This window comes from Apus apus, chromosome 4, assembly GCF_020740795.1.
Source record: "Apus apus isolate bApuApu2 chromosome 4, bApuApu2.pri.cur, whole genome shotgun sequence".
Classification (NCBI taxonomy): domain Eukaryota; kingdom Metazoa; phylum Chordata; class Aves; order Apodiformes; family Apodidae; genus Apus; species Apus apus.
The window spans coordinates 96,972,020-97,247,452 of NC_067285.1; the positions used below are offsets into that span (position 1 = coordinate 96,972,020).

Below are 275,433 nucleotides of genomic sequence, written 5' to 3' on the forward strand. Positions count from 1 at the left end.
CTACATCACCTCAACTTGCTGGGCAAAACATGATGCATTAAATTCCTGTTCTGAAGCTGGTATAGATGCCATCAAAACATTACTGTGAACATTAAAAAAACCCAACATTAAGTACTTCACTTTAAAAATATCACCTTCTCAGAGCCTTTCCTTGAATTTAAATCACATGTGTAATACTGCATATTAAACTTCCAACATAAACTTCCAAGATGTGCACATTTTACTGCTTAAGCCTAGTAAAATATTTTGTTTGCCATGTTCTTTCACCTTGTCTTTTACTGATTCCTTTCTTTCTTATTTGTTGCACTTACTGTTCTCCATTTAATCCTTACCTGCTTAGATACTCATCTGACCTAGTTTTATGATTTGGATTAAAGTAAATCCTATAACGTAAGTATTCTTGCTTTTCTCTATTCTGCCCTGTCATCTGTGTTTTTTCTGGGATTTTGGTTACTGGGGCTGGATTAGGTTAAGGAAACTTCTGTGTCTCTGAGACTTACCCCCTAAGTGAGTGGGATCATGCTGTAAGCAGCTTTGTTCTCCAAGTTCTTGGGTACCCATTATCTCATTGCTTCAAAAGCAGATTTAATTCTTCAACCTCTGAAGATAACTTTGTCTTCAATTATTCAGCCAGAAACTCCCACTGAGGTGAGTGGGGAAAGACAGGGAAAAGATCCCTGTATATTTTAAATCTGAAATTCCTGTTCGGCCGATAGTTTTTTGCTTTGTTGTATTAACTCACTCTGGGTAAATACACACTTAGGATGAGAAAGAAGCAGTCTCTTAACATTTTTGGGTTAAAAAGCCAGAAGAGCTTTGTGCTAGAGCTGTAAATCCTTCTGCCGGTTTAGCAAGACTGGCAACGTGTAAGAACATTAATAAATGAAAGCAAACATGAACATCAAGGAAGATAATCGATTATTCCTTCTCTTTTCCACTCTGTGCTGATTTATCCAAATTAGAGCTGAAGGAAATCAACAGAGTTGTTCTAATGTCCCAGCCCTAGAAAAAGTGTTGGATTGTAAGGTGCCTCAGTTCAGCCTTTTATCTGTGCTTTTCTTTGTTTAGGAAGCTCACAGCTTGTATTTGCTTAACAGGTGATAATGAAGTACTATGTATGATGCTGACTGCTCAGTTCACGGCTGATTTCGTGCCCTGTCTTGACCCAAGACTTGCTCACTGATCCATACATTCCTATGCAGGAATGCATCCAGATTTCGTCTCTCATTTTCACACTTGCATAGTTTTTCCTTTTGGATGATAATGGTTGTTATAATTGCTGTGTGACATACAGTCTGAGAGGTCTCTCCCAATGTGCAAGTTCATACACATCGCATTTTCAGGTATGGATTTCTATTCCTGCTATGCAAGGGCATAGTAGTGGGGTTTAACTATTGTTACTACAGGATTTAAACAAAACCTTGTAGAAGTAAATAGGAAGTATTAATTTAAAAGAAGTCTAAACCCACAACTTTATGGAAACAGCGAGCTGCAGCTATAGGAATCTCTGCCCAAAGAACTGCAGCTGAAGATATTATTTTCACATCTCCCATTAGTAATAAAAAATATTGGAAAATGAGAACAGTAACAAAATTCATCTCTATAAGCAAATGAAACAACAAAACCAGGGACTATTTACATGTAGCTGGTAGACCCAACGGCAGCTGAAACAAGTAATAGCTAAAAGGAAAGAGATGCTCAATAAAATCCTGTTGGAATGTAGAGCCGTAATCAAATAAATTACCTATGGTTCCTTAAAGTCTACCACTTTCAGAGGAAGACATTTGCAGATTTTCTGCACCTAGGATTACCTTAAAAAAGACCCAACAACACCTTGCTCCTTAATCTATTTCTTCTCTAGTGGAAATTATATGTTGCTAAATGTAAAAATTTGATATCTGCCTGGGTCGTTAACAGGATAGATGGATACTTCAGGTATGCATCACTGTTAGTGTTCAAAAAATGATCACGAGATTTCCAGATTTGGTGCCTCTTTTTGTAGCCTTGGAAACAGGAAAATCTCAGCTTCTACTACAATATTCAACATATTTCAGCAGTTCTAGAGGTAATCCTGGAAAGCAATGATATAAAGGTAGTTTAAAAATCTGTGATTCAGAAACTATAGAAAAAAAGTATTCATTCTTTTTTAATTCCTCCCTCAAGAGTTTCAAAAGTTGTATTTAGTAATCATAGAATCATAGATTGTCTTGGGTTGGAAGGGAATTCTAAAGTTCATCTAGTCCAACCCCCCTAAAATAAGGAGGGATGTCTCACACTAGAACAGATTGCTCAGAGCCCCATCAAGCCTGATCTTACATGTCTCCAGGGATGGGGTCTCCACCACCTCTCTAGGCAACCCATTCCAGTGATCCACCATCCTCATATTAAAGAACTTTTTCATAATGTCCAACCTAAATCTACCCTTCTCTAGCTTGAAACCATCACCCCTTGTCCTGTCGTTACATGCCCTTGTGAACACATTTTCCCCACTTTTTTTATAGGCCCCTTTCAGGGATTGGAAGGTTGCTATAAGGTCCTTCCGGAGTCTTCTCTTCTTCAGGCTGAACAACACAACTCCCTCAGCCTGTCTTAGTAAGAGAGGTGCTCCAGCCCTCTGATCATTTCCATTGCCCTCCTCTGGACATGCTCCAACAGGTCTATGTCCTTCTTGTGTTGGGGGCTCCAAGAGCTGGACACAGTACTCCAGGTGAGGTCTCACCAGGACAGAGTAGAGGGGCAGAATCACCTCTCTTGATCTGTATCCTTCCTGTGAATTCAATCATTACTTGTTGCTTTTTCAATTCAGAATTCAATACCTGTTTAATTACTGTGTATTTTTGACAGACAAGGAGACATTTGCACTATAAGATGTGGGGTTGTGGATGTGTGAATTCTCCTAAAGCTAGTGGAGGTTGTGTGTTTCCAATACGTTGTGCTGAAAATGTGTCCCCAGATGTTCTTTGTGTACATGTCTGTTCCAAGTGGACTCCCCAGAATTGCATGGTGCATGCTGGCCTGAATGGTGATCCCCCCTGAACACTGCACCACAGTAGCTTTGTGTTGTTGTGGTACTGGCTACTCCCCTTGCTGTCCAGAAACTGCTCCACTGCTGTGCTGGTGCTTTTACTTGCCTGTCTCCTGGTGTGTGTGAGTGGAGTATATAGACAGATACACTGTCACAGTTAATGCAGTTCTACCAAAGTGTGCCATTGTAATACAGGACAGGTGGCAGGTACAAAAACCTATGAATGCAATATTTCTTCTCTGTGCATGTCCACATGCAGAAAAAGAGGGAGACTGGGCAGTAGCTTTCCCTCAGACAAACCCACAAAGATAAAACCCCCCTTCTTTCTATTAAGGATTTATTTTTTAATATTTTTTTTAAGTTAATACCTGCAGTTAAAACCAGCTCTAGGGTAAACAGTACAAATGGACAGCATGGTTGTCTTTGAAGAACAAATGCACAACTGCCATTCCAGACGTCCATCCTTTTTAAAAATGGAACCCTAAAGCCTAATTGTTGTGTGACTGTAAACAAATCACAGTGGGACAGATTCAGCCTGCTCTCTGGGTGGCCATGCTGGGGAGTTATCACTTGGGTGTGAGGACAGCTAGGCAGGCAAGTCCATCTTTTATCACAAGGTGAGGGTACATTGCTGCTTGTGTATCAGAGTCCCAAGGGCTTCCACTCTTTATAGAACTAATAAAGGACTGCTATATCAGCCTTACTGCTTGCATGGTTAATATTTATATATATATATATATATATATATATATATATATATATATATATATATATATATATTTGATGCTTTGAATTAAAATTAAACCCATGAATAATGTACAAATGGTACTTTAAAATAGCTGCATGTCCTAGCCTGAATCTGTATTGTCCTGCTGTCTAAGGCTACCAAGATTATTTTATTATTAAAATAAATTCATGCAGAGGACACCAGGAAATCTTAGCTTTGTGGTTAAAGAAGAAATATTTTCTTTGGGAAAGCCTGGTTTCCCTCACAGATGACTTGAATTTCCATTGTTTTCAAGTCACAGTTTTCCCACCTGAATGCTTCCTATTTTAAAAAGAACTTTACTTGAATGAATATGCATGCTAGCCCCAATATTACTGTAATAAGCTTTCTTTTTTTTTTAAGATATTTTCACTTATGTTTAAATAAATTTGTTGATACATAAACAGTTTTATTGATACCTGGTGCTAGAAGAGTCCCCAACCTTAAATGCATGTCTAAACATTCATAAAATTTTTGCTTAAGCAAATATTTTTTTCACCGTCAGGCAACACTTAATCTAACCAACATTTACTCAGATCAATATATTTTAATTGAAACTAATGGCAGATAGCTTAAACCAACAGATTTTTCACTGAACTAAGTACATTAAATCAATAAATTGCTAAAAATTGCTATATCTTGTATAAAAGGTATTTTTATTCTTAGCTAAATTCATTTTTTTGAAACATATGCATATTAATGGTAATCAAAATACTGATATTTAGACACTGCTGATGGCATCAGTACATTTAGAAGACTCTAGGAAAATGTAGACAAAGAAGCCGTATAACACAAAGAAGTAACTTGGTGGAAGCAAAGAAAGAGAGGTGTGGGTTGATTCCTTCTTTCTGCTATGAACTATTCATCTGACCTTGTGTAAAGTACTTTGAGGACTAATTTAGGCCTGGGCTCCTCCCAGCTGACATCACAAGAAGGTAAGTGAGGCACTTCTGCTCAGTCATGTTCTCTGTGCAATCACCTTCTGGAGGTGACTGTACAGAATTCTGGGAGCTTACAGCCTGCATGGCTATTTCAACGAGGTGCCTTGAGTTTGATGAAACATGTCATTAGTGGCTGTTATTGCAAAGTTTATGAATATAAGAGAGAATTAAGGAGCTCGATATCCATGGAATTCAGCACACCTTTCATCTATCCATAGATCAGGTTCTTGTATACAGAGTAAGGACAACAGCACTTCTCCAAAGCTTGTCTTCTTTGGCTGTAAGATTCTGGACTGGGGACTGTCTCTGACTATCTACTGAGACAACACATCACAACAAGACCTCTGTTACAGCTATTATAATGGCAAGCTGATTGTCAATATAGAATTGGAATAATTGGTGGCTTAAATGAGAAACTGATGGCATTTACCCATCTGGTACTTCCATATTTTCAGCAGGGCATACACAAGAACTGAGACACCACTATGCGTAGCAGCTGCAGCACAAAAACAACTGGATGGGGTGCAGGCTGGCACATGGTCATTTGTTTTGGCATTAAGTTACAATTACAGCATAATTAACTTACTAATTGCATGCCCAAGTTTAGCTGATGAATTTGTATGTGTAATTGGCTTATTGAAATGTACCATATTTGCAACGCTTGCCTCTGTTTCCGTGTGACAGAGACATTTTCTTTTTTCACATCCCTTGTGATGATTGCCCATGTAGAAATGTGAAAGATGACCATAACAGATACAAGCAAGTATGTCAGACCATTGCAAAAATAGCAGCCAAACTGTAACCATCAGCCCTGCATCCAGATCTAAGGGAGTTCCTGGCCTTGGATGCAGCTCTGATGGCTTCAGTTATATCTGTGCAGTACCAAGGTCCACTCTTGCTTACAGAATCGCCTTCTGGGATGCATATTATCATGTATCACCTCTTGGAAATGGCTTTTTAAAAAACAGCCTCCATCTTTTGCAGAGGCATTTTCCAGTTGCAGTTGAAGGAACTGCAACTGCCCCAATAACTTTGCAAAACTGTTCCCTGATCTTTTTCACCTGAAGGGATTGAGCAGCAGCCACTGAACCAATATAATTTCTTAAGCAGCAGCAATGTCTTTCTTACAATCTACAGAGAAAATGCTTTTTTTCTTTTCTTCCACTTAGTTTCCCAGTATTCAGCTGAGAAACTTGAGCTAAATACTAAGGGAAAGATCTGTTCTTTAAGAAGAGTCTCAAATGATGCTTTAAACAATATGAAGCTTTGTTTTTGTTTGAGAAACCTTCTTAGGAAAAAGAAAAAAGTTCTTTCAAGTTCTGAAGTGTTTGCCAGGACTTTCTGCCCCATGAGAAGGTAAGGTGGCAGCCACATGACATATGGACAGGATTTTATGAATCCTGCCAGTGATTAGAGAGTCTGTCTCACTTTCAGAGAGATGACACTGTATTTATAAGATGGTCTGTACCGAGGGAGAATCAAACTGAAATATTCAGCCTCTACATTCTGTAATGGTTTGCTTTAATTAAAATCAGACATATACCTAAGCAGAACTCAAGATTGGAACATACTCTTTTCAAACTTTAGGGTGATTTTATTTTTTTTTTAAATTACAATTACTTATTTATTTTGTCTAGTTTCCTTTAAAAATAAAAAATTGATTGGACTAAAGCTGGGAGTTGACAACTGAGGAGCTATAGACTCAAAGTTCCTTGAAAACTAAGTAGATGGACCATAGTATTTCATCTTCTGTGTATCTCTTTCTCATGATTTATGATTCCCAGAGACCAAGATCTGAAAATTCAAGCCAAAATGCTGAAATGAAGAGCAGAGGAAGTAAACAACATTGACATTTCAGAGCAAAACCCTTTCAAGCTCAGTTATCCCTTTTGTTAGGGAAGCTACTGATGTAAGGGAATCTTTTGGAATGGAGAACAAACAAAAATATACCCTTTTGGTGAAGCATAAAGCTAATCAATTTTTTGAGAAATACATTTGGTATCTCAGCTTTGTTCTTGGCTCAGCAGAGATCTGGAAGGTTATTAACTGGAGAAAGAGAAGAAAAAAATCCAAAAAAGGGCACTCCAAAACCAACCAAATCTCAAACCAAACCAACCTTTACCAGATTTTGTGGGATACCACACTAGGAGATTTTCATCTGAATGTGACTGGCTCTTTCTCTGCCTCTGTGACCAGCAGTGTTTCAAATATGAGAAAACACATCTTCTCATTCAAATATTGTGAAATAGATAGAAGTATCTGAACCAGGAAGAAGGGCAATCTTTTGCCATCTAGCCTTTTCTGTTCCACTGTTTAGACTTCTGCACACTTTGGAGTCCTCATTATTTAGCCAGACTTTAGACCATATATTTTAAATAAGTAGCAATATCCATTTAACAAATAGGTTCCTTCACATCTTAACAGTGAAGTTCTATTACCTATTTAACAAGTAAGTTTATTGAGTTGTTGCACACAGCACAATCCCCTTGTATGTTCAATTAATTCCTCACAATGGACTCAGACTTGCTACCCTTCAAAAACTTGCATAGAGATTTAGAAAAGGTAGTATATTTAGCAGGTAGATGAAAGGGAAGGAGAGATAACTAGTCTCTTTCTCTTTGCAAAATGCTCATTATACTGGACAATTGCGTTTCAGCATATAAGATGCACTGTCAGTCTGAACAGATATTGGTATCTCACTTGTGCACATACATTTTGCTGTTGTGCCAGCTGCAGTAGTTAATTACAGCAGTATTGTGGATATTTGTAAAAAAACCTTGAGATATAAAATACAACTTCAGAGTTTCTTAATTTTTGCTAATAGATTAGGAGTGCTCTGGTTGGTCTGATTTTTGTAATTCTGATTTATGGTATGTTTTATTTTTAAGGCAGCCTGTAAGATACAAACCCACAACCCTGCATATAACACATTCTGTCTTGTTGGTTGGTCCTAAACAAGGGTTGAAAAGAGAAAAGTCTTACTAGCACAGAGTGTCAGCACTTTTTAATTACTCCGCTTTGTGGTAGAAGGTGGGGAGGTGAGATGACCTACAGGAGGAAGTCAGCACTTTTTGAGTGAGTACCAGCATATTTTTACATTTGCTTCCTTCAGCCTTCTATTCTATTCAAGTGGATCAAGTTCCCTTTCTTTGGGTCTTTAGCTTCGTCCATTAGTACATCCCCAAAGAGTATTTTGTCAAACAAAGCAAAACACTTTGAAGACGATTTTAAGTTCTTTTGAGAGTTGTAGCCAACTCTTTGTTTATGTAGAGTGATTATTTACTGAGTTAGCACTCCCAAAAGGCAAATCTGGGTAGATAACAGAAAAATGCTTCAGATAATTGCTTCTTAGTTTGATCTCCTGGTATTTTTGTGGTATTTTATGCTGTCTTAATGGCATCACCTGAGATTCTTTGGGCACAAAAATGTTTTAAACTGTGGTCCATAATAAATTGTAAGGGAGTGATTTTCAGATTCCCATAGTAAGAAGTTCTGTTGAAAATGTTCTCATGTCCATGTTGTTGCTCTTGACAAGGTAATAAAAATGGCTGTACAAATCTCAGAGTGGTAAAAAAGACTGAGGAAAGAGATCATGATTGTGGTAAGCCTAAATCCTGCAATGAACAAGCATTTCCATTTAATCTGAATTAAAAAAAAATAAAAGGTTGTTTGCTGTGTAATGCTTAGAAATATTTTCTTAGTTTATATTCTTAGAAGTTTGCTAAGAATCACTTCTCTGCTTAAATATCATTACATGTAAGAAGCCTGAGAAAAACTCTTGGTTGATCTATTTTGGTGACTCTGTTTGAAGGATAACTTTTAAAAGATATTTCTTGGTAAAGCTCTTCTTTTTTTTTTTCCTTTTTTTTTGTCTTGGATTTTTAAGATGTTGATGAGGATAAAAACAGATTGAAAAGCTCAAATGCCATTAAAAACTAGCTCACTTTCAGTATGAAAAGATAAATATTAACCAAGAGAATGTCAACTACCACAACTTCTGCAATAAAAAACATGTATAATTTTTATGTGTTCATGATAATACTGTCAGCACTTGAAAGAGTCGAAAAGTTGCAGGATATTTTGAGGTCTGATACTTAAGCAAGGTTAACTGCTCTTCTGAGATGTAGTTAATAAGAACAGTGCTGGGATAGCACATTAGTCTGTTTAGACATCAAACTGATGCTAGCAATGATTTTTCATTACTCCACGCTCTACATGCCTCTTTTGGAACCAATGCTGACCACACAGATTGGTATAATTTAGAAGCTGAGCTCTATTTCCATTTGATATTTCCCCTGCTTTTTCAGTGGTAATATTGACATACAATAGACTGAGATAATAATACAAAACCTATATTCCTCTCAAAAAGATCTTTTGCTGTCTACATCCATTGTACTGCTTGGGAGCTAGTTAATTATTAAAACAATATCTAAAAATAATCAAGTTCCAGAAAAACTGGCAGGCCAAATTCTGCTCTCATTCATCCCCAGGCAGCACCACAGTGTATTGTAGTGTATTGGAGTGGATTACAGAAAACAGTGTCAAATTATTACTTTTCAATAGTGGATAATTCTTGTGTGGGTTGTAGGAAATAGTCGGACTGCTTTACACATAGCCATTACAGTCCTTACCCTCTCTTTGTCTTGTCCTTTAGCTGCCAGCTTCAAGCACGGTATTTGCTATAGGAAGATGTAGGTATCCTTGCAAGATCTCTTTCATCTCTCATTGCAGATAGGATCTGGCAAAGAAGGAGTACCACATTATTTTAACACAAAGACAACTGTCACATTATTTCCCCAGTGGCCAATCACCCTGCAGGGGACAACTTCATCTATATTGTACCTGCTTAACATACTTCATTAACTCTGTCAATTATCAGCCACCTCAGCACCTTTTCTGTTGGCATTACACAATTTATTCTTTCCATGTCCCAAACAGTACCATCTTAAGAGCCCCGTTCATAATGCAAGCAAGGAGATATTAATCTTAAAAATGTATATTAGGAACAATTAAAATAGATTTTCAATATGGTTTATGGCTTGTTTTTTAGTGGTGTTCAGCACCTACTACTATAGTTCAATGTAGAATATATGGGAGAGTTCCCTCTAAAAAGCAGGCATATGTCTATTAGAGGTGACTATATTTTCCTTTGACAGAGACTTTCTAGAGAAATTCCCACTGTCAAGTACACCAGCTAACTTTTCTAGTTTAACGTACAATATTAAGCTCAACTTTAAAGCCAAATAAGTACTTACCTGTAGTCACTTCATGGAAGCTTGCTAGGCTGGGAGTTAAGGAGCATATTTACCCTACACTGCGTCTGCAGGCAATGGAGAAAGACCTGCTCTTCCAAGGGGAAAGTCAACTTGCCTGTGCCAAACCTATGTCCACTGACTGTGTGAGACTGCTCCTCACCACAGAGCCTAAATTAAGTGTCTTTTCATTAAATGCAGCACTTGGAACATCGTTGTGAGAAGCAGGACTTTGGGTTTTATGAAGAGAAAGTAAGAGAGTGGGTATGAAGTGGCTGCAATGGCCAGCAGAGACAAGGGGCTGGGTGAGAAGCAGAAATTTGGGAGGTGGATTAAGGTAACAGTAAGGTTGGGTCTTTAAAAGCCAAGGGGACTGTGGAGTCCTGGGGCAGCAAAGGTGTGAGGAGACTTCAGAGAAAGGAGGTGTTAAAGTAGGAAGAGCATTGTTTGAGCTAGCACTTGTCAGTGTATGTAATTCTCTTCTTGACTACTAAGTTCTGCTTATGATAATTTGCTTCAGTGACTAAGCCCAGATCACAGGAGAAAAGGATCTGGGGGAGCAATGATGGGTACAAGGGCCACCACTCATGACTGCACACAGCTCCTCCTGATTACATGGAGTTTTCCCAGTCGTTTTTCTAAAGGAGCAAGGAACATCTGATGTCCCTGCCCCACTCTAATTTAGTTGAAAGGCAAATCCTTCAAAAAAAAGGAGGCATGGTTTGAGGTTCCCCATTGCAGTGGTGGAGTCTGTAATGAAGTTGCAGGATTCTGCAGGCTTCAGCTTTCCAATTTAGTTTTTCTTCCAACTGAATACTTCACTGTTTCTCCTTTTCTCTTCATGAGTGTTTCTTTTTTTTCTACCTGAATCAGTATGTTTCCACTGACTGTAGCCACTGCGTGCTTCTGCAGGAGTTGGTCAGGGCAGTCTCTCTGATCAGCTGGAGTGCAAATGACATTACCTGTAATTTCTTCCCATGTTATGGTATTGTAAAATATGAGAATTCAGTGTATCAATTAGCTTTAAAATACTGTAATTGCATATTAAGAAACAGAAGATACCTACTGCCATATGCTACATTTGTACCTTTACTATCCTTCAAGACACCCCTGGGGGCATTACAGCACTCCCAAGTAATGTTGGAATGTGAGTATCGCCTAAATACAGGAGGAAGAGGGGTCTCAGTAGTGAGGATCATGTCTGCAATAAACTAACACTTTTGGAACACATTCTTACTTAATACTGCTGCCTGGGCTAGGTTTCCTTTTACTATTAGTAGGACAATCATTTAAAGTGAACTCTCTAATTGCAGAAAAGAAAAGCTTGTTATTCTCTGATGTGCCCATAATTTGAATTGTTGAATTAATCCAGAGGGGGGTAAAGGGAGCTGCAATATACTGAATTACTTCCGCTTCTATAGAAGCTGTTTGTTCATAGCCAGGTGTAGTAAATACTTTTTTTTTTTGCCCCCCCTGCCCTTAAATATAAATGAACACTGTGCAAACACCGTTTGACTCCTTTTTCATCTGTCAGCACATTCTTTACATCTGTGCATGAATGTGATTTTCACAAACTCAGAATGTTACTGCAAAAATTATCAGTCCTCAAAATGTGCTCTCTGCAGCTGCCATTGGAATACAACTTTAATGCATTAAAGTGAGAACAAGCGACCTTAAGCAAGAAAAAAAAAGGGCTTTTCATTTCTACAGAAGGTTAGCCAGGGTTTCCTTCAGTATTACACATTTGCATGGGGAAAGTATTTTGTGTTTAGTATAGTATTGTCTTCTGACATATAGTTGGCCTTGATAATGTTTCTCATTATATTTACTTAAAATATTAACCACTGATGAAAAGACATGGTCTGAGGGAGAAAGATATAGGATGTGGCATCAGGGTTTTTAAAAGATTACCTTTTGAGAATGGAACAATAGCTGTGCATTTGTGTGTCTGTAGGAAAAAAAATACAGTAATTTTTTCATGTTTATAGGGATGACCTTTTATGTTGTAGTACAACGCTTTGAAGCACAGTAATTTTTAATTGCTTTATATGCCTATTGAGACCATTCTGCATGTCCCTTTGCTATATACAGCACCAAGTCACGTATGTTTGGTCAATGAATCTTTTGGTGCCTTGATACTTATGTTAAAGTCTGAGCAGGAATTGTGGAAACATTGTGTTCTAGGTTTTGCTGGTGGTGGTTTTTTTTGTTGTTTGGAGTTTTTTTACTATCACTCTAGCTTTATACCTAATGAGGTGACAAAAAGAATTAAAAATGACAGATTGTTTTGGCTGCCATGGGGCTGTCTGAGCTCTATCTCCCTATAATACAGCTCAATAAACTCAGCTCGTGGAAAGCCCCTGCATGTGACTCATTGCCGCAGCGAGGGTCCTGCCAGAGGTTTAGAGGAGAGCGGGTGGTAGGAGAGAGGGTTGTGCTGTGTGCCAGCACGCCTCCAGGGATGCTCAGGGCTGCCTGGCCACACAGCACTGCTCCCCAAAACATCTCAGTCCAAACACCTTGTAAAGTGATAGCTTCTAGCCCAAAACACTGGGTTGGGGAAGTGTGGCTGCACCTTCTGCAGGCAGCCCCTCTGTGCCCGGGGGCGGTGGAGATGTGGTGGTGTAAAATAGCCATCATGGGGATTCAAGGTAGCCCCCGTGTCTGCAGTCATAAACATCTTATAATTCACGTGCCTGCCGTTTTGCTGCTGCGTGCCTGGTGGAACAATAAAATGTATCACAAGAGATTCCTCAGGACAGAATGGTTAAGTACAGGTGTTAGACTGATAGCCGGGTATAATTAAGAAAAAAGATCTGTCATTTCGCAGACAGTGCAGAATAAATTCCACATATCCGTGTGTAATCTTTCAAAGTGTCTTTATCTCCCAAGCCAGCGTGGGTGACCACAGAATACCCTGAACCCAATTATGTACTTTCTGATTATCGTATTTTTATTTCTAAGACACGGGGCTAATAAGAAAGATCAAAAAATGTTTGAACCAGAGTAATTTCAAATGTCAAGAACTAGTTATTCTTACAAGAAGCTCCCAGGTCTTGACAATGTAAGCGGTTCTCTGTTTGGTTTGATTCCTCTTGGGGAGTGGAAACAAGGGAGTTGGGGGTTTAAAGTGACCATAGTGTGGAATCAACACATGCTTTTAAGACCTGCATTTGACACGGGCTTTGAGGTGGTTTGCCTCTTCTCCTTTTTTTGATAAGTTCAGGAACATGGGGGGTTTTGGTATCTTGGGTTATTTTCCCTCCTTTTTGTTTTTATCCTTTTTAAAATTTATTTTTATTTTTATTTTCCAACCATCTGGGAGTTTCTGTTCAGTTCCTTGGATCATAACAATGTGGGTACCTGTTTTTATTCTCTACACGAATGGATGTTTAGAAAAAAATTGAAGTTCCTCACAAAAATGTTCTGCATGTATAATTTCCTACAGGGGAGGAAACAGCTTGAGCCTGAAGGTCTCTAATTTTTGACTACAAGGCATAAAGGTTGCTGTTGTGGTCTGCTTTCTTGAGATACTGAGCAGCTATAAATAAAAGATGTTGGGTGGGCCATACACGCTTATGGTCTTTTCAGACAGAGAGGTGGCTCAAATCTCCGTTCTCCAACTGATTCACTATGGGAGGAACCAGAAAAGTGCTCTACACTCTCAACCAAGGGTTAAATACTGCCTGTGTCAACAAGAGGAAGCACCTAATTAAAAGTAAAAACTCTGTAATGAGAAAGGTAGCCTTGCTCCCATTATGACCTGGATGTAAAAGAGAAAGTGAGAATAATTTCATTTGGAACTTATCCCTAGGCTGGCAATGGCACTTGCTAGTTATATGGGTCTTGAACAAACTCACTGATTCTGAAAAGTAAAGATGAAGATGGAAAAATACTGCAAATGATCATGCAAAGTAAAATTCTGAGGGTAGCTTCAAGAGAACAAAACAGTACTGTTTTCACTGAGATCAATCATGTTAGTTTTCTGTATTTTTTTTTTCTTAAGTCCTAATTGTCAGTGTCAAGCAGGAATCACAGATTAGAGACCATTAAGCTATTTTTAAGTTTAGCTTATTGAAACCTGTTCTTTTCAATGAAGCTGCTCAGAAAAAACTTAGCTTTTAGATTCTCCAGTATATTGTTCATAGGATCCTGAAAAGAAAGGAGCAGATGCAGATAATTCCTTCTGGGACCAAGGTCATTGCAAGGAATTCAGAAACTCACATGCATACATTAAATTAGTCAAGCATTTGAAGGTGGGGTGGAGGGGATCTGCTTCTTGATTATGCAAAAATTTGCTGCTCAGGTTTTTTTCCCAAAACTCTTTGGATTTCTCATGTGAGAGGATGACAGGCTAAAGAGTCCTTCTGCTCTAACGTAATGGGGATGGTCTTAGGGAATTACATCTGATACATCATAGAATATTTGTTAGTAAATTCAATAGAAATATAGCCTAATAAAAGTTTACTAAAATAATGAATTTCTATACTAAGGGTTGCTTTTAAAACAAGGTGCTTTGTGAAACTATCAGTCAACTATGCCAAGCATCCTGTAGGTTGTGATAACATCAAGTCTTCTAAGACCCTGGGCGCCTACAGACACACTGATGTGGATTCTGACCCATCTGGGCAATCTACCAGCGGGAGACTGGAGACAGGACCAGGACAGAGACAGGACAAAGACGACAAAGGACTAGAATCAACAAAGAACCCCACAGGAGACCCTCGAGCACGCATAATTAAAGATAGCCAATTCCAGGAAATAAAATTACTATGTAGAAGAATTCTGGGAACTCATTGACATGGAACTGAATATGCATGTTTTTGGTGTATATTAGTAGGGGTGTTTCACTGACTCGTTGGAGCACTCATGGTGGATAATTCCCCAGTGCTTCCCAGCGCTGCAATAAAGAATGCCTGCTCAATAACAGCTTGTTTGTTGTTATTGGGTCTTGATCTCGGAATCCTTACCCAGCCGCACCTAGCCTCCCACTGCGGTGAGGAGTGTTAGAAAGCAAGGGGGTTTGGAAGCTCCGAATTTTTTTGTTTCACATCCCTGGGTATTTAGATCAAAGTTTCATCAGGAACAGCAAATGCTGCATCACGGTGAGGAGAGATTCTGGACCATGCCTTCTGGCAAGGTAGCATTCCAGGTAAAATTTTTCACGACAGCTGACCATGGTCTGTCTGTCAGGCAGTTTGTGTGGGAGGGGAAGCAGAAGGATCAGAAAAAGAGGGACATATTATTTGAAGGTTATTTATTTTAATCTCAATGTAACCTACTGTAGGTTTAATAAGAAGGGCCTGGGAAAGAAGAGATTTTAGAAACGGTGAAAAGAAAGACAGGTAGAGAGAAGAATGTGCTAAGAAACATTGGGGAAGAGCAGGAAATAAGAGAATGGAACTAGGCCTGATCCAAAATAGAAAGCAAGCATAGCAAACTGTGAAGTGGTACAAAATAGGATACAAAAAGGACAGATAGAAAAAAATCTGAATTACTAGAAATGTTATATACTTCTCTGCACACACGTGTGTGTATATGTTTAATCTGTTCACATCTATAACTTGCCCACATGTATCTCAAAAATGCAAACATACACTTTTAAGAAGCTACAGTAAACTAAATGCTAACCTTCATTCATGCTTGTGCTCAAAGAGAAGTCTCTTTTAGCAGTTATGATGGACAAATAGAAGTTGGTCTGTAGAGTGAAGCAGTCAGTATTAAATACCCATTCACTGCATTATATGGATTTCAGGCAGTTCTGCTCAGGAAAAGTTGGTAGACCAGCCCTGTGGGCTGAATAGCCATTCCCAGCTGGAGTGCTTGGTGTGTGCTTACAGGGTGTATTTCCCTCTTTACCTTGTTATGAAGCAAGCTGGCTTTAGAGATCCAGGGCTGTTGAATGTTGTAAAGCAGTAAGGCATAGTAAGTGGGAATGACAGAAAGACTCAAATGCTAACACAGATTTCTGCAAGAAGTTAAATAACATTCTGTAGCCTTTCCCTGGTACAACTTGTACAGCATTCAGTAAACCCCAAATCCTACATTTTTGTACAAAGCTATTTTATGTCACATCTTGAAACTTACTCAAGATCTACATTATGCTTGTATAGCAAACTAAGACTCAAAAAGGTTTGTGCATTATTTATGAGATAGTGGAAGTGCTCTAGAATCAGCTTTCATCTAAATAAAGGTGATGATGTTTATCTGTACCCTTTGTATTCAGAGTTGTCTTAAGAGCACAGTGCTTCCTGTTGGTATGTATGTTATTGATTTGCTGACTAATCTCTTTATCTGATCAGTATTGATTGTAACTCTCAGTCTATAACCTTTAGACAGTGATATTGTGGTTAAATAAAACACAGATGCGAAATAATTAACAAGTTCCTGTACTGGCATATCCTTTCCAGCAAATAGTTTAAGAAAGTCTTATGTTTGACAACTAGAAGCAGTATTTTAGAGAAAAGTGTAAATAGAATATGAATATACAATTTTTAGTTCCTTAATATAAATTACCCGTGAAGAAATAGTAAGTTACCTTGGGGAAATCAACAGCTTCTTCAATTGGATTGCTTCTGTCACTGCATGGACACAGTCTTGTTTGATGTCCTCCAACCATTTGTCTTGTATGGAGTCTTTTATCTAAATCCAAAGCAATGCAGTCATCACTGCTACAATTCAATAATGGCTCCACAGGAGCTGTCGTCCACAGTTTGCTATTCATCTAGTAAAGCCTTTGAGTTTTCGAAGTATCCACTAAAAGTTCCTATTTCAATGCTGTGGATAGATCACTTAAGGTTCTTTTGTATTTTCAAAACAGGTCTAAATTGAGGATGAGCAGTTATTGAAATGCTCAGCTTTTTGTACCTAGGTGCTAAAGCAGATGGTGGAAATGTCAAAAGGTAATTAGACAATCAGACCCACCCTCCAGATGAAAATATGGGATTTTGTGGGCTTGAATGACAATTTGACTCAATACTGGCATTGCCTATGGGGACTGAGCCTCTTGAAACAAAGGGAAAAAAGGCAAAAAGATGGGGAAAAATTGGAATCAGCCACTAGCAGCCCCAGGAAGTGAAAAATTATTATCTGAAACAACATGAAGTATAAGGCACAGAGAGAACTTATATCATTTCTACTCAAGTATAAGATGCCCTTTATTCCATTTGATATAGACTTTGAAAGCAGGGGTCATTTTGCACTTGAAGGTTAGTGGTAATCCTGAAGGAACTTACATTTATTGTGAGTCAAGAGCCTGTTTAACAAGCTGCTGACATTGGTGGGAGCTTTGGGGAGTTAGTTTGGGGCTTGTTTTTTCCAGATGCCATCTTTCCTGGCCCAGTCTGAACACATATTTTATCTTTTAGCTGTTTGTTTATTTGTTTGTTTTGCTTAAAAGCAGAAGTGTAGTGATCTTTGGGCACTAATTGGGAAAGGTCAGTATAGAACAAGAGATGAAGTGTATTCTTTGAAAGTGAGAATTCTCTTCCTGCAGAAGGAAGAAGAATTATTACCTGAGCTCAGCTTTGGCCAGGATGATAAATTTATGTATAGCCTTTTCTTATGAGAAGTATCACAGTTTGCTTAGTTTACTCTACACAGGTTGGAGTTTTACCTGAAGAAAACATACTCTGTGGGGATACTTCACATTGAGAGTATTGAGGGAAGAAAGTTCCCTCTGTCAGAACCAATGCCACTTCCATCAACATCAAGTCAATTTTTATAGAAAAGCAAAGAAAAATATTTCACTTTAAAAAATTTCTTAAATCTAACTGTATGAATTCTGAGATTGCTTCAGATTCTGAGCTCTTTGGCACAACTACTGTATGTCCCTTCCCCTGTTGCCCTTCTGGAGACAAGTAACGCAAATAATTTACTGCTCAGTTTATCAGAGTATGTCCTAGTATTAAGTGGTCTATATGAGCCTGGGAGCACAGTTGTACAGAATAGGTTGCCTTGTCCCTACCCTCTTGTACAGAAGAGGTGCAGATGGATGACTTGAAGGCAGTGTCCTGAGCTACTGACCAGTTCTGCCCTTGACAGTCCTCATGTTATCACAGAAACTTGCATGCTGGTGCTAGTGTCCTGTGTTGATCTGCAGAGGCCTGAGGAGGCTGGGTAGATGCAGTGCAGAGTGGGGACGATTTCTTAATGGAAATACAGCCCTGCTATGTATTTTGCTGTCTCCCTTCCCTGAGCTAAATTGTACCAATTTCCCTGCCCAGATCTCATTGCAGTGGCAGAGCTATGACTCACCTGGTGGTTTCTGAGACAGCTAGGCATTCCCCTCTAAATCTCTTCATCCCCTTCAGCCTATTTTTAAATGCTTGGTCTCTGTTCTTAAGTGCTGGTATTGAACAAAATGTAAATATAGTGCAACCTCCGGTTTTAACCTTGGCCTTGATCCTCCTCTTATTCTAGTTAAATGTAATAAAAAAGAGAGGTAACACAAAGATGTATATTCTCTTTTTAAAAATTTGTTTATAATTCCTTAGAATACATGAGTCAGCTAGGCATTTAAAAGTAAAATATAGATATAAAATTATTCAGATGGGGTGATATAATATAGAATTTAAATTGAGCATATTTTAGCAGCACTGGGAAACCTTACCCCAGAGCTAATAATGTAAAAGATCTATCTCACCAACAACTTGGAACTTGCAACAGAGTTTTATCCACAAAGGAGAGTTCTCTGGCCTACTTTATTAAATACCTTAGAGGACTTTGCCTGTAAGATTACATTTGAACAATGCAATTTATTACAATCTCTGTTCTTATTTTTCTGCTGAAATTTTAGCCATTTTCTATGAAAAAAGAAAGTATACACAAATTGAACAGGCTAAATAAACATAATTCTACAAATGTTTCCTCAAAGAGTTATATAGGGAAAACATCCTATAGATTATTTTTTACCATTGCATGTAGACTCGTATGGATGTGTCTGCCTCTTTTGCTATGGTGTATCAGGCAAGTTGTGTTCCTGTTTAAGAGTATTTTTTCAAATATGAAGCAGAGCTGGGAATAAAACTGGAAAAGTATCCATTAAAGACAGTCACAAGAAATAAAAAAGAAGCAAATTGAAACGCTGTTGTCATTTCTTAGAAATAGTTTCAATTTTGTTTAACAGATCCTAATATACTGAGTGCAATTACAAATAATTGCAAAAGGATACAAAGGTTGAAGCTACATCATCTTATAATTAACTTGGGATGGATATGCGTATTTTGGTGACTGTTATTTAGAGATAGTTTACATTAACATATTGTTGGAGGTGTCAGTATTTAAATGTATTCACCGAATAGGATTTTATGTGAAGGAAAAGTAACAGAACTCAATACACTTATGTTAATTAATTGGCATATCTGAAGTTTCTGCTTGGATTCAGTTATATATTCCAGCATTTACCTTGGAGTTTTTATATAATTCTGTTTGATCTGAGAATTCAAGTTATTTCCATTTAGTGGGAGATGTTAGAAATTCAACAATAACAAATACCATTTTTAAATTAGGCCATTTATGTAAGTAGTAGGGTGCAGAGCTGGCAAGTAACTCTAGGCAGCTGTTTTTGCAAAGGAGTGTAAAGAATATGACAAAAGCCCTTTATTTCTTGACACTTACCCTTCTGGTGCCCCCTACCCACCAAGTTCAAGAAAAGCAAATTGACACGTGGAAAATGTAGAAGCCTAATCCTGCAGAAAGGAAGGAGGAAATTCAAACCACTTATTAAAGCAATGCCAAAATCCAGATGCAGACAACTAAACTGCCACAATAAAAATATTTAATTAACTTGTAACTCATTCCCTGTATATGGAGAGGTGCTAATGCAATAAAGGACTCTACCATGAAAAAGAAATGAAAAAGATGAAATTTCCATGAGCCTATTGTCACAGGCAATCCAATTTAGTAGGAGAGAGGAAGGCATTGGATCTGACGTTAATAACAGTCATCTGCCAGTAGGTGATGGGAAAAAATCCAAAGCAAAACAAAATGCCTAGGAACTCAAGACATTAAGAGACTATTGAAGATAAGAGTGTGTGTTTGTGTGCATGTGTGCAGCCAGGTGGTTCACAGAGATGGGATTAATGATGGAGTGGGAAGACACACACTCAGGAAGTGAGCATAGCTTAGAACCCCACATAAATGGCTGTCCCTAGGACAGCTTGGAAAGAACTTGGAAAGAATTAAAAAATGCTGGAATTTCTTGTGTGTATGAAGTAGTAAACATAATTTTTAAGAATACAAGATTACAAAACCAGATAGACAAATATAATCAAGTGAGAAACTACAGGGGAGGCAGAAAGTTAAATACAAAACACAAGGTCTTTTTACTTTGGTTGGGAAACTCTTCCTAGTCTGGCCAGTGCTAGGCAGATAAAAAGAAAGGTCAACAGGTACAGACTGGGGTAGACACAGGTGTTTTAGAGGGTTTTAATGAAAACCTCGAGGAGAGCTGTTGATGTGATCCCTCCCATAACCAAGGGCTGTTGGAATGTGCCTGCAGGAGGATCCTGCCCGCCAGGGTGGAAGGGACTGCCAAGGCAGTGGCATGGGCAGCTGCCTCAGCTGAGGGAAGACGAAACTGCAGTCTAGGGGTTTTGGAAGGAAAAAATGTGAATTTTCTGAGAGGTAACTCAGCATATTTCACAAGCATAACATCAAACATAGCAAAGGTATTTATAAAATAAAAAAAAAATTTGGACACCTAACATTACTTTTTTTTCCCCCACACAGTTTTACAGAGGAAAAGCTTCAGCATTATTGGAACACTTAAGAGTTTCAATGTATTTTACTCAAGAATATGGTTACAAATATTTTATAAATTATGTGGTTTACATTTTTACCTTACTGAGAATGTAGTTTTAGCACAGGGGAAATGACAAAGATTTAAAGCAGTATCTATAAAAAACAAAAGCAAACCAGCAACAAAACCACACAAAATCAATGTACATGCAGTCATAACTATTTTGTAACTATGTTTTACTCTGTTTTTCTCTTCTCTCTGTATTTTTAGTGTCACATTGTTCAAACCAGGAACATCCTTGCCTCCTTCAGAAATGAACCTCAGGTTTCATATTCTCATAGGTTCCAAAGCTAGAATGTGCTTTTTTGTTTTGACACTCCCTCTGTGCACAGGGACCTATAGAAATAACCAGGACTCCTGAAATCAACAGCACCATCAGGCCATTTGGTCACTCTCTTCTCTGTATCTTTCTCTGTATCACCGGCAGTGCAACAAAACTGCCCCTCTTGGTCTCAGTGCCATATGAAAAAGGTCAGATACACTTAATATTTTGGGTCTTGTAGGAGGAGAGGTACACCTAGCACGAATATCTCTTAACTGGGCTGCAAGCTAAAAGCAGTCCCTTTGCAAAGTGTATTTCTCAGCTACAGTGTTTTTGCTGTCTGACTTCTTCCTGGACCATTTTTTCCTTGCAACTTAGAGCTACCTGCATGAAGGGTCTTTCTGGAAAGCAGGTTGCTTTCTGAAGCTACACAGAAGCCAATAAAAATATTCACAAAGTATTCATTAATTGTGTTGTTTGGATGTGCAGTACTCATCTCGTTGTCTGACACTGGCCGGTGTCAGAGGATGGAAAGCAGACATGAAATAAAGACAGTTTGACTGGGATAGTTAATCTCCTAATGTTACATCTCAAAATACTAAGATGGTAAGACCTGGTAGTGCAAAAATGCCTCCTTTGTGAAACCGCACTCTATTCATAAAAATTAGGCTGAATCTAGAGGTTCTGCAATGCACAATGCTGCTGAGTCAGAAAAGCCCCAAGAGTTACTGTTTTTCTGATGAATGCCATAGAGGCATGATTTCAGATAGCTTTCTTATGCCCTAAAACACCCATGACATCACTGGTGATGCTGGTGGTTTTCCCTTGCCTTTGTGCAAGGCTTCCATTGCATATACAGCTTCACACATGCAGGCTGCTGCTATGGCTTTACCATTGCATACAATACACACACATAGTTCTTCTCAGCCCCAGTTGTAATATTTACACAACAGATTGGATTAGAACATTTACAGAGAGCTTTTTATTAATAATTCTTCAGATAATTTTTGTGGAAAAACTTGTATGCGGATTAGCTGGATAATAGCCTTCAGTTCAGTATTTTTGGGTGAGGTTATTTGAAGACTGAAAAGCTGGGGCAGAGTTCACATACCTATATAGATATCTACAAGGTGGAACATTCCTTCTGTTCTTTGAAGTGCCAAGGCAGAAGCCAGGTCCAGGGTGGGAGCTGTGTAACTGTGCTAGCACAGTGCTGAGCTTGAGACAAAAGCTTCTACGTACTAAGGATGTTGTACGTAATGAATACAGACCTTCTTCTTCTGGATTTAAGACAGAACTTTTTAAATAATACAAGCCAAAGTAGTAAGCAAAAATGATAGACCTGCCCTTCAGTTGTGTTGACAATTTTATACATGACTGAACCTGGAGTGCTTCATGCAGTTCCTTCTATTTCTTGTCAGTGTTGTTTCTTCCCTTGTAAAGGTCTGCTACTAGTCTCAGGTCTCACATTTAACTTTTTGTAATTATAATTAGAATGTAAGATCCTCATCTTCCTATGTGTTCATGGAGGCAGGAGGCAGCAAACTCCTACAAAAGGATAATTATGCTTTTAAGGAAATGGATAAAGGAAAAAAAACCTACTCCCAGGACAAAACCTTGTGCAGTCTTGAGTAAATTATAATTTGGGAGATAATATCAGGGGAAAAAATGTCAGATTTTAACAAGACTGGTGAAGCACAAACAGTTTAATCCAGCAAGGCTACATTTTTTTTTTTTGTGTGTGTGTTTGTTTGTTTTGTTTTGTTTTTTTAAATAATTCTGTGTTTGAGACAAGGGTCCTGATTTGTTGCCAGAGTGGAATTCACCTCCGGGCAGAGAGTCCTGGCCAAAGGCTCTATAAATCCCTTCTTTCAGAAGCTTATGCAAGATCCAAGCAGCATCCAGCCTTTATGTTTTCCTTTTGCACATCTCTGTGAGAAAATGGAGGTTTGCAATTGACTTCAGTGGCAGTGGAGTAGTGACATTTTTAGAACTTTCCCCACCCTGTCTTGCAAACTTGTCTCTGTAAAATGCAGCAACTAGTTCGAGTCTCTTCCTTTTTCTGTCCTCATACAGACTGTGCAGGGAGACCATGCTGAGAATCATGATTCCAGCATATTGAAAATTAAAAATTACTTCAAGTGCTTTCTGCGAATTTATTTTAGTTATCAGGCAGCTTTAGGTTATTTGATCAACTACACCTGAATCTTACCTTGATGTGAAAATGTGAACAAATATTTTTGTCAACAGAGAAGAATGCCTCCAGTAACAAAAGGCATGTTTGATACATGCTTCTGACTCTTTTCATCTATGCTCCAATTTTTTGTGTCAGATCCACACAGCCAGAAGATCTGGATATCCTTTCTTCAGATTTTCAGCTAGCTGCAGTACGTAAAATAATGCTATGCCAAGATTATCTGTACTGAAGATATAGGATGATGAAAGCTGGTTCTGTAAAAAGATTTCTTAGGAAATGGCATTCTGCAAACTTTAACAGAGCTCCAAAAGAGCCTGTGTCAAACACAGTGTGCTGAGATTTTGTGTTCCCCCCTCCCATAATGTGGCTAGTATTTACTGCCTGAGTGTCAATTTTAGTTTCTTTTCCTCCTTTTCATCAGCTGAATGTCAAGATGATGTCTATATTTCATGAACATAAAACAAATAGGGAAAGTTTCTCTGAGGATACCTTTCTGCTTTTTAATAAATTATTTCTTTTGCCTGAAGAGAATTAGAAGCTGGCTTTTGACCTCCATTAATTTTTTTAATTTAATAGTTCTCTGCATGCACTAATAAATATTATTAACTATACTTTGTACTGCAGCATTTCCATTTCCTCTTCCTTCAATGTTTTCTCCTTTGCTGCAGCAGGTGCCCAGTTAAGAGCCAATTAGGAAAAGCAGAGGGAATAAGTAGAGGAAATTTGGCCTATATCCCATCTCTTCCCCAAATACAAAGACAGGGAGTCTTACCATATCTCCATCTACCAGGTTGCTTTATAATGGACTGCTTCTCAAAGCACAGCTATAATTATAACAAAGGGTTATTTGATAGCTTTCTGAAGGCACCACTTAAAATCCTGTAAGTTAATCACTATCAGAAGCATTTTCTGACTGTGGTACCCTGGGTAGCTATTGCATGTACAGATTTTCATCAAGCCTGTGCCCACTTCATTCATCTTGATTTCTGCCGGGCTCCTTCTACAGCCAGGTAAATCCCCTCTAGAGGAGCGTCCTCCAGATCCTGCCTTTGACATCACAGCTCTTTAAGCAGATCGAGTGTACCCCAATAATGAGTCTTTCAGCTCCAAAGGAGGAAAAGTTTACAGCATATCCTGAAGTCAAGCTGTAGTTGCAAACATGAATGGCAGCACGAGCCATCAGACTTCTCATGGGCTTAGTAAACCATGCAGTGTGTGCAAGTCCAGTAACTGTCCGTTCTAAGGCAAATAATTATTTGTTTGTTAGAGACAGGAAAAAAGTGGCACCTAGCCGGTAATACGAAAAAGCGAGCCACTTCCCAGTCCTCAGGCGAAGCATTTATCATGCAGGAACAATTGGCCCCTCTAGTGGAACCACCTGTGTACTGCAAGTTTGCGCTTATGGTTACTAACAATTAGCAATGCAAATCGAGCCACAGGTTTTTTCGGAAGCCCCATGACGCGCTTGCAGTGTCTCTGTATGAAGCGATCTTTTCTGAAATGTCCTATTGTAAATCTTCAAAATGAATTCTCCTTTTTCAGTGATGTCCAGAGAAGATAAAAGTGGGAAAAAATGTCAGCCCTCCTACTTACAACTTCCTTTGTGCTTCTGAAGGCACAGTGTCTATTTTGCAACTGTCTCCTTTCAACGCATGTTCTTTTCTCTAGAGGCTGTATGAATATCGTACAATGCTGAGTACAGCTACTGGCACTTCACAAAGAACCCGGAACAATAAGTATAAAGGATATGCCCTAAGCATGTAAAAAGACTAATATGTCTTCTGGTATCATTTACATCAATGATTTTCATCTTTTTTTCTGCACACAGATCCCTAAATATTTTCAGCTGGAGGTTGTTGTATGACAAGTTTCAACCCTTTGGCAACAAGTCTGCCTTTTTTAGTCAGCTTTGCTGAGCCCTTTTAAAGCAAACTGGGGACTGAAAATACCTTACTTACATTTTACCATATAGTTGTTTTTTGATCCAGGGAGTTAATGACTGGGAAATAATATAGAAGTATTTAATGTAATTTAACAATAATAAAAGATAATTTTGCATGGAACTTTTTACAAAGGTTATTGCCTGAAACAATGGGATCAGAGTACTTTTCCATAGAAGAAATGGAAAAATATAGAAATATATAGAATAAAGTCAGGAAGTGCAAATCATGTGCAGTATGCACACACACCCTTGCCTATTTTCAAAAAAGCTATTTCACTCAGTTCCTTCCTGGAACTCCTCCTTTGTTTATCTGTCACCACTGCCTTTGCCCACATCCTTCAGCTCTTGAACTACTGCCTCATGCTTTTCATTCTGTCTTCTTGCAACATCTTCACTGGCATTTGGTAAAGCTAGAGACTCTAACAGTACTAGCAAAAAAGGTAAAAGTTAAAAAAAAAAAAAGGAGAGAATGTTTCTCTCCAAAATGCAAAACCTTTTTTTAACTGATCAGTAAATAGTCCATAGGTTTCCAGGGCAGTTTCTTTGGCTGGCTGAAGAGCACCTATCTACGAGGCATTCTATTGGTGTTCCTTTAGACTGCAACATTTTTTTAAAGAATATGAGATATGTCAAAAAAGGGCAGTGAATCTACTCTTTAAGACAAAGCTTAGGTGTAACAAATTATTCCATAAAAGCTGGTACTAAAGACAGCTTAGTGCTCCAGAAAACACAAAATTAAGGCAGTCAATGCTCATTAAAGTGGCTGTCTCAGTCTTGTAACATGCAGTCTGTGGACGAAATTTGTGTTTCCCTTGACTGCACTCAGAGCAGGACATAGTGAAGCTGGAGGCATCAGAGGCCCACAGAATTCTTAGCTTTTATAGAATTCTATAAACATATCAATGAATTCATTATTTTTCCCCAAATGCCTACAATCCTATTAAGATGCAAGCTATGGGAGCACCTCTTCAGGAGCAACAGTACACATCATAGCTGGGTCTATACCCTGGAGCCTTCTCAAGGGGGAAAAGCTGGAAAAAGAGAAAGCAACCTCCAAAAAAGCAACCTGACCTTTCCCTTCCTTTTTCCCTTCCTTTTCCCCTTCCTTTCCCCCTTCCTTTCCCCCTTCCCTTCCCTTCCCTTCCCTTCTCTTCCCTTCCCTTCCCTTTTCCCTCATTAAATCATAAACCTTAGGACTGCAGTTATTCCCATACAGCTTTTGTTCCTACAGTCACATGTGCCAAAATAGAGCATTAATACTCACATAAGATTTTAGTGCAGGGTGACTTCCCAGTACAGGTGCAGGACTCTGATAGGGAACCCTTTAAATGAAGATCTCTAAGTCTGGGGGAAATCATATTATTTAGAAGAAAAATAGCAATAAATAGAAAAAGGAAGGGTTTGAAATACAGTTGTCTGATACTGGCCACATGGTGGATTCCAGCCAGATGATTCATTGTCTCCATTTTTGCTTCTGTAATTCCCACAACTGCATCAAATATCTGAACACCACTGCATTCTGGGTTTATACACATAAAAAGGATTGCGTCTCTAAGGAATCCTTTTTGTTTCAAGAAATCACACTAAAGCTTAATATTAGTACTTATTGAAACACTCTTGAGTCCAGTCAAATCACAGAGTTTAAGAATTGAATGTCTTATCTGTAAGAGATAGCTCTGAACTGTAACGTCTGTACATATATTCTACCAGTGTTGAGAAAAGATCTGACATCAGTCCAAGATCAAATTAGAGATAACATCAAATCTGTGTTAGGAAATGAAAGAAATACAAATCTTTGAAGGGCAGGTGTAAATTGGATAAGCCAAATTCCTGTAAGACTAAGAGAATGTAGAAGTACTCAAAGGCAAGAGCCAAAATTTAGGGTTCTGTATATGAGAAAAGCATTATATATATCATAACCACACGTGAGGCAATATTAGGCAGAAAGCTTTGACTTCAGTGTGCAGTCAAAGAGTTGATATATTTAAAAAAAAAAAGGCAAGAAGAAATTCAAGCATAACAGTAAATCAGACTTACAATAGCAGGGATATAGAAATTATAGATAGGGCAAGGTACTGTTGTAAATCATGTATGTGAAAATGAAACTAGGAAATCCATCTGTTGTGGACGAATCAAAGCTGATGTTTGACATCACATGTAGCTGTAAATTTTAGGCATATGTGTCTACAATAGTGTTGCTTTTGTGTTCAAGAGGAGAAAATTCATCTATAAATTGGAATAGGAAGCTAGAGAAACCAGTAAGATAGAAGCCTGAAACTCAGAATAAAAATAAATCAATTTTGTTAGCCTCTAACAGATTGAAATCCTGGCAGGATAGAAGAAATGCAAGGGCCCTGCTGTGAGACTGAGGCAGGCTCCATAGATATCTGATGAAGGTAAATGGTAGTATTCTAATGAACCATTTGTGCCTGAAGGACTAATGTTGGAAAAGTTAAAGATGTTTATTATGTTTAGCAGAACTCTGCAAGGCCTGAAAGGAGTCTGCTGGCACAAAAAGAGGAATTCAGCATCTTTATTCCATTTGTGTAGTCAGAAATCCATAATTGAAACTACAACAAATTACATCCCTGAAAAAGGCTTCATGAGCTTGTTTCACCACTGGACGGAAGGATCAGTGGTACCTGTCTGTTGTTTTGGGCAGATGTTAGTCTGATCTGTTGATGAGAACTTAAAGTACTGGCAACTCTAACACCCCGATTTTGTGAAACTTGGTTTCAAAATAAGTTTCAAATTTACCCAGAACAATTTATTTATTTAAACCATTTGTTTTAGAAAAAAAATAATTTACAAACCTTCTAGTCTAGTCTAGTTTATTCTGTTCTGGATTCTAAAGAGATCATCAGTATGCAGGAAGTCCTTCTCCACTTGGTGTCATATAAATGTATTAATAATTCCTCTAGACTCCTAGTCACTTGTGATAGAAATATTGACTGGTACTGAACTGAAGGCAAATTCTTGAGGAAATATAACAGAAATATGTCAATTAAGTTATTGAAATTTCATAAAAATATTAATGTTATCTAGATTCTGCAAATACCTTTATCACTGGAAATAACTAGAAAAGCCACCTAACAAAACTGAAAAACTGTTAAATCTACTGTCTTCTTGGCATCTCTGATAAGGAGCTCTTTTATTATGCTCAATGGGAGACTATTTCTTTTCCTGGTTTAAACTGAATATTCAGGTCCTTAAATAATTTGATCTTCTTACACCTCTTGTCCTTACTAAGCATCTTTGTCATATCAGTTTATTTCCCCTTTCTTCTAACTTATGACCCTAGACTTGTGCTGTACTTTTATACTTATGCTCACTTTCTAACCTAAATTCTCTTTATGTAGACTAGGTTTGAAATCTCATGTTCAAATTTATATTCCAGTCAAATTGGTGTCTTAGTGTGCTTGCTAGCTTTCCTCTGTGTTTTTTTCTGTAATATATTGCCTGAAGCATCATAGGACACCTTGTCCTGTCTTTTTTTGAAATCTATGTGTTTTAATTTTGCTATTCCACTCTGAGTATTTTGAACTCTACTATTCCATGATAATAATAATCTCTTGATTCTGTTGATTAGAGGCATTTTCAGAAAGCTCATCCATCCCATTATTTTCTCATTTTTCTATGTAAAAAATTATTTCACCAATGAATTAATGGACTTGCTGGACAGCTTGTTTTCTGACCTACTACTGTTGCAACACATACTTAGGTAGTTAAATCACCTACACCTTGCATGTTATAATATAATGAAACAAAACTCTTCTGTCTACAGGCCTGTATGAGAAGCAGAAATCCCTGTGCCTTGGAACAGTCATTCAAAAAGAAAATAAAGGAAAATTATTTCTGATTTATGCTAGCTGAAAAAATTAGGTGTTTGCCCTTTACAAGAAATACAGCCTAATAATAGCTATGTCCAACTTGGCTTGAATGTCTTAATTTTGTAACACTGCTTTAAAAATGATCATTGTATCTTCTGTATTCTTGGAGAGTGATTAAGCTTGCAAGCAAAAGGAGCCTAAATTCTAACAACGTTTGCCATTTATTAAAAGCCAAGGATATTACTGAAATCCTGACATTTGTGATTCTTCAGTCCTTAAATTGCTAAAAATCACTCTAATAAGATTCATGACTTACACCAGTGTTATAATTATTGGTGCTAATTTTCCCCAGACCTGCTATTGACAAAGTATATGGATCAAATTAACCTCTGCGATCAGTTAAATTCTCTCACTCTGCTTCTCTAAAGATGGATGTGAACCACTGTGTAATGTAACTCATAAAAGGGCACTCGTTGAAGGTAGAACTTACAATTTAGGCACTGGATGACAGTTTCAGACTTGGAAAAATTGGAGTATATCTGTGGATTCTGTTTAACTTTTTAAAATGACAGTAATTGAGGATCATAATTGTAGTACCGAGTATACAGAGAAAAATAGAAGCATATGCGCACAGAAAGAGAACAGTTGTTATGGAAGGCTTAGATCTGCTAAAGCAGTTGCCTTGCACAAAAGTTAACAGCTAGAGCTAGTAAGGCATTTTACAGCCTTTTCCTCTTTCACTTAGTCCTGTCTAGAGATGGGGAGAAGATACTAACTGATGTCATGTCTCAGTGGAAAGAAAATAAGGCGGAATAGATCGCAGAAAGCGAATACACAGGGTATCCATGGAATCACAGAATCACAGAATGGTTAAGGTTGGAAGGGACCTTAAAGATCATCAGGTTCCAGCCCCCCTGCTATGAGCAGGGACACCTGACACTAGATCAGGCTGCACAAAGTCTCATCCAACCTGGCCTTGAACACCTCCAGGGAGGGGGCATCAACAACCTCCCTAGGCAACCTATTCCAGTGCCTTACTACTCTCAGGGAGAAAAAATTATTCCTTACGTCTAACCTAAATCTCCACTCTTTCAGACTAAAACCATTACCCCAAGTCCTAACTCTGCCCTCTCTGGTGAAAAGCACCTCCCTAGCTTTCCTGTAGGCCCCTTTCAAGTACTGGAAGGCCGCTATAAGGTCTCCCTGGAGCCTCCTCTTCTCTAGGCTGAACAGCCTCAACACCCTCAGGCTGCATAGCAGAGATGTTCCAGCCCTTTGATCATCTTTGTGGCCTATATCCACAGGTCTATATCTTCCCTGTACTGAGTGTTCCAAAGCTGTATGCAGTACTCCAGGTACTGTCTCACAAGAGCAGAGTAGAGGGGGAAGAAAGGCTAATATCTATGCAGATAAAAATTATGGATTTTTGCAAAGGAGAAAAAAAAAAGAAAAAGAAAAAGAAAAAACAAGGTTACCAATGCATTTCCTCATAATAAAACATTTGTTTTAATCCTACACACTTCTCTTAAGTAACACAATCACCCTGAAGAATTGCCTGTATAAAGACACTTAAAATTTATAGTTTAATCTTTTCCTAGTCACATAAATGTTTTGGTGATACATTCACTAGTATCAGAATGTATAACACTCATTCAATACTTTTGTTGACTTGATTAACCCATTATACTCTGTTGAGTTATTTCACAATAATTTTTCCCTCAGAGGTTCTGCTCTAGCAATAGTAACAAGTTTACAAAGTTTGACTTCTCTAGATGAAATTATGTGGCAGATTCTTTAGTTAGATTTCCCCAGGACAATTCATATTCTAAATTAATCAAGAAATACTTAAGGCCCCCTCAACAAACCAACACAGAACAATCATTGTGCACAACCTCTTTTGCATAGGTAGCAGCAACAAACTAGTTATCTGTAACTTCAATAAGTGTTTTGCTGCAACTCTGCTTCAATCTACCTTTAAACAGTTAATGCAAGAATATCTACATTTGCTTTTGGCTACAGTATGGGAAATGGAATAAACAAACCTGCTTTTAGCAGATTTTTTGCCACAAGGTTCTTAAGCCAGCATTGGCTATTTTGTAAGTTCAAGCAGCTTGTGAACTGTGGCAGAAAATTCCCTTCAAAAGCATTTTTCTAACTCCAATCCAATTGTTTAATGCCCAAAGCAGCTCTAATCAACTTCCTTTTTTACCCCATTTTTCATTCCTGAAGTCCAAAAAAGATGAGAACAACAATAGAAAGAATTCATTATATACATATTAGTGTTCTGAAGTCAGGAAACAGGATTAATCATACCCAAAATACCTAGAAGAAAGTGTGTTTATAATCCCTGTACATTCTCATTAGCCACTTGAAACCAGTTTGTGGAAATCTCTAATTGGGGAAGAAATTCTATACAAAATCTTTGCCCCAGAATTGACTGAATCAGGGCTCTAAGGGGAAAACAACATGATTAGCTTTGGCAGTTAAGCTCAGCTGAAAGTCTGAATAAGAACACAGATTCCCTTAAAGAATACTGCTGGTTTTGGCCTAACTCAGAGCATGCCTCTAAGTGTGGTATACATGTCCTTACTAAAACTGGTGAATTTTTTGTAGTGTAACTTTGAGTCCAAGGGAAAAATCTCAGAGGTTATTTTTTGCCTTTTTATTCCTATGAAGGTTACAGTAATCACAGTCATCTATAAAAAAAAACATCTCATGTTAGCATAGACCGCACATGAGGTAGACTTCAGCAAGATCTACATTCTTATTTTTTTGCTGACTTTAATTTTAAGAAGGAATGTTTCCCTACATTTTTCCCCTTTGATGTGGTAGTCCTTCATGTTGCTGCTCCTGAAGCAATCTCTTCATCTGACTAGGCTTTAACTAGGGAATTTAAGAAGAGAAGACTGCACCAAATGTACTTAGCTACCATCCATCTGGAGCTGTATCTCCATTCTCCAACATCTCTCTTACAAGTTCTGTACCTTTTATGCCCAGCTCAATAAACCTGGGATGGTTGCTGAATATTGTTGAGTACTTTGTATGTGACAGTTGCATCAGCCCAACAGAAAATGGAGAAGCTGCTCTAAGTATCTAAATGGCACCAACCTAAATCTGGGGACTGCATCACCATTATCCTCATCCTGCTTTTCTGTTCCATTTCCACAGTGGAAATAAAACTCATGAGAAGCTGTGGAGGAAGGACTGGAGAGATCCAGGATGGTGAAGGACAAAGCTGGAGGATTCTACCACAAGACAGCAGCAAAAATGTTTCAAACACATTAATAACGATCAAGTAAGACATTTTTAAAGAATCCTGCTGGAATGAGAAAGTTGTGTAGAAAGGGTGGAGTCAGATTAAGGACAAAAATTAAAAACATGTAATCTCTGAATATAGTGTAGGAAAACCAAACTTGGGCACAGGCAGAATTTGGAAAGTCTGTGAGTAAAACAGATGTCCGAAAAAAAAAAAAAAGTAAAAAAAAAAAAAAAAAAAGTAAAAAAAAAAGAAAAAAAGTGAAAGACACATTAAAAGAACAGAGAATATTTCCATTAGCCCTCTTATGATGTGTAAATGTGAATTACTATACTTTTTGGCCAGGCATATGTATGCAAATGTATGTAAATTTTATGCAGATTGTATCTGCAGCTTTTTTGATGCCCAGTGTAGTCAGGTCTATAATATAGTTATCCAGAAGGAATCAGTGAATTCTTGCTGGCAAGGCAGAAGCATTTGGGTATGGATGGAGATCAAGTATTTTTTCTTCCAGTTGTTCTTTAATGAGTGAAGCAGAGTGAGTAATTCTCTGAATTAGGCCATGTGCTAACTGAAAGTCATCTATAAAGAGGATCATAGGAGTCATGTATCTATGCATTGAAATGCAGGGATATATGCCTTCTGCTGGAAATTTCAAACTATGAGACAGTTGTTTTAAATCACCCTTCAATTTTTGTGAATCAGTTAAGGAATCACCAGGGATCTACTTTGGGGAAAATCCACCCAGAGTGAAATACCTACAGTTTGTAAAAGTTAGCTAAGAGATATTTTATATTCTTTTAAAATATTTTTTATGAGCAGATAGTACATGCAGAACAATGTACGACACTATTCTGTACTCTACGCTGGATAGTACTGGGGACAGGGAATCCTAAACTAAAAATTTCTATTGAAATACTATAACCTGAGGCTTCACATTGACTCTGTTTTTTTGACAATCCTGAAAAGACAACTGAATGTCAGCATCTGTCCTTCATCAGACAAAGGGACTCAAAGACAGGAGAGGGAAGAAGATACCAGGGACTGCCCTTTGGTGGAACATCACCAAGCATTTTTTTCGTAGTTGCTCAAATGAATGAGCTGTAATTAACTATTCACATCCTTTTTATGCTTGCTTTCCACAAATAATCCAGCACATCAGTTTATTGGCAGGAATGATCAATGCAGCAAGGAATTTGCATTTGTAAGTATTATTATTTTTACTAGCAGGCAGAGTCTGACAGATATCCTCAACCAATTAGAAAAAAACCATGTGACTGACACATCCAATCAAAGGAGACCCTTTATAATTTCTAATATCAGATACTTTGATTAAACTGCCTTCCAATAACCTGCATATGAAAAATATTTATAGAAATTATTCAACAAAAATATTCAAATAATTACATGTAAAAGTGACCAAAAGAAAACAAAGTAAAAAAAGCTCCTCATCACAAATGAACTATCTTTCATCCAGCTCTGTTACTGATAGATGACTTTCTCCAGTATTTCAGCAATATAATCAAGTTTTTTAGAAACCTGAACTGCCCAGCAAATGGGTGACTCAAGGTAATTCTATTACTGTATTTCATCACTACATCCAGAAAGTAAAATGTAACCAACAGTAATGTTCAGCCCTGATGGCATCAGGGAAGTCTTAGTTAAGCTGTAACATGCTATTTCACCTTGGCTGAATCCTCATCAACTTATCTTTATCCAACAGGTTCACCACCAACTGACAGAAGAAGTTAAGATGCTGGACTGAGAAGCAGTGGCTCCACATGTGAAACAAGCTTTGCATTGCTGAATGTATGGGAACAGAATGTGTCTGATTTCCTTTTCTACTTACAGAGTAATGTCTCAGAGAGCCGGAAATGCAGTGCCCCATTTTGCGGTGGCCATTTTCCTAGCTACCATTTGCACATTCCAGAGTTTCTTTTTGGAGATGCAGTGTATCCCAGGAGCAGCTCCCTATGCTACTGCCATTTCAGGCTCTGCTGAACACCACACATGAAGGAAGTTTCAGCTAAATTCTGTGAGCACTGGGTTGTTTTTTTTTCAGACATTTAGTTCAGCCCTTATTATTATCAAGTCTGTAGTCCTCTCAGGCAGTTTGGTCACATCTACCTTCTCTTTATTATGGAAAAGCAGTATTCTCCCAATCGTTAAGGTTGCAACCAGCTTTTAAAGTCCTATTTTTGCCCTTCTTTAACCTTGGCTTGGAAATTGGTCTGCCCTAAAAATTTCCATACTTTGAAGGAAAAGAAGGATAATTAATTTTCTTCAAACAGTGTATAATCAAACTATTTTTGATTTAGAGGTCATTTAAAAATTACCCTGATAAGAAATTTACTTTTATAATGTTTTGCTACATCTAACTCAAAAGCTGCTTATTATAACCTCTCCAAACTTCCTATACTTAGATCCATTTGATGACTATTTAATATCTTATCTACAAAAAGGAAAAAATAAACCCAGAAATATCCAACTTTGAAACAGTATTAACTTTTTTTGGGGGTGAATTGTCTTTGGCCATATTCTTGTCCCTTTATTTTAGTAGATTCCCTTTTTTTTTTTTTTAATTGTTGGATTCAGTCAAAACTTAAAGTGGTGGTTCACAGTTCATTCTGCAAAAACAAGTATGGTTCTCAAGAAGAAATAGTCAGTGATGTATTTCCAGCACACATGCAAAAAAAACCAAACCCAAAACCAAAATTCATTTTTTGATATTTATTTTACAAATGAGAATCAGACAGATCCTGTAAAAACCCAATCAGAATTTTATTTATTATATGTGTCTACTGATTAGTAGATAAGCAGAAGTCAGTAATGTGCTTCTGAAGACAATCCTTTCGTTCCCATTCCTGTACCCTAGATGTGTCCCAGTCAGCATGAGAACCCTAACTGGAGCTAGTCCTAAGGAAAGACCCCTGACAAAGATGTGTGAATGATGGATGCTCAGTGCCTGCCACTTATAGGTCTTCTCCAATTGCAGCACTCTACTTGTTCCCCTTGAATAGGAACAGCAGGAAGAACTCCATGTGAACATTATGAAGGAAAGTATTTTATTACCCAAAAGGTGAGAGCAGCTGCCACAAGAGCAGTAACACATGCAGAAGAAAGGGATCATAGGAAAGCTGCTCATAGCGAGCACAAGGCAGGAGTTAGAAAAAGCAGATGCTAAATGATGCTAAAAAGCATGTAAGAAGAATTTCTGACTGATAGAGTTGAGAAGGAATGATTTAACTATATCAGAAACAAATGAAATCCTACAAATGGCATAGATCCAGGCCTTGACCAGGATTGTAAAATTTTCAATTGCTAAACAGAAAAAACAGAAGTATTCATTGTTAGCATGATGTATTCATCTCTTACAGTGATTAATTAAATACTTTCTATGCTATTAGTAACTGGGGAGGATGTGAAACAAAAAGCATTAAGCATTTTAGAATCTACTAGACTCGATTACTTACACCCAGTAGTATTGGAGAATTGGCTTAGGAGTTCTCTGAATATTAATGTTGATTTTGAACAAATGTAGATTTGTGGGAGGAAAAGTTCCAGAGGACTTTTGAAGTGTTTCTGTTTAAAAAGAGTGAAATGAGATGCTATGAGGAGCTAGGGGTTACTTTGTCCAATATCAGCTTCTCTTAAACCCATGGTAGGGCTTTTATGGGACACAATCTGTAAAAAAAAATGAAGATTTTAGCATAAATAATGCCAGTTAATACGGTTTTATGGAAAACAGGCCTTATCAAGAAAATTTGTTATCATTTTTTTCGTAAGATCATCTAAGTCTGGGTGATAGAGATTAAAGTCTGACATAATATACTTAGATTTATGTGATGAATTATACCACTTTTACATTACACTACAATTTCAAAAAAATAACACCATACAGACTCAGTACAGAGCAGTGTAAAAAACTAGTGAAATACTGTAAAAATATATAATTAATAAAGCACAATTAGGAATTGCAAATGGGGCTCAATATACAGAGAAAACATAAGGAAATGTAGGAATCAAGTTAAATCAGTTTTATTTTCCACACCACTTAGGATGATTCAGAAGGAGGTGCTCAGAGCAACCTAAGTGTAGGGAATTAAGATAGTCTGTGACACAGTATCACTCCCTAACTCAGTTTGGCTGAAATTAGAGCTGTTTCTGTCAGTTGTTACCCCTGAAATTTCTGGGTACCCCTATGCCTGTTTAGCAGTCTTTTTGTGAATCCTCTTCAGTTCTTGGCCCCAGTGATTCCCTCAGTTACAGAATCTAACTACAAATTATATGAAGAAGTATTTATTTTTCCATTTTAGTCTTTCTAATTGTGTTGCCTCTCTGTTTCTTTGTCCAGGTGTGTGTGTCTTATAAGACATACCTTCTCTTTAGCTCTCATTACAGTTGGTAAATTTGACATCTCATTCTTCATGGTCAACAGCCCCAGTGTCTTAGATCTTTCTTCATAAGAGAAGTTTTTAATGCTCTTGATCATTCCCTGTCCTTCACTGAACCCTCTTTTAATCAGCATTATTGTTTATAAGATAGAGCCACTAGAACTGCACACAGTATTTCAGATCAGGCTATATAGCACTGGCAGTTTAATCCTTTCTCTATTAGTTCCCATTCTTTATGCATCTTAATATGTTTGCTTATCTGGTACAGCTGCACATTAAGCAGAAGCCTTTACTGAAGTAATTTACAAGGATAACTAGGTCCCTTTCTAAAGTTGGTACGGTAATTTAGAGCTCTGTGAGGTGTTGAGTAATTCATATTTTTTCCACCTGGTGTACCTTACTATACTTTTGTTCGTAATTCATTTGTCAGAGTGAGTAGGTCACACAGTTCTGTTTGTTTCAGAAGTTGCACACAATCATCTCTGAACTTAGGCTGAACTCTTTTTTTATCCCTTGAAAATTTTGCTGCCTCACAGCAATTCCCATTTCCTAGATGATTAATAAATAAGTAGAAGAGCAGGAACCTTGGGGCCCACCGCTGTTATCCTTTGACATGATGAAATTGACCATTTAATCCTGCCCTTCACCTCCTTTCCCTTCACCACTTCTTGATCCATCACTACTTAGCTTCCTTCATAGCTTCTTGCAAAGAATTTTGTCAGTGGCCCAGAGAGGTTAGAATAAATTACGCCAGCTGCTCTTCTTTATTAACATATTCAAGGAGTTCTAGGAGATTAACACAACAATATTTCCCTCTGCAGGAACAGTGCTGATTGGCCCATATTTGGCCATGATCTCCCAAGTGTTTTGATACTTTGTTTTAAATTATCATTTCAACTAATTTATTATGTTCACCCATAAGACTTCCTGGCCTGGTATTCCCTCAAACACCCAGAACCTCTTAAATAGATAGGTATTTAAAGACACACATATTTAAAGACAATTCCCATATTCATTCTAGTGCTCTTCTGCATATTTATCAGTTACTTGCAGCTAGCACTGTATCTTTAAAGGTGAAATTTCCAGGTGATGGTTTGGTGATGAAAATAAAACTGATGAGGTGAGATGCAAGCACCTAAGAATTTTGGGTAGATGAAAAGAGTGAAAGCAGCCCGTAATACTAAGTGCTATTGCTACTAAATGCATCATTCCTTATTCATCCTGTTACTGTGAATGCTTTAGTAAGTGGGTCCAGACTTCAGGGAGAACAATGAGACTGAGACAGAGACTGAGACATCAGATGAGGTTCAGAAAAAAACCCTCCATGATCTGAAATACAAACTACTTAACAGGGCATTAGGGAAGACTGGTCCATTTTCTGTATTCAGATGAACAGGTGGCTTAGTTGTGTTCCAAAAATATTCCAAAAGACAAGAACTTTGAGATGTGTTTGATCTTTGGAAACTGAGCAGAAAAATATCATGCAAAGAGGTACTGATTGCAAATGGCAGCAAAAAGTATTCAAAGTAGAGTTACTGCATGATTTTTTAAGCACAAGGCTTAGTGGCTTGTGGAATAATTTCCCAATTGGTGGAATTTCATTCACTAGAAGTCTTAAAGCCAGGAATAAACTTCTTGGTAAAAGGCAGGTTGAAAATGAAGTAACAGGTTCCACACAGTAGTTACCAAGCAAAATTGTTTACATGTAAATCTATTTATTATTTCAAATAAATATTATTTACTACCAATTGTATCCAGCATACAGCTGATCAGTTCTGTCAGTGGTCTAAGTTGTCACTGGCTTGCTTTTTCTAAGCAAATCATTTTGATTCCTTCATATAGCTCAACAAATCTCCTAATTGCACTCAGGAAAGCCAGCATAGCTATCTCCACTTTTAGATGGAAATGTAATATTCTGAATAAACTTAAGCAATGCCTTCCTTATTCCCAGTTTTTCATGAGGTGTGGCTTAATGTGATAGTTCCCATCCCCTTCCTAGCATGGTAAGAATATGTGATTAAGTCAAGTGGGAAATTCTGACTATAGCCTGAAAGGGCATTGAAGAGTAGAGAGCTGTTTTTTTAAGGTGCCTAGGAACAATGTAGCCTGTATTTGAACTTGGTTTGCCAGATAGTTAAAGAGATGAACTATACTGGGAAATTATATTCCTGTCTGGAAGCTTGACTCGATCTATGTAAAAGCACCAGGAGCTGGAGAAAGTCCCTGCATATGTAGGTGGGAATAGGAGATACTTGAATGCTGAGGGGAGATAGTGGGATGAAATGCTCTGCTGTGAGGTTGTAGTCCTCACCAAACCTAATCAGGGAGGATGCTTTGGATGTGGCTGTTTTTCTGCTGACATTTTTTATTTTACTTGTCCTGTATATCTCCCCATTCCATATCCTCATCTCCTCTGAAGGAGGAATATGTTACAGTGAGGAGGTAAGACCTGCTGAGTCCAGCACAGGATGTCCCACCCCTGATATATCACTTCACGATCAAGGTGTGCCTCCCCAGTCAGGAATACCTGCATTAGATACTCATCGTGATCGCCAAAGACCTTCAGGTTCACTCAGCAGGGAATACACAGTGCACTCTCCACACCTCCAGATATTTTGAGGATCTAAGCCTTGAGAACTTTCCAAAAATTGCTATAGAAGTTTGTTGAAATGTGAAAAGTGGGTCCTGGTTTCTGAGGCAGCATTTGGGAAGGTGTCAGGTAGCCACAAGAGCTGCATAGGTATCAGCAAAGACCAGGGTGGTGAATTCTGAAAAACTGCTAACCTTAAAAAGAAACTTGTCTCAACTCATCCCCAGCTTCTCATTACCACAAATAATTTAATACAGAATTTTACTGGCATGAAAAAGAGAAATTGTGAATTTTTACCCTCACTGTTGTACTGAAGAACAGAAACACAGCATATGATTAAGGTACCAGTGATGCAAGACTACCTGGGTAACTGACACAAACTGTTAACCTGAGAGGTAGAGATTAATAAGCATTCTCAGTTTATAAATGGATTTTGGTTTTAGATTTCCTGAGTAAAATCTGAATTATTTATCCAGATCTCAGCTGTGTGATACAAAATAATCTCCAGTACTAATTATGACTAATTTTATTCTTTCTTTGCAGCAGCCATTTGTTTCTAAAACCACAAGGAAAAGAAAAATCAGTTTCAATAAATAATGATATCCTCAGGCCAGCCCACTTACACTTGGTTTTTCACTTATGCATGTACATTTTCGGGCACTTTTTATTGATTTAAGATATTCTTAAAAATACAGATTTGTTATCTTCCCTCCTGCCTGTAGCTGGGTAAAATGCTCCAACACTTTATGACCATAATTCAAACACATGTTTCAATAATACATATTCTTAGAGTGACTAACTGGTGAAGTAAAACTAGACTGGAAGTTCTTTTTCCCCTCCACTGCCTTTTCAAGTCAGGAGCTGCAATGGTAGCTTGGGACACACTGGACAAGTGCTTAACTCCATCATGGACTCCCTGTTTCAGCTGAAGAAAAAACTGTTTTTTGAGAATATTTCTTTCAGAGAATGAACTTAAAGCCTTTCTTGATGTGGGACTAAGCATCATAAGTGGATGGTCCAACATTATCTTCTTCATAGTATGTCAATCTGGGACAATGGTGGGCAGTACTCTAATGCTAACCTGTTTTCTTCATCCTGGTCTGTCTCCCCTCCAGATAGAATAAGAGGAAAAGAAGGACAAAGAGTAAGCCCATTGCAAGCAATTCTGCCTCAGAGAAATGGAAGTGAGAGTGTTATTTTTATTCTTTTATGTGAGTACAGTGTGCTCAGATGAAGTTTTGGCTGAGGACTCAAGTTCTAGCTAGCTTTAGGATTGTGAAGCATTGTGTGAAACAGGAGGACTCTGATCTAGAGCTTTGACCCAGTATTTCCAGTGAAATAGAGTATAAGCATGAAACCAATTTTCAGCTAGCTAGTGACTTTAGTTCATATTTTGAAGACTGAGAGTAGGTTAACTTGTCTGTTGCTTCAGACAAGTTAGACCAATATCCTTATGTGGATTTAGGTGTCCACTAAGAATGATAGAAATTAAGTGTCTTAATACCCACAGTGCACCTGCACTCTCAAATAGCTTGGTTTTCCACTTGATTCCCAGGTCCTGGTCCACTGATCATCAACACAGCATGTGTGTGTTATTTTGCCCTTGGCTTACTCCTTGGGACTAATTCAATTTGCTCTCTCCAAGATCTAATTTGGGTGAAATGTGGGGGAGCATTCCACAAGTGGCAGTTCACTGCAGTGTAGACAAGACTACGACTTTTGGTTCATCTTTTTTAATAAAATCCTTTGAATGTATATGTGTAAATGATCCAAGGCAATATATCTAAGACAATCCTAAGTTTATATTTCATGCCTGAGAACAGAGCCCTTGGGAGCACACCAAAAACAACACTCTAGTGAGCTGTGACAGTTCTCAGGTTTACGTGTAACACACACACACACAAAAGATGTATGCATTAGGGCCATCACGTGGAACTAAAGGATGTTTATGCTTTGGCTAGGGGCATTGGCTAGCCAGTGTAGCTTTACCCAATCTGTTCTAGAGGGAGCTAAACCTGAGGAATGTGAAATGTACAATCGGTGTGCCAACTTAGCCTATGGCCAGGGCAACACTGGCCACAACAGATGACTTCAGCGGAGTAGGCGGTCTTTGAGAAAGTCCAGCTTTGCCTCAGGTATTTGTCTTTTAAATGGGATCATGACACTTTCCAAACTCACAGGAATGTGGGAATTGAAACACTGTAATGCACCACATGGAAACAAGTTAGTCCATCGGACAAAGGTGGAGAGAAAGATAAAAGATCTGTCCCCTTAGGGATGACCACCCCCAATTTACTCCCTGCACTTTTGGAGCCCAGCTGTATTGTTATAATGCAGAACGCCCTTGGGTCAGGTTCTGCCTTTCCCAGCGTAGGTGACATTTGCATTGGCACAGATGCTCCTGGAGTCCTGCCACAGCCTCAAAGTCACTTCGCAGCACCTATTTTTCCCCAAGGCCATGACTGCCTGGAGGGAACCCCGCTCAGTTAGGGACCAGATGTGGCAGCAAGGCGGGAGGGTGCCATGGGACAGCAGCAGCAGCAGCAGCAGCAGCAGCAGCAGCAGCAGCAGCAGCAATGTCCTGAGCCTTGTGAGTTGTGACTGCCAGGGTAGGGATGGAGCAAGAGCCAAAGGGAGCCAAGCAGGGGTGTCAGAAGGTTCCTGCAAACACAAGTGGTAAGGGAAGTCACTCCTCCCAGTAAAAATGCTGGCTGCCTAAATCACAGCTCATGGAGTAAAGGGTGCTGTTATAGATGAGTTGCCCAGTGGAAACTAAATTAAACTACTCTGGACATCTTAGTTTTCATTTCCTAGAAAAACTGATTTAAACCCCCTTATCCTACCTATCTGTCCACCTATCATAGGTAATTCCAGGTGCCTATCACTGTTACTACCAGTCTTGTATTGCAGATCTCTGTATATCAACTAATCTCACATGATATTATCAAAGGGTACATCTAAACCAGATCCTAGGAGCAGAAAAACCCTCTTTTGGCTCTGCAATTACCTCTGATTTTAGCCAGAGTAAAATTACAGGGGGGAGTTGAATTTTAATGCTCTTGAAATTCTGGCATAAAGGTCTAATTATGATGGTTTTGTTTGGAATGTATTTCATAACAGGTTATACAAATGAATTCCTAAACAGAGGATTCTGGAGAGGAGCAGACAATGGTAGTTTTAGTTCTCTAAATGCATGATTAGTATTTTACTGTTGTCTCATTGGACACTTTTTGAATACATGTAACACTATTTTCGAGTATATTCCCACAATCAACAAGAAAAATCCAATTCATAAGGGATATACAAACCAAAGCTTATTCTGATCAAAATTCAGTAATTTAATTTTTTTTTTTTTACTGAGAATCACTATTAGGTGTTTTGTTATCTGCTACTTAATGTTAAAGCCAGCTGAATACACACTTCAGTGATGAAGTACAGCACTTTATCTTCTTGTGTTTTTCCTTAAATATTTACATTTAGGTTGTACTTTTTTAATATGAGAAATCTTACAGAAACCTAGAATTTCATAAATTGCAAGAAAAATAAGAGGTAAAGGTTATGTGCCATAGACAACACAGAAGGGAGGAAGAAAAAGGGAAGACGGGCTTATGAAACAAAATTAGGAAGCAAAGGGCACAGTGATAAAAGGGCACAGATATGGCAAAGGGAAAGTTCAAAGAAAAATAAAAAATGCAAATATTTTAGTGCTGTGACACTGCAATGCTTCTATCTGTTTTCTATTCTTAGAAAAAGAAAACCATGAGAGAGCGACAGAGAAAATAAACAAGCTTATATTTCCTTTAATTCGGTCTTTAAAGAGAATGAAATCTCAAACATTGGCCCACTGTAGCCAGCTTCCTGGCATTGCAAAACCATGTTCATGATGCGAGAATGTTGTGACTCAACCAAGTTTTATCCTACAGATTCCACCTACCTGGGATGAGACCCAGGCAAAGGTCTGCAATATGTTGGCTCACTTTTTGGCTCTAAGAAACAGAGAAAATTGAAATACAGCTTCTCTGAGTAAATGTTTTCATTCCACATCATCCTCTGCAAAAGTGTATTTTACATGACATTGGAAAATCTGCCAGCATCTCACTTGCCTTCCAGTTCTTTCTGGAGCCTTCTATGAAGTGCAGCAGTAGAGGCCCTAAAGATCAGTTTGGGTTTTGCTTGCACCAAAGAGCTGATCTCTTTGAAACTGCAACAGTGGCAACAAAACAGTTTAAAAATAAATGGCTCAGGCTTTAGTCGGCCGCTTACTAAAAAAAACTAACCAAGGCATTTAAAACGTCATCTCCTGTTATCACATGTCTACAAGAGAACACAGGCCCCATAACAGAGACAGCAGCCAGGGCTGAATGAGTGATTCTTATGTCCTTCAGTGCAAACACAACCAACTTGGTCTGAATGTCCTTTTTTTTAGCAAAGTGCATCAGTAATACGCACAAACACCCTTCCTTTAGGTGTGTAATGAGTGTGGTGGACTTCCTGCCGGAGAACCAAGAGCAGGCAGCTGAGTGAAGAGGGCACAAAAGAAAGCAGCTAGAGCTGCCTTGGCTTGTTCCACCGTGGTCACCTGCTGCTCTCATAGCGTCTTCTTACCTTCAGGTTGAAGTACTACAGGACCTTTCCAGAATTACCTGGCAACACAACTAGGGGTGTTGTTAATTGTTTTAGTAGACTCTGGTACCCAATTCTACATCTTTAGCCTCAGCCTCCAGAACTGGATAGTTGTTGCCGTCCAGTTCCAGCTATGCCCGTACAACCAATTCCCTTCTCCATTTTATCCACTGCTGCTCACTACCGACCTTCTCTTAGAGATTATTCCTCCTCCTCCCTCTCCCACAAGTCGCCATGGTGTCTCTTCACTCTGTTGCTCATATAATCATTCCCTAACATGTTTCTGTGAAGATGAGCCAGGCTGGCTCACACTATTTAAATCACTGAGCTCACTTATCTGACTGGCTGTAACTGAAATGGGTTAGGGAGAATGCCATAAGCAGTGGATCCAAGGGGAATATTTTCTGGCAGAAGACTTATGGTGGACAAGCTGGGATCATTAAAAGCCTTCCCCTGTGCCTCTGCCTGCACCTTTCAGAGACACCATCAGGCGCAGACTGAAGAGCTTGAAACCTGGTAAAATCTGAAGAATGGGCTGTTCTGCATTCCCTGTACCTGGATTTACTGAGGTTGAGGTAATTAACCCTGCTGATGGACAGGCTGCTCCAAAGAGCACTTAGACTCCTATAAGTGACCTGGAACACTACATGGAGTTGAGCTATTGTACAGTAATTTGAAGGCTAGAGTACAGGAAGAATGTATGCATTTTTTAAAATGTTAATTTTTGTTGGACAGCAAAAGACCTTTTGAGAGCTGCTGCACTCGATTATTAGGAACTCAGATTTTTTTATTTGTTTAAAAGACTAAAGTGTTTCTGGGTAGGAGAAGGAACTAAAGAAGCCCCAAGGTATAGTTGTCCCCCTTCTTTCCCCCTCTAATTCTGAATCAGCAAACTGATTATCATATATTCACTTTTCCTAAAGGCAGAGAGCAAGATGCAGCACTGGAAGTGAAAAATAGCACTAGAGCCTAAGGTAAGCCCCAGAAGCTCCAGAAGCTCTGACTGTCCATGGTGCTGTATATCTTGAGGAGGAGAATGCACACAGGTCAGAACTGGCAGATTGAAGTATGAGTATGTATTTACTGGAGCCTGCCCAACCTAAAACATAAATTAGCATCAAAATACCTCAGCTGGATATTCCATCCTACCCATGCACATGATTACCATTAATTTGGCCCCTATCTAGAGCATTTCAGTGCATTAGAATGTAATAATTTAGTCTTGAAATATGGCTATACATCAGAGGGATACTCTCCCAGTTTTCATGGTAGATATGTAGGCTTATATAGAAGACATGTAGCTACACAATCATGATACCCTAAATTCTATCCCAGCCCCTTACGAATTCACACCTGCCATCCAGGGGAATAATTGCAAAAGGTAGCCTGAAGAGTTTCTGACTTCATAAATTTAGCAGCCTATATTCCAATTCATTGATGCATGGTCTTAGTTTGACCATGATCTCCCACCAAAACAGAAAGAGCATTTGAAAATTGCTGGGTCATTATTAAGCATCAAAATGGAACTGCTCAAAAGAGACAAAGTACATCAAAAGTACCTTCTACCTCCATAGAAGCCTTTTTTCAGCATGGTTTACAATCTCTTTGCTAGTCATCTGCCAACAGCGTTAGGATAATTTAAGATGAATGCTCTTTTTTTAAAAAATTCCATAAACTCAACCAATTTTTTTAGCAATATTTTTAGGACAAAGCCTTTCCATTAGTTGGAATCTAGCTATTCCATATGATGTTCATTCATGTCATTTGTGTAGGCAATAAAGTCCAGCAACCAGATTACTATTTTGCTTTTGCAAATATCTGATTATTTTTCCTTCAGCTAGGGGAAGACAATGAAATATGGCTGGCATTGGTTTGGCTTCTCTTTAAGCAAGGAAGTTCTCTTTTCATGAATCAAAGGGATTCCCCTATGGACTTGAAAAGAGGAGATTTAAGCCAACAGTGTTGCCCCTGCTAGTCAAGGATCAAAAAACCTACATGGTGAAGCTCCTTCAGACATTAACATAGAAACACACTTTAATTAAAAGAAATAAGATGGAGATACACTACAAAGAGAAGAAAAAGAAGCAATCATAGTAATGAAGCCTACTTGAGACATAATCTCAAATAGCACTGTAAGACGCGTAATACCATTTGAGAGTTATTGCAAGCCATTTCCCAGTATTCTGGAATGAGGGATATAATACAAAATCATAGTTGTAAAAAGCATTAACTTGTGAACCCACATATATTCTTCTGACATTTGTTTTATAACGGCAGGGTATAAACTAGGAATGTTTGTTATTATCCTTTTGGAATCTGTAAATTTTTTTGCACATGGTTTGAAAGGTAGTAGACACAGACAGTATGATGAAATAGTTGCTAGATCAGTTTGGAGACTATATACAAGCAGGTTATGAATCCTACACATGCCCTTGATGAACCATCATTCAGTCCCACCCAAGGGGGATACTCGTACAAATTCTAACTGCTCACCAGTATCGATAAGCATCAAACTACTGCTCTATGTGGTTCACCGTTGTAAAAAGCCTTAGTCTTTTTCCTTTTTTTGTTCCCCCCTCTTAATTATAACAAATACACTGGAGTACCTCAGGTGAAAATATTTAGGATAACAACATGTGGACCAGTTTGGTTTTACAAGTTCCCTTTGGCTCTGCAAGTTTCCTCCAGAACTGATGTGTGGCTGTCAAGGTTGGAGTACCACAACAGACAACTTTGTAATGATCTGAGGCACATTGCCAAATAGTTCCTTTTTTGATTTCCATCCAACACAAAAAAATAGCATTACATTTACCAACTCTTGTATCATGCTGCTGACTTACCTGGAGGGTGATTAATTGGGCCCCTGGGGTCCATGTAATGTTCCATTCTGGACAAAAAGAGCTTTTAAAAATCTATCTAAGAACTGTAATTATGAGAGAGGACAGAGACCCATAACTGTAAATGGGTTCTCTGTATTTCTTTTTTAAGTACCTGCCAACAACTGAAAGATGGAAAGCTGAAGAGCATTTTGTACCAGCAAGCAGAATGCAGCAAGTTTTCAGGATAAATTCTATCTGCTGTGAACAGTTTTGTCTAGTAAGAACCAATGAATCTATTAATCTGTTCTGTAAGACAATGGATAGCAATGATCTGTCAGGTTTATGAGATACATCAACGTCCTTCCCTGTCTTTCTTTAGAAGGCCTAGATGCGGTCTGCAGGCTCTGTGTGATGCAGTAGCACCATCAGCAGTTGTTGCTGCTGTTACAGTCCTTTCCCTGGGTTTCCAACACTATTCTTCCACTAATACCCCATTGCATGGGGTTAAAGTTTTTGCAGGCAGATCTTTTTCTCTCAGTGAGTGATTTTGAATGTGTATTATTTTTTAAGTTATGGTTGAAGTAAAATCAAAAAAGGCATTCTGAATTTGAATTTATATAGTTATAAAAAGTGAACAATACAGAGATATTTGTATTCCTAGCTTTAAAGGGAAAAGCATATAAAACAAAAGACAACAGTGGCAGAGCTATTGATAGCTTGACACTGATACATTCCTTGTGTTGCATTTATATTGATTTAAAGAATGAGAAAAGTGAGGTATAAATTTATGGGGGCATTGTGGATCAAATTTTGCATTAATTTATTAAACAAAATTTATAGAGTACTAAACCATTGACCCTGTCATTTGGTTTTACAGATTTATGGCTGAATCCCAAGACTGCTGAAGTCAATAAGAGTCTTTACAACAGTAGTTTTCAAAACCGAATACCAGCAACAGTGGTATTACAGCAGTGCAAAGCTAAGAAGAAAGCAAATCTATTCCCAGTCCTCAGGAAAAAAAAAATTAAAATATGCATTTAGAGACTTAAAATATATGTAGCTCTATGTTCCAGACTCCACTTTGGTTCTAACATAAAGGGTTCAAAAAGCAGAAAATGGAGGCAGGGTTAAAAGACGATAGCAGGAGTAATAAAGAAACTGGCTAGCTGCTCATGAGATTTAACGTGGGAAAAATGAAAACTAATATTCCTCAGGAAAAAATGATCCACAGCTCAAATATTTAACTAGAAGGGAAAACTTGGAAGGTTTTAGGGTTGAAAAAGTCTGAGCAGTTACAGGAACCAAAGGAGCTCATCTTAAACAGCAAGTTCTCTCACTTTAACTAAAACATGTATAAAGATATATATTTAAAGTTGTACAATTTTCTTTGAGTGCTCCCACAAAAGTACTATATAATGGTATAGATATTCCACACGGTAGTGGAGTTAAGCAACCTCTATCTAAAGTACATCTATACTTATATCTTCACATTAAGTTTCCCACTATATTAAAATAACAAGATCATAATCTAAATTGTAGAAATATAACTTTCAAGTATAGACTTGATCTGTAAATGCAAGCCTACAGGATATATCAGTGAAAAGGCAAATAAAGCTGCAGTCTTTGTAGGTTGGATTCTGATATATTAGCACTGAGATATGATATTTTTTTTGTAATACTGTATTATAGAAATGACTGGCAGTTCGGAGATAAGTAGCTAGATACCAGTAACATGGTTGGGCTGAGCTGTGAAGAAAGAACTAAATAGGTATGGTAACAGTATTTTACACTCCAGCTCATGTGTTTTGCAAGTTGGTCCGTGGTGTGTTTGGAAGAGGTAAGCTGAATGGAAACTGAAACAAGGAAATTTCTTCTTTCTGCCATTTCTGTAGGAAGAATGTAAAAATACATGCAGTACTACAACCACTAAATTCACTAAGTCTCTTTTGCATACTCAGATACAGCAGTAAAATGTAGAGAAGAGGTGTTGACATTCTGCCAATATTTGAAGAACACTGGTAGAAGAAAAATGTGGAAGATTTATTTTAAACAGTGAACTCTATTATAGTTATAATTGTTCACAGGATAATTCAGGCAAATGTTTCATCTCAGTATCAGGCAATATTACTGATGTGAGCCTCTATAAGAAATGTTAAAAAGACCCATCATTTCCCTTTAAAACTAAGTGTAAACTGGAACTTGGATGCAATTGTTTTATAAGGTGAGGAAAACATGACAAGCCCTATTTACATAGAATCATAGAATCATAAGATGCCCCACAAGGTACCTTGTGCCCTTGTGGCCAAGAAGGCCAATGGCATCCTGGGGTGCATTAAAAGGGTTTGGTTAGTAGGTTAAGAGAGGTTCTCCCCCCCCTCTATTCTGCCTTGGTGAGGCCACATCTGGAATATTGTGTCCAGCTCGGGGCCCCTCAGTTCAAGAAGGACAGGGAACTGCTTGAAAGAGTCCAGCGCAGAGCCACAAAGATGATCAAGGGAGTGGAACATCTCCCTTATGAGGGAAGGCTGAGGGAGCTGGGTCTTTTTAGCTTGGAGAAGAGGAGATTGAGGGGTGATCTCACCAATGTTTAAAAATATGTTAAGGGTGAGTGTCTGGAGGATGGACCCAGGCTTTTTTTCAGTGATGTCCAGTGATAGGACAAGGGTAATAGGTGCAAACTGGAACACAGGAGGTCCCAGGTAAATCTGAGAAAAAACTTCTTTACTGTGAGAGTGACAGAGCACTGGAACAGGCTGCCCAGAGAGGCTGTGGAGTCTCCTTCACTGGAGACATTCAAAACCTGTCTGGACACGTTCCTGTGTGATGTGCTCTGGGTGACCCTGCTCTGGCAGCGGGATTGGACTAGATAATCTTTTGAGGTCCCTTCCAACCCCTAAGATTCTGTGATTCTGTGATTCTGTGGTTCTGTGACTTTTGCTCCTATGGCCTGCGACCCAACAGCAGAGGTGAAGAAACTGCTGAGGACCTCTTTCAGTGAAGAGTCTAGAAATGCTGAGTAACTGAGGTTTCCTATCCTCATGCCAGATTTATTGGATCTATCCTGAGAAAGGGGCTTAAAAAATGGCAATGGACAATAGGTATAGGAAGGAAATTTTATATTTGTTCAGTGCAAGTATTTGCCTGTACAGAGATACCAAGTTATGTCAAGTCAATGCATACATTTACAGGAATTCTGGGTCTTCTGAGGGACTGAAGTAAGGTCTCAAGTAATTTTGGTAGTAGGAGTCTAGTGTGGAGGCTGCTAAATCCCACAGTGCTTCATTGCAGCTGTCTGTAGACTCTGCAGAGAGTTAGGGTAACAAGGCTCGACAGAGATCAGATAGGTGTTGAAATATAATATGAGTTCAGGCCAAAGTGTATCTTTTGCTCTGGAGTGGCATCCTTCACTCTCCTTATATTTCTTCTTGTGATTCTTCATTGCATCTTTGCTTAAATTAAATGTGTAACCAAAATAATAACTTTTTGTCCTGTTGACCTCTGGCAATGACTGTGTTTGTACAGCACTCAGGATAATAAGAGCTCACCTGATCGGGTCCCAAGGGATTTAACTTCATATGAGTAATTATTGGTACCATTAGGATAAATGATCTTTCAGGCATCTGAGAAAATTATTTATAGAGAAAGAAAAAAAAAAAGAAAGAAAAATAGAAAATAAGTACTATAATCATAAACTCATTTGACAAGGGTTTGTAAGAGACAGGAAATTAAAATGGCATCGAGGGTGGGGAAAATAATGAGAAAACAAAGGCTAAAATAGAAAAAACACTTTCAAAGAGGGAGAAGTACAAAAGGAGTAGGAATATGCTTTTAAAATTTAGTGGTCACAGAAGAAGGAACACCACAATGTGTCACATTAATAAGCATTGTAAGTAGGGATGCTGATTAACTCAGGAATGACTTATTATAATATAAATGACAGGACATAATGGAACTCAAGTAACAAGGTATGCAATGTGTACTAAAGAAAGTAAAATGAAATCTGAATTCCTGTGGGACAAGTAAACCTTTAGAAAATTTTGTAACAGGTTTGTTAAAAACTGGGTTTGGAAGTGTGTTTCTTAGATGGGACAAGGAAATGGAACCAAGATAGTTGGTGTGCTGGGACTGAGCCAAGAAAAAAGTACAAAAAATAAGCTGTTAAACCAAAATGAAACAGTAACATGGAAGTATGTATATGTTAACTGAAGGCAAAGAGAAAACTCCCATTTCTTCTGCACGTGGCTGTTTCCCACAACACCATGCCTTAGTCAAATGGCAGTGCTCAGCTAATAATTGAGCCCCTGTAATTCTAAATCACAGCAGCAGGATTTTAAAGGACTCACATTCTTAAGGTTGAGAAAATGCCTGCAGCTTTCTATCACTGACCAAAAAAAAAAAAAAAAGGTAATTTTATGCAAATGTACAGAACTACATATAATTTGATAGATGTTTAAAAAAGGGTTACCGCAAACATGCTATGGCATTAGGAAATTCTTTGTATGCCAAAATAATCATGACCACAAAATATACCCTAGTAAGAAATGGCTGCATCTGTTAAGGAAATAAAAGGAAGTTTGTGTTAGTATGGGTACACATCAGTCTGTTTCTGTAAAATTACTGGATTTCTGTTAAACTACAAAATAACCGGAAGTTTTGCATTCTTTAACATTTTAATTTCTGCATATATAAAATGACAGGGTTACAACTACAGTGATAACTTCAGAAAAGATACTAAGAAGGCTCACCAAACCCAGTGCATTTGCATACTTACTGCAAAACAAGTCAGGGCAGAAGAATATATACTGCATTACAAGATATGCTATGGCTCGTGAAATGAACACAAATTAAGAGGGACAGGAAGAAGAAAATGATGAAATGGTGGAACTGAGAAGATGTGTTCAGACAGAAGAGTGACTGCAAACGAAGCTGCAAGCCCAGGGCTCAGCAGTGTGAAATGAATGTGTAGGTTATATTATTTTGTTGGCAGGACCCTGAAAACTAAGAACAGACATTCTGAATCTGGCATATTCAAGACTTTAGGTATTATAAAAACTGAATGTCTTTGAGTTGGACTATAAAGAAATGCATAGAAGGCAATAAAGAAGAAAATATGCCATAAATATCAGCTAGAAAGATTAATAACATAATGGAACCAATGACAAAGTAATTTTATGCTAGATATCATAGTATTATTATTTTATTTAGCCTTATGCTTTTGGACTATGTATGCCAGGTATTTAAAATGCTTGTTTTACATGCTACATTATGTGAGCAGATTACAGAATGCTGGGATAGGCATTTGTGACACCTGGCTCACCTTTTTTAGTCAGTGAAAATTAGAAGACATTTGTAATGATTCAATTTTTAGCAAAATGAGAGTCCCTGTTAGAACACTCTGATTAATTTTTGAGACCACTAAATGCTGCTATGGCTAGTCTGACAGTCAAGTGAAATTTTTGAGAGCAAGCACAGAATTTATACAGTTAATGTAAGCCACTGTGAGTATGGTACTAAAACATTATATCAAGAAGGTGATCAGTTTTTTATATTATTGAAGAGTGTTACCTCTGCAGCAGGAGCTGGCCCAGTTAAGAAGTAATTCTTTTAAGAAGTATGATTAGGACAAAAGTGCAAAAAAATTAAGACTAATGGAGATAATTCAGAAATCAAAGACAGAGCATGTCAGACGGGAGATTGCAGCTCAAAAGAGAGAACATGAAAATCCTGAGCTATGACTAATGGGGGCAAACATAAATGCAGTAAAAATACATTTAAAACCAATTTGTGAAAGTAGTCAGTACTTGGCAATTCAGAGAAGTCTTTCAGCTGACAATAGAGTCCTCCAGAAAGCGTGTAAGAAGTTCATTCAGTGCCAAGGGTGTTGAGGGTAAAAACGACAGAAAAATCTAAAATTCAAGATAGCAAGAGTAGGATTAAAGAGATTAATGTGAGGGAAATTGTACAAGCTAGATGAAAAATTATAGAAAAAAATATCCAAAGTCAAAAGAATTTTAAAATGTTGCACACTGCAAGTGCTGAAAAGTTGTAGGCATATAGTTCACACTTGAGGAAAACAGAATTAGTATAAAAAATACTCAGCAAAGTATTAATGTGTTATGCTTGGGGGAAGAATTAATTTTTAAAACTCATTGCAATTCTCAAAGGATTTCAATTGTCATCATAAGAAATGTGTGTGGTCTAAAAGAAAGGAAAAAAATACAATGTCTTTTTTTCTGTTAGTGTCCTGTGGCAGGAGAAACTACTGATTTGTCTATATAGCTGATGTCTGCTCTGTGATACTGGAAATTGGAAGCTGAATGCTAAAAGGTTAATGCAGGATTAATAAAGGTGAGTTGACACACAGATCACTCATTAATATTATCTCAGAGTGGAATTATCCTATAGCTGGTACTCAATCGTTCATATATCCTATAGACAAAGTGGGACATTACACTAACTAAATATTCTTCTGCTTAAATAAGGAAAGAGAATTTTAAAAGTTTAATTAATTAGAAACAGTATTTGCCTGAGAAGCAGAAGTACCTTTCACAGTGAATTTAAAGATAAGTCAGGATGCAGACTGAAAGCTAAGAGTAAAATTTGAAGTGGTTTTCCAAGGACTCAGATAACAAACTTCAATTAATATTAACAAGACCTGTGTTGTTAAACCAAAATGCAGGTTTAAGAGGTGAATTTTAAATCCTGACACAGCCTTCTGCAATTGGAAAAACTAGGAGTGTAAAGAATAAGCAGTTTAAGTGAGTACCTAAGGTGTTAAGTTTGGAGGGAATGAGCTCTCATGAGTGTCCAGGTATCATTTTTTTAGGGTCATAGACAACTGAGAAATTTCACCACCCACCCTACCCCACACAGACTCTGGGCAAATTACCTTTTACTAAACTTAGAACATGTCCAAAAAATATTTTCCAAAGATAGTATATAATTGTTGGACAAGTACCTAACCCCTCTCCATGCCCCCCAGGACAACACTATGGAGAAGCCACATCCTTGCAGCTGAACTGATGTCCTCACTAAAACCAACTTGTCATTTTCTATTTGTTTGAATACTACGTTTAAGTAGTTCGTAATACCTGAAGAGACAAGGTTTATCATCCCTATCACCATCTTTCTTCACTCACTTATGCCTTTCTCTTTTGCCCCAGAGATTTCCACTCTCAGAAGTCCCTCATTTCTCTCTTCTGTACATACAACATTATTTCTTTCCCCAGATATATCTCTACCTAGTTGTGTCCCCTCTGGGGGACACTCCTGTTCAAATATCCTTGCTTGGTTCTAGAAATGCATCATCAACTCTAGCTTCACTGTATTATAATCCTGTCCTGTTCACTATTTCCTGGCTCTCATTTTAATCATTCTGATGCCCCTGTATGCCATGTATCCTAGTGTCCTGTGAAATTGCCTCTCATTTCTTCCTCCACCCTCCCTCCCCACCACTATCCATCTACTTCCATAGCCTTGTCTTCCAGGACTCTGAAAGTCTTCCTCCCTCCTCTTTGGGACGTCTCCTCTTTCTGCTTTCTGGTTCCACTGTTCCTCCCTCAATGGGACTTTCCACCTATAACCTCTTTCTCAGAGTTGTCCTCCACATTAGGTCTGCCTCATCCTGATGACTTCTGGCTGGATGTATCAGCCACCCCCTCTGCTTGCTTCAGTTCTCACTGCTAGAAGGTGATTTGTCTATGCAGTTTGTTGCTGCCTCATATTCACTGGGATTCCCAGGAGCTGTGTTGTATCATGGAGAACCAGGAGCTCTTTCTGTGTGCCAGCATCTTTCTGCTCTAAGTTCTGCATATCTTTGATTACAAGAAGGTGGGTTTTTTTTGTTGTTTTTTTTTTTTTTCCTAGTTTGAAGTAACACAGACCAAAATACCTGTTTCTGGTCTGCACAGTTTTAAAAGTCACTCCAAATAATTAATTAATCAGTCAAATTAAAAGGTTGATTTATTGTAGTAACTTCACTATAATGTAGAAGTTTTTCTTGAGAGGCAGTTCACTGACCACAACCACAATGGGAGACTTCCATCCCTCTTTTGTTTCTAAGGCTTGAAAAACATCTTGAGTGCCATAAAGAAATTAAATATATAGACAATTAATGATGATGTTGAATGGAATTATTAATGATACTGTTACAGTAATAATTTCTGTCCATGTCTCTTCCCAACAGGACTACTTAAGAAACTACACTTACATGTTTCCTCTCAAAACATTTCAGTGGGTTGACTCTTTTAGTAAGTTGCTTGGTTTCACCAGCTGACTGATGGCATTCTTGTGGCAGACACTTGACACTTGCCAGACATATTTCTGTCTTCTGTTCTGCACAGGTTTGCAAATGTCAGCATTTGTTATGAATTCATTTTATTGAGTGAATTGTTCATACCTTTGTTCTACTTCTCCTGTAGTTTTCTCCAGTCATATTTTTCATTCTGCTTAATGTGACACTACAGAAGATTTTGCCTGTCATTGAAATACATGTAATATCGCAGCAGCCACTGCAGCCAGGCTTTCACCTTGTTCTGAGTTTTCTTCTGGTTCCTTCCTTCACTGAATATTTGGGGAATTTTACTGGAAACCTTATAATAGCTAGTTCTCAACATTTCCTTGGTGACTCAGTCTTTGACTGCTGCTTTCCCAATCTTTAACTAGAAGATAAAATGTCTAGTTTTGAGCATATAATTTCTTTGTCAATGTCAATCTTTTCTTGAAGTGATGGTCCATTTAACATCTCTAAAAAGTACTCTGGTCATCAATGCCTTGACTTTTTTTCTGTTTTAAAAACTTCAAATGTTAGTGCTTTAAAAAGTGCATGACAAGATAAGTGCTCCAAGTTGGAATTAATATTTCTTGTTTCCATATTCAAAATTTAAAGAGAAATTGCAGTATTATTTTTATTTGCAGCCTCCCAGTACCGGCTTGCGACATCCATGCTCTGAAGTTACAAGTGCATTTTCACTTTTAACACACAAATCCTCCAAAAGTTGTTAAACAATTTGTGAAAGATGTATGCTGTCCACAAGAAGTGGTGAAGTTTTATTTCTCTAAGAATGAGAGTCCTACTCCCAACTCTGTCACACTTGTGGAAGTTCTGGCAGGTCATTTTGTGCTTCTCAGTTAATCCTGAGGAAAGATCAACGGGTATTCATCTCCTCAGTCAATAATAAGGACAAATCAGTTTCCTAAGCAAAGTTTAAGAGCAGCTATAGCAAACCTCTAGAATGAGTTACTTGTACCAGATAATGATAATCACTGAAATTTACAGTGTCAGATATACAGACATGTATGTATAAATGTGATACAGATCATGGTGCCTGTCTTTATGGCATTAAAATTGGACTGCAGTATGAGAAAATTAACTTTGCTTGCCTGTGTGCACAGAGAGGACAATTTTTCAGTGTCGTCAGCACTACCAGTATGAAACTTATTATGGGTAATAACATTACCGTAAAATAGATGCTTAAAAATAAAGATGATGTAATATTTGTATATACTATAGAGTAAAACATGCTTTAAATGAAATAAACTAATTTTATTGATGGTGTCAAAGAAATGGATCTTTTTTTGGATGAAAAATCTGAATAGAGCCCAGGCAATGGTCAGTAGTGTATCCTGAAATTCAATGTCATGCAAAATTCTGTGCTACTTTTTTTAGGAATTTGAATGTACCAGCTGCATCCCTTGACATAGTATATGCATAAATCATAACCATTAAGCATTATAAAATGTAGCTAAGTTGATGTAAACCAGGGACTGTGTTTTTAAGTAACACTATCCAGTCTCTTTCTCTCCTGTGTGTGTCTACAAAGGACCAGTCTTGACTTAGAATCACAGAAACACAGAATCACAGAATTGCTAGAGTTGGAAGGGACCTCTAGAGATCATCTAGTTCAACTCTCCCACTGAAGTAGGATAACCTAGAGCACTTTACACAGGACTGTATCCAGATGGGTTTTGAATATCTCCAGAAATGGAGACTCCACAACCTCCCTGGGCAGCCTTTTCCAGTGCTCTGTCACACTCACTGTAAAGAAGTTTTCCTCAAATTTAAATGGAACTTCCTATGTTCCCAACTTGTACCCGCTGCCCCTCATTCTGACACTGGGAACTACTGAGAAGAGCCTGTCTCCATCTTCCTTGCACTCACCCTTTAGATACTTATATACATTGATAAGGTTTCCCCTCAGCCTTCTCATCTCCAGACTAAAGAGTCCCAGCTCTTTCAGCCTTTCCTCATAAGAGAGATGCTCCAATCCCCCAATCATCTTCGTCACCCTCATCTGGACTCTCTCCAGTAGCTCCCTGTCTCTCTTGAACTCGGGAGCTCAGAACTGGACGAATATTTTTCTGTTTCTAGAATTGATCCTTGATATTACTTAAACTTACTTTTGTATTTACCAAATATGAGCAACCTGGTAAGCATGGTCTGAAGGACAATAAGCCATCTTAGCACAGATACAATTGGCTGACCTAAAGTAATTGGAAGGTAAAGGCTCCTGACCCTTGAATAACGCTAGTTCAGGTTAGACTGGACTTTCAGCAGAATGTGTAAGAGCTGGTCTATACTAATTTCTTTACCTATACAATGACAATATACTCTGTTGCTCACGTACGAGGTTGAAATGCAATTTGATGTTTACTGGAGACAAAATCTCTGTTAAAAGAAAAATCCTCTTAGGTACACAGGTTGTACAAACATAAACCCCAGACGTCTCACTCGTATAGTACAATTAAAGCACATCAATTAAAGGACATTTGTCTTTACAAAAATAATATCTACTGTGTTCTACTAGAAAAATGAATGTCAGATAACAATTTAAAAGCAATAAACAATAAACTTAAATTATAGTAAAAGTCAATTAGTATGCCAATTAGTCTATATTGCAAGCAACTTAACATGAAAAATCTTATTCACTGTCATACCAGGTGTCACAGAATGAACTCTGTCATTCAGGATTCACTAATAATTATAAAGGAGAGTTTGACAGATTATGATGTAACTCCATAAAGCAGTAATACAAAATAGCTGCTCACCAAATGGTAAAAGCTTTTATACTTCAGCAGCTTTTAAAAGGATACACATGGTAATAGAAACTCACTTTGCAAAAAGACAAATAAATCTGGAGATTCATATGCTTTGTGTCAGTTTAATGTAGTTCCTAAACAAAATTTTTACTGAAAATGTTCTCAGTATGAAAAGATAATAATGCAGAGAAAAAGCATTCATTAGGTACTACAAACAAAAACCAAGGCTTCACTTTATTTTTCTGGAAAAAACACAAAAAAATTAATCTATTTATAGCCAGACGTCGATATCCATGAACACAAAAGGTACTGTAAAGACAAAGACTACATTATACGAATATCACAAGCACGAGGAGGCCACAGGATTCCATTCCTAACAGAAGATAATCAGCTTTCTTTTCTGAATTTGACTTAAAACCACAAATATCTTACTTATAAAAGAGCTGGACATGCAGAAGTTCAGCCTAGATGTTTGTTTCCATTTGTTTCTTTCAGTCCTTAGCAGTGATTTTGCAAGGCTTGCGCATAGGTAAATGGAAATCTACTGCTTATTTTAAGCTGAATTCTTAATTTGGCTTTTGAACTGTAAAAGGAATAAGCAAATTTTGTGTAAGGCTCATGGAATCATCTAATTGTTTATCTCCATGTAATGGTACCACAGATTTTTATTACCTACAAATTACTTTAGCTTAAATTAGTAGGAACTGTTATAGTCTCCAAAAAAACAGTTTTTTCCAAACAAGCCTTGAGATGCCCACTGCTGGCTGAAAAGATTAGGAGTGTGCTACACTTCTGTCTCTGGAGATTTATTTTACTCTAAGAAAACATCACATCTGACTCTTGCAAACAAACTGTTAGTCTAGCTTCCTTGAGTCGATGTTTCTTCCTACTCTGAGATTTGGCACATGAATCCCTTCATGAATTTATACCCTATTTCTGTAGTCATATTAATGATTTAAAAAATTTATTTTATTTGTAATAAAGAGATCTTTGCTTTTCATCATGGAATCTGTAGGGGAAAATACAAATACAGTAGGGAAAAGAAAGCAGAAAGATTATGATAAACAAAACTAAGGACTATTATCTGTGATAAAGAATTCTAGCCAACTAAAGAATGCCAGGAAAAAGCCATGAGTTCTAGTGAATGTCCAGCCTTGGAAGAATTATTGATGTCTGATACATCCTTTCTCTCTCTATTTAAATTGCTTTCCTGGAAATAATTACCGCCTGATTCTATAATACATTCATGACCACAGATTATTTTGAGGATGCAGCAAACATGTAAGTTTTTAATGCTTTATTTGAACTACAGGAGTCTTTGAACCACATTTATGAGAACTGGCTTTCAAAACATGTGAAATGGTTGAGAGACCTCAAGTACAACCCGTGTTCCAAGGATTTGCTCCTGTCACAAACCCAATGACTGAGAGTGAGCAGAAAGCCAGTGCGGTGGTTGGTCATGCCATCTTGTGGGTTTAAGCTAGACAAACAAATACTCATATAAGCTAATGGCCCACTGTGTTTCTGTTGTGCTTAAGCATGTGGGGGGAAAAACCCACACTTCTCACAGTTATTTCAGTGGATTTCGTGTTTTTGACTGTAAAGAAGGCATCATTAAGAAGTGAATGCTTGTTGCAATTTTTCCCTTCCAAAGTGAGTGTTAGAGAAGAGTGGAGCTAAAGAAAACCCCAAACAAACCCCATGTGAGTGCAAAATGAGTTGCCACATGAGATCATGGTAGTAGGGAAGCCCTCGGCTTTCTTTGCATTCAGCACCTGCTTGCTGCTAGCTCAGGAGTGTTTTTTCAGACATGTCAATATAAACTTGACTTTGCCCTCAAGTTAATCTGATTGAAGTGTTTAGGAACATCTCAAGGACTGCCTCATAGTCACTCTATACAAGGACTCAGGGAAGAATCTGGAAATTATACCTTCAAGAAAAGTTGCCTCAGGATGACAATACTGATTTTGAGAGTCAAGTATTAACATACTGGTTCTGTAGGTGCAACTATAGTAATAGTTTGAGGTGAAGTAGATATTTCCAGCCCTGCATTAGAAATTTCTCTGATAAGGAATGTGTTACTACATTGTCAGTGTTTAGTTGCATGAAGATAATATTTGCTGCCAAACATCGTTGAATTATTTTCCTGGAGCACATTTTGCAATGCATTTCTAATGCATTCACTTATTTAGTTCTCTATTTGATGAAAGCATAAATTAAGATAAAGTGCATAAAGGTTACTGATGCTTTCTGATAATAAACTAAAACTGTTGATTAAGCAGATGATGAGTTTAAGTCAACATCCTTTGTATTAAAATGCTTGATGTGGATTTATGGACTAACCTCACAGAAGTTTCATAAGTATAAAAGGAATGTTAAATAATGATAAAGAATATTTTACTTTAGCATAATTTAATATCTACAGCTTTAATACAAAAAGTCATTTAAGTAAGAAAAGACATAATTAAGTCCTATCAATATACTGAACTGTTTGTTTTTCAGATTAAAACATCAAAAGTATTCTTGTTCTTTCATCTTGATTAGGCAATATATCGGTTTTGGATTACCATTGATATTTAACAAATGCTATCTGCTTGAATGAATGAATATATGTATATATATATATATTCTTTCTTTCTTTAAGAGCAATCAGAGAACTAAATTTTGCTGTATCCATGGCACTTGCAGGTACAGCCTTAACAATATCTGTACTATTTATAAATTCTCTTTTTATCTCCGTCTTGTGACATAAAATGGGAGAATTTTAAAAAATTAATATAAACTTCTTTTGGTGGTTCCTACCTTCCTTCATCAATATTTTTTCTACCATTTTTTTCCCAGGTTGCTCTTTAGGTCAGATGAGTCTATATTGCTTACCTAAAGAAATTATCTTTGGGCCAGTTTTGGAAGTATTTATGTGATTTTCCTGGGATTCTTTCAAGCGAACCCTCTTCATTTTGGATCATCTCCATTCCAGAGCAGAGAATATTTATGGACAGCTGTGGGTCCAGTCTTTCATTGTGTGCCTTTTCTGATGACAAAGCCTGAAGAGTCCTTGCTAGATCACTTTTGATGAGGTCTGACACAAAATCCCCACCCATGTTCTAACTCAGATTGAATTCAGGTGCTTACATGGCACCATGTGGATGGAAAAGCATTGGCTCTCACCACAGAGCCTTTTCAGGATGGGCTTATCCAATATTTCTCCACAAAGCAGGATCCCTGCCAGTCCAGGATCCTTGTAATTTTAGATTCTTTCTGAGTAGTACATTCAATTTAACATTGTCTAAAGGGTACTGTCAAGTTATATATTTAATTCAACTTCAAATTAGCAAACATCAACGATGAATATTCGTCCTTTTCTTTCCATGTACCTTGCTCCTCATACTTTGTATTCAGCCCTTAGTGTAGGTAGATTAGCTCGTTGCAGCCAAGAGAAAGAGAAAAGGAAAAATAAATTATTTTAGCGTATCCAACAACCATTCAATATTCTCAACAGTCCCCAAAATGACATTAAAAAGAATAGTATGCTTTCCATCATAACAAATTTAGTTATTCAGTATTGTTTGGAATGCAAATATTATAGAATTATTTTACTATTAAACTGAAAAGCTTGCAACTGACAGCAGTTATTTTTTTTTGAGTTATTGTGTTAAGATCCTGTAAATCTACTCATAATGCTGAATAAGAGGGATCCAAGGAGTAAAAATCAGTGAGGAGCTTTATAGAACACAGCAAATAAAATACAATAGTAACCTTGCACTTCAGGTACAGCATGAGTATAATCTGCACATCAGACAAGATGGGCAAGATCTACATGGACCACGAGAAATTAATCAAAATCTACTGCAAAGCTTGGCATGAAATCTGGAAAAGCTTTGAGAACTCAATAAATGAAGCCTTATTCCCAACAGGAGTAAATCCACCAGATAAAGTCATTGCAGCTACTTCGATTTACATCAGTTGAAGATCTGCCCCCATGTTTGTAAAATTAAGGGACTATTCTATATTGCTTTCATTTTTCTGTGGGTAAGCTGGAAAGGTAATTAGTACACAGCTGCATCCCCAAATGTGTTGTCTAATAGAACTGGGTTTTCCCTTGCAGCAATGTGTAAAAACATACAGGGAGAAGCTAAGAGCCAGAGGGCTTGATTCTCAGACATTGTAATCATGTACACCAAGGCCAAATAAATATAAACTACTACTTTCCCACACATTTTTGAGACAATCAATCCAGAAAATGAAAATGAAAGCAAACATGGAATGTGGGAGAAGAAAGACCTAATTCTCATTTATTCAAGAACAGTTATTTTTTAAAATGTTTAGCTAACACAATGAATAAGACTGTTTACTTGATAAAATAGAAAAGGGAAGGATTCAGAGAAGAAAATATTACAAATACTACCCTAAACAAATGAACAGATTTCAGGGACAGAAAAAAATCATACACTTGCTAAATAACACTGAAGGTTTTTGTGTTTGCTTTAGTTTAGTTCATATGGTTCATTTTCCTGTATTTTATTTTAGTTTTTCCGATGCGTTGAAATGCATTGCAACAAGGAATTAATAAAAGAAGACTATTTAATATGAAAAAAGAGAAAAACCTTGTTGACTCCAACCTACTTGAGAGATGAGCGATTCGTATCAAAGCAGGAAACTGTAAGTTCTTATCTCATAATTAAAGTGCTTGAGTAGGAAACACCAGAAGAACAGTATAGATACAGTAGTATAGATACAGTATACATGGCTATTCACTGTATACATCAGTAAGGGAAGTAACGCCACACATTGATTCTACTTTTGACTCACTGACCAGCTGGATTGGGTATGTTTACCGTGATGAAAATCAAGACTTTTGAAATGAAAACTGTGGAACATAGACTGATGTCTTCTTAGTGAAAGTGATAGTATGTAGAACCAGTGTTCTACCTTAGGGATTTTCAAGGAGTCTAAGGGAATTAAGGTTTCCAGCTCCTGTTGAATTTTATTAGGATTTAGGAGTCTAATTCCCTCATGCTTCTTTGACAATCTCAGACTACATATTTACCTCCTCTCTGAATCTTAGACCCTTTCTGCATTATTTACAATGTTCAGAGATACCATTGCTCTCTGGAGCATACTGCGATTATGTAGTATGTTCTCAACCATTTTATCTGTTTGTGCCCAGAATACTTAGCTAAAATTTGAAGGGTTATGAACTGTTTGTAGAAGAATATGAAACTGGATTGAAGAATCAGAACTTTTAAAAAATTTATCCTGTTGTATACAAATAATGTACATTCCCTCTGATTTCCCTGAAGACAGCAAGAATGAAGGAAAGCGAGTTTCTTCCTCAGAATTCTCCCGATTACTTTCCTGCAGGACCCTGTCAGAAGGCTCACCTCAAGCTTCATGGCTCCTAATGCTCCTATCTCTACGGCTTTCATCTGACATCTACAGCTGCAGCCAGGTGCTGCCACTCATTGCCTACAAAATGCAAAATAAAACTCTGCCTTTTTGTGTGTTTATCTAGTCCACTGAAAATTTCTTCTGTCCTCATTGCTCAGCTTCTGGTTTTGCAGACCATAGATTGAGATTGCCTGGTTGTGTTGTTTGTTGGATGGACTGTGACTGAAACTGAAGTGTACAAGACACTACTAATTCAATAAACAGCTAACATAATTCATGAAAGAGTCAGTTCTCAGCTTCCTTTATTGACTTCTCAAAGCATTTTCAGATTTTAGGCCAAGATTTGCAGTACATTTTGATAATTTCTCATGGTCCATGTAGATCTTGCTCATCTTATCTGATGTACAGAAAGGGTTGTCAGGCACTGGAACAGACTGCCCTAGGAAAGTGGTTGAGTCATCACCCCTGGAGGTATTTAAAAGACGTGTAGATGTGGCACTTAGGGACATGGTTTAGTGGTGGACTTGGTAATACTAGGTTAATGGTTGAACTTGATGATCTGAAAGTTCTATTTCAACCAAAATGATTACACGATGCTGTGGCTGTTGACATCACCCCCAGAAATTATCTAAACTCCTTGATCTCAATTTATAAGCAAATAAGCACAACAGTCTATTGGCATTTAAAATTCTGCATCATAGCACATCTCTGCCTGTTAGGATTGCATATTAGTTATCAAGAGATATGAGAATAACTACAAAATGCAAAGTTGAGTTAAATCAGCTTTTTAGAATATCCCATTAAACCCCCACATAATCCTTTGCTTTCTTTTCCTTGTAATAATCCCTTTTACTATATGGCACAGAATTGATATCAACAGCTGGTATCTAGAACCTTATTAAGTTTCTATCCTGTTAATTCCCTTTGGATTGAGGTCAGCTTTTATATGGCACTGTCTTGCTCCATGGAACAGCTGGGAACTGATATCAAACGATTCAACTTGTTGTCATTTTTCTGGTAAAGACCTGGAGTTCTGGTCATTTTACAAGAAAAATCCACATTTGTTTCAATAGGTCCTAGATGAAATCTGATTGGAATCTCTTTCCTTAAAGAGACATCATACACTTAGCTAACTGTTACAGTTCACAAAAATTTAATGTTGCGTGTTTTGTATCTGATACACTAGAGGCAACTTTTCAAGTTCCTGCAGCTGTGCAGCCTAAATCTTGGCACAATCTACTAATATATCTTAGACAGAAATATGACCCTATAAAAGTAGAGTATTATGAGCACTAAAGCTCTGCTATGTCTCAGTCAAAATATCAGGGTTTTTTACTGTAGTATTCTACTCAGTACTCATGGAAGAGAGTGTGATTAAAGAACCACTCTCTTGGTGTGCCAATTCAATAATTATTGTGTTTGTTTCTTTTAATATATACACAAAGTCTCATTCCACATAAAACATGATATTATGAAGCTAAGATAATAGTAGAGTGAGACATCTTTTACAATTGTAGTAACAAACTGGGTGTTTTTTCATTGCTTATGAATATCAACACTGTATTCGGAGACTTATTTCAACTTTCTAGAAATGTATTTCTTCTACAGTAAAAGATGAAAAAAAATCTCGTGTTGACTAAGGTAGAGCAGGAAAAAGGGAAGGCAAGTGTGGCTTTTAATTACTTTTATGCATGGAGACCTCAAGGCACAGGAGAAACCAAAATCTCTTCCATAACTTTTGAAGACAAAGTAGCCCTTCTAAATTGCTTTATCACTTCCTGGGCTCCCTACAGAGCAACCAAAGTAATTGCTCAGACTCTTCCCCTCTCTCATCTTTAACTTTTTTTTTTTTTTTTTTTCATCCACAGTACTTACCTGCTTCCTGTGCTGGGGCTTCCTAGTACCTAAACACAACAGCTTGTTCAGGGCCCACAACGAGGTTTCTCCCCTCAGTCAGTGGGACAGTTCTCCCTCTGTATCACACACACAGTGTGCAGGCATCTCAGCAGAGAAATGCTTTTACCTCAGTCCTGCCTTGGGCTAAGTAACAGCCATGGAAGCATTATGAAACAACGCACTATAGTAGCAATGAACACTGGTGTCAAAAGGACTTTAAATGGCAAGTGACTTAAATGTTTATGTTTAATTTAATTTTTAAAGGCTATTTTAAAAGAATAAAAAACCAGAATGTTTTATGAGAATAAATTCTTTGTGTGATGCTACTTCACAAACAGGCGAATTTTAAATCCAATGTTATAAGTATTTTCTTGGTTTCTTACTGACAGTTTTTTGACTAAAATGATTGATCACAATGCATAAGAAAAAGTGTCCCATAATTTCTGTGCACTGAAGTTCTGATCCAGGAAGCCTAACAGAGTCTAAATGGATGGTCCCTCCAGCTGCTTACCTATTCTTCCTTCTTTCTCAGTGTGTACTTTATGAGGCTGGGAGATCCCTGCAAGGATCTGACTCTTCTGGGGTCTTTTATTAATTGATGTTCTTGGTAAAGACTCTTCTGTTCCAGATGTTCATTAAGTCTAATGCACTCTAGGAGTAACTTGTTACAATTAAACCATACCAATCAGTACACACATCAGTTACTTGGTATGGGTGCCTCACACTAAGTATCAAAAAAGCAAAGGAAGTTTTTAGTGAATTGTTTTTTGTTTTTTGGTAGTTGTTATTGTTCTTTTTTTTTTTCTTTTTTTTTTCTGTAAATCATGTAAGGTTTCAGAAGAAAAGTGTAAAAAGTTTTTATAATATGTGTATTTATCATGTATACTGCATTCTCTTTCATTACTAATCTTCTTTTATTAAGAAAGCAATTGACTGTGTCTGCCAAGACTATTTGCATTGATTTACAACTAATAATGAAATACAAATAGCAGCAGTTTCTGAGTTAATTGCACCTTTGGCCCCATTTTTGACTGCAGTAAGGGTTTTCCAATCAGTCTTAGACACCTGGCCATCAACCTTCTGGGACCACACCAGAGACATCTCTAGTCTCCTCTCTGCAGACTAGTGACAAAAATTGCTAAGTACTTGTGGTCTTTCTAGTCAGTTTGACAACTCAGCAAGTCTCGTGTCAGGTAAGCACCAACACTCTTTCTACCTGAAAATGACAGCAAAAAATAATGATCTCTGAAACAGCCAGATTTAGAACAGAAACCTTACAGAGAAAACAGATGCTAAGAGAATAAACTCATCTTAACATGTTCTCTTTGTTTGGGAGCTGACAAAAAAAAGAAAGTCCTTAAAAGGATTTTATGTGTCTGATGGTCTTCTGACACTTTTCAGAAGTGCACGGCAGAGAGAGTCAGCTCTTGACAGAAAAACCTTTTTTAGAACCACAGAGAATCACATTCCCCTTGGGATTCAAAGCCTGATTCTCTTTCCTGAACAAAAACACTAGAATTGGTGTTGAGAGAGAAATATTTTCCTCATTTCCTTTCCACATTCTAACAAATCATTAAGATTAAAAAAAAGAGAGGGAAAAAAATGAAAGAAATAGATCTACAGGTTGTATGTTCTTTCTCTTTTGTATTCACCAGTTCAGTAAATTTTTGTTGTTTTTTCTTTGTTTCTGTTCCACTGAAGTGGCAAAATTGTTACTGAGAAGTCATTAGAAATCCTTAGTCCCTCCATTCCTTCATCCCCAATGGATACCATACAATACAATGCAATGCTGTTTAAGGTCATTGCAGTTGTACCCATTTAGTATATATCCAACAGATCCACTAATAGAAGGAAAAATTTGTGTCTACCACAACTAGGAAAATCAAGAATGTCTGTCTCTGCCTCTCTGAGGAGACTGCTTGCATTCAAGAAGAGAGGTTTTGCTACTTACCATGCAGATATCATAAAAAGACACAATTATGTCTGTGAATCCTAAGCAAGAAGAAAAATAAGGTAAGATATGCGGATAGTAGCACAGCTCAAGCCTCTTCAGTTCTGGTATCTTTCCTGCCTCTTTTCTGCTTTTCTTTTGCATTTCCCACTTGGAGGCTGCAGGAGGCAATATCTTGGTGAAGCTCTGACAGTAATACTCCCCTCTTGACATGATATCTGCAATGGATGTCTGTCCTGTATGACTGCTTAGAAAAGGTATAGCTGAAAACACTTCAGCATATGAATACAAAGGATATTCTTGGAGGACTAGAGAAGCTGCATGAGCTCAGTATGAAAGAGGTTTCACACTTGCAGTATTTGGAGTGCTGGAGGTTATAATAGAGATGGACATTAGTTAATAACCCTTCTGGGAACTATGACACCTTTCATCTCCCAAGATAGGAAGCAAACAATCAATTGTTTTGCTTGAAAGGTTTTGCTTTGTGTCAAAAAAGTGCTAAGATTCATGTAAATTTGGAAGAGAGGCTGTCAATGATGCCTGGACTTAGGTTACGGTGTGTGGAAATTACAGTCGGGGTGGTAATAGCAAGGAGTCTGACAAAGCTTCTGGTTTCTTGTAGCTTCCACGTATTCATTGCAGAACTCTGATGAGTTTTTGACTGCCAGATTAGGTAGCATCTAGCTGAAAAACTGGTTACTTTTGCTAGGTTTATCACTAGCCATTTGATTTAAAAATAGTTAAAAGCAGTCAGCAACTGACATCAGCTTATGGTCACCATTCTTTGTTTTTAAAGTCTTTCATGAAAGCACAGTGGCAGACAAGGCCTATTTCAGCCTGTTATCAATGTTTTACATTTGTGATATCACAATTAAATCTTAACCTTGTAGAAGACTTATTAAACATGAGTAATATTCTTATGCAATCCTTTTCATAATTCTCTTTTCCTGCCCATCCAGTTGATAAGACCATTAGGGTCATTCCTACACACATTGACAGTTCAGTGATGTATTAAGAAAATTTCTTACACCCACATTTTTCATTTTCAGCTTTCTAAAAATTAAACTGAGAATAAGGCTAGAAAGCGCTGCAATTTCATTACATATAAAAACGCTAAAATAAGATTGCTTGATGGTATTGAATTTTTTATTGTTAGATAATAAGTAATTTGAAGAATTTGACAGTGAATGGAGAAGAAAATTCCAGATGGACTTTCCAGCTGAGGATAGGAACATTTTGTGTTCCAATAGCTCTTAGAAAGACCTTGAGATTTCAAAGACACAATCTATTTCAACATATCTTGTAGTACTGACAGATAGAAGGGAAGAGATGGACGACCATTGCACCATGACTGACAGATTTTTCCTTTAGAAGTACGACTTCCTTCCAGTATCCTTCCCACCTCTGGCTGAAGTGCACTGGATGTGCAGTGAGCATGCAAATCCCAAAACCCATTCCAATACTTCACTGTCACATGTAAGGGAAAGAAGTGGTGACATTGTGCTGATTCAAAAGATGTGGCATGAGAGGTAAATATAGAAGTGGACTGACAAATAAGTGCAAAAGGCATAACTGCAGGCTCTATTCTCTCTGTTCTCTTTGATTCTCTTTGAGATTTTAGTATTAGAGTGGCATGCAGCAAGCTCCCAAATTGCTCTAAATTAAGCTATTCCTAGAACAAAATTTGTGACATTTCTTCTATCTTTTGTTTACATACAAGCCTAAGGATGGAGAATCTCTCTTCTGATAATTGATTCAAGGATTGATTAAGCGTTTAAGGGAACACTAGAGAGAATTTCAGAAATAGATTGAGGGCAGGATGGTCTCCTGTCTCAAATGAATACGGTCATCACTGACTTACAGAAACAGGTTGTCTTTTATGTTTAATCTTTCCTTATGCTTACTCCCTGAACTATTCAGTGGAGTGACTTGAAGATTCACAGGAAGTGCCAGTCTTGACAGTAGCCTGAAGATTGTTGCTTTCTCCTAGGAAATTTTAGGAATTGTCTCAAAACTCCTCCAGCTGAGCAGGATGTGAAATGCTAGACTAAGCAAAACTAAGGATGCCACACATAAGAATTTTACTGATCTATACTACATCTAGAAGGGGGTAGACCAGCAATATCCAAAGTAATCTTTGACTATTTCCATAAATAAATAGGATTAGATTTGTACACACGGAATCCTTCACAGAGGAGCAACAGTAGAAAATAACTGATTTAGGGTGATTTCTCTTTACACTTTTTATCAGGGCTTGGTGCTGGAGTACAGCTAGGATACATGCACAACCAAACAGGCTGTCAAAACTTCAAAAACCAGGATATAAATGTAAGCAGACAAGAAACTCCACAGCCAGTGAAGGTCCTAAGACTGGAACTGGTTGAAGGATGCCTTTTTTTATTAGTGGGGAATGACTTTGGCTGAATAATCTGGCTTAGTTTTCAGCGAGTTTTTAAAAGAAATTAAGAGACTGATTTATTTAGATCTCAGAACTGCTGTTCAGTGCAATTAAATATGCTTAGTAATCAGTTGGTGTATGTGATTGCATCTTGCCCTCAGTTATGTGACAACAACTTCCCCTTTAATTAAATGGAGTTGCACCTGCGTAGGTAATGATACAATTTGGCCTATAGTATATAATAAATTCTCAGTATCTTTGCCAAAAAATCATTCAATTGCATAATTTACTGAATGTTAAATAATTATTAGGAACATATTTACTGAAATTCAGTTGTTCAACATCTATCTTCATGCAAATTATTGTTACACTTCGATAAATATTCATAGTAATCAGTGTGTATTCAATTAACATACAATAACTTTCTCATTAAGTCTGAGTTAAATCCTTTTAAGGGGGGAGCATTTAATTTAAAATGTAACTGGAAATCTCTCTTTGGAAGATTACATAATTAATTTTATTTTTGTTTCCTGACCAAAAAAAGGGCAGTTGATGGCTGAGAGGGATTGTCTATTCATAAAATATGATCCTGTGCTTTGATAAAAATCCAGTCAAAGCATTTGAACACAAAACAAGAAAGAACTAACAAATGTGTTATTTAATTTGCCTGCAATTTAAATTATTTCAAAATAATTCATTTGGAAGTCAGAAAAGCTTTGAAATTGAATGACAGAACAGTGTAATTCACAGTGTGAAATAAAGCTAAAAATATCATATTACATCAAATAGCAAATCAGACTGAAGATAAAAATTGGTGGCATCTTTACGAAACATGGAATTCAGTCATCACTTTTAATTCATTTTTCACCTTGGTTTCTTTTCAATGCTTTGTTTGACTGGATCTATTAGTAAAATGGGTTACTTTCTTTAGGTTTATGTACAAAGTAGACCTTCAGTGTTGTAAAATTGTTTAGCTTTCACATTTAAAAAAAATAATGTAGAACTCCAACTTTCCGTTTTCCTTATTGTTATTTTGTTTTAGGCAAAATTCTGTAAATGCTGTTATGGAGTAAACATAAGGTTTCAGTATACATATGAAAGACACTAATTTTCATTTATACCAGTAATTTGAGATGTTCCAAACATTTTTTTTTCCTCAAAAAAATCAATGAATATTAAAAAAAAATCAAATTCCGCATTCAGACAAAATAAAAACAATTTCAAATGTCTTCCAAAATGTCAAAGATGAAGGTGCCCTGAAATAATCTGTTGGATCACACCTGGAACATCTGAGTTTCAGGTAATTCTGCAGTCCTCCTGATCTGGAGGAGAAAATGTAATTTGTCCCAATCCCAGTGTTGTACACTCAAAACTAGAGATAGTCCTGCCTTTACAAAGTAAACTCAATCACTCATATCAAGCAGATCAGGCATCAGAAGAACATCTGCCAATATCAGAAGAAATACTAACTTCATGGTTAAGGTACTTTTCTGGATATAGTAATACAGAGATTCCAATCCATCCTGCAATTAATACAAATGAAGAGTTAATTATATCTCAACTAAATAATGGCCTATTCTAGGACACATTAACTCACACCAGAAACTGCGTTTGAGGAAACCTTTCCCTTCAATGAAACCAACACATCAATGCAAAATTTGCATTTTTGCTGAAATAGACTTTTCTGACACAAAATACGAATCAGATGATTCGCAAAAATGTGTAAAAGCACCTTTTAAAATTACTTCTGCTTTTTGTACTTTCTCCTCCTTGGGACATTGTGACTGTGTGAGTTGGAGCAGTTGGAGAGGTCTATCTAGGGAAGGCAGGTCCACTGGGAGGAGCTGAAGCTCTATGGGTAAGGATCTTGCTCCTGGGACCATTTCTGTGTTTTGCAATGATGTAGGTTTTGCACTGGTGGGAAGGACTTTGCTTGCCTCCCTCAGCCTGGGTTCCTCAGCCACTTCCTCCTTGCTCTCTCACAACACAAAACTGAATGTAAATTTTTTTGTGTGCAGAAGAGGAGGAAGCCTTGCCAGTCTTCTACTCCAAATAATTTATGGCCTGCAGCTAAGAAGTTCTCCTCTGAGAAGAGCTGAATTTGAAATCCATCATGTAGCATGGGCTTTCAAATTTCCTTGCTAACTGCTGAAATCAATCCACATACAGGAGTCAGCACCAAGACCTTCCTCAATGAAACAAAAAAAGGATAGTGACTCCAGGTAAACTTGAACACTCTTGGAAGAAAGATTAGTCTTTTAAATTACATCAACTGAGAATTAGGGGCACAATCCAGTTGTGCAAACATAGACATACAGTGACATTTAAGATGTCTGGAAAGGTACAGGTCTTTCATGAAAGAGGAGTCATATCCACCAGGTCCATGAAGGTATCGCAGGTAACCCAGGATGTGTCAAACGGTACTAGACACCTCTGTTCAGGCAGTTGAATCACTTTCAAACACTATATGCATGGAATACATAGTCTAAGAATAAACAGCTGTTCTGCATTATATTTGTCTATAGAGGAATTGTGACAGATCTTACTTCAGATGAACGTATGTTCTGTAAGGTACAAGAACTTTGAAGAACCCTGGTGAAGGGGAAAGGGAGAGAAAGAAAAAGTATTTTTCCCTTTCCTGCTACAAGAAAGCAAAACTTGCCCAGCCTTGGCACTGGTGAAACCTATCTCACTACAAGCACTAAACAGAATATTTTTTTCCAGGTCACATCCTACTTCCAAGCAGATTAAGTTTTCCATGTATATAAGTCTTCTGCTCCATATAGACAATAATTTAAGTACTACATTCCAATACATAAACTTTATCTAGGGCTCTTGCTTGGCTTTTTATTTTTTTTTAACTGCCCACTACTCTTTCTTTCAAAGACAAAATCTTTGGGGACTTAGCTTTCAAACATGCTTTGTTTAATTTCAGTCTTCAGCTTACCTATATTCCACAACTATATGGGATCCCTCATTATTTAATGAGGGATTTAAATTGTCAATAAGAACTCATGCATGTGAGGCCATAGGCTTATTTATACTAAAAGAAGGCTTCTCAAGGCATTTAAAATTTCTGCATTAAGAGTTTTTGTGCCTCTCATCTGAGCAGTGTAACATGTTGCCTCTTGCATTTAGGTTTGGCAAAACAGAGTTGTGTTCAAGCAGTTACTTTCAGTTCTTCTGATTTTATTTTCTGTATTACTGTTTCATTCCTATAGCGTGAGTCTTTCACTAATTTTGAAGTATAAACGAACAATCTCAGGTGAATAGGACAAGGCATTTAAAGTGCAGCTCACTACATTATTTATAATAAATTTATCTTCTAGACATCATCCCATGGATTATCTCCCATGGAGAAAATAGGCTGTGTCATTTACACTATATTTTACAGATGAGATACATAAAGAAAACTCAATAAGGACACAAAATAATACTAATTTAAATAATATAACATATGTAAAAGGAATGTTAAGAATACCTGTGATACTCATAAAATGAACTTCATAACCCACTGTGGACTCTCCTGTTTTGTTTTACTTTCCCTTCTTTTCTTTTAGAAACTGTTGATGGTTTTCTTCTCTATATTCACTATACTTTTGTGGGGGAGTTTGTGTATATATGTAAAAGTAGACACATTTGTATGTGTGTTTCTACCTTTATGTATGAAAATAGCAAACACATGCTACCACTTCTTTCACCTTCTTGAATCAGTGTGTTATCGCTTCACCAGACTAACAAATTAAAAACAATTTCCAATTTCTTTCACAAATACCTAGTGGCTAAACATTATTAATGCATTTGTCAGGCTGGCGTAAATTCAAAGAATGTTCAGTTAGGGAAGAAGAATATAAAGCATCGATTGTTTACTATCAGTTTTTGTAATCTATATTTTCCTCATGGAGGTGAAAGTTTATCTCATTGAATAACAGCAGTTATAATTTCACCACAACTATTCATCAAAACAGATATTTTGGAGCTGCAAATCACCATTTTCTGAGGCTACAAAATAAGCAAGCTCTTGGCCTTTCCTTTAATACCCTACTTTAAAAAAAAATAGCTGCCAGCAAGTTATAGGTTTATCTCATATATGTGAGAGTACTGTAATAAATCACTTCTGTTTGCAGCAATCATAGATTATGAGGCTTTTATAATCATGAAATAAGTCCAATAGTCCACTGCTGTTCTCAGAAGATTGAAAATCACTGTGCATTATTCTCTTTGTGTGGATGTATGAGTCTCTTGTTTCTCAGGGCTAGTGCTACATTTAACCATGCTGCTGGTATGTACTTTGTGTCCCAGAAATGTTTCCTACAAGTTGGGAAACATTAGGGTGTTTTGTCAATTTCTGACATCCTTTCCTATGAAATAATGAAGTGCACTTCTGATGCTTAAACTCCCTAAAATAATTATTTTTGTTCTCCTTTCTTTTTCCCCAGGTACAAGATAATCTTCTACAAGACAGTGTTTTAAAATGCTTTGACACTGCAAGAGGTACATGAAAGCCATTGGAACGAAGTCTATGATGCAGGTTTATCTTAATTCTCTCTTGAAACAATTATGGCGATTAGGTACACTGATACTTTTGTATGCTTAGAACCGCATTATTTGTAGAGCAATGATTAGAAGGAAATTCTTATTGGAAATAGATTTACAACTCTGGTTTTGGTGACATTCTTAGCAAAATATTCGTGCTATAAGCAAGATAATGATGATAGATATGAAGGTCAGTGTAATTACTCTCTATATTTGGATTAGTATTATCCTGGGTGCTACACCCAAACCATCTACAAGCATCAGCCTATTGCTGTCCTTCCTTAGGAACGGACTTTTAACTTTTACTTTATGAACTTTAGTGCTTGTGCGGAAACAAGAAATTACAAAACAAAGTTTTGTCGCATTTTCTTCCTAAATCCAAAAAGGTGCAGTATAAACAAACACAGGGAAAAGTAGAGGGAAATTGTCTTTAAAGCTAGAAATATGCAAACTCAAAAGTGTAGATTGCAAAAGTATGTTTTATCAAAGAGAGAGCTGGATGGCAGAAACCATTTAGCATTCAAAACAGAGCTGCTCTGTCATGTTCTTATTTACATTTCCGATACTCCTGAAATTAATAGATAGCTACTTCCTTTAATCTTTTCATATCACCCACAAACTGCTTGTATATGTTCTATCATAATAATTTTGATAGGAATTGAATTCTATTCTAGTGGCATTCAGTTTCTAATTTTCAGGTCCAAGTTACTCGATGATAGATGTGGTTGAGGGTGATATAAGTACCTTAAGTAAACAGTGCTTCAGAACTATACATATATCTTGGCTGGACTAAATCAACAGAGGTAGTAGTGTGCTGATTCAAAAGCACGCATAAATAAAAATATTTCAGTGCCAAACTAATGTGATCCTCTGAGCTGCAAGTTAAATTTAACGTGATAACAAAAGATAGGGTCAGTAAAGTAAGCCTTACTTCTTTAGATTCTTTTTTTTAATGTTATTAAGTATCTCTACACAGTAAACTAAGTGATCCCATCCCCTGCAGATCTCCTTCTGAATTATTTGTCTTTGAAACTATTCATTTTTTTTCCTCCAGCTGTGTTGCAATGTTCAGCTGAGGCTATAAATAAACAGCACTTTCAAATGTCATTGGCTAACATCATCCTATGCATTGATCATGGAATAATGCTTCCGAGTTTCTACTGAATTGTGAACTGGATGTTCCCAGACTAAAATGTGTGTAGCTTGTGGTAATTTGGTATGAACATTCTTGAGTCTATCAAGTTTTACAGCTTCTGCATCATCAGTCAAAAATTTAAATCTTCTGCCATTTTCATACAGCAAAGTCATGATAAAATGATTCTTAAGCTACAAAGTGAAGGAAAAAAATACTCTTATTCTCACTGATGACAGCTTGTCGCTCTCTATTTTTCATCCAAACAAGCAGAACACTGTAAATCCTGTCCAGAAGACACAGACTGGAAGAATTAATCAAAGGTTTGTTTGTGAGCTGTTTGGAGCAGATTAAATGTTGTGTTGACAACACAGTTTACAAATTATCTATCAACGTCATCAAAACCATGGCACCTGATCCTGATGTCAAGGAGAGCAGATCTGAGACTCAACCAAAGAGCTAAGCCAATGTGATAACTTCCTAATCAGTGTCTCTGAGTATATTCCTTGAAATCTAGTACTTGCACTCCGATCTGTGCACTATCACCCAAATATTTCACGATGGCTGAGGAGTACTCACTGTGGAACTCCTGAGCATGAGTGTTCAGATGGATCAGTTCAGTCAATGGGACAGTTTCTCAGCATCGAGAGAAAGGCACATGCCCTGAAACCCTCCCACGCCCTTTTGTATAGTAGTTAGTGTTAGTGAATAGTTTTTATAGACAGACTTTTTATTACAGCATTCAGGTTCCAGTTTTTGCAAGCACTTTTCATGGACATAAAAAAACCCAAAACCAAAAACCCCAAACAGAATAAAAACACAAAACAAACAACCAACAACAAAACCACCCAACCCCCCCGCAAAACCAAAACAAAACAGTGAAAAAACGAACAGTTTCAGAAATCTGAGCCAGCACTATGCCCTTGCAGCAAAGATGGCCAGTAGCCTCCTGGGCTGAATTAGGCAGTGTGTTGCCAGGCGTTAGGGAGATGATCCTACTGCTCTGCTCATCATTGGTGAGCCGCATCTGGAAGGCTGAGTCCACTTCTAAGATCCCCACTACAACAAAGACAGGGGCTTACTGGAGCTAACTTGCAAAGAGGAACAGAGATGACTAAGGGACTGGAGCATCTGACATATAGGGAGAGGCTGCAAGAGCTGGAGTGACTCAGCCTTAAGAGGAGATGGTTCAGGGGAATTTGGTCAATATTTATAAATACCTGACTTGGGTCAAGTATAGAAGGCACAGACTGGTTCTTAGTTGAGTGATGTGAAGGGTTAAGGGGAAATGGGCACAAACTAAAATACAGGAAATCCTAATTAAACGTACACCTTTCTTTTTTTACTCTGGTCGTAGTCAGACACTGAAACAGGTTGCCCAGACTCTTAATTGTTGGAGACATTTAAACTCAATTTCCTTCATATGAAGTGAAACTATAGGTTTTCAAAAGTTTTAAACACACATTCATCTTATCATCTTTACTTAGTGTGTATGTATACATATACACATATGTTTACATAGAAATCTTTAAGATACCTATACATTTTGAGGGAGATGGAATCCTTTTTCTGGCAATATAAGGCTTATACCTAGGATTTTACTCCAGCAGATAATCATAGAATGGTTTCAGCTGGAAGGAGCCTTGAAGATCACCTAGTTCCAACCCCCCTGCACGGGCAGGGACACCTCCCAATAGATCAGGTTGCTCCAAGCCCCATCCAACCTGGTCTTGAACATTTCCACAACTTCCGTGGGCAACCTGTTCAAGTGTCTCACCACTCTCACAATCAAGAATTTCTTCCTAATGTCTAACCTAAATCTCCCCTCTTCCAGTTTTAATCCATTATCCCTTGTCTTCTCTTGGAAAAATTCCCTCCCCAGCTTTCCTGTAGGCCCCTTCAGGTACTGGAAGGCTGCCATGAGGTCTCTCTGACAGACTTTTTAGCAGGCCCTGTCGTGATTGAAAAAGAAGGGGTAATGGTTTTGAACTAAGAGAGGGTAGATTCAGACTAGATATAAGAAAGAAATGTTTTACAGTGAGGGTGGTGAGAGAGCTGGTAGATGCCCCACCCCAATCAAGGTTAGATTGTACAGGGCTCGGATCAACCTGATCTAGTTGAAGGTGTCCCTGATCACTGAAGGGAGGTTGGACAAGATGATCTTCAAAGGTCTCTTCCAACCCAAACTTTTATTCCATGACTCTATGGTTCTATGACTTGTAGGGATACTTTTGAGTAACCCTAACAGCTACAAAAGGCTTTATAGCATGTTTCCTGGAACCCCATTTTCCATTTCTATTTTGTCCAGAATCACATTTTAAATTACTGGACCTGAGAATCTACATGTTCTTTTACTTCAACATCTGGTCAGAAACTGGTAATTCAATGTCTGATAGTTTCTCATAATATTTTTTTCTGATACTGTTATTCTTATTGTGATTAAAAGAGTAATTTATAAATACTTTTAAACAGTTAAAGTAGCAGGACTTTAAATAAAAGACTAGGGTGACTGGAATGCAGTAGTAACATGAGCCTATGATAATTTGAAGAGTAGGATACATCCATGCAAGTCCGTAGAAGAACTGTGCACTAACCTGTCTCAGGTGGAATTTCATCTTACAGGCACTGTGGACATTTTATGGAGAGGTATGGGCACAGGAGCAGAGTCAGCATTAAGAGCCAGCATTAGTGTCAAAACATTTATGTTAGTGCCTGGGTTTATCAAAATCATCACATTTCTAAAACTCCCTTAAAGATGATGGACTTTATTCTCATCATCTGAGAGTCTGGTTGACAGTAAGTATTGAGTGTTTATTAAAGGGTGAGAAAAAAAGGAAAAGATGCCATGAAGATGATTGGTTTTCTTCATCTTCTACACCTTCCTGTACAAACAATGTGAGACATTAAAAATATTAGCAGCACTCTGCACATTGATTCGTTCAAGAAGTGCTGTATTTCTCATTGTTTGAATCAATTCATTTGCAGGAGACATGGTATTTCTCATTGTTTAAAGCAATTCATTTGCATGTTGAATACTCCCGTGCTACAAGATGCTTAAATTGTGAAAAATAAGCCCTTTCTTCATGTTACTGACAATGTACTGCAAGCAACAGCATACAAAATGAGCCATGATGGAAATTATTTCATTAGGTTATTAGATTCTTAGAGATAAATATTAAAAACTGACAGTACTCCATGTAACAATAGGAGATTTACTTTAAAACAGCTAGTTTAAAAATGGAATGTTGTCGTCCTTATCATTTAGTACCAGATGAGAGTAATAAGAAAAGTATGTCCTCTATCCAACAGCTGGGAACCCCAGCTTCGCAGATAAGAGGTTGTGTTAGTTCTGACAAAACCTAAAATGTCCTGAAAAAATTTTCTAGGAATAATGGGTTCTGTATAGAAATGCAAAGGACAATTTAACAGATTTGTACAGCCATTAATCTTATGTTTTAAGCTCTTCTTGGAAAACTTGAACTTAATTCTGTCTTGCAGTAACTTAGGCTTTCTTTAAGATTTCTGAATAGAATCATAGAATCCTAGAAACATAGAATCCTAGAATCATTAGGGTGGGAAGATTATTGAGTCCAACTGTAATCCAACTATCACAAGCACTCCACTGTATTCTGAAGTGCCACATCTGAACACTTCTTGAACACCTCCAGGGATGGTGACTCCACCATCTCCCTGGTCAGCCCATTCCAATGCCTCAACACTCTTTCTGTAAAGAAATTTTTCCTAATATCCAACCTGAACCCCCCCTGGTACAACTTAAACCCATTTTCTCTTGTCCTATTGCTAGTTACTTGGGAGAAGAGACCAACATCGGCCTCTCCACAACCGCCTTTCAGGCAGTTGTAGAGAGCAGTAAGATCTCCCGTGAGCCTTCTCTTCTTTAGACTAAACAACCCCAGTTCCCTCAGCCTCTCCTCATACGATGTTCCCTCTGAACCCCTCACCAGCCTCATTGCTCTTCTCAGGACATGCTCCAGGACGTCAATCATATATAGATACTATTTATCATTATGAAAAAAATAAATTCAGTGACCAAAACTCCTAAAAAAAAATAGTTTAAACTGAAGTTTTCAGAGTAGCATATTGGCATTCTAGGATGTGAAACTGAACGTGTAAAACTTAAATGCAAACCTTTTCAATAGGAGTGAGTGGAAAAGGGCAACTAGTGTGTGTTTTAAGCTCTTTTGCAGCTTAGTTTTGGAAGAGATACAACATACTCATCCTTAAGCGTATTTTGTAAAGTTTGGGAGAGTAATTCCTAGGCACTGCAACCTAAAGTCCTTGAAAATGTAACTACCTAAATTGTGAATGAATATGTCCTCAGCTGCCTCCATGACTTTCCTTTCCTGGCTGAGGGACCCTGAACAACGTCATAAAACATCTTAGCCCTCAGGCCACCTTGGTCCAACTTCAGAAGTGTGTTTCACCTCTCAGAAGTTTGTGAAGAGACACTAGATTATAGCTTGGAAACAATAAACCTTGGTAAGTTAAGGTACTAAATACTCCACAAATTCTTTCTGAAATTAATCTGATAAGGCCCAAGAATATGTCATTCTACTTACAAATATTTTCTTAATCCTCCTCAGTAATATTTTGGGCAATTGTTAGTATAAAACCAAATGCAGATAAATGCAGCTAATTCCTAGAGATGTTTGCTGAAAGGTGTCTATGATGAATCTATTAAACATCAGTTGCTCTGCACACCACTGACTACAAGGTATCCCTTAATTATTTGCAGTGCAGCATTGGAGCAGCACTTTGTGATCAATGGTCAGTTTGTATTCACCTTTTTTTTTTTTCCCCCCCCAAATATTAACCTGAAAATCTGGACTAGCTCCCACTTGAAGTCTTGTAGTAATTGAAATTTGCCAGGGGAAAAAAAAAACAACAAAAAAAAACACGCTATGTGAAAGGGCAAGGAACTTTCCCAAAGTAATATTTATAATCTTATTTTATGCCTAAAAAAAAAAAGAAGAAGTTAAAATAAGACTGTGGTCTGCTCCTGTCCGCAGTGGGATGTGAGGATTGCTTGGTGCATCTATGAGTAAGGAGAGGATGATGTGCACCAAAAAGCAGGAAACTGAAAATTGTATCAGGAAAATAAAGCATTCTCACCCACACAATTCCCCATTATAGGGATCTGTAAAGAAGGGTTAGTATGTCACTTGGCATTTTGGAACAAAATGAGGCTTAGAGAAAAGCAGTTAGAGCAAGCCCTGAATTATGATTGCAGCTGGAAATAAAACCAAAAGTTTTTCTATTACAGTATAAATCAGTAAGCTTCTAGAATTCATGTGTTAATAGATGGATGCTGTGAATATGTTGTAAAACACAAAACTAAAGGTTAAGTATCTTTAGGTAGCTAAGAAACTTGTGAATTGCCTACAGTTTTACAAATCTTTACATGACTGCTTATTAAAGTTACCACAAAACCTCTATATTGAGAAAAGTGTTACTCGGGTTGCAAAGCCCAGTAGCTGTAGAAGACAGCAGTAACTCACATTTATATGTCTTAGCATTTTTATTATAAAATATTTTTGCTAAGAAAAATAAGCTTTCCTAAGAAAGCTATCACCTGTGTCGTTTGTAGCAAATATTCGAAATACAGTCATAAAAAACTTCTTGAGCTATGGAATTGTCTTTTCTTTGTCTCTTAAAATTCCATTAATGTTTAGCTGAAGTATCAAGTTCAATTTTTTTCATAACTTGTTTTTTAAGGGAAAATTTAGCATCTTGCACAAGTGCTATTTGGCAGTGAACATTTTAAAGGTTTAGATCCAGACTGTTGCTAACACAACAGTAGGTAAAATAGCAGGTATGGTAAAAAACAAATATGTTTTTTTGTTTTCTCTTTCTGATCACTCAATTTATCTGTCATCATTGTGCTAGAAGTCACTTTCCATAGGGAGCTGATTGACTTAATACCAATGTACTAGCTCCCATGCTATGAATCTGTATTGCAATGGTCAAGGAGCATTAACATTAAGGGAAAACACTGTAATTTTACCTAATGAGAATTAAACACAATCTTTTACCAGTTAAACGAAAAACTTACGTCGAAAGACTGTTATTTGTTTGTAGACATCCAGCCTTAGAAGTTAGGATTGCCAAATTTGTAGTTACCAAGTGTCCTTGATGCAGGCCTATGATATGCAAAACTATGTGCAAAGAGCCGCCTCTTTCAGCCCTGTGAAGGCACAGAATTGGAGCAGAATTTAGACTGTATGGATGATTACATGTCTGGCATTGTCTGCCTGCTTCATTTTGCACCACATACAACTTCTTTTTAAATATAGGCTTTTTGTAGTAATTCTAATAATGAGAATTAGGTAGTTGCATTTTTATGCATTTATCAAATATTTGCAGATATTTGTCATCTGCCTTGCATTTCATAGTGCAGTGATGAATTGTAGAGAATCACTGAATTATAAAATATTTCTTATTTCTGTTCCCTGCTTCCCCAGCCTTCTTAATCTAGAAAAAAAAAAAAACAACAACAAACAAATCCTGCAGAGATGGCTCCTTATTCCTGGGATGTGCATCAAAAGTGCTCCACTCAGGAAAAAAGGTCCTTCCATGAAGAGCAGCTTGCAGGATAGATGCTTTTGATTGTGCATTTTACAGGGAGGATATTTTCTCCATAGAACTTTGATAACAGCCTGGCACACTTCAAACTCTATGCCAATATAAATGAGGAAAATAAATCAAAGGCATTTTGGGAAACTAAACTCTTTGAGTATAAATTTTGCCTTTGGTTATTATAAATGCATGAAACTAAAATGGATGTCAGAAGAAATGTGGTGTGAATATCCACAGGATGTATTCAGCTTTTAAATTATTAATTGCACACAGCAATTAGTTAAGCAACAAATGTTTTTTAACCACTACTAAGAGTGTAAAATAACCTTTAATATACTCTAAGTAAACACAGAATGACCAGTGTGGTATATACATCTTTTGAGTATATTCTCTGGAAATACCTACAGAGTACATTACAACTCATTAATGAGGAGCAAGTGCTTTGTACACTAAGGAGTTTGTTCAGTCTATGTGTAAAGTATATTAACATAAATTGGAACTATGCAAATATAGTGAGAGGAAAATAAAGACTATTTATTAATTATTTCAAAACTCAGATGAGATTCTCTCTTTTTTAACAATATCAGTAATGCTTTTTCCCTTCTGCCACTAAACCTATGGTGCTTCATGTACAGGAGCTACAAAAGAAAAAAAAATTCTGGTCTTCACATCAGGATACGCACTATCCATTTGGAGACAGGTATTTGTGCTCGCTGGAACATATTTGACATTCTTCAGAATAAAGTTGTGTTAGTGTGCTGTGTATAGTGTATTAAAACCAAAGCTACATCAGCTGAAGAGTCGCTTGCTTGTGGTTCTCTAGTGGCCCAAAAGAGAGTAGCAGCTGAAAGATGCGGGTAAGATGATCTACCTGTCCCAAGTGCTTCACCTGACTAGCTCACACTACTGCAGGGATCTCTGTCCTCCACAAAGGCCAAAGCAGTCAGCTATCCAGGGAATTTCGACTTCAGAAGCTGAGCTTCTCTTCATCGTTTTTACAGCATCAGTCAAGTGAGTTTGTTTGAGATTAAATCACCTTTTCTAATAAAAAGTTGATTTACTCAAGCTATTAGCAAGGAGCAGTCTGTAAGGTACACTTTGTAGCAAAGTGGAGCAAATCACCTACAGTGTCTGAGTGTGCTAGTTGGCCGGTTTTTTGGTCATTGGGGAGGGGCCCCCAGGGTGGCTCAGGTAGGAAGCTGGAAAGCTCCATCAGCTCCAAAACTAGCTAGCCAAGAAGCCATTAGAGAGTCAACGGATGTGCCTCTTCAATTAACATATGAAAGAACTGATAAAAGAGCTGAGCAGAGAGCAAGAAGAGCTGTGCTGGAGAGGTGAATGCAGTGCCTGAGTGAAGATCCTGAGGTTGGTGAGGAAGAAGGGGGAAGGAGGTGCCTGAGCCCCTGCAGCCTATGGGGAGATGTCAGGCTGTCCTTCTGTACCCCTTGGAGGAACATGGCAGAACATCCCCTGAACGTGCCAAGAAGGGTTAATGTGGACTTGCAGCCCTTGGGTTTGGATCATGCAACCATGGAGGACTCCATGCCAGAGACGGTGACTGTTCCTGAACCAGCCTGTGGGTCTGTGGGAAGCCCATACTGGAGCAGCTTGCTCCTGAGGGACCATACCTTGTGGGAAGGACTAATGTGTGAGAGGTTCGTGAAGGACCGTCTCCCATAGGAGGCACCCCATGAAGAAGCAGGGGAGAACTGTAAGGAAACCTTTTCTTTGAGGAGGAAGAAGCAGCAGGGACCACCAAACTGTGAAGTGACTCTAAAAACCATCTCCTGTCCCCCTGTGCCACTGGGGGGAAGGAGGGAAAGAAATTGGGAACAAAGTAATTTGGGCCCTGGAAGAAGGGAGGGGTGGGGGTAAAGTATTTAAACACTTCTCCGTGTTTTGACTGTTCTGTGTGCATTTGATTATTGATAAATTATTATTTTTTCTCCAGTTGAGTCTGTTTTGCCCATGACCTTAATCAGAGTGAAACCTGCCTTGTCCTTTGTTTCTACCCTTCTAGTTGGCTTTTGTCCTTCCCATCCCATGGTGTGTGGGGGAAAGGGGTGAGTATGAGGCCATGTGGCTGGTTCTGTTGTCAGGTTAGGCCCAAACCACAATACTGAGAAAAATATTATTTCCTAATTATTTTTAACAGAAGAGAAGAATGTGTGGGGGTGGTAAGAGAGGCTGTCATGCAAAGGAATCCAATCCAAATTCAGTGCATAATTTAGAATTGTATTAATATTTCCTCTAGCTGTCTTCTTTGACATCTTGATATCTTTGGCAGAGGACACAGGAGTCATAACTGTGCCAACACAAATCAGATTTCCTGTTTAGTTATCTAAAGCACTAGCAAGTAGAGTACTAAAAGGGCCCATTTTCTATTCTTTCAGTCCTGGCTTTTTCTATCCTTGTTTGCTTTTCCTGTTTCTTCATTTACTGGTTAAAGTCTCAGCTCTGTGTAGTTATAAACACACATATATATTACTATCAGTCCACAGCACCTCCCTCTTCCTTTTTAAAGCATAAAGGTACACACAACCAAAACTGGGATCCCTTTATTCAATGAAAGGAAGGCAAAAGTAAATCAGCCAGTAGCACAAGAATAGAGCCTTTCACTCTATTCTTCTCATTCTTGGATTTGGAATAAAGTTACAGACTAATTTTATTTATTCTGTTGTTCAAATTGAGGCTGAGTGAGTGTGCAAGCACTCACAACTCATACATGCCAGAGTAATTTTCTCTACAGGCTGTGCTTTCCTACTAAGAGACAGAGTAGGTGCTGTTTCTGCTGCATTTGTTCAATTAATTAAAGCTGTGTTTTCTCTGGGTGATATTCGAAGAACTATTTTCTGCAGACAGTTTGTAAATCACAAACCTATAACCCATAGCATTCAAATCTCCTACTTAAAAAGGCTCGGATCTCTCATGTTTTCCTGTAAAAATGGTTTAACAAGCACCTCAGTTTTCAGTTATTGAACTGTTAAAACTCCATTTTGTTCTTCCATGTGTTGTGTTATCTCAGGTCCTTAAACAAGATGCTGCTATTTCCAACCATATGGTATGGTTTTGCTTAGGAAAGGTCAATAATTCTGAGCTATTCAATGGTTTTACTGACTACGTAGGAGATCTTATTGATTTTACCTTGGGATAATATTTATATTTTTTGCTTTGTGTCTATTTATTCACTGTATTACAGATGCTTTAAAGCCAATTATGAGAGTTAATACCAAAAAGGTGAGCAATCTCATTGCTTACATTCTGTGGATAGGTTTTCTTTCACTTTTACAAATAATGATTTATGCAAAGTCAACAGGACAGCGATTGCTTCCATTGTGGAGTTTATTATCTCGAAGATGAGCAGACAAGTCGTTAAGCTCTCATAGAAGGATTAGCATACAGACAGATCACTGCATTGTGATTTTCTGGTTACATGGTTCAATACAATGATGGTTTAAGGAAGTAAAAGCCAATTTTAGCGCTATCATTATAGAACACTGTCATCAACAGCCAGTTATAAATACTATCTCCAGTAAGAGTTACTTCTCCATAAAGGTGTCTTTCCATCATGTATCAACGGGATCAGTAATACAAGAAAATTATTTGTGAAGAATGGTTTTAGGATTTATCTTTCGTATTACCTATAAACATTTTTTCAATTATATCTCTTAATCTTAAAGTCCTGTAGTGAAGCAAACTTTCTCTTGATGATTCTTTTCATGCCTGCATACATTTTCATTTAACAGACAAATTTTCAAAAATAACCAGCCTAATTAATCTCTGCTTAGTACGAATACCTAGCACTGAAGATGCCCTTTCTGGCCTGTTATGCTAAATATTATTTGTATCCATTGCAAAATAGAAAAATAATGTTAGCATTTTCCTACTTTATAATGAGACTAAAAAGGAGAAAAGAAAACTTCTTTGACTAGATTTTAAGCCTGACTTGGTTTAGAAGCATTCAAAACACTGCTGTGTTCTGCAAGGCACTCAGGGTAGGGAGCTTATTTGATCACAGGCAATCAGAAAAATCTCTGTTACTCAGGAAGGATCATGTTTTTTGCCCAGTGAGGAAGATTTCACTAACTCCAGCACTATCCACCACACTCTGGTAGCCAGGACATACCTGAGGCATCCCAAATTGGGACCTGGTATGGTAAAGAGTACGTGGCCTGGAATTGCAGACCTTTGCAAGGAGGGAGACTTGAGTATCACCATTCTTGAGTACATCATATATACTGGACCATCAAGTTTTAAAAATTGTAACTGTTCCCAAGAAAATGAGTCATACATTGCCTTTTGTTGTAGTCCATATCAAAAAAGATCCATGTTTCTGTTATAGGCCACATAGCTCATGTGATGTGTAAGATAACACCTTATGGACCAACACCACATGGTACTTTGCTGACTTCAAAAAATGGGACTTGTATTGATCAAAGAGAAGGGGTAAAATAAATAGAGTGCACTTATCCCTGAAGCCTAGGGGTAAAGTAGGAAAGCATAATTAAAGCCTTCCATTCAAAAAGCTGAACTCTAGAAGTACCACACAGGTTTCTGAAAAATAGTTAAGGTGGCAGAGTTTCACCTGAGACTTTTGTGAAATGTGACAGAATATAATGAAATAAGATCTGTGATTTCAAGTCAGAAAAACAAGACCAGGATGTGAAAACAGGCATGTTCTTTGTGGTGAAGAGATCACCTTCCCTGCAGATGCAAGCACTAACTGCTCAGAGAGGGGTAATGTTCTGTGAGAAAAGCCAAATCCTGCAAGACAGCAGAGAAGCACTTAGAAAAGATCCTTGGACAGGATGAGGAAAAGATTATGCATTTCATACAATTCAAGAGAGTTTTTCTCTTGAAAAAATGTAAACCAGTTAATTTTTCTTCAGCGGCTGAAGGAAAGTTTTGGTGGAATACATGCACAGGAGCTTCTGAAGGTATAACCAGACAGAATGTATCAGCCAGAAGGACTGAGAAAATCAAGCTACTATGGAGTAGTTGTGGACAGAAACTGGCAATAAACTAAAGGTGCATGTCTTTGGAAAGCAGTATATTACTTTTTTACCCTCAATGGAAAGATTTTGATGAGCCATGGGGTTGTGTCTAGTTTCCATTCCCCATTATTCCTAAAAGACCAAATGATCCTCTTCATGCATCACTTTTTCAGGTTTGTTGTTAGGCCAGGCAAGGTTGTATTTGTTGTTTTAACATAAATAGTTGTAAAGCTTTTCAAGGAGCAAAGCTATAGCAATGTCAGCCAAAACTCTGGAGATGACTGTATAAAACTCTGAGAATCTCTTGTTCCTACTGAACATCCTAGCTTGAAAATGAGTTCAACATATTTAAGTGTGCATATTGCCAATGATCAAGACCGTTTCTTTGCCTTTATCTTGACCCGATCATACAGGTTATTGTTTTTTTAGAGGAATGGCACAAGGAAGACTAGTTATGTATATTTAAGGAAATGTTTTATGGAGCACTTTTTCTGTTTTATTCTGGGTTCCTATTCCATAGCTTGTGATGTACCTTGTCTTCAGGTCTTAATTCAGTCATAATATATCATGCCCTATAATAAACATAGCTAAAATTGCTCTAAGTCAGTAGAGGTAGAGAAATCAAAGTTCATTCAAATCTATCTTCCCCCACTGACTACAGAAATATCCTTCAACACATAATTTAGGTGCTACAGTTGAGTACTGAGATAAAAGAATTCGAGTCCATGTGTTCTAGAAGTGCTCAAAGAAGTTAGACATGCTGCTGTTTTGTGAAAGGAGTCTTTGATGAGATGTTTTTGGCTCATGATAGAGTTATTGACTTCCAGAAGAGTGTGCCACAGCTAATTTAGTCAGCAGGAAGTGATTTATCACTAGCCAGTTCATCAGTATCCGGTGGCCTAGAATTTGGAATCCTAATTAAATACTAAAAATTAACAGAGAAAAGCTGTATTTAATAAAATTTCCCTTTGCAGTAGGCCAAGATGCATGAAATAATAGATTCTAAGCACAGGAGGGCCTTTTATGAGAATCTAGTCTGACTTTGGAGGTAGCATAAGCTAAAGAGCAACAAAATGTTTGCATTTAGCCAGCAATTGTTGTGACTACAGGAGTTCTTTCAAAAAGATATTCTATACTGATTGAAGTACTTATAGAATGGAAAATGTATTACATCTTTTAGTATGTTTTTGCAGTAGTTACTTATTCTCATTGCTAAGAAAGAGTGCCAGACTTACTTTTGTCAAAATTCAGCTTCTAACCAGTAGACTCTTTTATGACTTCATCTGCTAGATTAAAATTCTGTCTGCTATCAAACAGGTCTGCCTCATGTAGGTACTTGATTAAGTCACCTCTTAAACAATCAAAGAGATTAGTTTTAAACAACCAGTTTGAAGTCAATGAGTAATAAACTGAAAGTTTTATGAAATTTTTTTCTCTGGATAGTGTCATGTTGTTTCGAACTAGAAAAGTTACACATGTCATCAAATACAGCTGTACATTTACTGTCAACTTTAATTCTAAAGTGGCCTGAACTTTGTTGCAATTTTTTCTATTATTATTTTTTAAAGTATCCAAAATATTATACAGTGAAGAATAAGCAGTTAGTGTCTCAAATTCATTTTTCTACATTAATTTAAAACACATACTTTTTGTATTTTCAATGAAGTGATGCTCATATGAGTCAGAATGTTAAAACCATATTATTACAAAGAATAAATTGTTTAAGCATGTAGGCTGTATTGAATCTTAGTAGTGTTCAGCATTGTGTTTACCATGAAGAGATACTGATTTTAAAAGTGGGTTTTATTATGGTGTTGGAAACACTTGGAAGACTTGAGAAAAGGTTATTTTTGTACAAGCTTGATTGTCAATGGAAATCTCTCTAATATGCACTAAAAATTAACAAAAGGTTATTTAAGACTCAGTTCTTCTGGGCTCTTAAGATATACTGATCTTGGTAAGTGTTCATTGCTAAATATTCTGCAGCAGTGCTTACAGTGTATAATGAATAACATTCAGTAGTGATAGCACAGCATCATCCTTTTTCCTTCAGTGCAAGTTTTTCTCAATTCATTCATCATTTCTTGCAGCTTTTTACAGCTACTCCATAAAATCAGCCACACTCTATATTCAACAAAATGTTATCAAAAATAGAAATGTCTTGAATGTTAACTTTGTTTAGTAAGTATCACAAGTCTATGAATATAGAGTACATGAGTTTATCATATAGAGTATAGAAATACCCAAAAGAGACCGAGATCTGTCAAGTCAAATGGAAAACCAAAATATCTGTCCCCAAGCTAGGACACTCTTTCAGCAATATACATTCTTGTTTGGGTTTTCCACTTCTGGCATTTCAGTAGCCCATGCTCCCTAATGTTAATCCTGTAGTTTATGGGAGGTACCAGACTTTTAATACAGTTACTTCACACAAGTTCTGAAGTTTGTTTTCCAGCAATATTATTAGCTTGTTTCATTTTTCGATTATAGACATCTTGTCTGTCTTGATACTGTCTAAATTTAAACCAACCAGGAGACTAATAGAATTATGGATTGTGTCCCTTAGATATTGATATTGGCTAAGGGCTTTTAGACCTTTCTCAAAATAAGGGGAATTTTAAGGTAAATGAGGTAAATTTGCAGTCTTAGCCACAGATGATAAATACAATAAAAATAGCAGAAAAAGAAAAATTCTCATTGAAACATAAAGCAGTAGTGCTGGCAAAAAATAAGCAATATTTAATTAGTTCTACTCTTGAAGAGTAGAATTAAGATAAAGTAAAAGCATCTAACTGCTTAAAGACTAAAACCATAAAAATCAAAGTGAATATAGTTTGTCTTGGAGCTGTAGAGCAGCCCAGTAGTCACTGAAAAAGGTCATTAATTTTCATGCAATTAAGTATAATTAATAAGACACCCCAGGAGTGTGTGTTCCTGAGAGATAATGTCAGCCCTTGGGTGTGACCTACCATGTGATGTTATCTCAGCATGGCTCAAATTCCATATTCCTCCTGAGCTAATAGAATTAAGATTTCCTTCTAAAGACTACTTTGTAACTTTGCTTATTGACTTTTATCTCTGTGGTCTGCAACATTAGTAACACAATCAGTACGAATATGAAAAGAACACACATAACAACTACTCACAAACTAAATCCACAGCAGAGGGAGAAGACAGAGCAGTCAAACCATGATTAGTGTGTCATGCTCTAGTAGTGCCTCAAAGAAACTTCTGGAAAAACAACAACAACAAACAAACAAAAAAGAGACTTAGGTAGTTGGCAAAACTATGTGATACAGTTAGTTGTGGTAACTATATCACAGTTACTCCAAGACTGGAGCAAGTGTCACCTGAAATCATTGCTGTCTTGACTAGACAGGAGTCCCCTTAACACAATGCACAATGCAAATCATCACTGAGAACTCGCAGCTTACAGACAACATGCTGCTGAGGGTGCCCTTGAGAGCCCTCTGCAGTGAAGGATCATTTATGTTCTACCTTACAGATGCAAAGAAAATACAGAACTGGCTGGAGATTGGGAGGCATGACCTGACTGCTGGTTTGAGTACTAAGAAAAGGGTGGAGTAAAGGGGAAAATGATGCTAGGAACTGCTAAGGTGATGAGGGTCCTCTAGGTATCTGGGTGTATTGGATGCAGGGATGTGGAAGGAGACAAGGTATCATGGCTGACAAGTTGGAAAACACTGTTTGTCTCTCTGGAGCAACAAACATGATCAAGAAACCATAAGGTTGGTTATTCAATAAGTTCAGTAACATTTATAGTTGACTGAATCTGAGATCTCACTAAACAGAAGGAATAAAGGTTGGACCTCAGACCCAACATTATGGAGCATGTTGAAGAGTTGTGCTATGTGGTCTTGAAGCTGTGAAACAATGTTATGTGGACCATCCCCTTAGCAGTCAAGCATTTGGTGATGGAGGAATGATGTCACAGTGAAAATGCTTTAAAATTACAAAAATGTTTATCTTCCCCAACAGTAATAAAACCAGCTCAAACCAACCTAAACTTAATGGCAACTTGCTTTCTCTAAATACACATTGCAAATTTTTTCATTGTTTAGAATGTAAAAGAATATTCTCTTCCTATAGACTGAAATTCAGAAAGAGTTCAGATTCCAGCTTTATGTCTCAAGCATCTGTAGTACTTGTGAATCTTGTTCACTGTGATATATTTGATTGTAATGACATTCTCCTTCAGAGTTTGTATGGTTATGTTTCATGTTCTCATCATTAACATATCTCTGCCTCATTATGTATGGCCGATCCAAAGGATTTCCTCTCTGCTTGTGAAACACTCCATTCCAGCAGACTACAAAATAAACCTTTTCTGAAGGATTTTGAACAGTTTTGAACAAGTTACATAATCAGCTGGGAAGCAGTTAATAGAATCATAGAATCATAGAATGCTAGGTTGAAGGGGTCAAGGATCTGGTCTTTGAGGTCATGTTAACACTGGAGAGTGTAATTTTGTTTATTATGGTGGTAGTGATATGAATGTGCTTACAGCCTTAGGCATGGTAATGTCTTACTACTGTAAATTTAATAAGTAAAATCATTGTTTCTGGTTTAAAAATTCAAAATTCATAACTGTATCAAGGGATTTAGATCACCTTTTAAAGAATAGAATCCCTGTTTTCCTGTTCTTGTAAAGAAACCATTGGAAAGAATCAAATCTCCTATATCTATAGATAACTAATCTGAAGATATTTTTTGGTAAGAAATGAGGTGACCAGATGTCCTAGTTTTTCTCGCAGAGATGCAGTGTCCCTATTTTCTTTCTTTTTATATGGGACATTTTAGTCCAGATTTCAAATCCCTATCAAACATCACAGAAATGTCAACTCAATCAAAGTATCCTTCAAAACTCTGCAAGAAAAGTTGTTTTCCTAGAAAAGGCAGGTTTGGGTTTCCAAATATGTTGAGATAAAAACAACAACTCAAAAAAAGAAAGGAAGGCTTAAAAAAGCAAATTAAATTAGATCTCTGCTACAACCTCCACTGCATACATCCGCTCAGGTGGTCTGCCAAGAGTATTTTAACATAATAGTCATTCATCTGTAGACCCGTAACTGAAATATGCAATTACATAATGCTTCTAATGACTCTGTTTGTTGCTTATTTAATGCATGAAGCTTGCTGTAGTGAAAAGAAGGCGTTCCTTATTAACAACTGGTGTTGAACATGGAGAAAACTGTTCCATAGCTGCTTTAAAATTCCAGATAAACAAAGGTGAGGAAGATTTCTGACAGTACTGAAATGGAATGGTGGATCATATTAAGAGGATCAAGAGAAAGGACCAAACAGTCCAGGTCTTGTTTGCATATCTCATATTTGAAAATTATGCCTTTCCATTAAAAGTTAGGCTTGGAGTTAAACAAATGCTGTTTCTTTTGTCATGATAAAGCAACTGCAGCTGACATGCTTACAAAAAAACCCCCCAACAAACCACAACGAAAAACCACAAGAAACCAAAACAGCTGTTTGGGAGCCAGTAGATTTCTAACAAACTTTTACTGCATAGGCCACTTTCCAATTCACCTGCTCATGATATTTCATACAATCACAGAAAGTTTGGGGTTGTAAGTAATCCTCAAAGATCATCTACTTCCACCCTCCCTGCATGGGCAGGGACACCTTCCACTGGACCAGTTTGTCCAATCTGGCCTTGAACAGTTCCAGGGAGGGGGCAGTCCCATGACTGCTCTGGGCAACTTGCTCCAGTGTCTCACTACCCTCACAGAAAATAATTTATTCCTAATATCTAATCTTAATCTATCCACTTCTGTCTTAAAACTGTTTCCTCTCATCAGATTGCTACATGACCTTATAAAAAGTCCGTCTCCAGTTTTCTTGAATTTTTGTGTTTCAGCCCTTAACCTCAGATCACAGTGTGTGCACAGCTCAAGTTACCCTTCTAGCAGCCGAATCTGAACGCCCTATTTCAATTATTAACACAGTTTTAGGAATTTTATGGCCTTCTTTTGATTTTTCTAAAATTAAATAAGATTTGAATGTAGAGCCATCAATCTGACACCAACATTTTTATTCTGTTATAGGAAGCCTTTTTTGCTGAGTCAAAGGGTCAAAGCAAAATTCAGTATCTGATTTGTTTGCTTGCTTGTCTCTTCAACACAGTTAATTCATCTCCTATAAAACAAAACTACTGTTTCATGAAGTAATATGCTGATAAAATAAAGATCTTTGAGAGGTGAGACTAATCTGTATGTTATATTTGAGAGATAAATGCTCAAAGAGGATTAAAACACAAAGCTGTCTGCCTCAATCTTGACTGTCCACCAGCTGTCAGGGATGAAGAGGACCAATTTCCACCACTGAAGAGGTGGTGGCACCTCGCATCCTCCCCCCACTTCTCAGATGATCAGGCATGTTCTTATGGCTGAACAGCTACATAATGCTCTGTGACTGGGTGACTGAGGAACAAGTTTAAAATTTGCCCTTTTGGTTTTAAGTAACCTGCCATTGCTTCCCCTCAGGGACTTGTATACTAATGAGAGGCACTTAGTTCATTCCCGTGGAGGTTTGTATATTCCAAAGCAAAAGCTGGTACATGCCTTTTTCTGTCAGGGGGGTTGTTTTTTAAGGTTTTCAGAATAGCTGAGCCCAAGAAGTACATTGTTTCTTGAAACCAAAAGATGTTTCATAAAGTAATACTTTTGACTCTCTCATACCAAGTAACACACTAGAGTGACTCCTTTTGCACAAATGAGTTAATCTAAACTTTCTCCAGGACCAAGCACCCATTTGTGCCTACCCTTAAAATACTAAACAGACCTCTTCTTTAAGTTATTTCTAGGACGGCCCCATATTTTCTGGAAGAAAAGAATGCCAGGTTCTTGTTCTACCTCCTGAAAACTAATCAAAGTCCTTTCTCAGTGAGCACAGCCCCTGGCACTCACAATATGCTTCCACAGTTGGGCAATAGGCAAGATGAAACCACTGGTGAGCAAACTTTGGCTGTCTCAGGATTTACCTGTCCTTCTCCATCTGTCTCTGCTCACTAGCTGTGCTTGAGACCCTCAGGCAGGGACAGAAGTATTTGATGTACATGAAGTATCTCTTCAGTGTGATCAGTGCAAGTAATTATGATGGGGTTCTCTAGGAGACAGAGAAGGAAGAAAGATGCACTATTCAACTATTCCCCATCAAGGTCCCCATGCATGTGAAGAACAGAAATTCCTCTTGGATCCAGGAGAAGGAAAAGGTAGGAAGTCCATAACCTGGATCCTTCCTTGGCTCCCACAAAAATCTGTCAGGAGCCAAAGGGGTCTGACAGCTATCACTTCCTTTTTCAGGGGCCTGTCAAGCTCTGCAGAACTGTGTTTCACAGTCTTTGGCACAGACAGACCAACAATCCATGAATGGTATTAGTTCATGTTGCATCATTTCACACAACATAAACCTCACTCTCCTTTACCTCCCTTCTATTGCTTCTTTCTCCCAGTTTATTCTCACTCTAACTGGCTGAAATAATGCTCAAGTGTCTGCTGCTTTAAAATTTCTGGGTTTTTTTCCCCCTCTAACTTCTTCAGCTCATGTTATTTTTTTTCCTTTGCTGCCTTTCTGGGAAGCACGGAACTTGCATCCAAGAAGCATTATCTCTCTCTTCTGTGTCTCATAAAACATTTTGTAGGTTTTTTTTTTTTTTTTTCCAAAGTGTTATACAAAATGGAATTGTATTGTTATGCCTGAGACATTCTCATACAGAAAGAATCACAAATCACATTTAATCATATTTAATGAAAGATTGCCATCAGGTGTCTAAATGTCTCACTTGCCTGTTTAGTTGAATTATGGCAAACAATGGTACCCAGAAACTTAATGTATGTAATAATTCAACATTTTTTTATTCTGTGGACCTGCTTTGTGCCAGCTCTATTGAACTAATTTACAATAATGGGACTGAAAACACCCTAATTCAAATACAAAATAGAAAGAAATATTTCTTTATTTTTCTTATTTCAGAATGATTGTTTCATTTAGAAATATTAATAAGCTGATAACTCTGTCTCTTCATTATAATGTAATGCTCAGTTGCATGGGGAGCTATTCTTTATTCAGAGGGCTACACTCTAGTGTACCATGAGGAGAGGAGATGTATTAGCTTGTATTCAGAGTTTACTTTAAAAAATGAAACTGCAGGGTAATAGAATTGCATCTTTTATACTAGTGCTGCTACTGAAAACAGAAAGAGAAGTTTTAAATGGGAAATTCTAAGCAGTATCTGCTAGAAAAGCCACATCTACATTTGCCCATGCGGCTATCTGCCTGGCCATACAGATGGGTTGTATCAGTTAAGCAGTTCCTAATACCATTGATTCAAAACAGAAGGGCCATTAGAAATTGTCCTTGTCTGTGCAGTTATACGGCTGCTGTCACCTGTTTCTGAGGCTCCAAATATTTTTTGTTTTAAAGCAAGAAACAGTTTTCAGTAGGGTAGCATGTATGCTGAATAAAAGCAGAGATAAAAAGATAAAAGAGATGAACCAAAAAAAGATCAATCACAAGATTACTGGAGTTAAGCCCGTCCACAAATTATGTTTTCAGAGTATAGGGAAGGTCTGCTCTCAGGAATGCTGTATCCGGGGCTCTACACAGCAGAGTCAGAGATACACAGATATTGCAGAGGTGTAAAGCAGAAATAGTAGCTGCATATGAGAAGCAGCCGTTCACTGCTCTTCCAGAGGTAATTAGCTCTTCTCTTCAAATGAGCTAATTAGCTGGAGCACAGCCCTTCACTGACACAACCATAGCAGTCCTGGAGCTGACTCAATAGTTAGCTTGATATCCTCTTCATTCACTAATATGGATACTCACACAGCACTGAAGAAAAGTGTTTTAGGTACTAGCTTCTGCACTAATTAGTATCTGAACATTTTATAAAATGTGAAACAATTTCAAGAGGAAAAAAATCAGTGTCCCAAAGCTTACTGGTTAGAGCACTCATGTAGAAAGAGGAAGAAAAACAGCTAGAATTCTTGTTTTCAGAAACAGATATAGGTAACACACCTTGCTAATTCTAAGTCCTTGTTTTTCACAGTTATCAAGAACACTTTCAAAAGGTATCTTTTAGAGAACCTAAAATAAAGAAAGTGGTGGAGGTTTTTTTTTGTTCTTTAAAATTCTTGGTTCTTCCACTAAACCAAAATTCAATTACCAGCAGAGCCCTAATAGCAAATACAGATTATTGACTGCACTTGAGGCCAACCGCAATGAACTACTGCCTGAGGGTTAAAGCCGTTCCTAGGATTAGGTAATATTGCCTGAAGCCAATTGAAAGGAGCGCTTTAATACCTTTGGGCAATAGTTTATTGCAATATACCTCAGACCCAGTCAGTGATTAATTAACCTTTTAGAATCTTCTGGGTTAATGGAAAGTTTGTGCTGGAAAACTCCATGGACTGAAACATGAACTGAGATCATCAGCAACAGTAGCAGAATAGACATGATCTGGGTAGACAGACCATTGTTTTCAATGGTTGTTAAGCTGTTGCTTCAGCCTGAGAGCAGTACTATGCCCTGTTTGTAGTGAAATGTGCTTATATGAAGTTATCTGAACTACTAAGAAAGATTTAACTTATATAAAATAACCACTGTTTATCTTACAACTGACAATTATCTAAAACTAACTCAGCTCAAATTCTACATGTTTTCAATCAACATGTAGATATCAACTACATGTTGTTCAATCAACATGGTTATAAAAGGGTTGGGAAACTGCCACATAAGAGATATGTAGGGCGACAACAAGGAGCCCAAATCCACATGATGAAATTATGACCCATATTTCTACTCACCTAAAACCTTGTGAATATTTGGATGAGGATGTCACCTCTGTCTAAGATAAAGACATTTGTGAGTTGTATTTGATTAATTGGATATCTGGCTTTGTCTGCGTAAATAACATTTTGGGGTAAGACCAAACTCCAAGAATGTATTGTGAAAGTAATTGCAGTACTTAATAGAAGCATCTTTAAAAGCTTATCAGCTCAACAAGTGTTATGAATGAGTAAAATACCACAATCCTACCAGATACCTATTGCCTGTCAGTGCTTATTGAAGATTTCAGGATCTCTCAGTTCTGAAACTGCTACAAGTTAAGAGACTGTATTAAATGCAGGTCACTTCCAAATCCCTAAAGCCAGCACTGCAGCAAGACATTTAAATGATGACACAATGAGTTACAGTCTGCCAGCTTGGCACAGATTTGAAGTGGCTGCAGCTGAGGTGTGCTTTAAAAATAGGAATTTTAAAAATTGGATTAAAACTCAATTAAAATCCCATTAGAAACATAACTGTAGTGATACAAATAATAAAACAATATCTCTTACAATAAACTATAGAACTGAGGAAGCTTACATAATTAATACTAACTACTGAACATATAGACCTATCCCTTTCAACCATGTACAACCTATGTGTCAAAAGAATGCCTTTGAAAAGCAGAGTGCAACTTCAATAAGAGGTCAGCATGTATGACACAGGATTCAGAGTGTGTTCCTGGAGATAGTTTTGATTTCCCTCCCCAGCCAAAGCTCAGATCTTACATTGCTTTTGGAGATGAAATGCCAGCAAATCTAGATTGTAAAACAGTGAGACATGCAACATGACAATGGAAGTCAATTCAATACAGTGGCTAGTGGCCATCCATCTCATTTTTGATTCCTGAATGATAAAATAATACGCCAGTTTTCTGCTAGTGTAAAGCCAGTGCATGTCTTAAGCAATGAAATTGTGTCCCTTTATGTTGAGAATGAATGTGTTTTAATTGTTTTTTTGATGGTAAATTAAAGGTGTAGATAAAAAATTGCCAACATCACATATGTCAAATAGCAAGATTAAATTTTTAGTTTATTTTGTCATTAATTCCAGTTGTCCTGAGCTGTCAGCATTGTTTGGCCACTTCTAGTAAAGCCACCCCCATAGTTTCAAGTGCTAGCACTCAGTTCTTACACAGCATGCTCTAGGCAAGGCAGGGTTATTATCTGTTTATTCTTATGCTTTCTGCTGGGTTTTGTCCTATGGAAAGTAAATCAATGACCTAACCATTTTCCAAAGAGGTAAAATGAGACAGAAACCTTTTAAAACAACTTTTCAGATTTATAGTAAACTTAGCTTTTCAGTTTCCTTCTCACTGTTCTTGATTTATACAGCACTTTTAAAACAATATTACATTAGTAAAAGCTGCCAGTCACAATAAATTATCAAGTCTTCTTCTGTATTATTTTGCAATGATGCTTTAAATACATATTACTGTAAAGATTAAGCGTATAATTTAATTGTCCTTGTATCAGATGAAAAAAACATGATTCCCTACAGCAGCCTATTGACTTCTTCAACCTTGCCTTTTGAAACCTTACTGAATGCAGAAGCTGATACTGCAGGTTTTATATTTATAATGATTAATTAATTCTGCACTAAGCAATGTTCCTGACTGCAAGAACAAAATCCACTTTAGAAAACATAAATGACAGCTTGCCTAAAATAATTAACACCAGTGCTGATAGAATTGGGATGTTCTCCCTCAGCTTTACGCCAGCGTATTTGAGAAAATTTAATTACAAATATTTCTGAGTAGCAGAAGAATTGCATTAAAGGAGCACTTGATGTGGCAGGATTTAAAACTCATATAAAGAATGTTACAGAAATATAATGTGGATGGGATAAACCTTGGTTAAAAATGAAGATATAATTAACGCACAGTTAACATACAAGAGTATTTCCATTTTTTTGAGGAAAGCAGATCATGTTAAAAGTAACCTGCATGAAAGTATCATCTCATTCCTCTCCCAGTCAAAAAGCCAGGTAGAGTTTGGCTATGCAGCACAGCAACCCTGAATCCTTTCACTTCTGTGCAGAACTAGTCCAATAACGTCTGTCCTGGTAGCAGGAAGGTCTCTCCACTGTGCAAAGTGCAGGTGTTTTGTAGCCTGGAAATGACTGTCCATTCTCCCCAGCTGCAGCTGGAACTCTCTGCTTGCTGTTCATTATGGATGGAATTTGGCCCTTAGCATGCTGTGTAATGTAAACCTGCATGTTAGTTTACACAAGGGCTTGAAACAGGACAACTTTTCCCTGGGAGGGGACAGTGGGTATTTTCTGTGGGCAAGATGGCTTTATCTGTCAATTCTTGCATTATGTAACTGCTTACAGAATTTATTAACTTCAAATGGAAAGCTTAGGTGACTGGTTTCTGTGACATAAACAAATGTGGCAGGTGCACATAAAATTCTGCTGAATTTTCCTTTGAATTGCCAGGAAGATTACACAAAATTGTGGTAACAATGCAGACTGTCAGACAGAGAAAACAACATAGATTTATTGTCACACTGTCTCTCAAGAAGTAAAGACTTCTGTTAATAAAATATAATAGCAACATCATGGCTTTCTCCCTGTTAATCCCCATCACCCTGCAACCTCCTTATTTTACACATGTACAGATTAAAAATCTGAGTATTTGCAATGAAATTCCTGTGGGTCCACCTTTATCCTTCTGTGCAAATCCATATATATTTCAACAGGACTGGCATACACTTCCACACCAGCTGCAACAGATACTAGTTTTTCCTGGGGGTGGGTTTCAGGAACTTCACTATCATTTGGATGTGCAAGTTTACAAAAATGTAACTACTTACAGCACTTTTTCTTAGCTGTTTATTTTTTGAAGGACCTGAGCACTGAGTAAGTCAGGTACTGTAGTGTGTCTTTCCCATCACTGTCAGATTTTCAGCATAAATGTCATCCTTTCTTCTTTTATCGGCTGGGGCTATCACAGTGTCAACATTATTAAGGGCCTGATTCTGGAAGGAAGAAAGTCAATAAAGATAAAATGAAGAGCCATCTGGCCGATTTTCCCACATGTTCCATCTCCTGTGGTGGCTTATAGGCATATGTTTTGCCTACACACAGCCTTTTTTAAAGGTGCAGTTTTGCATCGCCTGTAAACCTGTCCCTCTCACTCGTGAGTGGAAAAAGGGGAGAACCAGAAGGCTTGATTTACTGAAACAAATTGAGGTAGATGTAAATTATCTTCCTAAGGCAGTACATTTTCTGCACCCTAGGTAGGATTCCTCCTAATAAGTAGCAGGGATTGGAAAGGGCATGAGAAAACAATCTGTAACCTCTCCTTAGGTATTCCTGCTTAATAGCAATTATTACTTAATAACGCGTAGCATTTATATTTCCTTGTAAATGTTAAAAGTGCTGTAAAAGCATTAACTGGTTAATTCTAAGGACACCCTTGAGAGGTGGGCATATGAGTATTATCTTCATTCCATACTTCTTTCCATAATAAGGGAGCAATTAAAATGAAATTGATCAGCTAACTTTATAGAGACCCTAATTCCTACAAATAGGAAATAATAGGTCTAAATGAGTATACTTCTGAGTGTTTAAGAGTAGTATTCATCAGCTGGATTACAGCTGATTTTTCAATGTAATTAACTTTGTATCAAAAAACCAACTTTATTGGTTCACTTCTAGTGTATTAAGCACAATAGGAGGGATGCCCCATTTTCTCTGGCAATAATCAGGTTCTCTCCAGCCTTGTAATTGATTTAAGCAGGAACCATATTATTGCCTAGTAAAACAGAGCATCCCTCCCATTATCCCTTAAGTAGCAGTCAGTCTGGGAAGAAAACAGTTACAAAGATATATGAAGTATGAAGTTAAGGCAGATGCCAACTAAATAGATTTCTGAGTAAGCTAGAAAGAAAGAATCGGGTAGTTTCAAGAATCAATAAAGGTACTATTTCAGATAACCATTGAGCAACTCATCAACTAATCTTTCATTATTATTGTTCATATCCTGAGTGGCCCAATACTATTACACACTGCACAGACACGTGGCAAGCCCGAGGCCTCACAATCTAATTTGTCAGCTTTCATTTATTTCTGACATTTCGTTTTTTCTGTCCTCCCTCGTGTAGCATTCCAGTTCCCTGTATTTTGATGTGTCCACATGATTACACCAGTTCACACCACTGACAGAGGGTGAGAGGACTGACTGAGTCCAGTGCACCCGGTGTTTCAGAGGGTTGGGCACAGAGTTCTTAGGCAGAACCAGCTCGGTCAAGCATCATTTACACTTATTTGTTTTTTTTTGTTCAAATGTTAAGTACAAGGTGATGTTGAAAAAAATACTATGGTTCTGTTGGGAAATAAATATAAGGAAAGAAGTACTTTTCTCCCAGGTGAAGGGATCTCTGAAGGAAGCTAGCTAATGGAGTCTAGACACAGCAAGAAGAATAAGGGAAATATGTCTCTCCTGGTAGACAAGCAGGAATATGTCTGAAATGGAGTCTGAAATAACTGGATCCACAGGAGTGAGTGACTCCTGCAAGGACTGCCAGGACTGCTGCGGGCTAGCACGGGCACCGGAATAGTAGGATTCTGAGAAGTACCATTTTGGCCACAAAGTAAGGATGTCTGTTTATGTTATTTTATTAGCTTTGAATAAGAGGATCAGAGAAGAGACAGGTGATCTGACAAAGTAGTTTTGAGAGGAATCGTACAAGTGGTCAGCAAAGAAATCCATGCTGAATAATCTGGGCCTTGAATTTGACACATCTTCACACAATGGAAGTCATAAACTATTTGGTTTATGTGGCAAAGTTTTGGTAGTAGAAATTCCAGGTTTCTGGAGAAAGTGGAGGCTCAGGTCTTCACTGGTGAACACCACTCTATGCAATATGGTTACAAGATGCCATGTCACAGTTGAGGTAGTTCTGGCCCCATGAGTTCTTCTCTCACACTGTGCTCTAGTGAGAAATAGAGCACATGAGCCCACCCAAGCCTTTAGCCAACTCACATGACTCTGAAGGTGACCAGAGGGCATCCCTCTGAGACCACTCACTACTTGCGTGATGGCTTCTCCCCTGACTGGGTCCACTGGATAGGAGACAGGGAAAGTAACCTCATAACACCAGCCAGCTGTGAAATCGTCATTCTCCTTCAGATTCCTTGTGTGAAGACAGGCAAATCAGGATAAGCCATCTGCAGTGTCTGTTGTCCCATTTGACTGTGTATTGGAAAAGCAGGGGAAAGGCTCACATGGCAGGCACTGCTCTTGGCTGGGAAGCACCAGCTTCCCTTTCCAAGCTGTGGGCTGTGAATATCTCGGTCCTAATGTGGATACAGCAGGAGGCTCATAGGGCCAAACCCATGGCTCACACCCAGCCACAAGCAAGGTCTAGACAAACTTAACTGCAACTTCTAGTGGGGAGGAGGCAGAAAACTACTCCCTTTTGTGTAGATTTGGCAATGTTGCAGTTATACTTTCTCTGATCTGTCCCTGAATGGCTTTTATGCCTTTCTTTCCCCTCAGAATCCCCTCATTGAAAGAAAAAAAATACCATCTGTTCATTCTCAAAACAGTGTTAAAAGCCATTATGGGTGGTAACTAGATGTTAAGGATGCCAGGGAAGTAATTTTATTTTGTCAGGTTTTAAATAAGAATATGACATGTAAAAGGGAAAGAAGGGAGGTTTCCTGTTATTTTCTTGCAAATAGATGTATTGCACTTGACCTGTGTAGTTGCCATCAGTTTTTGGCAGTGTTGCACATTTAGGAGGACATCTGAAGTATTTACAGACTTCCCTTTCACTTCTTCCAAGCCATCATTTTAGTAGCAAATAATCAAAGGGAGGAGATATAAGACAATTGAGTAACAGCTCAGTTCAACACTGATCTACAGTTTGCTTAATTCACTCACATCCAACTACCTTAATTTGCTTAAATCCATCCCTGTTGTTGGCTTTTCTCTTTTCAGACATGGTGTGATGGCTGTATTCATGCAGGCTTCCCATTTCCATCATTAACACATGCAAGCAAGAGTATCAGGTTCATTCCATTTGTCAAAAAGCTCTATTTAAGGTAATTTAGCCCTGGAAGTTCAGATCAAACAGATGCAGATAGCAGGAGGATTGCAAGCCTCAAGCCAAAAGACTATTCTTGAAAGAACAGAAGACATTATTAGGGTTACTACAGCTAAAATTTCCTTATTCCTTGACATTATTAAGCGTAACAAATGTGGCCTAGAAGGTTCATTGAATAGGGGGGAACATCAAGAACAATATCTTAGTCTTGCACTACAATTTATGAATAAAAAATGATACTTTTTTTGATTTTTTTTACCTTCCACCTTCTCTGTAAAATAGACTAATTTCTTTCACATTTCATTTCAGAAGAAGAAACCCTTTCTTTCCTTAGTCTGAGATACCTCTTAAAACCTTTATTATTATTCTAAATGACACTCTCATGCTAGTTTTAAGTAACTGTCTTAACTGATTGTACCAAATACTTTCACAGATTCTGCTCTTGGAAGATTTGGAGTCGTGGTGTTACTCCTAAGAAAGATGGCTGTAAATAAAAATAAAACAAATATTAAAAAAACTCAATGTTTTATTTTTATTCTTAAAAAGTGCATTTACTACATTTCTTTCTTCAGTTCTGCATTACCTATATTTTTCCAAATGACTGAACAATGTTAACTGAAGGATGGAGACATTCTTGTTCACATTTACCAGTGAACAGATACTTGGTTAACAGCATGAAAGTCAAACCCCTTTCTCCAGACCTCGTGATTCTCCTGGTCTGGTCTGTGAAGTGCCAAGCTGTGTATGAATTGCTACGAGGAACATATGAACTGTGCTGTTCCTTCATTTTGTCTGTACAAAAGATTCAGCCAAGAAATCAGACCAGAAATGCAGACAATATCAGTGAGACAGCTGCTTCCCAAAAGACGAATAGTTTTCTCAGACAAGGAGATTCAGGTAGGCATTGAGTTAAATGTAATTATCTGCATCTCCCAAAGCTTTTTGGTGTACAAAACCAGAAAGCTTTTCTGTACTTTGTTTCCCATATTACTTTCTGGATCCCACTTTAATTTTCAATATCTAAATTATTTAGGAATTCTTTCTTTAGTATTCAAAAGTGAAAACTGCTTCTCAACATGCTTAAAATTTACTATAACATCATTTAAAAAACATGAATGAATAATTTCAAGTATACAGATGCTCTTTTTTGTCTGAAGACCTGAGGATGACAGATCAGATAAGAACATCTACTGAAAACCACAGATGGATTGATTGTGGTTTCTTTTTTTTCCTGCCACACCTTGGATTTTCTTCTGGAAGGAAGTAATCTGGATTTTTTTAATTATTAAGGTGTATTTTTCAGCTTCAGTGCATATCAAGAAGGTTACTACTTTGTCACTAAATCACAATAAATCAAAACACCTTTTCCCCACATAGTTAATCTTTGCTATTTTCAGTCGTGACTTCATCAATTACTGTCCTCCTACCCAGGAAGGGAGAAATCAACCAGTTTTATAAATTAACTGATTGGACTAATAACTGAAAGTGGTGGACTATGAGGGTCTGTCCTGAAAGCAAAGGAAGAATCTTGGAAAGTAAATTGAGCAGTTGAGCCTACTGCAAGTAAAAAACTAATATAAAAAGTTATGAGTTGGAAGAAAAGAGACAGAGACTTATTGGGTGCAAAGCGATATGAAGTCACAGGCTTCTGACCAAGAAAAGTGCTTGTGGTTTCTCTCCATTCTACTCTTGGAAAACAGATAGGTTGTGCATGTTTTGAAGGTGAGTGGGGCTAAATAAACCAGATTATGCTAAGAATATATTTGAGTTTTAGCACCAAATTCTTCATGCAGCAAAAATAAACCAGAAAACCACAAATTCAAGAGACTCTGGAAATAGGCAGAAGAGAGCAAAATATTAGTAACGTTATTTTCATTGTAACCTATAAACTCTCTGCCATCTTTTCACTGGTGTAGCAAGGACCTAGCAAGCCTCTGAGTCCATTTTACTTAAAGCCTCCATAGAGACATAGAATAGTAAAAGCAAATGGAATACAGAATAATATTCAGTAAAGGGAGACTGCTGTTTGTTTGTCATTGGGACATAATTATCTTAATACAAAAGCCTGAAGTTTTGCAAGAGTTGAGAGAAAATGTAGATTTTTATCAGAGGATACCTCTGAGTCTCAGATTTAATGGTGGTTAAATGCAGAGGAGCTCATTAATCTGTCTGTGTCTGGAGCATTTTACACAGATAACATGCAAATCAATGCCTGCAAGGTAGTTAGCATTGTGCTTATGTAAGCAGCACTGTACAGGCACAAAATCTACTGTTCTTAGATGCACGTTTGAACTAATATTTATTAAATTTTGTTCAATAGTTTCAGTAGGTGGTCTGAAACTGTTAGCCTTTTTCTGAAAGAGGTGAGTGAATTGAAATTATAAAAAGATTTTTTTTTCCTCTGCAAATTCCTCAGTCTGAGTGGAGTTTAAATTCTGAAAAATATGTTTGCCAAAAATAAATACTGCACTTTTCCTCTCTTTCTCTGTGGCTACTGGAAACCCATGTGCAGGGCACAAACTCATTGTCACCCTTACAGTGATTAAATGTTTTCTAGCCTTCCAGTTTACAAGGCAGAAAACCATCAGTGCATTTTTCAGGCCATTAATAAATGCTGTACATCTTTAATTAGCAATGTATATGAGCATTGAGGCTAATACAGACATAAATAAAAGCTATGAATGCTGTTATACACTCAGTATAAAGAATAGCATAGATGCAAAGATTAATAAACATAGGAAATAAAAGTTTCTGTGGTGCGCCACAGATACACTAAGAACAGTTGGTCTTTCTCTGAGGCATTAAGCTCAAAGTACTACAAACACGTCAAAAATCGAAAGATTTTATAAAGAACTAAATAATGTTCAGTGACAGAAATAGCTCTCTTCATTCTTGGTTAAGCAGAAGAGAGGTACTGAAAGGATTGTAGAGGGTCTTATTCACAGAGAACCACAAAAAAACTGATGGAGGGAGGTAATCTTTCTCATCTCAGAGGAAATACTATAGTTGTTACATAACACTTGCTGCAATTTATCTATATGCAACACTCTATAATATCTTTCAGCTTAATTTAACATCTTAGGAATCCATTATACCTTTTGGGGAAGTGACTCAGTTTGGAGATTCCTAGTGGGTGTAAATGAAGGCAGTAGCTTTCATTTCGGAACAGCCTCCACGCAGAAAATTTTGAATGTTGTGATGCAGTTGTGAGGCTTTTACAAGTCTATGACAGCAGAAGTTGTATAAATCTCCAATATAATTCTGATTTTAAAAATATAATTAAAGGGTTGAATTTCTTATTTGGGAAGGAAGGACTATTTTCTCTCTTTTTACTGGAAGCTGTTTACGTGGTTCCTATCACCACAGGGAGCCCACTTTGCACCTCAGATGGGGTTCAATCCCATCATTTTTAAGTCAGTGGTGCAGGCTGCTCTGATTGTATTGGATCAGGGTGAGGAAGCAGCTCCTGAGAGACTGAGAAAACAAAGTTTTCCTGCTACAAACCGAATTGGGCTCTTCTGTGTTAGGGCCCTTGGCAAATCTCTGAACACAACCATGTGAGTTCATCTTGCATGTGTCTTCCATCGCTTCCACTTTTCAATCCCAAAGAAATTATTTTACAGCATGATGTGCTGCTTTGGCTTGCTTATCAAACTCCTTAGTTCAGCTGAAACAAAAGTCCAGCTGTTCATACCTTTCTCTAAGAAACTTTTGAGATTAACTTTGTTATGCCTACTCTTAGCTCAAAACTTGATGTCCCTGAAAGTTTAAATAAAACCCATTCATCAGGTATGAGAACAGTGACGGTGAAAATAACATATTTATTGTGCTATAGGCAGACTTTTGAACACCTTTGCCATATATACTTCAAAATGAAGGATATGTGACATTTAAAATGTGAGCTTTCCCAGCAGACTAACCTCACTGAGTAACAGATCTAGACTAAATGTGCTATTATTATTATTAAGACAAATAATCAGAATGATTATGAGATGGAGAGTTAGTTTGAATATGTGGAGGGTGAATTTTTTGTCAAGGTATTTAGAGAAAGAGGTAGGTACATAAGGGGGTAATGCAAATGCTTTAATTGCATAGTATGCAGTGTTTTGCCTAAGGTTTAGCCCCACAGTTGGATATCAGACTGGTAAAATTAAAATACAGAAACCAGATACTACTATAGCTTGTGAGAAAGAATTCCCTAACTAAAGGAGCACAAACATTCAGGAAGCAATTTTAAGAACCAAAGCTATCAGTCATAAACAGGCAGGAAAACTATGGCACTTCTTTGGTAATAATAAAAGCACTTACCTCTGTTTCAACTACATGGACTTATTTTTGCTCTGGACCCATGCATACTTTACAGGAGAAGATAAATTCACATGTAATGTATCACTGGTTTTCAATTTCATTGTGATGAACCCACGGGGTGGATTACATAGTCCATCCTGTGTTTTACAGAAGAGCTAAATTACACTGTGCCCTCTATGTGGTCCATGGGATATTGATTGGATGCTTCAGAGTTCAAAGAAGAAAAGAGAAAATGTTCTGAGTTTCCTCATCTACATATTTTCTTTAACCTCCCCTTTCTGGGGCAATAATTAGTTTGCAGAAGTCAACAAGACATTGTCCTGGTTTGAGCCAGGATAAAGCCAGTTTTCCTTTTTACTGATTTTTTTTCCTTCAGTAAGCTTTCTTTTAACATTTATTTTTCTCACTTGAAATACTACACTTGCATTTTGTAAGTTATTTCCATCTGGGAGTGTATTCTTCACATAGAAACATACAAAAAAGTCTTTAGGAACTCTTTTGTTAGCTTGAATGGCAGACATCATCTTAGTGCCTGTTTGCTCGAAACTTGTACACAAACAGTTATGTAAAAAGGGGATGAACACAGAGGCACCTCAGTATTACAGGGCAAAGTGGAGTGAGAAATACTTAATGCCATTCTAGAGATTCACTGGCAAAAAGCTGGAAATGAAAATTATTACAATGAGTATAAAATTATTATAAAACTGTCACATTTATAATATTTCATATCACTTCTGACCATAAGCTCCACAGCTATAAAAGCAGTATCTTTTAATCTTCAATGTGCACAGGTGATGGTTTGTATTCTTCAGAATGCACTCTTAAACCTCTTCAAGGTCAAAACCTTCCTTCTTGCTGATCATCATTTTATGATTTCTGTTTCACTGACATAATATCTCTATTATTCTTGAGAATCACTATACTGCTGTGTAGGCCATGCTGGCATACGATTACATCAACTTTCCCTAAAGGTTCAGGTGCTGTTTGCTGATGTCTGTTTCTCCTTTACTAATCCTTAAAGGTCAGATATATTCTAAACTAATGTATGTACTTCATATTTGAAAAAGGTAGTAATACTACTAAGTTACTCCTTTTTTTTTCTTTTTCTGTTTTTCTTTTTTTTTTTCTCTCTCTTTTTTTTTTTTTTTTGTCCTCCAGGCAGCTGGGGACAGGAATATCACACATATGGTAAACAGAAGAAACATCTTACGAAGTTGTGTATCTGATGATATAGTGTAATGAAAATGAGAAACAAATGATTGATTGCCAATCACAGCCATACCTAGGTGCCTTGAGAACCCCAGCCTGTGTGTGGTTTGTGCTGAATTTAAACGATTGCTAGCTATATAGCAGAGAGTAATAGACTGTACTCCCAAACCATTAATTTATACTCAGACTCAAAAACTCAAAGAAGAATCTTCTTCATGGATCACTGCCCTTGTTAACAAGTATCAAATAGGATAAAATGTATATTACAGCACTGTCCACTAGCTCTGCTATAGTTAAATCTTTCAGTGTTTCTATTATTATAATGCTGCTTTCTAAGGTAATGATAGCACCCACTAGTTAAAAAAAAACAACACCCTTACATAAATTGAAATTTTGCCTTTTTAGCATATGTGCTCTTCATAACATTTTCTGGACAGTGTATATGCTAGAAACATTAAAGAATCAAATTTCCAGCAAGCTAAAGCAATTCCAAACTTCCCTAATTTTATGACCTCTCATGCAGAGTTCTTCTTGAATACATACAAACACAAGAGGCCCATTGTGAATAAATTATTGCAAATATGTTTCAGTTCATTAAATTAATCCATAGTACCATGCAGAACTTAAAAAGTGCAACCTACCATACACAGTAACATAAATATATTAACACTGTTAAATATACAGTTAAGGACTATCTTCAAAACCAATCTGAACATAGGTCTATATTTCATTCACATAACTATGAGTCAGAGAAGGAGCAGTCCTTTTGAAATTAATGAAAAATATGTAAAAAAGAAACTAAATGTATTTTTTAGAAAAAAATGACCTTAACTTTCATTTAGACAGCAGCTAGTTTTAACAAAATTCACAGTTCAAACAAGCTTGCCAATATTGATATCTTATTCAAATAAGTCATAGAATATACAATGGTTAGAGTTGGAAGAGACATTAAAGATCATCAAGTTCCAACCACTGTGCATAGGCAGGGACACCTCCCACTAGATTTGGCTTATCATTCCAGGTGAGGTCTCACCAGGGCAGAGTAGAGGGGCAGAATCACCTCTTTCGATCTGCTGGCCACACTTCTTTTAATGCAGCCCTGGATGGAGTTGGCCTTCTGGGCTGCAATTGCATATGGGTGACTCTTGTCCAGCTTTTCGTCCGTTAGCACCCCCAGGTCTTTTTCCACAGGGCTCAAGTGTGTCTTCCTCCAGCCTGTATTCATGTATCAGGTTACCTTGGCCCAGGTGCAGGACCCTGAACTTGGCCTCATTGAACCTCAAGAAACCTGGGCCCACTTTGCCAGCTTGTCCAGGTCCTTCTGGATGGCATCCCGTCCCTCTGGCATATTGACTGCACCACCCAGCTTGGTGTCATCAGCAAACCTGCTGATGTTGCTCTCAATGCCACTGTCAATATTGTTAATGAAGATATTAAACAACACTGGTCCCAGTATGGTCCCCCTGAGGGACACCACTTGTCATCGTTTTCCATTTTATATCATTATTTAAAAAAGAAAATTAATATTTTTGATTACCAGGAATTTAAAAAGTGCAGTAAAACTTGGTTAGAAATTGGGAAGAGAGGATAATACATATTTTTGTAGCTTTTAGCAAATTGAATTAAAAAAACTTCCTTTCTTGGTAACAGAGTTATACACTTAATTCTCTGCCCATTCCACTAAAAAGTGAGTGCTCTGTAAAATACAATGTCAGTTTAAGTGCTACCTTCAGCAGACAGATCTTGTCCAAAAAGAAAAATAGGAACAGTTTGCAAGATGCAACATCAAGAAGAAAGCATAATGGGTCACACTGGATAGTATAATAAATCAATACTGAATTGGTATATACGGGTGGATAAAAAAAACCCTGACTTGCAAACTACTCTCTTCCTGACTATGACTATGACTTACCTTGACTATATCTTATAATTTCGTATATGTTTTCCTTTGAAATCTTCATGGTCAGGAGTGAATCACTAGTCCTCATCTATTAATCAATTCTAGAGATAAATCAACAAAATTAACGAGTAAGATTTTTTAAAACTCTGATCACATGTGTTCTCTTCATTTGCATTTTTGTCGTGTCAATTTGAAAGGGGCAGATTTTTACACAGAAATCGTGCCATTGATTACGCAAAGCTAAGTACCTTGTTTTTATGAAAATTCACCTCTCGCTTTCTGATTTGCAGTAATATTAACTAATCAGTTTTTGAATGTCCTTTGTGCTATATATTTTTATATGACGTTGTGCCCTTTAAAACCATTATTATTTATAGCACAAAAAGAGCAAGAATTCCTGACCCAGTACTACATCATTAGAGGAGCCTGAAAGAAGTTAGTCCATCCAAGTGCAGGATATTAACCTGGTTTGTTTATCTACAAAATGCATAATCAGCCCCTTCATACTTTTTTTGTGTTACTTGTAATTAATACTAATTAAGGCCGAGGGTCTCAAATATGAAATGGTTGAGAAAGTCTGCAGGGTTTGGTTTCCCATTTGTCAACTTTCCTTTGAAAACAGCAGGTCAAATTCTGATATCAGGAATGTTTAGCCACAAACTATCAGGCATATTATTTTGTATCTATGTAATTGCCGAAGACTCTTAACATCTTAATTAGTTAATTGTAATGCATTAGTGAATCAAAAGTATCCATCTGTTTATAAAATAATATTTATTCTGGGCATAACATTTACAAACCACAGTACTGGATACCATACCAGCAATTTATTTATGCAATCTTACTCTTTTTACAGCTAAAATATAACTTTGAAGGAGATTTGTAATATGTCATGCACAGTTGAAATTCTCACAGTTTTAATATCGTCAGGTGTGCTTGAGAGAGCAGCAAAGAGTAATACCCCTCTCTTCTCTATGTCAGTAATGTGAATCTGGCGCAGACCAATAGCAGCCAGAGATATGACCATGAGAAAGGCATTCAGTTCTCAGAAAAAATTCATAGGATCTCCAGTTGGAGAAGAATTTTGAGAACACCGCACATCTACCATTGCCTTAAAAATCATTTCCATGAACAGACTCAGAAGCCAAAAGAAGTACCAGGTGTGAAGGAATTTTACCATTGACTTGAATGGGAGCCGGATCATAGACTTTTCCAGGTGAATGCATAAGCAGTCTAGGAAGCTTACATTGCTGCTACTTATCTTTTCCATGGCCAATTCAATAGTCTTCTTTTCTCAGACCTGTCAATGTGGCAGCTTTCATGAGAACTAAATTAATCCTTTACATAGAAAACATGTTAAAAAAAAATGTAATGTCTTTTCTGATTTCAAGATACCGTTAAAAAAGACCTCTTTTCAATACAGAAAACAAATCTCTTGTATATTCATGTGGATTACAGAGTAGTTTTCATATGAAAATATTACATTTTTTTTATCAGAGCAAAGTAAAGATGATACAATATTCTTGTCTGAGATTAAAAAATATTTAAGCACGGAATATTGATAGCAACATACAATATAAAATAAAGGAGGATTGGATGATGTACTATGGGAGCTGATAAGAATTATATGACTTCTAGCAGAGAAGTAAAATGACATAAAAAGATAGAGACTGATGGCAATAGGGAATGCATCTATAAAGGGGATCACAGAGTAAATGGGGAGTTTGGAAAACAGCAGACAGGCATTTAAAGAATGACACTAATTGAATTATGCATTGTAGCCAGGTAGGGTAGACTGAGGTTTCTAGATGCTGAAGAAGAGCTGGGGCATCTTGACCTGCAGTAGTAGCCTTCATTGCACTAGTCTTTCCCTCAAAGCTCAAAATCTTCATAAAAACCATAAATGACAATTGGATCTTGGTGCAAGATGCCTGGTTTAGCCTGCACAGCACTCACAGAAAGCAGGAGGCTCTGCAAGAGGGGATGTCATTCAGGGAAGGGAGGCTACTGGAAGCCCCAAACAGGTGGTCAGTCAGAGAGCTGGTGTGTGAGTGACATACTTCCCTGCTGAGAAGCAGACTTAGCAGTATGTTTCTGCAGACCGTGAAGGAGGTGAAGGTGATGGGAACACCTAGCAGCACACCAAGCTGTGCAGAGTTCTGAAGTGGAAACTTTAGCCAGACCTTGAGACAACTACAAAAATACATCAAGACTAGGCTGGCACGAAATTAACCCACAGACCAAGGAGTGGACACCTTCCCCACAGAAGTTTCTTTACAAATAATTTATCATCTGGACTGCTAGTCAGGTACGACAAGGCTTTGTCTGAACTTGGACTCCAGACCCTGTCATGAGGTATATGATAAAGAGCAATGACAAAAATTATTTGTTAGAAGTGGTAAGGAACGACTCACAGCAGTAATCTTCAGTTGGAAAAATGCCCTTTTCACAGTGTCAGAAGTTTAAATGTGGAAATATTAATTTGTTCTTAAAACTCGTATGTTTTGATGCAACCCATGGGAGGCTGCAGTCAACTGGTGGAGTTGCACTGCAGAGAATGGTTTGGGGAGTAAGGGTGTGGACACATCTACTGAAAACATGGGTGACACAATGGAACTGAGAGGCTCATTTTTAAAATCCTAGCTCTGAGACCACATAGTCAGGAACATGCTTCAGTGACATTTGAAGTTAGCTTTGGTTCTTCATGCATCGGTGAACAGCAGTTCAGTCCAGGTTTTATAAGAAGGGGGTTCAGTGTGTTTTATTGCAGCTGCCTGGAATAGCAACCATTGTCTGAAAATAAAAGAAACACTACCCCACCCAAAACCCATACAAAAAATCCCACTATATGACAGACATTTTGGAGTGGAAGACCAAACCATGCTGGATCCACCAGAAAAACTGATTCCAGATGATTTTAGAAGTCACCTAAGGCATCTCAATTTGAAAGAACAGTAACATTTATAAAATTATCATTATTTGTAGACTTGAAATGTAAATGTTTTACTAGCTACTTTTCCTCCAAATAATCTTCCTTTTTTTAATATACTGCTTAATTGTTGTATATAGTATAAGAGATAATATAGAGTATATTTGTAATATATTATACATAATATATAAATTGTGTCGGTTACTGAGAATCTTGATTTTTAATATAAGCAGAATTTAGAACATTTATTTCAAAATATATTGGCTGTACTTTTTAAAACAAATTAGTGATATTTCAGGACAGGTTGGGAAGCTACCACCCTTCATAGGATTAATTTAACACCATTCATAAAATTAGTGACAGGGTAAAAAAAATGGAATTACAGGAGGAAATCTACCAATGAGAGCTTTAGCCTATTCAGAACAATACTAATATAAAAGACTGAACAAATCAGCTCTATAAATTACCCTCAATCTAGAGTACACGTACAAGGTCTCATGCATCAGCTAAACTTAAATGAGGTCCTTGTACAGACCCTGTGAAGAGGAGTGAATTTCATTCTCGACAGTTGAAAAACTACCTTTCATTCTGATTGCATCAGAAAATTAATTTTCTCCATGTTGCAAAAAAAACTAAAACTGATTCAGTCACCAACAAAAGATTTTAAACATGACAGTTTATGTTACATCCACAAATAATGTGTTTTCAGGCTAAGTAACGGACTTCTACTGTTTCCTTGGTAAAAAAAGGTTTTAAAAATGTTTGACACGTACAGTGTATCAACTGATTTAAGTGGGAGTTATGTAATGAAATAAGACCTTGAAAATAACATTGTTGAGGAGCATGAAGATGTACTAGTACAGTAGAAAACGAAGAAAAATGCCAGGAAAATTACTGAAACAAAAAAACCCAGAGCTTTAGTAAAAGGCTAAGGAACTGGAAAGGAGACTGAATAACTATGAAAAATGCAGAATATTTAGAGGGCTTTTGGGTAGGACCTGGAATAAAATGGCTCGTATAAAGCTATTTAGGCTACAGAAAAACTGCATCAGATTGAAAAAAACAAAAAGCAAAATAAAATTTAAAAAAATAAAAATAAAAATAAAATAATAAAATAAAACAAACAAAGAAGAAAGGCAATAGAGCATTGGGTTTGAATAATACTTTTACAGAGTATTGAGTACTATATCTTTAGCAAGCCTGTTTGTGATGGGGCTTGGAGTCCCAGTCCTGGATTTAAATAACTTCCTACAAAAGGCCTGTTTACTCCAGCCTCCTGAAGGAGGGTTGATTTTGCTCAACATGCATATCACATCCTCCTAATTATCCATGTCTTTGTATTAATGATGAAATAATACAATCTTCTATTTTCTCTAATTAAGTTTATTATGGAGACATTTTTATGTGCCTATTTTTGAAAAATGAAATTTCATTAAAAGTCAGTGTATCAGATCTTATTAATTCTATTACATTACAACATGAAACATTTCATCAGGAAAAAAAAAAAAAAAAGTCTGAATCAAAACCAATCCTAGACTTTGATAGTACAGATAAAAAAAATTCCAATGCATTCACTTTTCAATCTCATTTTAAACACTGCAAAACTTTCTTTATGTGAAGCTTTTAAATCAATAGAGAATGACTTAACACATTCTCCTAAAGAAACATATTTTGTCTACTTTGCTGGGGATTTTTTCCCCCTGAAAAACCTATGAAATGCCAATGCATCTCACTAAGCCATTTTTTCTTTTTCTTGTAATTAGGAAAAACTAGATAAATAAATTGATATCAATTACCTTTGGGAAAACGAGGTTGGACTAAAAGACCTTTTAATAATTGGAATGGCAGTGCACTTTGCATGCTGTCACTGCTCAGTGACAATTGCTACAAGACAATTGATACATGGTGACGTTTTCTTTGTCATTGCTGGACAGTAGGGACTTTAGTGCCAACGATTTTCTGCCATCATCTGAAAGTGATAGGGGCCAATGAATAGCTGTAACAAGATAAAGAATCCCTTGATATCCCATAGAGGAATTGCAGTGTTTTGCTGCTCTACTGGCATGTTCCACAGCTGTGACTCCAGGGCATACACAACTGAATGATTTTGCTGAGGTTTGGAGTCTTTTGTCTCATGTGAAAGTACTGCTCATCATTGCCCATGCAGTGCTTGCACTAAGGACAGGTCATGTGGGGTAGCAGGCAGAGGCAGAAATACTGGGCTGCTGCTGGGCACTGAGGGATTCTTTTTTCACTGATTTAGAAAAGAAAGTCATAACCCATTTGAACAGTTGTAGCAGAATATATAGACTGTGTCAAGGGACTGAAAATTTCACTTATAAAACACACAGTAGAATGATTTGTAGCACATACCTAATTGACTCAAATTGCTTATTTTGGTTTTCTGTAAACCACAAATTCATGTAATATAATTTCATCTGTTTTCTTTGTGCAGCAGTTTGTCATTCTAGAAGGAAGCACATTCCCTGAAATTATTTATATGAAAACTTTTTTTCAGCCTTATTTCTTGTGCTGGAGTGACTGCAATAAAGTTTTAAAGGTTTATGGAAAGTAAGGTACTGTTTCTTACAAAACTTCATCCTGCTTATATATTAACTTTGTCTTTTTAATCACTGTTGCTGTCTGCAGACCCCATTTATTCTCCCAGAGCAATCTAGCTTGCCCAAAATCCAGCATTAAACCTTCTCCGTTGTAGACAACTCTATGTGGTGGGCAGACAGATTTTCTAGCATTAACAGAAGTTTGTTCAGGAGTATCTCATCCACCATGCCTCCTGTATTTGATGTGGTAGATGAGGAGAGAGCAGTGGACCTTAGACACACACTTGTCTGATATTGCAAGTGCCTCCTAGACCCAAGTCTGTGGGGCCAGATGGGAGCCACTAAAGGGTACTGAGGGAGCTGGCAGAAGTGCTCTTCAAGCCACTTTCCATCCAGTCCTGGGTAACCAGGGAGGCCCCAGTTGACTGGAGGTTAGGAAAGGTAATGCCCATTTACAGTAAGGTACAAGAGCTAGAGATTAATTGCAGATAAGGCCAAGAGTGCCTGATTTTATTGCACAGTTATTTGATGCAGGTAAGGCATTCACAGGACATGTTTACAAACAGGACAGTAAGTGATGGGGAACATTGCAGGACATGACTAGCTTTGTGGCTGAAACAAGGGTAAGCAGACTGCCAGGCTGAAAAGGTCTAGAGCTATACCTGGCATTTGTCAGTGTGACTGGGATCAGGCCTGAAGGCCTACCCTTTCCCCAGGCTGACCTTTGAAAGAAATCAATCCTTTCTGGCACCTCCTCTCCCACCTTTCTGAAGTGCATAGCAATAAGGAAAAATATGGGCAGGAGACTAGCAGCATGCCAAAAAGAAATGCAAACCTGGCTGTTAGGTGGAAATTTTCAGCAGACTTGTACAAATAATGTTAAAAAGTAGCAATATGTAGGAGAAAGGAAACCCAACACAGACAACCATACAATTGTTCCTTTGCCTGCCAGGTCCAATGAGGATGCTGCATTGATGACAGAAGTCACACCCACCATACGGGCAAAAAAGCAGATATGTCGTGTACCCAGCCCTTCTTGTAAAAGATTCCTACAGGTATTTCTGTCTACTTGCTGTGAAAAGCTCAGTTCAGCAAATAATTCAACAAGTGAAAACAAGGAAATTTTATGTCCTAAACAAGACAGATCCAGGCTAGTAGACAGGGCAGAGTAGGAGAATAATTAAATCTATATGTACCTGAGTGCTGGTTCTTCTGATATTTCACTATTCATGTGTACACTATTTTCACAGCCAGCCTATAGGCTGTAAATGTTTGGTTTTGTGGATGCAACAACAAAATCCTTTAAGGCTGTTCTTTGCTTCTAAGCTCTTCTATATAGCTGATGCTGGTCAAGCAGTATCTCCACAAGGATGAAGAAATACAAGGGGACAGCCCAGCTAGATGCAATGTGCAGTAGGTGTGTGGTTACACAACCTTAACTAAAGGCACACTTAAAGACGACTGTCTGTCACTTTCCTGAAGTTAACCAGTTGGTTTGTCCAACAATGACACCACCTTCCCAGGTGCCACTGAGTAACAGGTTCAGTGCTTTGGGAGTGGAACTGGATAACAGTGAGAACAAAAATCCTTCTCTGACTTGGAGCAGTTCCCAAGGTCTAGTTGGACCACGCCACTGATCAAAACATCCACAGGAGAGAAAGAAAGATTGGTCCTTGTCAGAGGGGACTCGATTTTGAAGGGATTGAAAGGCCTAATATGTAGACCAGACCTGCCACATAAGGAAGTTTTCTGCCTCCCTGGGACCAGGGTCAAGGATGTACAAAAAAAACCTCCCTACCCTATTTCAACCCTCAGACTACTACCCTTTACTGATTTTTCAGGTAGGCAGTTATGAGATTGCTACAAGAAGTCCAAAGGGAATGAAAAGAGACTTCAGGGCCCTGGGACAGCTGGTTAGGGGGTCGGGAGCACAAGTAGTATTTGCCTGTATTCCACCTGTTGCAAGGATTGATGAGAGGATAAACAGGAGGAACCTAGAGATCAGTGCATGGCTACATGATGTCATGGGTAAGACTTTGGGTTCTGTGACCACAGGCTGCTTTACAAAACACCAGGGCTGCTGGAAAAAGATGGGGTACACCTATCCCAAAGGGGGATAGGCTGTCTCAGCAGAGATGAGGGTTGATAGGCTGGCAGCTGTGGAAACATCTGCAAACTATCTGGTAAGAATTAGGGCTTTCCCCTTCAAAAAGGTGGCAGGACCATTAACCCAGGTGAAGTGCATTTATACCAATGCATGCAGTATGGGGAACAAACATGATGAACTAAAGGTTTGTGTGTGGTCACAGGGCCATGATTGCATTGCAGTTACTCAGACATGATGGGTTATCTCAGATGATTGGAGTGCTGTCATGGATAGCTATGGACTGTTTAGGAAAGATAGGTTATCAAAGCTGGGTGATGGAGAGGGGTGTGCTGCTGGACCTGATATTAACAAAGAAGGTCTTGTTAGGGATGTGAAGGTTGTGGGCAACCTTGGCTGTAGCGACCACAAAATGGTGGAGTTTAATATTTTCTGTGAAAGTAGAGAAATTAGTAAGATTACAGCACTGGACTTCATGAATGCAAAGTTTAGCCACTTCAAAGATCTACTAAGTGAAATACCATGGGCCAGGGCCCTGGAAGATATGGAAGTCCATGAGAGCTGGACTTTTAAACACTACTTGCTCCATGCTCAAAACTGGTGCATCCCTGTGAGGAGAAATTAAGCAGAGGAGGTATGAGACCTGCATGGATAAGTGAGGGTCTTTTGGAAAAAAATAAATCCAAGAAGAAAATGTACAGAATGTGGAAAACAGGACTGGCCACTTGGGAAGAATAAAAGAAGGTAGTCAGGGATGCAACTAGGAAAGCTAAGGCCCACCTGGAGTTAAATCTGGTGAGGGGCATAAAGGACAGAAAGAAGGATTTATTCCAGTACAGCAATAAAAAAAGGAAGACTGGGGGAAATGTAGGCCTGCTGATGAATGAGGTGGGTACCCTAGTGGTGGAAGACACGGAGAAGGCGGAGTTATTGAATGCCTTCTTTGCTTCAGTCTTCACTGCAAAAGCCAACCCTCTTGAATCCTGAAGGTAAGAGATAAGGTCTGGAGCATGGAAGACTTTCCTTCAGTAGAGGAGGACCTGGTTAGTGGCCACTTAGCCAATCTTGACATCTATAAATCCATGGGCCCTTACAGTATGCATCCATGAGTTCTGAGAGTTCAGATGTTATTGCTAGGCCAGTCTTCATCATCTCTGAGAGGTCATGGAGAACAGGTGAGGTTCCTGAGGACTGGAGGAGGGCTAACATCACTCCAGTCTTCAAAAAGGGCAAAAAGGATGACCCAGGGACCTACAGGCAGTTAGTCTCACCTCTGTCCCAGGTAAGGTGTTGGAAAAAATAATTCTGGATGTCGTTACAAAACACGTGAAAGAAAAGAATGTAGTTGGAGAAGTCAACATGGATTCACCAAAGGGAAATCATGCTTGACCAATCTGATTGCATCTTACGATGTTGTAACTGTTTGGCTAAATGGGCGGAGAGAAGCAGATTTCATTTCCCTTGACTTCAGCAAGGCTTTTGATACTGTCTCCCATTACATTCTCGTTAGGAAACTGAGGGAGTGTGGGCCAGAGGAGTGGACAGTGAGGTGGATTGAGAGCTGGCTGTGTGACAGAACTCAGAGGGTTGTGATCAATGGAGGAGGGGTGCGTTGGAGGCCTGTAACCATCAGTGTCCATAGGGGTCAATACTCAATACTCTATAAATACGATATATGTATATATATACTCTATATATAAATACTCTCTATATAAATACTATATATATCAATACTATATATCAATACTCAGTCTGGTCTCATTCAACATATTCATCAGCAACCTGAATGAGGGCACAGAGTGTATCCTCAGCAAGTTTGATACTGATACCAAACTGGGAGGGGTGGCTGACACTCCAGAGGTCTGTGCGGCCATCCAGCATGACCTGGACAGGCTGGAGAGCTGGGCAGAGAAGAACCTAATGAGGTTCAACAAGGGCAAGTGTAGGGTCCTGCACTTGGGGAGGAGGAAGCCCATGCACCAATATAGGTTAGGGGTGGACCTGCTGGAAAGCAGTTCTGAGAAGGATCTGGAAGTCCTGGTAGATAGTAAATTATCCATTGGCCAAAAATGTGCCCTTGCTATCCAGAAGGCCAGTGGAATCTTGGGGTGCATAAGGGAGAATGTGGCTAGTAGGTCAAGAGAGGTCATTCTTCCCCTCTACTCTGCCTTGGTGAGGCCACATCTGGAATACTCCAGTTCTGGGCTCCCCAGTGCAAGAGAGACAGGGAACTATTGCAGAGAGTCCAATGGAGAACAATTAAGATGGTTGGGGGATTGGAGCACCTCTCTTATGAGGAAAAGCTGAGAAAGCTGTGACTCTTCACCCTGGAGAAGAGAAGGCTGAGGGGAGACCTTATTAATGCCTATAGGTATCTACAGAGTGGGTGCAAGGAGGATGGAGCCAGACTCTTTCCAGTAGTTCCCAGTGACAGGACAAGGGGCAGCGGGCACAAACTGGAACAAACGAAGTTCCATTTAAATATGAGGAAGAACTTTACAGTGAGGATGACAAAGCACTTGAACACAACTCCCAGGGAGGTTGTGGAGTCTCCTTCTCTGGAGATATTCAAGACCCAACTGAGTAATGTGCTCGTGGTGATCTTGCTTTAGCAGGGGAGTTGGACTAGATGATCTCTAAAGGTCCCTTCTAACTCTGACAATTCTGTGATTCTGTGATTTTTTTTTTCCAGAGTGCCCTGCAGAGAGCTATGAAACTGCTCTTAAAATATATCCTTGGGGTGGGCAAAGGCATTTCACTCACTGTACTCCTGAGAACCCAAGAGATATAGACTCCGTCAGCTCTGTCTTTTCTTCCAAGCTTTACCTTTTCGAAGGAAAATGAAGGCTGAGGCCTGTGCTGAATTCTGTATGCCCTAAAGACAAGGATCCAAGGACCTGTCTGACCCAGGACATAGAGGGTCTCCCACAGTAACAGGGCACCATGTAAGACAAGCTCCAAATCTCTGACTCTCTGGCTGAAGGTTATGCTACATCTTTTTGCTTTCTCTATTACTGCTTTCTTCTTAGTGTTTAAACAAAGAGTAAAGTCCAGAAAGACTCCCAAGGAAATTCAACAGCTTTAACACAGTGCCCCTGAGATAATCTGGAGTGTTCCATTATTTCAGTGGGACCATCGAAAATGATAGAGGACCTGTGGAAGGCTTGTGCCTTTCTAGAGTGACAGCTGGGGGCCTGGTGAGATACCCTATAACATCTGTATTCATACATATGAATTGCTTCCTCATCTACCCCTTTTAGTGGGAGGAATAGACTACAAACATGTGAAATAAAGTCTAGTTATGTTGCTTGATACATCACTATTCAGATTGTACAGATAATGGTATGATATATTACTCGTTTGGGTGTTCCAGTTCTTAGGAATTCCCACACAATTTGGTAAAAGACAGTTTAAGAATTCCAGTAGACCTGTTAATTTGGCCCCTAGGACTCCAGTTACAACGAGTGTATCTTGTATGACCTGAGTTCTATTTTATTTTTTTTACTAGAAAATAACACTATTAAAAAAGCTCTCAGTACTATTTCCAACAATAAAAACAGGATATAATGCCTGCTATCTTAAAGGCTGATAATGATAAAGAGATTACAAACTGTGGTTTCAATAGAGTTGTATCTGATTGTCTGCTTGAGAAGTGGCCTTTTTACACTATAGGGAAGCTAACCATTTCAGTTATTTCATAATATCAGTAATGAAAGAATTGCTCTTCCATTATAACCCCGTTTTATGTTTAAAGCACAAAGCAGAGTCTCTGTTTCATTATTGCTTAATTCCAGAACAAATGTTATCCTCTTCCTTTCAGAGAATTATAAACTGTGTCTTTATTTACTTGCATGGCACAATTTTCACACATTTGACAGACCATTGCTCATGTTCTTCACTGTCATGGTATTAGTGAAATGTAGCATAAGCTTTAAATTTGCAACTGCTGTCCAATCAATAAGAAGATCACACCATCCGAATAATGCTATGATATGTGACATTACCTATTAAACTGTTCTATTTCTTGTGACTTGTGAATACTGTCACACTGAAAATGAAAGCCATTTGTGCTGACAGATTTTTCCTCCATTCAACACTTTTAATGAATATATTTCAAAATGAGGTACCAGATTAAATAAATTTCATGTCATATCAAAACAGAGATATTAACATTATTTGTTGCAGCAAAGTTCCAAGTAAATTACACTGAACTTACATATGCAATGCATTTAGCAAGAATAGGTTTTTCAAACAGCATAAATATTGTTGGATGTCAACTTGCCACAGCAGTAATATGTAGACCTTATTCTCCATATTTTCATGACAAGAACAAAAGTGCACCTTAGCATAGTTATCTAATGCATCAAATTAGTGTCCAAATAAAAATTTACTGCTAACACAAAATGTTACTAAGGAAGCTCTCTAAATTTCAGTAAAAGATCTCTTTCATTGCCCAAACAAGGCTATTACAATGCATCTTGCTACAAAATCTTCTATATAGTTATTTTTCCTGGGGCTGTGGTATTTTAATTTGTGCACTGGATCTAACAGTGTTTTCCCCTCCATAACATATCCTTTCTAATAGAATCACACTGTTTCTGGAAGAAGGGCTCATGGATAGATTCTCACTGGACTTACCAGGTCTCTTCCTACATGGTGCAGAATACACATCCAGTGCAAGAGGAATTACTCGTGCAGAAAAAAACAGTACTGCCAGCCAGGTCCCACAGAGCATGACAATGTAGCAAACTTCTTGTGTGAAAAAGTTTAAAAATGGGTTCATATTTTGCTGAGTCTGATGTCTTGATGTGTGAAGGCTTTCAGTGTTTTCAGATAAGTGCAGCTTTGTCTTTCAATAAAGACAGGCCTAACAGGGTTAAATGAAATTTATTGACAATAAAGTAAAGATAGACATTAGGAAGGATTATAGGAGAATGCTTTATCAAAATTTATGTGAATGCAGAGTGTTTCAGTAACCTATTGTATTGTAAAAAATGAAATTGCAAGAAAGATGTCATTCTCAGAGCTGTGCTCTCACTATTTCTATAGTGCAAGCAAATCAATTCACATTCCATTAAAGTAATAAGAACTGTATATCATAAAAATACACTTACAAGAAAACTGGAAATATAATACAGAGTTCCCATCACAGACTCATTTATTTCTGGTGTAGTGGTAAAAAACATGTTTTCAGTTCTCTTTGACACTAGCTTTATATACAAAGGCATGTAAAACGTGCTGCATGAAAAGACCTGAGCCTGGATTCCTAGAATGAGCTCCTAGCTCCTAACTCTAATACTCAGCAGAGATCTTCCTCATATCTGACTCTCTATATGTACAGCAAAACTTGTGAGACTGTCATTCTTTAGAACAGCATTTTTTCAGTTGTCAAGGCAAAACATGGACGTAACAGCTTTTCAGCTGAGAAATGCCATGCTGTTCAAATACTGTTGTAGAAATAAACATCAGCAAAATTCTCCTGCAGGAAAGTTCTGACTTCTTTTTTGTTTGCAAAAGAAAAAAGAGTGCCCTTTCTCTCACCTTCCTTTCATAAGTCCGCAGAGGGTGAATGAGGTAAGCTTCCTCTCCTTTGGGCAGTTACCATTCTTTCTGAAGCTACATGAACTTATGTGGCCATATTGGGATTGCTGTACTTAGAAGAGCAGTCAACAAGGGTCACCTCTTATTTGCTAGCCAAAAAGAAGTAGATGTCTGCAAAAATTAAGGCTGCATATGTATCACATTTTCAGTGATCAGAAAGTGAATCACATCCTTCACTGCTCAACTATCTCTCCCTAACATAATAATGCTTTTAGAAAGCCCTTTAGAAAATACTCTTTAAGCCTAGCCTGAGGAAGTATTTTTATGTCCTTAATTTTAATGAAGAGAAAGCAGAGTAATGTTTACCATTATAACTAATGTCCTGTCTCTCATTTTGTCCACTTGTAAAACAATAAGTTGGTACTTAAGGATTAAGTAAAGGCCATAGAGAAATAGCTCTTTATTATGTGTAAGAAGGCAGAAATTTTCCCACTATACTAACAGATTAAGTAAGACACAGGTGTTAACTTACTCTCCTCACTGACACAATAAATTAGGAGATAATTTATCACACCCTTAAGAGACAATCTGAGAAAAAATATATAAAACTAAGAAACATGCGCATTTTGTAAAATCTTCAGGAGCCTGGTGTCTCCAACTCTATTTTAAGACTTCTAAGTAAAATGCACCAATTATCCAGCATTTGGAAATGTCCATTTGTAGAACTCCTCGACGTGAGATTGTTCTAAGCTGATTTATATGACAAGTTAAGAAAAAAACATTGTGTGTACACCTAGAGCAGTTTTACATGAAAGGAAAGCTTTTATATTTCTTCTTTTAAAGCCAAAAAACAATAAAAATAGGTTAAAGATGTCATAGTACTAAGTATTTTTTTAAAAATAGACTAATTCTTCAAGCAGACTTATTACCATAATCACTGAAAGTCACAGCCCTTTAAAGAAAAAAAAAAAAAGGCTACTTTTGCTTTTCATAGAGCAACAGTATGTATTTGCACCAGTCACACAATTCATTGTCTTATGACTTACTAAAAAAGCCATGTACAATAGTTTTGTTGAACCTCAAGATTTTTACTTAAATATTAAAAATGAAGTGCTGTTTTGATTCTCTCTCTTTTTAATGCTTTTCTCTGAGGTTTATTGTACTTCAGGTTCTGTATTAGAAGCCGTGAAGGGCAATTATATCCTAAAGTATGGTGATCACTGCTGAATATGATAATCCAGATGAAGTATATAACTAGTAATTAGGCACTATTAATTCTATTTAACTTGATTTATCATCTGTTTCTCCAGGAATAAAATACAGTGTTCTATTTGATGTGTGCTGCAGACAGGAATTCAACAACATTTTAGAAGAGATTTGTTTGGTAATTCTTTGTTGGTCACTACACTGCAGGTTTTTTTAAGGTGTTAACCGTGGATAAACCATTTGCCCACCTATACATACATACATATTAATAACTGAAACTTTTGACCTTGACAAACTGCGATCACTACTACTTGAGCTATCTTGAATCACTTCATTTGCGATATTCTCATTAGATAGTCAAATCAGCTCTAAAATATACCTTCTAATTGCCTCTAAAAAACCTCCTGGTCCTCTGATGAGTTGACACACTGTTTTGACACATGTAGCTGAAATTTTTAATATGAAACCTTTTCAGATGAAAACTCCTTTTCCAAAATTAAAATTTTCATGTTTTTATTTTTCACCCTAAAATGTGGTTCTTCTTGTTTGTTTGTTTGTTTGTTTCTAATGGTGAAAAGTATTAAATTTCATTTTTATTTATCTTATCTCATTTTAAAATTTAATTTTCAGTTTTCTTAATCTCCCTTTCTTTTGTGTCCATCATTTTTTACTATTATCTATTTAGAAGATGTAAGGCATTCAGAAGCAGGCAGCAGTTGTCTCACATGACAATTATTGTAGAAATGTAATATTATTATTACTTATAATCTCCAGAATTTTTTTCTGTAAGTGTATGAGGTGAAGAGTGAGACTGGTAAGGGAATGTGAATCAAATGGCAAGAGACAGGAGTATGTGAAAGTCAGGACAATGTTGTCAGTTAGTACTGTGGTTTTTGCTGCCAAGGTAATATCTATGTGCTTTGCTTCTGTAATGGTAGGAGCCAGGTCCTACCTGGCTATATATAAATATTTAAAAGGGACTTAGGTTGGAAATACCAGCCAGCCACTTTGGCACTTAGATGCTACCTAAGCTAGAGATATGAATTTCCTAAGCGCCACAATTTTTGATAGTTGTTCAAGTTTCTCATGCATAGACAGTTGTACTTTGTTGTGTATTCCAGTGTGCACTAGTTCTCTCTTGATACCTGCCCTATACTTTAAGGCCAAGGAGAATCTACAGTTAGACATTCTTCTAGCAAATTTATCTCAGAGTCTTAAAGCAGCAAAAGGACTGAGGTCAGAGAATCAAGTTCTGTTGCTTTTCAAAACAGAACCTGAAGTGCTATGCCTGCTATATGCAGTCTGAAGTTCACAGCCCTCCACCCATCATCATCTGGCTGAAAAATAATGGTGCTTGGGGAAAAAGTTTTCTTAGCCACTTTAGTTCCACAATCCTGTTCAACAAAATATGTCTCTGAGGTCTCAAGTGAGTGCTGGGGACAAGGCACTGAGCATGGAGCACCTGCTTAGACCTCTCCAGCTGCTGACAAAACAGATGTGGAACTACAGGCTCCACTCAACTTGTAATCTGGGCTGTAATCTGGTTCAGCAAAGCTGTTAAGCACGTTTCCCAGAGTCATTAATGAAGGAGATCTTCATCAAGTGCACACAGAAGTCTAACGTTGTAAGTTCACTGAGATTCTGCCCCATTAATCACAGAGGACTGAAGCCAGTGCTTTAGGGATACAGTAAAAAAATGATGCAGTTTGAAAAGGTACCTCTCTTCTTCCCAAATCCAGTCAGAACTCAGGAGCTACAGAACAAAACAAGGCTAAGTAGTCAGGTTTAGTGGATCATCTGTATTTTGTTGCAAAATGGCACAGCTTTGGTAAACTGGTTGGAAGGAAAAACTTTTGTCTTCTGTCGTCTCTCCTTAATGGTCTGGTTTTTAATACATATTCCTCTGAGATGGGTGATGTATTTAAATCCTTTCAAGCTGAGGAAGGACATGAATCTGGATTATCCACTTCCCAGATTACTGCTCTAACATGGGCCTATTAAATAAAGGAGAAATGCTGATACTGGTTGTTTTTTTAAAACAATGACTACAGATGTATTCTGGAAAGACTATCAGCCTGTGGCTACCTTGTTGGACACAAGCAGCTCTGCAAAGTCCTACACAGCACAGCTAACCTCAGGATCATTATTAGCTTGCTACAGGAAGATCTCTGCTGTTTGCTGGCTTTTCTGTGTCACATTCTGAGGTCTCTGCTATCTCAGGTAGGGCCTCGAACTGGGGGATGAAGGAGCACATGTCCTGTCTCAAAGCTAGCGAACAGTCCCAGCAAACAGCGCAATTTGTTGAATTGGGCTCTCCAGAGGAAAACTCATTACAGCTTTAGGTGACATTTCAGGTCTTGACACTTTAATCACAAATTGAAGATTAACTAATAATTTTAAAGTCAAACAAGTTCTAAAACTACTTTCTATAAACAGATGCACTATTAAAGCTCTTTTGTTTTTAGAGTGATTTTGGAGATGTGAATTTGTGTGATCAGTTAGTAGAGAGCATGAGAAATACTTGTTGCTCTATGCAAACATTTTTAATATTTATTAAAACAGAACAGAAATGAAACATACCCTCTTTAGTACTCAGATGACCTTCCAGATGTCCATGTACAGTATCTATGGATTTTTCAGTGTAATTAACAACTTCCATTTCAGTATTTAAGAGCTTCAACTTCTGTTTCTTTGACAGTCAAAAGCTAATCAATCTTGTTCTCAAATGCTAATACAGGCAATTAAAAAATAACATTAATTGAAATACTGCAGGGGCTGCTAGGGTTTGTTTTTTTTTTTAACCTCATGGCAACACTAATTTACAGTACTAATTAGTGAATTGCCCTTTGTATTATAAATCTTTAGAAGGGAAAACTGGCCTTTAAAGCCCAACAGAGAGATGCAGATGGTCACTGTACTTTCAGTAAGCTTTCATGCTACCTATCAGGATATTCACTTTGCCATGTAGACCAAACATGATGGATTATATTGTTTATAATGAAGAATATTAATTTTTGCAAACAAAAAAACATTGCCCATTTGTCCTGTTGTAAAACATGCAAATATCCTTTATAGGGTAGATGGTTTCCTGCCCAGTTGTCCTAATTAGAGGAAAAAAGTAACTGCCTCATATCAAACACAGAAACAAAAGGTGGACAATATGTTATAAAACCAAAAAGACAAAAATACAGAACATGTGTTTTTAAACAAGCACTGTTGATTTTTTTTTTCTGTGCAATTGAAAACAAAAAAAAGTGAAAATCAAATACCAACAGTGAAATTAAAATATATCAACTAATACTTAAATAAATATAACTATTTTCCTTAACCATTTTTCCACAGGATCTCATTTAATGTATTGATATGGTCATTTTTGCTCTCTAAACCAAGGCACTTACAGTAGTTTCTTTGCCAAAACATTACCAAAGCCTCAAGGTGACTTAGATTTTAGAGCAAGGTTGTGAGTCTGTAGTGATCTGAGTATAATCTACACAAACAAGAATCCTGACTCTCCTTTGGAATACATCTATAGTATCATTATAACATGTGAACATTGAAGTACACTGAACTCCCTGTGTAGTCGTGAAGGCTGATTTTTCATGCAGTATTATTGCTGTGGGCTTTTGAAAGCTAGTAAGAACTTGCTTTTTGGTGACAGGGGAGTGGAAGTCCATCACATTGCACTTTCCAGGGAAGTCAGCATCTATGCAAGCAGAATACCTGCTATTATAATATGTGTATATAGTGGACTATAACAATGGGAGGGTGAGAAAAGTTACTATTTAAAACAGTAAGATGAGACTTGAAGTGAAGGTAGATGACTATAGCCAATTGTCATAAGTGTAACACTATAATCAATCCCCAAGGATTTGTGTATGACATACTGGGTTTCTATTGAAGCTCCAACCTTCCAAAAATTCAGATACTCCTGTTACGATAGAAAACCGTGTCGGGTCTTAAATGCCACCAGAGTTAGTTGGTGTGATTTGCTTCCTGCCAATGATGTCATCCCTCACAAGAAGAAAACAGACATGATGTCACCATTTGATTCAGGTCCTACAACAATGCTCTTGATCCTCTGCCCCTCCCACCCAGGTAGGGAAGGAGAGAGAGAAAAAGAGAGAGACTTGGTTGGATTGAAAACCAAACTACACAGCTTTAATTAAACACTAATGATACAAGAAAGTATATACAATTATATACAAATATGTTCAGATATCTGCAAAAGCCTTTTGCCTCCCCCCACCCTCAGCAACTCCCACAGCATCTCCTGAGCTGCCAACAGTCCTGAAGAATTCCAGAGCTGCTGGAGAAAGCACAGAGTGACGAGGGTCAGAAGAGCTGGAGCCTAAGGGTCGACGGTGATGGATGGACGGAGTCCTCCCTGGACGTCAGCTGTGGATGGAAAAGAAGAGAAGAAGAAGAAGGAAGGAAGTAGTCTTCTGTGATCTCTGACCTTCCTCTAAGCTTACTTAGATATATGGAATGGAATATCTCTGGCCAATTTTGCTGTCTGTCTAACTCAGCCTCCTACGGGGGGGTCATAGATCTTCCCGTAGTGTCTGAGCTGGCAGAGTGAAGGTGCGACCTTGAAGACCCAGCAATTAGAAAAACATTCCAGTCTTATCATCCTTAGTTAGAACACACTGGTGCTAGTTAAAAGAAAGCTTACTGAAGGGGAAAAAAGAAATAATAATAAAAAAACAGTAGAAGGAAAATTGGCTTCATCCTGGCTTAAACCAGAACACATGGGGAGATATCTGTTCAACACACTTACGGCTCTGGATGCGAAACTACCAATAAGACAGACAGCTTTTGAAAAGTAATATAGGAGTAGATTTTTAGGCTTTTACTAGGATTTCACTGCTTAAGCAGTAGTAAAATAAGATTGTATAGACAGATAAGGTAACGATTGTATTGCCTTATACTGTTATCTTACACCCAACATAATAATAAATGTTGATTCAGGTAACCTTTATTTTGACTGTTTCTACCCTGCTCCTGAAGAAGAATATCTTAGGATACCTTCCTGCCTAGTTTTCTTCCAGATAAATCTGTTTGCAAATAACACAGTGAAAAACTGATGTTGGGTGCAAGTTTATGATCTGGTTCTTTGGCTGAAGCTGAAGCTGAGTGTGGTGGAGATTCTCTGAAGTGCAGGCCAATGGTGGTCCTAAGGGATCCATATAGCTGCACATTTGTGATACTGGGTATATACATATAAACAGAGATTGTGCTTTTAACACACAGTCTCCTGCATGCAGAGGCAATACCATTCCCAGCATGGGTTAGGTGTCCACTGTAGGTCTCCTAATGCTGAAATCACCAAGAGGATCAAACTTAAACAACAACATAAAACTAAACTGAAAAAGGTATAGTGTTGATTACATTCTTGGAAGGGATGTACCTTAAAAAGGGGTGTGGGCTGTGGCAAAGCAAAAAACAAAACAAAACAAAACAAACAAAAACCCACCACAACAACAACAACAACAAACCCAAGAGAAAAATGTAGGGCAAAAAGAGAATTTTACAATGAGATGAGGAAACCACAGTTTTGTAATGACTCTGGCACCACTATAAAGTAGTTGTTGCCATTGAACCTCAACATGTAGATGATAAAACCAACTCTGTATTAGCTGTATCAAAGGTCACAAAGAAAATAATATGACAGTGTCTAGCCAAATACTGAAATATTGTTGCAGCCCATAGCTCATTTGATTCATACATCCTATGAAACTGAACTGCAGAGAGGTGACATGTGCCAGCTACTGGAAAAGAAAGAGCAATTGTAAGATTAACCATCAGTGTACAATCTGAATGTAAAGCACTTATTTTTCGTCTAGCTCCTTTCCCATCTGTAAAATGTGGGATATTTAGAACTTTGAGTCTTAGAAAAGCACTTTACAGATGAAACATAAAACCAAAACATTAATATTTTTCATTTTTCTCTCCGTCCAAATGCCAAAAGGAAAAAAAACACCACAACTCTTGATTCAAGAAGAGCACCTCAGCAACGCTGGAACATGAAAGTACACGTGTCCTCTACAAGAAGGGAACAAAGCCAACAACCTTATTTTCTTATATATATTAAGTCTTCTGGTCTTTTGTGAACAGCTGCAGATCACAAGGATTCTGTATAAGGGCAAACAAACTTGGTTTTAATCTAATCATCAGAGCTATGTGTTTTCGTTTGGTTTTGGGTTTTTTTGTGTGTTTTGTTTGTTTGTTTTTCTAGGAAGTTACAGTCTTTTCACATTACTTTTTCTTATTGTTACAAAAAAGATTGAAATTTTTTTCTCTCCATTGTCAGAGGGCAGCATCTCTTAGCTAGTGCAATGAAGCTCTTACTGTAAGTGTGCACTAAACCAAGGGGTCACTAACAGAAAATTTGGATCTATGTTAATATTTTACAGAGTTTTTCTGAGTTTCTTCTGCCTGAAAACTTTTTCCCTTCTCCAGCTTAGATTGTGCCTTTCTAAATTGGGGTTAATACGGGCTGGCCCTAAGCCAGGTTGGTGATCCATTAAACTAAATGCTCTTGAGATACTTGTCTGAGAGAGATTTCCCTTGTTTCTCCCCTCCTCTTCAAAGACAGGGAGGAGCCAGGGCAGTGACTTGCTGCCAGTACTATGAGACCCTGCATCAGTACCACACTAGCATTCCAAAGAGATGGGGTATTTTTCCAGTTTTCTACTGCTCTTTGTCACATAATTTCTCTGGGAAAAAAGAAGCGTGTTATTATCAAAGATATCAGAGAGATGACACAAAACATACCAGAAGTCGAGCAACATCAAAAGAAATGTATGGAATTAAAATACAACACATAATTGCAAATGTGGAATGCATACCTGTTTAAGTTTTTACATTCAAGTTTTAAATGAGTCAGTGCCCCAAAGTGCAACACTTACTATTTATAACCCATCTTTTTGTGGCTGTAATCCAGAGGATTAGTCTTACCCTGCTGTTCATAAAGAATTCTTGGCAGTCAGGTTGGCAGACCTGAACATAACATTGTTTTACTCATGGAGGTTGTTTCACTCCCCTCTCTACTCTTAGACAAGCTCTGGTGTAGAGTAGGTCGGATGGCATTAAACTGGGTAGAGGATTAAAATTCTCTCCCTTTCCTTCACCTTTGTCTATTAAAACCAATGTATGCAACATCCTTTTACTTCTGTCCTGTAAGCTAATGAGCACAGGACAGTTTTTCCTCCTCATCCCAACTAGTTTTCCAAGGAAGGGTTGGTTTGGGAGCCTAATTTGTATAATGGTTTCGTGTTGTGAAATGCAAGTTGAGTAAAGCACATAATTTCAGATCTTTTAATTGATTGTTTTGCAACTTCCTCTCAACATGACAGTTTTTAGGGGATCCCCATCTGAGGTGCACTGTGTGTATATGAAAGACCAGGCTGCACACCAATTCCAAGTTACATCCTGCAGCACAACAAACAAGCAGCATGCATGGTTTACCCTCTGTACAACCTCAAACTATGAAACTCCTGTTTAAGTAATACACGTATGCTAGGCAGCAAATCAGTATAACCATTTTATTGCTAGACTTATTATTGCTTACATAAGTTTTGGTGCAGATTTTACATTACTAAGGCAGGGTTGGAAGAGCTTCCAGCAGCACTCCATATCTTTGTTTTTTTCATTAATATTGGAATGCATTGCATTCCCCCATATCATATGTCAGAGACTTTGCCATATCTGCACTGTTTGTTTACATAAATGAAGGTAAATATCAGACATGGCAAACAAAAACTATCAACAATTGCCTGAACAGCTGTTTGAATATAGTCTTGGAAAAAGTATCAAGAAAAAATGCATGAAATTTTACAATGCTCACATAACTTGAATAATCAAAACCGGGCAAAATTAAGTGAAGGCAAACTGGATTCCTTTGACTAGTTTAACAAAGATGATAAACCAGACCTGAGTGTCTCTTCCACATTCCTAGAAATATAATCATGCATGCAAGTAATAATGTGTATACATAACTTTTTAAGAAAATGTGACAGAGAAAACCAATGTCTCAAGAATAAAGGATGCTGTTACTGTAAGGCAAAGTGAGAAACAGAAAAAATGAGTCCTTAAAAACACCACTGAGTCCATGGCTGCTACAATTAGTGGATCCAGTAATGGAAATGTAGCTCTGCTTTTGTGATAGGAAAATACTGGTGGATAAAACCCATGAAAAGTCTGCTGTAATATGGGAATTGCTCAATGCTATGTTTGTGTTAGAAAACAAGCTGTTGAGGAAGCTACAGTACATGCCTGTCTGCATCCAATAGTCTAAATAGGGAAAGAAGTCCCATCATGTGACTTGTCTGTTTGATTTATGACATGCCTAAATCTTGAGGGAAAAAACTTTTGCGAATCAAACCTCTGTCCAAAACAGTGTTGCATGGAAAGATAATTGAGACTGACAGGGATGTCTGTTGGTCCAAGGAAGCTGGAACATGTGATAAACACTACTCTTCTTTCTACTGCTTTTCAATTAAAACTATTAAAAGGGTGGGACAAAAGCAAATCTAATTCTAAGATGAGACATGATAATAACATCCCCAATGAACTTTAGATACACTGCTACCTTGGTAATAGGATGGTCTCCAAATGCAGTGAATTTCACGCTGATACTTTGATTAGAAAAACACATTAGGAGCTCATTATTTCTAAGCCCTAAGCAGGATTTTATAACACTGCCAGTTAAATTGTGCACCAGCTCTTGTCTGTAAAGGCTAGTCAAGAATATTTTTTTTTTCTTTCTTCATGAAGAGGGTCACCATTACAAAATTCTCTAAGATGTTTTTGTTTCAGCTTCAAAGCCTGAATATTTCTTATTCTTGAAGAGGTACACAGTACATCACTGCAGAGAGGCTTTCCTTGCTTTTGTCATGCTTGACAAAATTTTGCATATTTTGGATATCTTTGTATACCGAGCACATCTAACCAAAACTGAAGAAAATATTTCACTACGGGATAGAGACTATCCTTATTTAACTGGCTGCTGTGATATCTGGATGCTATGATGACAGGCACTTTATAAATAGGACTGAATCTCCCTGCCTCTATCGCACCATTTATCACTGTACTTGCAAGATTTTCTAATTACTCTGCCAATGTAGGTGGTCGCAGTAGCTGAAGGAGTCACTTTAGGTATACTGCCAAGTATCTAATTTGTCTTGTCATCCTTCACTTTAAGTGCCTATTTCTTGTAGGGTCATTTCTCTCTGCTCATTCTTCCTTGATAGCTTGGTTACCTTTGACACCATAGGCCACTTACTGCTCCACAAGAAACTCCCACCCTTAGGTTTATGTGACACCAACTTATTGTTTCTTCATCTGCCTGACAGCAGTAGAGAGTTAGTGCTGATGGATCAATCCTCTGTTTCTCCCCCATTTCTGCTAGCACCTCTCAGGGCTCTGTCATCATTCCCTTTTCCCTTTTCCCAGTCACTGCCTGAGTGTCCTTGTCAACTGTCCTGGACCCACTTTTTTCCCAGTGTTAATACCTTTCAAATCTGCTCTCCTGCTTGTCCAGCCTTGCTTCTGTGGTGTCTTGTGCTGTATTCACTCCCCCTGGCTACCTTAAATGTTTCATGGCTAAAGGTATATGCTAAAGTCTTTTGAGACTAAATCTAAAAAATTAAGAAGAGTTCATTTGTACAGAATATAGTATATTTTTGAGCCATTATGTTCAAAACATTTGACACAATGAATATTTGTAACTCTATTAAAAATGTTGCGTTTATAACAGGGTGGTAAACTGTGTCTGTGCTAATATTTATCATATCTTCACGAATATGATATTTGTTTTTTCTATCGCTGTGTTGTACACTAATTTCTAATTCTTTTAATCTGGAACCTACAACCCTAGCAACCACTAACTTGGGAGTGGTTGCCTGAAGTTTCAGCAAAGCATGTATCTCTATCTAGTCCTTCAAAACTTCAGAGAATGTAGATGTGATTTTGAACCCTAATGTCAGATATTGTAGGCAAATATTCTCACAAGCCACATCAGACTGCTCTTCCAGTTGCTGTGAATGTAGATATAGAGAAACATTTTATTTTGCAAATGGCAACAGTTAAGGCGTAATATAGGCAGCGCAAATTTTTTAATCCTCTCTTACACAATTTTATAGCTGCATAGGAATCACAGAATCACAGAATCTTAGGGATTGGAAGGAACCTCAAAAGATCATCTAGTCCAACCCCCCTGCCAGACAGGGTCACCTAGAGTACATCACACAGGAATGTGTCCAGGTGGAGTTTGAATGTGTCCAGAGAAGAAGACTCCACAGCCTCTCTGGGCAGCCTGTTCCAGTGCTCTGTCTCTCTCACAGTAAAGAAGTTTTTTCTCACATTTACGTGGAACCTCCTATGTTCCAGTTTGCGCCCATTGCCCCTTGTCCTATCACTAGACATCACTGAAAAAAGCCTAGTTCTGTCCTGCTGACACTCGCCCCTAACATACTTTTAAACATTGGTGAGGTCGCCCCTCAGTCTCCTCTTCTCCAAGCTGAAGAGACCCAGCTCCCTCAGCCTTTCCTCATCAGGGAGATGTTCCACTCCCTTAATCACCTTTGTGGCTCTGTGCTGGACTCTTCAAGCAGTTCCCTGTCCTTCTTGAACTGAGGGGCCCAGAACTGGACACAATATTCCAAATGTGGCCTCACCAAGGCAGAAGAGAGGGCGAGGAGAACCTCCCTTGACCTACTAACCACACCCTTTCTAACACACCCCAGGATACCATTGACCTTCTTGGCTACAAGGGCACATTGCTGGCTCATGGTCATCCTCCTGTCCACCAGGACCCCCAGGTCCCTTTCTCCTACACTGCTCTCCAGCAGGTCAGCCCCCAACCTGTACTGGTACATGGGGTTGTTCTTCCCCAGATGCAAGACTCTACACTTGCCCTTGTTGAATTTCATCAAGTTTCTCCCTGTCCAACTCTCCAGCCTGTCTAGGTCTTGCTGAATGGCAGCACAGCCTTCTGGTGTGTCAGCCACTCCTCCCAGTTTAGTGTCATCAGCAAACTTGCTGAGGGCACACTCTGTTCCCTCATCCAAGTCATTGATGAAAATATTGAATAGTTCCAGTCCCAGTACCAATCCCTGAGGGACTCTACTAGTCACAGACCTCCAACTAGATTTTGTCCCATTGACCACAACTCTCTGACTTCTTCCTTTCAACCAGTTCATGATCCACCTCACTGCCTGATCATCAAGACCTCGGTTTATCTACAAGGATGGTGTGGGAGAGTGTCAAATGCTTTACTGAAATCAAGATAAACCACATCTACCACCCTACCATCATCTATCCACCTAGTTACTTCCTCATAGAAGGCTATAAGGTCGGTCAAACATGACTTCCCCTACGTGAAACCATGTTGACTGCTCTTCATGACCCCCTCATCCTTGATATGCCTAGAGATAGTGCCAAGAACAAGTTGTTCCATCACCTTTCCAGGGATGGAGGTGAGGCTGACCAGTCTATAGTTACCCGGGTCCTCCTTCTTGCCCTTCTTGTAGACTGGAGTGACATTTGCTATCCTCCAGTCCTCAGGCACCTCTCCTGTTGCCCATGACTTAGCAAAGATGGTGGAGATGATAACCTAGCAATGACTTCTGCCGGTTCCCTCAGCACCTGCAGGAGCATTCAATCTGGACCTATCAATTTATGGATGTCCAGATTGCTTAACTGATCCCTAACCCAATCCTCATCTACCAAAGCAAACTCCTCCTTTATCCTGACTTCTTCAGGGGCTTTAGGGCTCTGGGGTTCCTTGGGAGAGTCTGCAGCAGTAAAGACAGAGGCAAAGAAGGCTTTCAGTACCTCTGTCTTCTTTATTATCCTCTGTCACCAGGGCACCCACCTCATTCAGCAGTAGGCCTATATTGCCTCTAGTGTTAGTTCTATCTGCAATGTATTTGAAGAAGCCCTTTCTGCTGTCTTTGACCTCACTTGCAAGATTAAGTTCCAGTGAGGCCTTAGCTTTCCTAATTGCCTCCCTACATCCTCTGACAACAGTCCTATATTCCTCCCAAGTGGCCAGCCCCTCCTTCCATGATCCATAGATTGTCTTTTTCCACTTAAGTTTGCCCAGCAGTTCCTTGTTTAACCATGCTGATCTCCTGGCTCCCTTACCTGATTTCCTACCCACTGGGATGCTCTGATCCTGAGCTTGCAAGAAGTGGTCCTTGAATGTTGACCAATTATCTTGAGCCCCTTTACCATATAGTACCCTGTCCCATGGGACTTCTCTTAATAATTGCTTGAAGAGGTCAAAGTTGGCCCTGCAGAAGTCCAGGCTTCTGGTCCTGCTAGGTATTCTGTTCCTCCCGCACAGGATCCTGAACTCCACCATTTCATGATCACTGCAGCCAAGGCTGCCATTGACTGTCACCCCTTCAACCAGACCCTCTTTGTTGGTGAGCGCAAGATCCAGCAGTGCTCCTCTCCTAGTCGGTTTGTCCACCATTTGTATCAAGAAATTATAATCGATGCACTGGAGGAACCTTCTAGACTGTGAATGGCTGACTGTGTAGACCTTCCAGCAAATATCTGGGTAGTTAAAATTCCCCATGAGGACTAAGGCCTGTAGCTGTGAGGCTGCTTTCAGCTGCCTGTAGAAAGCCTCATCAACTCCCTCATCCTGATCAGGAGGTCTGTAATAGACCCCCACAACTGTATCACCCATGCCAGCCTGCCCCTTAATTCATACCCACAGACTTTCCACTTGCTCCTCATTTGCCCCTGCACAGAACTCAGTACATTCTAGTTGCTCTCTCACATAAAGAGCAACTCCACTGCCTTGCTTTGCTGACCTGTCTTTCCTAAAAAGGACATAGCCGTCCATGATCACATTCTAGTCATGTGAGCTGTCCCACCATGTCTCTGTAGTCTCCATCAGATCATAACCATTAGAGCACACACAGACCTCTAACTCCTGTTTATTCGCCATGCTGCATGCATTGGTGCACAGGCATTTCAGGGAATGAGCTGAGCATGCCAGTGGCACCCTTGGGAGGTGGGAGGTCTTCTGGTCTTCATTAATACTAGAACAATGCCCCACTAGTTCAAAGCCAGCTACAATCCCCTCCCACTTCAAATCTAGTTTAAAGCTCTGTGAATGAGCCCTGCTAACTCCTGCCCTAGGACCCTTTGTCCCCTGCGGGACAGGGTCTTCCCATCCAATGCCAGTAGGAACAGTTGATTAAATGACTCATATGACAGACAGCAAGGGCATCTAGGCATGTAACAGGAAGTTTTGTAATTGATGATGCTGAGTAAATGTTAGGTCATTTTAAGCACCTTGAGTCAGATTTGAATCACCATCTTAGTAATTTGCTCAAACACCAGCTGACCTGCATTGCAGGTAAGAAATACTGAAAGTCTACCGGTGACTGTTCAGACATTTTAAGCAGTGGTACTACTGAGTATTTTCCACTTTCCTCTGTTTTTCTTTTGTATTACAAGCTGCAGTGCAAAGTAAACACCAAAGAAGGGTAATGAGAAATAGTGAAAATTTCCTGAGAACAGCATTTTCAAAGCACTTTTGTGAAAGCGACAACTTTATAGCACCTAATGTCTGCAGGGCAAGCAGATTTGTAACTATCAAAGCAAACATTATCAATGAACCGCTTGCTGTATTAATAAGGGAAAGACTAGAAAGAAACTCTGGGCGTAACATAATAAACCTGTTTATTACAATTCTGCAGCTTTTATCTTCTGAGAGGCTGGAGCCTGGAAAGTGCTCCAGGTACGGCCACTGATGGCCCCAACCTTGAATATTGAGAAGAGATGAGTAGCAGCCCTTTTTCCAGGTACGGATAGAGACTGACCTCAAGCTCTGACTGTGCAGGAAGCTATAGTAGATCTTGAAAGTATGGGAAAAAAACTGCAAACAAACCCTTGAAATTTCTGCCAATGAGTGCCGTCATGCAAGGTTAGTTTATAGGAGAAAGGCTTGAACTGGGTCCCACTGTGTTTGCTGCTAATCTCTTCTTGTACTATTGGAATGGTGCTATTTGGAATATAGCTTCCTTAATAATACAGCTGGCAATATTGGATTATTTCACCCAATTTTGTGAGAACGAGAAATCCACAGACAGTGCCCCATACTTAAAATGACAAAGTCAAATCTTGCTTTTCATACTTGTTTTACAGAAGTCATTGCACGTCAACAATTGCACTTACCTCATTTTACAGTTACAATTACTAACTTGCAGGTGTCAAGGCACTTTTTTCCTGTTGGATGGTCATGAATGCTCTTGTTCATCATCAACCAGTCTCATTCTTTCTGAATAGAAGGAAGGCTTATACATTTGTACTATGCAATCAATACTTATTCAAAAAAAAAGAGTCCTCATGGACCACAAAGTGAAAACTATGAAATACACTTCTCGTAAAACTTCTTGAACTGGCATATTAGAGTATACAGAATCTGTCTCACTACTAAATACCATTCAGTCATGCAAATAAAATGTACAGGCAAATGATGTATGGGTTTAAATAGATGTTTAAGGAACAAGATAATAAAATGAATATTCATTTAATACCGTGTGTATTACTATGCCTCATACCTGGACAGAGTTATCAAATTTGACAGAAACACAAAGGGGGAAAAAGTGACCTGAACAATGGAATGAGATCAGACTGAGACTTAGTCTAACAGTACAAACTAAAAAAGCACAAGAGAAAACCAAAAAAAGGAAATAAAAATTCCAGCAATATAAATGGCAGTCTGGGTTGCTAACACACAAGCAAGACATAAAGGCAGCCATACAGCATCAGAATTGTCACACTTCGCAGAAGCCTAAGTATTTGAATTATGTTTCCCTGTAGGGGAATATGTAGAAAGAATCAGGAATTACTGTAAAAAATACCTAAAGAAGATTTCAAAATCTTTACATCCACTGAGATTTAAAAGATATCCATTCCCTTTTGTGAACGATCAAGGTACTTAGGACCTCCTACTAAACTGAGTGTACATTCCTGCATAATTGCATTTTGGTCACACTGAAGTTAATGGCAAATCTCCCACTGACTCTGGAACCCTGAATTTCACCTACAGTATGGCATGTGCAGACATCTTCAGACCACAATTCATGCCTAACAATACTACTCACAAAAATAATCAATACACACTCAGATAAATAAGAACATTTTGTCTCAGCTAATCTGATGCCATCCGAATAGAGATATCAAGGTCGCATTGGTGTAACAGGGCAGATTTAGCATGTTATGCTTACATACCTAACCCCTATTACACAAACCCCACTCTAATCAAATATGTCCAAACTGACATAAAGGCTGGGCTCCAGTTCTGATTTTCAGTTTCTGATTATGAAAGAAAAAACTTGCATTTGAGTTGGATTTTTCCCCATCATCTATCAAATGTATACTTTTTTTCCTCAAAACAAGGTGGAAGCAGGAAGAGAATGAGCAGGATTAACAGTTCAACAACATCCACTGGCTTCCCCAAACTAGATGCATGAAGACAAGGAAAAAAAAACACAACATTTTTGGTACAGAAACAGATTTGTGTTTAAAGCCTCTAAGGAATTATTAAAACCCTAATGAATGTTTTTAATTAACATTCACAGTGTCCTTTTAAGTGAAATCATTTAGGAGTTGCAGTGGAAACCTGTTAAACAAATTGCTAGTTGAGAAAAAAATCCAACCCTGCCTGTTAATAGCTCTTCTGTTCCAAATGGCTCCATGCAATACACTTGGCTTATCTGGGAACAAATAGGAGAAGATTAAACCAGTATTTAGGTATTTTTAAGGAGGAGATGTGTGCTAAATTTTCACCCAGATGGTGCATACTGGTGGCTACAGTGCAGATATGCCAAGCTACACTAGCAAATAGATGTTTCCATAAAATCTGGACTGGTAAAGAGAATATATACTTTAAATAGATAATTTTCTTTAATAGATCAATATTCTATTCTTTTACAGATTCAGGTACACTCATTGGTTTGGCTGGTAAAAAAATCAATACACAGACAGTGTCATTTTTGCAGCTGGGACCAGTGCAGACGAGCAGGATGCAGCAGCAGAGACTCTCCTTCAGCTCATCTCCAGCCAGTCCTCTGCTCCTCTAAAATCTCCCACAATTCTGCATATTTTATGGTACTAGCAAAGTGTTCCACGATGTGAACTGCTTCTCACCCCTGGAAAGAAAACAAGGTCACCTTTAGAGCAGGGCTGTGGTTATTCCTGCTAGGGGGGTAAAACAAGGGTTTGGTTTCACAGTCTGTCTTTTTTTTTTTTTTTTCCCTGAAATCTTTTGCATAACTGTAGCAATGATGCAGTATATTCATACTTCCAGCTACCTGTGACAAAGAGGGATGTCTTCCATGTTAGAACACAGTCTGTTTTTTTTTTTGCAGACAAAACTGATTCTGTTCTGCAGTATGTTTTGTGTGTAATTTATAAACATTGCTTATAAATTAATAAAACTAAGGTTCTGGAAAATCTTTTTGTTTAAATAAAGACATTTTTCATATCATATTAGTCTTCTCTATTACAACTTTCAAACAGGTGCACACGCTTTGCTTATTTAAAAGCAATAGATTAAGACTGAGAGAATTAAAATGGACTTTCCATGACTTAAACTGACTAAGGAAAGGATGTAGCAGAACACTGCCACCTCCAGTTACAGATCATGCACAGAATATACTGTCTGTATTATTCTATCACTTAGAGTAAATAAAAAACAGGCATAAACTCTGGCAACAGGCTCAGACTGATTGCCAGTGAAGAGGCACATTCACATTTGAGCCTGTGATCACAGCTGACTTTAAAAAAAAACAGTAACAGAAACGGATACCACGGAAACAATCATCACTCCCCACATGCTAGTAACAGCATGTTGCCATGTTAGAGAAATTCTTATGACTAGGGACTGCTCAATTAAGGACTCTAGTTCCTAACTTCAATATTTTACCCACTGAGCTTACGTTAGGAATACGGAAAGAGAATTTACCTTTCCATTTTCCATACACCCTTGCTGTTTGGTTGTCTAGGATGAACTACTTCTTGAATACTTATACAATTCTGGAGGATGGCCTATGACATGGCAAAATGCAGAGGGAGGGAGCATTCAGGCTGAATTTTTGGGGTCTGTGACGCACAGAATACTGCAAAGGCCTGTGCCAACCACACAAAATTCAACAAGGCCAGGTGCAAGATCCTGCACATGGGTTGGGGCAGTCAAAAGCACAGCTACAGGCTGAGTGGAGAATGGATTGAGAACAGCCCCGAGGAAAAGGACCTGGGGGTTTTGGTTGACGAGAAGCTCATCATGAGTTGGCAATGTGCACTTGCAGCCAAAAAGCCAACTGTATCCTGGGCTGAATTAAAAAAGGACTGGCCAGCAGGTCAAGCGAGGTGATTCTTCCCTTCTACTCTGCTCTTGTGAGACCCCACCTGGAGTAGTGTGTCCAGTTCTGGAGCCCCCAACACAAGCAGGACATGAAGCTGTTGGAAAACAGGAAAGCTGGAGAGGGACTTTTTACAAGGGCTTGTAGCAATAGGGCAGGGGCAACAGTTTTAAGATGAAGAAGGTAGATTTAGTTTGGATATTAGGAAGACATTCTCTTCTGTGAGGGTGGTGAGACACAGGTTGCCCAGAGAAACTGGATTCCTCCTACCTGGAAGTGTTCAAGGCCAGGTTGGACAGGGCTTGGAGCAACCTGCTCTAGTGGAAGGTGCCCCTAGTCATGGCAAGGGTGTTGGAAGTGGGTGTTCTTTAAGGTCTTGTCCAGCCCTAACTATTATATGATTTTATTATTTCTTTGGAGAGACAGTGAAAAATTGAATGAAGTGGAAAAAAAAGCACAAGCAATCAAGAGATGTAAAAAATGTGTTTTGAGTTAAGAAGAAGAGAAAAGATAAATCTGCATGGCCTGGCTAAGCAGGGCTGGAGGAGGGGAAACATGCTTGCTGACAGCTGTGTGAATAAACACAAAGAGAGAAATTATCTAGCGCAGGACTTGGAAACAGTAACAATAGTGGGAAGAAGAGAAGAAAGCATATTGGCATTAAATGACATATATTAGACAGGGCAATTGCTTTCCAAGTCTGAGTCTTACAATAATATTAACAGTCTACTTTTAAAACAATTTGTGGAATATAATTAAACATTTAAGAAATCTTTATCTTTAAAGAGAAAGCCATTACTGTTTCACACCTATATATGATTACATCACTTAAAAACCTATCACTGCCTGCATAAATGATAATGATCTTCAGAGAGGAGAGCAAGTGAGAACAACCAATGAGCATTAGAATGGAATGTGCTTCCCTGTTTTTCTGGAAATATATTGGGTGGTTTTCTCATTGAAAATAAGCATACTATAAATGCAATTAAAGTGTGAGAGGCTCAGAATTATTTCAGGTAGAAAAAAAACAATGCAAAAAGATTTGGGCGAAGTATGAACATTCAAATTAAAAATCTCACCAAAGTAGAAACTTGGCATTTCTTTACAAAATGAGGTATACATTTTGAAATTGTCTTGACTCAAAAAATAACAATAATTTAAAATAATCTATATATTAAAATAATATACTCTGGACCACTCAATGAATTTTTTGTTTTGATTTAGTTTAGATTCATCTTTTACGTCAATAAAATAATTGTTTAAACAGATCTAATCCCACAAAACGATGGCCTAATATTCCAAGAGTAAACCTTTGACCAGCTTGTTTTTCATGGTGTATGGACAGTCATTGTAGTCAGTAGTTTTAAATCTATAGAACTAAAACCTGAGAGATCATAAGACTGTCACAGGTTCTTAAATTTCACTACTTTCCATGGAATGTACCTGAAACTTGTTTTTGGCTAAGGCTTATCTTCCAAACTACACTCAGCATTGATGTGAAGGTAAGAGGTGCAGAATCCAGTCATTCTCATAATTTGTGCCAAAATTTAATTGCTTCCACTGTTAAAAAATGTCTGGTTTCTCATTTGAATTTGCCTGGCATCCAGCCATTGCGTCTTCTGCTTTTCTAGACCGAATTAAAGAGCTCTTTAGTACCTAGTATATTTTCCCCATGAAGGTACCTGTACACTGTAATAGAGACACTTCTCAATCTTCTTTTTTGATAAGCTAAGCATACTGAGCTCTTTTAGATTCCCACAGTAGGGCATTTTCTCCAGCCCTCAAGTAATTTTTGCACCTCCTTCCTGAACTCTCACCTATTGTTCACCATCCTTTTAAAAAGTGAACACTAGCACTGAAGAAATATTCCAGTAGCTGTCTCACCAGTTCCTATGCTCTTGGCTGTATTTATTCATCCGCTGAAGGAAGTCAGAGCTAGTCAGAAGGCACCATCTGGTGAGGAAGTCTGACTGGTAGGGGGCAGATTTAAATACTTAAAGAGTAGCAGAGGGGAGGGTGGAATGGGCAAAGGACATTTAAAGACTGACTTGCTAGACTATGATCACTTTTAGTTTCCCCAGGAGGTTAGTGAATTCTTCTCGCTTGGACTCCTATTGCCTGTGTTTAGAAAAGTGAATAGCAGCAGACTATAAAATATGGAAAATGAAAATTTCATTGGGATTACACATGGATGAGGAGAATCAACATCTGCCTGCTGGAAAACACAGGATTAATGGGGGTAAGACAAGCAGGGAATAAAAAAAAGAGGGAATACCATGACAGTCAAATAAGAACAGAGAAAATCCCCAATAGTCAAAAGAACACAAAAGAGAAGGGGATTTCATGACCCTAGTTGATGTCATATTCTATATTAAAAAAGCATTGAACTACTGAAGTCTCAGGATGCAGGTCCAGTTTTCAAGCCAATGCAGAGCCAACACCTGAGAGAGGAGACTGATGATTTTGCCCCACTTTGGCTCCTCAGATTGTATTTTGTAGTGAAAGATTCTTTTTAGAAGCTTATAAAGATGTTGAGTAAACGGCAGGGTGTCGAACCTGGGAGCTGTTTACTTATGCACCCAGCTGATCGTAACTGCTGGGGTAGCTCATGAGAAAGACTGCCAGACAAGCACAAAGCTGGTTGCTGAGATCAGAGGCGACAGTCTGAGCTGCAGATATAAAAGGCATGCAAGTCCAAGAGAGCTTTCGAATGACTGTTTCAGAAGCTGTGGAAGCCAAAAGCACTCTCTCCTCACTTCTGCAAGGACTAAAGCATTTATCTCTAGCTCTGCATTCAGTCATGCTTATTCATTCCTTTATGATCTTTAGATTGGATTTCTACAATGCACAGTGACTGAGGAATAGACTTGAAAAGTGCATGGCAGCTTCAGTTCTTACAGCAGGAGGCTACTTACTACTGTGAAGGTATGAGCCAGGCAGAAAATACACTGCATTTTCTTCTTTCCTTTACATGGGAATTAACACCTTGAACCCAATGCCAGCAAGTCCAATTCACTCCAGATTTTGTTTCCCATGCAAGATTATATAAAAAAGGCCTATATTCTGATGCTTCAAAGTTGTTTTTACTCTGTGTAAATGTGCCAGGGTGCACAATTTAAGAGTAGAACACAGAATCACTATACATATTAAGAATGTCTTTACTTTTAGGTCTTACTTTTCCTAAATAAAGTGGTGGCACCACTGGAGGGTTCCTCTTCTCACACAATAAGAAGAAAATATTTAACTGTTAATATTTAACTGTTACATTTTTGTAAGAAAATTAAATGTAAAAGCAAATTCTTTTAAAGCATTCATGAAAATGATAAAATGAATTCTCCTTTTGAGAAATTTGTGTTCTTACACTTAACCTCTTTCTGAGTGTAAATTGTTAGGGAAGTCTAGAAAACTTCATGAAGCTGGTCTTTTATTACCCTAGCATGAAGAAGTAAAAGACATGGATTTTTTTTCCAACTTATATATTATAAATCTTGTTGCATCCAGATAGATGCAACATTCTTGTAAATGTAAGGAATAATGACTTACACTTATTTTACTGTTTGATAGTTTGATTTTCATTTCCCAGAAATACCCACCTTTTTCCTGGGCCAATTATACCCCTGTATAATAGAATTATTAACTCCTCAAAAATCTTCTGTTCAAACATCAGACTTGCCTCACTAAGGATAAGCATCTTTAATATATTTGAAATAGTAACATTTTGTACTTAATTTCCCGCTACTACATGAGTTCAGTAGATGACTTTCCCATTAGTGTTTCTGATAGATGTATACTGTGCATTCATGTAGATCTTCATGTACTCTGATGTGAATGTTCATTCGATAATGTGTTCGTTAGCAGTGGAAATGTGACGCTGCACACACAGAATCAGAACAGAACAGAAAAATCCAGGTACTCTTCCTATTATTACTCCGTCTGTTTTGTGACCTTAGTTACGTTTCACTCAACTTGTGCAACCTCAGTTTCCCTAGTTTAAAACTGAGATTGAGATACTTCAGTTCCTGTGAAATGAAGCTAAGTATTTCTTTATACAAAAATGAGAGAACCTTTAGCAAAATTGATGCAATGCAAATAAACTAAACCAATGCTATGGTTGAGAATTTGAACAGAGAGCTATCAAAAAAATTGCAAAGGCAGACTCCCACAGCAATTATAAAGTAGGTCATATTAAATGTATGTGTTACTGCATTGAAGGAACATATACTTGCTCAGTAAAAATCTCAGTGGCTTTCAACACTCAGACATATGTGAGTTCTAATTCAGTGCGCTGCTCTAGCCTGAAAGCTGTATTTTAATTTAATAACACTTCATAACAGATAATGTATTGTTTGCCTTTTACCCAATCACTTCTGATACTCTGCTCTATTGATCAATATAGTTTCTTTTCTTTTATCTTGACATTGTAGCAGCATATACATAGAACTGCCATGACACTGCCTCATTTGGTATTGTAATATTTCCTGTACAGCTGCATTTACATCATTTTCAGCCCTTTAGAATGACAATAACTCCCATGAAATCAAATGACGAGCTATTATCACAGAAACATCATGAAAAATAACTAGTTTGAAAGCCAGATAACAATATATTAGCTACCCAAGCACTTCAGAACACGTTTTTTGGTTGTTTTTTTTTTTATATATTAGACCCTAACTAAGGCTCTCTTCTCATTCATTCTCCTATTTGTACTGCTGAAAATGTGTCTTAGAAAAGATCCATTCTTAAGTAACTGTCAGATGAACATAAGGACAATCATATCACAGGTCCAACTACTTAAAAGGTCATCAGCAAATATTTAGATAGAACAATGAGAAACAGAACATGAATACTTCCCATGAAAAATACTCAGGAATCATCATTTGGGAACATCTGGAGATAAAATTCTACCAGCCCTACCACATTTAACAGCTTTTCTCGTTAATTTTCCAATACCTTTTCAACAAATTTTCAAAATATTTTTGGTAATGAGCTCTGCCCTAGGAAGAAAAATGTTTCATGTTGTATATCAAAACACAAAAACTCATTTTGTGGAATAGAAATCTATGACTAAAAAGTGATATGTGCCTAAACAGAGATGTTTATTCTAGTAAACTGGACTTATATCTCATCTCCATGAAAGATCTCAACTCCAGGAAAGCCTACACAGAAAAACTAGCCAAAGTCTATTATATATTAACTTAGTTTCTGCTATGAGAAGTCCTATACATAATCCTAGGAAAGGCACTTAGAATGCACATAATGGGCCCGAGTTATTCAAAACTGAATTATCTTGAAAAAAGAGGAAATTTAAATGTAAAACTGTCTAAAAGACATAACATTAGCACATTATTTTTTTATTATGTACCTCTGTGGATTCCGTACATTTTCTCCTGAAAGGTAACTCTAAATTAAGCATGTGGCTTAGAACTGACATCAAATCCAATTATGTTATGTGCAATCCACATGTGATGAATTTAAACTCAAAATTTTCTTAGAAGTCCGTTTGCTCATATTAAAGGCCAAAATCCTTCCTTTTTATTGGTGAGGTTTTTTCCAGTGGAGTTGCCTTATCTTTTTTCTTGTACAATAATAAAGCAGAACAAAAAACCTACACTAGTGATTTCTCATGTGAGGATTATGTTTTATAGGTACAGAGCATTTCCTAGGGGAACTCTCTCATATGCAGGGGAGTGATTAGTTACCTCTAACTCGCTGGCCACACAGATATCATTTGGAGATTAGAGACTGGTTAAATGTTGAGATCCCCAATCTCTGCTTGCACAGCTGAGGCAAGCAGCAGCAAAGCTGAAGACTTCTGAATTTTGCTTGAATGATGCAGCAGTACTTTTATCTCAGCAAAGCAAATCCTCTGCCAATAACAAAAGTAACACCTCAAAGTGTGTTCTAGTAGGGACTTAATCATGAGCTATCCAGAAGCAGTATAACATCCACAGTCCCTAAATATGTAGTCTACCCTCTCTGAGGTAGCTAGTAGACACAAAGCCTCCGACACAGTATCTCTCCTCTACAGAGCAGGAAGCTATTCCTATGCTGCAGTCACCAATGCTTTTGAAAACTAGCAGTTCATGGGGGCTGGGGTCTAGTTACTTTTGAATCAAAGCACATCTCAGGTACTGCTTGAGGATGTGAAATAATGGTTACATCCACATTCCCTGCAACTTGAATAAACCGCAGCATCACTCAGTCTAGCTGCACTCTTTTTAACACTGCACACAAAACTCCCACGTCTTCTGCAGCTCTTTCCCCAGGGACCATTTGATTGGCTCATAGACATCTATTCGCTATTGCATAATCTTGCTTTTAGTTTGAACTTTTCAATCAAAATAAAGACACTGGCAACCAAGAAGTCTACTCTCACATCATTCTTTCAGAGAGATGATCCTCCTCTGGTGCTATACTGACTGGGCTCGTATTAGCCTGGTTCCAATAGAAATTTTCCCAACACGAACACACAACTGTTTTTTTATCTTCGCTGAAGATTACAGATTTGAAGTCAGATTGTAGAGCATTTTGCAGAAAGAAAATATTCCTTCACAATTTTGCATTTGAAAACTGCTGGTTAATATTTATAAAAAAAACCCAAACCTCACTTTTGTAGGTAAAACAGTCAGATTAAAGGATTAATGTGAAGAGAAAAAAGAGGTGTAAACTTTCAGTAACAGGAAAATACTGCTAAAAACTGGCCATCTCTGTTGTCTAGATGTGGTCTCAGCCATACTTCCTAAGAAATTATACATGACTCTTCTTGTCAAGATGTGAAATTACAAAACTGACATTTAATTGGTACTATAAGGAATCCTGTTTAGGTATTCTGGACCTTGAAAAGTTATATTAAAAATATGATATAGACATTGTTCTATGCTAGCTATATATTTATTATTTTAGAGGTTTCTGATTTGTTTGTTTGTTTATATTTTCTTTGGGTGGGGGTTGTTTGGGTTTTTTTAAGCTTTGAATCCTTTATAGTATTCACCACAAATTTAGCTTGATTTTAACTTTCCGCAGTGACTACTGCAAAGCTTCTCAAATTTTACACTATAATGCAGTCAATGTATTTATAGTTCTTGAAAATGTCACATGGCAATGTTATGCCAGGGACAGCACATCTCAGAGACTCCTTAAGATGTCTGCATTGTTGTATTCTATTTGTAGAGGCATTTTTGTCAGTGACAATGAAGAAACAGAGCTGCTGCTGCAGCTCTTTCAATAACATTCAGGCTTATAGTTGACCCAAGGGGCTCACATTATGACATCCATCTTTAATTTAACAATAAATCATATTTTCATGGACTACAGCATTGCATTATAACCTCACTGTTTTATGTGTATGGGAATGCAGCAAAAGCAGGCTAGTACGTATACACAACACAGGCTAAATGTTTAGTTCATGAGAGCAAGGTCAAAGTGTAGACTAATGACAATATATGAAAGGTTTTATAACAACTCTTAGAAGTCTGAGGGAAAAAAAGGACAAAAAAAAAAAGCTATCCAGAAGGGTCTGCTTTTAACTTAAGATGCATTTTTTAAAAATTCTCTTAACTGCACCACCTTGCTTACTGTCAGTTTTAGTTCTGCTCTGCACTTCCCATTGCAGTCAGCATTCCCTGTATCTCATTTTCTCTTCTGCTTCATTCAAGCATATTTAAGGAGAAAATTAACACCCTTTGAATCTTGAGCTTTACTCATCCCATTCTCCTTGCAATAATTTCTCCTATTTGCCCTGTATTTTTTACTGCCAACCTTCTAGCTGATTCCAGATGAAATGTTCATATGTTTTCTATTTACTCCAAAATGCAGCCCTGTTTGTTCACATTTATTTGTGTCCATCTCCCTCTTATTTGCCTCTGCCTGTTTCACAACATATTATCCTCAACTATTTCTGTTCCTACTAACTTCAACTCTCCAGTGCCTACTTCTTGCAGCCCTCTGCAACCTAAAACACAATTAATTCTTTGCTCCCCATCAGCATTATTAATAATCTTATACCATCCAGATTACAGAATAACTTCTTCTCTCTTCTCCATCATCTGCCTTTGGTGATATTTTACCCAGTGTTTGCACTGCTGTCTTCCATAGACTTTGTGAAACTCTATTACCTCTTTTAGAAGGTTCCACTTTTCAAAACTAAGTAGTTTCAATGACCTTTCATTGGCAGCCTTGATCACTGGTCTAGATATCATCCTTAACATATGTTACATAAAATTAAGGAATAACAACTGTAGCAAAAAGCATTTTGCTACTCCAATCCATGTTCCCTTTTTACCTCTCATCCAGCCTTCTCTTTGTCATCTCTTAATGCATTGTATCTAAATTAGATTTTCAGTTACTTGAGGTAAGAAAACATAGTTTTCATTTATCTGTAAAGCACCATGCATGCTTATGATTCTGTAGAAATGCTAAATATGTATATTCACATTTATTAAAGTATTGATTCTTTAATCTATTCACAAGGTGCAAAGGCAACATAGCAGCAGTTGTATCCATTTAAATACTGTTTTCCATCTCTAATGTCTATACCGTGACATATTTATCATAGCTGCATATTGTTTGCTCTCTATTTCCTAGTTCTTTCTTGTGTTGCTCTTTCTGGTCTTATTAACCAACACTGCCCAGAAATTTTAAGTCTCAGTTTTTTCTGACAGCATAAAAATATTTTTTTTCTAAAAAAAAAAGCATAGGAGAAACATGCAGTTGTTTTATTAGTCATCCATAATGTGCAATCACAGTCTTAGTGGGTGAAGGTTGCTGTGCCAACTCAAGACTGCACCTGCTCTCCAAAATCTTATAATTTAAATAGTCCTAATAACAATAAAAATTTCAGTAATTTTGGACATTCTTGCTACCTAGCTTGAGAGGCATTGAAGTATCTGATTTTCAGAGTACTAGAACATAGCACTTTCTAAAACGCAAAGTCCTGAAAAGGGAAGATACTTATTATTTTGAAAACTTTGGCTGACAAAATCAACATAATTAGTGCAAGCATGTGTTCTAAAAGCTAGGGTGGTTTTTAATGCAAAAGATAAAAATGAGGATACTATCAATCCAATTATAACATATTAAAATATTTCTTTTAACAAGTGCAATAACAGGCTGTAGTTATACTCTCCTCTGTAGTCAAACATTTATTTATTGATTAGACAAAAAGTAAGCAGGCATGCCCAAATCCCACAGCAAAATCCACACAGGCCCCTATCATGACCCAGAGCTCATTGCATAAGTGAGCCAGTACTAATAATTTCAAAAGTTATCAAAAGATAAGGAAATATTTTAGAGTAGACACTGTATGCAAAGCAATTAAACTGTTCTGCTTCACATAGCACTTAACAAATGGTTAAGCATTTAAGCATTGACTGAAGTCTTTTGCAGGACATCTGAGCTGAAAACTTGAAATATGTTGCTCATTCATGGGTCAGTAAGTAAGGAGTGGTCTTAATAAACTGTTTACTCAGAGTAAACTCAAGTTACATGACATTTCTTCATAAAGTGCCTTACAGGGGATGGATTTGATATTTATAGTATCTTTGCATACAGAGACCTGTTTCAACCAGTGTTTTATCAGTGTTGGATGAAACTGCCAGCAATGTGCACTTGCAGCCCAGAAAGCCAGCTGTATCCTGGGCTCTATCAAAAGAAGCATGGCCAGCAGGTCAAGTGACGTGATTCTCCCCCTTTACTGTGCACTCGTGACATCCCACCTCGAGTACTGTGTCCAGTTCTGGAGCCCCAGTCTAAGAAGTACATGGAGCTCTTTGAGTGAGTCCAGAGGAGGGCCACAAAGATGATCAGAGGGACAGGGCACTTCTCCTGTGAAGACAAGCTGCATGAGTTGGGGTTGCTCAGCCAGAAGAAGAGAAGGCTTATTATAGTGATCTTCCAGTATCTGAAGGGGGCCTACAAGAAAGCTGAGGAAGGACTTTTTACAAGGGCATGTAGCAAGAGGAGAAGGGATAATGGCCTAAAACTCGAAGAGGGGAGATTTAGACTAGACATTAGGAGGAAATTCTTTGCTGTGAGGGTGATAAGACACTGCCAAAAGTTGCTCAGGGAAGTTGTTGAAGCCCTGGAGGTATTCAAGGTCAGGTTGTACAGGGCTCTGATCAACCGGATCTAGTGGGAGGTGTCCCTATCAATGCAAGGAGATTGGATAGAGATGATCTCTAAGGTGTCTTCTAACCCTAACCATTCTATGATTCTGTGATTGAACATGTTTTTCACTGGTTTAAATGACAACAGTCCAACTTAAAGTCAAATTGTATATACAACCAAAACTATGCTCTGATTACAGTCAAGACAAACACATATTTAAAAGCCTTGTGACACTGAAAAAATCACAAAGGTTTCTTTTACCCAACTTGCAATGTCTTACACACAGACATCTAGCCGCAGAGCCCCACAGGTAGGCCCTTAATTTCCTTACTATGCATGAAGAGAACTGTGTCAATGAATGCACTAAGGTGTGATTCATCACACCTACTCTAAATGTTTACTTTAGGATAAGCCATTGAACATTGTAAAACCACTAGATTTGGTAAATGAATCCCATTTCATTAAACAGTGTGAATGTACTGTTTGTACATTTCTTTACATCTTCAGAGAAAGTCAATTCCAGATATCCTGCCTACAGCTTTATAAGTAAACAAAACAGGGTCAATGGCCTCACTCAAACACCATCCCTCAATAGTCTGTGGACCTTAATTTTTAATCCTTGACAAAACTGCTGTCTAATGCCAACTATTACTCTCCAGATATGGCTTGGGGCCAGATGTGGGACAGACTAGGAAGTGCTGTCCAAAGGCACCTAGATGATGGTCTGCCTGCTTCAGGTAGAAGCAGGCCCTACTGTTAGGTTTCTGTGCCAGGAAATGGCCCTTTGCATCTTCTGCTTAAAAAAAATAAGTTAATTGTCATGGACGGCCAGTCTACATTGCAATTTAAATTAAAAGGAAGTAGATAGAAAGGTAGCTTTTAAATTGCAAAGTAGGGCTAAAATAAAGAATACAAGCATAGCAAAAGTAAAGAAGCATGAAGATGGAAGAATGGCTACAAAAAACCTATTAAACTATGATAAGACATTCATTACAGTGATCGCTTTGGACAAATGTAACAGGGACACTAGCTATTATTTAAATGAACTGGCATTTAAAAATACAGTGCACTTGATACATAACAAGAAGACCTACTCCCTGTTAAATACCTCAGAGAATACTAACAAGGGAAGGAAGGTAGGGAAAAAATTTCTGGAAGATTGGAAATTGGACCAGCATTGTTTCTATCAAAACTGATGGTAAAGCATCTTCTCAAAAAAAAAACCAAACAAGCTTCGCTAGTGCTAGAGACTTTTGGCCATCCTGACATGAAGGCAGAAGCTGAGCTTTGATGACTTAATGGCACCGTATAGGAATGAATTATTACACAGGCCTCATTGTGTATGGGAGTTGGTATTCTGTAAGGATATTATGAGATCTAATGGTCAGGTTTTCAGGTGCACTCCATTTCACATCCTTCACAATGAGAAGTATGAACAGTAAGAACTTTTGAGGATCAATGTAGTTGCTTTGCTCAATGAAGAACTATGGATCTACAAAACCAAGTTCAGAAATTATGTATGTAGCACCTTTTCATCTGTTTTTTTGCCACAGCAGGGGGAGCTGGATTAAAACTACTTGCTTTACTTTCAGCTAAACATATATTTTTTTCCTAATCACATCACTTTTCTCCAATTTACATGAGTTTCAGCTTCAGGAATCATTGGTCACTGATGAATGCAAATAAGCACAAAGTAAAATTAGATTAAGTTTGCACAATTGATCTTTCATGATTTTAAATGGTACCTTTTAAAATTTCCTGTAAAATCAACTTGAAATGCTCCCATCTTTGACTGTCATCAAGTGGAGCAGGGTCACTTTGGGAAAATCCATTCTCAGTGATGTAAATTACAGAGTTATTATATGTATCCTAAAACAAGAGAGCAGAAGTTTTATTCAGAACAGATGTAAGAAAGGCCATAAAATCAGATGCATTACCCTCTATCTTTTCAAAGCTACAAACTAAAACTAGTTTTCGTCAAATTGCACTGACCCTATTAACTTAATTTTCCATGAGCTGACCTTTTATGAGTAACAATGGGAAAGCAAAACTGTGCAAATACCCATGAAGACAGTGAAATGACTTATTTTAATGAGAAGACTAAAATAACTTTCCTGCATTAACATCTGCTTATTGTCACTGCTCCTTAACCCCTTGGTACTGGCAGTCACCACACATCCCATTGCCAACAGTAGGTGCATGCCAGGAAAACCTTACTGCTGGCATCAGGAAAATAATTTCTGAAGTTTGAAATATGATATAACACTGGTGTGTCATTTCAAATTGTAAAATAGCTATCAAGTATAAAGACAATAGGAAAATACTAAGGCTTCCACTCTTTATAGCCAGAATGCAAAAATTAAAAAAAGAATCCCGAGGCGACTTGTTTATTTATATCTTGTACAATGTCTTACGCCATCCAGATGGGGTCCTCAAAAAAAAAAATAATAAAAAATTAACCAGTATTACTCATTGGATTCTGAGATGCCCTCATCACAACTGTGTCAGGCTTTAGCATGAGCTTTTGTTACATTATAATCTGCCTTGTAATCTCTGATTCTAATTCTGGGGCTACAGTGGTTTCACAATCACCTGTAGTAACATCATAAAGTCCCATTAACAATGATCACTCATTCTCCAAATGTTCTGAAGCAATATTTTGCATCAATATTAGAGGTCTCAAGGATCTTTTCAGATGTCTATCCACCTTCATCTTCTACGGACTGAGGTAAGCCAAAGTGATACAGTGAACAAGATGTCATTTCCCAGGTTATTAAAGATTGCTGTAATAATTGGCTCCTGAAAGTATTACAATAAAGAGGGGAGAAAAGGGGTTAACTTAATAGCTTTATTACATTTTAACACATGAAGAAAAACCCACTGCACATTTCCCTGTTAAGAGATGCAAATATTTCCTCTCAACTGCATGCTGACTACTGTCATAAGACCCCAGAGTTGGCAAAAATGCTCAGCACACAAAATCTTCCAATCAGGCACATAAAGTGAAATGAGGATGCAAATTTTCAAAGTAGATCAGTGGACAGCAACTCCCCAGAGGAAACATAATTCTGATGGGTGCTGGACACATGAAAATATAATCCTTTCATTTAAGTGCCTGGCTGCACATACAAGATGAAAGTGTGTTGGAAAAATCCTGACACCTGAGAGTCTGACAGGTAGATTTGTTCTAATGAAAGCATTTCTCTTCTTGAGAACTGTGTCTTTTAAAAAGTGTAGTGGCACACTCAGCAAGGTAACTAAGCTGGTCTTTTATGATTTGAACTTGGTTAGCTGGGTGAGCTCTTTTCTTGAGACTGTTCCATTCTCCATCACTGTTTGTGCCAGCAACAAGACAAAGAAGATTGTCAATGCCTTCAGTATTTTGCAATGGTGTGGATTCAATGGTTCCCTTATTAGCCAGGTTGTCTTACCAGATCTATATGACACTTAAGGCTTTTCACTGTGCTTTAATAGATTTTAGATGGAGTTTAGAGCGCTGGTCTCCTTAGCCACTAACCTTAACAGCTTGGCAATAGTTTATCCAAGACACCAACTCTCTTCTTTTTACACTGCCACTGTTGCAGACAGCTCAGTCCTTCTACCTGCAAGAAGGAATTAGCTTACCTCTCTGAAAGCTCATGACTTCCAACCTTTCTTGTCCCCCCTTGATAAGACAGAGATCAACTTTAATTTCCTGGATGTGTTGTTAAAGCTGGCCAGTACTGGGGATGTATTTCTAGAGGCTTAAAAGGAATTCAACTTCTGCTCAGATTTAGCAGTGGCTGACATGAATACATTTCCTAGAGGACTATTTTTATGTTGCTGAGAGGTCACTGTAAGTTTAAATATCAGTATACTTTAAGCTCTTATATAGCCATTTTTAATTCTGCTTACACCCGAACACAACTACATTGCTTTTAAGCCTTCTGAAAACAGCAGATACTGGAAAACACGTCATAGTATCTGGATCAAAGAGTATCAGTTAGTTTGCCATTTTACTTGAGCTATCTGGTTTAGTGCAGTAATTGGAAAAGGCCAACATTGGCTTTGAATTAGTACTTGTTAAGCTAAGAGGCTCCAGCCAGGAACAGGTTTCCTTAAGACTGGTGGAATGTAGAAATCAGTCAGCCTTTGCTTCAGAGACTTGGGTTACATATATCAAAGTGTTTAAGAACCTTATAAACCTAAAATTCATAGAAACTTAATGTGTCTTAGAATACCATATATCCTAGTAAGCCATAGGGGCTCATGAAATGTCTATCCCAAGGCCTTACTGTATTGAAACTGGGAACTGAGAAATGTCTAAAGAAGCTGGGAGCACAGCAGAAAGGAGGAAGAGGAGAACTAAGTTGCAAAGGATAACAAAAAGTGTGCTTAGGAGGTATGTATGGTTTAGATTACTACTCTTAATAGTTTCTGAACAACAGATTTTGTTTAACCCAAAGCAGGAAACTTGTCCATTAGCAAATAATTCTGTACTATATTGTACTATAACTTCCCTGGTATTTTCAGGTTCAGCCTGCTGTGTATTGGTATTTAAAAATGCCAACACCAAATCCCATACTACCTTCTTCTTAAAAGGACAGTATTAGAGTTCAAATTAACCTAACTTCAGATGACTGATCATAAGGATTTCTGTTGAATGGCTTTTTTAAGACAACATTTACTGCAGCAATTGATTATGAACCCCAGATTTAGATAGTGCCTTCTTGTAAACAAACAGGTGCATACACATCCCTTAGCACAGCAAGACTCAATAAGTTTGTTTCCAAAGTAATTCACAATAAATCTCACAGATAATTTGCTTTTCCTTCCAAATGCAGCACCAGAAATATACATTACATTCTGAGGGTATACATGCCTGTCCCTGTGAACGCACCCATGTCAAAGAGGAAAGAATATACCAGATCTTTAAACTTGGAAAATAAAATTCTTGCAATTAGCAAGAGCATTTAGAGGCAAATAGTTTGTTACTGTTGCTTTTGGACAGGGACCTGTTTGACTTCAGTGGATGTGTGTTAAATGTTTGCTGGTGGGACTGCAAGGCTTACTACGTAAGCATAAACTGGGAAAAAAAGAAATCCTTAGCTTATATGGGATCCTGTTCTACCATATTCAGAGTAATGTTTGCCTAGAATACACTAGCATTTCCCATTCTAATTTTCAGAATATAAATAATTTAGTACTATTTATAACATTTAAGTGCAACCTGCTATCATTATTTTTTTACATTTCAGTTAAGCACCCTTATTTGAAAAGATTTATGCTTTGTGTTAGGAAATTATGAGAAATACAACTGCATTCCTGAAAAATGTAATTGACAAATCAGATTTCCACATTGTCTCGTGCCTTCCAGAGTAGTATGATTTACATTATATGGCTGAATCTGTGGGTCAGCTGGAAGCACAAATACAGAAGCAAACATTCTCCCGAGTAAAAGTCTATATAAGGGTTCTGTGGAGACATCAAAAAATTTTGGGATTACAGACATTAAGGAGGATTTTGCCACTGGAAAGTGAGGGATTGCCCTTTTCTCCTTTTAGGCATCACCTTTCTCCGTCCTGATGCTCTACCTTCATGCAGAAGTAAGGCACAAAATCTAACTTTCCCAGGTTCAATGCCCCCACACCCACTCCTTCTGTCCCCTGCCACACTGACACCCAGTGTTTGACAGCTAACTTGTTCTGCTTGGAGAACCTCCCAGGGTAGAAATAACCGTACAAAAATACTTTAAACACAAACTTGGTGAAAGTCTTAACCAAAAACCTGACATGTCTTGGGAACAATACACCTACAACATCACTGCTTTTAAAGACCCTACCCCCACCAAGTCAGAAACAGAATGGTTTTAAAGGTTTCCAAATGTCCTGTATCTTAGGTGTGAAATTGGTAGTGAATCAGCTGGTGTGAATGATTTTATTTGAAAGGACATTGCTCTAAGCTTTCTAATTCTTCACATGCTCTTTGTAAAAATGTTTATATAGAAGATGATGGCCTTTCCATGCTATGCAGTTACAATTGCTTCAACAGATCACTGCACAAGAGAAGTGAACTCCTGCCTAATGAAAGCTGGCCTACTTGGAGTTCCTCCAATGCCCTTTTGCTAAATGTAAAGTTCATAATATTAATCAGGCAACTGCTTATACTGGGGATCAAGTGAACATTTTCTGAAATTACAGCTGAGTTTTGTCAAAATGTTAGCTTTCCTTACAAAATGCATTCAGAATGTCTGCCCGCTATCTCTCGCTCTGATGTCTAACTAACAAAGTCCATTCTGTAGGCAGCTCTGTGGGACCATACAGGGTCTGCAGCCCTGTATGGAAGGAATGTACAGGAAAGAAACCACAAGGACTCAGCCAAATTTAAATTCAAGACACCACAAAAAAGTGTTCCTAGGGAAGGGCAAGCTGTGCCAGTGAAAGTGGGCCACATATTGTAAATTTTGGTGGCAAAGGAAAGGCTTCCATTCAAACCTCTCCAGGATGCTGGCACGGTTTTTGCTGTCATGCTCTGCAGGAGAAAATGGCTAGTTGGTCTGTTTAGAGCTGATTCACCAACCCTCCCTTTGTGGATTTTTGAAACCAAGGCTCATTCACTCTCTGGTGAAAACCATAATCTGCAGGATGCAGAGGACAGGCTGCTGCCTATTGAACAGCCAAACTCTACATGACCAAAATTCTGCAGAAAAATATTGCTTCTGTTGTTATCCTCTTAGTACGGATCAGGATAACTTTAAGAGCATTTTCTAAGAAATCCTATCCTTTTGTAGCCTTCCATCTTAGCAATCTTCAAACCACTGGAAGAACAGAGTTGCCAAGCAAACACCATCCCAGAAGTACAAACGTATTTATCTTCTTGGTGTAACTGAGATTCAGAAAAGTAGGAGTCAGAATTGAGACTCGGAGGTTCATCCGATTCTACTTTTCTGTTTTCTCCTCAGAACATTACCCTCCCAACATATAACAGGCCTCAGCCAACTACTTTGATTCTTCTAACCTGTCTGATTCAGGTTCAGTTGCTCCTATTCTTCACAATTCTCTTTATTTCTTCTTTTTTTTCCATTCCATATATTCTGCAGGCCAAGCTGCCATTTCCTGTCTTTTCCTGGCAAGACCCCTTCATTTTCTCCCCAGTCCATATCAATGGAATTAAAATAAACAAATTAGAAATGTAACACATTTTGTATCTGACTTCTAGCAATCTGGCCAGCTTGTGATATATTCTTTTTCACTTTTACACTGTCTGCTGAGATTGTGAAAACTTTTCAGAGCAAGACTGTCTTTTGTTTGTCAGAGGACTAACCATACTTGCCAGCTGAGTGTGAAAAGTCCACTCTAATTTGCTAAAGGAAATATCTAGGAAAAGTATGTACATTTAGTGTAAAATAGCGAAGGCAAAGTTCAGTATATCAGCGTATACTGATAAACTATCTAAATACATTTGCCAAATAAGGTACTCGTCTATTGTAAGCCATCCAAAAATATCCTCACGGCTAGGATCCCTATAAGTACAAACATTCTGATGAAGCAAAATGATTTAGAGTTACAATTTAAAAAAATGGAGTAAGCAAAAAGATACATAGGAAACATAGTACTAATCCTATCCCAAAAGATTGTGCTATCCAAGGGGATCTGGAATATTAATTAGTAAGTTGTTGCAAACCTATAAAAATCATCCTATAATTACTCTGAAAAAAAGTTGCAATTTCAAAGCTACACTGCAGAATAGCATACTAGATTAATTATGCCAGACTGCAGCAATAACCTTGAATTAAAGCTGCAACCTTCTATTTTTAAGGAACAATTGCCTTTCTGGTTGATGAAACCTGTCGTCCCATCAGGTAACAGACGTGACCAGGAAAGAGAAAAGCGATAATGAGTCAATCCAAGCTGTTTGATACATTTCAAATCTTCCTCCCACAGAGTGTAGCTGCCACAAGCTACATCACCAGTCTGGTTCTTGAAAACTCGATCTCTTCCCTGATGGGTGAATGTGTCCCAGACATTAGGGCCCTTTCCATCTGCATTCCAGCCTTCTGCTTGAAAAACAAAACTTGGTTGTTATACTTTTGACATCAAAAGACGTATGTTGAATGTAACTATTTATCACAAAGTAAGCACAAACCCCTCAAAATCCTATGAGCAAAGTGAGCAGTATTCCCTCAAACACTCCTTGTATCATTTGAAGTAACTGGGAAATTTCAAACATTAGTATATATTTGTATTAGGTTTTGTATTTATTAATATTTTTACTTGATGATAATTATTTTAAAATCCCATTTTATAAAGCATCCAGAGTTCTGACACTCTTTATACTTTCTTAGCCAAAAATCAGATCTTTGCAACTCTTGAGATACTACAAGTTTTTGCAAAGGGATTTTCTAATGCAACTTCCATCCATGAATGTAAAAGATCAGTCCATATCAAAGAAAGCCTTTAGGGTATGAGAAATACATTCAACAAATAGACAGTTATGGCTTTCTGGATGTCCTTTGAAAATCCTGACAGTTTGTTAAAAAGAAAGGAATGCCATTATGAGCCAAGGCCTTAGGCACACACAAGCTGAATTAATAACACAGCTTCACAAAACTTCTGTTTTTTCTTAGCCAAATGTTCACAGAAAATAATTCTGAATGCTCAAAGTCTCAGCACTATTTTCTTAATTTTCATATTTTTGGGAAATTTTTTGCAAACCAAAATTAAGATAGATTACCTTTAAAATATTCAAAATTACCTGTTGTTTGAGGTTAGACAGTATTGACATTACATAGTATTTAAACCAAATAAATGCCCCTTTCTTCATGTCAAGCTTCTTCGTCTTTCCAGAGCAACGCTGTAACTGAGGTAAACATTTAATTTTTATTGTGGAGAGCTTTGTAAACTTACACTGCTGCAAAGTGTGATTTTATCATAATATTGCAAATAACCCCAAAATGGCCAGCATCATTTAAAAGCAAGATGTTTCACAGTCTTAGTGAACCCACTGTTTCAGGGTTACTCTTTAAAAATTAAATGACATTGTGCGTTAAAATCATGTATAAATTAAATATCAGTTGAGTTGTAAGATTAATAACTATATAATAGCTACATATCAATCCTCAATAAAAGTGTTTTAATAATCAATTAGTATCATAGAAATTAGAGATGGAGGAGAACTATTAGGAGGTCATTGAGTCCATCCCCTGCCAATGCAAGATTGCTCCCTTAAGTATATTCAGTACTTAATACACATCTGTCTTATTAAATCTAAGTTTAATGCAAGGTTAAGCATATTGAAGACACTTAATTTAAAGCATTACTAAAAATTGTAATATCACTTCTATAACCTAGCTTTTCAAAGATCGTTGTCACATCTCATGTTCTTTACAGAATTTTATTGCAGCACACGGACACCAATAGCTCCACATTTGGTTGGTCAGTAAATTAAACTCTTATATGGTACAACCTTCAAAGTAGGTCAAATTTTAGATTCAGACATTTGGAGTTTCTCTTAATCTCAGATTTTATCCCAGCCTTTGTTGTCTGTCTGTATACTCTTCAGAAAAATTTGGTACTATAAGTTTTCTATATCCTGCTTCTGATTTCAAGTATGCCTGCTGAAATAAATAGTAATTTTAGAGGAGTGCAGGAAATAACAAATAACAGTAATTTTTTGGTGGTACCTGGAATTTAGGAGCCTTTTAAGAGCAGTCTTTCTGCACCATATTGATATGACACAGCTCCTACGACGGCAGCAAAGGGAAGTCAAAAGCTGCCATAGCGGGCAGCTAACACACCTTCATTTAAGAGTCAGCAGCTAGAGCAGATGCCGAACAATTTCTTTTGTTGTCTGCCTTTGCCTTCCTCCAGCAAAGGCAGTGGAGGGGAGGGGAAGAAGCATTTGATTTTCAGCAGTATATAACAGTACTACTCCAGTGGTCATTAGCCGCTAAACAGTCCTGACTGGGGCTGTGGCAAACAAACCCTCTTTCAAGTATCCTCATGCTGTTTGAAGAGCCTCTCTGTACTCTGTAGAGTATCCAAGCTAGATAGATAGAGCGTAGAAGCAATCTAGCCTAGGCAACAGAAAGCTCCATGCACACTGATGTGTCCTGCTGATCCACAATTAGTCTGCACAGATCTCTGCTCTGCTTCAATAAACCAAGCTTGCACGTCCAAGATTGCTCAGAAACTTTCACACTACACAGCAGTTCACAGTCTAGAGACACCCTGATTTTTGGTGAGCTTCAGGGCCAGGAAGAACATTGATGAGGACCTGATTGTACATTTCAAATACATAGGTAAGTCTTAGCTACCAAACCTTTACATGATGTCATCAAATCATTAAGAGAAATTAACATGAAATGTGATGCACGTTCCCCATTCTCTGCAGTTATTGCAATGTCATCAGACAGAATGTTTTTACTTTCAGGTGAATCAGGAATATTATGGATCAAAGTATTTCAGTTTTCATGTACTTTTGCAAGTTATCTTTTCTTCTAATTAAGTTGTGCTTCCACCTTTCAGGGTGAAATTTTCTTGGCCTGGTCTCTGCCCAAAAAGTGAAATTTTGTTTGAATTAATGCACTTCAACTATTTGGCATATGAAAGAAGTGAAGAAAACCTCTGTTAATATTACAAGAATTTTTTTGCAACTTTTCCCTCTCTTAAAAAAAATAAAAATTATTAAAAAATCAAGCAGAGACTTGGAATTTAGCATAGAAATGGCCCTCAGTAAGAAGAAGTGCTTTTGAGTGTTCTGGTGCAAATTGATTTTGATTTGACTGAGTCATGAACCTTTGAAATCTGCACTTTGAGCCTGCCGAGTACAATTGGTATGATTTTTTAGCACTTTGAAATATACAGAGTAGAGAAGGTTGTGCTGTGCATAAATACATAGCTGACAGTAAAAAATAATGTAGCCTGTCAGCCCTTGCCTCATCCAGTGTGTATCTTGTGATATGTGCAGCAACCAGGTTTGGATTCTATCAGAACTATTGCTTCAATCATGATGCCTGGAAGTTGGAAGCTGCACAGCTTCCAAGGCTTTCAGGAAGAGGAATTCCCTGTTGAGTTTCTTATTTCTGTGGGAAAAGGGTCATTTGAGTAGTGTCTAGACCACATTATAGATTTTTATTTTTTTATTTTACATTTCTCCCACTCAGGAGCCTTAGGAAAGCTCATTAAAAACACATTAAGAGAGCATTGAACTTGCACATCTAGCCACTAAAAAGGCAGGAAATTATAATGCCATTCTATATGCACACGCAGTTAACATTTTAAAAATTAGTAGAGCTACATGAATGCAGGACTCGAGTTAGAATCTGGCCCAGAATATTGATTGCTCGGGAACAGCAGGCTGTTCAGTCTATTAGGTGAAGCTAACTGAGCTTGTTAAAAGGTACCAAGTACGGGCAAGCACTCTCGCTTTTAGCAGTAACCAAGAACTAAAGGCTACATCCTCAAAGGCAATTTTAGATCTACAGCTCCCATTTAGGTACTGAAATCAATGTGAGCTAAGTGCCTTTATGCTGCAGGGTATAATATGAGAAAATCAGATCTATATATTTTTTAAAAAAATCTCTATACACACAATTAGGAAGCGATAAAGTTTGGGAAGGTTATAGATGTAGGAGTCCCTGTACCTTGAGGGTTTACATTCCCTAATTTGCTACATATTTTCATATTGTGCTTTATCAGGACCTCCACTCAGTTGGAAACATGCTACATGTTCCTGTGAGAGGCCCTCCATAAGCCCAATTTTTAGCTTCTCAGTTCAGTATTTTTCATACTCTTTGGAGACAAATTTCTAATGGAGGACCCCCTGTGAGTACCAGTGTCTGATGAAGTAGTACTTGCATCTAGCTAATAGTGATCCACTTACAATAGCTCTAGAGAAAATAAATACTCAAGAACTAGCTGGAAAATTACTTTTATCTGCTTTTTTTCTGCCCCACTCTCAATACTTGTAAAAAGTTGCTCCTCCATTTGAATTACTTTACATTTCCCATTCCAAGCCAGAGGTGTTCAAAGAGAACTACACAGATTTGTATCAGATGTAGCATCTCTGTAACAAGGCAAAGATCAAACATCCTCCTTCCTGGATCCAGACTTTTTGTTCACTTAAAAGTTCTCTGATGCTTTGGCAGCTAAAAATTGACACCTTCGATTTGATATGCTGCTGTAGCTGCACCCCAAGCAAATCCAAGTGGAAAAGCAATATCCTGTGGCACCGGCTCCAGAGGACAGGCAAATACACAGTATTATGTGATGCTATGGAGATGAGGGCTTGATTTGCAGACAAGCGTTTCTGGCTCAATCACTCTTCCACTTGTTGCAAGCAGATTCCACAGTGAAGACAAAAATAAACCCTGTGCAGCATCACACACTGAAAGGCAAGCCATACACTTTGCATATCTCAGGATTAAAGCGGAGAGGTTCAGTCAGCTAACAGTGGAAGTGGAAAAGGCAGCTGTGGAAAAGCCTAGGGTGGTCATGCTAAAAGGGCTCCACCTCATGAAAAACATTAGTACACAGAGCAGGACCCTGTTCCCCTTCATGTCTCTCCAGCTCCCACCTGCCAGCCAAAGGACTTTGTGGACCCTCTACTCAACATAAATCCTTTAGTCACCAGGCAAAGAGTAATTTCCACTCCTTTCAGTTAACTTCAAAAACCAGCAGCACGTCTTCTTTTCTAGAAGTGAGTTTATGTTTTTTCTTTCCCAAAACAAAAACAACTGGCCTGCAGTAAGGAAGAAAGGATTTAAGGATTTTTTCAGCCATTACAAATTTGCAGTGGAAACCAATGAGTAGAAGAGGAAGATTTGTACAGGAGTACAGCCAGAAGAGCTATCTTTCTCCTTCTTTAAAATCCCATGGATAATGATTATTTTTTCTGGAGCGGCAATGACAACCTTATGGCATGTGTGCCAGAATCAGCATCTGCAGAACATCCCTCAGGTCTCCTTCTCCCTTCTGTCGGTACAGTTCCTGCTCTCCTGTCAGCAGCCTGAGAAGGGAGCAGGAATAGAAAGAGAAGCCAGGGTATAACTAACAAGTGGGATGGGCTGAAAGTAGCTTACTGTCCCTTCCCAGAAGACTATGACACCTGGCACACTAGATGGCGCTACTTCTACCTTTTTTTTTTTTTCTTTTTTTTTTTTCTTTTTTTACTTACTGGAGTTCTTGCCGTATTTATTATAATACTATTTCCACTTTTCTTTTGCCAAGGTCAGCATCTCCGCTTATTGGACTGCTAGGCAAGAATGTATGATCACTACTATTTTTACTTCTTGTTTGCTTTTCTTGCGCCTTTTTGATTTTGAAACCTTTCTGGGTGAGGACCTACTCTCGCAAAGCATTATACACCTGAGTGATATTTTATTTCATAATGAAAATAAGACAAACCTTAACACACAGAAAAGCCACTAATATGGTTGATGCACATACTTTTGTCGTAAACCCTCACAATGGAAGAGTCAGTTTATTAGGAAAGAAAAATCCCTTGTAGAGATACAGAGAAACAAATTTAATTCCAAAATGCCCGTTTCAGAACCAGACAGTGCAAATGCAATGCAAAAGAAATCAGGCTTTCACAGCAGGCATGCTTTTCCTCAAGTGGCTTTCAAAGGAGTATAAAAGCCCCTTGAATACAAAGGAACAAAGGGGCAAATGAGACACAACATACCAGCTTGCTCCCAAAATACATGCTGACACATGATCTAGGCAAACATATATATCCATTATCTGGTTTAGACAGATGACCAAAACTGGATGCTATGAACTAGTTAATGTTTTCTGGTTGAAGCAGCTTCCTCGGGCTTTCATTTGGTAGAAGGCAAACACTGGGCAGTTAACAGTAAAACTCATCAGGAACATCTTAAATCGTGATCAATAGGTATTAATGAACCGGAGTAATAATACATAATTTTTACATCATTAACTGTTATGGGTAGGTACATTTGAAAACTTAAGTGACGTTAAATCTTTTCCCAGAAAATCATACCTTTCAATTTCACAAGAGATATAATAAATATGTAACTCAATAATAGGGGGACAGCAGCAGACAGGAGCAATAAAAACCCAATAAAAACTTTTATCAAAATGCTTATCAATAAAAACAAGGCTAAAAATTGTCACTGCTTATTCCCTGGCAGGAATCAGCAGAGACAGAGATAGGTTTGCAAAGAAATCAAGTGGGAGGAAAATATTCTATAAGCAGTCTGGGGAAGAGTGAACAAAATTTCCCTCAGAGGTTAAGGCAGATTTGCAGTAATGAGATAGCAGGCTCTGTCAGATAAGTAGGCAGATACTGCAAGATGCAGAGCTTCAAAATTCAGAGAAGTTGCATTTATAGCAGCTAATCTCAAACTCTTCTGGCAACCCAATTTCTAGATTTGTGAACTCACTTCTAGTTGTATTTCCAGACTCATGAACCCACTTCTTATTGCAGTAGCAAGACTTGCAATTATATTTCCATTAGACCCACTGCATATCACAGCTCCCAGGATGCACTAGCATTCTTACTATAATAGTTTTCCACCCATTTAACAAATAACCTGACCCCAACCTGAATTTCAGTATTTCACTGTCTCATAGTTTTGTTCAACACATATAAGTACAAAACTCTAAGACATCTCAGTTCTACCCAGAAGCAATTTTTTTTTTCTAGACTACGTTTAGGGTTTTTACATTTGTAGTAAGGCAGACCATACCTAATTAAACGAGCTTAAGCCAGGTATTCCTAGCAGCTCTTGGATATCCAAATATATTTGGATAAAGATATTTTTGCAAGTGAAGAAAGACTAAGAGCAATTGGCTCTAATGCTGAGGATTGGCAACCTACATTTATAAAATACTAGGTGTTATATTAATGCTCAGGATGAAAAGTCTTTGGTGTTGGGGTCTTCAGTCATATGGGATTACTTATTATCAGAGGAATTGTATCTCATAAAAATGGCTGAACCAATGTTTCATATTGACATATTAGAAATATCTTTATTAGTATTTACTACTGAATTTAGAATTTAAACTTTGAAGGAATTGTGAAAATTAAAATAGCTTTCCTGAAATTTTACACAGTGTAGGAACAGAAGAAGGATACAGCTGCTTTGAAAGCAAGACTGTATATCTCTGTAACAGCCAAGACAGAAATTCACATGTTCTGTGAGTTGTCTTTGAAATTGCTACTCACAAATTTAGCTTCCCTCCCTGGCAACATAATGGAACAGCTATTGAGAAAACAAATTTGCTAAGACACTTCAAAGTCTGCTAGACAAACTTGATTTTTTAATAGTAATACAAAATTAATGAATAGAGGACAGAAAATATACTGTCACGTTTCTGAGTTTTAGCAAAATACTGTTTTCTTTAGGATACTTTAGCACTGATCTTAAGGTGTTCCTGAGTTATTAAGACACTTTCCACCTTACACTGTGGTTGCAGTAGAGGACTCCTAACTGTGATCTTCTAAATTGAGCCTTAATTAGAAGCCTCTGCTGGATTGTTGATTAGCCTTTCTTCTTCCATCTTCAATGTGTCAAAATTCTGTTCCCAAACTTAAATCAAATTGGAAATTAACTATCATGTTGACTGAAATGAAGGGTGATGACAAACAATGAAGGGTAACGATAAACAATAACTTCGAAGGGAGGCATTTAGTGCAGTACACAAAGATTAGTATTACTTCTGATCTCATTTAATAGCTTCAATAATGAGCTAGAAGAGGGAGTAAATGGTACATTAATGAAATCTGCAGATCTATTAAACGAGGAGGAACTGAGCACACAGCTGAAAATAGAGAAATAATATAAGGGGTCATGGGAAGATTAGAAACATGGGCAAAATCCTGCAATGAGAGTCAGTTTAGAACACAGAAAAATAATATTGGGGAAAAAAATAAACAGATGGTAACAGGTACAAATCTGGAGAGCTGTAATACTGGAAGAGATTTAGATAAAATTAAGACCATCAGGAACACTATGCAAGAGTCTGTAACTGAGCAGCAGAGAAAAGCAGTGAAATTTGGGCAAAACTATTAAAGAACAAGCAAAGAAGTAACGGCTCATCTTAGAGCATTTCTACAGCTATCAGCTCTCTTCTGCATTTAGTTTGGACACTGGAAAAACAGACTATCAGTCAGATGTTTAGAGATTTTGCAGCTATGGAAATTTTTCCGGGAAGAAAACTTAAAAGTAAGCTACCCATCTAACAAACAAAGCACTGTCCTTCACGAAGTGCAGGACAACAGTGAGCTAAAAGACCATAAAAGAGCATGAGACTGAAGAAATAAAATATTCTCCCACTGCTTCTGGTAATTGCACCATGCAGTTTGAATTTTTTTTATATTGCTGAGGAAACTGCCGACGCAATGCCAGCTGCTATGAGCTTTTCAATACCAGATATATGTGCACAATATCTTGGAGAGCTAAAGCCAGTTGTGTGCAAGTTAATTCCAGCTGAGGAGCTCACACAAATTGATCTTACTGGGAATAATTCTATACAAGCTATAGTGAGAGTCAAACTAGTGTTACACCACTCTCTGTATAAGAGACGGTTTCAGCAGTTCTGTGCAGCACAGTATTAGGATGAATAGTACGTGTGGAAAGTGAAATTCTATATTGGTCATCAGTCTTCAAAAGTCCTTGGTGGCTCCTAGCTGTTGAAGACATTGTCCTTTATTGCAGAGTGCCTTCACAGAGTATTTTTAAGCGGGCTTGGTCACTCAGAAGTTTGTCACTGTCACTACATTGTGACCCAACACTGAGTAGGGCATTGATCCACAGCTTTAAATTTGCACACTTCAGTAGAAAACCTGGCAAAAGGCCCTTCATGTAAAACCATGCTCTATTCATTTCTATCTATGGCATGGCCTGCTGTTCCATGTTGCTGGATTGTTCACCTTTTCAGTGAACAAACTTGAAAAATAACGAGCTGTCCTGCAAAAATTCAGGATAAAAAAAGAGGAGCGTAAATATATGAAAACCAACATAAAAATATCAGAAGCACAGACATATCCCCTGTTCCCCTGTGAATGCAACTTGCTTGCTGAGTCAATGCCTCTTTACTGCTATTTCTGGGAGAGCTGCCTACGTTTTCCAGAAATTGAGAGTTTAAAGACATTGGTAGAAACTACCTGCTAGCAAACTTGCTTGGTATGATTTTGCCAGGAAAATATTTGCTGTACCTAATCATATTGGCTGCAACTGGTCTGAACGAAACATCTGAATGATTTTAAACTAAACTTGTTAATATTTTTAAAACAGAAGGCAACGAAGTCTCACTTGTGTGAAAGCAGTCTGGTTTCCCTATTTTTATCATGAATCTTTAGGCTATTTCACTGCACAGCTGAATTTTCAAAATTTTGTACATATATAATCTTCACTGCACATAGCAAGCTCTGCTTTAAAACCAGAATGCCCCATTTTTTTTACAGTATATAGACTTCAAAATCCCAGGACCTTATCCAAGGGTTTCCCTACTCTGGAGCATCACTTAAGTGTCCATATGAACACAGATGCAGAGGTCAAATTTGGCTCTTTTGAAAATGTAGGCCCAGTATCTGGTATTTTTGATGCTTCCAAAACTTCTCCCTTGTTAACAGCTAAATCATATTAACCCTTAGAAACCTTCATATCATTTGGGCTTTATTCCTGGGAAATTATATTATTCTCCCAGTCTAACATTCACAACTTACATATTTCACAGCACAGATTTTTTTTTCTTGTTTCTGACCTCACATGCCATAAACAAGAAGAAGCCAAAGCAGGGCAGGGTTTTCAAAGCTTGTAGCCCCTGCACCATGGACACAGCTGCCCACAACTCCTACTGCCACTGCATTCCCAGGAGGGAATAATAAACCTAGAAAATTCTTAACACCTTTTACTGCTGTTTTTTGTATTTTTTTTCTTTTTTTTTTTTTTCTTCCTATCAAGTGTTTTATTAGTATTAAACACACATAGAAAACTAGGAAAGGATTCTGCTCAAGCCACTTTTATACTGAGGATATATTGACTAAAGCAAATTATTTCAACGTTTACGATATGTATTAATTTCTGTAAAGTCTCACATTTTGTTTTCAGAATCAGCTAGAAATAGTGTGAGTAGTTTTTATAGCAGTGAAACTGTATCTTTCAATTTCTTTCCTTACACAAGTGCTGTTTCTAATGTCACTGACTATGACTAATGACATTGACTATGACTTTAGCAAATATGCTTGAAAAGCCTCTTCCACCAGTCAAGATTAAGAAATCCCATTACATTAGTGCATTTACATAAAGTTCACTTCCCTATATCAGCAATATGGAACTATCTACTATTAAGCAGCAGCACACTATGAGAGACAGTAGCCGATATTACTTTTCAAAAGATTTGTGCTATGCTATTATGCAGTAAATATTTTTTCCTTCTGCAAAAATGCTACCAATTGTAGTCTTCATTTTTATCCTGCAAAATATTAGTGAACACTACTGCTTGCACCTGGAAAGGGAGATAAGTAGTACAGCAGTACTTTAATTTGACAAAGTAATCCAAACACCTATTTGCAATCGAGTAAATACTGGTTATTTTTCAAACAACTTGCTCTTTATATATATGTATATATATATTTGTCTTTCAACAGTATTACAGATGCCTCAGGACTGTTATTCTGGGAATATAACAGAACATGGAACATGTAACTGGCCCTGAAGCTAAACTAATAGAATCAAAAGAAACAAAGTCAATACAACCGTTTAACATAGCTCACTTCCTTGATTTAAACACAGAAATAAATAAATAAATAAATAAATAAATAAGATTAAAGGAAACTCCAGGCATAATGGTGCAGCACTGACCTTTTTATCATCACAGAGGTTGCCTGCTTTACAAAAATTCACACTGATTAATAGAAGGTATTTCATTCAATTTAAGCTTCTTATATCTTTCCTCAAGTTTTAACTTGGCACAGAGAAAACTGGAGTTTCATAGTGTAGATGAAATAATACACATTTTCCACTTCTAATGAAATACTAAAGAATTTTATAGGCACACAACAAAAAAAGAGAAGTTGATGGGTAAGCAAGTCAATTTTTTGATCCACTTTCTTTGTATCTCTCTCTCAACTGCCTCTCTCAAACTAGGCTGATTGATAGATCTAGTAGTGGTTGTTGTGTTAAAGCTTTTGGTTGTTGAGTGATCGGTAACCAGTAGGAGGCAATAGCTAAACACGTGAGGATGTGAAGGCTAGGTGAACATACCAAGCTCTCAGAAATGTTTCTGGCTTCTTACAGTCCCTGGCAGTCCTGTAGAAAAATAGCAGGTGTTAATGCAATTAAAAAACTATATCATGATCTCTGACATAGATTGGGACGGAGGACACAAAGTCTACCTTTTAGTTTCTAGTTTTTGAAAAGTGGATTTTGTAAATGAACCTCATTTTAGCAGAATGTATACAGCAGTCTATTAAATGTATTTAGAAACTGTCTGCTGGTGGTGCTGCTACCCACTTCACTTTCCTCTCAATCTGAGCCAAGGCAAGAAGTTGCAGCAATAGAAAGCTGTTACCTTTTATGTAGACTATTACTACAGCTTGTCATTGGTTTCAGTTATTTGTTTCTTTGCCAAAGATTGAGTAACTTTATGTTGAGTTCCAAGTTCTGCAGTGAAGTGTGCTCTACTGATGATAAATTATTTTTATTCTCTGCTTCTGGCTTGCATTCCTGATCTTAGCGTCTGGTGTTATTTTTAAAACAACCTCTGGCAACAGTAGGAAAATGGCAGGGAAAGATCTGCTGGCCTCTGAACTCTAACATGGAGCCTGCTCAGTCTGCAGAAATGGCACAATCCAGTTAATGCAAAGAAGCTGAGAGAAGCTGAAGTGTTCTCAAAGTGGACTGAATCTCCAGCAGATTACACAACCAAACCCTAAAAAGTTTTCCAATGAGCTTCTGTAAAGTGTATTACTTCCAAGGCTAATACTATGTTCAAATTTTAATGAATCTAAACAGATGTGGCAAGAAGCATGTGCCACTGGTGTCCCAATTTTCATTCACTCCTTCAGTGTCTGGAGATGTTAAAGCTATCTAGTTTTTTTCCTGCAAAACCCTCATGTTTCAGACACTTCTGAGTCACACCAGGACAAATTTGAGCCTGAGAAGACAAAGACAATCAGACTCGTGGCCCAAAACAACAAGGAATAGATGCAATGGTTATTAGAAGTATTAGTTGGAGTATTAGCAAAAAGGAGTCTATGCATTTCTTACTAACCACATGAGTGTCCGAAGCAGCACATATTGGCTATCCTGCACTGAGCTTATAAATTCCTCTCACTTTTTTGCATTCTGGATATCTTTTTGATAAAAAGTGTATTACACTTCTGCATTGTGACAAAATATCTTGTTTCTAATGGATCTGTCAGCTTTCAGCAGTGAAAAAAGAATTTTTTAGAAAGCCAAAAGAATCTCCATTTTTTAAACTCCATCTTTCCATAGTCATTGTTTTCTTCCTCTTAATTGTATTACGTGAAATTGCTCAGAGTGCAGTTGAAAATTTTAAATTCCTTCACACTTCCAACAATTAGAAAAAAAAAAATTCCCATTTTGGAATTTATATAGACACAGCCTCTATGAACAAAATCAAGACAAGCTCTCCATTAAAGTAATTGGAAGTTAGATCAGGTCTTAGCTTTCACCAAAATAAATTACTTAATCAACCTGAATAAAAAGAGAAGAAAATATAACACATGAATGGTACCCAATTTTTTCCTTCAACAAAGTGTCTTTTTTCATATAACTGTAACTGATACTTTAAAAGCTGTTTTCTTTCAACATGACTGAACTTCCACTACGGTGATGGTATGTTAAATGTATATTGCAAAAGAGATAATGAAATTTTTCTTTCACTCTTCCAATCCAAATTGGCCCACTCCTCATTACCATATCCTATGTATAACATTTTGAAGGGTTTTCTGAAGACTGCAGGTTCTGAATTTCTCTTGCAGTTACAGTGCAGAATTTTGGATAGATGCCTAGAACAGATGCAAGATGTGGATCTCTCAGCATGCTCTGTCATGTGATTTTGGTTATGAAGCTTGCAATTGTTATGCAGCTGGATTAGTGCCTTAAGAATACCTTTGCATTTCAAGGAGAAGATTTAAAGAAAACTAAACCTTTGTTCTCCTAGGAAAGTTGGATGAGAGTGTCAGCATGACAAAGCAGGTTGGGAAAATTTTCTAAAGAGATCTTGTGATTAGTCTAACTTTTGTTTTTTGCAAAAATTCTTTATAGTAATTGATTTTTTCTATATGTTGACTTATTCTCTTCCTTATTTAATAAAAAGATGATACTAATTTTTTAACTTTTTTTTTCCCCTTCAATGTACTGAGTTTCCTAATGAGAAGAGTTCACAGATGGAACAATGGAAAGAGAACACAGTAAGTAGGAAATAACACTGTCAAAAGACAAACAATCCTTAAAAAATCAACTGATACAAATTTTTTCCTGCCCTAAAACACTAAGCATTCCAGTGCAGAAAGATTCCAGTGCTTTTATGCATAGATTGTCTTTCCCTGTCCCTGAAAAGACTATACAGGAGAACAGAGACCCAAGAGAAAAGAGAAATGATTTCTCAAAAGCCATACAAAAGATCAATATCAGGATTAACATTTAGATCTTTCATCAGGCAAATGTCCTTTTCAGGGGACAATACCTATCTGTACCTTTTCACATCTACTGCAGAATTATCTGGCACTAGGCACATTTTTGAAGAGTTAGGAAAATGTGCAGGTAGATGTTTTGCTTTAAAATATACAATTATAAATATTGAGAGCTAGAAGGCTTTTTTGTTAGCTTTAATTGTTTTTTATATTTATGTACATACTGAAAGTGAGTTTTCAGTACTGCTTTGTCTGGAAAGCATGTCTGTAGAAATGCTCAATAGAATGTGAAACTTTGTACATTCCTTGAAAAACTGACATTAAAAAAGCTTTATAACTCAAATCTCAAAATGTCAGAAAGAAGACCCAAAACTCAAGATCATATATCCCAGCTCTGCCCTTCAGAATATTTTGTATGCAGTAAGTGGTATGTATTGTTGAGTGGATGCTGAAATGTATCTTTTAATCAATAACTTTGCAATACCAAGTCTCCTGCACTAAATTTACTTCATCTTTTCAAAGTTTAGAAGATGAATGATTGCTTATTAAAGTCAACACTACAGAATCTCACCTTCTGTGGAGAAGGAAATCTTAAAGGCTTGTGTTCAGTACACAACCAATTCAAACGAACACAGTAATGACATTAGAGATTGCCTTTTTATCATTTAAATTTCTCCTGTGAATCTGTAAGGGAAAGAGGTGATTTTATAAAAGACATAATTATAACTGCTTTTCAAGTGAGTTGTGATCACAGACTAAGAGGGTGGATAAGTATTTGACTGTAGCACTAAAATTTTAACAGATATGGCAAATCTATCTGGAAGCAATAGCTTTTTCATTGGACAGCATGAAAAAACTGCCATGCTTTTCCATTCAGGTTTATCTCTGTCATTGCCCACCTAGCACTTTTAAATTTATCCTCTAAACAATCATTAAAATTTTAATACAAGCTCTTCTCAAACCATGTTTTGTATATTAGTGTAGATATTCATCAGTGTGCTAAATGAAGGAAAGTTTATCTGAAGGCTGGAAATAGCTAAGAAACTGTTTGACATTTTAAGCCTAACTCAAGGAAATCTATGGAACAATGCTATTATCCCACTCACAGCATCTAACACCTGTAAACTCCCAATGAGTTCACTCATCACACTCACTTTTACAGGCTCTATGTCTCTTTATGATTCTTTGACCATTGTGGAGTTTATCCTGGGTGCTAGTTTCCCTCTGCATCAGTTACTGAGAGAAATGTTTGCTTGCACTTACTGTGAGACAGGAACCTCATCAAGAGGAGAAGAAATAACTAAAGTTCCAAAAACATTGGCAAATTCATAATTTCATTTGTTTCTTGAAATTGTATTTCTTCCCATATCATTGAAAAAGAAACACAGCTTGGATTATCTGTAGAACTGTACCAGACAGAAATAAAGTGCTGATGAAACAATGAAAATAACATATCTATACTGTTCACTGAACTAAATTTCAGAGTCTTTAGGTATGAGTGTTGTTTAAAGCTCTGTGAGAAAAAGTCCACGACCATTCATGTAAGCAAACTGTTACATGACTTAAGATCACAAAGCTGGATGAAATGTTGGTGGGTTTTTTGTTGTTTGGTTTTGTTTGTTTGTTTGTTTTGTGGTTTTTTTGTTGTGGGTTTTTTTTTTCCTAAAACTAAATGTGACTTAGGATAAAATTTATCACTTTGGTCAGTGATCATATCTGAAAAAAATTCAGCTATGAAGGTGAAAGTTTGACAAAGTCATAAAAAACTGAAAAGGACAGAAAGAAAACATTAAGAAAACTATGAATGTCACCATGGTCTCCATCTGGAATACCATTGCTAGTACTTTTACAGTGTAACACAGACAGCAGGTTAAGGTGATCTATGGAAGAAAAATCCATCATTAATAAAGAGGAAAAATATCATGAAGACTGGAGATGAGATCATGGATCATCCAGAAGACCACCTACTGAAGAAAAAGACAAAGAGGAAAAGAAAGTCTGTTATAGCCAGCTTCAGTTTCTTGCTGGACTGACCCTTGAACCACTAAGTCATCAGTTTCCAAATATCCAGTTTTACTGGCTAATTACTCAGCAGAACATGACATGATCAATGATCTGAAAGTTTTCAGCTACTGGTATTGATCAAATATAAACAAAATACAACTGTCAGCTGCCCTGAGTTTACTGCTGATGAAGTGAAGTTTAAAACAATTAATAAATTAATGCTTGAACACGGAAGAAAAAAAGCCTAACTGATATAAAAGAGTAAAAATGTTAAGTGCTCAATTAATAAATAATTTGCCTTATAATTGATTTTTTTAATTGTTTGACTGGCAAAACAGAGCTGTGAACTATAATTACCAGCTACCTAGGATAGCTTGTTGTTTTTTCTTATTTCTGTTAATTATTTCTAAAGCGAAGTAAGCAGCATCACTGAGGCTGCCAAACTCTTTGAATTATTTGTGCTAAAAAATAAATATCAGAAAATGTCAATTATTAAAAAATGTGAAGCTTGATTACTTTTTGTGAAAAGAAGCAGATGAGCAAATGCTATGAAACGCTGAGGCAGGGCTGGGGCACACAAAGGAATTAAGGTAAACTAATGAGCTTCCAGGTGTCGGCTGAGCTTGGGTAACTAACAATATTTGCCCTCTTAGCCTCAAGCAAATCTGAAGCAAAATCTTCAGGGAGAGCACCCTCTGTTAGCAGGATCAGCCCTAAGCAAGAGCCAAGTTTGCAATGATGCAGCACTTCACAAAGAATAATCCATCTCCTTCCTTCTGGTCCTGATATGAGAATAAGAATGATTTCAACTTTTAAATGCAGCAATTTAAATTTCTTCTGACAGCAACAGAATGATCCAAGATTCAGTACTATCTTGCCTTTTCAGAGGAAATATCTATAAAACAGTGGCTGCTTCCAAAAAGAGAGTTGGAGTCAAATTCCATATTGGTCTCACTGGAAAATGTACTTTAAGTCTTGTTTAGCCAGGTAAGATGAGAGGCAATCTAGTTGTTAGAAAGTAAGGACCTGAGTTAAAGAAAATGAATGGGGAGAGAATTAAGCATTAAAAGAACACTATTTAAGAAAGGGTGAAAACTGAGAGATTAATTTACTGTTAGCTCCATTTTATCTCTTCAAATACATTTTTTAATTCTTTAAATTGAAGTTCTTCCACTCTATGCATGTTGCCATTATTTCCCTGGAATTTAAAATGTCTGTTTTGTTCAGCAAGTGCATGTTAGAAATCTTGGGCTATTAAAAGATGGTGCCAATGTTAACTATCACACAAAGGATTAAATCTTAACTAAGTAGTATTAAAAAATTACTCTAGAAACCTTTAGATTATTGGTACTTCAAGATTTTTCAAAGAAAAGAAGACCAATATGAAGGATTAATAGTTAGGGTTATGCAAAATCCACTTAATCGGCATGGCTAATTTTAGTTTTAACTAAAGCTGCTGGCAAATATATGCATTTTGCTTTGGGGCTTTACTTTTTGAAGAGTGATGAATACATTTTTGAGGTAAATTTATCTTAGCTGAGAGTCTACCTAACACTCTTTAATTGCTGAAAAAGTGATTTTAATAGCATTTGTATTGAGGAGAGGAAGGATGTCTTCAGCTGTGCATCTTTAAGACCCTAAAATAAGCATTTTATTTTCACATTTATATAATATACTGCTTGACTATAAAAAAGGTGAGTTTTATAAACAATACAGTCATCAACATGGGCATAGTTCATGAAGAAATAATTGTTCTCCTGACAGTACATACCCTATTTAGAAAAGAGCCTTGGAAAATTGGAGCATACTCTGAATATGTGAATAAAATGACTTGTCAGACTATCTGGGGCACAAACACTGAGGATGAGGGTCTTTCACTGGCAAATGCTACCTAAGCAAGGCAGATGTATAGAGTGCCAGCTGAAGCACCAGAGGCATTTAAGCCCAGAAATAAAAACTTGCTAATACTCGCAGCTCTTCCAACCAGCTCCAAAATCACAAAGGGTTAGATCATTGCAAGTGAGGTGGGTTAGTTACGGTTATGGTCTTAGTTAAAACAAAATTATATGAACATTGAGTTTCCTGTCTAGTGAGAGTCAGATAAAAATCTGACTGCATCCCAGATTGGTGGGGTAATGTGTGGAGAAAACAAGGACATGGGCATTCTTAGATTGTGAAAATATTGCAGGAGAAACTACCTTTATATTACAAAAATTAAGGGTCATGGTTGCCATTCCGTAGTGGATTACAAAGGGTGTTTTGTAGTGGTAAAAGGGAGTATTCCTGGTAAAATTAGACCACTGATTTACAATGATGTTATTGCAGCTGGAGGCCTGAGTGAAATTCAGGTGAATGAACTTATGTTAGCACACTGCTAGTTTTTATCCACATAAGGTAATGTTATGTTAAAACATATATCTAGATCCTGGCATACTGATAGTCTACAATTTAAATTTTCATAAGATTAAGTCTTTTTAGGAACCTTAAGTACTATTTTTTTCCTGTGCCCTGAATAAATTAATGGTAATCCATGCAACTTTGCCTCCCTGGGCCTGCTGTCATGGCCTGAGGAGGTCATGACAAATTCCCGATTCTCTTAGGATTTTCACTACTTTTACACTGGAACCTATTTGTGAGCTAGGATCATAAGGAGTAACATATTGGATTGGATTCAGTGCATCCTCCTAGGACTATTCTATATGTGGCAGTGATTAGCACAAGATGCTTCAGAAGAAGGCATATGAACCCCTGGTGAGCAAAAGAACTTTCTCTCAATCTAAACTAACAGTTGAAGAAGGCTCAGAGCCTGTGGAGCAAAGCTGAAAATTGCATGTAATTAAGCCTGTTCACTCAATGCAAAATTAGGCAAAGCCAGTAACAGAACAAGACACTGCTTTAAGGAAAAAGGGAATCTCAACAGCAATGCAGGACTGGTGCTCTTCCTTCTGGCAGTAAACGTATGCCACAATGAAGGTTTTGATTAGCACAGAGCCTTTACAGGGGATAGAATTTCAGCTAACTAGTTTAAGTGCCGTGAGCAGTGTTACTGTGCTAGCAATTGTGCTTAGCAATCTACTGAAGCCTCACATCAGTATTTGGATGCCAAGCCTGCACTCACGTTGGTGCTGCTGAGGCCACATAACTGCTCACAGCTGTGTTGTAGGTTGCCTCTGCTACTGCTGGTATCCATGAGAGCTGGTTTTTCTAGGGTTTTTTTAAGTGCAGCAGAGATGTTTTGAGAGTCTTGCATGTCTTGGATATACCCCACAAGAGAATCACACCATGGCTATGTTAGAAATGCTTTCTTCCAGCTTGTAAATGGCAATTAGATTGACTAAACTCAGTGAAACTGAGATAATATGTATTGTACTATTTCCCTTGGCTAAATGTCATTCAGTAATACAGCCTGTTTAAAATCTTCCTGTTCCTGTCATCTAGTCTTACTCAAGTATTGTGTTTGATTCTTGGTTTAGACCATTGTGTGGTAGACCACTGTTTGGCATTCTTCACTACATGTGAGAAGAAGCTGTATCTCTGATGGAAAAATTGCTGGTAGAGATTTGTGGGAGGTAGGTATCTGAAAGCAATTTATTCTGATAGTTCAATTTAAAATCTGTTTTGGCCTTTCTGGTTTTCAGTAGACTGGCACTTGAAGAACAGTAATTTTTTCATCTTCTCTTATATTCTTACTTATGTTCACGTGCCCAAATGCATTTCTGTGGTGTAGATCTGAGAAACCTTTGTAAAACTCTTGGAGAACCATCCCTCTGTGTGTGTTTGCACATATATGCTTATACTTCAGCTTCTCAATTGAAAAGGGAAAAAAGTATCCTTCTGTATCTTCTAGGAAACACTCCTTGAAATGTAACCCAGGAGGGCAGTTCAGACTGGGATCCACATGGCTGGAAAGCAGCCCTTTGGAAAGGGGCGTGGGAGTGGATAACAGGCTCAACATCAGTGAACAGTGCACTGCAGCAGCAAAGAAAGCCAACAGGATGCTGGGCTGCATCAACGAGGGCATCGAGATAATGAAGTCATCATTCCGTTCTACTTGGCGCTTGTCAGACCACACCAGGAGTATTGCCTTCAGGTTTGGTCCCTGCCCTACATGAAGGACACAGACAGGCTGTAGAGGGTCCAGAGAAAGGCCACAGGGATGATCAGAGGACTGGAAGACCTGCCATATAAGGAGAGGCTGAGAAAACTGGGTTTGTTCAGCCTTGAGAAAAGAAGGCCTAGGGGAGACCTTATTACAATGCTCCAGAACTTAAAGAGTGGCTACAAAGAGGATGGAGATTCCCTATTTACAAGGAGTCACATGGAAAAGACAAGGGATAATGGGCACAAGTTGATCCTGGGGAGATTCCGATTGGACACAAAGAGGTACATTTTTCACCATGAGGACAGTCAAACATTGGAATAGTCTCCCAAGGGAAGTAGTAAATCCCCCCACTTTGGACAGTTTTAAGTCTCAGCTTGACAGGGTGCTGAGCCATCTCATATAAACTATAGTAGTACCTAGAAAGGCTGGACCAGATAATCCTTGAGGACACTTCCAACCAGGCATTCTGTGATTCTGTGTTTGTATGATTCTATAAGCTCTCACCAGACCTCCCTAAATCAGAAGTTCTAGGGTTCTTTTACAGGAAAATATATGAATAAATCTGTTTAAGTATGCTATAACAGAAGAGTTTAGTTCTAGAGTAGAAAGTTAAGTATTTCAATCTATTATAACTAACATGGAAGAACAGTAAACTTTAGAGCCCATGTAACCCTCTGTATCCTTCACTGTGTTTGTGGCTTCAAAACACCATTGTTTCAAACAGGCTGCCAATTAGCTAGAATGCAAAAATTTGGACATCAAATGGAGTGTGCCCTTCCCAGCAACTTTTGTGAAAAGTGTCTGGCACTTCACTTCCTTGGAAAGAGGCATTGGTGTGTGTGGGCTTCCTAAGTGGCAAAAATCGTAGTAGCCTCTGTATTGGAAGTTGAAGTTTTATACTGTCCTTACTGCCTGGTGAGACTAATATAACACCTCATGTCTTCTCTTTCGACACTGCAGCACCAAATGTAGCCATGTGGGTCTCCAGTAACAGCAGCTCCATAGTCTCTCTTGCTTACTGTCTACTCTGCTTACCATAAACAAACTTTCACCTTTGGAATTTGCCTGTAATCTTTATTTTGTTCTCAGCAAGCAATATTCGCAATCTAATACACATTTGTGTTTGTAGGCTACCAAATGCTTTCATTTTTTTTCTATGAAGTGAACATACTTACCTAGAAACTGAGTTATAACGGAAAAAATCTAAATCCATTAATTTTTATTATATGTTTTGAACTCTTAAATGTATCTTAAGATAACATTATGATTGTATTAGTATTCACTTTTGAAGTGACATTCCTTATGGAGGAGAACAGAGTTACCTTACTGTCTGCATCTTTACATGTGATACTTCCCCTGAAAACGCTCAATGCAGTCTTTTTCTGCTATTTAACATGTAAGCTCCCAATCTTTTAATCCAAATGATATCCTAATGATGATTTATCCTTGCCCTTTTTAAAATTAGTTATTCAAGTCATGCAGTACTTCACTGAAATAAGAAGACACACTGGCGACGAGTGCAAAGGCATTCCTGGTGAAATCAGAAGCGATTTTGCATTTATTTCAACTTTAATGAGATCTGCTCTACATTACTGGAACAGAAACGACTGTGGCAAGAGTTTTACTGACGAGGATTGTATTTGCTGCCTATGCCTTCCTGGTTCTACATTTTGTACTTTAAACACTACTGCAGTCTCTATGGGCAGACAAAATCAGCTGTTTAACAATGAAAGGTATCTGCTTTTTCTTGCGTAGTTCAATCTGTTTATTTTCTCCTTTCAACTCCATATTTTTATTCTAATATAAAAAATATGTGTATTGTGTTTTATTGTCAGATTTGCTTAGCTCACTTGGTTTTGGTGTATGGTGCCCTTCTTACTTGGAAAGGTTGGCTTATGAGAATCTGCAAAACTAACCTGATAATCCACCTTTAAGACTTCAAAAAAATGTTCCTTTCCTCTAATAACTAGGAAAAGTCTTGACAACCATGAGACAGCTGATGTTCTTGTTACAATTGCTGTGTATAAGGTTTACAAAAAATCCTCTCATTGATATCTTGGTCTCTCATGTCTCCATCAGCTGTTGTCTCTTGTCACATTGGCTTTTGGGACAGAACAAAATGTCAAAACGCATAGGTGGCCATACCTGCCAATAGCATGCCTATTTGCTGTGGCAAAAACAAGTGAATAATTATTGGAATCTTTATTAGCTTTTATACAGAAAATAGAGCAAAAATTTCCAGGATATGTGATTCCACCAGACATCTTTCCTCCCTCAGTCACAACAAAAAGGTATAAACATTTAATGAATCAGACGATTTTTAGATGAACGGACAGAAATATCAGTCAACAGAAGCAAAGTCAATAAATAAATTTGAGATAATCCTGCAGCAATCAAAGTTCTATTTAGATATTGTTTGGAGTATTTAATACGTCTAAATAAAGAAACTCAGCTGTGTAGCAGAAAAACGATGCTGATGTAAGCTATTCTGGTGCTGGCATAGAACCAAAAGGGCTGTCATTTTTGCTGGTCTGCTCAGTTTCTTTATTTAGGTGTGTCTTCCATTAGATGCTGTCTTGTGGGATTTTTTTGGTCTTAAGAACAAACAAAACAAACAAACAAAACATCTTCACATCTAAATTGAGATATGTAAGATGTTTGATCATCCAAAGTGGTTCTGATATTCTTGCAGCTTCCGGCTCAACTGTTCATAAAGTTTCTCAGTATTTGATTTCTTTATTTGTGCATTCATTTTATGCTGGTTCCATGTAATCCAACGTTATTTAGCTTCTTCCTGAGAATGTCATGTGTACTACTAATATTAAGAAATTCTGTGTCTATCACTTTTCCTTTACGCTTTCCTTATTTCATCAAATAAACCAATTAGTTTTGTTTCACTTGATTTGTGCTTTTTATAAATGTGTTACCGATTTATCACTGCATTTTCTTCAAGCTGTTTATATACTGATTGCTCTGGCTTTACTAATTGTTCCAGTTATTTCTCAGGTATTGAAATTAAAATTAGCAGCCTATAATTCTTCTTCATCTTTCCTCAACCCCCATTCATTCTCTTCTTTTAAATCATAATATAATTTTGGCCTCCCCTTGGTTTCTAGAGGCAAAGAAATGGAGATGGGCATTAAACTAAGCAGTAAACAGTAACCCTTGATTAATAAAATCTGGTTCAATCAGCAAATGGATTTAGTGGGCAAAGGAGAAAGTTCTGTTTAAGCCAGACTAGAAAAGTGGCCTCCACCTTTGGCTCACAACACTATACTCTCCCTTGTTGCCTGTACTTCTTGTTTTCTGTAAGTATATGTTTCTTCCAGGTGAGAACAACAGTGCAGTAAAACATTGGCACTGTTGTTTGCTTACTATTTTTGGATAGTGAATCAGCTGAGGTTGAAAATCACTGCTCCAGCCAAATGAGAGCTATGGCTACATCAGTGTTATGGCAGTTCTGTAAGAAATAGATGGCAAGAGCCAGAAATTATGTAATCTCTGCTTTTATATGAGAAACAAAAATTGAGTCCTATCAAGAAAATGAGCACTGTTTGAGAAGTGCAGAGAAACATAAAATATCTGGTTCTTAAGTCGCTAAGGACTAACTGATGAAGACTCTACTTGAATCTCATCAACTTTTTGGATCTTGGCCTTAAAATCAGTAGTCAGCTACAAACAGCTAAACAGTATAAAGAGTAGTAAATCTGTCTGAATTGTTTCTTTAGCTAACACAATTTAACTCTTTTTAAACACCCCCTATTTTCTCAGACTGGACAAGATTATGAGGCTTGCACTCTTCCCTAGCAGTGACTGCCATCAGCTCCCTCAATATTCAACTTTCATGGTAGAGAGAGCCCTGAATTATCAAGACCCTGTAATAATCTGTGGAAGAGTCCTCACCAGCACTGTTCTACCTATGCAGCAAATACAGACTCAAATTCTAGAAAGGTTCTATGCAAAAAGTGCAAAGCTAGCCAGTCAGGCTTGATGTTAGCCTACACTTCTGGAATGTGTTTTTTTAACAGCAATCCTTCTGCTGCTCACCTTGTGTGGCATATCAAGCCAACCTCCATCCTGTTCTAGGACTTTGCCTTCCAGCAACAGGTAGGTAGGTGACACATCTGGCATGCAGGGCTATAGAAAGAGAAAAAAACTACAACATTGCATTGCAAACTTAAGGGAACACATCCCAGATGCAAAATGCTGCAAAACAGGAGCTACTTGACAAAAAATAAGTCTGCATGGGAGCCAAGAAAATACAGTTAAAACTAAATATTTCATACTTGGCAGTCTTATGTCTTGTAAAAATACCATATTTTATTTTGCCTCTTTGCTGTGGCCATAGAGAATGCCATATATAACATATAAAAAGGATGCTATTTTTTTTCAGTGCTCAAATGTCTGGTGGCTGAGACTCCAAGGAGATTCTGCTAAGCATCTCTCTCACTCAGAGATGTTCAATTTAATATGTCTTGTAAAGCTGAATGAATTCCGGAGAACAAAAGCAGTATTACAGTTTTACCACTACTCAAAGTGTAATGTGAGAATTTTTAGTTTGGAAATGTTTAGCAAACATCAATATAGGATTGAATTGATCAACAGGGAATAAAAATACATATTAACATTTTTACACATCTTAAATATATCTGAAATAATTCTTTCTTGACACGAAGTTTGAACAATTGAAGTAACTTCATAGATATATCTCCAAGTGCTACAGAACCATACCAATTGGCATTCTGGTTCAAAAGAAATCAGTGTTATATGTTAACAATAGAGTACATGTTCCTCACGTTAATAAATTATACATTTAGAGATTCCTTACACTGAAATGTTTCTACTGTGTCTCATAAGAGACTCAGTTCTGGTACTATCCAAATTTTTCATTTCAAGTATGGAAATATATAATGCTGCATGACAGTGAAAGATTATTTGTACAGGGTAATAATACTGATCCCTTAGGGTTGTAGGACAGCAACTTGCATGTAACTTGGATGAGAAGTGGTACTAAACTAGCTTACAAGGCCCAAAGCAACCTGATCTAACATAGAAGTCAGCCCTGTTCAGACCAGGAGTTGAACCACATGAAGGTAAGATGTCCCTTCCAATCTAAAACGCACTATGATTCTAATTTTAAAGTTACAGGTTTCAGTGAGTATGGTTTTGGGAAAAAGAGCCATAACACTGTTCTGCTGTGTTTGTGGTTTGAATGTTAATTGTTATTGTAGCATCAATGTAATAGGTCTATCAACAGAACATCAAAAGTTTGGTTTCCAAAACATGGAGTCTTTCATGCTAAACTAACGTGATACATGGAGCAGCCTGCTGTAGTACAGGAACAAAGATGTTACATGACATTGAAGAGGCTGATATTGGAATACTGCTTACAGTTTTGACAACTGTGGTTTTTAGGGGTGTTGAAAAACTGGAGAGTGATGTAAAGATCCATAAAAGGGCTCAGAAAACTTCTTTATGACAGTTTAGATACAGGGTGCTGCATTATGTCTTTATACTATCTTTTAAAAATAGCACAACTGAAGGCAGAGAAGTTCAAACTGGGGTGTTAATCTTTAAAAATGAAGGTGAATGGTAATTAGGAAAAGATCACTGAAAGAAGTAACAAATTCTCCAGCTCTGCATCTTCTTGGAAATAACTTTCTAGAGAGCTTGAATCAGGTTCAATTTACTGAGGTCAAAGCCAGCTTTTGATGGGTTCTTATAGCATATGTTAGACTATACAATCCAGCAGTTTCTTCTGGCATTAATCTCAAGGAATCTTATCAATTTCTCCAATGAACTATGTCAGTTCCCAGATCAAAACACTCCAATGTCAGTTATTGCTTACTGCTGTGCATTCTTCAAACAACAGAATCTGAAGTCTAAATCCACCATTACTGCAGCTTCTCATATTTGTTGCACAGAGGACTGCAAAGGATATAGTTCTTTTAGATCAATTATATGGTTATCCTGATAAACTTAAAGAAGAAATGTATGTAAAAAAATTTCAATCTTTTATTCTTTACTGAGAGTTCGTTAATTTTTAAGCTCAAAATACGCAAATCCCACAGCCAAATTTTGACTCACAGGTTTTAATGACCTTAGGAATGTCAGTTCCTTCAGTCAGTAGAGACTACTTTTCCTAAACAAATACATGATCTGTGATTGTCTCCAGGTAATGCTAATTACACTGGAAGAAAATGGGAGAGAATCTTTAATATCGCTATTAGCAGGGAAGCTTGGAAGAATGTGATTCACAGGTATTCAGAGCACCTAGAAACTATATTCTAAATGAAACAAATTCACTCTGTCTTTAACACTAATTTTAATGGAAAAATATGAAGCAAAGATCAGATCTGCTGGGAAAATAGTTAACCTTTTAAATTAATGTTCCCTGAGCCACAATTAATTTAGATTTAATAGGACAGTTAATGTATGTTATTTGAATACTGATTATTGCACATTCACAGAGGATTAAAAGTTATGTAATAGATTCATAACTGTGAAATTGATATGGATGTATTGCATAGCCATAATACTCTGTAAATATAGTTTAATATGTAGTTGTTATTTGTTTAATATATAATAACTGTTTAATTAAGTCCAAATTAAATACTTAAATCTCAATGGAAAAAATGTCTGCGTACTACAATGTACAATGTGGAATATATTTACCATGCTGTGTTTATGAGGATAGAATAATCTTGTTTTGAAAACAACAAAAAAGTGAGTAGTCTGTGGGGCCTGCTTGAAGAAAAAGTTTTCCCTGGATATTTTCACTGCCGAAACCCCCATGAAAGTGTCTAGATGTCAGGATGATTAAGTACCCAAAAAGCAGGATCCAGAAATTTTGCTGATGTTGACATCAAAATGCATTGTTTTCCCCATTTCCTTCTGCCTTGAGAAGCAAACCTATAATGATGTATTAATTGCTATTTGTTATTATGCTTCCTATTGCTTTATTTTTTTTATGGTTTGTGGTTGCTTATCGGAATTAAAAGTAATCCTGTGTATAAAAAGTACTGGGAGAAAAGACCGGTACAAGTCTGACTGCAGATTGTTTGGACTGTATTTTTATGGAGTACTTGAGGGTGCCACAAAGACCACTTCTCTAATGACAGGAGTGTTAGCTCTGAAACCAGACAGGCATGCTATAACCTACTGCTGTGGCTCCACCTGCTGAAAGGTATGAGTGTGAGTTCAGGAGTGCTACGGTAAGACACATTGCTTCTCCTGCCTACTCACTGGCTTTTTTTTTTTTTTTTTTTTTTTTTTTTTAATTAAAAAAAGTCTCTGCATGGTTCTGGCTGTGCCATGTGTCTTTATACCATACAGGGTGTAGATGCTTTTTGGCTGCTTGACAGCAAGGACTCCAGCCTCTGTCTCAAGGGCAACATGTTACTTGTCATCAACACGTCTGTAACTCCTGCTCCATCGGCTGCGGGACCCCAGGTGTGCTTCTTATCATCTGCCCCTTTTGCTTTTCTGACTGTCACCCAGACCCAGCTCAGTCGTGTAGGATATCATCTGTGCTGGAGCCCAGTGTCAGTGTGAGACTCAGCTGCAGCTTGTCTCTGGCCACTGTAGCCTTTGATATTCTCTTTAAAGATCACATTAACCTTTTCCCTTCTCTTTTTCCTTCTGAATTTTCTGTCCAAGTTCGAGGTGCTCTGCAGGGAAGAGAAAGAGAATCTCTTGCTTCAGGCACCATTATGCAGCCAAGAAAACTGGGACGTTTCTAGCGCTAATGTTCTGTAAAATCTAAGGTGATGTAAGATTTGGGAGTGAATGAAATTCTTCAAAATATTCATGTTCAGGAAGTTTAACTTCCGAACCATTTGAATTGCTTAAGCATCAGATAGATTTTCTTTCATATGCATTGTTCACACAACAGTGCAAGTCCTCATCTATCTAGCTAGACAATCACCACCATCTTGGAATACTGGAATGTTGTTGTCTTCTTTTCAGCCATAAGCACTGGTGTATTGGTAATGAAGTAGTTCACCTTTTCCATTCCCTACCAAGTTTCCCCCACAATTCTGTGTTTAAATTCTACTTACACTATAACAACTATTAAAGTATTAAAAAAATACAACAAGGAGTAGAAGGAAAACTACTTTATTTCCATTTTTCTTAGTATATTCTTGCTCAGAAGCCTGTAAGCTTATTAATGCTGAGCAATGTGCCTAACTGATGGAAATCTTTCCAAAAGGAGTTGAAATAACAGTTACACATTTTTAATGCAAGGTGTATGAATACTATATTTATCTCTTCCATGCAAATGCATATTTCTATAGCTTAATTTTTATTACATTGAAAATTCACATTAGGTATATAGATAGCCAAAAAGTTTCAAAATTATATGACACAATTGATTGGAGGCCAAACACTGAAAAAGTGGGTATGGAATTGCATGTCAGAAAGAAACCTGGCACAAAATATTTTACATATTTTTTAGCTGCATACATCGTTTTCTAAAATTTAGTCACAGGACTGTGTTTCAAAGTCAGTGTTCTTTCTCCAGTTATACACTAGAACAGCAGAAGAGGAGTGAGATCCCTGTATGAGTCTGCTGAATCCAAACAGCATAGGGTTTTTTTCCTTCACTTCAGGCAAAGAAAATAATGAAAATAAAGTATGAAAGTATTCCAGGTCTGACAGTTTTTTCTGCAGAATCAAATCTGGTGATATTTCAAATTTTAATCTACAAAATTTCAGTGTCTAATTCTGGCTTAATTTGGGGTTTGTTGATGACCAAACCCAGAGATGTCTAAATAAACAGCTTTGAGAGCCACCTTCTTTTAAGCATTCCAAAAAGTTTTCCATAAGAAGTATACAAGTTTAGCTAAATTTTTGGTATTCTGCCAAAGCAACCTTGAAACATGTCTGCTTAATGGAACAATCAGGTAAAAGGAAATAGTGCTCCTACCCAGACTCCCAGCTGAGTCTAAAATCCTGTATTCTCTCCAGCTATATAACTGGCACTGAAGATCACAGAAGCACAGAATGTTAGGGGTTGGAAGCCACCTCGAAAGATCATCTAGTCCAACCCCCCTGCCAGAGCAGGATCCCCTAGAGTAGGGGGATCCCCTCCCTACTCTAGACTCCCCTAGAGCCACTTGACTGCAGTAGGCTGGGGAGAGGGGCTTGCAGAGGGCTTCTTTGTGTCTGAGAACAAATAAAGGGTGCTCAACATGACAAACATCAGCCAAGCATCTGGGAAAACCTGTGTTTGTCACAAGCAACAGCAGAGCTTGGGGTAGGCAACTCAGTGAACTGAGGCAGAGATATAATACTACAGCCTGCAGCTGAAAGGTGATTCTGAGCCTGCTTGCATATAATGGTTACCAACAGCAAGCCAGCATGTGCCAATAGTTATCATCACCTCACTGTACTTGGAACAGCAAATAACCACAGTATTGCTCACATAGCTAAGGGCAACAAAATGCTCCCTCTTCCTTGACAATTGCTGTAGCAAACAAAACATAACTGATGATGGGCCAATCCATTAAGGGAAGAAATGAAATGTGGTAGGTAGAATACTCAATGGCAGGGAGAAAAAAAAAAAAAAAGAGAAGATAGGAAGGTAGTGGCAGCTTGGGAGTCCCTTTAGAGAAGAATTAGGGAGCAATCATTTCAGTGAAGGTAATGATAACTTAGAAAAATCTGCAGGGATGTGAAACCTGAACTGATAAAAGCAAGGGGCAGGAGTAAGGAAAAAAAAAAAAAAAAAAGAAAAAGGATGAGAATGTAAGACAGAAAAAAAACCCAAACAAAACATATAAAAGCTCCTATTTACTGAAGTGCTACAAAAGCTACCTTTGTTTACACACAAACACTGATTAGAATTTTGTTGCCTTCCTCTCCCACACCTTTCTTAATATCTTGGATACAAAAAGTTAGTAGACTAGAAGGAAGAAAGGAAAAATTAATTTTCAAAATTAAATGTACTAGTGACACTAACATACTCTTAGAAAGGGAAACAACAGAAAAAAACCAAAGTATACTTGTTTGCATTCAAAAAAGTTCAACTTACATGCCTCACCATGAAGTAAAGCACTACCAGAACGACAACCACTGAGAATGAGGGGACTGAGGGAAAGAAAGTTTGGGTGTGGTTTTTTTTTTCAATACATAAAAAGAAGCAAGAATCACAGAAAGAGGTAATATTACAAGAGTAGCTGCTATCCCAGTTATAGTTAGTAAGTTTTGGGAACAGTTTGCTTTTTCTTTTTTTGCAGCTATATCTGTTGCTGTAATAGAAGATGCTGTCTCCCTCCATAAAATTTGTCCTTCTTGAAGTTAGCAATGATGGCTCACTTGGCTGCCCAGGTGGGAGGTTCCACTCCCTTCACTAATGCCTTTGTCTTCCTCCAGTTCTGGCACTCTTTTAACCCTTTTCTGAGTTGATTCAAGTCAATAACCTGCCAGAAAACTAGACTAAAAAAAAGTTTAGCTTAATTGTGGAGTTGAATTGGTTTATTGAGCAATCAGATGACTGTCACAGGAGGAGCAAGAGTGAGGGCACATAACCTAAAGGTGGAGGGGTTGTTGGAAAGCTAGGAGGAACAGGACTTTCTGGTTTTTGAAGCAGATGTACAATGTAACTTTATCCTTATATTCTTAGATGACTACAACTACAATTAAGGTAGTGATCTAATAAGCTTGACAAAGGTACAACACAAAAAAACCACACAACATTTGTAAAATGACTCTTGTGGGACATAGGTTTGGATTAAGAGCTTTCCTGAGTCAACATAGGCAAATACATCTTTAGCATAGAAAGGAAGTTGCTGCAATTCACACGAAAGAGGAGAGATGAGGGAAGCATGAGCCTTCAAGAAAAGCTTTTTGCTTGAATGATTCAAGTTTTTTGGAAACAGGTGAGGAAATACGGTGCCCTGGAACTAGATTATTTGCAGAAGTAGAAAAACTAAGATAATGTAAATAAACAGAGTACAACACTTCAAGGTTTCAATAGTAGCAGTTTAAACAGAGGCATAATTTAAAATTGTAGGAGCTTTGCCCCTGGGATCTCTAGATCTTAGTAGTGGTGGTCTCAGTGGAGTGGAACAAACAGAGCAGATGGTTCTGAAATATCAAGGGCAAATAACACACTTGAATCTATAAATCAGAAATAAAGGAATTGTACACAACATTAATATGAAAAGCGGTGGCAATCGAGAGTGAAAATGGTCTGTGATCACAGAAGCAACAGTTCACCTCTTCTATCTTTAGATAATGTGACCATGTGGATCATCTCACTGATACATTTGGAGACTAATGAGGTAAAAACATGCACTGCTGCAAATGCAAGACAAGGGAAAGGAGCAAGTTGCTTCAGGCAAACGTGGAAATGTTCCTTTCAGTAGCACTGAAGTGCAATCTTGATCAGCTGTGCAGAAACTGTGGTGAAGCCAAGCCTAAATTGTGGCGGGATCTGTGTTTAAATTGGCATAAACCTTTGTCTCTGCTAGCAGAAGAGGAAGTTATATATCCTATCTTCATGTGATCCTTAACCCAGCACAAACTTTTTTACGCAGTTGTGCAGTAAATTGAATTGTGTTATTGATGTAGCTGAAGGTTATGAGAAAAAAAGTACCAAATGGGAAGAACTGTTTAACCCAGCACTACTTCTGAGGGAAAAAGGATCTTGGTCTGTGGTTTGATATAGTCAGTTCAGTTTTAAAGCTCCTAGTGCCAGATCAAAAACGATGGGGCTCCATGGTACAAAGCAGTGAATTTGATCCACAGTTTGAATTTGCTTAAAACAAAGCCCAAAAGATCAGGATTACTTTATGCTGATTAGTTTTATGCTAATTAAATCTCTCTTACAGTTGGCACAACAGCAACATGAGATCACACAGGCATCGTCAACTTTGTATTTTGTGTCCTGACCTAATTTAGTTCAAGTGTAAGAGTGGCCTTGCATCTCACCCAGATCAGGTTGGTCCTGCTGAGTGACTCAGTGGCACGCACACCTAATATTAAGTTCAGGGACCTGTGTCCTCTTTGCACTGTGGTTAACAAGTTTAGTATATGGGTCAGGTTCCATCTTCACTTGTATGAGGATATACAATCGAGCAGAGAAAAAATGATGGTGGATTAAGTGTATCTACAACATGGCCAGGTAATTGTGATGTTATTACTATAACCTTGTTCTACTTGCCCCAATCCACAGCTCCTATTTTTTGCCTGTATCTTTCATAAGGTTATGTTCAAAACTGGGTCCAAACCTGAGTGCTCAGCACTATTCAAGGACACCTTGGGTTAAAGACTTTGTAAGACTCAGTTTGGCAGCTGTTATTGCCAATGCTTTAATTGTACTTCTGTGTAATAAAGAATTTGCAGGGTGTTATTTGCACTTTTCTGTAAGGATGGGACATTGTGAGTTCTTGGTTAGGGACCAGATCTTCCTATGGGTTCTACAAAGTCTGGCTTAGAATTTTTTTAGTAGGTGCTGCCCGTTACTATAATTTGATTGCAAGTTAGATAACAGTTATTTTATTATCCTCACACCTAGTAGAGGCAAAGAACGTATTGAGAATTTCAGCTGGTTTTGGCACAAAGGCATTTGTGCCTGGCTGTCCTGGCTTTAGAGAAATGTGAGAACATGATCTAACTACACCCAGGAAAAGCAGTTCCAAGTGTGCAATGAAGACACATTGTAAGGAGGCAGAGGTTTTTTCACATTTGAGATTGATGGTATTGAAAGAACTTTCACCATCCTTTGGCTTTTTGGCTGTCAAGTGGGAATAACAAGGTTACCACATTTTACAGGGGTGACTTGAGGGCAAATACTTTACAAGCACAAGATACTTGGTGTCATAGGCTGGACTCGATGATCTTAAAGGTCATTTCCAGCCTCCGTGATTCTGTGGTTTAAGAGTGCTGAATTCAGCACCTTTGCAGGGGATTTATCCTTTCTCCTGGAAACATGAATGGCAAGAATCCCTCCGGAAAGAGCAAGGATTTGGAGCTGGGGACAAGAGGCAAGGCACGGAAGCAAAAAACATGGAAACCAAACTGCTCCACCCTGTTCCTTCGAGGGGGAAAAGAGCCCACGGAGCGCCTAAGGGCCCCCCAAATATACAGAATGCTGGGGCTGGGGAGCTGGGGAGAAAGACACCGGTCATCGCGGAACGGGCAACGGCGGGGGCGAAGAACTCCCGCTGCAGGAGGCGGGAGGAGAATGGTCCCGACAGCCGGCAGGGAGCGGCGGGACCACGGGAAGCAGCGACACTACGGCCTCCCCGCCGGGCGGAAGCCTTTCCCCTCCGCCGGGCTCCCCACCCTCCGCCGGGAGCAGCACCTCCCCGCCGGGAGCAGCACCCCCCCCGCCGCCGCCCGCACCGCGCGGCGCGCAGGCGCGCTGGCAGCCAGCGCCACGCCGGCGCCTGCGCAGTGGGGCCGAGGCCCGGCGGGCGAGCTCGGTGCCGCGGGGCTCCGGCACCGGCGGAAGGCGGCGCTGCTGCCGCTGCGCGGAGCCCGCCCGGCCCCGACACAAAGGCGAGGGCGGCTGTGCCTGCCGCGGCGCTCGGCCGCCCGCAGTCCGCTGCCCCCGCCGCACCACATGGCGGTAGCGCCGCGGCTACGCGTAGCGCCGCCCCCGCGGAGCTAGGCCGGGGTGAGCGGTGGGCTCCCCCTGCTCGCTCCTCTCCTGCCCCCGCCGGTCGGCCCTCTCCGTCGCTGCCGTCTGCGGGAGGAGCGGAGCGGGGCCCTGTGTAGCCCCGCCATGCTGTCCCCGCACCGCCGCGCTCTCTGCCGCCCGTGGCGCCGCCGCCGCCGCCCGGCGGGGCTCCTGCCCGCGCTCCTGCTGCTGGCGGCGCTGGGGGGCGGCGGCGCCGCGCTGCCCCCGGGCTGTAAGTATGACGGCCGCCCCAAGAGCGCCGGCAAAGCGGCGGCAGGCGGCCCGGTGGAGGTGAAGGTGGTTTGCAGCAACCTGGAGCTCGCTCAGGTCCTGCCTCCCGAAGCGCTGCCTAACCGGACGGTCACCCTGTGAGTACCGCCCGCGGGTGGGGGGGCCTTGGCGCGACGTGGACGCGGGAGGGAGGGGGATCGCGGGGAGAGGGAGCGCCGGCCTGAGGTACCGTGGGGCCAGGCAGGACGCGGGGCGCGCTTGACCCTTTCTGCTTCCGGGGAAAGCCTCGGGAGCGGGTTTTCTGGGGACTCTGGTTTTCGTGTTTTCCCTCTGCTTCCCCGGATGGTGGTTTCGGAGGGGGATAAAGCGTCCCCGTTACTCCCTGGCGGGGCGGGGGGCGGTGCGGAGCATCATCCCCACACCCTCCCACCCCTTGCTCCTTCTCTGCTGGGGCTGCTCTCCAGCGCAGTTCAGGCGGTTCGGAAAGCTCAGGTGCTCCTTTATTAAAAGTAATTCCACAATTATATATATATATTTTTTTTAACCTCTGAATTTATTTATTTATTAGCGTCATGAGAAAGTAGGTTTTGGAGTCCTGTCCTTTGAGGTAGTTTTAACAAATGAGCGTTAATAGAGAGGGTGAACCAATCGGCCTGCGGTGGCTGGGTGCACCTGGTGTTTCAAGGTAGCGAACAGCAACTTGTTTGTTGCAGTTCCTGATAAAACCAGCCCAAAGGATTTATTTTGTTTCTTCTTCGGAAAAAAAAAATAAAAAAATCAGTTTACTTCCACGTAGCAGTAGGTGTTCTCTTTTTATGTGGAAGGCAATCCTAGCTCACCATTTGAATAACAAGTTTCGAACAGGATGTGCAGCTTACTCCAAAGTAAGAAATAAGTTGCTATTTGCTTAGATATGAGTGTTCACATGTAAAGAGAGGATTTGCAAGTTGTTTTTCTTCTTGAGCGGTTACCTAGTAGTTCATAGAATCATAGATGCTTTATGTTGGAAGGGGCCTTTAAAGGTCCAGTCTCTCAGCCGTGGGCAGGGACATCAGCAGCATTGGATTTCATTGGTGAATGGCCTTCAAGTGGAACCCTCTCCCTTTTTTAGAGAGCCTTAAAGTGGGAGACTGAAGTGCAACCGAGTAGTATGCAAGAAAAAATTGATGAAAATAAACTGGATTATGGGGTCTAGCTTAAAATACTTAGCTACTTAACTGGAAATCACAGGTTTCAAAGATCTGCCAATAATCCAGGTTTGATAAGTACAGAATATATGTGATTCTGAGAGCAACAGTCTGCTGCTTTTGTGAGCCGTGACAGCACTGAAACACCAAGGAAGGGCTTCCATCAGGAAGTCTCACTGGGGTGTGTACCCAGTCAGTGGTAGATGTATGGATCTCGACCTATGAGTAAAAGAAAAGCCAAAAAAAGGGAGGTGGTTAAGTATTTGTTCTTGCTTGGCAATCTGTAAACGTTGAAAATATTTCAAAATTACCTGTGAGAGGTGACCAGAAATATTAATATCTGAAGTTTCTGAAGTTTTTGAAGCAGAAGATAAAGCAAAATGCAGAAAGTGACAACTGTTTGAACAATAAATCTTTGTTAGCATCAAACGCTTTGTAACTGGTTAGCTATTAAAGATATAGTAGTATCCATTAAAATTTTGAAAAAAGTAGATGTTAGTATGTTTGATACACTGAAGTGGATTTATGGGAGTCTTTTGGTTCAGAAAACTTGGTTTCACGGCTCTGATTGCTGTGAAACACAAGCAGATATCAAACACAGCACCCTTGCTGTCAATGGGCCCTTTGTTCGTAATTGCAGTGACAGAAGAATTTGGAAGAATGGTTCATCTCCCATCTTGATTTTCATACTCCTTCATTATCTAGAGTGTATCTAGGGCATATCTTCATACACTAATCAGTTGCTTTCAGTTTTAACTGGCCTTTGAAGTTCATGATAACTTCCAAAACATTTATTTTTCCCCTTTAAAGTTTTCAATAGACATAGCAACAAGCAGTGAATTTTTAATTGTTATTTGTACTAAATATCATAACTGTGTTAATACAGTTAATATGAGCACACACTTTGAAATTTTACTTAAAATGTAAGGCAAAGATTATTAGAACAATGCTCCTGCTTTTTCTAAGAGAGCAAACATAATAATTTTTGGGGTTAGGAGCTTTCAAGTTTCATGACTTTTGAGGCATGACTTTCCATAGATCTGAGAGATTTCTTATTCTATTTTATTTTTTTTTTTACTGAATCAGTGTCAACCTGGTTAGAAAGTTTTGGTGATTTATGGGGTGTTCTGCCAAGTGCCATTTTCACTAACATGTTGATTAGCAGTGCTTGGTTAATCGTTATCTAATCTTTAGGCAAAAAATACTTCCCCCCCCCCCCCCCAAGCCAATACTCAGAATCACAGTATTTGGTGGATAGTGAACGGTTGTCTGCTTAGAGTCAAACTGTGCTGAGTTATCTTGAATCTTGATTCTTGTGGGATTCTTCTATTAAGATAAGTGCTAGTTCTATTATAGCTTTTTGGATTAGTGGATCGCTGCAGAGATAAGTAGCTGAAAATAGAATCATAGAATGTCTTGGGTTGGAAGGGACCTGTAAAGGTCATCTAGTCCAACCCTCCTACAATAAGCAGGGACATCTCACACTAGAACAGATTGCTCAGAGCCCCATCAGGCCTGATCTTAAATGTCTCCAGGGATGGGGCCTCCACCACCTCTCTGGGTAGCCCAATCCAGTGATCCACCACTCTCTTGTTAAATAACGTTTTCTACTGTCCGACCTAAATCTACCCTTCTCTAGCTTGAAACCATTACCCCTTGTCCAATTGTTACATGCTCTTGTGAACAGGTCTTCCCCAGCCTTCTTATAGGCCCCCTTCAGGTATTGGAAGGTCTCTGTAAGGTCCCCCAGAGTCTTCTCTTCTTCAGGCTGAACAATCCCAACTCCCTCAGCCTGTCTTCATAAGAGAGCAGCTCCAGCCCTCTTGTTGTCCCAAAAGCGGGGTCCTTTACCCATTGTGCAAGAAGCCAATCCACGCACAGTTGAAATATTTGCTTTACTATCCAGTTCTGTGCAGAACAGGGGGCAGGGGGCTATTTCACAAAGCAAGATCAGTTTCCTGAAATGCAAGTGCTACTTTTATACCGAAAGATGTGAGAAAGAACTTTATCTCTAATGTTCTGTCACTCGTGCACATGATTTGTTAACATCCCTTGCTTCCATTTAAAGTGGCAATGCTCAGGAATTTCACTGTACATGCTCAAAGAGTGGGGGCTTGTTGTTAGTAGGGGTCCTTCTAACCTGTGGGTGTGAATTTTAGTATGCTAATGGCTCATTAAGATATCAATATGGTAATTTCAGTTACTCAATGTATTTTTCTCCAGTGCTCAAGGCTGTAACCAAGATAAGCTGTGGGGAGTGCTGCATTCCATCCCTTACATCTGTCTGGCAGGTGTCTTGCAGGTCTATCTGAAGGCGAGGCTGTTCAATACTTGGGGAGTGCTTTTCTCTAACTGGAATATGGTTTTGTCTAATTCTTTCTGTTTCTCTGTTATCTCGGCCCTGTTTTTATTCTGTGTCCCCCTTGTATTCTTTTTTTCCCAAAAATTATACTTATTTCAATTAATAAGTGATATCACATAATTTTTATGGCCCTCCTCTGGACACACTCCAACAGGTCCACATCCTTCTTGTGTTGGGGGATGGACACAGAACTCCAGGTGAGGTCTCACCAGGGCAGAGTAGAGGGGCAGAATCACCCCTCTCGATCTGCTGGCCACACTTATTTTGATGCAGCCCAGGATGGGGCTGGCCTTCTGGGCTGTAATTGCACATTGATGGATCATGTCCAGCTTTTGATCCACTAGTACTCCCAGGTCTTTTTTTTTGTGGAGCTGCTCTCTAGCATGTCTTCCCCCAGCCCATACTGGTATCTCTGGTTGCCTCAGCCCAGGTGCAGAACCCTGCACTTGGCCCTGTTGAACCTTATGAGGTCTGCCTGGGCCTGCTTGTCCAGGTCCCTCTGGATGGTATCTCATCCCTCTGGCATATCAATGTCCACACCACCCAGCTTGGTGTCATTGGCAAACTTGCTGAGGGTGCTCTCAATACCACTGTCAATATCATTACTGAAGGTATTAAACAACACTGGTCCCAGTACAGACTCCTGAGGGACAGCACTTGTTACAATTTTCCATCTGGACATTGAGCCCTTGACCACTATCCCATGGGTGCAACCATGCAGCCAATTCCTTAACCACTGAACAGTCCACCCATCAAACCCATATCTCTTAAACTCAGAGGGAAGTGTGTTGTGGGGGACCATGTCAAAGGCCTTGCAGAAGTCCAGATAGATGGCATCCATAGATCTTCCTTTGTCCACTGATGCAGTCACTCCATTGTAGAAAGCCACTAGGTTGGTCCAGCAGGATTTGCCCATAGTAAAGCCATGCTGGCTTTCTTGAATCACCTCCCTGTCCTCCATGTGCCTTAGCATGTCTTCTAGGAGGACCTGTTCCATGATCTTTCCAGGCACAGAGATGACTCTGACAGTTTGGTAGTTCCCAGGGTCCTTTGTACCCTTTTAAAAAATGGGTGTAATATTTCCTTTCTTCCAGTCACTAAGGACTTCACCTGACTGCCACGACTTTTCAAATATCATGGAGTGTGGCTATTGATGGCTACAAGCTGTTCAGAAAGGACAGGAGAGGAAGAGAGGTGTTGCCCTGTATATAAAGAAGTGGATAGAATGTGAAGAGTTGTCCCTAAAGACTAGCTATGAGCAGGTTGAAAGCTTATGGTTAGGAATTAGGGATCGGGACAACAAAGGGAGTCTTGTAGTTTGAGCCTACTACGGGCTGCCCGATCAAGTGGAGCCTTTTGATGAAACCTTCTTACTCTAGCTCAAGGATACCTTTATGAGAACCTTTATGGTTCAAATAACTTCTTGGGTTTTTTGAGTGAGCTAGGGATGACTCAAATGAAGTTATTATAGTACTTCTGGAAATCCTGATTCTATCCCTATCACTGATAAAACTCTTAGACTTTCAGTAGATTAGCTGCTGTGTATTTACATATATATATATATTTTTTTCCCCTCAGTGAAGTTTTTTTGAGGACAAAATTCTCTAAAAATTGCAAAAATAAGAGAAATAGTGGAAATTAGGATGCTTTATTGGCATCTGAAGATGCTGGCCGAGTTCTTTCATTCTTGCACACCACCGTAGGTGGTTTGTAATGATATTGATAAGTTGAACAAAGTAACTTAATTTCTGAAATGCCTTGGCATTTGTTTGCCATGAAACGTATTATTGTCATTAATTTATGTCAGTATTAGCTAGAATTTTTAGTTATAATTCAGAAAGATTATAATAATTTTATTTAAATTGACAAGAGACAAGATAAGTTTGTTTAATGATTGAGGAAGGAAAGCAAACACTGGAAAAAGATTATTAAAGCATAGAGGGATGTCTTAGGGAGAATAATGTTTAGGATTTCTGGCAGTACTGTGAATTGAGATTCCTTTAGAATCCAAGTAACTGGTGCTTTACAGAGCAGTTAGGTCAAATTCCAAGGGGATCTCAAGTTTAGTTATAGCTAAGGAAGGGACTTTTTCATAGCCTTATGTAATAAAAGTTGTTTGGGATGCAAATGAAGGGTGTATCTACATGAGCACCATAGATGACTTTGACCTTTGGAGTTTAACCAGTCAGTTGAGATGCATTGCATGTGAAGATAAAATGAATGTGACTCAGTGCTTTGTCTGACATGCTCTGTGTTTAGTTAAATCCTAATGCTGTTTCCCTGAATCACATTTAAATGAGGAATGTGCTATGCTCTTGCTATAGAAGTCTGAGATAAGGTACCCATTGCAGTTGTGTGTGTTTGATGCAAATTCAAATCGTGATGTGATAACTTACTGGATATTAGCTGTTTGATCTTTGGAAGAGATTGTGTAATCCCACGGAAGGCAAGCCCATGAAGTTGTAATCCTTTTTTGTTGGGAAATTTTAGTTACCTCTTGCACACTGCCTATTCTATAGGAACAGGAATCCAAATAAGCATAAAAACATATATATTCTGTAAAGAATTGTGTTTCTGAATTAGGAGCCTTACTGGTCAGGAAACAACTTTGCTTACCCTTATATCCTAATGGGAACATGGAAGTATCAGTGTTTGCATTTACAAGTGCTAGAATTTACAAAGCCGAGTGGTAGCCTATATTTGTGTTCAGGACTCTTCAAAGATATGCTGAACTGGGTTGCTGTCAAAAAACATCTTAAAGTGTCAGGTTTTTCCAGCTCCAAATAATATTAATGTTGAACTACATACATTAAGCAGCTAAAAGACATACTTATTTTGCCTTCCAGATATTTGCACAGCCTTTCCATTTGTAACACAAATTCCTAAATTCCAGAAGTTTCAAAGCAAAAGGTCACTCAGATTTCAAGGAGTCACTTGTATCACCATGTGGGATTACACTGTAATTATATGAATTACGTATAGTTACATGAGTAATTTTTTCTTGTACACAAAAGTCTTGGGTTATAAAGGAGATATTATGTAATGACTTACAGATTTATTATTTTTAATTTTTTTTTTTTTTTTTTGTGAGATGATCTGATACTTTGCTAAACTGTTTTCATTTCCTTTGTTATACTTAGTTGGGCCTTTCTCTATTCTGTGTTTGGAAAAACGGGTCCTTTACCAAAACATTGCCAAACAGGAGGTATAGGCATAGTAAAAGTCTTCTGTGGAAGTTTGCCTTTTCCTTTTAAGTAATTTCCATTATTATCTTGAAAGTACACTTGACAGCTAATCCCTTTTTTTGTTAAAATAGTCTATTTTAGACTGTTATAAGTGCTTGGGCAGTGATAATATTTTTTTTTAAAAAACACAAAAGGCTAACAACTCCTGTTAGAACTTAACTTAAAATTTTCTTTGGTCAGAGTATACACGGACTGTGCAAAATCTATTTTACTCATGAACATATGGCAGTACAGAGATAGTACTTGAAAATTGTTGTATCCACAGTTTAGTAATTTGCAAGTACTTGTGCATGCCTTTTATATCTGACTCCTAAAAGTCATTAGTGATGTTTCATTTTTTGTTAGGCTTGTATCTTAGTAGCCCTTTTCAGTATATATCTGTCAGATCTTATATGCCTTTTACCTTGTTAAGAAGATTCAAAATCTGATTCATGCTTTGCTGTATGCCTTATTCCAACACTGAATTGTGGGGTTATTATTATAGGATATTGAATACCTGTGGTATTTTATGATTGTGTACACTTTTGTGTATATTTTGAGTATTGTAAGACAATTCGGAGCTCACAATTTAATCAGCATTTTCTTCTAAATTGCAATATTTAGTTCTACCTAAATAACTATTCAACTTCAGAAGACCATGTTATGTTGTTAGCATGTGTTTACTGGGATACCCAGTCAAGTTTGAATAGGGTTCTCTTGCTTCTTTTAGTGTTGAGTAATGGCTTTAACATGCACGTTGGGTTGTAATCGGTAATAGTCTTTATCAAATGATGATTGTATCAATGCAAGCTGATTTTTAAAATATATCATTCTTCTGTATAAACATTTTTAAATTGTTTTGGATGCTTTTCCTGATAACGTTATTGTCATTTTGATTAAATGTATGAAATAATTAGAAATGTGGCTTCTGTTCCATTGGTACAGCTGTAAGGAGTTGTTCCAAGCCTGGGGGGCAGATTTTGAATGAGAGCTATGTATTGATTGTTGCTGAATTAAAAATAAGGGTGGAGAACAGAGGTTCTGCAGAATTCTGCAGAGTTCATTTTATTTCTCATAATGAGTATGAATTCCTATTAATTATCTGAGCCACAATGTTAATATAGAATTGCCCAGTACCTTTATTCCCATTAAGATATCATTATAAGCAGTGCCCTTCATGTGTTTATTAGTCCTTCAGTGAGTACTAAACTGTTAAATGCATTATGCTTTATCTAGCCTCAGAGATATTTTTCACTTTCAGGACTTTTTAAATTATAGTCTTTTATTGACCAGCCATACTCCTGTTTTTGTTTCTGTTAAGCAAAACTTAAAATTACTAACATTTAATGCCAAGAGGTATAGAAATAGAACTAGAATTTGTGCTGCAGTGATGAAGAACGAACAACTATGTGTATCTTGTTCCTTTTTGCTTGCAGTTTGTGTTTCCAAAGTTATTTTTGTAATTTAAAACCTGTATGGAGCTGCAAGGTTAGATTTTTCAGAATTAATGGTTTCCATATGTACTTTGCAAGGGCCAAATATGTTGCAGGTTCATGGATTTGTCATTACTGCCTTATTTAGTCTTAATCTTCACCATAATAGTCTCTGTAATTTCTGAATCTTGACAGTTTAAATGCTTTCTTTGTACGAATAGTTAATCAATGAAGATTAAAAACAGTTGAGTGGTTTTTTTCATTTATAATAATAAAAATTGTTTTAAATTTAAGAACTTCAAAGAAGAAAAAGTATGGTTTTGTGAGTTTCACTTTCTGCAGAGATACAGTTTTTGTAAAAATCTTAAATAATGTATTGAATATCTTTATTCTTTAACACAGAAAATAGGTGAGAGTTTTATTTTTGCCTTTGTATTTCTCTGTTTGGCTGTTTAGCAGTGAAAACTGCAATGCCTTCTTGCCTTTACAGTGCTCCCATGGGACAGATACTATCTATTAATTACTGTTGATATGCATGACTTTGTTGTGACTCCTCCTTTGGTAATGACACAGGGCATGTCCAGTGGTGCGCTACAGTACTGTCCTCCAGATGTCCAAGCTGCTTAGAGTGAGTGGGATGCCAGTGCACTGCAGAGCTGCTAGGTCCCAAGTAGAGTACTTGTTTTAGTGGTGTGTGATCCAGGCTAATCAATTGGAGGGCCACAGAAATGATCAGAGTGGAACACAAGCCCAAAGGGAAAGGCTGAGAGTGTTGGGGTTGTTCAGCCTGGAGAAGAGAAGGCTTCATGAAGACCTTATAGGAGCCTTTCAGAACCTAAAGGGGGATTCTAAGAAAGATGGGGCCAAACTTTTTAGCAGGGCCTGTGGTGATAGGTCAAGGGCTAATGGTTTTAAACTGGAAAAGGGTAGATTTAGACTAGATACAAGAAAGAAATTTCTTACACTGAGAGTGGTGAAACACTGGGACAGTTTGCCCAGAGAGGTGGTAGATGCCCTATTCTGGGAATCTATTCATGGAAATGTTCAAGATCAGATTGGATGGGACTTTCAGCAACTGTATCTGGTTGAAGATGTCCCTGCCTGTTGTTGTGGGGATTGGATTAGATGACCTTTAAAGATCACTTTCAACCCTAACTATTCCATGATTATGTGAACTGGCTTACTGAGAGATGGGCAAGAATTCTTGGAAGTTCAGCAGCTTCCCACAGAATCAGTGAAGGCAGGATTAGTAACTGGATGCCAGTAGGAGAAGATGGATCATGTAAGAAAATGGTAGTGGCATAACAAAGTCTGGGAAAACTCTTCGCAGATAACACTCACGTCTTATTCACGCGATGAGCTATTTCCATCTGAGGAGATGAACACAAAGGTGTTTTGTTTTTTTTTTCTTTTTTCTTTCCTGTCAGATATGAGAGTTTGTTATTAGTTAGCCTAAGTTGTTGCAGAATAGATTTTACCTTGAAACTTTATATCGGGCAGAGTTGGCAAGTTGTACTCAGATTTGTAAAAGCGTTCTGTAAGACATACCAACAACTGATTCTAATACCTCAAAGTGTTGTTTTAGGGTAACAGCTTCTGATGTTAACAGGAATTTAAACCAAATCTCAGAATTGTGTTGGAACATTAGTTTCCATGGGTTGCAGTGAGCTGACTTTACATCTGGAGAAGGATGGTCCCTTTCCACACTGTCTTCCTGCTCCTGCTACAGGGATGATCAGGTGAAGGATCTTCCTATGAGTGCAAAAAGTTACATCCACATCCTGCTGCCTGTAAAACTGTAGCCAGAACTGGAGCTGGTGTCTTGGTACCTTCATCTCCAAGACTCTTGCTGTGCGGGTGTGGTTTTTCTTTCCCTTCCCTTGCTCCTGTACTAGCATTTGTTTGGCTCCATGCCTAGTCAGTGCAGGGAGTTAAACTATTCAAAAACTGCTGACTTCTGCAGGATTAGGATATACATTTTGGTGAAAATGTATCTTGGTGTGGCAGCAGTTGATAGGAAGCACTTGCTGACGTGTCTAGACAATGCACTTTTTAGAGAGTACATATACCTGACAGGAAATGTAAATACATGTGAGGCATATGCTATAATTAATACTGCTGTGATATGACACATTCAATGTATTGGCCATAACAGCTTAAGTTAGGAGAGTCTGGCTAGATATGTGTGTGTGTGCAGTATTTCCTGTGAAGTGAGTTACTCTCTTGAGTGCATGTGTGAAGGTTGGAGGATATGATAAACTTATACTGAATTGCAAGTCAGTGAGAATACTAAAAGTGTACATCTGGTGGATAAAAAGTGAGAAACTCAGGAGGCAGTAGAAGGGAGGGGGGAGTAAGACGGGAGAGTTAGAAAAAGTTGATCATAATTTCTTAAACTAATGCAGATGCTGCAGATGAGGTGGGAGGGAGAGAGAACTTGGAGGAAATTTCCCAGAATGTAATGGTCATAAGGGATACGTTACCAGTGCTTTTGGTTAGCTTTAGAAATGGCAGCTCAGTCTTCAAAGAAATTGGATGTTACAGTGTTGTCTTAGTTTTCTCTTAGGTAGGCTTTCCAGCCTGCGGTAAGTACTAGACAGAGATGTTTTGTTGGTAAGGTTATAATTTAAAAAAAATTCTTTTGGTAGTAATATCACTTTCAACAACATTGCTACTCATTTTTGCATTCTTTTTTGCCCCTAAGTTTTGTTGTTTCTCTAAGATTATTTTTACTTAGTACTTTTGCACAGAAAATTAATTGAGGTACTGCAGTGATTGCCACCGTGTTTCACTAGAAATAAAGAATTTCTATATTTAAAGAACTGTCTGTCCTTAGAGAAAGGCAATAATAAAGTATGTGGCCGTATACTGACTATCAGTTAAAGAAATACCTTTAATAGCAGTGCACAAAGTGAGCATTATTGCTTGAATGATGCAGGGATTGTGTAGAGAAAAAGTCTTACCATTACATCATCTAAAGTCAGCACATTCCCAGTTAAAAATGGAGCTCTATAAATAGGCACAGTTTTAATTCTGTAATTTCATTATTTCTGAGTGTTTTAGTTTACAATATTAATGTTGTTTAATATGCATAATAGTGAAATAGTACAGGAAATCTTTTATCTGTTGCAAACTTCTATATTGCAAATGTTTTATTGCTGAGCTTCCTCAATTCTAATATTTTTGTTAAATTGGAAAATACTGTCCCCTTTTGTTAGGGGCTTTGGAAAGATTTAAAACTCTCTGTATACAGCTTGTGGAGTGTTTTCATTTCAGGGTTACTTCTAAGGAAGTACTGTTTATGTCCTTTTCCATCTATTACTGCTTTCCCTTTGACACCAGTAACTCACTAGAAGGCAAAATGCTAACTGTTGAAAAAAATACTGGGTTTATATCCTTGTTAAATCACAGTTTCTGCAAGATAAACTTGGAAAAATTTATTTCTTTTTGCATGGTCATGGCTTTCAGCAGACAACATTTTTCTTGGTTGCACAGATGGTTGTTTTAGTCTAACTTCTGCTGGTGGCCACTTTCCAGTCCTTAGAGTGTACAGCCATCATCCTGAAATTATCTGATTTATTTTCTATTTCCTGGCACTCCATTTGAGTCTCTTAAAATGTGTTCTGGAAGTTACTTCAGCTTTCTACCAGAAGTTACACCATCTCCCAGCCTTCGTACAGGCTTCTTGGAGTGCATTTTGACTGTTTTTAAATAGTGTTAATGGATGTGTGTCTATTTTAAATAGTATCCTATGAAGGGATTAATTTGTGAAGTTTGGAGATGCATTCTGAATTCCTGTCTAGTTGACTGCTGTCTTAGTGGTGACTGTTTTATAGCTGACAAACCAAAATGATTCATATAATGAAACTTACCACCTTTTTTTTAATGCTAAAATCAGGTCAAGCCTTGATTTACTTTTTTTGATAAAGCAGAAAAAAAATAAGAGCAAGACTATTACATCACCTTTAGTGATGTGTCTGTTGCTAAAAGGACAAACTTCGGGTTTGACTGCGTAGTTATGTTTTGCATGCTAGCAACTGGGCATCTATGGCTTAGAGTCTCACCAGTAAGTTAGAGCCAGAGTTGAGTTTCCTTACAGAGTTTTGCCAAATTCCTCTGCCGCTTTATGGAACAAAAGAGAAATGGCTTTCAGATCCAGGCTGTATACAAGAAAGCACACTTCAGCAGTGTTCTTGGAATGAATGTAAAGCTGAAGTCTCTCTCTTTTTTTTTTTTTTTTTTTTTTTTTGTGGGGGTGGGGCTGTGGTGGTATTTATTTTCTTGAGATGCATTGATTCAGATCGCCTCTTTGTCTCTGCAACCATTCTGCTCACTCAAAGGAGAAGGAAATGTATTACTTTAAGGTGACATGAGGTGGTGTCCATAATGCTTTTTAGAACCTACTTTTCAGCTGTGCTTTCTTCCACGTTTTTATGTTAATTCCTGTGGCTGTGTGTTTGCAAACAGCAGTTCCACATTTTATTTTCTGCTATGCAAGAACTGGACAATAAAGATGCATTTGTTCCAAGCAGTTATTGCTGATTATCGAAAGGAAAAAAATAAAATAAAATAATTTAAAAACTGAGCTGGAGGTTGTAAGACGTAGAGAGCAACAGTGACATTTGGTTATGGAAACCACTTCAGGAAATCACCAGATATCTTTTATGTTGCAAACTCACTTGTTAAAAAGAAGTTGAACAAGATGAACATGAGTAGCTCTCTACCATTTTCCATTTAAACTTCTAAATGATGGAAAAGTTCACGTATTTCCAGAATTACTTGCCTCTTAGGAGAAATTATGTTCTTAAAGTAGTAACTTAGAATTATTATTGATCACAAATAATTTTCTGTGTCTAAGTGGTACATAATAGTCCATAATTTCAAATTGTGAAAGTGACTATAAAATGTCTACTTTGAGGTGAATACTTTATTGTGTTTTGGCTTCTTATGCCACATCCCTTAACACTTCAAATAATGTATAGACTAAATATATTAACAGCAAGTTTTAAGCTGCATTTTTAAAAAAAAAATTACACTTGCAACATTTTTCTGTGATGAAATGTCTTAGGTTATATGGACTGTTCTAAAAGCTATCATTTATTGTAAAATTTTATGGTTGAGAAACTAACAGCCTCTGCAGAGAAAATACTAGATCAGGCTGACTATAATTTGTACATCACACTACAGAGGAGAATTTACCTAGTGCACAGATAATCAAAGGCTTCTACTTTGGGCCTATTATTTTATAGGCAGTGTCAGAAAACTAATTTTTTATTTAGTTTAAATTTAGTTCAGCCAGTTACAGCTGCTTTTGAAGTGATTTCTGCCCCATTTTGAATAGCTTCTTTTCCTGGAGGACTGCCAGTAAAATCAATAAATCTTAAGATTACGTCAATTATAACTAAAATTGAAATAATTTCTGTGCTACCAAAGATTCTAATTTGCTTGCTTGTATTGATTTGGATGTTTTTTGAACCTAATGTTTTTTCTTCTTATTTTATCTCTAAGTCTGGAATTGTTCTGTGTTTTTTCTTGCTGCTGCTGTTATGCCTTATGTTCATTTTGCATTAACTATTAATAAGGGTTTTTTAGAAGGTTCTTCTCTAATTTCTTTGTAAATTATTATTTTTCTTCCCACGTACATACCTGAAAACAGAAAGGATGTTGAAATAAAGGTGTACTTTGCTCTGAATAGATTTGATTGCAGAATGAAACCTGTATCTACCATTTCTACAAATAATACTTAATATTTAAGTTAAAACCTTTTTCTCTTTCAGTAGAAGTGAAAGTAGTTTCAAAGATTTAGGATATGTGATTTTAATGCTTCAGTTAAATTTTACTAGTTTTACAGGCATTCCAAAATGTAGATTATTATTACTACTACTATTACAAATATGATTGTATTTATCACACTTGCAGTCTTGCAAATGTGTATTTTGTTATGTGTTGGACCTTCCTTGATGCAAGGATTCATTGGAATACATGTAGATTTCTGAAGAATACTTGGGTTTTCTTGACTTGTTGTCATGGTTTAAGTCTGGGCCAGCAGTGAAATGAATGACAGATTGCTCTCTGTTAACCCCCTACTTGTACATCTGTTTTTAAAAAATACTGACTGTATTTAATTCATTTGGTCATCTAGGTTATCACAGCTGCAGCCAAGGGGCAATTTTCCTACTTTCCTTCCTGTAAGGTAGCTTAATGTATTTGACTCAACTGTATTTTCACTAGAGTAAATTTTATAAACTGACACTTTAGTGGACATTATAGGCCCAAACAACAGCAAATTCTCAGTATACTTTTATGTATCTTTTTCTCATCCTTTCCCCCATTCCTGTGATCAGTCTTCACCTCAGGTTAGCTGTATGTGTAGCATACTTTGTTGATCATGCTTTTGCAGTTGACATCTAAATCTGTTGAAAGATGCCTTGGGTAAATGTGTAATTTAATGTTAGTTGCTTGTGGAGCAGTGAGCACCAGGAATGACCTGAGATGAACTGCAGAAATACATGGTATGACTGTAAGGGGAGGAGAACGAATGGGATCTCCCTCTCTTAGCTTCGATACTGTAACCTAGGTTGAATGACTTAATCTTCCAGAATTTTCAAACCTTCTGTCAGTCTGGAAATGGAAAGGTTTTAAAATAATTTGTTCAGCTCTCTTGATTTTGCGCATGTGAGATTGAGAGAGAGAGATTGACTTGAAGCCAAAGCTTTGAGACAAAAAATTGCCTGCCTGATGTTTGTCTTAACCACAGAGACTTGAGGCAATCTTTGAGAAACCTGGAGAAGAAAACTACTTAGTGTAGTATATGGTTGTGTCAAAGTGATGCTGTTTTCATAGATTGGTATTTCTGTATTTTAGTTTTATCTTATTTGTGATCTAATCCCTGTCATTAGATAATAAATTGTATACATCTGTGGGAAGAGGGATATGTGTGTTTGGTTTATGACTGTTATAAAGGATATAACATGTAGTAGCCTGGAAAGAAATCTCCTAGTGACAGTTGTAAGTGTGGAAGTAGTTATCTGGCCTGGGGATGTAATTGGCCTAAGTGAAGAAGTGCATGGACCAGTTGGATCTGCAGGATGCATTTGATAGAGGACCTGTCTGAAATTGAAGTTACTGTACCAGAAGTTGTGGAACAAACTGACAGAGTGAATGAATTTCCAGGACAAGATGGTGTGCACTGGAGACCTTTTAGAAGAACTCGGGGATGAAGAAGTCAAATGATGAATGTTTGAAGTCTTGCTTTGAATTAACTTTATTTTTGAGGGCTGGCAAATGCTGTGTGTTTTGGTTTTTTGTTTGTTTGTTTGTTTTTGTAAGTGCATCAGAAGTTTAGTGGAACTACATGGTTCCAATTCTGATGTTTGTGTTCAATAAATTGGTAGAATTTATAATAAATATACTGGATACCTGGACAAAGAGAGAGAGAGATGTACTCTGGAAAATTTCATAGAATCATAGAATGCCAGGTCAGAAGGGACCTCAAGGATCATCTGGTCTGAACTTTCTAGGTATTACTATAGTTTATATGGGATTGCACAGCACCCTGTCAAGCTGAGACTTAAAATGGTCCAGTGTGAAGAAATCTACCACTTCCTTTGGGAGACTATTCCAATGTTTGACTGTCCTTATGGTGAAAAATGTACCTCGTGTCCAATTGGTATCTCCTCAGGATCAAGTTGTGCCCATTACCCCTTGTCTTTTCCATGTGACTCCTTGTAAATAGGGAATCTCCATCCTCTTTGTAGCCACTCTTTAAGTACTGGAACATTGTAATAAGGTCTCCCCTAGGCCTTCTTTTCTCAAAGCAGAACAAACCCAGTTTTCTCAGCCTCTCCTTATATGGCAGGTCTTCCAGTCCTCTGATCATCCCTGTGGCCTTTCTCTGGACTCTCTACAGCCTGTCTGTGTCCTTCATGTAGGGCAGGGACCAAACCTGAAGGCAATACTCCTGGTGTGGTCTGACAAGCACCGAGTAGAGTGGAATGATGACTTTATCTCTGCTGGTGATGCCCTTCTTGATGCAGCCCAGCATCCTGTTGGCTTTCTTTGCTGCTGCAGTGCACTGTTCACTGATGTTGAGCCTGTTATCCACCAAGACCCCCATGTCCCTTTCCAAGGGGCTGCTTTCCAGCCACCTGGATCCCAGTCTGAGCTGCACTCCTGGGTTATGTGTTCCCAGGTGCAAGTCCTTAGACTTCCCCCCCATTGAACTTGATAAGGTTTGTGCTAGCCCATTCCTCCAGCCTGTCTAGGTCATCCTGGAGGGTAGCTCTCCCTTCTGGAGTGTCAAGCTCTCCTCCACTCATATCAGTCCCTGGGGTTCCTCACTTGTGAACAGGTACCAGTTTGAGGATAAACTATTTACTGTCACCCTCTGGGTATGGGCTGTCGGCCAGTTCCCCACCTACTGTACAGGCCATTTGTCAAGGTTGTAACAAGTCAGTTTCTCCAGGAGGAGGCTGTATAGGACCGTATCAAAAGCCTTGGAAAAGTCCAGCTAGATTATGTCCACCGATTGCCCTGCATCAGCTGAACGAGTTCCTTTGTTGTAGAAGGCAATCAGATTTATCAAGCATGATTTGCCCCTGATAAATCCGTGTTGGCTTCTCCCAATCTGATTTTGACCCAGGGGCATTCAATAGGGCTACCACAATTACCATAGTTGACTTATATACATTCAAGGTTTTCCCCTAACATAGAATCATAGAATCATAGGGGTTGGAAGGGACCTCGAAAGATCATCTAGTCCAACCCCCCCGCCAGAGCAGGGTCACCTAGAGTGCATCACACAGGAAGGCGTCCAGGCGGGTTTTGAATGCCTCCAGAGAAGGAGACTCCACAACCTCTCTGGACAGCCTGTTCCAGTGCTCTGTCACTCTCACAGTAAAAAAAAAATTTCTGATATTCATCTTAAACTTCCTATGCTCCAGTTTGTATCCATTACTCCTTGTCCTATCACTGGTCATCACTGAAAAAAGCTTAACTCCATCTTCTTGACACTCACCCTTTACATATGTGTAAACATTGATGAGGTCACCCCTCAGTCTCCTCTTCTCCAAGCTGAAGAGACCCAGCTCCCTCAGCCTTTCCTCATAAGGGAGATGTTCCACTCCCTTAATCATCTTTGTGGCTCTGCGCTGGACTCTTTCCAGCAGTTCCCTGTCCTTCTTGAACTGAGGGGCCCAGAACTGGACACAATACTCCAGATGTGGCCTCACCAATGCAGAATAGTGGGGGAGGAGAACCTCTCTTGACCTACTAACCACACCCTTTCTAATACACCCCAGGATGCCATTGGCCTTCTTAGCCACAAGGGCAGATTGCTGGCTCATGGTCATCCTCCTGTCTACCAGGACCCCCAGATCCCTTTCACCTACACTGCTCTCCAGCAGGTCAGCCTCCAACCTGTACTGGTGCATGACATTTTTCTTCCCCAAATGCAAAACTCTACACTTGCCCTTGTTAAACTTCATCAGGTTTTTCCTCGCCCAAGTCTCCAGCCTGTCTAAGTCTCTCTGAATGGCAGCACAGCCTTCTGGTGTGTCAGCCACTCCTCCCAGCTTGGTGTCATCAGCAAACTTGCTGAGGGTACATTCTGTACCCTCATCCAGGTCGTTGATGAACATGGAGCGCAACTCCTCCACCTCTTCTCCCCTGCCTGTCTTTATGAAACAGCCTATAGCCGTTTATCATGGTCCTCCAGTCATGTGAATTGTCCCACCATATTTCAGTTCTTCCTGTGATATCATAATTATCTGACTGGGCACACAGCTCTAGTTCCTCCTGTTTGTTTCCCAGATTGTGTGCATTTGTATACATACGCTTCAGGTGGCTAATCTTTTGTTCTCATTTCAGTAGACAGATGAGGCACATTTTATACTACTCTGGTTGGCCTGATTTATTCCCTAATCGGCTGTAGTGGTGATGGTGAAATGATCATTGCCATTTTTGGATCCCTGCCCCCAGGTCCTTCAGTTTAAAGCCTGCAATTTACATCTCTCGTAATGGGAAGCTCTTCCACAAACCTTTGGGGTTCTTCAGAATCAGCAAAACATTTACAAGGATGATGCAGTTGATGCAATGAGACATTTTTCAAAAGGGATCTCTCAGTCCCTCACCAAAGGCATTTGATGAAAATAGTATGTCAGCATGAAAATGAGGATCATTCTATGATCAGCAAACTTGCTGACGAATAAGAAATGATGTGGAAATAAATGGGTAGCCTTCTCAGTGGAGTGGAATCTTAGAGACCTGTAATGCACAAGAGATTTGCTGCCATTCCACGAGATCTGGACAGGCTGGAGAGTTGGGCAGGGAGAAACTTGATGAAATTCAACAAGGGCAAATGTAGAGTCTTGCATCTGGGGAAGAACAACCCCATGTACCAGTACAGGTTGGGGGCTGACCTGCTGGAGAGCAGTGTAGGAGAAAGGGACCTGGGGGTCCTGGTGGACAGGAGGATGACCATGAGCGAGCAATGTGCCCTTGTAGCCAAGAAGGCCAGTGGCATCCTGGGGTGTGTTAGAAGGGGTGTGGTTAGTCAAGGAAGGTTCTCCTCCCATTCTCTTCTGCCTTGGTGAGGCCACATTTGGAATATTGTGTCCAGTTCTGGGTCACTCAGTTCAAGGACAGGGAACTGCTTGAAGAGTCCAGCGCAGAGCCACAGAGGCAATTAAGGGAGTGGAACATCTCCCTTATGAGGAAAGGCTGAGGGAGCTGGGTCTCTTCAGCTTGGAGAAGAGGAGACTGAGGGGTGACCTCATCAATGTTTACACATATGTAAAGGGTGAGTATCTGGAGGACAGAACCAGGCTTTTTTCAGTGATGTCTAGTGATAGGACAAGGGGCAATTCATGCAAACTGGAACATAGGAGGTTCCATGCAAATGTGAGAAAAAACTTCTTTACTGTGAGAGGTTGCCCAGAGAGGTTGTGGAGTCTCCTTCCCTGGAGACTTCAAAACCTGCCTCCACATGTTCCTGTGTGATGTACTCTAGGTGAGATCCTGCTCTGGCAAGGGGGTTGAACTAGATGATCTTTCAAGGTCCCTTCCAACCCCTAAGATTCAGTGATCATTATCCCACTATTTAGATATGTGACTTGTCTGCATGTTGAATACTATTTGAATTCTGGTGGTCTTCTCTCAGAATATTTTGAGTTTAATAAAGCTGAAAAGCACTCAGAAATTATTAAGGTGGCACAGAATGGCTTTTGTGTGAAGAGTAATTAAGTAAAATATGAATCTTCTATCTGGTAGGAGACCATATAGGTTTCTACATGTGGTAAAGAGGTGGTAGATAGGGATCTACTACTGCTTGTTTCAGTGTAAGAAGTGGGAGCATCAAATGAAGCTAGCAGGTGCTGTGTTCAGAACAAATGAGATGAGACGTTCTTTATGGAATGGAGTTTTGTACTGTGAAACCTGTCATAAGGAGTGTTGTGAATGGCAAAGTTTTACATGATTTGAAAGGAAGACAGGCTTTTTTTGTGACGGAGAGATTTGTAGCTGATTAGAAGTCCTTCTAAGTAAGGAATCATCCAACTCTACAAGGGATTTCCTAACTTGAGGATAATTTGCATCGGCAGACAACTGTGATTGGAGAACAAAGTACTTGGCTAGGTGGGCCTGATCCAGTTATTCATGTAGAGCAGCAGAATTGTGGTTGTGTGGTCCTTGAAGAAAGGATAGATAGAAGTAAAGGAGTGCTTACTGAGCTTATTTGCAGATGTTTTTAAAAGATTGCATTGTGAAGGATGAATGTGTGAAGAATGGCTGGGAAAGGTAGCACAACATGAGAGAAGTGAGTCTTTGTGAGTGGCTGAGATGATAACTGAAGAAATAGGGAACAGGAGATATGCTGTGTGGTTTTGAAACCAGAACGTTGCATGTGTAGATTGGTTGTTTAATACTTCATTTTCTAGCACACCAATTCTAATGTTATGTTATAATCCTAGAAGGGTGTGCTTTCTTTAGTATGTTCATTATCTAAGCTTGCATGATACTTAGATGACTTGACATAGAAAATCCTCTTTCTTCTTCATAATATTGAAACAGTGCTGCTATATACACATCAGACATTCAGCTAGGCATTGTAGTTGGACATAAAGGCTGTTAAAAATATTTGCATGAGAAGTGCAAGCTGCAGCAGATAATTTTGTTAACAAGTTTATAATATCTTGTCCTTGTCTGTTTTTGTCTACAGGATTCTGAGTAACAATAAAATAAGGGAGCTGAAGAATGGTTCCTTCTCTGGATTACACCTTCTTGAAAGATTGTAAGCAGTTCTTTAAAAGCTATTTTAATTTTTAAAATTAAGTTATATACTGTTTATATTACATTAATAATTCTGAGAACAAAATGTCTTATTTAAGAGAGATGTGTTCTTTGATGCAATTGAAGAGTTGAAATTAAGTGTGAATGGAATGTAACAGCATAAAAGGATAATCTCACCTGTGAATGAGGTCAGGGCAGTTGCAGTGGAAGGGTCACTGGAATGCTACGACAACTGGATTAATAGGAAAACTTATGTTGTAAAGAAAATTATTTTTTTAATTTCTTATGAAGCATCAAACCCTTTATCAAATAGTTTTTAAGTGTATTTTTAGGGGAAGCAGATGTATTAGAGCCTCTGAAAGAGGCTAGATTCATTGTAAGTTTGACATTTATTTTAACAGTTTTACTTCTTTACAACTCCAGTATATGCTGGATGTATTGGGGGAGGGAAATGGGAGTGAGTCTGACAGGAGTAACTTGTTGGACACCTTTTGCTTCCTGTTTTCACTTTCCCTTTCAGATGATATATCACCTATGGGATAAGAAGCTGCATTGTAGGTTCTGTTATGGTCAGCTTTTTTCCAGCTGGTAGAAGGTCAGGATTGGCAGGTTGATCTACCTGGGAGCAAGCAGAAACTTTGGAGATAAGGATTTTTCTAGGTCATTTGACTGGGAAGGTAGCCAGTTTCATAATCATCTCAGAACATCTAGGAAGAGTTCCAAATGACTTCTGGCTTCAGGGGATTAAAAGTATTTTATTCTTCCTCTAAAATGTGAAGGCTGCAATCCTGGTCACCTGGCCTAAATAAATTCAAACACTTCCACTATTCCATCCCCCACATGCCAGAAGAAAGATTTGTCTTCGCACTGGCAGATGAGCTTTATTGTAGAAATAAGCCATTGTGCCAAAGGAGCAAGGTTATCAGCAGTGATGGCATTCTAGACTTTTGCATGTTATTTTGGCATCCTTGCTTAGGTAATAAAGGCATCTGCTGACAGTTATTATTTGTTGTAACTTGTTACAGTTTCCAGACAGGAAATACTTGAAACTTTAATTAGTTTGAGATGATGATTTGCATTTTCTCTGGTATCCAAGTCTTAATTTTCTTTCAAATAATAAGAACCCAGCTTTCTTCCATTTAAATCCTGTAATTTGTAGGGATATTTTAGGTTATTTTAATATCTTCTTTCATGAAAAGGAAAATAAAGCAGTAAGGCAGGCATCATGTTTTGAGCATTTAAAGTGATCTGGGATAACAGTGTGAGATACATCTTATCTGCACTGGTATATACGTTACTACAACAAGAAATTATTATTAACTGCCAGGTGTCATAATTATAGAAGAAAGAATAGCTAGCATTGTACACTAGTCGTTAATGACCATCTCCTCTGTGTACATGACTTATTTAAAACAATATTTCTTTAACCACACTAAAATAAACTTTTCTGCTTTAAATACTCTTGTGACCTTGGACAAAAGCGACTCTTGTAATTAAAATAATTTTTCAAACTTTAATGAATAGTCAATAATAAAGGGAAAAAGACTGAAAGCCACAGTAACTATTTTAAATGTTAACATTATGCTCAGCAGTTTCAAATTATATTCCTTAATTTACACTGTGATAACTTACATGCCTTTAAAATTGCACTTTTTTGACAGTTTCTTATTTTTAGTTCTTCTTACTACTTGTGCTTCGTCTTAGAATCATAGAATCATCAAGGTTGGAAAAGACCTTCAAGATAATAAAGTCCAACTGTCTAACCCGACATTTGGCCTTACTGAAATTCATGCCATTGGCCTTGGCCCAACAGTCAAGCCTGTCTAGATCCCTCTGCAGAGCCTCCCTACCCTCAAGCAGATCGACACTGCCACCCAGCTTAGTGTCATCTGCAAACTTACTGAGGGTGCACTTTATCCTTTCATCCAAGTCATCAATAAAGATGTTAAAACAGGAGTGGCCTCAGCACTGTCCTGGGGAACACCACTTGTGACCAGCTGCCAACTGTGTTTAACTCCATTCTCCACTAATCTCTGGGCCTGGCTGACCAACCATTTTTTTATCCAGCAAAGTGTGTGCACATCCAAGTGATGAGCTGCCAGTTTTTTCATCAGAATCCTGTGGGAGACAGTGGTCAAAGGCCTTGCTAAAGTCAAGGTGTACAGCATGCACAGCCTTTGCCTCATCCAATAAGTGTGTTGCCCTGTTGTAGAAGGAAATCAGCTCAGACGAGCAGGACCTTCCTTTCATGAACCCGTGCTGACTGGACCTGATCACCTGGTGGTTCTGTATATGGTGTGTAATGGCACTCCAGATGATCTGGTTCATGACTTTCCCTGGCACTGAGGTCAGACTTAGAGTTCTCTAGTTCCCTGGATCCTCTTTTTGGCCTTTGTTGTGGATGGGTACCACATTTCATATCATATGATTCTATGATTTGTTACCCTTCAGTCCCCTGGGACCTCCTCAGTTAGCCAAGACTGCTGGAAAATGATGGAAAGAGGCTTGGCGAGTGCATTCGACAAATCCTTCAGTACTCTTGGGTGCAACCCACCCAGCCCCATGGACTTATGGATGGTTAGATGGTGTAGCAGGTCACTGACCATTTCTTCTTGGATTACAAAGGTCTCATTGTGCTCTGCCTCCCCATTTTCCAGTTCAGGGTCCTTCGTGTCTAGGGGACAACCCATTTGATTGCTAAAGACTGAGGCAAAGAAGGTGATTAGCACCTCATCCTTTTCCTCATCCTTTGTCACTATGTTTCCCTCTGCATCCAATAAAGGATAGAGATTCTCCCTAGTCCTTCTTTTGTTATTAATGTATTTACAGAAAGATTTTTTTTTTTGTCTTTGACAGCAGTAGCCAAGTTGATTTGCCCTCCTAATTTTCTCCCTTCATCCATCTCTGTATTCCTCATGAGAGGCCTGTCCTCTCTTCCAGAGGCCTTGAACTCTCCTTTTCTTCTTGAGGTCCAGACAAATCTTTCTGTTCAGCCAGGCTGGTCTTCTTCGATGGGGACAGCCTGCTCCTGGGCCTATAAGACTTCCTTCTTGAAGTATGTCCAGCCTTCCTGGACTCCTTTACCCTTCAAGACAGTCTCCCAAAGGACTTTGTCAATCAGTCTCCTGAACAGATTGCAGTTTCTTACTTTGTCCTCTTCCCCCATTTCCTTTTTGAAAAGGCATTTCATATAGTAAGAGTCCATGGTAGTTAATGTGTTTCTTGTCTGATGATATTCAAGTTGATTTTCAAGTTCTGTTCAGGAGGAAGAGAATGTTGTTTATCCAATGGTAGATGAGAGAGCTAAATAATGTATACGTGTATATATATATATGCATACTTTGTGCCTGTAGGATGCTTTAAAAATAATTAAGACAATCTTCATTGAGACGGAAAGCAGTATATTCTAAGTAATATAAATTCAAACTTAAGTAGTTTTTATTATGCATATGTGCACTCTTAAGTCATAGACAACTGACCGCTGAAACATTTCATTGTAAATTCTAATGACATTAAAACATTTTTTTTTTACATGGCAAATCATAGTTAAATTTAAGTATTCTTTCATTAAGGTGTTTTTCTTGATTTAAGAAGGTAACATTAGGTGCAATTGTCAGGCTCTTAAAATATGTTTACTTGTTGGTAAATTGCTGTTTGCCTGCTTAATTGTGGATTTGGAAAAGGGCTGTTCCAACTGGATATAAGAAAATTCTTCATAGTGAGAATTGTTAAACACTTAGAGTTGGGTGATGAGATGGTGAAATGTACATCTTTTGAGGTTTTCAATACTTCACTGAATATAACAGCAGGACAGTTGATGTGATTTAGTTGTGCTGTTAGCCAGAAGTTGGATTACAAGATCTCAAAACATCCCTTAAAAACTTCCTAATCTCAGCTAGTCACCTTTCCTGATAAATACAAGGGCATTGTCATCTGCAGTGTTGTTTAGATTTAAAAGAAAATTATTTTAGAATTTATTTTTTAAAAAATAGATTCTTAGCATAAGATTGCTCTACTGCCTGGTTTGTGGTTTGTTTGGGTTTTTTAGCAGTATTTTTAATTGCTAGATGAAAGATGTAGTTGCTACAAAATAAAAGATGTACCATCGAGCTAGGGCTTGGTGAACTTGAAATATTATCCTAACTGAAACTGTCTTCTAATGGATTTCTTTTTGACAGATTTTCTTTTATTTGAACAAATAAATATCTATAAATATATCCTTTTGCTTGACCTTTGCCTAAGAGAAATGATTAAAAGCAGCAGTTGAGATGATTGCATTCCCATTGCTAAAACCTGGTAATTTTTATAAATGCATTTATGTGTTAAAACAATAAAAACTTTAAAGCTAAACACAGCTTTCTGATGAGGTTGTCTCCCCCTCCTCCCTTGTATGGCTAGAATCCTGTCAGTCTTGTAAACTACAGCTGTCATTTCTTCATTTAGTAACTGTCTCAGGTCCTGGAGTCCTGGTAGTTGCACCAGCCTGTGTATCGATACCTTTTACTGTTTCTGATGAGATGCCAGACATGTCAGCACTGTGTTAATTCTGACATCTTTCAATATCTTATTCGCAGTTCTCATGTGCTTTTTGATAGATGAGTACATAGCTAGTCCTTACTAATGACTGCTCCTTTGGAGGGGGGAAAAACCCCAGAGACTCCCCAACTGTTGTAGTTGGGGAGTTGAGAAAATGGTAACACTGGGAATTCAGGGTGTTTTTAAAAGAATTACATCAGTATGGTGGTTCATTAATGCTTTGCTGTCTTACTTACAAAATACAGAATATTCAGTACAATGAATGAGTTTTATGAAAACGTAATTGTTGCCATTTCTTTTAAAAATAATTTATTAATTCTAGTGTAATTATCCTTCTGGAATTGGTTTCAAGACCTACTAAAGTGGAGGGGAAAAAATGCAAGAAATTACATAAGGAGTAGACTAAAACAGTTTTTATCAACTAATCTGACAAAATGTATAAACAGGTTGTGGAAGAAGTAGAACTCTTGCTTTTAATTTTAAAACTATAATGGTTTTTCCACTGAACCAATGGATTTAAGAAGGAGGTGTATCAGGCAGTATGCTTTGAATTTAAGCAATGAAATTAAAGATCATTGATAATCTAGACTAGTGGATTTCCAGGATGTCGTCAAAGTTTCTGGAGTGTTTTCTACAGTGGGATTTTAAGTGGGGGTTACATGATTTTAAACTGAAACTTAAAATCTGAACAGTAAATGTAATTTTTCTTCCGTGTTTCAAGGACTGATGGTAAATAAGTGATGAATAACATTTAGCATTCTCAGATTTGCTGTGATCTTGGTACTGGTTTTATAAGCCAGCTGAAAGATGCTTAAAACCACTAGTTCTTTCACACCTGATACTGCTTTGTACAGGGCAAGAAAATTAAAGCTGAGATAATTGTGCATATGTCATAGTTGTATTGAAAATTAATTTACTGTACTGCAAGGTAAATTTAAAGTATTTGAAGTATTTCAAGTATTTAAAATGTTTATTAGGTATAGCATTGAAGCATGATCCATGTGCCACAACACTGTCTGTCATACCATGGTTTGTTGGTCTGGCTGCAGGACATGCTATTGTGAAATCTTGGGATGAATTTGTATTTTCACTCATGCATATCGGTGTGATGGTAGATGTAATCCTCTTGTACTGTTCCCTTTCAAGCAGAATTATTAATGTTGAGGAAATTTAGGCAATGTGTTTTCTACCCTTGCTTACTAAAACATTTCTTTAAATTGAAATTACTTACTTTATTTTCAAATGCAGAATGTTCACATGTTCAAGAAATGTGCAATTTTTCTTTTAGTAATAAGTGCTTGCAAAGTTTCAGATAATAATATAATAAAAATCTTGGATGAATAAGGAAGTAGAAGTAATTTTAGCATTCATGCAGTGATAAAGTTTATTCAGAACTGTAGATGCTGACAGATGCTTTCTGTGACCTTTCAAATTAAGCTGTATCTGCAAAATACTTCGAGTTAGGAGTTAAAACTCCTATATCACTTGTACAATTAGTAAAGCAGTTTAATGGCTTAGTTACTTTACATTTTTCCTTACAATCTCCTGCTCTGGAAACTTAAGATTTAAAAGCCTGAGCTTTTTTACCACCTCTATTTGGGATTCTCAGCCAGGGCTTTGCTTTTGTGGCATTAACACTGGTGGAAACTTTCAATGTCATGCCTTTGGTGTATTTTTAGGATCTTGTTTTGCTTCTTTTTGGTAGGTGTTAGGCACTACTAAAGTATTTAAAATTGGGTAGGCTAAAGACAACAACACTGTGCTAAATAGTTGTACTGTGTAATGAGGAAATGTTAAGAGACTGAGCACTTGTAATCTGTTTGGCAAAGTATCCTTGACTCCATACCATTTCAGGTGGTAGGAACTGATAGAAAATTTAAAGGAATGCACATGTTTATGTTTCTCTTCTAGTTTATGTACAGATTTTCAAATTTTGAAAGAAAGTAGAAATGTGTTTTATGTGGGTTTTTGGGCAGTTTCCAGGTTGAGACAAGTTAAGTGTGTCCTCATGCATGTATCTCTGTTTTAAAGGGTAGCTTATGATAAATGTAATCTTTTAATTTTTCTCTCTAGGGACCTTAAGAACAACCTTATTAGTACTATAGATCCAGGAGCTTTTCTGGGGCTTTCATCTCTGAAAAGACTGTAAGTAGTATATCTAGCTAGTCAGCTTAAGCAAAACAAACAAAAAAACCCTGAAAGCTGAGTAAGTCTTAAGTTCTGGAAATGTAGACATCGATGCTATTATGTATTTAAAGTTAAATGTGTATTTGCTGTCTTAATTTCTACACACATATCTATGTATGTAACAAAGTCTGCCTTCAGTCCTATGACTGAATAACATCCACTGCTTGTGGCTTGGCAGTCTCACTTGTTTTTACTGACTTTCTCTTATATTAGTTCTCCCTTTTTGCATTTCAGTGATTTGCAACATCACTGGGTAAATGTTCATTCAGCTTTGATGCCATAAGGTCTTGCTTTGTTAAATGTTAAACTCATCATGATTTAATGTTTTTTTTTCCCCAAAGGTCATAGTGGAACACAGAGTCCCTTGCTATTAATACTACACTGAAGTTACAAAGTTACAGTGCTGTTAATGCTGCTTTATTGAAGGTTGTGCCAACATCCCCATTAACACATTTTTGGAGGATTTATACCTTGCCTGGAAAAACTCTGTCCCAGATGAAACCTGAAAAGATGTCAGCATGATGGCCTTTTTTATTTTTTTTTTCCCTTTTCTTTCTTCCTTTTTCTTTTTTTAATACACTTCAGATTTTCAGAATACCCGGGAAAGCCTTTAAGACTTGGTGATTAGCCTCCCCTGACTTTTAGTCAGCATACAGCTTTCCTTCTTAAATTTTTATAATATATGTAATCATTTGTCACTAATCAGATGATCTGGCTCACTTAAAATGAAATTTTGTTGGTAATTGCACTTCTGAAAACCTTAAAAATAAAGCTGAAGGACCAATTCGGGACCATTATGACTTGCAAGCTTAATTTTTTTTTAATTTAAGAATTTTTGGCACTTTCATCTAAGGCCTACATTGCAAAATATGTAATATTTAAATATTTATCCAAGTATAAATACAGATGTGGTCCTATTTATGTACAATAAATACAGTAGTATAGGTCTCTCTATCACATAAAAAAATTAAAGTGATGTAGTGCATGTGATGAATCTACTGTACAAATACAAAAATTTTCTTTGTAGTGATGTAAGCCAAGCCTGTTCTAAGGGGGTTTACTGGTAAGGCTAGGCTTATTTGACTGTATATGGGCAAACCATTATTACTTTAGAAATTAAATACTCTGTGCATGTGTGTACACTCATATAGCAGTATCTTTTGGGTTTTGCTGAAAAAGTCTTAGTGTATATATGATGCAGTCTGCTACTCATTAATTTTAGTTGAAATACTTTTGTTTTCAAACTGTATGTGATTTGGAAATAAAAAGGTTTATTTCATTTTTTGCTTTTCTCCTATGTGTAGAGACTTGACTAATAACAGAATAGGCTGCCTGAATGCAGATATATTTAGAGGACTTGTAAATCTTATTAGATTGTAAGTATAATTTGATGTATATAATTAAACTTATAATTGTTCTTATGTAAGTTAATGTTGTTCGTTTCAAGGGGAGTAGTTTGGTTTTAAGCGTGCACTTGAAAGACATGCAGTGTGGCTGTGATTATGCTTTGTTACTCAGTAGCAAGCTTAAAAAACCAAAACAGGGCAGTGGGGGCAACCAAAAGCATACTGTTCTGTGCTCTGTCTGCTTTGCAACCATTTTCCAGTTTCTTAGGAGGCAGAGTGGAGGAAGGAGATACGGGAAGTAGCAGCACAAGATATTTTCCCTAGAAACATATGTTAAGGTTAAAAAACCTCTTAATACCTGTGCCTTCTACTGTGGCATCAGTGTAGTTGTGTTTTGCTGTTTTTTCTTGCACATTTCGTAGTTCTTAATTTACTTTAAGAAATAACATGTAGCAGTATGGAATGTTTCTTTGTCCTGGTTGTTAGATTACTACACGCTGCTTTCACTTATACACTGAAAATGGGATGTATAATATTTTTTAAAAATAGTCTGATAGAACAAAAATGCTTCTTATAGTGTGTTAATAGCAACACATCAATTCACTGTGAACAACAACGTTTATTTTAAATTTCTTGAAATGTGTGTTCAACATGTTTTAGTTATTGCTTTAAATAAAATTTAAGTATTTGCTCTCAGTCTTTTTTCCCAATCCTTAAAATTCTTCATCTGAGAAAGAAGTATTGGGGCACAGGTTTTTTTGGGATGTTTGCTAGGCTATCAGACCTGATTATTATTCTTACAGTCCTATCAACTATGACAGTGTGTCAGAATAGTATCTTGTAGATTTTAAAATACTGTTAACCTTGAAGAGGTGGGTTTTTGTTATTTCAAATGTCAGTTACTTGAGAATGAGTTTAAATAATTATACTTTTATTTCTTAGGAATCTTTCTGGAAATCTGTTTTCTACCCTTACACAGGGAACATTTGATCATCTTGGTTCACTGAAGTCTCTGTAAGTACTTATTACATCTAATCTTAATTTGCATAATAATTTGTTAACAAAAACCATTTTATATACACTTGTATTATGGTTTTGCATTTTTACTTTTAAACCTCATAGCAATGGTTTCTTCATCTGGATAAGTGCATGGGGAATGTGCATACAGATATTTGAGTGTTTACATAGGTTCCTTCAAAAGATGCTCAGTATTTGTATGTAGTTCTGAGAGAACAAAACTACTCTGTCATCTGGGCTTCTGAAAATGTTACCCTATGCATAATTTATTACTTTATATTAAACAAATACCATTTTACACCTTTTTTTTAACAAATGGAACAAACAGGTTTAAGGATGATCTTAGTCCTTGAAGAACAGTGTAGTTTTGTTAACACATAGCGGTGGGTACATCTCAACCTCATGCTATTTTTCTCTCCTTTAATTTCAGGAGAGTTGTAATCTTCTATAAGGACGAAAGTAAAAGAAAAAACCTGTCAATACTGATGATTAGCTTGTGTTTTTTCCTTGTAGTCGTGACAGTTGGCTCACTGTACTGGGACTTTCTCAAAAGTTCTGACTTCTGGCTTTGACATAGAATATATTTCTTGTTTATAATGGAAAATGTTTCTTTCCCTCCTCCAGTTTCTTTTAATTGTTCATAAGTTGTTATGCTTGGTATTTTAATTGTGTACATAAAGGTTTCTGTCCAAGAACATCACAGGTCTGAATAAAAGAACCTGGATATAACAATTGCTGTTAAAAGTGTGTGTGTCTGGAGGAATTCCTGTGAACAAACACCAAATGGATTTTCACAGGAATGTTAATTGATTGTTTGAAGTGCCTGTGATGTTGTTACCCTCTAGATGTTTGCAAAGAAAAGGATAAATTATATTTTCACTAGGGGTAAAAGATAGGTAGACGAAGCAATAAATTTGGATACTTTTTAAACTGTTTCTAAACAGATAAAATATTTATGTTCTCTTTTACTGTGGCTGACTACAACAGACACCTATGGGGTAATTCGATAATTCTTTTTAGTAGAAAGTATTAAATTATACAGCAGAGGCTTTCTGAATTAATGAAAAGCCTTATGATGTTCACATAAAAGAGAGTCATTAAAATGGTGTGAACAGTGGTTCTGAAAAGAGAACTAGGTGAGAGGCTATTTTAATATTTCTGTTCATTTTACTGTTAAAGCATTTGATTGCTCAAGTGAAGAAATGAACTGTGTTCTTAAGTTATGATGATGGATATTAAAAAATTCTTTGTTATTGTTCACTTAAAGAACATAAACTCCCTCCATGTAAGAAAATACTAGAAATTAGGTTTCCTTTTCTTGGGGATTATATACCTTTTTTCCTAGACCACAACCTGCAGAGGATTAGAGTATCTTCCAGTATGTACTGGCCTGGCAACTCTGCTGTATTCTGGGGTTTGACTGCTTGTTGTCTGTGTGTCTGTGACAATGAGAGGCATTGCACAGCTAATGGTGTCAAGCCTTCAGACCTTGTAAGTGTTGCATTTTGTCATTGTGAATGCCTATTTTGTGTTGCAGAGAATTTCAGACTGATTATCTCCTTTGTGATTGCAACATACTGTGGATGCATCAGTGGTTAAAAGAAAGAAATATAACTGTACGTGAAACCAAATGTGCTTATCCCAAGTCTCTTCAGTCACAGATGGTGACTGGTGTTAAGCAGGAGCTTCTGACCTGTGGTAAGCACCCATGACAACCAATACTTACTTTCTAATGCATTCCATATCTTGTTACTATTAGTGAACACACTTTTTTCCTTTTCCTGTGTTTCCCTATAATTCAGCACTTACAGAATGGTGGTAATAGTGATTCATTTTCAAATGTTGACGTTCAGTCATGATTCAGTGTTGTTTGCTTTTGGAAATAAATAATAAATAAATTGGGAATTATGGATGTTAGTCTGAAGAAACTAGGGATGAGTAGCTCTCTTTGGAAATTAACTCCTTTTTCTTGCTAATCCATGTTTTTCAGGGTTTTTTATGTAAATTTCACAACAGGAATCAGAAACTGATATTTTTTTTTCCCCAAGTCTAGCTATCTGACTTCCGATGTGCAAATTATTCCATTAGTTATTCTGAAGTTAAAAAGTCTTACTTCCTTGCTTCCCTTACGTGGTCATTCGGTTTTGACTAACTTTCTTCTTGTGATGAAATCATGACCAGCTTGCTTTAACTTCTTTGTTGTTTTAAAGTTATTCCATTTGTCAAAATAATGAAACATGTATTTGTGATTTTGAAATATTAAGTGAGAAATTGTGAAGCAATAAAATGCATAAATATATTTCTATTTTTCACTCTTACGGATATGGGCTAGCAAAAGATTTTTGAAACTAAATAAGGGAATACACATTTTGAAAAAGAATGTGATGACAATCTGAATTTTTCAATATCTGATGCATCAAATGTAGTTTTTATGTAAGTCTTCAAGATGCAGCTTACAAGGAGGTTATATCAATAGATGTACTTTCTTAGTGTATTTTTCACCTCTTGAAAATTATGTATGTAACAGATTCTTGCTTTTAATTGTTCTTTTCTTTCTTGAATTCTAGAACCACCACTTGAATTACCATCTTTCTATATGACTCCATCTCACCGTCAGGTTGTCTTTGAAGGAGATAGTCTACCCTTCCAATGTATGGCTTCATATATTGATCAAGACATGCAAGTCTTGTGGTATCAGGATGGAAAGATAGTGGAAACTGATGAGTCCCAGGGTATTTTTGTTGAAAAAAACATGATTCACAACTGTTCACTGATTGCCAGGTGAATCTATAAAGAGAAAATGTATTTCACACTCCTTGTTTTTTGCTCTAATTTAGTGACTCTTTCCATAACCAGTAAGGTTGTATCCTCGCTGCGTGAACATATGTAGAAACATCCCAAGTAGGGAAGTGGTCTCTGACATGTCTTAAATTACCAGGGTTAGGTCACTGTTGCTAGCTGTAAAGTTTGGGGAGGGAGATCTAGAGATTTGATTAGTCAGAATCCCAGGGTTAGTTAGAGCAAGTAGCCTGGGACTGTTAGGTTATAATTATCTCCAGAGCTTACTCAATGCACTTCATATAAAATGTTTGTGGTAGTATGCATTTGTTCTCTTGGAACATTAAAATTACAAAACCAAGGCATTTAATTGAACTACTAATGGATTCTTTCTTCTTCCTTTTGAGCACACCACAGTTGGTAATATTGAAGTTGTCCAGCAGAGATCTCTAAGTGAAATTTATTCTGCCTGCAGCAGATTTTTGACTCATTCAGCATCTACAGAGTGGTTATATATCCTGTAATTGTATCAATAAAATAGGGCTTCTAACTGTCTCACAGATTATGCATTTGGGAAGTGATTTTAGTTTGGTCTTTCTGGAACAACTATAAAAATTTTTTGTTGAAGAGCAATGATAGCACTTGGGCAATTTGGACTTGCATCTTTTTTTTTTTTTTTGTAGCGAGGGAACTTTTTCCCATGGCTGTTCTTTTTCATTCCCTACCTTGGCAAAATTTGAGAGCTAGAAGAATAGTGAATACTATTCTTCAGTGTATATATATATTCTTCAGTATATATATAACAGAATACTCTGTTAATTACAATACATTTAATCATAGGTAGCTCTGGTTTGTTAAGATCACACAGTTGTAGGTAACTGGTTGGTTCTTCCATTGTCTTTCTCTGCTTCATCTTTTGATAAAAGCTTACATACGTTTTATTGCAAGACTGTTGTGTTTTATTCGTTTGTTTTATCTTCCCAGTGCACTGACAATCTCAAACATTCAAGCTGGCTCCACAGGAAACTGGGGTTGCCATGTACAAACCAGACGTGGGAATAACACAAGGACAGTAGACATTGTGGTGTTAGAAAGTTCTGCACAGTACTGCCCTCCAGAGAGGGTTATGAACAATAAAGGAGATTTCAGGTTGGTAACCTCAATTTTTTTTTCAGAGAAAACAGTCAATTTAATTTTAGTTTTAACTAAGATACTGTGCTTTAAAGGCACCTATGTGGATGTTTGTTTGTAAATGTTGTGTAATAGATTTTTAACTGTTCTAAACTAGTATGTATTGAAAGAATTACACATAACTAGACCACGAAATGTTAAACTCTAAGCCTGTTAACTTTCATCTTTGGAAGAGATGGAAAGTAAGGTATGGTATTTGAAATATACAAATGAAATTATTAGAATAGAGTAAAACTTTAATCATATATAAGTTGGAGTTGGACCACATACTGATGGGGGGGCACTGGATTATCATTCTGTTTTTAAAACCCTCCTGCTCCCATATGACAAGATCACTATATAAGAAACATGTAATGTAGTGTTTTTTTCCTGTGAGTATTAGAGTAAATAATATTAATGATGCTTCCTTTCAATGATTTTTGGGACTATAATGGTAGCTCTGATGTTCCGTTTTGTTGGGTATTGCAGAATATTTTATCTTTTGTTCTTACCTCTTCACCTGTTTTCCCTTTTCTGATCTTTCTGCTGCTGGTCACTCTAACAACACGTTACTCCTGGAGGTGCCAGCTGTAACAGATAGCTTCTGTATAGATTCTCTGTATGTAAGGTAATTCCCTTTATAACTACTCTGTGTTGTACCTCCCTGCAGTAGCTTCTGCTGAGAATTAGTGTATGTCATAGCATGTGTTTTCACTACAGTTTGTAGGGTTTCTTAATGTAATAACTACTTTTGCCCATTCATTTATTTTGACTTATGCTGCTTGGATATGTTGATCTTCAGCTCCATCTTTTGCTTACATTTACAACCTTTTCTTCCTTTCCCTGTGTACATTAGAATTATTTAAGGTTGTCTTCTTTCTGTACAGCTAATCTAAGACCATAAATTTTATGTTGTAAGAACTGAAAAGTAAGTTAAAGCGTGTTGCTGGGACATAGTTTTATGGGGGAGAAAAGACAAGCTTTCGAGTGCAGAAGACCTTCAGTAGTAGCAAAATTCAGGTAAAGTTCTTGCTGAGAGCGTTTGTTCTGTGTTCATCTTTATTGCTTGAGCAATTTAAGATGAGGGTAGCTTGGTGTATGGGGAACTATTAGTAAGGGAAGTAGTGTTAAGATCACTTGCTGCACAGAGGCAGTTTGAAACTACTGAAGAGCTTCGCTTTCACATTGTAAGGAATTTTTATATAAGAAACTTTGTGCGTATCTGCTTTTTATACTGAGGTGGTTTCAACTGCAGAGATGAGCATCACATTAGAAAATGAGAATGTAAGATAAAAGGTGAAGAAAGTCAAACAGATGCATGGTATATTCATCAAAGAACACATCTATTTAAATCACTTATGCATTTTTTTAATGATTCTAGTGTGAATCATTCTTCTTTGATTTGCCATTAGAGGTGAAAACAGATGGTAAAGGCTTATTTCAAAGTGTTTTCCATTAAATTAACCTGTGCTGTTCAGTGACTGTTCAGTGTAATAGGATTTACCCCCTCTGGAATTCAGTAGAAAGAAATAAGATTTCAGGAAATGTTAAGCTTATCAAAAAGTTCATGATGTCGGGGTTTACTATAACAGACTTGTAGTTTAGGTAGAATAATAATAAAGACTTAATTTTTCACCTTTGAGACCATATGGAAATAAGGCTTTGACTAGTGAGAAAATGGTTCTGAGCAGATGGCTGTAAATGATCCTAGGTGAATTTGATTTTATAGCTTTTTAGTTAGAACTGGTTAGTCATTTTAGCTTGAAAGCTGTTTCAAAACTGGCATCTAGATTTTTATCCCTTCAGAGATGGAATAGCAAAGTGTAGCAAAGGAGGATGTTTGTCTTCAGTCTCTTTGGCTCAGAAATAGTAGTTTAACATGAATTTACAAAGTTTAGGCAAAAACTGTCTTCGTCATGAAATCTATTTTTTGAAAAATTAGATTTTCTTCTAAGTCTCACTCATAATATCCCTGAATATGTCACAATTCATGATTATATTGAAAACACATTATTGCATGCTAAAATGGAACCTAATGTTTCTGCTTCAGTAAATACTTCAACAGTTGTGTTTAGAATAATTTTATGCTGGAAGTTGACAGAATTCTTTCTTAAATATAATAATTATCCTTTTGAAAACTGTTGGGTGTAATTAATCTTAAAACTGTAATTGTCATGCTGAATTTTGAGAATTACTAAGATGTAATAAGAAAAACAGATTACCTGTAAGCTAATGAAGTTATGATACAAAAACTCATTGTAACTGCAAGTTATTGTTGGTTTAAATAAATGAATGCTTTCAAAATAGAATAAATATGCATGAAGGGAAGGATTCTTTTATAACCTCACAGTCTGTTGTTTTGGGTTTTTTTTCCTGAAATGAAATTACAGTACTTAAATGTAAATGAACCATCTTCTTCTCCACAGCTGTCTACTCTCATGTATATGTGATAAATTTTGAGCACCTAATTATAAACAGTGATGAAATAAATGTGTTAATACAGTCCAGATTTGCCCTTCTGCTGGCAGTTGGGTAAACTGTGAAAGATATTCAAGCTTAGGCTCACAAGAAATTAAGAATGTAGCCAAAGTTCTTTAGCCTTTGTTTGCATGAGGAGAATTTCATGTCATTAGTTACCTTTTGAGCCTGGCTGGAGGCCTGTGCTCTCTGGCTTCTTTGGAAGTAGAGAGGGTCTCATAATCTTATCTCATACAGGTACTGGGAGGAAACCCTTCATGGCTGAGAATGGACCAGGTTTACATTCACTTAATAAAAACAAGGAATAAAGGAACTGTAGTTACAGCTGGAATCAGTTCCTCTGTCTGATTCACCAGGGGACTAAAAAGAAACTTGTACCTGCTCAAGGGGTATTATTAATGGGAGAGGGGAGAGGATAAGGGACACTGTTCCCCACAAAGCACTTCTCTTAGGCATTGTGCATTTGTGTTGCTTTATGGCAGAAAGCTGGGACTTCTAAATTGCTCACCTTTTATGTCCAGTTTAGTGGAAAGCTTTCTAAATCATTAGATTAATAATATATTAGTTTTATTAGTAAAATTTTCCTGTAGATACCTGAATTTGTTACAAAGGTAGTACAGACTATATGACTGTCTGGCATTGCTAGTAGTCTTTTGAGAAGATCATGGTAAAATATGATAAAATGCTGTCTAGGGAGCACAGGGAGATGAATGAAAAGTGAAGGCTGTAGAAGTAAAGGGAAAGTAACAGAAATGAAAGAGATGGATAAAAAACGGGAAGTGGAGAGAAGAACAGAGAGAGAAGGCAAATAATCTTGCGATAATGTAATAACCTTTGAAGTAATGTAGACACTGAAACTGTCACTTTTTCCCTTTGTTGGCTATAGTAATTCAAGAAGATACATAAAGAGAGAACTAAGAAATTACATTTGTGTGAAAATACAGTAATTAAAGCTCTCCTGAAAAACTTGATTTTCATTTGAGTTCTAGTGTTTCATGCTCGTTTTTCTTTTTCTAATTCTTTAGCAGTAAGTGTGAATAGTGAGGAAAGGAAGGGCAAATGCCATTTTTTCAGTGAAAATATTTGTCTTGGAGGTTGTCATACAATATCTGTCAGGACTGCAGAGATTAAATTATCGTTAGGCCATGTGGCACTCAGTCTGTAAGGCAATACATTCAGTCAAAACTGAGCTGACTACACTTCAACTTAAAATACTTTGGGAAAATACAACTTTTGGAAAACAGTCTGCAAAGACAGAAACAGATATCCTTTTCAAAGTGGCATCTTTGATGTGAAAACTTTAATACAAAAATTTCAGTGTTGATAGAATTCTTTTGGAAATTATGTTTTGGCACCCCAGTGTCAGTGTTTCTGGAAACCTGACTCTGTATTCTGGAAACTGAGGTTTGAGTGTATTACGCAAAGTATTTGTGGGCCTGCATGTCTTCTAACAGCTGTGCCAGCTGATTTATTATTTGTCCTCATATGCCTGTTTTCTTTTTGCCTTCATTCTTTGAAGGCTTTTTATGTATCCATAAGAAGTGGGAACATGGAAGTAGTTCATCTTTGGATGAAGATGATCTTTCCTCAGTTTTTCCCCAGTCTGTATTGATTGGACTTGTGTATACAGAAATTTTGGAAACTTACGTAAGTCAACATATATTGTATCGACTCATCCCTTCCTCACCTCTCAGCAGATCCATAACTTGCTCTGTCTGTGGCCAGACATAATCCAAAGTGATATTTTTCCTAGCTTGCTAGGGTACATGTAGTGTTGCACTAAGGTCACTACTGTGACTGCAGCAATTCACAAAGGTGGTTGTGATTTTTCTAAGGAAAATCTTTCTCCTTTCTGCTGGCTTTTCTTCTGTATGCGAGAAAAGATGGTAAATAATTTTACATTACTGTTGCAGAATCTATACTTGTTCTTTGGCTTAATTTGCACTCTCTAAAAGAACTGTACGTAATTCCTGGAATTTTAAAAGTGTTCTAATTATTATTTAATTTTTTTTCTTCTTCCTTTAAACCACCACCATTGCCACCAGTTCTGATATATGTTTTCTGTTCTGATAAAGGAATGCTGACACTTCTGTTAATTTCTTGAAGTGGCTGCTGAGGCTCTGAGTATAAGTGTGAGCATATTTGCAAGGCTGCATGAACCTCTGCTACAATACCCAAATGTTCTTCAGTCTCTTCTAGTATTCAGATATTCCAATGATGGTTGTAATAATAAGTCTCTGTATCTTAACTAAACGTCACTACAATATGGAGAGCTGATTTGTAATGCCAAAGCTGTTAGAAAAGATGGTGGAAATTTAAGCCTTTGTTTTTTATTTTGGTTTGTTTTAATTAATGTCTAGTTTTTTCAGTTAGATTCCTTACTGGCTTTGAATTCTTTTACAGTCATTTGCATGACCTGTGCATTTTAAGGATGCTGTCAGCAACTGTCTTTGAGTTGCTTGTTGCCCAAACCTAAGTAATTTTTCCCAAAATGGCCTGAAGTAAGAATCTTTGTTCCATTACTGAACATGCTGAAATTGTTCTGTTGAAGCTGGTCAGGAATAAATAGAAATTTGAGATAGAGAAGACTTTCAGTATACCCCAAGAGATTTATCACTTGCATAATTTAATACAATTTAACTAATGTTACTCAACTGATGAATAAAGAAGGTAAATGGAGCTGACCAGAGATTTGTTCAGTTTCTCTGCTTGGAAATATTGTTTAAATTTTAATTTCCAGAAATGGAACATTCTTCAAGGTGTTTACTTCATCCTCCTACAAACACAGAATTTGTTTATTTTTTCCAAATGTAGATATATTCTGAACATCTCTCAATTTAGGTGATAGCAGTGACTAAATAGCTATGTACCAAAATGCAGTCTAGATATAAAAGTAAAAGTGTAATCTAACAGAATTATTTGTTCAGCCTTTTCAATTATTGGAAACAACTACTTTATGCAAGGCCCTTTGAGGTACTTCTGACTGCAAAAAACAGTTGTTCAAGGAGCTTGACTTGCTTATGGTACTGAAAGCCTGGGATGATCAAAGGAGGTCTCCTTTACTCTCAGTTAACTCTCAGATGTTGGTTAGTTGGATTTGAGGTCCCTAGCATTCTGTAATTTCTCTATGCATGCTTTTTGCTTTTAAACTTTAAATATTAGTGTTCTGAATGATAAATACTGCTTATGCATATCTTATCAAGGGGCAGGCAGACTGGCTGGCATTCCTTGTTGCTGTTGTTCTCCTCAGCATTGCAGCTTAACTTGGGTGTGGTTTCCGTCTTGTCATGGTTTAACCCCAGCTGGAAACTAAGCCCCACACAGCCTCTTGCTCACTTCCCCCTGGTGGGATGAGGGGAGAGAAATGGAATGGTAAAAGTGAGAAAACTCATGAGTTGAGATAGGTAAAGCAAAAGCTGTATATGCAAGCAAAGCAAGGAATTCATTCACTGCTTCCCATCGGCAGGCAGGTGTTCAGCCAGCCCCAGGAAAGCAGGGCTTCCTCACGTGTAATGGTTACTTGGAAGACAAACTCTATCACTCCAAATGTCCTTCTCCTTCTTCCTCCATCTTTACATGCTGAGCATGACATCATATGATATGGAATATCCCTGTGGTCAGTGGGGGACAGCTGTCCCAGCCGTGTTCCCTTCCAACTTCTTGTGCACCCCCAGCCTTCTCATTGGTGGGGAGGTATGAGAAGCAGAAAAGGCCTTAACTCTGTAAGCGCTGCTCAGCAGTAACTCAAACATCCCTGTATTATGTGTTTCCAGCACAAATCCAAAACATAGCCCATACCAGCTACTATGAAAAAATAAACTCTATCCCAGACAAAACCAGCACACTTGTATTATTATGTTTTCCTTTGAATCAGTTTTGATTTTATGAATGATCAGTGCACTGAAGACATACTGCATTTTAATTTTCTGTATATTAATTTTTATTTGTGTATATGTTTATGCAAATAAGTTTTTTAAGAAAAGTGTGTACTTCATGTTTCTCGAGTGAAAGGAATTCTTTTGTACCTCCTGAACATAACTTTTTAATAACATAATTGTTTTAATAACATAATTTATGTTTGGCATTATATTTGCTTGCAAAAGCATCACAGTTGTTGTACTACTGTCGCTGTTTCTTAGATACTGTCAATGTAGTCTTCTGTTCCAATCTGCAATTTACTAGTGATATGAATACATTTGACAGTTTTATTAATGCAAGTGAACAGGACAAGTAGAGAGCTTGCAGGACTTGCTACTATGTATTTAACAATTTTTGTAGTGTTAATACAGATTTTTTTTTTATTTTGTAAGGTAGGCCAATTCTCTGTATTAAAAAATTGTAAACTATTTTTAGCAATTTTATTGTCACCTTTTTCTCTCCACTTTTAACCTCATGAAAGAATGAAAAAAGCATTCTAGCATTGGAACTCATTTAGTTAATAGTACACAAATATGAACAGCTTGAAAATATTGAAGATGAGCCAGGGTGGCCTTTTAAAGAGTTTAGAGATGCTTAGCTTTGAGTGTCTCTTTATTTCATGTTGTAGTGCTTAATCCTTTTATTTACTTGTCATGTCAATTTTTTTTCTTTTTTTTTTCTTTTGACTCCCCAGGTGGCCTAGAACACTGGCAGGCATCACAGCATACCTGCTGTGCACACGTTATTCTGCTGGCAGTGGGATATATCCTGGCAACTCACAAGATGAGAGAAGAGCCTGGCGCAGATGCGACCGGGGAGGGTACTGGGCAGAAGAGGACTACTCCAGGTGCCAATATGCAAATGATGTGACTCGAGTTCTTTATATGTTCAATCAGGTAACTTGTTCTTTTCTATAAAATTAAACGCTTTAATGAAAATAAAAACTCCAAAATCTGTTTCTCAGGTTTTTTAAGCTGGTAATACTGGTGGTCTAGGTAGATTATGATGAACACTCACCTCTGAGTACAGCACTGGAAATTGTAGGTTTATGTTAACAGTTTGTTTTTAGTTCTAGTGTGCTTGAAGGTGCAAGGAGAACTTCCTTCTTTGGTGTCCTTGTGTAAAGAGTAAGAGAACGGAACTTGCTACATCTGGTTTTGTCAACTGGATGCCCTTTTCTACCCACATGTCCTATGACAAAACAAGGCTGGCTGAAGCTGTAATGGACAACAGCTGTGCTCATTATAACAAGAGAGAGCAGTCAAACTGCTCTGCCTCTGTTGCTGTAAGCCTCTCACAGACTTGGTGTGGCTGATGAGAGTTAATTAGTGAAAGTTTTAACTAGACTTCCTAATCTGCTAGTAATTACCAGGATACAATAGAGCATACTAGATTTTAAATGTAGCTGTGAAACAAATTTTTTCAGCTCCAAACTCCTTTTGAGGCTTATCTCTAGTTAATGCAAACTTTCACAAACACTGTTCCGCAGTGACGTATCTAGCCTTGTGCTAGGTGCTGTATTGAGAAATACTCCATAAACTCTTGAACCTCTGGTTTAAGCTTTATGTTTTCCACTGTGTAGTGTCAGATCACTGGTATTGATGCAACAGGAGAAACTATTGAGATATTATAATTTTGTTGTGGTGGTTTTGGTTGTTATTTTTTTTTTTAAAGAATAAATCTGTGCCACTTGAGCTAATGATGTTGGAAGCACCATACATGTTTAACTGGTGTCATGGTGCTTGTCTGACCTCAGGGTGGGATTACTGCATGTTGTGTGTGGTCAGAGTGTTTCAGTGTGTGAGCTTGCATACCTTTAAAGAGAATGTCACACTGTCAGAAGCACCACAGCTGCTGACTGGAACAGTGAGGATGCAAATTGATATTTGCCCTTTGGATGTCTCAGATTTATACACAAGATGAAGGCTTGACATCCAGCGGCTTGGGCTAACTGTAGTTTGAGATAAAACCATTGACCTGCACATTGCAATAAACTGCATATCGTGTAGATGAGTTGTTGCTGGCTGGCTCCTTCTGTGTTCAGTTACTTATAAATGCAGACATAGCTTTTTTTATTCCTGCTCTGGTTCCCTGAGGACCAATGAACACTGGCATAAGAAAGATGGAAAGGGTGGGAGGTAGAGAAGGGGAAAGGACTGCCTGTTGTGGTCCAAAATACACTTAGGGGTTGACAGAAAGGTTTGTGCTCTACTGCTTTACATTCCTAGCACTAGAGGTACATACCATGGTTTAGTCCCAAGAAACATATTTGGGGACTTAAATAAAGGGTGGAGACCCTTAATGACTGGTTAGCAGTTGGGAGATGATGCCAGAGATCCCTTTGTTGTCCCTTTGTGGAACAGATTGGTTGGGCAAAGTTGATTGTTTGCTTATTGAGCGTTTTGGGTGCTGTTAGTTTGCTTTTTCCTCTCCTGGCAATTCATGTTTTACTGCAAGGCCTGTAACAGCTCAATGCTACTATGTTTAGAGTCCCAGCTGCTCCAGAGCCTAGATTGCTTCAGCCTGTTAAAACTGCTTCTGATTAGCCAACATTTATTGGGTTGTGCAAGAATGTTGCCAGCTGCATTAGGAAGCCTGAAATGTGAGGTCAGCTTGGTTAGCTTGAGAAAAGCAAAAGTATAATTTCCATGGTTTAAGTAGATAAGTCACTATTACCTGCTTAAGAATACACGCACACAAGTATGCTACACTGAAACAGAGGTTTTAAATTTTTTTTTAAGGGAGAAGTGGCATGTTTTGGTTTATGATTTGGTTTTGTGCATTAGAGCCTTCCTCTTTTTATGTGTAGCTGGTCTGGAATTTTTAGCAGTATTATAGAATCATAGAATATGCTGAGTTGGAAGGGACCCATCAGAATCATAAGCTCCAACTCCTGTCCCTGTGTAGGGAACCCCAAGAATCACACCATGTGCCAGTATTCTGCACAGAAATTTATTATCTCTTTGAGACTAATATTAAATGTAATAATAAGCATCTTTAGAGCCTTTGAACACAAAGGTAGCTGAGCTGTTTTAAATCTTAGAACTCTGCCAAGAAATTTAAATCAAGTAGGGATCTAAGTTTAAAATGGAGTGAAACCTTTGGAACATTTATATACGACCATTTATATTTCACTGTTCTTCTAGTTATAGGTGAAAAAAATCATGTTTAAAGAATGATCAAAATATTTTACAAAATATCTGAATTTGAAAGTTGACTTTGTTCAGTGTGCTAAGCTTTAAATGCATAATTTTAGTGTTTTGGAAAAAAAAAAATTCCATTAATAGCATTTAAATTTATGTACAAGTGCTAGGACCAGCAGGGACAAATATATAGTTGTGCTTATGTGGCACACTGCAAACTCAGTAGAGCAGAGCAGGTATCTGTACACCAAAAAACAGAGAGGCAGGATATCTCTAGTTTGGATTACCATGGATAAATAGTGTCTGAACATGAGCTGATGACATTTGCACAGCTTTTGACTGTACTACATGTTGATGTTGCCTACTACTTAGTGAAGAATTTTCCAGCATGGTGCTTGTTTCGGGAATGAAATAATGAGCTTTGTCATAGAGATGATCCATTGTGGGATTTTTGTGTGTGTTCCATTCCAAATGTTTTCTGTAATTACAGAATGAAGAGTAAGTTCTACTGCAGTGGTATGTTTTAATTTTTTTGACTTCTCTCTCTATAAACACCATATTTTAGGAGCTTTGTTTTGCTGTGTCTAGGCTCTGGTGAAAAGGAAACCAAGCATTTGACAGTACTTTTAGGTTTTGTTTTTCCTCCTTTTCTTGGTGCAACACCTCTTTCCTTTCTAGAACAACGGGACAAGACCCAGTTTCTGGCTGCTGGTACAAATGGTGGTTCTCTGGCTCTTAAGAAATGTTGTTAACAGATAATGTTCTAGTTCCTAGCTGCTTAAAGCATTGTGATCCCTGTTGGGATTGCTATCCTCTTGGAGAAAATGCTTATTTCTTAAATGCTAAAGTGTTGCCTCTATCTTGTACTTCATTTTCACTTCATCAAAATTCATATGTTTGTTCTCAATGTAGATGCCGCTCAACCTCACTAATGCAGTGGCAACAGCAAGACAGCTCTTGGCTTACACTGTTGAAGCAGCAAATTTCTCTGACAAGATGGATGTTATTTTTGTGGCTGAAATGATAGAGAAATTTGGAAGATTTGCTGAAAAATATAAAGAGGTAACTGGATAATTTGCCATCACTTTAAAGATAATCAAAGTGTTTGTCCTTAAGGATTCTGAGCAGTGAAACCTTCTCAACATTAGACGCAGGCGCTGAGTTAGTGGATTATCAGATTCTCTTCCATGTTTTTGTTTGTTTAGTAGGTCCCTGAAGTTGCTGACCCATGGTCACAGACTTTGCATTCGCGCTGAGATGATCCAGCATTCACTGGACCTGTAATGTGAGTAACACCTCTGGTCAGCACTGGAGCAGGGAGATAGGTACAGTAAGTCTGTTTTTATTTAATATGGAGTGGGTCACACAGGTTTTCATTGATGTGTTCTTATCTAAAAAATATAAATAATGAAAGCCTCAGAGATCCTCTCAATAGTGAATAAAACAAGACTTATCTTCTCCCCTCTCACCACAGTAGACTGTCTTTATTCAGTATTGAGCTGTATCTCTAAGGTTTTCACTATTCCTATATCTTGCAGGATACAAGATAAGACATTAAAATAAAATCTTAGAGAACGCTCATTTTCGGGGAGATAAATGCAAGTAGTTGAGTAGTCCCACTAGTGGGTAGGAACTCTCTGTTTCACTGCTGAACAGAGGTTATATTGATCTCACTGTACAGTGCATGTTGGGAAGCTGGAGACCACAGTGCCTCAATTTTAAACATGAGCAAAAAAAGCCAAATTTCCCCATCCACCATCAGCAAACCATAAATGCTGGTTCTAAATTCTTTGCAGAACTCTGTGGAGAGTTTTCAGGCTAAATCTTTTTTTTGCAGTCGTAGCGTGGATATTTTTTGTGTATTTTGGAATTATAGAAGCACTTCATTAAATGTCTGGTTTTGTACCTAGTCTAAAAAAGAAATGTGTTTTAGATTGCTCCATGATTTGTTACAGTATAAGGATGTACTTTTCCCAGCTGTGATTTAATGTCTGTAGAGTGACACAATCTGACATTACTTTGCCATGTTTGGAGGTAATAGATGATACACAAAAAAGTTAAATTCATAGGTAGTTTTGGACTTAGAAAATTTATTTATTAATTGGTTGACTTGAAGTCAACCTTTGATTTGCTGATATATTCAAGGAACACAAGTGCAATTTCATTTAATAGTTTTTGGTAGCTATTAGTAAGACTTAATTATTTCTTATTAGGGCATTACTCTACAGACCTTTTCTTGACACTGTATTTGCTTACACCATCTCACTGTCAGTTCCTTAGTTTGCATTACGGTGGCTGTTCTGAAGAGAAATACTGTAAATTATAAAAAGCTTCTTCTAATAACTTTTTCATATCAGAAAAAAAAAACAAACTGAAGAGAAATGTTCAGAAAGTTCTTAGTAGGTTATCTTCAGTTGAATGCAGTTGGAAAAAATTGTGCTTACTTTGATAAGAGAGGAAAGAATAATGTGTAGTATTTTTTTTAAATTATGGAACAGGCAAAGTCCTGTGACTTCAGCGTCTAATTACTCATAATTTATTGTAATAACACCATTTGTTGATATGTAAAACATGTTACTGGTTTCCAAGTAGTAATAAGTCATAATAAGCATCTTCAATTAATTTAACTTTGATTTGATCTTGAGCCTGCAAATGCTGCTTGAGGGTCTGTGTCAGCTGTTCAGATTGTTTATGGATTGTGGCTTCTGTCCCTAAGGAGACAGTTCTTAAAACAGCAAATATTTTTATATTCCTATTCCTGCCTTTATTTTTAAAGATTTTTTAAAAAGAAGAAACTACAGTGTTGTGTCCTTATTACTAATGATCTGAAATTAGGAAACCTGGGTAGTAAGTGAGATGTCTTCCTCACCCCACCCTCTTTCTCTTTATGCAGAAAATTCCAGTCCCAGAATTTAGGCACTGTGAATTGCATTTCAGTCAATTCTAACCAGAAGATACACACACCTTCCCTTTTGGTCCAGTATTTGTCACTCTTTCTTAAATGTTGTAAAAATCTGGTGTAGGTCGATGTTGTCAATGTATATTCTCAATAATCTTGCCAGAGTTGTGGCTTAAATAAATTAATTTCCTTTATAGTTTTTATTTGTCATACAGAAGGCAGGATAAGGAGTGTGAGGGTAAACTTACAACAATTGGTGGTTTGAAAGCAGCTCTGGTACCTACCAGTGTTTGCTGTCTCTCACGTATAACCTGCAACCTAAAATCATTCATGCAAAATTGAAGGCAAGCAAGGAAGGAAAGAAAAGGCAGACGTGGCAAAAGGAAGAGAAGCAGGATTGCGTGCTAGTTTTTGCCTGTGTTACTCTTTTCCTATTATCTTCCCCCATACAAGCAAACTGTGTTGTTGTTGATTTCTAGGAGTTCTATTTATTTTATGTTTAAAGTTGAGTTTAAATAATCCTTTTAGAATAATTAGTACAGTAGAATGTGGAGTATTACACTCTTTGCTTTTAATGTTGCTTCTCATATTTTGTTTTCTAAATGTAATGTAAACAGACAAATTTCATTTGAATGATAGTATTTTTTTGAATGGATGTAGATGTCTGAGTCAAAGTATTTCAGTATCTCAACCTCACAAGTGGTGACTGAAATGGGAACAACCAATTTCCTTCTGCTTTTTGTGCTGTCAAGTCATTTTGTATTTTCTGATAATGATCCTACTTGAGGAATGCTTTCAAATATATAAAAATAGTCTTATTTCTCTTCCCTGTTAGCTTGGTGATGTGATGGTGGACATAGCAAGTAACATCATGTTAGCTGATGAACGTGTTCTGTGGATGGCACAAAGAGAAGCCAAGGCTTGCACGAGAATTGTTCAGTGTTTACAGAAAATTGCTATGTATCGGCTTGCAAATGGAGCTCAAGTTTATTCTACTGTAAGTATAAATCTATTTATTTTGAATATTTTTTTCTAGCTATTGAGTTTCAATAGCTCTATATTTTTCTTAGTAGATGTTGGAATTATCTGAAATGCCTGCTGTTTCTGTAGGGAGAAGAGAAATACTCTGAACGGATTTACCTCTGTCAGATAAACGGTTTTCTAGGTGTTTTTTTTCTGTTGTGGCAGAGAATACATTTAAGATTATTCATCCTGCATTGGTAATATTTTAATGTTTGACTTCTGTGTCCACAGTATTCTCCAAATATTGCTCTTGAGGCTTATGTAATAAAGGCTGCTGCTTTCACTGGGATGACATGCACCGTGTTTCAGAAAGTGGCTACATCAGACCGTACAGGACTCGGTGATTATGGGAGAAGAGATCCAGATGGAAATCTAGATAAACAATTAAGCTTTAAGTGCAATGTTTCAAATACACTATCAAGTCTGGCTTTAAAGGTTGGATACTCATTTTTTTCATACTGACTTTGTAATAATGTCTTAAATATGAACTATTTGGAAAGCAAGCTTACATTATTAACTTCAAATGCTACCGCAGCATTTTTAAGTAATCCAGAATGACTGTGACAAGAGGTAATAAGAGTGAAAATTATAATAGAGTTTGATTATAGAATAATTTTCAATTGATGCAATTTTTAATGAGTAGGTGTGGGTTTTTGTTAAAACATCTGAAGTTGAAAGATGCTTACAGACCTCTCATAGGTATGCAAATTGAAATGCTCTCTAGTTCATAATAATACTTGGCTTTATTTTGCTGCATTTTCACCTTCATTACATATTAAAACAGGTATTAAGTCTCCTTAAAATCTGTAATATTCTGCTCAGAGTGATACTGTAATTAAGCATGAAGTAGAAGATAAACCTGAAAAGTTAATTTTGTGTTGTGTGTTTGTGTACATACACAGATCCACACATACATACATATATGCAGGTGTGCACAGAATGGAAACGCTTCCTCGTGTTCTATAGAAGTATTTTTTTGGTTACATTCCCCAACATACCAGTTTGCTTTTATTACTTAATGTGCTTGAATGTCACTGCAGGGTATATTTATTATTTAATTATATTTATGCATTTATGTGAAATTGCATGCATGCTTCTCTACCCAAATATAATTTATATACAAGTTATCAAAGCCTGTTTGTATATAGTGTTTCATTTTGAATAGTAATAATTCAGAATTGAAGCATTCTTTGTCTGCTTGTCTTGGTTGTGGCTTCTAGTTACCAGTAGTCTAATCTGGAACATTCTTGCAGTAGTTTACTGATGTCAACTTCAATTTTGATCTCTGTAACAAGTAAGGTAACTAAAAAATCTTAACTCTTGTTGTCTTTTTAAAAAAGTGTAAAGACTTTAATAACCTGATTCAACCAACTATTATATCATGCATTACTTGGAAACAGTGTCAGATAGGTTTTTCACAGCACATAGTTTGTTAAATGCATTCATTCATCTCTGAAACTGTTCAGTTAGAGGAGCTGCTAATTTAATCTCTGTAAAGAATTTAATTTTCTCTTTAAAACTTTAAAAATATGTTTATTTCTAGAACACGATTGTAGAGGCTTCTATCCAGTTGCCAGCCTCCCTTTTCACCCAAAAGCAAAAAAGAGAAATCAGACCAGCAGATGAATCTGTCTACAAGCTTCAGCTCATTGCTTTTCGCAATGGAAAGCTTTTTCCAGCAACAGGGAATTCAACAAATCTGGCTGATGATGGGAAACGTCGTACAGTTGTAACACCAGTTATTCTTACCAAGATAGGTTTGTTTGTTACTATTACTGTATGATATTTAAAACTAAGAAATGTTTTTCACTCCTTTGCTTCAACTAGTGTCTATCTACTAAAAGGTTTTTAGCATTTGATGTGTTACATGTGGAGAAATCTGTGTGCAAATACCTGTCTTTTGTAACAGATGGCTTGAACCTGGCCAGTCACCACGTTCCTATCAACGTGACACTGCGGCGCATTGCGCACGGAGCAGATGCTGTGGCAGCTCAGTGGGACTTTGATCTGCTGAATGGACAAGGGGGATGGAAATCTGATGGTTGTCGCATTCTTCTGTCCGATGAAAATATTACTACCATTCAGTGCTACTCCCTCAGCAACTATGCAGTTTTAATGGTATGACACTTAGAATTACCTCTCTCTTTCTGAAACTTACTAATCTTAAAAATGCAATTTTGGGGTTTGGGTTTTTTTTTCTTGCATTAAAGAAAATTAGCATTCCCGTATTTCATGACACATAAAATTAGACATAAGAAGTAAAACTTCAGGTTTTACTGCTTTGATATAAATGTTGATGTAAGATTAAGTGGAAATCTGTCAAAGTGGAATTAACTGCTGTATGTACTTAACTACCATTCAGTGCTACTCCCTCAGCAACATTCATATGGCAAGTACCATGTTATAGGAAGCCATTTTAATGAGCTACTTCACGAAATGGGCTTTTATGAATTTTAGTCTAGCAACAACAGCTTAAAGGTAACAGTTAAAAAAACATATCTTCTCTGTGTTAAACTAAATTTCTTAGCTTTGTCTGTTGGCACTTTCCCTAGGCTTGGTTGTTTCGTTGGGGTTTTTTTTGTTTGTTTGTTTGTTTGTTTTCTGTGATCCATAACCAGAGATGGACATTTCACTGCAAATTAGCTGTTCATTCACTAGTATGTAGGTCTGTTGCCTACATAGGAGACTCTGATTCAAAAAGGAAAATAAAATCAAAACACTTAGTTACTATTAATTTTTTAAAAAAATATTGCTTATGAATAAGTCTTAGCATATTGATGTCAGTAAAATGGTTAAGCAGTTCTAAAGTGTAGTGATAGTTGGAGAAGGGAGTGGGACACCTTCTTTCAGTCCTCTTCCATTTTGAAATAGGATTTCTTTTTTTCTTTGTTCCCAGGGCTCTTCATTTCAGAATTTGGTCTGGGATGCTTCCCTTTCCACAGATGATGACTGTTTGACTGTTCGTCAGTCATCACCACAGACACTAAATGATAAAATGTGATAAATAAAAGTGGTAGGCTAGCAGGAAGCTGAATGAAATAGTAAGAGGAAATAAGGAAATATTGTTAACTGATGTGTAAATTTTGTGTGGGTTTTATTGTAATTAGTGTGCTCTGTGTGGAATTAAATGTATATTTTTATGTAATCCTCCATGGAAGAAAGATAATTTCTTTATGACAATTAGTGCGTGAGAAGCTGATACTTCTGTTTTCCAACTCAATTTTTCAAAAAATCTTCCTCTTAAGAGAATTAAGTAATAGAATACCAAAAAGTTAAATGTACATAAAATTAAGATTTATATGCCAAGCTTTTTAAAAGCTCAAAGTGAGTAACTTTTCCCTTTACCTGTGAAGGTAACATTTTAAATTACTTCAAACTGTTATAATCCTGTAGCTGCCTTATTTAATATTATAAAATCTATAATCCTTTCCTAAAGCATTAGTGTTCTTTTAAATAGAATTAAACTTCATTTCTACGTGCAGTATCCATGTAAAGAGAGGTTATGCTTTAAATTGGTCACATTTCTGCCATCTGGAGGAAGAAAAATGAAAAGCATATTCAATCTGCTGCTGTAGATAACTATTTCTAAATTAATACATGGTAAGAGTATATAAATATCTTATTGTGAGTTATATAGCTAACTTTTGACATTCAGAGATCAAAAAAGTTAGAGGAAAGGGCAGACTTCTTCCTTTTCTGCCAGTGGCTCTCATTCTATGCTTGCACAAAGCTGGTATTCCTTAAATACTCAGCTGCTTAAAATGTTAGGTTGTAGGGGCTGGAAAGGAGGGGGGGTAGATGGAGGAGAACAAAGAGCAGTGCTCATCTAATAGATGTTCCTAGCACAAAGTTAATACATTATAAAAGCTCTGGATATTGAAGTAGCTGCTGAAAAAGGTTTTCATAATGCCTATCCATACATTAACTAAAAAAGCTAAAATAGCCTATTTAATTTGTAGACTCCCATAATGTTGTCGAAGTCCAGGGTCTGTTCCCAGGCTCATAGGAAGTTCTTTTGGGTTCAGTTTTAGAAGTCTGGCTTTTAATTCAGCAGTTGTCATTAACATCTAATACATGAACAATAGTGGCAGGAGGGACCTGAAGAAAATATTCCATTTCCTGGCTAGGTGGCAAATGCCTTAACCAGAGTTACTTCACTCTTTTTTAGTTTATTTTACTCTAGTACTTGTGTGTAGAAAAAAGCAGGTTGTCGTGTACTGACCCATCTTTAGATGTTTCATAACACAATGTAAAGTTCTCACTGGTAAGAAAACCTATAACTGACTGCCTAGTTTTCTAATCTAGTGATTTAGGAAGATAAAGCTATAAACTTTGTATTTTATTTTGAAGTAATTTTAACCACTCTTTAATAATAGAAGAGATAAGCAGGAGGCTCAGCTGAAATCTCATTATTACAAGCCTGCAGCAGAAGAAAAAAACAGCAATGGCAGCTGAGAAGAAACAGAGTTCTGCTAGTTGGCTATAAATGCAACAAGGTTGTTCTTAATGTCATCTCTACTGTTCTGTAGCTCTTATTCTTAAAGTTCACAGGAGTGCATGCATAACATCTTGTTACCTGTCACCAATCTGGAAGTAGCAACCAGAATTCTGCAGTTTCTTTTCTCAGATACTCACCAGCCGCATGTGCCAAAACATTCGCTCATGCTTGTAGCAGCAGTGGGTTCCCAGGGATCTCCAGCTGGATATCAACCAGGCCATGGGAAGTGTTGAAATCAGATGACACTGGCTGCCTGAGGCGTATCTTAGGATCTTTCCCAAAGTGTTTTTTCCAGGTGCCAAAGAAAACCAAATACATAAAAATCAAATGGACGATCTGATTAAATTAGTTTGAAATGAGGTTGGTGAGTTAGTTAGGAATAACAAATTTGTATTCTGATGAAAGAACAATTGAAGGAATGGTGAAGAGACTGTTGACTCTAATTAAATTGTAAGCTTCAGTTCAATAACTCTTCTCTTGTCCATGACATCAGATTACCCTGTTTAACCTTAAAAACAGATTATATATCACACTGACTTTTCTCAAAACAAATGGAAGCTTCCTCCTAATGTTCTGCCATTCTTTGCAAATGCCAGAGTTGTTTTCCTTTTCCCCAGCACACTTTTTTAGAGGTCTGAGTAAGCCAACTCTAGAGGTTTGAGTGGCACATTCAGAATTATAGGTGAGAGAAGTTTCTGTATTCTGAAAAATGACTCTTAACAGATTTTTTCCACTGATCTTTGTTAAGCAAATTTGTTTTATTTTGTGCTGGAGAGAGCTTGAGGTTTTGGGGGTTTTTTGGTTGTTTTGTTTTGGTTTGGTTTTTTTAGTGTTCATTACTAGTATGGAAATGGATCCCTTGTAAATTGTAACTGCATCCAAACAATTATTTTTTCTTGCTGTTCTTGGTGGTAAATGAAAATGGAATTCCTCAGATGTTATTCGAAATACTGCCATGCTTTAGCAGTCCCAAAGTTCCATTCCATGGTTTGTCCTTGGCTAGTATTTTGACAGGTGGGTTCAGAAAACTTGAATAATGCTAAAAAACTATTGTTTGAGTTACCAACTCCCTATTCCAGTCAAACAATAACCATAGAATAACAGTCTGGTAGGAACACGTGGGTGTCATTTGGTCCAATTACCTGCTTGAAGTTTTGTCAGCTTCAAAGTTGGATCATATTGCTCTGGGTCAGCTTCAGTCAAGCTTTGAGTTTCTCCAAGGACAGAGATTACACAGTCTCTTTGGGCAGTAGGTCAACACTCACATCAGAAGTTTTTTCTGGTATCTAATCAGAATTTTCCATGTTGCTGATAATGTCCATTCCCTCTCATCATTTCATTGTTCAGCTCCAAGAAGAGTTTGACTCACTCTTCTTCACACTACCCTGGTAGGTAGCTCAGTATAATAATGATATTTCTCCTATCTTCCTTTTCTTCTTGAAGATGAACAAACGCACCTTTTTAGTCTCAGACACTGTGTGCTTCAGCCTGCTAGTCATCCCAGTGATGTGGTTAGACTTGCTCCATGCAGTATGTCAGTGCCTTTCTTGTACTGGGGAGCCTCAGGTTGAAGACAGATCTGCAGAGGTGGCCTCACGATCCCATAGAGAAGGGAATAATAAATTCATCCACTTGCTGTGGTTTTGCTAGTACAGGCAGGTATGGCCTTGGGCTGCAGGCTACACTGCTGACTTGTGCTTGACTTTTGTCTACCTGTACCCTGAAGTGGTTCTTCTGTTGCTTTCAGTACAGTGCTCAGACTGTATTGTTGCATGCATGGGGTTATTCAATCCCAGATGCTGATCTTTTCACATTTTCCTTTGCTAAATTTCATGATGTTTTATCAGACCATTTATCTGGCTCAACAACATCCCTCTGAATATCATCCAGTCTATTGATCAGTCTCACCAGTCTATGGCATTATCTGAAAACTTGCTGAGGGCACTTCTGTATTGTTCTTTGGGTTGTTGCAGAACACATGCAGGATTCCTAACTGAAACACACAGTTCTACGTGCTCTACAGTTACGTATTTTAAGAAGAAAATTGTGCGTGTCTATAAGCTGCTGACTTATCTTTATATTCAAGCATATGTGAAGTTTAATTGTTCTGTGAGATGTGTGACTGCATTTATAAAGGTCAGCCAGAACAGCAGATAATTGTGGAAGAAAGCCAGAACATCAAATAATAATTGGAGGGCTATGGGAGGACTTAATCTAGAACACTGCTGTTCTTTATTTTGTGTTCCCTGTGCCAATTCCCCTGCCCCACAGAATGAAGAGATAAGGTGGACTAATGTTAATTTTGTTTTTGTTGTCAGGACTTGACAGGAGCTGAATTATATGTGCAGCCAGCTGATCTTTTGCATCCAGTAATTTATGCTACTGCCATGGTTTTGCTAATGTGCCTGTTGATGATCATAGTCAGTTACATATACCATCACAGGTATGAATCAACATCACTAAACTACAAAAATTAGTTTAATGGGGATTAGTACTACTTTTTCTTTTTGATAGGAACAAGACATAGTAATCTGCGTTTCTTGGTTTGTTTGGGTTGTTTTTTCTATAGAATTTGTTGATGCAAACTAACAGTTAAGGAGCTATTTCGTCTGTTCTTGGATATGAAAATTAAGCTTTCGTAACCATGCACCTCTTTAATTCTTTGCTTTTACTTCATTATAAAAGAAGAGACCACTCAAGAATGATTGTAGAATTTAAAAACTATTCAGCCCCTTACACTTCTATTGATGTGAAAGCTTGAAGCCTAAAATTTTTTAATCAGGCCCAAATACTTGTATAAAGCTAGTTAATAGGAGGGAGTTTAAATTTCTGGTGATGAAGACCAGAGATTATATTTGATTACAAAGTATGTGGTAGTCAAACAATCATTAACAGTAATTATATCTCATTTATCACAAGTGTGTCTTGCTACTTTCTGAAAGACAATAATGCAGCTGTGTTTCATGTTGTCTAATTTGTTTCTTTTAACAGTGTGATCAGGATCAGTGTAAAAAGCTGGCATATGCTAGTTAACCTGAGTTTTCATATTTTCCTGACATGTGTTATGTTTATTGGAGGTATAACTCAGACCAGGAATGCCAGCATTTGCCAAGCAGTAAGTAAACACACAAGCACTTTAAGAAATTAATGGCCAGTTTCATACTCCTGTATATGTTTATGCACCCCTTGCCTCCTACAGAACACTGATACTGTACAAACATTTTCATCAGAATGTAAAATTTAGAAAAAAAACTATCAGTCTTCTTTTTTCTTAAAGCTTTATCTTGTATTTTCATCCAGCCAAGAAGATAAAGCTAATTTTTTACTTAAAAAGTATTTCAGAAGTGCAACAGAAACTTTTTTTTCCCAAAATGCTAGGACAAAACCAAAAAAGTTTTTACCTGTTTGTTTTCTTTTTGAGGCTTACTTATTTTGAAATTGTTTTATAGGCCTGTATGTGGCCTTTACAGACCATATGAAAAGTGGTTTCCACAAGCATTAAAAGATTTATTTCCACTTTGCTCAAGATAACCTTAAGGGACAGAAAGAGGGGTGTTTTCAGTTGAAGACCTGTGCTTTGCCTAAATAAACTTTACTGGGATTTTTTGCTTTGCTGGGACTCCTCTTTTATAATGCTTTGTTCGTCTCAGGTTTGGCCATCTCCAGTTCAGTTGCCATGTTTCAGTGTAATAACAGTTGCTGCTTTGGAATTATATCAGTGAATTTTAAAAATTTTTTATTTTTTCTATCCTGTGATTCATAGAAGTTTCTAATCCCTCACCATAATGTTCCATCATGCTTTCTGATTGAATTTACAGTAGTTATTAGTTTGACGGTTCAATGTATTGCAATAAAATATGTCCCTGATCTTTCTCCTACAAATAAAGAGAAAATGCTGGTCTGTGCACACAAACACATACATCTACATATGGAGATGAGGAAATAGTTTGACAAACTGTCATCTTTTTTCTTGTCTTCTTGGAAACAGTAGTCCTCCAAGAGAAATTGTGTGATATGGATGGGTTGTTTACAGTTCTTTTAGTGGTGATTGAACTTGCAAAAAACCCCACCTCCATCTTAACAGAAACTGAAGTGTCACCACTTCCATGCATGTCTGCTCTCATTTAAGGGATATATGAAACCTGCTTCTTGCAGTCAGTTTATCTCAGTGTTGACTAATAAGTAAGGAAATACAGGGGAACCAGATTATACCTTTTCTTAACAAAACCCCAGGGAACTTGAGAATTCCTCAAACTTCTTTTAAGAAAGCAACACTCAGTTTGTATAATAATGCAGATGCAATTGCCACCTGCTAGGTAGTTACAATATCATTATCTTGCTGTTCCCTTACTTATTTCAATTTGAATATCATTTGTAAAATGAGACATGTTAAGTGTTGCATAAAATAGTTTCCTAAAGTGTATCATTGATAGAAAATCTTAAAAATATTGGCCAGCAAAGTTCTTCCCACATGAAGTTTTCCTTCCACTAGAGGCAACTGCACCTACTTAGCCATTACAGACCAAACTGATAGAAAGACAGGCCTGCATAATAGATTTTACATTTTTGAAAACCACAATGACTTGGCATTTAAAACAGTAATAGTAAAATAAGGGGATTTTTTTCTTCTCTTGAACTGAGCCTTCAAATTCAGGTTTTATGCAAGTTGCATGTTAAGTGATCGATTTTTTTAACTTGGTAGAAAGGAAATCTCTGGTGATTAATTTTTCTTTATCTTTTAAGGTTGGGATAATTCTCCATTATTCGACTCTTGCAACAGTACTGTGGCTGGGAGTGACATCTCGTAACATTTACAAGCAAGTAACTAAAAAAGCAAAAAGATGTCAAGATCCTGATGAGCCACCTCCTCCACCCAGACCAATGCTGAGGTAAGTCTGTTGTTTGTTTCTGCAACTCATTGTTTCCCAGGTTGCTATGCTTATATTCTGACCAGAAAATATAACACGTCAATAGTGTTTTTTTACAAGAGCCTTTCACAAAAAATTTTCTGTCCAGGTCTGTAAAGTCCCTTCCAGATTTTCCTGTTCTTCATCATTATGTTGAGTAGGATGAGATGAAGGACAATTGGTCTTATATATTACTGTTGCAATGCTAAGTTCCTGATTTGTAAATTAAGAAATCAGTAGTGTTTCAGCATCACTGCTGCAGCTTTGAGTAAGACTTCAGATAACAATATTTCTCATTAAGTTATCATAGAAGAAAGAATGTGGAGAACTGTGTTATCACATAATTTACAAACAGTGCAGTTTAAGTAAATAAAGTTAGTGTTTTCCAGAGATTGCATAAAAATAATTTGAAAAAAAAAAAGGTATCAGTCATTATCAAATGAAAATAGTGCTCCTTATGAAGCATTCCTTTTACAATTTTTATTTCTGAAGTCACTGAAATGGAACAAACTAATTATATTTGAAATTCACCATATGTCAAATATTTTTAATAGAAAACATTACCATACATATAGCTCACTGATCCTCTGGGTATTAATTAAAAACTGCTAAGCTGAAATTCTCCACAAGATGGCAGAAGTTGATTAATTTTCATTAGTGTACAGGCTACTATTTTGAAAATTGATTTTGAGGTATAGAGAGTGCAGAAAATAGGAGATTCTTTTCTGCATATCATGAACTGAAATTTACAGTAAATCTGTTGTATTCACTGTATGGTATCCTGCCCATCACTGTTCGTCTGCCAGCAGGGTCCTGATTAGCCTTTTTAACATCTTTGTCTATCCCTTATTTGTCATGGATTTTTTGCTTTGGAATATGGTGCAGTCAAATTGACAGCCCCAAAGGCTCAGCTCTGCATAGATATAAACATGTCCAGACCATTTCAGATCTTGACACCTCATCGATGACAATGGTAGTAACTGTGGAGACAAGTATCAGAAGGGAGCAAACATGCTCCAGATTTTTTGAGATTTTCTCAATGTCCAGCTTCTTGCAGATCAGGAATTCCCTCATGCAGAGAGGTGCGTGATGTCTTTGCATGAAAGAGCCATAGATAGATTTTTTTTTTTCTTTCAGTTGCCTTTTACACATGTATTCAAAACAAAACTACCCATAGTGGCATAGGACAGAGTTTTTTGAAAGAGTTTCTTGTTTGGAACAGGTTACCTACTGTTATCAGGCTCCCTATTATTTGAATGCAGAGAGACAAAACAACTGTTTCTCTGCTTCCACACTGTTTATGTTGCTCCTCAGTATGCCTTTCAGAATTTTGGAACAGATAAAAAAAAGTGATAAATGTATATAGGTACGCATTTTTCTCCTTATTTGCCATATTTAAGTTAATCTGCTTTGTGTTCTTTGGGTTTAAATAACTTAATACCTGTTAAGCCGTCTTCCACTGTAGCATAGATAAGCTTTATTCTTGGGAAATTCATTGCATGTAAGACACTTTTGTTGATTAGGATGACATTAATTCAGTGTGTTAATGGGACTTTGTCACAGGACATGAAAAAGGTGGAGTCTTCGTAAGTAATCTGGTGTTCTTCAGAAAGCTGCTATAGACACTAGAGGAGGGTTTTACTGTGGCTCACAGTAGCCATGTTGAGAAAACAGTGCAATGCTTGACACTGGTTGGAATTTCTTAACTGTGAAAAACAAGTATATTGCATTGCTGTGCCAGGCAAGAGGGTGTAAAAATAACTGAGATCTTCAGCTGCCAATCACAAAAAGGAAATCACAAAGTTTATTGTGAAGAACTGTTATTTTGTTCAGCAGACTCCAGCCAAGTCAAAAGGAAACAGTTTGGGGCGTTTTTTACATAAAAGAACTGCTTTACAAGAAGCCCTGCTGAAGATCTTTAAAAGGGGATACTTAATGTAAAACATGACATAAAATAAAAATAAAAATAGTTGTATTACTGTAATAGAAATACTGGGTGAATGTTCTACTTAGAAATACAACATTTCACTATTTACATTTTTTTTTCTATTGACATCCTAACACCCCTTTTGTACCCATGTCACAGAATCACAGAATCACAGAATCTTAGGGGTTGGAAGGGACCTTGAAAGATCATCTAGTCCAACCTCCCTGCCACAGCAGGATCACCTAGAGCACATCACACAGGAACCTGTTCAGCTGGGTTTTGAATGTCAAGAGTCAATAACAGTGTGTTATTCCCACATTCTGTGCTAGAAACAACATTCATGGCCCCTACAATAGCTAGGGAAACAAAGAGCTAGGAAACAAAGGCAAATGCACATACTCCTTCCCAATAAAACAAGGAGCATTTAGTAAGCAACCAACTAGAAGAAGAGCTGCACCGGATTCTGTTATTTTCTTTCTTCATTCTTTGCTAATTTCAGTCTTTTGAACAACGACACTTTAATGATATTTTTTGTCTAAAAATATTCGTGTTCTCTTCAACGTCAGTACCACCTGAACCCTTTCTTTCCTCCATACCTTTCTTAGTTTTTTTTTCATCAATGGTAGCTGCTGTAGGGAGGAGAATTATGGTTGGTTTGTTTGGATTTGCTCCACTGTGTTAACAATGGGTTTACTCAACTCCTCTAGAGTAATTTATGAAAATCACTTTTTCCCCAAACAAGGTATAGAGGAACTTGTTTTTCTCTTTTTGATCTAACTTACGGAAAAGCTTTGGCTCATAGACTTTTCTGCCCCAGGATGCTAATATTACTGCATCTCCTCTAGCGTGCTTTGTACGTGTTATTTTCTTTACTACCATGTTCATACAGCTCCTTGCTGCATTATAATTTTTATTTGTAATTTGGGCTCTTAGGAATTGCTAGACTTAGACACAGCAATACACCAGTGTGCTTTTTTTGTTTGTTTGTTTTGATACTTGGTACCTTTGTGTAGGTCAAGGCCAGTTGTAACCACATTCCTTCAATACAGCAAACTCAACTACGGCTGCAAACAATCCATTTTGCTTCAGTCTCCCACCAGTAACAATTCGGTTTATGTAAAAACAGCTTCACTTACGTGTTTGTGTTTGAGTAGTGGTGCATCTTTCGGGCAGTTATTTAGTAACTTGTAGTGACTAAAGTAATTTTAGTGGACTAAAATCTCCCACAAACGTCTGTTTCATCTGGCCAGCTCCAGATTGCTGCATCAAGGTACAGAATAAACCAATGACAAAATTTGATCTTTGTAGGATTCAGCAAGTAAGGAATATATTTAGTGTACTTAGACTTGCAAGAAACAATTTATTTTAGACTGTTGTTTTGTGTCTTAGGTGAGACAGCAGTAACTGCTGGTGTAAAATCTGAAATGCAGTGGAAAGGTCCAGGATAATGGAAATAGGTGTTTCTTGTTGACAAAACAAACTGCCATCTGTATGTCACAGTAGTATTTTTCACTGCCTGTTATTACCTGAATCTGGACTGGATTAACCTAAGATGCAGGACAAAGTGCTATTAATTGGAATGATTGTCAGTAATTATAACCTGCCACTAATTAATTAAATGTGAATTAATAGAAATAAGAATGAGAAGTTAGATACTCAAAAGCTTATGTCCTTGTCGTTGTGAAGGTGTAGTTCTCATTAACGCCACCACAGGGAAGGAAGAGCTATATGCTATGAGATTATGGAGTCCATTAAAATAAACTCAATTAAAAAACCACCAACCTCCCAAACCCCTCCATACAAAAAAAAACAGACCAGTAACAAGAGTTCTTATGGCTGATCTTCTGAACCTAGTGTCTGTAATATTGGGCAAGTTCATCTCTGGAACAAGAGACGTACAATTAATGTTTTCCTTCCAAGTTTCTGTATTGTCTTCCAGCACCTTACAGCTTTTGACTGCCAGCATTTGCTTCTTCCTTGTAACTGTGTTCAGTGCCTTTGAGGGAGGTGAGGGTGGTTTACAACTGGAGGAAGAAAATTTGTAGTGCGGAAGACTTTACTGTAAGCAACTTGCATATTTCCAGAATCCTGGAAAGCTCTAATTTCCTTCACGGTGACTGAGTAAAATCCATTGCCTTTAAGTAGCCACTGATATACTGGCTTTATTTTTTAGGTTCTACCTTATTGGTGGAGGGATCCCTGTCATAGTTTGTGGAATAACAGCAGCAGCAAACATCCGAAATTATGGCAGCAGACCTAACGCTCCTTAGTAAGTGCCAAATAACTGAGAGTTATCTTGTAAGATTTCATGGGTTTGCTTTTCTAAGTACATATTGCAATTAATTCTGATTTTTCCAGAAAATGTCTCGCAGCCAAGATCCTTTCAAAGTACTGTTATGAACTGATAAAGCATAAGTGACTTGTGTGAAGATGTTAATTTTGTTTCTTTGGTTTGTTTCTTTTCCAGTTGTTGGATGAGCTGGGAACCTAGCTTAGGAGCATTTTATGGACCTGCTAGCTTTATCATTTTCATAAACTGCATGTATTTTCTCAGCATATTCATACAACTAAAACGTCACCCTGAACGTAAATATGAACTTAAGGAGCCCCTTGAGGAACAGCAGCGTCTGGCCACCAATGAACATGGGGAACTGACTCATCAAGATTCCTTGTCAGTGTCACTAGTTTCCACATCTGCTTTGGAGAACGAGCACAGTTTTCAAGCACAGCTGCTGGGCGTGGGCCTTACTTTGCTTTTGTACGTTGCTCTGTGGATCTTCGGAGCTCTGTCAGTTTCCCTGTATTATCCCACGGACCTGATCTTCAGCTGTTTTTTTGGGGCAACGTGTTTAAGTCTCAGTGCTTTTCTTATGGTGCACCATTGTGTTAACAGGGAAGATGTCAGGCATGCTTGGATAACGACTTGCTGCCCTGGAAGGAGCACGTATTCGGTGCAAGTAAATGTGCAGCCCTCCAGTTCCAGTGGAACCAACGGAGAGGCCCCGAAGTGCACCAACAGTAGCGCAGAATCTTCATGCACAAATAAAAGTGCATCAAGCCTAAAAAATTCTTCTCAAGGTTGTAAACTAACTAACTTACAAGCTGCAGCAGCTCAGTGCCACCCTACTTCTCTGCCATTGAACACGGGTCCTCAACTTGATAACAGTCTCACTGAACATTCAGTGGATAATGATATCAAAATGCATGTAGCTCCCTTAGAGGTACAGTTTCGGACCAATGGCCACCCAAGTCGGCACCATAAGAACAGAAGCAAGGGACATCGTGCTAGCAGGCTTGCAGTGTTGAGGGAATATGCCTATGATGTTCCTACAAGTGTGGAAGGAAGCGTGCAGAATGGCCTACCTAAGAGTCGACAAAGCAACAGCGAAGGGCATTCAAGGAGCCGAAGAGCCTATTTGGCCTACAGAGAACGTCAGTATAACCAGTCCCAACAAGACAGCAGTGATGCTTGCAGTACACTTCCAAAAAGTAGTGGAAATACTGATAAGACAATAGCTGCCAACAACAAAAAAGATATTCTAAGGAAACCAATAGCGGTTGAACTTGAAAACCAACAAAAATCTTATGGCTTAAATTTAGCCATTCAGAATGGACCTCTTAAAAGCAGTGGACAGGATGGACCCTTGCTCACTGCAGACAGTACTGGTAATATTAGAACTGGGTTATGGAAACACGAAACTACAGTGTAACATCATAATTCCTTGCAGGATGAATCCGTATGAACTGTGATTACACATTCCTTGAAGCTATTAACACTTTTAAAGACTGTTTACAAACTCTAGGTACTTTATGCAGGGAGGGAACAAAGATAATCTGCCAAGCAAGAGATTGTATGCATTATTATCTTTGCTGTTCATATAATGATGAACTCCTGGTATTTTGTGAAGTTTTTTTGAAGCATCAGTCTTGAGAGATGCAGAACATAACTTTGTACATTTTTTTTTTACCTGTAATCCTGCAGATGTGTCCACAACACATTTCAAATTTGTATTTAAATGTATAATAAATAGTATTTTCCCCAGCAGCCCAATGTTGCACTGATTTGTTGCATTCTCTTTAAATATTATTACCTTGAATGTAGTCTTGATGTTACTACTTCAGTATCTGAAACTTAGGAATTTCAGTTAATAAAGAAAATCTTTGGTTCATGAAATAGATAATGCAAATAGCTTAACTCATAAGGTCTAGCATTTGTTTGAAATGAAGGAGCTACAATTAAAAGAGATTTTTGGTATACAGGCAACTTGTTTACTTGAAAATAATTGTCTTCTACTTGCTGCCTAAGTTAGTTATGGTTTTAGATGGCTTATTTAAATGCACTTGCACAAAGTTTTTGTTTACTTGGTAATGTTTTTGGATAATACTCTGGTTTGCTCTCATAATTCCCTGATGGGGAAAGGGGTTTTTAAAAATTTCTTTCAATCATTTGTAATTGAGAAGGTTATCAAGGTTCACAGTGAAAACTCATGCTGTTGTAACAGTGTAGAAGAGTTACCTCACAGGTGTTTTGGTAGGTGGTAATGAGGTAATCTGTTAAAGAGTATGAGCAATATGCAAGATCAGGGTCTTTAGGTTCAGTGTCACTGTACAAGCTGGTTCTTTAGAGTGTGTTTTGAGTTGCAAGTTCACTTTTACTCACCTATATGTGACAAATTGCAGAATAATCTCCAATATTATACAGTATCTGTGTTAAAAAAAGTTTCATTTGCAGACGTATATTAATGAGGTTATCAGTTTTAAAAAGCATGTAAATTCCTGCAGTAGGAATAGCTAAAACATGCAATCTTTTACAATAATGGAAATTGCTATGTAATTGCAGAAATGGGTGTCTAGGTCATAATATTTTATGTAAAATGAAAGATTGTAGAATAGACTATTTGTCAGCTTTGGGTATAGTTTTCTATACTTAATTGTTGACACCTCCATTTTTTTTTGGTGTCATCCTGTCGCTGTGACAAATTTGAGGTATAGTTGCAGACTGGTACTTGGAGTTTTACCAGTTCCAGTACTGATACCACTGTGCTGAAAGTGGGTGTATTAAATAGCAAAAAAAAAATGCTTCTGTATAATCTAGGACTGATACAACTACTCCACTTTCTAGGCAGCAAATTAAATTGGATTGAATATACTTGGCTACTTGGTTACCTAATTCAGATATCACTGTGAGTGTTTTAGTTAAGTGTATCTGTTTGAATACAGATACAGATACAGGTCTAACACTTTCAGTACTCAAATGTTAAACAATTTACAATGTGAGGACTTATTCAGCTATGTTTAATCATGGTTTGCCAGGTTTAATGCTACCTCTATTAATCAGTTTGATGGTCTGAACTAATCTTGGATGCATTATACAAACTTCTCCAGTGGGACAGTGTTGTTAGGATTCAGGTTCTGGTTTTGCTTCTTGTGAGTAGCTGGTATTTAAGAATTCTTGAAGGAACATTTTGACAAGTGTGTGACTCAGTTTTGATTGCTACTTTGCCTTCAAGAGAGGTAGCTTTTAGTTGTAACCAACTTACAGCTACTAGAGATAAGTGCTCAAAAAAGAAGGAATGTATAGGTATTATCAAAGAAAATAAACTAAATGCCCAAATATACATAATATATTTGCATCTTAAACTATTTTGACAAGATATTTCAGCATCTTAGACAACTCGCTGCTTTATTAAAGAAACCCCCTCCAAAAAAAAAAAAACAACAACAAAAAAAGCCCTGTTATTTGGTGTAGATGGGTTCCTCTTAGTAGGAGAAATACATTTTGGACCTAGACGTCAAAACTGGTGACTTGATCCTATTCCATTCCAAATGCTGCAGTTCTGTCTGTCTTGATTTAGTGATGGATTGAATGAAAACTGAATTGCAGACAGTAAGTGAAAGGGCATGTGCTAAGAGAAGCACTATCTCTGAGCTGAATTTGTGTACTACACAACTAGCAGCAATGTAATCATGGGGGTTCCTTCTTGCATACTTTAGAGCTCCAAACCTTAATCATTTAGATTATATTTAATCAGGAATATAGTGTGCTATTTTATTATAGCAACACATATATGTAGTAATGCAAATAATTGAAGTCTACTTTGCTTTTTTAAAATCCTAGATCTAGAAAAATATAATCTAGATATAATATGAAAAAATGTTAAAACAGTCCATAGATTGTTTCTCATTATCTGAACAAGATACAGTAGGGACTTAGGATAAGATCAGTCATCCCTTAGAATCCACTTGTCTTTTGCTTTTAGCAATTGACACCTTTTGTTCAAGTTTGGAATTGAATATCAGTTCAGTCTTTCTTGGAGCCAGTCTTAATAATGCCTTTAAAATTATTTCTATACATAATATTTCTGCATAGCTTGATAGCTTGCCTTACGTTTTTGTTAGATTTAAAAAATAAACTCTGCTAAATACCTAATGAATTTTGAATAGCGTTGATACATGTAGGGTTTTTTAATGTAAAACATTTCTTAAATCATCACACTAATATACATGCTTACTTGACTTGCAGAAGTATATAAAGCTACAATTGCTTTTGATCTAAGAAGTGTTTTTGCTCAGATGATGACAAACCAAGACCTTCTTCTCAGATATAGTCTTGACATACTGAAGAATACACTGATCTGTATTTCTCACAAAGAATCTTAAGTGAAATGATTTATGGAACTAAAAGGTAGAAGGCAGGTTGTTATATTCTGAAAAAGTGGACTAATTAAGTGTAGTATCTTATCAGGAAATTGGAAACTGAAAATGTGCAAGCATTTTCATGTATTCTTTCCTAATAGTGTAAAGCAAGCTTGTGTTCAGAATTGTAATTAAACTTTGTATGAGAAACCACCTAAATCACCCCAATGGAAAAAACCACACAAACCCCTCATTTTTGCTTGTTTGTGGAACAATGAGAAAGTAGCTGCAATCATTAATCAGATATATAAGGGAGAGTAGATAAAACAGTGGGGTGACTATGTTATCTACCCCCAAAAAAAGGGAGAGACTGGAAACAGCAGTAGAGCAAATGAACTTTAAAATGCCTAGTACAGAATTAGAACAGTTTTATGTTACCAGTTTTGGAGAACTGTGTCTTTCCATCCAGAATGAAGTCAGGTGCACAAGGGTAACTGCATGTGGAGTTGAGAGTGTCAGCTGTTCCTTCCAGCTTATGGCTCAATAGCTTTACTGTCACCTTCAGCAGCCAACCGAGAAGTGAACCCTGTTGTCTCCATCTTTTTGACAAAAGTGTTTTATACTTTGAGATTTTTCTCATCTTATTTGTGTGTAATTTGCTTTCACAAAATGTTTGAACACTGGCAAGTTTCAGTCTGTCCTGGTTTGAGCCAGGATAGAACCCATTTTATTTTTAGTAATTAAACCTTTCAGTTAAGTCTCTTCTAGTAGCTGCATTTGTTGAAATTAACAGCATATTTTTCAGTTAGTGTCTGCTTCTAGGACTGAAAATGCTCAAAGTTTACTGCTGGAGAATTGTGTGCAGAACGAAGGACACTGGTTCTGTAAAACCACCTTATGCTCTGGAACCAGAAGAGAGTAAGGGGGTCACACCTGTGACCCTCCTATAGGGAGGAGCAGACCAAACAGGTGACCAAAACCAACCAAGTGAAGTATTCCATCCCATACACGTCATGCTCAGTATAAATCTGAGGGATCACAAGGGTCAAGCTCTCTTTGTTTATGGCCAGTGTCCTGGGAGGACTCCATTTGTTTGTCTGCCTTTGATACCAATCTGTGCACTCCTGAATCCCTGTGTTCCTGCATCCAGCTCCTGTCTGCTGCTGTCTCCAGGAGCCCAGTCTGGCACTTTCCAGATCTGCCCTGTAGCCTTGGTGGTGATATGAGTGCTACTGGGGGGGAAGTGCAATAGTGTGTATCTGTATATATTTAATTAGTGGTGTTGTGGGTTTTTTTGTTTGTTTGTTTTGCTTTGTTTTTGGTTTTTTTTTTAAATTTTATTACTGGTTCACTGAAGCTGTGTAGTTGAATTTCTGACCCATAAGTCTTTCTCCCCTATTCTCTTTCCCTTCCCAAGAAGGGAGAGGGGTTAGTAGAGAGCATCTATCACTTGTTTATTGCCGGCCCAATGTTCAAGTGTAACATAATGATTAAAGGTATCAACCAGTAGGTTTTCCCCTTCCTGGTTACCTTTGCTGCCTGATATTTAGTGTTCTTGAATTCAAGAACAAGAGAGAAAGACAGCTTATGTTTTGATTGTTAGTTTTGTAATGAACTCTTCAGTAATCTCATACATAAAAGAAAGCTTGGGGAATTTAAGGAGAATTTCCTAATCCTCTCCAATATTTCAGATAAAGATAATGGGAAGAGTTTTAATCCAATGCTTGCAAAAAAATCCAAACTCCCGCATAAAACATATAACAAAACCAGCAACCCTAAGCTGGCAAACAACCAAAAAGCCTTCCTAAACAAGGAAACCAAACAGATTTCTGATGCAGATTCCAAAAGGAATAAGAACAAAATTTTAATACTGCTAACAGGAAAAAATGTGTTCACTGTAGCAAAGATGAAGCTGCTGCTTGCACTGAGATGCTCTTAGTGCCCAGTGTCTAGGCTTGGTAATAATGCTGGAGTTTAATTGCTTAGATCTGATGGTGCTAATTCAGCCTCTGCCAGCTTATTTTTGAAGCTTTTGTTTGAAAACAGACAGACCCAGGAGTGTTTTGGAGGTGAGGTTACATGCTAGAAATGTCACAGCAATTTATGGCCAAAGCTATCTGAGGGGTGATTTGTGTTCCCAAAACATCTTGTTTTAGAACAGTGTAATTACCACAGTCCTAGGACTGGGGTAAAGTTATTTCCTCCCTTCTGTGAAACAGCTTCTAATGGACTTAAATAGGCACCTGTTTGGGGTTTTTTTTCCCCTCCACCCCATGAAGTTAGCAGGTAACAGCTGTTAACTCAGCAAGTTGGTAGCTCAGCTTGTCCAACACATATGTCAAGTATCTTTCCTAACAGGGTTCGTCTAATTTTCTTGTTTCCTAAAATACTTTTTTCTTCTGAAAATGTGTTCTGTAATGAGCAAAACCTCCAAAAGCCCATGTCCACTGCACATTCCCCTTTCTTCTGGGAATACTGGTTTCCGCTGTGACTTTATTTAACTAGGAAGCATTTTTTAAAGTTTTATTCAACATCATTGAAATTAAAGCTGAGATGATGAATTTCTGCAAGGCCACTGGATTTCTTCTGAGAGACAACAGCTGTTCACCTGCTAATAAATAAAATGGGCCCTATGGAAGCACAGTATCTTTTATTCTGTATCAGAAAGTTGAAAGATTGCCTGGAGGTGTTTCTCTGAGCTTCTATATTATTCCTGTTAATTTCCATAGGGTTTCTGCTTTTCAGCAAGTGTCACCTTAGCCTTGTCTTCTCAAGAGAATACTAAATCATCATTCTTAACACACAGGAGAGCACTGGGCCAACCCTTCTATTTCTCAAAGCACATGACACAGATTTTAAATTTATGATTACTTGCCAATGTAACTTAAAAAGCCTGTTTAATATAGCTCTATTAAAAACAAACACAACAAAAAACCCAAAAGAAACAACAAAAAAACCAACACAAACAAAACCCCACATACAAACCTCCTTAAGGAAATTAGTTTTTCTTCTTAAACTGTGCCTGCTGAAGTGACCCAGGTTACTATTAGGGTGTATTTTTACATTAAGGCAAGGTTTTCAGTTGCGGAACTGGTACCCAGAGACAGAGAAGTACGAAAAGCCTGTTAAGGTTCACATGCTGTCCCCTGTGCTTTACCATTTCCACTGTGAGCTGTGTCCATACAAAACCAAAGCCTAGGGGCTGTCTGGCAGGTATTTAGAGGGGAGCTGCCAGCACCATGTGCTTTGTGGTAATGAGGCCCCAACTCCTCATGTCGATGGATATAGGATCTCAATGAATCGATGCTTTCTTGCTAGCCACGATCAAATCCAGCCTTGGCAGTCAAGAGCTCCATGCTGACTGCTCATTGCTCACCTAGAGAACCATGCTATATAAAAATTCAGTAGGAAGAAAATGAGTCCTCTTTCCCAAAACCTGACCTGCGCAACTCACCCCCCCATAAAGCAGCTGCAGCCAGCAACCCTGATTTTTACTCTGAAAAAGCTGTTCTTTGGAGAGCTGCCTCTATAGCATATCACTTGGCAGCTCTCAGCCCACAGGAATTAAAGACATACTTCATTTGAAATTATTTGACCTGTGGGCATTAAACATAAGGAAAAATAAACTCTGCATGTTGTATATCAACCAAATTATAGAAAGCAGAAATCTGACATCAATAACAAAATTATTGATCCATTTTTTATACTATGAGAATAAGGTGTAGAGTAACGTATTCCACCTGTTGCAGCTTTCCTATTTCCATCCAGAAGTATAAGCTTCAGGGGCTTTGTGAAAAGAAAGAGAACTGCTCATACCCTGTGGGCTTTGAATGACAGCAGCTAGCCTGTGACCTAGCAAGGCAACTGAAAAACAGACCTAGTCAGAAGAGCTGATATTCTAGATGCAGTACTTTTGAAGAACAAAGAATTCAACCAAGAGTACTGAGAAAAATGTTAAGTTTTCCAAGTATGGCCTTTGTTTTAGGGAAGCTTGCTATTATAAAAAACCAAAACAACCAGCCTTTAATCATGCAAATATTATCTTCACTTCAAGGGCACAGTTAAAATTGGTGTGTTTAAAGTTACAAGGATGAATAGAGGAGGAAAAAAATCTGAAAACAAACAGAAATATATTTTAACACTGCTAGTAACATGCCAATTGTACAAGTGTTGGGCAAAGTGAAGCAAGGAGAAATCATCACAAGCTTGTGTCATAAACTTATGGAAGTGGCATAATAATGAATGACCTGAAGTAACAATGTGAGTAGCAGCAGAAAAGTAAGGAGGCAGTGCAAGCCTGTCACAATAGATGGTTTCAGTCATGGAGAGAGTGTTGCCATGGATTTCGATAGGGAGCAGACTGTCAAAGTTGTCTGCAGTCACATTAAAATAGAAAAAGTTACCAAATGAGAGCACACTCAGGATCACCTCCAGAAATGAATGCCTGCTTCTCTTACAGTGATGGCAGAGAAAACAAAGAGCACAGGGGCTAAGGACCAGAAAACTGTCAGATAATACTGCACTCATAAGTAAGCATTCTTGTTATTTTTATTTTCTCTAATGTACATTAGAAGCATATAATTGTTTTCTAGTCCTTATGTTATTATCAGCTCTTCAGAATCCTGCACTACAAATCCCCAAACAGCTATTCTGAACCTGATGCAACAGAAGCAAAAAAAAAGGCTCATAACAAACCAACACCTCCCACCCCAAACCTCCAAGTCTTACATACTTACAGAAATATGTCTTCTATAAATCCTGTTAGAACAATGTACATGTATTTCCAAAGCAATAGTTGCATTATTTTTTAGGTAATAATTTCATTGAAAGTATGAAGGGAGGGGATGATAAACTCCAAATACTAAAAAGGTTTTTACAAAACACAGATGCAGAAAAAAAAAACCTTGCTGGCCCAGACCTGGGAATATAATAATTGCATTAAGGAAACTGATTTATGGTAAGTGACATCTGGCTCTTGCATGTGCATCTTATGTGTTAAGAATTGAGCGAGGGAATTAAATAATTAAGGTGATTCACAGTCAATAAAATACACCATTCCCTAAACATATACAAGAATACTGAAGTTAAAGCTGTAGGGAAACAGACAACAGCTGGCTTTGGTATTAAAGCTTAAGTTTGGTTTCAATGTTAATACCAGCAAAATGCAGAATTACCTCTCATGTGCTATTGTTTTATCAGACAGTTACAAAACCAAGCTTTCATTCAAATCACAGTGTGCATAACTTGTATTTTTGGTATAACTTCTCCTGTACTGAGCACCTATTGTCACATTGCCTGAATCACACAAGCAGTTTAATGAAAGAGCAGCAGGTTCCAAAGTCTGCTCACCAACACATTTTGGTTCTCACAGCTAAATAGATTTATAGTTAATGCACAAAGCAATCCTTTTGGAGAGTGATGTGCTGGTTTACTGTAAGCTAATTGCTTTTGGAGACTTCTGTTATTAACTATAACATAATGACACTTACTGATTCTGAAAGTGATAGTTTCAAAGCTATGGACAAGGATATGGTCATCTCAGCGCAACCCAGCACTCCAGAAAGAGTCCTTTCAGTCTCCCACCATTGCCATCAGTATTCATGTCATAACAAATTTGGTCTTCTGGATTTTTCATGGTCATTTTTACCTAAGTGTAGAATTGATTAAGACTCTCTCTAAAGTGGCAGAAAAATGGTCATAAATGTACCAAGACACACCAGGAAATAAAATTTTCTGTAGTCAATACCAGGAAACCAGTGGAATTCAACCTACGTCTTGTGTGAGATAGAAGAGGCAATTTTAAATTCTGTTTAGTAATCACCCAGGTCTGGAGTCGTCCCACCAGTTTTCATGGGATTACCTGTTGATGAGGGTACTAGTTAAACCAAGTAATGCCATGTCTGACGTATGCAGTTAGACAATTACTGCAATTTTTACTACATAAACTTCTTTCACTGGTAAGATACAAAAAAATCTATTATCAACTGATACTAAGTTTCCTACAGCATGAAAACAGGAGTTTCAAATGTTTGTTGCATGAGTAACATCAAAGAACAGTTTTTCAACATTGCTCGGGAATGCAAAATTTACAAATATGTTGGCCATACCCATCTGAGGTGAGTCATGACAAACTTGTACACAGGATGGACTCAGTGGTCCCCCAGGTCCAATGACAGTGGTGAAAGCTTATTCTGAAAAGTCACTGAAACCTAAGTCAGAAAATAAGCAAGGAAACAGAGCTAGGGGCAAAAAAATAAAACAGCTGCCTGTGACAAGGAAATGTTTACTGGCTTTGTTGTTTGCCAAACAGGAGCTTTATTTAGGCTAAGAATAACATACATTTGGGTCCAGTCTAACAAAAGCCTGTTTGTTGATGTCAGAATTGAACCCAAATTCCCTGGGTAATTCTTCTCATTCGAGAGTTTTTGCTAGTTTCTTAGGAATTATTACAAATCAAAATACGGGTTGTGTGTATGCATGTATGTGTGTGCATGAATAAAAAGTATCAGCTTCACCCTCTTCCAAATGTCCCCTGGTAGTTAATTAAAGAATGCTTAATTTCCTATGGATATTTTCAGAAGATCCCAGGTGATTTGGGAACTAATAAATTACTTCCACAGAGATCTTTGCCTCTGACTCGAAATGCACACTCTAAAATCCCTCCTTGCATTCTGGTGTTCCAAATTTTTTTAAAGTCATTGTGCTTTTATTTACCACTGTCTATTTTTTCTTTTGTACAAAGTACAATTCACTACATGGGCAAATGTCCATTTTTTTTCCCCAAAAAGGTGGCTCTGAAGGCTATATTGTAAGGTGCACATTTTTCTACACTGTAGTGTAAAATCCTTGCACATGTGATACATTGCAGGCAGCTGAGCCAGAGGAATTTGCAGCCAATATGCAATTTTTTTCCTAGAGGGCAGTTCTTTATTTTGGCCCAGTAGCCTTGATGCAGAAGCCACAGTCAGTGAATCTTTGCATAACTTGTGGGCGATCTCTGTAGCAAGGGGAGCTCTGCTCGCCCCAGAATCCCTTGTTTTTAGCTTGTCTTCTCATCACTTTAATGCAGTATAAAGATGAGTTTTCTCTCCCAAGTCAGCACTAATCCTTCCAAATACTGTAAAGCCTCAGATTAATCTTGATGAAAGAAGGCATAAGTTCCACTCAAAATTAGATTATTTGTTAAATTGAAATAAATTTGTACCTCTCATCAGTAAAGAATTAACAAATTGCAAAGCCTATTATTTGCCTAAGCAGAAGTGGCAATAAGGAGAGAATCTTACTTTATGTTAGCAATACTAAATTTTCTTTCACCTCCAACCCATGCCCAGGAAGACAAAAAAATTATCTCATGCTGTGTTTGCCTTGGATTGAATTGCTGCAAGAAAAAAGCTGGCACTGAGCAAGCTGAACTGCAATGCTGGGTCAGAGATTAGCAGTAAAAAATAATTAAAGTAAGTCAGCACTAGTTAACTCACTATTTTTAAAGCTTTACCTCAGATTTGTTGGTTTCTTAGTGGGTCTGGGGATTTTGGTTTAATTTCCTGTAAATTTTATTTTTTCAACAACAATAATGGCAATTCAAGGATTTATTACCATTTAATAAAATTGGTTTGAAAGGAACTGTGTGATGGATTCACTCATTAAAACTGCTGCAGCTTTACTTTATGTTGTAGAAATCAGGGTGGTAATGGTTTGCATTATAAATGTGTGAAGTAGCACGAAAGTTTTTGAATGTGAATTTGTACCTCATTGAGCTGCAATAATAATAAAAAGAAAGTAATGAGCATCTAGCATCTAGGTAAATGATCAGACTGTTCTCCAAGCAAATTAATATCATGCCCCTTCTGCTGGAGGAAGGAGCCCCTAGAGCTCCTCACAGAAAAGTTCACCAACAAGTTACAGCTCTAAACTCCTCTGTTTTCTGTGAGTCACATGCCAATGGGGTACTAGTTTTGTGAGAAGGTTCAGCAAACTGACATAGAACCAGATATACCTTCAGAGATTTTCCCATTGTCAATTGCAGTGGGCACATTACCATGGTATGTCTCTCTGGCACTGTGTCCAACTCCATGTAATATTGTCCTGTCTGGAAGACAAATGGAAAGATTTGGAATTGCACTGTTCTGATGGCTAGGGTAAAAAAAAAATGGCAATGCTGAATAGTTTTATAGACTTTTTTAAGTGTTGCAAAATGAAAACAAACTTTTATGATAATGGTGAACTGTGATAAGATATGAAAGAGGAAAATAGATTATAAATTCCCAATAAATATTTAAAATGGGTACTGCCAACTAGAAGGAGAGTCAGAAGACAGCTTCTTCAAGGAGAAGCATTTTAAAGCTGCAGACACAAGAAGTCACACTTACAGGGCACATCCACAACACAAAGTGGGATGTAGTGGTCAGAGTTCTGAGGTAGTTTCAGCCACAAGGGTACACCCATGTTGTATGTGTGCGCAGTACTGTTCAGAGATGCTATCTGGGGACTAGAACATAGCAGAGCTACCTCAGCATGTTGCTGGGCTTGAGTTGCAAGTCCTGGACCCAAGCAACACTAAATGCTGTCAATATAGCACTGTTTGGCTACAATTACCAGTGTCCTACCTTGCATCAACATCACATTCAGTGCCTCATTCTTTCACTACAACGACCTAATTTAAGCAGGCACTTTTCAAGACTGTCATTAAAGACTGAGTTGATGTATGACTTTTAAAAACAACTTTTAAGATTTCTACATTACTTTCTGGGCTATCTCAAATTAATAAAAGACTTCAAAATGTTCCATGACGAAGGGTTAGTTGTATTATCTTCAGAGATGTTATTGGGTCACAGCAAGCATAAAACATTTACTTACAAGCAGTGGAACCATGAAACTTCAGTTGTGGATAGGCAGAATGTCACTGTCTTTCTCCCTTTCCTGCCAAAGGTGCCTGACAAGCCCAGAGAAGAGCCTTAAGGCATTTAAGTAAGCATGAAGCTTGCAATAAGCACACAGCATCAGGGGAAGCACTCTCCTTTTCTGGAGGTGTGGACATAGTTTGAGGGAGATGACTTGTGGATATTCTGTAAGCTTTCATACCAGAGAAATTGCATGCAAGCCTCCAAAGCAATTTTTCATTTGAAAGGGGTAAAGAAAGTCTGTCTTCATCCTTTCTGCCTATTAGACTTTCCTTACAATTTTCTGTATCATAAACCTTCCTTCTTTTTAAGCAGAAGGAAAAAGATCCATTTGGGGCACATTACTTTCAGATAAGTATCTACCTTCATCTATTTCAGTTTGTATGAAACATTATTGACTTATCCTGTTCATTTCAGGTTTTCACACACAACTGCTTGCTAGACAAGTTTGTCTTATACTCAGGCAAGTTTGTATTCAAAACACCCACACATTTCTACCAGACAATAATTCCCTAAGGTTGCACTGATTATCTCCTGTTTGCAGTTCGCACCATTATATGAGTCAACTGAGCAATTCTTCCTTTTGCATCGTACTTATATAGACAAGTAGGTGACTGCATTAAATTAAATGATACTAATTTTTGCTTGCTTTTTTTACATACATATTTACATGAGCAGATAAACGAATGATCATCAATTTAAATTCCATGCTTATGTATGTATGAAAAGGCAGCTGGATGGATTAGAATCACAGTTGTTACACATGGGTGATAAAAAAAGGAATTATTTACAACAACATACAACAGCAGGGGATGAGACAGAGGAAAGGGCTGAAACGTTGATACTGGCTTTCATGAGTTTTGGGGTCTATTTTTATTCTCTTTACACAAGAAGCAAAATAAACTGTGTTGTTATTTGTGGTAGTCTTGGAGGGGGGGGGGGCAGAGGCAGAAAAAAATCAATTCATAGGTTTCAAATCCACAAGAGATTAAAAAAATCTTTGAGTTTATTTTGTTTTGGCTTGTAAATCTAGTTGTTATATTCCACTATATAACTTTAAGTCACCTTTCTCAATCACTTTCTAGATATAGTGAGACCCTTCAGAAACTTTTAAAATAGGTGGTTTAAGTTCTTGAATCAGCAAGGTAGATGATCTGTAGGCCATTGTCCATCAGAAACATTTGATGACAAACTGCACAGCACTCAGGGGGGAAAAAAAAAGAGCAGATGCACAATGGCTTTCAAACCTCCCAATACGAAGGTAGCAGTTGATGCCAGGATTTCAGTAAGCCCACTGAATTTTAGAAGTAGGCACCGAAACACTTAGAGAAAATGGTGCTGCAGTTCAGTAGAAGCAAATTTATGACACTCAAACAATTGCAGACCACACTTAAAAGCATATCCAGAACAAACAGCATGTACTATCTAGAGAGAGAATAGAGCTGTGCAAGATATGCACAGCAAAACAGAATTAGAGCATAAGCTCCTGAAACTCTGATTGTTCTGTATATGAAGACTTCAGCCCAGCCTTGTTGAAAATGCTCATGAGCCTTTCAGATTAGCCTGACCTCAACTCAGAATAAAACTGAGTTAATAGGTTAAACCAGACCTACAACAATGCAACAGAAACACAAAAGGTATCTTTAGCCTGGTTTCTTAATGTCTTGCACAATTTCATTGTCTGTTTCTCTTTTCCAAAAGCTTTTTGAAACTCTTGGCTGTTTCAACTCTTCTTAAAAAGGGATAAATACCTGAGGAGACAGCAAGTTTTGTGTTGTGTGAATATAGACAAAATCAGCCAACTAAATGCAGATGTTGAGAACAAATTCTTACTCTGGCTAAATCTAGAAATATCCCAAGAACCTGAACCATTTTGTCATTGAACTAATACATGTCCAATGAGAAATAAAGCCTCTGAAGTACATTTAAGCTTTGTTGCTGAGAGAGCCATTTTGTTTTCAAGATTCCAGCAAACTTCTTTAGCATCATACACTTGTTTCTTATGAACTGGCAAATATCCATTAAGATCAAGGGGCTGACTGGGTGAGGTGGTATTTTTGAAGGTATCGTAAACACATCATCTGAGTGAAAAAATTCTGTTCCAAGCCAAGTTAAACAGAAAACCAAAACACCACCTCCCCACAAAGCCAAAAAAATCCCAGTTTACCAACTACACCAGCAAAAGTTTCTGCACAATCCAGTGTGACTCAAACCACCAGCCTTTGTCTAATTTAAATGAACATGAAATCACAGGGAAGAAGAATAAATGACCACAGCTAATGTATTGGTAAGAAGTGAAGAGAGGGAGAAAGGAGTCACAATTTTGCCGCTTTGGGCTGAGACACACTAGAGCCCAGGTTTCACTGGGCTGGCAGATGAAACTGCAGAGCTGGAGAGAACAGTTAGAGCATTGAATGAGTGCTCTTGCTCCTCCACTGGGCCTCTATAACAGATCATAAGTGTTCTCCTGTTTTTTACTGTGGAAGTTGACTTTAAATTACTCTCTGCAGTATTTTTAATTGTGTTTCCATACATATAGTGAACTAAAATATTCTATACTTGGAGTACTCCAAGTTCAAACTTTCAGGATGCACTTTTAGACAAAAAAAAGATGTTTCAGTATAGAAATCTCTTTCTCATCATTTAGGCTCTTGATAGACAAGTTTCTAAGTCAAATTCTGTTGTGCAATTCACTTCAACAACATTTCTCCTTAAGTCAATTTTGTTGAATTCAGACACTTGTCATGATGATGAACCACTGAGTAATGGTTAAATTTGCAGTCTCCAGCTGTTAATTCAAGAAAATTGCAGAAAATATAATGTCAAAAATACAGGAAAAGATCTGGAATGAGTGCTTGTTCCCTTCGTTACTCTCACAAGACTCCTACACAATAAATTCTTGGTATGTGTGAAGAAGTCATCTTTAGCATATGTCATTCAGTAGCCTTTAAGAACTGCCTCATAATCAGTGACTGGAGAAACTGGAAAAATAATGCCATCTATTTTAGCACAACAACCATCTAACAGCCTGAGTTATGGTAGGATTAAGAGAAACTGTCACATCCAGAGGAATCAGAGATGACCAGACCGGCCTCACTAAGCCACAATTATAGATGAGGAACAGTGACAGAGTGCTATTTATCTCACCACACATTAAACCTGCAGGAGCTTTGAAGACATCCTTTGACTGCCAATTTCTGCAAGGTCAACAGCACAGAGAATGGCCATTGGAAATCAATTTTAAAAAAGCAAACAAACCCGAAGCTGATACCAAGGAAAGGCAGAGAGAAGCAGGCACTTTCGTACTTCCAATCTGCAGTGTGAGCAAGTTGGTGGCACTCAGTCACCAACAGCTGGGGCAACATCTGGGCCACTTGGCTTTCAAGTATTTTAAATTTTGATGTTAACCTGTTTGTAATATTTTCAAAGAGGATAATTTAGTCCTTGTGAATCTTGTTTATTACTAAAATTAAATTGTAGGCATTATTTAAATCAAATAAAACTGAATAGATTTGTGAGAACAGGGGAATAAGAAGGGAAGAAGAAACATAATGAACCATGAAACTATAGACTTTGGTAAATTTGAATGACTATATCACTAAATTGACCTTTAAATAAAAATATTGTTTGTTTTCATATTTATAGAGATCTAGAGGGCCAGAAGAGCAACACAGGTTGGATAAAATCGGACTAAATGCTGCAGAACACAAAAAGCAGAATGTGAGTTACTAATGGATTAACTGGAAAGGAGTATCTCTTCTGCTCAAAAAGAGATTTAGAATATTTTTTTTCCAAGCTGCCAGTTGACCTTTGATAATTCCTCTGGATGAATTGCATAAAGGTATTTAAGTTAATCTCTGAAAAGCAAGCCAGAGTCTCAATGAACCTTTTAATAAGTAACTATCTGAAAGGGAGTGAACTGGCAAAGACTGTCCTGTGCTCTGCTCTTATAAAACCTTATGTTGAGTATTCATTAACTGAATCAATTTCCTTTTCTCCAAGACTACAAGAGAGTGTGAGTCACTATTAATAATTCCTAAAGTTAATTCTGTCCAGAACATCTTTGTTCCTGCAGAGATTAAACTTGCTAGTCATATATAAGAGGATGTGTCCCTGTACCTCTGATATGGGGAAGAAAAAAAAATTCAAGTTTAAGTCATTTTTTTTCAAATCAGATTGCCCAGAGTTCTGCACTGGGGAAGACAGACAGACAGACAGACAGACGGACAGACAGACAGACAGACGGACAGACAGACAGACAGACAGACAGAAAGAAAGAAAGAAAGAAAGAAAGAAAGAAGCTATTTAAAATATTTTGTGATGAGAATAAAATATATGAGCTCTTCAGAGCATGATAAAAGGGGATTTTGTTTATTTTTAAGCCTTGTACAAAAGCAATTCCCCATTTATTGAGGAGGTTGCCATGGGGCTGGTCTGCCCTCTTCAGTTTACCAGGCCCACTTCCTCCTCTGTAGTCCATGGTCTACCCTTGTAATGTCTGAGGGATTTGGTACACTTAAGGATTTGTTCCTTCTTCTGCTTGTCTGATCCTCCTCTTTTCAGCTACTGCTTCATTAACAAATTTTACTACTTGAAAGTTCCTTAATTGCTTTGCTGTTGTGCCACTCCAGAGCCAAGACTTGTTAAGATCCAAACAGTAGTGCTTTTATGCTTGGGTATCAAAAAGTGTGTTCTCAGACTATGCATAACATTTACAGAGAAGACAGGTTACACACAGAAAATAGTTCTGGCAGTCATATTTGAGACAGAAGCAACAGTGTTCTGTGTGACAGGGGAGTGTAAGAAAGCAGGAATGCTCCGTTCAGCCACTGTTCTGAAGATGAGGAGCTCAAATCTACACCACTTGGCAGGAGAAAGCTTCTGCAGTTGGGGAGAGAAGAGCTTTCTCCCTCTCTCTGTGCCTGGAGAAAAAGGAACCCCTCAAATCCTTAATTTCTAGTAAGAAGATTAAGAATAAAGGCAGATCTTTGTCTTTGCTAATGCAGGAACACAGTGAATTGAGAAAGAGACATTGAAGTGGCATTATCCTGGTGTGTAACCCATTCTTATGGAATTGTTGATATTGGATTTTTGTTAGACGAACACAGTTCACTCCCAGATGAAGGGAATATTCTACTGACTGGGTTATATCTCTGCTAGGTTAAAAAAGAAAAATGTCAGAGCTTTATTCTTCTTTGACTTTTACCTTGCCAAGAATCCACAATCAGAGTGTTAACAGGCAAGGTATGTCCTAGCATTAAAGTTGGATATAAACAAAAAAAGTAATCAGATTTATCTAGCTTCCAAAGTACATGCTGTGTAATGAACACATTTGAAATGAAACCTGTTATTGCTTCAGAAACAGAGATGATTACGTACCCTGATTGTTCCAACCAGTACAAAGTACACAAGACAGTCACACGTAAATGGTATAAATTGAGCATCCTGAACTGCCTGGAGCCAAAATTGAGAAAATGGAAAACAAGACCAAAGACCTATGAAATGTTAATGTTTTATTGAGTAGAATGCTGAATTTATATTGTATGCTTCAGTTTTAATTCTAAAACATATCAAAGCTTTCTCTTCTGCTTGCTGACAAATACTGTTATCCCAGCTGCAAACATACAACATGACTTAAGATTAGCTTTTGAAATTTGGTAGTCTATTCATATAGGATTAAATCCATTCAGTATTTGTGTGTGTGGTGTTTATAGCTAGGTATTAATACTTATATGGTAAAGATAGAGCACAGATACAATTTGTAAATTTAAAATCACCTGTACTGAAGAGAAACACATTTTGCTGTCAGACAGCAATGGGACTTCATCTTTATTTCAAAGCATCACTTTCCTGCTACTGTTTTATTTTCCTACAAGAGGAACGAGCAGTTGTGTTTAATAATGTGGTCTAACAACAGAAATATTAGAAAACTTTTATGCAGTAATTGTTTCTCCTGTTATAGTGTAAAATCTATTGGTTGTTCTGTCTAAAGATTGAAAGTAGGGTTTTCCCCATTATTCTGAATTACCATTTCTCAGATGGATGTATAAAGCAGTCTGAGTTGCTAGTGGTCTGACAGGATTCTGAGAAGGGGAAAAAGAAAATAGTATATAAGGAGGCAGGTCCTAAAGATTTTTCAGTTGCTGTAATTAAGCTTTGACACCTTTAGGGTGTCTGTGATCCCTAACCTGGCTAAGAGAGGTGTCTTTCCTCTTTAATGCATTTTCTGGAATGCCAGAAGGAAAGCTGAACCCTCTATTGAGGGTTCCCACTGATTGGGAAAAAGGGAACATAGCCCCTATTTTTAAAAAGGGGAAAAAGGAAGACCCAGGGAACTACAGGTCAGTCAGTCTCACCTCTGTGCCTGGCAAGGTCATGGAGCAGATCCTCTTAGAAAGTCTGCTAAGGCACATGGAAAATAAAGAGGTGATTGGTGACAGCCAACATGACTTCACTAAGGGCAAGTCATGCCTGACCAATTTGGTGGCCTTCTACAACAAGGCTACAGAGATGGCGGATGGTGGCAGAGCAACTGACATCATCTACCTGGATTTGTGCAAGGATTTGACACTGTTCTACATGACATCCTGGTCTCCAAACTGACAAGGCCTGGATTTGACAGATGGACCACTCAGTGGATAAGAGATTGGCTGGATGGCTACACCCAGAGAGTTGTGGCCAATGGCTTAATGTCCAAATGGAGGCAGGTGACGAGTGGTGTCCCTCAGGGGTCAGTATTGGGACCAGTGCTGTTTAATATAATTGTTGGAGACCTGGACAGTGGGATTGAGTGTATCCTCAGGAAGTTGGCTGATGATACCAAGCTGTGTGGTGTGGTTGACACCCAAGAGGAAGGGGATGCCATCCAGAGGGACCTTGACAGGCTGGAGAGGTGGGCCAGTGCCAACCTCATGAAGTTCAACAAGGCCAGGTGCAGGGTTCTGCACCTGGGTTGGAGCAACTCCAGGCACAAATACAGGCTGGGGGAAGAATGGCTGGAGAGCAGTCATGAGGAGAAGGACTTGGGGGTGGTAGTTGATGAGAAGCTCAACATGAGCCGCCAGTGTGAGCTGGAGCCCAGAGGGCCAACTGCATCCTGGGCTGCACCAAAAGAAGTGTGGCCAGCAGGGCCAGGGAGGTGATTCTGCCCCCTCTGCTCTGCTCAGACCCCAGCTGGAATACTGCATACAGTTCTGGTGCCCTCAGCACAAGGAAGATACGGACCTGTTGGAGAGAGTCCAGACAAGGGTCACCAAGACGATCAGAAGGCTGGAGCACCTCTGCTATGAAGACAGGCTGAGAGAGTTGAGGCTGTTTAGTCTAGAGAAGAGAAGGCTCCAGAGAGACCTTATAGTCTTCCAGTGCTTGAAGGGGACACACAGGAAAGTTGGGGAGTGGTTTTTCACCAGAGAAGATAGTGACAGGACAAGGGTTGATGGCTTCAAACAGAGAGAGGGGAGATAAAGGTTAGGAATCAGGAAGAAATTCTTCACTATAAGGGTCGTGAGGAAATGGAATGGGTTGCCCAGGGAGGTTGTTGATGCCCCATCCCTGGAGGTTTTTAAGGCCAGGTTGGATGAGGTTTTGTGCAATCTGGTCTAGTGGTGGGGTTCCCTGCTCATGGCAGGGGGGTTGGAACTTGATGATCTTTAAGGTCTGTTCCAACCTTAATGATTCTAAAGATTCTATTTTGTCCAACTTGGGAAGCTTTTTCAAACTGTTGCTTGGTAGTGGTTTTAGAAGTCATTAACTGTTACTGTACTTTGAGAGGTTCTTTATATTATACGTAATGAGCTTGGTATGAAAGAAGAAAGTTTCACTATGGCTGAAAGAGACAACAATTCTGAGACAGCTTTTTGACATCCATTGAGTTGACATGCAGGTTTAGCTGTATTCCTCGCACAGGAATTCCACAAGCCTGAACGACACAATCAATTCCTTTTGGAAAATTTGAGTTCTAGACAGCAAAAGCATTCAGTCACCTGCTCTCTACCAGTATAGCAAGATTAGTGCACGTTGTCACTTCCTGCATTAAATGGGCACAGAGATCCATTACTGAGAGGGCAATGATTTCTGTTCTCTGCAACAAGGAGCTTGATTAAAAGAGCATATGCTGTAATTTTAGAAAGTCTCAAAGGAGAGTAAAAATATTTCTGTACTGCAACCTGATTAAACATTATATCATTTTTATGGATTCCAAGTACTATTTA

General features: G+C 37.8%; 2 protein-coding genes across 3 annotated transcripts; one reads left to right on the forward strand and one right to left on the reverse strand.

Moving 5' to 3' along the window:
• Positions 1 to 25,492: 25,492 nt before the first annotated feature.
• Positions 25,493 to 183,639, reverse strand: LOC127384218 (cytosolic beta-glucosidase-like). Its single transcript, XM_051618303.1, has 4 exons — positions 183,556 to 183,639; positions 163,935 to 164,007; positions 159,601 to 159,828; positions 25,493 to 25,614 (listed from the first exon to the last, which is right to left on the reverse strand). Exons 1-4 carry the CDS (start codon positions 183,637 to 183,639, stop codon positions 25,493 to 25,495), a joined length of 507 nt encoding a protein of 168 aa, XP_051474263.1.
• A 9,386-nt stretch (positions 183,640 to 193,025) lies between these two features.
• Positions 193,026 to 255,732, forward strand: ADGRA3 (adhesion G protein-coupled receptor A3). Of its 2 annotated transcripts, none has more exons than XM_051617682.1 (19): positions 193,026 to 193,506; positions 213,790 to 213,861; positions 220,470 to 220,541; positions 221,888 to 221,959; positions 222,872 to 222,943; positions 224,484 to 224,644; positions 225,514 to 225,727; positions 226,709 to 226,873; positions 233,985 to 234,186; positions 237,346 to 237,495; positions 240,168 to 240,329; positions 240,587 to 240,790; positions 241,899 to 242,112; positions 242,265 to 242,473; positions 247,172 to 247,296; positions 247,845 to 247,968; positions 249,597 to 249,742; positions 253,861 to 253,956; positions 254,155 to 255,732. In XM_051617682.1, the coding sequence occupies exons 1-19, from the start codon at positions 193,244 to 193,246 to the stop codon at positions 255,395 to 255,397; spliced, it is 3,966 nt and encodes a 1,321-aa protein (XP_051473642.1). In that variant the 5' UTR covers positions 193,026 to 193,243; the 3' UTR covers positions 255,398 to 255,732. The 2 variants fall into 2 exon arrangements, with proteins under 2 accessions (XP_051473642.1, XP_051473643.1); XM_051617683.1 differs by having other exon boundaries at positions 234,048 to 234,186.
• Positions 255,733 to 275,433: the final 19,701 nt, after the last annotated feature.

Coding starts and splice junctions, on each gene's coding strand:
- LOC127384218 (XM_051618303.1), bottom strand. CDS start 183,639: ATGCCAGATGTGTCACCTACCTACCTGTTGCTGGAAGGCAAAGTCCTA. Junction 164,008..183,555: donor GGCTTGATATGCCACACAAG/GTGAGCAGCAGA, acceptor TGTCCTCTGGAG/CCGGTGCCACAGGATATTGC. Junction 159,829..163,934: donor AGCAGCATATCAAATCGAAG/GTGTCAATTTTT, acceptor TTTTTCAAGCAG/AAGGCTGGAATGCAGATGGA.
- ADGRA3 (XM_051617682.1), top strand. CDS start 193,244: ATGCTGTCCCCGCACCGCCGCGCTCTCTGCCGCCCGTGGCGCCGCCGC. Junction 225,728..226,708: donor AACTGTTCACTGATTGCCAG/GTGAATCTATAA, acceptor TTATCTTCCCAG/TGCACTGACAATCTCAAACA. Junction 242,113..242,264: donor AGTTATTCTTACCAAGATAG/GTTTGTTTGTTA, acceptor CTTTTGTAACAG/ATGGCTTGAACCTGGCCAGT.